The sequence below is a fragment of the Danio rerio genome, chromosome 16 (genome assembly GCF_052040795.2).
Source record: "Danio rerio strain M-AB ecotype USA chromosome 16, GRCz13ab, whole genome shotgun sequence".
In the NCBI taxonomy this organism is placed as follows: domain Eukaryota; kingdom Metazoa; phylum Chordata; class Actinopteri; order Cypriniformes; family Danionidae; genus Danio; species Danio rerio.
The window spans coordinates 5,196,055-5,428,057 of NC_141036.1; the positions used below are offsets into that span (position 1 = coordinate 5,196,055).

The 232,003-nt window shown below is 37.1% G+C and overlaps 4 protein-coding genes and 1 long non-coding RNA gene across 13 annotated transcripts; 2 read left to right on the forward strand and 3 right to left on the reverse strand.

Moving 5' to 3' along the window:
* Positions 1-74,593: 74,593 nt before the first annotated feature.
* bckdhb (branched chain keto acid dehydrogenase E1 subunit beta) lies at positions 74,594-165,286 on the reverse strand. 3 transcript variants are annotated; one of them, NM_001080653.1, is given in 11 exon segments: positions 74,594-74,905; positions 75,291-75,438; positions 85,788-85,874; positions 130,519-130,629; positions 132,267-132,364; positions 147,885-147,993; positions 148,628-148,783; positions 150,942-151,075; positions 162,594-162,662; positions 162,745-162,822; positions 165,079-165,286. In NM_001080653.1, coding segments are annotated over 10 exon segments (1,176 nt in total). In that variant the 5' UTR covers positions 165,272-165,286; the 3' UTR covers positions 74,594-74,905; positions 75,291-75,297.
* Positions 133,077-143,403, forward strand: LOC147833253 (uncharacterized). The gene is made up of 3 exons (XR_015510883.1): positions 133,077-133,436; positions 133,630-134,882; positions 142,286-143,403. It is a non-coding gene; the product is annotated as an uncharacterized LOC147833253 (long non-coding RNA).
* Positions 165,287-169,794: 4,508 nt separating the features above from the next.
* ttk (ttk protein kinase) lies at positions 169,795-204,884 on the reverse strand. Of its 6 annotated transcripts, none has more exons than XR_015510254.1 (25): positions 204,784-204,880; positions 203,334-203,430; positions 202,931-203,153; positions 201,353-201,459; positions 201,111-201,254; positions 199,656-199,737; positions 197,830-197,908; positions 194,249-194,358; positions 192,350-192,443; positions 192,120-192,225; positions 190,671-190,890; positions 189,902-190,008; positions 188,184-188,327; positions 185,736-185,878; positions 185,506-185,636; positions 183,428-183,557; positions 181,632-181,724; positions 179,489-179,646; positions 178,657-179,411; positions 177,340-177,972; positions 175,676-175,747; positions 175,108-175,284; positions 174,931-175,027; positions 172,222-172,307; positions 169,795-170,094 (listed from the first exon to the last, which is right to left on the reverse strand). XR_015510254.1 is itself a non-coding variant. In XM_087285178.1 (25 exons), the coding sequence occupies exons 2-25, from the start codon at positions 203,419-203,421 to the stop codon at positions 170,011-170,013; spliced, it is 2,946 nt and encodes a 981-aa protein (XP_087141304.1). In that variant the 5' UTR covers positions 203,422-203,430; positions 204,784-204,880; the 3' UTR covers positions 169,795-170,010.
* A 1,957-nt stretch (positions 204,885-206,841) lies between these two features.
* Positions 206,842-215,612, reverse strand: dctn3 (dynactin 3 (p22)). Its single transcript, NM_001002220.1, is given in 7 exon segments — positions 206,842-207,448; positions 207,585-207,644; positions 210,439-210,497; positions 210,950-211,033; positions 212,394-212,480; positions 212,579-212,663; positions 215,487-215,612. Coding segments are annotated over 7 exon segments (564 nt in total). The 5' UTR covers positions 215,589-215,612; the 3' UTR covers positions 206,842-207,361.
* Positions 215,613-218,027: 2,415 nt separating this feature from the next.
* On the forward strand, positions 218,028-229,514 carry elovl4a (ELOVL fatty acid elongase 4a). Of its 2 annotated transcripts, none has more exons than XM_087285406.1 (7): positions 218,028-218,109; positions 218,723-218,813; positions 221,539-221,726; positions 223,358-223,438; positions 225,099-225,270; positions 226,741-226,868; positions 228,197-229,514. In XM_087285406.1, exons 2-7 carry the CDS (start codon positions 218,747-218,749, stop codon positions 228,488-228,490), a joined length of 930 nt encoding a protein of 309 aa, XP_087141532.1. In that variant the 5' UTR covers positions 218,028-218,109; positions 218,723-218,746; the 3' UTR covers positions 228,491-229,514.
* The last annotated feature ends 2,489 nt before the right edge of the window (positions 229,515-232,003 follow it).

Below are 232,003 nucleotides of genomic sequence, written 5' to 3' on the forward strand. Positions count from 1 at the left end.
AGAATTAAATTAAACTAATTTAAATCAAATTACATATACACTACACCAGTGGTTCTCAAAGTGGGGGCCGGGTTGGCCCGAGGTGTCACGGGACAAAGAAAGGGGGTCGCCTGGTGATTTCCAAAAATCTATTTATTTTTATTAAACCATAAGAATTACCATATTTTTCCATAACCTACTGAAAAGAAAAATAGTCGTTTATTGTTACTATATAATTGTTATAATTACGTATTACATTTTGACGTTGATATCTGTGATGTTAATGTTTGTGGCATTACTCTTTGTGGTGTAATTGTCTCAAGTGTTACTCTGGTGTTTCTGTCAAGTGTTGCTCTGGTGTTGGTAGTGTTACTGTCTGTGGTGTTACTTTGTGGTGTTAATATCTGTTGTTCTACTTTCGGTGGTGTTACTTTGTGGAGTTACTCTGTATGGTGTTACTGTCTGCAGTGTTACAATGTTGTGTTACTGTCTGTAGAGTTATTTTCTGATGTTACATTCTGTGGTGTTACTTTGTGGTTTTACTGTCTGTAGTGTTACTTTCTGGTGTTACTGTCTGTGGTCTGACTTTGAGGTGTTACTGTCTGTGGTGTTACTCTGATGTTACAGTGTGCTGTTACTCTATGTGAAAATACTTTCTGTTACTGTCTGTAGTATTACTCTGTGGTGTTTCTGTCTGGTGTTACTGTCTGTGGTGTTACTTTCGAGTGTTACTGTTTGTGGTGTTACTCTGATGTTACACTGTGCTGTTACTCTATTTGACATTACTCTCTGTTACTGTCTGTAGTTTTACTCTGTTACTTTGTGGTGTTACTCTATGTGACATTACTCTCTGTGGTGTTACTATCTGTAGTGCCACTCTGTGGTGTTACTGTCTGTAGTGTTACTCTACAGTGTTTCTGTCTGGTGTTACTTTGTTGTAATTCTGGTTGTTGTACTGTCTGTGGTGTTACTTTGTGGTTTTACTATCAGTAGTGTTAATGTCTGTGGTGTTGCTCCTGTGTTACACTGTGCTGTTACTCTATGTGATATTACGTTTTTGGTGTTACTGCCTGTAGTGTTACTTTGGGGTTATACTGTCTGTAGAGTTACTGTCTGTGGTGTTACTGTCTGTGGTGTCACTTTGTGGTGTTTTTGTATGATGACCACTACTGTGGTCTTAATGTTTTATTGTCTTTGCTGTTAGTCTGTGGTTTTACTGTCTGTAGATTTACTGTCTGTGGTGTTACTTTGGTGTTACTCTCTGCTGTTACTCTGTAATGTAACTCTGTGGTGTCACTATCTGTAGTGTCTCTCTGTGGTGTTACTGTCTGTAATGTTTCTCTGGTGTTATTCTGTGTTGTTACTCTGTGGTGTTACTGTTTGTAGTGTTGCTTTGTGCTAATGTCTATATAGTGTCAATTTGGTGTTACTTTGTGATGCCATTCCCTGTGGTGTTACTGTCTGTGGTGTTACTCTGTAATGTTACTGTCTGTGGTGTTACTCTGTGTTGTTACTCTGTGAATGTTGTCTCTTATTTGCCATTTTCTAACATGACAATTTAACCACAACGTCATGGTTTTGATTAACCCGGTGTTCACAGAAACAGCACAAACATTTGATCTCCTTCAATATTCTGGCACCACCTTGGCCAAACAGTGATCATAGGAGGTTAATATTTGGCCAAAACAACAACATCTCTGGTTTGTTAACAGTTTGGGAGGGTAAATTCGAGCTGGCCTCTATTACGTTTTATTATAGGAAACAGATGTTATATTAAAGCTTTTCTCTGGCATATCGTCAGCTTCCACTCCTCAGAGCTCGTATTTCTTCAGCTCCCCTCAAAGACTCTTCAAGCCGGTTCTGTTTGCACTACTGACTTGGACGTTGTTTATGTTGTATTCATAGCATTTTAATTGAGCATTATTCAGTATGCAGGAGTTTTTTTAATTCTGCAGTTTAACATGCGTCACTTGACATTCAGTTTCGCCGTCATGACTGTTCATAACCGATTGTTTGCTTGACAGCTGTTTTATTTTTTGTTCTTCTTCCAGACTTAGAAAGAGCATGTAATTCCTCACACAGGACCAGCTGGAGCCGTTTACAAATAAAACTCAGTCCCGGAGAGAAAGAGACTGAACGCCAGCACATCAGCTCAGGTCACACTTACAGAAGGGATTTAACATGCTTAGAAAACAGATTAACTGCAGTAAAACGTCTGCTTGAATGTTTCAAACACCTTTTGTGAAAATAAAATGCCTGAATTAAAGCTCCATCGTGATTCAGTGTTTTAAATATCATTCCTTTTCCTTTGTCTCTATTTCAGATGTCCCTGCAGCAGAATGAACTGCCAATTATTCCCGAATATGTTTTACGCAGAGGATGCCCTTCCAGCTGCAACCTAGTATTGGGAAACACCCATGCCCCAGGTACACTTGTCCAACTGCTCGTTAACACAAATTTTTGATCAGCCAATCACATGGCAGCAACTCAATGCATTTAGGCATGAAGACATGATCAAGACGATCTGCTGCAGTTCAAACTGAGCATCAGACTAGGGAAGAAAGGGGATTTAAGTGACTTTAAATGTGGCATGGTTGTTGGTGCCAGACGGGCTGGTTTAAGTATTTCAGAAACAGTTAATGTACTGGGATTTTCATGCACAACCATCTCTAATGTTTACAGAGAATGGTCAGAAAAAGAGAAAATATCCAGTGAGCGGCAGTTCTGTGGCCGCAAATGCCTTGTTGATGCCAGAGGTTGAGGAGAATGGCCAGACTGGTTCCAGCTGATAGAAAGGCAACAGTAACTGTAACTAAAGTTACTAAATAAGCACTCATTACAATGGAGGTCTGCAAAAGAGCATCTCTGAACACACAACACATCCAAGCTTGAGTTGGATGGGCTACCGCAGCAGAAGAGTGACACTGGGTGCCTCTCCGATCAGCTAAGAACAGGAAACTGAGGCTACCATTCACACAGGTTCACCAAAATTGGACAATAGAAGATTGGAGAAACATTGCCTGGTCAGATGGTCGAGTCAGAATTTGGCATGAAGGCATGGATCCATCCTGTCTTGTATCAACGGTTCAGGCTGGTAGTGGTAGTGTAATGGTGTAGGGGATATTTTCTTGGCACATTTTGGGTACCAAGAGTCCCAATTGAGCATCGTGTCAACACCACAGCCTACCTGAGTATTGTTGCTGACCATGTCCATCCATTTATGACCACAGTGTGCACATCTTCTGATGGCTACTTCCAGCAGGATAATGCGCCATGTCATAAAGCGTGAATCATCTCAGACTGGTTTCTTGAACATGACAATGAGTTCACTGTACTCAAATGGCCTCCACAGTCACCAGATCTCAATCCAATAGAGCACCTTTGGGATGTGGTGGAACGGGAGATTGGCATCATGAATGTGCAGCCGACAAATCTGCAGCAACTGTGTGATGCTATTATGTCAATATGGAGCAAAATCTTAGATGTAGTGCTAAGGTGTAGATGGTTTATTGTAGGGTGACATTAAATTTGTTTTAATACTTCAAAACAAATTTATTTGAGGCAATACTTCCTACGTAACAAAAAAAAGTGGTAAAATGTGTATTTAGAGGTTTTATACCTTTACAATATATAGTTTGTCATGATTAGATTAAGATGTAATTGCAAAAAAAGTGTATAAACTAAAGTGAACTGGTGGTGGGACAGTGATAGTCATTCATTCATTCATTTTCTTGTCGACTTAGTCCCTTTATTAATCCAGGGTCACCGCAGCGGAGTGAACCTCCAACTTATCCAGCAAGTTTTCACACAGCAGATGCCCTTCGAGCCGCAACCCATTTCTGGGAAACATCCACACACACATATACACTACGAACAATTTAGTCTACCCAATTTACCTGTACCACATGTCTTTGGACTGTGGGGGAAACCGGAGCACCCGGAGGAAACCCACGTGAAGGCAGGGAGAACATGCAAACTCCACACAGAAACACCAACTAAGCCGAGGCTCGAACCAGCGACCCAGCAACCTTCTTGCTGTGAGGCGACAGCACTACCTACTTAACCACTGCTTAGCCTCGACAGTGATAGTGTTTTAAAGAAATGTCATTTTTAAGAACAGTTCTGTCTGTAATAACTGGATAAAAATAACTGCAGATTCATTAATGTCAGTTCAGCAACTGTATATATTATCGTGTTTAGCCAACAGAGCTATAATAACTCATAAATATGGAAACAAAAGTTTGAAGGAAAACACCGCCAGTGTCAGAGAAATGAAAATAACATATAAATATTACATGAATATGCAGGTAGGCTGCGACAAGAGGACACGGTCAACAGATTTTCAGCTACAGATTGATCCAGATCATTCGTCGGCTATTTAGAATCAAACTAGCGTAACTAGTTTAGAGTTTAATTTAGAGCAAACTAATCTCTGGTTTATTTTTTGTCATTGCATGTGGTATAGTTTATATCAAACTAGCTAGTCTAATATTTTTTGATTGCACATTTATTTTAATCCAGGTAATCTTTTAAGTGATTAGCATTCACTGTGTGAATCATTTTCACAGTTTTAGGTGGTATTTCATATTTTAGTTGGTTATGGGATACTTTAATGATGTTCACATTTGTAGTTCTCTTGGTTTGAATGATAAAAAAAAGACAATGATACCCACTTAAACAAAAATACTATAGTAAATAATATAGTACTTTTAAACCACCACACTATAAATAAGTGTATTATTCTGTGTTCATTCATTCATTTTCTTGTTAACTTAGACCTTTTATTAATCCGGGCTCACCACAGCAGAATGAACCACCAATTTATCCAGCAGGTTTTTACGCAGCGGATGCCCTTCCAGCTGCAACCCATCTCTGGAAAACATCCACACACACACTCATACACTACGGACAATTTAGCCTACCCAATTCACCTGTTCCACATGTCTTTGGACTGTGGGGGAACCCGGAGTACCCGGAGGAAACCCCACGAACGCAGGGAGAACATGCAAACTCCACACAGAAACGCCAACTGAGCCGAGGCTTGAACCAGATACCCAGCAACCTTCTCGCTGTGAGGCAACAGTACTACCTACTGTGCCACCGCTTCGCCCTATTATACTATGTGTATTAGTATTTACAGCTGATTACATTGCTGTTTAATAACTATTATATTGACAGCTATAAATACTGTACTTCAGTTTTTACTACAGTAAACTGTGGTGCATTGTAGTATTACAACTATTACTATAGTTGTTGAGTTACCATAGCAACTATAGAATTACCACAACGGTACTTACAATAAATTACACCCGTTTACAGTAGTAAAAACTAAAGCTACAGTATTTCTGACAGTTTATTAGTTCACTTTTATTAATATGCTGGAGCATTCATTAAGAAAAGTTTTCTGAATTTTATACTACTGTATATACAGTTTAATATAATCGACTATAGTATTAAAAAAATTACTATAGTACACTCTCAGAAATAAAGGTACGCTAAAAATGTACCTAAAAAGGCCATATTAGTACCTCAAGGGTACATATTTGTTCCTAAAAAGAATAAAAGTGTTCCTCTTAAAGTTTTTAGGTACTAATATATACTTTTGAGGCACCAATATGAACCCTTTACGTACAAATGTATACCTTTTGAAAAGGTACCAGCGTGGTGAAAACTCGCGTACAGAGTTTATGGTTTACATGTGCGTCCGCTGCTTCTTTTTCAGAATTGAAAACACTTGGTTTCTGTGTGTGTAATGGTTCGTCATACCAGACAAAACAAGCACTCACATTTTGTTTGGGACAATCATCGGGAGTGTAAAGGAAAACCGCAAAAAACTAAAACACACGTTTATGATCTGTGGCCAGAAATCTGATCATTTTACAGACATGACTTAACAAACTTTGGCAAATCCAGTGTGTTTAGATCGAATCCACCCGGTACCTTGTTTTACATGGCAGAAGGACTGATAAAAAGCGTATGTAGCCTCAATCCTATCAGCCAATCAGATTACAGCTTGCCAGATTGAAAAAGTGCATTGCAGAAGGCCAGAAATGGAGATTCAATGTGAAACCTTGTGATACTGTAAGTACAAATATGAACCAGAAACAAGAGGTGGTGTTCAGGGGTGTGTTGTGTAACATTATCATATCAAGATTGCATTGGTTAAAATCACAGTATGTACAACCACAAATTACTGATCTGCCAAAGACTGCTGCATTTGACCACAGTATATGTTTTCACTGTGTGATGGTCTATCCCAGATGCCTCCGAGAAGTCGACAACGCTTTTGGACACTGTTAACATGGGGCTTCTTTTTAGCACAGTACAATTTTTACTTGCATTTATGGATGTAACTATGTATAGTGGTACTTGGCAAAGGTCTGCCAAAGTAGTCCAGAGCCCATGTGGTGATATCACTTGTAGGTGAATGAATTCTTGGTGCAGTGCTGCCTAAGGGATCAGAGATCACAGTAGTTCAGCTTAGGCTCACTGAAATTCCTCCAGATTCCTTGAATCTTTTAATTGTGTTCTGCACTGTTGAAGGTGAAATATCCAAATGTCTTCCCCTCTTTCTTTGAGGAACATTGTTTTTAAACTTTTGAATAAATTTCTCACGTTTTTGTTGCCTAACTGAACATCCATGGCCCATCTTTGCTCCTAAAGCACTTTCTTGGATGCTGCTTTGGCACCAAATCATAATTACAATAACTTGTTGACATCACCTGTTCCAAATCACATAATTATTTAACCAATTACCTGATTTCTAGCCCCAAACTGCTCCTGTCCCAACTTTTTTTGGAATGAAAAAGTCTGAAGGACAGGATAGGACGTATATTTACAAATAAAAAGAAATTTGTTGTGTTCATAATGTCTGCAAAGAAATACAAGTCAAAGTACATTTGGAAATCACTACTTTCTTTATTTCTTTGCATTTTCCAAACCGTCCCAACCTTTTCTGATTTGGGGTTGTAATTTTCTCCACTAGGGGGCGTGTATTCACAAAAAACAAAGGCGTATTTTGATGACCTCACAGCTGATTGTGGAATCAGGGGAGTTGTGATCATCATCCATCTTACAGGACTCCTGTAGAAATCTGCTGTTTCTCTATTTTCTGAAAACTGGTTGTAAATACAGCTCACTAGTTAAAATAGCTTAATCCTTTGGATACATTTAAACATTATTCAAAACATTTTGTATAAAGTAAGCTCATTCTGATCACGTACCCCCATATACATTTCTGGAGAGTGCCAAATACAACCCAGGAGCCTCTTTTTTTTTTTTGCAGTTTTTGTTTTCTCGAATCCACCAGAGGCCGCTGTATATGCTTTTACATATCTCAGAATTCTCTCGTGAGTGCTGTTCTCATGTAAATTCACCAGAGGCTGATGTCGACTGACTGACCAACCGACTAATTCCCTCACCCAACCACTTCCCTAAACCCAACCAATAGTGTTTTAAAATGCACCGATTGACCTGAACACCCACTTCCCTAAACCTAACTACAGTGTTTTCAAAAACAATCCAGAATCCGTCTGATTTTTACCATGTTTTCACATTTTACCACATTCTCACCCATTATTTACTTGTTTACTTTATTTTTGTTTTAGTCTTATCTGCTTTCTGGAATCGTTCTTCACTAAACCCCATCGTCGTAGTTAACTCTACTCTGCATCTCAAGTCTGGCGACGTACATGTCGAGCTACTAGACAAACTGGTAACTGTGGAAAAGCCGTCAATATGAAGGTAAGCAGTCAGCTGGTATGCGAGAAAAGGAACAGCAATTTACTGCCCTGTAGCGTTCGTTTTAAAGACGAAATGCAGCCATATGTACTTCTGGCCACATTCGTGATCTCCAGAAATGTATATTGGGCTACTATTTCAGAATGAGCCTATGTTGCTAAAAATATAAGTATAATATAATATATAATATATTCTTCTAAGCTAGCATATAACACAATCTTTAAGATAATAGCATGAAAATAATTGCAATTTAATGTTGTGCTAATTTTTTCACTGTATATATTTCTTACATCGCTTTCTTTAAAGACCAAAAGTGTTGTTTTGAAGAGTGCACTGTGTGTGTCTGCCGACAGAACCTGAGCGTGACATCAAGAATCCCACATAATAAAGAAAATTATCAGAAAACAAAACAACAATGCAGTCCTTTAATGTCAGGGTCGATATTTACAGCAATAACACAACATTATTTTGATCTCAAAGCATTTTAATTTGCACCTGTGTGACTAACAACAGTTTGGTCAGACTTTATATTATGCTACAATTCTCGATATTAACAAACCATTAACTAACTAACCAATAAATAATTAACTTTATGACTTTTATTTCAATAAACTACTAACGTGCTGCTTATTGATAATTAGCAAGGTAGTAGTAGGGTAAATGTAGTGGTTGGGTTTAGATATGGGGGTGTAGAATAAGATAATACTTTATAAGCACTAACAAACAGCCAATTTCTTAATAGGCATGTGATAAGCCATCAATTAATAGTGAGATTTGTTATTAGACACAGTACTAGAAGCGAGAAACAACTAGTTGGTTTCTTTAATATGCATCATACTATAGAAATTAGGGATGATGTTGTTTGAGAAATATAACCCAAGGAAATTCCGTGCAGTTTGACACATATACACTACCTGACAAAAGTCTTGTCGTCGATGCCAGTTGCATGAGCAATAAATAACAATTTGACATTTGTAACTTGACAATAAGACAGTTGTGCTGTCCATTACATTATGAACCACAGGAGAGGGCAAACTCTTCAGCAGGATAGCGCTCCTTCTCATACTTCAGCCACCACATCAAAGCTCCTGAAACAAAAAAAGGTCAAATTGCTCCAGGATTGGCCAGCCCAGTCACCAGACATGAACATTATTAAGCATGTCTGGGGTAAGATGAAAGCGTTGTCAGTGAAGATGAATCCAAAGAGCCTTGATGCATGAACGCTTTGTCCTGATACCTCAGGCTGTTGATTTTGCCGTCCACTCTGCAGATCTCTCACACATCCACATACTGAGTTTAACCCCAAACCATGATTTTTCCTTCACCAAACTTGACTGATTTCTCTGACAATCTTGGGTCCATGCTGGTTCCAGTAGGTCTTCTGCAGTATTTGTGATGATTGAGATGCAGCTCAACAGGTGATTCATCAGAAAAATTGACCTTCTGCCACTTTCCAAATGATCAACTAGAAGTCAAGTTATATGCTTTTACAACTGAGATTGATGACAAGACTTTTGTCAGGTGGTGTACTGTTTTTATAGTATGAAAACAATGGAAACCTATGGAATGTCCCCACAATTCACAAAAATGAATGTGTGCGTGCGTGTGGCATCCTTATATCCCTGTTGTGTGAACCAAATGTCTTAAAAAATGACTGAAAAACAGGAAAATGAGGAAAACATCACATAAATAATTAGAGAAGTGCTATTATAATGGGTATATATACATGGGTTAGTATACTTGACAACATTAAGGTGGTTTATGAGGACATTCCTTGTGTCCTTGTAGTTCAAAACACTTATAAATCACATGAATCTTTTAACATTTACATTTTACCACATATTATCTGTGAGGGTTGGGTTTGTAAAGGATTAGAGTAAGCTTTGTTACAATACAAAACACATTATGCTTATGGATTGGCCTTATGTCCTCGTAAACAACATATGCAAGTGTGTGTGTGTCTCATTTTTATGTATTGTGTGTATTTGCATGTGAGCCAGGAGAGCAAGATACTGTAAAATAGAAAGGATAGTACATTTCTTCCCAAAGAGCTCCACATGCTTGTGTAGCCAAAGAGATAAATAAGCATTTCATCATCGTTTAAAGAGCTTCATCCACATGTATCTCTCATGGTGACCGCTGCCAGATGGACGTATGAACACTCGTCTGATTTATCTACCTTTATTTGACAAGAGGATTTAATGGGCCTGTCGGAGCTGGCAGTGTTACACTACATTCATGTTAAGGTCATCATGAAAAAAACAGGAGTGAAGAAGTACACTTCAGCATGCTTCAAAGGGAAATTATCGTACAACCCCAATCATCAGAAAAAGTTGGGCCAGTATGGAAAATGCAAAGAAATAAAGAAAGTAGTGATTTCCAAATGTACTTTGACTTGTAATTCATTGCAGACAATATGAACACAAAATATTTCATGTTTTTTTCTGGTCAACTTCATTTCTTTTGTAAATATAGATCCTTTACTCTCATTCAGACATTTTTATTCCAAAAAAAGTTGGGACAGGAGCAGTTTGGGGCTAGTTATCAGGTAAATTGTTAAATATTGATGTGATTCGAAACAGGTGAAGGTGGCGCAGTGGGTAGCACGTTCGCCTTACAGCAAGAAGGTCGCTGGGTCGCTGTTTCGATCCTTGGCTCAGTTGGCGTTTCTGTGTGGAGTTTGCATGTTCTCCCTGCGTTCGCTTGGGTTTCCTCCGGGTACTCCGGTTTCCAGTCCAAAGACATGGCGGTACAGGTGAATTGGGTAGGCTAAATTGTCTGTAGTGTATGAGTGTGTGTGTGTATGTGTGGATGTTTCCCAGAGATGGAGGCTCTGGAAGGGCATCCGCTGCGTAAAAACTTGCTGGATAAGTTGGCGGTTCATTCTGCTGTGGCATCCCCAGATTAATAAAGGGACTAAGCCAACAAGAAAATGAATGAATGACTGAATGAAACAGGTGATGTCAACAGGGGATTGTAATTATAATTTGCTTCAAAAGCAGCATCCAAGAAAGGTCTAGTCCTTTAGGAGCAAAGAAGGGAAGAAGATTGCCAGTTTGTCAATAAATACATAAGAAAATTATTGAAATTATTATAAACAATGTTCCTTAAAGAAAGATAGGAAGACATTTTGATGTTTCACCTTCAACAGTGCAGAACATCATTAAAAGATTCAAGGAATTTGGAGGAATTTCACTGCTTAAGGGACAAGGGCTTAAGCCGAAGCTGAACTACCGTGATCTCCGATCCCTCAGGACGCACTGCTTCAAGAATCCTCATTCATCTATAACAGGGGTGTCAAACTCAATTCCTGGAGGGCCGGATCCCTGCACAGTTTAGTTCCAACCTTGCTCTAACACACTTACCTGTAGGTTTCAAACAAGCCTGAAGGACTCAATTAGTTTGATCAGGTGTGTTTAATTAGGGTTGCAACTAAACTGTGCAGAGCTGCGGCCCTTTTGGAACTGAGTTTGACACCTGTGATCTATAAGCAATATCACCATATGGGCTTAAGACTACTTTGGCAGACCTTTGTCATGTTCCACAATATGTAGTTACAACCATTAATGCCAGTTAAAACTGTACTGTGTCAAAAGGAAGACCTATGTTAACAGTGTCCAGGAGCACTGTCGACTTATCTAGGCTTTGAGAAAACCATGATTTAAAGAAGACACCCACTTGCAATTCAACAGAACAATCTAGCAAAAATAAAGTCAGGCATATTTATGTCAAGAACCATTTGTTCACATACTGAACTAAAAGGATTACTGGTCACACTTTACAATAAGGTTCATTAGTTACTGTTAATTAATGCATTTACTGACATGAACAAACAATGAACAGTACATTTACTACTGTATTTGTTCATGTTGGTTAACGTTAGTTAATGAAAATCCAGTAGTTCATTGTTAGTTCATGTTAACTCACGGTGCATTAACTAATGTTAACAAGCATAGACTTGGATGTTTATAATGCATTAGTAAATGTTCAATTATGATTAATAAATGCTGTACATGTGTTGTTCATGATTAGTTCATGTTAGTAAATGCATTAACTGATGAATCTTATTGTAAAGTGTTACCGGATTACTGTTTAAAGATTACAGTTTGCACCCCAAAATACTCAACAATTGTCATTTGACATGATTATATTTTGTCCTTATATCTGAAATTTGGTTTTGTTCCAATCCTATGCATTTATATTTTGATAAGTACATAGTATTTAAGAGCACTAAATACAAAGATGGACCACAGCTTATTTTCACAAGAAACCATTAGTTTCCAACCCTGCCAGTAAGTACAGTAACTGAAAGATCTTCTTTTATGCGTGAAGAAAAAAAGCATACAGGTTTAGAACAACACAATCTCACGGCAATTCGTAACTTTTTCATTTAGTGGCTAATTCGTATGAATTCGTACGATCTAATTCGTACAATTTAGTACGATTTGCTTATCCCCCAATGACGGTTGGGGTTAGAGGTGGGGTCAGGTGCCACGCCTCCTTTTTAAAATCGTACCATTTCGTACGACTGAACTCGTACGAATTCGTACGAATTAGCCACTAAACTGGCAAAACGTAAAATACTTACGTTTTCTCGTGAGATCAGGCTGGTTTAGAATGACAAAATGTTTAATCAACATTCAATTATTTTTAACAGATAAAAAAAACAAAGTCTGTTTACTTCTTGGTTCTGATCTCTGTAGATTTTTTTTTGTTGGTAGATTTGATTGCCTGAAAGGTAAAAAAAAAAAAAGCATGCAGTGAGTTTCAGCAGCAAGGTTAAATACTTTCTTCATATATCTAACCTCAAGTAAAAAGTCACGCTTGCTGTACCACAAATAATGAAACATTTAAGGTTAAATGAGATTTTCCATCAATTATGTAATACATTCCCAGGACAAGCAAAGTAAAACTACTTAATCTCTGCATGGATGCTTTTTAAACGGACGTTCACAGTCTATAAAAGCAATCGTCTGGCAAACGAGCAGCGCAGGTTGAATGTATTTCCAGCTCCAAACACTCATGAAGAAACCCATCATTCAGAAAGAGAAGTCAGGAGGCTCGTGACTTACTGTACGCTCATGTTTGATGCACTTTAATATTCTATACATCACGTCTCTGGCATCCTCAGTTTCCTATAAATCATGCCTGGATCAACATGAGAGCTGTTTAACGGCACATGGGAGTAATTATACACAAGCATATCACTCAGTCTGAAGTTGACATTAGCACTTTAAGAGCAGGGCACAATTCCCGTCTCACAAACACAGCTTCTTGGCTTCTGTGCTCTCATCAATGTTTAGATAGGCTCAGTAAATTTCCTTATTATTATTATTTGTCTTTGCTTTGGTGACTGTTGTCTGAACATGCAAGCCTATGTGTGCATTTTTAAGAAGTAACTCCGAGTCCTACCTACACGCTATGTGGCAATATGCAATAAAAAGGTATCTTTTTCATGTTAAAATGTTTGTCCTATAACAATCTTAAGAGCAATGCGAAACATTTCTATTTTAGAAACAGCTTCTATTTCTGCGACGTCACGGCTGAACAACAGCATAAACTACCATGACAATGATCACCTCAGGTACTGATTATGTGCTTTATTCATTGTTAAATGCTACCAATGGGAGTTTAAAGGTGCTGTATGTCAGTTTTTGACTCTTCGAATACATAAAAACACCATAATATGTTTGCAAATATTTAGGAAACATGCTAAGTGAACATTCTTGTTTATCTGAAAATTAATGCTGAAGTCAGATATTCTGCTTTGAAAATGTGTGCTACATGGCGGAACGGCTGTATTTGTTTTTTTTTTCTCTTTAACTGACCCAATGCCATTTTAGCCAATTATATTTCAGTGCCCTGGGTTGCCTTGGTGGAAAACAGCATATTTCAGTCAGGAAGGCTCTTAACATGTGTGTCTGTGACTGAAGTGCGACCTCCGGTAAACAGTAAGCAGACTGAGATGCAGATTCAGAGTTCCACATGAGGTTAACAATTAGCAATATTATAAATATTGCAAATGTAAACATTAGGTGAGCAGGTTATATTGTTACATTTGCAGTGATAAGCAATTTGGATGTTTGCACCAGACGAAACACGACAGAAATTTAAATACAGCCATTATGAAGCACAGAATAGTGCACTCACTGCAGTAAAGCGAAATGGTTAGGTTAATAATCCAATTAATACATATTAAACCTCTTTAATGTTATTAATAGTAGATGCAGAATCAATGATATGTGTTGGTCTACACTGAGTCACAGTTCTAAAGTTCAATTTCATACAGTTTGTTTTTATTTTCCAAAATCTGAGCTGAACTATCTGCTGCTGCTTTCAGTAGTATGGCAATAAATGTCATGTAAAAGGACATTCAATCTCATGTTATTAGCATTTAACACTGAATAAAGCACATGAGGCAAGGCAGTGGCACAGTAGGTAGTGCTGTCGCCTCACAACAAGAAGGTCGCTGGTTCGAACTTCGGCTCAGTTGGCATTTCTGTGTGGAGTTTGCATGTTCTCCCTGCCTTTGCGTGGGTTTCCTCCGGGTGCTCCGGTTTCCCCCACAGTCCAAAGACATGCGGTACAGGTGAATTGGGTAGGCTAAATTGTCTGTAGTGTATGAATGTGTGTGGGAATGTTTGTGTAGATGTTTCCCAGAGATGGGTTGCGGCTGGAAGGGCATCCGCTGCGTAAAAACTTGCTGGATAAGTTGGCGGTTCATTCCGCTGTGATGACCCTGGATTAATAAAGGGACTAAGCCGACAAAAAAAATAAATGAATGAATAAAGCACATGAGGTGTACCTGAGGTGATCATTGTCAGTTTTCTGTTGTTCAGCTGTGAGATGTGGGAATATAAATTTCAGGTGTTGGTTAGGACAAAAGCTCCTTTTAATATGGAAAATAGTCCTTCTATCACGTCATTGCTTTTATATAGAACACAACTTAAATTACTCTTTAGGCTCAAAAGTTGACCCGTTTGTCCTCAATCTGGAAACATGCTCTTTCATGTGTTTTGATTGAACCAGGTGTGCAATACCTAGTTCAACCACTGGGTGTCAAACTTACATACTGCACCTTAAACTACCATTTTACGTGACGTATATTGCAATACTGAAAGCAGGAGCAGATAGTTCACCTCAGATCCTGAAAATAAAATAACAAGGAGACATTTGAAAGAAAATGTCAGAACTGTGACCAATAACATTAGTCAAATCTGTCAAAAAGTTATATTGATTAATCCGATTATAACCCTACCATTTCGTTGGGAGTGCAGTGGCTGGTATTTAAATTTAAAATGTTTCTGTCTTGTCACGTTGCGTTCGATGCAGACAGCAGAATATATTTTAGTATATATTTACAGTATATATTTCTGATCAAATAAAGTGATGCAAACACGATGGCTCAGTGGTTAGCATTGTCGACTCACAGTAAGAAGGTCGCTGGTTCGAGCCCTGGCTGGGTCAGTTGGGATTTCTTCGTGGAGTTTGCATGTTCTCCCCGTGTTGGTGTGGGTTTGCTCTGGGTGCTCCGGTTTACCCCACAGTCCAAACACATGCGCTGTAGGGGAATTGAATGAACTACATTGTCTGTAGTGCATGTGATTATGTTAATGAGAGTGCATGGGTGTTTACCAGTTGCGGCTGGAAGGGCATCTGCTGTGTGAAACATATGCCGAAAGGGTTGGTGGTTCATTGTACTGTGGCGACCTCTTAAATAGAGACTAAGCCGAAGTAAAGTATATATATTAAAAAAAAAAATATATATATATATATATATTATTTTAAATTGTATTATTTTATATTTATGTATTTTACTTTATTACTTTATTAAACTTTTTAAAAATATTTTATTTTAATTACATTTTTTATTTAGCTTTTATTTTGTGATCATGTGTGGTCTAAAACTGTTAAACTGGTATCAGCAAACCTTGAGTACTTGTACTTTAAAAAAACTAAATGATACCAGCAATGAATCTCTGTGTTCAGATGTTCGTAGAAATTGGAAAAGAGACCAAAATATTCCTGAAATTGTCTTCTTAGTATTGATTTATATCAGCAAGAGCTCATCCACATCTACATGTATCTGCCTGTCCGGAAAACAGATGAAGATCTCGGCCAACGGTTACATCAGCGTGAGCCGCTCTGAATCAAGCTCTTGGATCCACTGGTGACTGCATTAAAACAAATGACTTGCATAGTCAAGCTCAGAGCCTGAGGTGCTCAAACCAGCTGGTTCAGAGCTGTAGGGATGAGAAAAAGGCTTTTTTTTTCCCTGTAGGACTTTAGAGAGCAATGCTATGTGACATGTAGAGACAGGGACGGCTCTGTTTGGGATGAAGAAACTGATTTCTGAAGAGATGAGTGAGCGGTTGACACTGTTTAGGCCAAAACTCTTCACTGAACTCAGTCCAGCGTTTCAGAGATTCTCCGCTGTCAGCCAGTGAATAACAGACACAGGGATTCTTGTTTTTTAGGGAACACTCCAATTTCTTTTGAGAAGTAGGCTTGTTTTTACAACTCCTCTCGAGTTAGACGGTAACACTTTACAATAAGGTTCATTAGTTAATGCATTTACTAACGAACTAATCATGAACAACACTTGTACAGTATTTATTAATCATAATTGAACATTTACTAATGCATTATTAACATTCAAGTCTATGCTTGTTAACATTAGTTAATGCACCATGAGTTAACATGAACTAACAATGAACAACTGTATTTTCATTAACTAACATTTATCAACATGATTAAATACTGTAGTAAACGTATTGTTCAGTGTTTGTTCATGTTAGTAAATGCATTACTTAACATTAACTAATGAACCTTATTGTAAAGTGTGACCAGTTAGACAATTAGACCGTTAGAAATTAAAAATTCAAGTTTGAAGCTTGACTATTATGTAGTTACATTATGTACTACATGACTCCATTTCCAAAAAAATGACCTTTTTCCAGTTCTGTCAAGAGCACTTTTATCTTAGCTTAGCTTAGCATAGATCATTGAATCAGATTAGACCATTAGCATCTCACTGCAAAAATTCAAAATTCCTATTTAAAGCTTGACTATTCTGGTACATTGTGTACTAAATGAATCAGTTTCCAAGAATTGGTGAAAGTTTTGAGAAAAATGTAAATTTTTCCAGGTCTGTCAAGAGCACTTTTAGCTTAGCATAGATCATTGAATCAGATTAGACCATTAGAATCTCGCTCAAAAGAAAAAAAAGATCCTATTTAAAGCTTGACTATTGTGTAGTTACACTGTGTACTACATGACTCAATTTCTCCAAAAAATTGGTGAGATCTTTGAGAAAAATTTACCTTTTTCAACTCTGTCGAGAGCACTTTTATCGTAACTTAGTTTAGCTTAGCTTAGCTTAGCATAAACCACTGAATCAGATTACACCATTAGCATCTCGCGCCAAAAATTTAAAATTCTTGTTTACGGTACGACTATTCGTTTACATTGTGTACTAAATTTCTCAAATTTCAAAACTGGCAAAATCTTTGAGAAAATACACCTTTTTCCAGGTCTGTCAAGAGCACTTTTAGCTCAAATTAGCAATTGATTCAGACTATTAGCACATCGCTCCAAAAATTTCACATTTCAAATTCTTGTTAAATATTGACTATTCTGTAGTTACATTGTGTACTACATGACTCAATTTCCAAAACATGGCCAGAGTTTTGAAAAAAAATGAACCCTTTTACAGGTCTGGCGAGAGCAATTTTAGCTAAGCTTAGCATAGATCATTGAATCAGATTAGACCATTGGTATCCCGCTCCAAAAATTCTAAATTCCTGTTTAAAGCGCTACTATTTTGTTATATTGTTTACTAAATCACTAATTTTTGCAAAAAGTGGGGAGATTTTTTTTTTAAATTGACATTTGTTCAAGTCTGATCAGTGCACTTTCTCAGGTAGCAAAGAATTTTGGCCCAGATTTGGCATAAATCTGGCACAGCAGGCATTCATTGGGAACTTGCATACAGCATGTCTTTAGGGCGGCACACAATACATGGGCCAGATGTAAAATGCAGTATTTGGCCCAGATGGTAATAATTGATATGTGGGCCATATAAGATTGGCCCATCTTGACCCTTGACCCAAAAATTCTACCAATCAGGTCACTTTGAGAAAAAGCACCCACGTAGCACGCATAAAGTGCAATGATTCATGGGTTTATCAGTTTCATTGCAGTCGTGACACACCAACATATCTGGCCCAGTTCAGGCTCAGTTATAGGTAACTTGGCTGTGACTTGGCCCAGATATGGTCCATGCTTTGCTCTTGTCTGGAAGCCAGACTTGATCCAGTGATGTACCGTAATTAACTGCGGCATGTGGGCCAAGCAAAAGCTGATTGAGTGGGCCAGAACTGGGCCAGAGATATTTTGCTATGTGGGCGTGAATCATCTGATTTCATTAATTGTCTTTTTTTCATTGAGCAGGTGTAGTATTCATTAATTTTAATATTAATTATTCAATTTCTTATATTCACTCTATGACAATCCTACCTTCCATTCTAGTGTGTTGGGACCATTACTGGTTCTTGGTAACGTTACGGGGCTTGGATCTTCACTATTAGGGGCAAACTGGCTGCTGCTGTTGATGGTTTGCAGACATCATTGTTTTGCACTGCTTCTAACGAGCCTAACGTTAGCTTACCGGCTGTTTTATCGTCTTCATGTATTGTTGTACTCTCTCTGCCGCTGGTTTTAATGTAACATGTACTCAGCTTTTTAAACTCTGGCCTTTTCAGTGCCACCTTTGCGCTTTTTATTGTCTATTTTTCATCCCTTGCGTATCTCTATCAAATTATTTTGCTGATGAACAAGGTGCCGCTGTTGGGGAGTCGAATGATAATTACGTCATCATTAACCTGCGGGCTGCTATCTGCTCATGGGGCTGTGAGAAAATACGAGTGAAGCTGTGGTAAAATAATAAATTAAAAGAGTGGGGCTATGGTAGAATAAATGAATGAATGAATGAAGGAATGAAGGAAGGAAGGAAGGAAGGAAGGAAGGAAGTGCGACTGCTGAGATTGCAGGCAGCTAGGGACCCCGGCCCTTGCAGCCAAAATACGGAGCGGCCCACCTGGAATTCGCCCAGTCCTCCAATCCTGGCCTGCTCTTCTTTCTATAAAAGAAACACTACCCTCTCATAACTCTACACTTAATTAATTCATCAATTAATTAGCACTTCTTGTGTGTATTGCCTTTCCTTGTTAAATTGCTGAATGCCAGTTGTAAGTCACTTTGGGCAAAATGTAATATATAAGAATCAACTTTTGTATGTCACAGAGCAATAATTTAAATCCAAATCTCAATGAAGAAAACTCTACTTCCTGCACAGCTTACAAAATCTGTCATGCAGTGAATCTGACACCTCTTTATTTGAGTGTACTTGGTAAAAATCCACAGAAACAGCCATTTAAGCATGCCCGACTGTTTATATTCAGGGAGGATTAATTAGCAGTGAAGTTGTAGAAATTATAGCACATGTGAAACATCTGATTTGATTTGCGAGCAGCTCTTTCCAAGGGTTTTATAGCAGTCAGATTCTTGATGCTGGACCAGTGTTTCTCCAAAAAAAAGAGTTTATGATCACTCCGACTTGAAATAACAGTGAATGAAGACTGACAGGAGACAAATGCATTTGTGTGCAGATGTTCCTCATCGGTGTGGGATCACTGATATGTCATCGTTCGCTTTTCCTCATCATATAGTTATTTTTCCCATTTGGCATCAGCTTTTTTTCCACTCACAGCTGCTTTAAATTCCATTATCTTATTAACTTCTGAAAGTAAGATAATCAAGGGTTTTAATTCGTTTTGAGGGTCAAAAAAGGGGCGTCACGGTGGCGCAGTGGGTAGCACGATCGCCTCACAGCAAGAAAGTCGCTAGTTTGAGCCTCAGCTGGGTCAGTTGGCATTTCAGTGTGGAGTTTGCATGTTCTCCCTGTGTTGACGTGGGTTTCCTCTTGGTGCTCCGGTTTCCCACAGTCCAAATTGAATAGGCTAAATTGGCCATAGTATATGTATGTGAAAGAGTGTATGGGTGTTAAGCTGGAAGGGCATCGGCTGCGTAAAACATATGCTGGATAAATTGACGGATCATTCCGCTGTGGCGACCCCAGATTAATAAAGGGACTAAGCTGAAAAGAAAATGAATGAATGACTCTGGAAAAATCAGGGAGGTGTTGCAATCTCAGGGAGAAATGAGAGATGGTGACATGTAAAGTATTTACTGTAAAGATATTAATCCCAGTGCACTGAAATGATCTTACATGTGCTAAACTATTAAGGTGCCAGCTTTAACAGAGCACTGTCTATCTACATCTATAATAAATATCTGTTAACCAACCGTTATTTTAAGTATATTTAGTAATTCACAAGTTTTCCATTCATTTACGGTTGTGGATTGCATTAGGGGTGTTGATCTCTGCTCTGTTGACTTTTAATGTTGGATGTTAACAAAGTGACTTTAATTGACATTTTAATCCATACCTGCCATCATTTGTCTCTGAAAACCCAGGAGACCGGGGGATGGGAAGGGTGGTAATGGTGAGGTGAGGTGTCTGAATAACACAGTTGTGTACCAGTTTAATAACTGTACTGTGGTGTTACTGTGGTGGTGGTTGCGGCTGTGCGATCTGATACTATACCAAAGTCTGTGACCTGGAGGTGTTACAGACTGTACCAAAAAAGCTGAGGCCCAGGGGTAGTTTTCCAGGAAAAATAACAAAACGGGAGGGTACAAAGGATTCTCCCTGGAAAAAGGGGAATTTTGGCAGGTAGATTTTAGTTGTTTAAGATAATATAACCTATAAGAAATTATACGTAGAGAAATAAGTCTGTGAAATAAGTCTGAAAATTTACTGGCGGTTTATTCATTCATTCATTCATTTTCTTGTCGGCCAACAACCAACAACTTATCCAGCAAGTTTTTACGCAGCGGATGCCCTTTTAGCCGCAACCCATCTCTGGGAAACATCCACACACACATCCACACACACTCATACACTATGGACAATTTAGCCTACCCAATTCACCTGTACCACATGTCTTTGGACTGTGGGGGAAACCGGAGCACCCGGAGGAAACCCACGTGAACGCAGGGAGAACATGCAAACTCCACACAGAAACGCCAACTGAGCCGAGGCTCGAACCAGCGACCTTTTTGCTGTGAGGCGACAGCACTACCTACTGCGCCACTGCTTTGCTCTGGCGGTTTATTACAGGGTTTTTGTACTTTAATATACAACACCAACCCAGACAATATATCACTTTAAACTATTAAAAATGTTCATAAAATTCTCTCTTTACAACTGTTTAGGTTAAAAATTGTTGGAAGGAAAAACAAGCTCCCATAATGCAATATGCAAAAAGCATAAATTAAACAATTTTCAAATATTTTTTACAGTACTAAACCCTAAAAAGTGTATTAAATCTTAAAAATAAGATTGACGTTGTACCCCAGAGTCGGGGGATGTTGCATTCTGCGTAAAAATGAAAATTGGGTTTGATGTCAAAACTCAACGTCAGAACATCAGTATCCAATGTCAGACAAACGTTGGAATTTGGTCACTTTCCAACGCAACCTAAAATCAACCAAATATCAACGTTTAATGATGTTACTATGACGTTTATCAGACGTTGGTTGCCAAACCTAATGAATAAATGCCAGTATTTGACGTCAATATGATGTTGGTTTGAGATGTTGACTTGACATTGGATTTTGGTCATTTTCCAACACAACCTAAAATCAACTAAATAGCAACGTCATTTGATGCTGTTATTGGGCATCAAAATAACGTTGTCCTTTGACAATCGCTAGACATTGAATTTTGGTCACTCGATATCACAACCTAAATCTTATCATTTTATAAGGTGGTGTGCCTGCTAAGTATGTACGAATGACAGACATATTTAAGTTTACTGGAGAATGTTTTACAAGAAAAAACTGTCTTTCTCCCTAAATAAAGTATAAATGAAGTATTCATCTAAATCAGTTGAGGTAAATCAGAATGGAATGGTTTCAATACAACTGTTACACAAAATAATCATTGTACTAAATATTAATTAAAGTTTATTTGTTTTTGACTTCGTTTTACAAAAACTCTATACAATGAGGTTTAATACTAACATTTTTACCATATAAACAACACATCAAGGGCGGCATGGTGGCTCAGTGGTTAGCACTGTGGCCTCACAGCAAGAAGGTCGCTTGTTCGAGTCCTGGCTGGGCCAGTAGGCATTTCTTTGTGGAAGTTGCATGTTCTCCCCGTGTTGGCTAGAGTTTGCTCAGGGTGCTCTGGTTTCGGCCACAGTCCAAAGACATGCGGAATAGGTGCAAACAAATTGTCCGTAGTTAAAAGTTGAAATGTAAACATAATTATCATACCAAAGTTAATAAATGTTGTAAATTGTTCATTAGTAAATGCAACAATTAATGGTGAAATTGGATGAAAAGAAATGATAAAGTTTTTTATAAGCTATTTTACAATCTTCAGAACCGATGTAAGAAGGTAAGAAAGCAGATTTTGAAATACATTATCATATTAACATATTATTATAATCATAAACGTCCTCATTGTAAATGAAAAACATTATTATTTTTTATTTATTTATTCATTTTGTACCTTTTTATCTATATTTTCTACCAATATTTACCTTTACTTTAAGGTACAATACTCACTATTAATAAGTTACCATTAACTATGACTTTTACCTCAATAAATGCCTACTTTTCTGTTTATTAATAATTGTTAAGGTATATTTGGGTTTAGTTATTAGGGAGGTAGAATAAGATCATGCAAAATACGTACAACAGCCAATATCTTAATAATAGGCATGTAATAAGCCTGTAAAGTGTTAGCTATTCTTTGTTATGTATAAAGAAATAGTGTCTAGAAACACTAATCTACAAATTTTGTATTATTATTTTTATTTATTTTTTATTATTTTTTGCTACTGAAAATGTAATTATGAATTATTATTAGGACATTTTATCTGTTTTTGGTAACTTATTTAAAACTAATAACTGTAATTGCTAATCTGAACAGATACTATCCAATATTTTGTTATAGTTTTGATGAGAGCTGATTTTATTTTAAATAATTAAACTTTATTAATATGCTCTTAAAAAAGTATGGAATATAAATCATTTTTGCATTCATTTTTTAGAATATTTAGACCTTTTATGTCTACGAGAGTTCCACTTACCCCCCAAAAAACAAATATTATTATTAATATTACTATTATTATTATCATTGTTTTCATTATTATTATTATTTTAAAAGAGGAAATTCAAGAGCTGAAATATCAGGTGTGGATGTTTGTGCATCCTCTATTTCGGAGTTCATGATAATTGATGTTTCAGCATCAGTTTCAGTAGATGTGCAGCAGCAGGATTGATGTGGATCAGCAGCGAAGGAGATTCGGAGGCCGAACGAGGTCACGGCTTCATCTGAGAGTCTCTGGGGCGTCAGTCCTCGTTATTTTAAGCCACTCCAGCGTTGCTTTGGCAGTCACTGCTAGCCGCTGTCCTGGTGAAAAACAAACTTCCTCGTTTAGGCTTTGGCCGAGGGGAGCAGCTTCTCATCCAACATCTGAATGTATTGTGTAGCATTCATCATCATCTCTTGAGCTGATGGCTGAAAAACACCCTCACAACATGATGCACACTGTGAGGATGATTGTTTCAGTCCATATATTTCAGTGATGAATGGTCTGGTGCATGCTTATTGTGGGTGATATTGTAGTTTTGGCTGGATATTAATAACTTATCAGCTAAATATTTATGACTCAATGACTCAGAAGTATGGTTATTGCAACTGTGGCCATGTCCACGGTACATGTTTTTCTAATGCATATTTTTCTCCATGTTTTGGCCTTCCGTATGTAGTAATACTCACTGTGGTGATACTGTCTGTACTTAGTGTTTCTGTATGTAATGTTATTTTCTGAGATGTTATTGTTGGTGGTGGTGTTATTCCCTTTTGGTGTAACTCACTGTGGTGTTACTTTTGGTGGTGCAGCTCTCTGTAGTGTAACTCTCTGAGGTGTTGCTCTCTGTATCATTAACACTGTGGTGTTTTTCTTTGTGGTGTAACTCTCTATGGTTTTGCTCTTTGTGTTGTTACTTTCTGTGGTGTAACTCTCTGTGGTGTTACTCTATGTGGTGTTACCCTCTATGGTTTTACTCTCTGTGGTGTAACTCTTTGTGGTTTAACTTTCTGAGGTGTTTCCCTCTATAGTTTTACTCTCTGTGGTGTTACTTTCTGTGTTGTAAGTCTCTATAGTTTACCTTTCTGAGGTGTTACTCTCTGTGTTGTTAACACTGTGGTGTAACTCTGTGGTGTTACTCTCTATGGTGTAACTGTGACATTACTCTCTGTGTTGTTAACACTGTGGTGTAACTCTTTGTGGTGTTACTCTATGTGGTGTAACTCTGTGATGTTACTCTATATGCTGTTACTCTCTATAGTGTTATTCTGTGGTGTTACTCTCTGTGGAGTTACCCTCTGTGGTCAAACACTTTGTGGTGTCACTCTCTGTGGTTTAAATTTCTGAGTTGTTACACTTTGTGTTGGTTATAATGTGGTGTAACTTTGTGGTGTTACTCTCCATGGTGTAACTCTGTGGTGTCACTCTCTGTGTTGTTACCACTGTGGTGTAACTTTGTAGTTTTACTCTCTGGTATAACACGGTGGTGTCAATCTCTGTGGTGTTACTCACTGTGGTGTCAATCTCTGCAGTGTTACTGTCTGTGGTGTAACCCTTTGTGGTGTAACTCTCTGTGGTGTTACTCTCTATGGTGTAACTCTTTGCGCTGTTACACTCTCTGGTGTAACTCTGTGCTGTTACTCTCTGTGGTGTAACTTTCTGTGGCGATACTCTCTCTGGTGTAACTTTGTGTAGTTATTCTCTGTGGTGTTGCTTTCTGTTGTGTTACTCTGTGGTATTACTCTCTGTGGTGTTACTTTCTGTGCTGTAACTCTCTGGTATAACTCTGTGGTGTTACTCTGTAGTGTAACTTTCTGTGGTGTTACTCTCTCTGGTGTAACTCTTTGGTGTTACTCTTTGCGGTGTAACTCTCTGTGGTGTAAATCTTTGTTGTGTTACTCTCTATGGTGTTACATTCTGTGCTGTTACTCTCTGTGCTGTTCCTCTGTGGTGTTACCTTCTGTACTGTTACTCTCTGTGGTGTTACTCGCTATGGTGTCAAATTCTGTGGTTTTACTCAATGTAATGCTACTCTCTGTGGTTTTACTCTCTGTTATGTTACTGTCTGTGGTTTAACTGTCTGTGGTTTTAATGTCAGTTGTGTTACTTTTTTTAGTGATATTCCCTGAAGTGTTCAGTTCCTGTCCTAATAGTAAAACTTTGCATAGGATATATGCAAAAATTAGTATGGGAACACAAAGTACCATAATGTAATGAAAAAGCAGAAAAGATGATAAGTAAATGCAATTCTAGAAATATGTAGATACTTTAAAAAATGTGAGTAGAGATGATTCTTAAAAGATTTGATTTTGACATCACTCAGTAAAGTGTTTGTGTGTCCTGGTAATCACTACACTGCGGGGTCCAAATGTCAAGTATACCACTAATTTTTAACCTTGAAGGGACATTTTATTCTTTAAATCACCTCATAAATCATCCAGACTGAAATATTTAGAAAATGTAAAGGTGTGGATTTTTTTCTGTGAGTGTTTGGGTGAAGAGTAGGGTCGGGGACGACAGAATATACTGTACAGTCTGTATTGAACAAACATCATTACAGCTTTGGGATGACCTTATAAAACATGAAACCAGAACAAACGTGTGTGTTTCTTTTTTTCTGTTTTGACTTTTGTGCTGGGCTAGACTGATTTACTGTTCACCTTCACAGAAGACAGATACCTAGAAACTGTCTTGTACAGTTCTATCACATGACACAGGTCTCATAGTTTCATCAATGCCTTTCAGCTGTCCTGAACCAGAGGGAAATTCCTTGGTATTCTTTCAAGCTTTGTCACGTGAGCTAATCCTAATAACATGATGTTGGTCGCATTTATTGAGCTTTTTTGTTTTTAATACATTAATTTTGAATGAGTTTATTTCAACATTAGAAAAGAACTTTTTTTAGCGGTTATTTTTCGGAAGCTTATGGTTTGCTGGACTAGTTTGTGTTGAATAAAAAGAGATTTTATGGATGCCATATATGGATTTTTTTGGCATTAGTTTGGAAGAAAAATGTAGATGCTGGCTGTTTTGGTCAAACAAACTTAGGGATGCAGCTAAGTGTGTTTATATGTTTGAACTTGCAGCTGCTCTCACATTTATCTGTACTGAAAAAAACCCTCACTAAATTTATTGTATTTAATTAGTTTAACAAGAATCATTTCCATGGCTGTCAGTCTTTGTAAATGATAAATAGATTAATAGAAATATGACACAAGAATTCACTTACTATTCTGAGGTAAACATACGTGTTGTGTTCGTCACATCCATCACGTTTATCTGCCCACTTTCCTACTGTGTTACTGTGTACATATTTGTGTCTGGGGATATTTAACACAATTAAGAAATTTTTAACCCTGTGTTTCATGTTATATTAATATTGATTAATCAAATTCATTCATGTTTGTTATTTTTCTGGGTGAGTCTGAGCGAACTGTGGTGCTAACAGTGTTTCATGATATGCACAAAGGCTAATGGTCAAGGTTTTAATAAAGTAAAATAAAATAAAATAAAATAAAATAAAATAAAATAAAATAAAATAAAATAAAATAAAATTAAATTAAATTAAATTAAAAATAAAATTAAAAATAAAATAAAATATAATAAAATAAAAATTTTAATAAAAAAATATAATAAATAAAATTAAAAAAATTAATATATATAATATATATATATATATATATATATATATATATATATATATAAATTTATTATTTATATTATTAATTATTAAATATATTATTATATTATTAAATATAATTTATTTAAAATAAAACTAAAATGAAATAATGGGTCTGTCTTACCCTCCCAGAAAACTTTAAATTTATTTTATTTATTTTTATTTTATGTGTGATGATTCTTTTAGGTACATTTTAATCGTTTTTTATTTTTTATAAATAGGGGTTTTCTTAATAGGGGTTGTTTTTTACTGTGCTTTAAATAAAAAGCAAATGAGAAGCTTCTTCCCTGAGAAGGGGTCTGGGCATGCCAGATACTAGAGAGCATTTGATTGGTCAGAAGTGATTGTATATCAGTGGTTTGGTCTGTAGACAATCAAAGAAAAATATTGCTTAAGGGATCTAATATTATTGACCTAAAAATAGTTTTAAAAAAATTAAAAACTGCTTTTATTCTTGCTGAAATAAAACAAGTAAGACTTTTCTCCAGAAGAAAAAATATTATAGAAAAATACTGTAAAAAAAATTCCTTGCTCTGTTAAACATCATTTGGGAAAAATTTAAAAAAGAAAAAAAATCACTAGAGGTCGATTAATTCTGACTTCAACTGTATATATGTGTCTCTTTTATAAATTCAGCACAGCAGCTGTAAAGTCAGTGTCCAAAACGAGATCCATCTGTGCATTCATACAGCATTTCTGATACCGGAGCTCTGCCGTCACATAATCTTGAGGTCATCGGACCAAACATTCCCCGAGTTTCACACACACTGAGCTCACAAGCATTTCACACTGCGATAAACAATCTTTGCTTGGAGTCTGAGCTCTGACGTCAACTGTTGTATCAATCCTCTGCTTCCCGGTGACACGCACGGACCTTTGATAAAAAAAAAAAAGAGCAAAACAAAACTATCAGCGGGATTTGATCCTGAAAGGTTACTATAGAGACACGCCATACCTCGCTGGCTGAGCTTCATTAAAGATAAGCGCGTAGAGGAAAGAAGCTCATGTAAATGAAACACACTTTAATAGCCCTTACATGATCATGGCCCTTCTAGTACCATAGTAACAGAAAGTATGGGAAAAGTCTTTCTATATATTACCTTCTTTTACTTTTCGGATAAAGATGGACACAGATTCAGCACTTCCGGTTATGTGTTCTATGTAGACTCTAAGATGTTACTATCTGTGGTGTTACTGTCTGTGGTATTGCTGTCTGTGGTGTTACTATCTGTGGTGTTACTGTCTGTGGTATTACTGTCTGTGGTGTTACTATCTGTGGTGTTACTGTCTATGGTATTGCTGTCTGTGGTGTTACTATCTGTGGTGTTACTGTCTGTGGTATTACTGTCTGTGGTGTTACTATCTGTGGTGTTACTGTCTATGGTATTGCTGTCTGTGGTGTTACTATCTGTGGTGTTACTGTCTATGGTATTGCTGTCTGTGGTGTTACTATCTGTGGTGTTACTGTCTATGGTATTGCTGTCTGTGGTGTTACTATCTGTTGTGTTACTGTCTATGGTATTGCTGTCTGTGGTGTTACTATCTGTGGTGTTACTATCTGTGGTGTTACTGTCTTTGGTGTTACTATCTGTGGTGTTATTGTCCATGGTGTTACTGTCTACGATGTTACTATCTGGGGTAATACTGTCTTTGGTGTTACTATCTGTGGTGGTGTTATTGTCTTTGGTGTTCATCTTTATGGGGTTTTTATCTGGTATGTTACTATCTGGTGTTGTTGTCTTTGGTGTTACTGTCTGTGGTGTTACTATTGGTGGTGATGCTTTCTTTGGTGTTAGTCTCTATGGGGTTCTTATCTGTGGTGTTACTATATGTGGCGTTATTGTCTTTGGTGTTACTGTCTGTGGTGTTACTATTGGTGGTGTTGCTGTCTCTGATGTTACTGTCTGTAGTGTTACTATCTGTGTTGTTATTGTCTTTGGTGTTATATCTGTGATGTTATTGTCTTTGGTGTTACTGTTTGTGGTGTTGCTATTTGTGGTTTTACCGTCTTTAGTGTTAGTCTCTATGGTGTTATTATCTGTGGTGTTACTGTCCTTGGTATTACTCACTGTGGTGTTACTGTCTGTGGTGTAAGTATCTGTGGTTTTACTGTCTTTGGTGTTAGTCTCTCTGGTGTTACTATTTGTGTTTTTACGGTCTTTGGTGTTATTCTGTTTGGTGTTACTGTCTGTGGTGATACTGTCTTTGGCGTAAGTCTCTATTGTGTTAATATCTGTGGTGTAACTGTCTTTGGTGTTACTATGTGTGTTTTTACTGCCTTTGGTGTTACTCTTTATGGTGTTATTATTTGTGGTGTTACTGTCTGTGGTTTTACACTCTGTGGTGTTATTATCTGTGGTTTTACTGTCTTTGGTTTTACTCTCTATGGTGTTAGTGTTTGTGGCATTACTGTCTTTGCTGTTACTGTTTGTGGTGTTAGTCTCTACGGTGTTACTGTCTGTGGTGTTAGTCTCTATGGTGTAATTATCTGTGGTGTTACTGTCTTTGTTGTTACTATCTGTGGTTTTACTGTTTGTGGTGTTACTCTCCATGGTGCTACTATCTGCGGTGTTACAGTCTTTACAGTGTTAATATTTGTGATGCTACTATCTGTGGTGTTATGGTCTTCGGTATCACTATCTTTGGTATTACTATCTGTGGTGTTACTATTTATACTATAGTGTTACTGCCTTTTGGTGTTAGTTTCACTAGTTGCACTTGATAATGTTCCTTTTATCGCTGTATCCTTATAATCCTCAACTATTTTTATGTTCCGATAAAGACACATATACATGAATCCAGTCCTCACTGCAGGTGTTGTGTTGTTCTTTGTAACTATCTGTGGTGTTTCAGAGGTGTTACTGTCTGTGGTGTTACTATTTGTGGTGTTACTGTCTTTAGTGTTAGTTCCTGTGGTGTTACTGTCAGTGGTATTGCTTTCTATGATGTTACTGTTTTTGGTGTTATAGAAACATGGCATACCTCGCTGGCTGAGCTTCATTAGAGGTACGCATGAGGAGGAAAGAAGCCCATATAAATGAAGCACGTTAATAGCTCTTACTTGATAACGGTCCTTTTAGTGTCACAGTAGCAGCCTGCATTAATGGCTGGAGAAAAGTGTATCTATTTTTTTCACCTTCCTTTATGTTTCTGATAAAGATGAAAGTGCACACAGCTCCAGCACTCACTGCAGGTTATTTGTTCCATAACATTAGGGCATTCACCTGAAAATGTGAAAAGGTCAGAGTGATCATTGGGCCTTTGGCTGATTTACGCCTGATATTAGCCACAGTACACTGGACTGGTAAACAAAGATGCCAGTTTGTTCCAGGACTTTTGAAGACATTGGAACTGGTTGTTGTGTTGAATGGATAAGTAAAATATGAGTATGAATTTAATACAACCCAGGCTCATTCTGAATATGTACCTCTATATACATGTCTGGAGAGTGTCCCAGGAGCTAGATTTTTGTTTTTCTTTTTTGTTTTCGCAAATCCACCAGAAGCTGCTGTGTATGCTTTTTGAGATCTCAAATTTCCCTCGCGAGTGTCATTCTCACCTGCTCTTCTCGTGTAAATCCACCAGAGGCTGCTGTCGACTGACTGACTGACTGACTGACTGACTGACTGATCAACTGACCAATGCCCCCACCAACCCCTTCTCTAAACCCAACCAATAGTGTAATAGTAAATAGTAAAAAGCACAGATTGATCAGCGCTCACCCATCTCCCTAAACCCAACCAAAACATTTTTAAAGCAATCTTGCAGCCAGATTTTACTACATTCTTACCCTGTTATTTACTTGTTTGTTTGTTTGTTTGTTTGTTTGTTTGTTTGTTTTTTGGCTTGTGTCATTAGCCTCTTTCACACAGTGATACAGGTAAATATCCATAAAGAATTTACCGGTAGATTAAAAAAAGTGCTGTTCACACAGGCGAGGATGTTACAGACTTTTTCCGGAAAATACTGTTCACACATCCATTCCAAAATATCGGTAAATTCTGACATCATTAACCAGAAATGAGCTGCGCTTGTATTTCTAAACATTTGACTACATTACAAACTCTGTGGATGAATAAGTATTGTGAAAAACTTCAATGAAAACATATAGAGAAACACTTTCGCATGTTGAGATGTACATGATATGTGTGTGTGCTGGCTCTTACCGGCTCATATGTGCACACAAGTCAGAACTTGAAGGTAAACAAACAGCGGCTTATCATAAGCATTTTATCGATAATTGTTTCCACAGTTGGCATTAAGATGGAAGATAGAAACGTTATCTGAGTAACATCTAGCAGTTAAAAGTGTCTGGGAAAAACATTCATAGGCTTTTTTCTTACAAACTGCGCGGACGTGAATGCGTCTGAGTGTTCTGATTGGCTAAAGTAGACATCTTACGTCAGCGCGTTCTAGACTGGAACGCGTTCTTTCCGGCAATCTTCCGTCTGCGTTCACACAGTGCAGCATACTGCCAAATTACCGGTAATGTTACAACTTCTCTTTCCAGAAAATAGCCAGAAGGAATTTACCGGTATTTTCAAAAAAGGGCCTGTTCACACATAGAGATCTTTACGAGAAATTGCCGGAAAGGTCTGTATGTGTGAAAGGGGCTTTTGTCTTACCTGCTTTCTGAACCCATTCTTCGCCAGACTTAAACCCCCTTGTCGTCGCGGTCAACTCCGCTTTGCATCTCAAATCCTCCGACGTACGCAGTGAGCCATTGGACAAACTGGTAACAGAGGGAAAGTCGTCCATAGGGAGGTTAGCGGTCAGCTAGTAAGCATGAAAAGGAAATGCATCATACCACACTATATCAGTCGTTTTAAAGACGAAATGCAGCCATACATACTTCTGGCTACATAATTCGCGATCTCCAGAAATGTATATAGGGCTACATTTTCTACAATAATTTTAAAGTGATATCTCATAAAATTGGGTGCTAAGACACAAAGATGATATCACACAAGTATACTATAGATGAGCAATGAACCCTTTTCACATTTCCAATTTTCTAAACAGAAGTCAACATAGTTGATAAATGTAGAGAGCAATGAATGGAAGATTAACACAAATGCTTTTATTTACATTCCTGTTAGCTCAAATAATAAACTCTACTATATTAATTTCCCAATTTAAAAAAAAGAGGCTGATAACAGCACCCTTTGTAGTTTGATGCTAATATGTTATAATAGAAAGTATAGCTTTATAAATGTACATATGTTTTTTAAAAATCTAAAGAATTGCATACATATGAAAAATGATCAATGAAAGACTAGATAAAGTTAACCAGTTTTTTTTTCTTTATTCTTTCTTAAATTCCACTTGATGAGAATCGCTGTTTACCTTCACGTAACACCTCATTACGACGTAGGAACTTTGAACAGGATACTTCACCGGTGATGTCATGAAAGAAAAAGACACAAAAGTCAACCGTCATATAAACAACAGCCTTTAACTTATTCCTGAGCTGAGAAAAGAACAAACACAAGTCCTCTTTGCTGGCGGCCAGAGACATCCAAATGTTTTCAAGAGCACGACTGTTGTGTTGCCACGTGTGATTCAACAGCCACAATGTCCAACTTTAACCAGCATGAAGTCAGATTAGCAACAAACACATGAGGATTAGATGTAGACGACGGATAAGACTGTTTATTGAGTTTACTGAGTGCATATTGCTTGAGTTTAGATTGATCCGATTCCCAGGTTTTTACTCATTGCTCTCCCTGGATATTTACTCCTCTGTCAGTGGATGAAGTGGCACTGGATGTGCTTTCCAAACTTGAGGAGTTTCCAGGAAAGACTATTACTTTCAGTTCACCGGATATCATTGTAAAGAACTAAGCGGATGTAATTTCATTATGTAATGATGCTGATAGACCCTTGTTTGTTCCGTTGAACATATAAAACTATCTATGACAAATCTAATTCATATCTGAGTCATTTGCTTCATTTAGCAGTCCAGCTTAAGTTATTTCCAGTTGCCTGCACTCTTTGTTATACAGTTTTTCACCAAACTTTGCATTCTGAGGCTAGTTGAATTTTGTGTAATTTTGGCATGAATTGGATGTTTGGATGCCAGGCAACTAAAGGGCGGCTTTTAAATATGCTATATTAACCCAATTTTGGGTCAAATATGGACAAACCTGACATTAAGTTAATGTTTTACATTTGATTTCAACTATATTTTTAGCCAAACTGTTGTGTTTATCCATTTTTGACCCAAAATTGGGTTGATGCAACTCAGTACTTTTTAGCATGTACTTAAAAGTTATTCAATTCAATTCAGCTTTATTTGTATAGCGCTTTTACAATGTAGATTGTGTCAAAGCAGCTTCACATAAATGGTCATAGTAACTGGAACAGTGTGGTTCAGGTTTTAGTGTTTAAGTTCAGTTCAGTTCAGTTTAGCTCAGTTCAGTGTGATTTAATCATTACTGAGAGTTCAAACACTGAAGAGCAAATTCATCAATGCGTAGCTCTACCAATCCTGAACCATGCGAGGCAGTGGCGACAGCGGAGAGGGAAAAAAAACTTCACCTGATAGGAGTGAAGAAAAAAAACCTTGAGGGAACCAGACTCAGTTGGGCACAACCATTTTAATTTCTCCGCTGGCCAAAAGTCTTGTGCAGAGCTTCATTCGCCGTGGTTTAGGCTGGAAGATGGCCTCAGCGAAGACTCGTCTGTCCCTGGAGCGTCGCTGGAATCAGAGTTAGCCTGGCTTTTTTTTTTTTACATGATCTGACATAAACTGGTACACTATAAAAATGCTGGGTTATTTTAACTCAATGTTGGGACAAATGTGGACAAACCCAATGTTGATTCAAGAGTTCATGCTGTCCCAGGAGAGAGCTCTGGGCTCATAAGATCCTCGAGCCCGGGGCACCCTCCCATTTGCAAAGCTAGAGGAGAGTTTGAGCTCAGGTAGATCTCAAGACCTCCCCTCCTGTAGTAGTTAATGAACAGATAGTGATTGCTCTTAAGAGATAACTACTTACTGAGCATGTCTATGGTGCCGATTTGAATTAGTCAATTAACTTAAGTTGCATGTTTTTGGACAGTGGGAGGAAACCCATGGGAACCCGGGGGAATCCCACATGAGTACGGGGAGAATGTGTTAACCTCGCAAAGAAACGTCGGCTGGCTTGGTAAGGACTAGAACCAGTGACGTTCTTGCTGTGAGGCAACAGTGCTAACCACTAGGCCACCGTGCCACCCATCTAGGAAAGGGGGAGGAGTAGGGGTAAGGGGGGATTCTTCAAAACAAAGATGGCTGTTATATGAAACTGAGGGTATTTATAGTGGATTAGGAATCGTCTGATTGGTGAATCATAAATTGAATAATGCGGGGCTAGCTGCAAGCAATCATAAGCACGTGATCCTCTCTAAATTAGTTTATAAATAAACTTTACTTTATTTAAAAGACACTTTTTAACCAAACAGTTGTGTTAACAACTACTGAAGTGGAACAAGCGGTCAAGAAGAATGGCAAAGCAACTTGGCCATATGACATCCCCAACCCAAGCTCATTCTGGAAACGTAGCCCCGCGGACGTTTCTGGAGACCGCGATTTACGTGGCCGGAGGTACGTAAAGGCCGCGTTTGTTTTTTTCCGAGCGAACGCTGCGGGACGGTGTGGCGCCGCTCCGCCCCTCCTCTTCGCGCTCGCCGGCCGACGGCTCGCCTCCGAGTGGAGGGCTTTCCCGACGCAATCAGTTTGTCCGCCTAGCTCACAGTGTTGCGTCGGCGGAGCGGAGGCCCCGGAGGAGGAGGAGCCGGAGCCGGCCACGGTGGACGACGACCGGGATCGAGTCCGGGGAACGGCGGGTTCCGGAAATCAGGTAAGACGAAAAACGTAATCCGGAAAATAAGGGCTCGGAATCAAAACAGTCGAAATCGAAGACGAGGGCTTTTGCTTTTTTTTTTTTTTCCGATCCGGCGGCTTTTCTCCCGAGAGGCGCCCGCCCGAGAGGCGAAAAAGCGCGCACAGCGGCCTCTCGCGGATCCGCGAAAACAAAAAAACGCTCGAATACGTACCTCCCGGGATGTGAATCGCGGTCCGCAGAAACGTCCGCGGGGCTACGTTTCCACAATGAGCCCGGGTTGGACATCCCAGCTGAAGTATGGAAGCTACTTGGATGATCACCTTGACAAACGTGTTCAACAACATCATCAGCACAGGCGAAGGAACAAAGGACTGGTTGACCAGCATTACTTTGCCAATATGAAAGAACAACGAAGATGTTTAAACTAACGACCCATCAGCCTACTATGCCATGCCATGAAGATATTAAAAGGAGTCATCAATACTCGCATCCCAAAATTCGTCAACATCACCCCTAATCAATGTGGCTTTGTACAAGGATGTGGAAAAATTGATGCCATCCACCCCTCTCGCTTTCTATTGTAGAAAAACAGGGTACCTCACAAAACTCTATGATTACATGGAGTCCCTGAGGCGTACATTAAGTGGATCAGGCTTCTCTATAAGAACACATTGCAATATATCGCCGGATTATCATCTCTTCTCCCAATCAGCGTCGCAGTACACCAAGGATCAACCTTGTCACCACTCAGGCCCAATCCCAATTCTACCCCTTAGCCCTTCCCCTTACCCCTACCCCTTGTTTTGCATGTTCCCGTGTCCCAATTCTCTTTAACTTGAAGGCACAGGGCTAAGGAAAAGAACAACAATTTTTCAGTCACATTGGGTCATCGTTTATTGTTTCAGAAGATCATCTGATGCTCCACAGCTGCTGGTCCCGTCCAACGTTCAGTTTTATTGCAGGGAAAAGAGCAGCTCGAGACATTCTGCTGAACATCTGCTTTAGCTTTCGACTGAAGAAAGAAAAGCATACAACCTCTAAATGACATAATGTGGCTAAACAATGACAGAACTGAGCTGTTGCTTTAAGGCAGTATCGCTTAAATTCAAAGCAACTGGGACAATGGCTTTATCTGCAGTCGCCCCAGTTTCTGCCACTTTCACAGTAAATCGCTTTCGGTTATTATGAAAATACAGGCAAAAGAAGGCCAGGTCAGGCAAACATAACCATTGCTGAGCAGTCTGATTAAATTATGATAGTGATCAATAGTAACTACTATAGTGTTTTTAAAGCATACTAAAGTAAAGTTGAATTTACTGGATATATTGTAGTATTTACAACACTTAATTAATAAATGTTAACACTGTCGCCTCAAAGCAAGAAGATCACTGGTTTAAGCCCTGACTGGTCCAGTTGGCATTTATGTGTGGAGTTTGCATGTTCTCCCCGTGTTGGCGTGGGTTTTCTATGCATGTTCCAGTTTCCCCCACAGTCCAAATACATGCGCCATGGGTGAATTGGGTAAGCTAAATTGGCCGTAGGGTATGTGTGTGTGTGTGTGTGAATGTGTGAGCGCAATGGTGTTACCCAGTACTGGGTTGCGACTGGAAGTGCATCCGTTGCGTAAAACATATCCTGGAATAGTTGGCGGTTCATCCTGCTGTGGTGAGCTCTGACCGAAGGAAAATGAATGAATGAATGTTAATGAATGTGTACTGTGGTATCAGCTGTCAGGTAAACTGTAATAAATACTGTAGTATACTTTAGATTTTACTAGTAAACTGTGGTGCATTGTAATATAATATACAATATATTTATAGAAAACTTCAGTAATTTGTTTACATAATGTTATGTCTTGTTATCATCGCAAAAACATAATTACACAAACCCATTCATTTACATACTTTACTATAGTATCCAGTATATCCTTTACTGGATAAAAGATATAATATTTACTATTGTAGGATTTTTTCATAAACATTCAGATTAAATTAGTTTCAATTAATATATTAATCGATTGATTATTTTTTTAAGCAGTAAATAAACTTTCTAACATGTTGCTTCCTTTTTTTAATATACAGCTAATGTGCTTAACACATTGCTAGCATAAATTAGCATGTTGACAACTTTTTCGCATACATAATATATTCACATTGTAAATGTTAAAGTTAACATTAATGTGACTGCATGTGGCTCGTAATGTTAAATGTTAAAAATGTCTCAGAAAGTAAGATGCTAATAACACAATTCTAGCCATTTGTTAGCATGTTTAACACTTTGCTAGCATATATTAGCATTCTGCCTACATGTTTACTGCACAGAACTATTAACAGCAAGCTTGAATCGTGTAGTTTGGTATCTAGTAAGTTTTATCATATGGCTAACATGTTTTTACAGTACGTGCTAGTATGTTGCAAACACTTCACTTGCAGTAGAATTTTGGTCTCAGAAAAAGAAGAGGAAGAAGCTGAAGTAACGACTTTCACAACCAAATCAAATGAAAAAATAATATAGAATAATGTGATTTTATTTCAGCCAAAGATGTTTAATTATCAAACTATTCTTGTTAAGAACACGCATTGACAATAGAAAAGTCAGTACAGGATTGTTTTGCAAACACTCCCAGGGAAAAATACTATAGTTATCGTACACTTTTAGAAATATACTATAGTAAATTATTTAAATTGTGGTAATTCTATAGTTGCTATGGTAACCAACAACTATAATTATATAAACATTACACAATATACTAACTTTTCTACAACTGGGAATATTATATACACCACAGTATACTGTCGTGAAACTGAAGCATACAGTGTGTATTACTTTTAATCAGTTTAGGTGATAATACATTATGCTGATGCATTCAATAACAAAGTGTTGTGAATAATAAATAAAGTATAATACACTTTAGAAAACATGGTTGCTCAGTGGTTAGCACTGTCGCCTCACAGCAAGAAGGTCACTGGTTCAAGTCCCGGCTGGGTCAATTGGCATTTATGTGTGGAGTTTGCATATCTCCCTCTGTTGGTGTGTGTTTCCTCTGCGTGCTTCGGTTTCCCCCACAGTCCAAACACATGTGCTATCGGTGAAATGAATAAACTAAACTGGCCGTATTGTATGTGTGTGAAATAGTGTGTATGGATGTTTCCCAGTACTGGAAACACCTATAGCTGGAAGGGCATCCACTGTATAAAACATATGCTGGATAAGTTGGCGGTTCACTGTGGTAACCCTTGATTAATAAAGGAACTAAGCCGAAGGAAAATGAATGAATAATACACTTTCCTATAGAAATGACTGTACTATAAATTACACTTTACCATAAATTAGTATTTATGAGTTTATACTTTAGTATTTTTTATTAATGTTAGCTATTCTTAAATAGTATTTAGTGGTGAAAGCAACAGGTACTGATCATCAAACCTATGTAATATCCCCAAAAAAGACAAATCACTATAAAATGTGACAAAATCATTCCTTTTTTGCAGACGTTTTGCAGAAACATAGTGTATTTCCCAGTGAAGTCATGTGTGAAGATGCTTATCTGATTGAGCGCGAATCAATTATTATTGACAAGAAAATACTGGTCTCAGTTTTGACTGCTCTGTTGAATTACTCTGCTTTTGTCATCATGAGACGGACAGGCCAATGCATCAGATAAGATATAAAACCAGAAGCTATACAGCACAATCTTTTCCAACATCTGGCAGAAGTGGCTGAAATAGATCTAAAGTAAAGTGATTTTTTTTTAAATGCATGTAAACATCAGTTTTTGTGTGTTTCGGTTTTACTTGTCTGGGTTTAATGGGTCTTGTCTTATTCATCTAGTTCCTGCAGATAGGATTTCTTCCCTCAGATGAAGAGAAACCCAGCGGTTCAGACTTGCTGAAGTGACAACATTTCTGCAAACCAATAAATGCACACACACACACACAGCTGCTGCTTTGTAATAGTTCACACTATTTTGTGCCCAGATCTGCAGCATCTGGACCCTCTCTTGATACAATGATACAATGACTTCTGTATGTTTATTTACAATAATACTTTGAGTTTTTCCACAAAGTTTGATTGTTTGTTACTTAATCAATATTTCAAAACACTAATCCAATCAGGGATGGCATGATGGCTCAGGGGTTAGCACATTCACATCATGGCAAGAAGGTCGCTGATTTGAGTCCAGACTGGGTCAGTTGGCATTTCTGTGTGGAGTTTGCATGTTCTCCTTGTGTTGGCGTGGTTTTTCCCACAGTCCAAACACATGTGGTACAGGTCAATTGAAAAAAACTAAACTGTCTGTATAGTTTCCCAGAGATGGTTTGCGGCTGGAAGAGCATCCGCTGCGTAAAAACTTGCTGGGTAAGTTGGCGGTTCATTCCGCTGTGGCGACCCCAGATTAATAAAAGGACTAAGCCAACAGGAAAATGAATAAACTGTCTGTATAGTGATAAATTAGAAATGAAAAGATAAATCCTTAACAAAGTATGAAAGTACAATTATTAAACACATTATACATGTGGTTGTTAGTCGGGAAACAGCATTTGTAGCTGCAGTTATAAACTGCTTACAAACGTTTATTAATGTAGAGTTAATGCTTAACAGATAATGAATTCACTAGATGCTGATGCTTAATAAATGGTTCATTTTGTGTAGTTATTATAAAGTGTTACCAAAAGGCTTTGTGAACGAGTCATTGAATCATTTACCTAATCAAATATTTCTAAACACGGTGTCATTCAAGCACTGGAAAGTCCATTCTTAATCATTCACAACTGATTACTTAAAAAAAAAATATATATATATATATATATATATATATATATATATATATATATATATATATATATATATATATATATATATATATGTGTGTGTGTGTGTGTGTATATATATATATATATATAGTCATGGAATTATTCACTTAACTGATTGGTTCAAAACATTGAGGAAAACGTGTTATTTTAAACACTAAATCTCTAATATAAATTAATAATAACCAAGAAATTAACATATGGACAGGTTTGATATATGGATCATATGCCCAGTGAATTCCCAAATTTTTCCTTTTGTTTAGAGTTTGTTTGCATTTACCAAGAAACACTGTATGTATGTCTATGGATAGTTGCTGACAGAGCAAAATAGAAGAGTAACTGGCAAAATATTAAACATGCATGTTCCCAATCTCCAGAGATATGCAGTGGAATAATACCACATGCCTGAGAGAATATTAGTTTCAGATCATATTATTATCAAATGGAGTTTATGGATAACAGACACGTTCTTCAGTTAAGACTTGAAAATGTAACACGTGTGATGTGCTGCTTCATAATTCGTTTTTTATTATTGTTAAATAATAAAATGCTTTATATTTTTATGTAAAGTGTCACATTGCAATAGGTGGATTAATAAAAATAATAATTTTTATCAAAATAATAATCACAATTCCATTTATTAAGGAAGAAGGCATTCAGTTTAACAAAACTTACACCAAATTTACATATTCTGTATTTACATATTACATATAATTAAAATTTCAAATTAATGATGCTCATTTGAATTTTCTATTCATCAAAGTTACCTGAAAATTAAATAAATCACAAAATTATTAAGCAGCACAACTCCGTGGAACAAATATAACATAATATAATATAATATAATATAATATAATATAATATAATATAATATAATATAATATAATATAATATAATATAATATAATATAATATAACAAAGTACTAAATAATATATACATATATAATACATTCTGCTGAACATCTGCTTTAGCTTTCGACTGAAGAAAGAAACGCATACAACCTCTAAATGACATAATGTGGCTTAACACATTGCTAGCATAAATCAGCATAAATGTTATATATATATATATGTGTATATATATATCAGCGTGTCAGAACGATTTGGGAAGGATCTGACAACAGCTACAGTTTACAATGTATTTCAATAGAAAGCAGTTCATTTAAACAGTAAAAATGTTTAAGAATATTTCTACTTTTGTATTTTTGACAATGTACGTGAACTCTCCTATTTATAAAATAGTCTTAACATGGTCACACCTTATTTTAAGGGACAATTCTCAATCTTAACAATTTATTAACTATGACTTTTTGCTCAGTAAACTTAAAACCTGCTGCTTATTAATAGTTTTGAAAGTAGTATTTGTGTTCATATACTGGGTAGGATTAGGTCTGTGGAATAAAATCATGAAAAACATGCGCTTTAAAAGTTGCCTACTTATAAGAGTCGGGAGGAAATACGCCCCCAGTAAACTGTGAGGATTGGTGCTTACAGATTGATTAGGGGCTACAGCTAGTGTGCGAATTAAATGGGTTTTTGATTATGCTAATTAACGCCTGAAGAACCTCAAAACAAGATGTATGAGGGGTCAGAGGGAGAAATAGTTGGCTCTGTTCTGTATCCTAAATAATAACATTTATAGTTAAAATAAGAGATAATAATAATAAGAGATAAAATAAGAGAGCACATCGCTCCGATTGCGCACACATATTGGCATGCATTCTAATATTGGAAATAAAGACGTGATATGTGAATGGCCCGCTGCTATAGTTAATCCCGTTTTTCGACTTGAACTAAATTTATTTTTGATGTCTTGGTCACTCTATTTGGAAATACTTGGTCACAAATTGCCAACTTGGCCCGCAGGCGGCCAATTGAATAGTCCTGCTGTACGCCCCTACCAAACTGCCCAGCTCATTCAACTTTCTTCAGTCTATTTGAATAATAAAAAAATGAAAACAATATAAAAATAATCATTCAGCAGAAGATCTTAAAGCCTTCTTCGATTGGTTATTTTGACAATTTATGATAGCATAGAAGTCAAAAAATAGGAAACAAGCTATTATAGTGGACAAATTCTGGACCTTGTACTATAATTAAGGTTCTTTCAAACCACCCAAAGCCCCCCTGGCTGTAGTCCTGCTCCCTCAATTGCCAATGTATTATTTATTTGCACTCATACAGCCCCTTTTTTATTCATTTAATGCATGTAATTTAATGCAACCCAAAGTCTAGCACAGTTACCGAGTTCTTTTCTGTCATACGTGTTGTTGTCATGATGAATGTGGGCAGGAGTTCGTCCTTCAGCCGCTGACAGTATAATAATTGTGCTCATCTCTCACGGATGTGGCCTTGGTGTGCCTGGATGCATTGTGGGATCAGCCAGAGCAAGCTTTTATGACATGACGTTCTGTCTTTTCTGCAGGAGCCCGCGCTGAATCTCCGTCCTGTGGAGATTACGGGATGTACCTGCCGTTGTGTCAGCTCGTCCCGGCCTTGAACACATCCTGACAGCCAAAGATCCGGGCTTATGATGGTAAAACACACCGCTGTCAGGTGCTCATGGCCACTGTGAGGTTTGATCAGCGCTCATGTGACCTAAAGCCTTGGCTGTTTTTTCATCGAGCCGACTGGAGATGCCAAGGTGAACTCCTCTTATTACCCTTGCACAACTATTTACTGCTAAACCATATTAACGTTCATAAAGAAAGGTTTTATTAGGGCATTGAAATTAGTGACATTTTGATTTGGGTCCCAATAGTCACATTTAAAAAGTTTTTAAAAATTGTTTTAGCAGTGTAACTCATTCACACAGCTCAGAAAGGCACTAACTAACCAATGTTGGGCACGTTCTATTAAAAAAGTAATTAGTTATAGTTATATCTTACAAATAGCAACAGAGGGCCCTATCATACACCCGGCGCAGTGTGGCGCAAGACGCGGCACAATAGTCTTTTGGTAGTTTAATCTTTTTGATTAAACACATTGCTTTTACCAGCGTTGGTTTGGTTGCACATAGAGAATTAAGTCTTTATTCCAGGATTACCATTCTTAATAAACACACTTTGCATATGAAATAAATCATATCTCAAAGTTTTTACTGGGGCACTGGCACTTTTAGAAGCCTGTGCCCCAGTAAATTGGGTCTAGCGACGCCCCTGCTGACAGCCTAATTTCACAAGGAAACGCAACTATTTTGCGGTTTGTCCAGCCTGATCTCACGAGTAAACGTAACTATTTTACATTTTGTCAGTTTAGTGGCTAATTCATATGAATTAAGTCATACAAAAAACAACAAACCCCAGCCTTAAACCCGATCATCATTGGGGGAAATTGTACTAAATTGTATAAATGAGATCATACAAATTAACATGAGTTAGCCACTAAATCAAAAAGTTACAAAATGTCATGGTAGGGCTGGGTATCGAGTTCGATACTTTTTAAGCACCGACCGAATCGTCTCGATACTATCGAGTATCGAAAAAATCATTTTCGTTCGGTACCAAATTTCAATACCCAAGGGTATAATCTTGTCAACGTGCCCGGGTTAAATGCTGGTAATTGGCTGCAGCGAGGCTGTCTTGAAGATCAAAAGTTTACGGCGGTTACGCCCACTCGCTCAGAGCTTGTCAAATGTGAGGCTGTAATGCGTACACTACACTTTAAAGGGCCATGAAACCCCCTCGTTTCAGCAGGGTGTTTTCACACCTCTATTTTGGAAAAAGTCAGAAAAGTGGGCATGTCCAGCTCTGTTTAGGGGGGAGTGTCGGAGGAAGAAAAGTGGGAGGGTGTGGGAGTGTCTATTTGGGCACGCGCGAGTTTCAGAGTCAAAATACACACAAACACACAGGAGAAAGTGATGGTGTTTAACCTACATGGACATGTGTAGTCGAATTATTTGCCAAATTATTAAATGGTGGACTTTAACTGCAGTTTGGCTCTTTCATTCAGGGAATTCATTCATGCCCCTCGCGACAAACGAGATATTTGATTCGAGGAACTGCTCTAAGCGTGTATTTTTCATGCAATGTTTGATACCGCACGGCGAATGAGAGAAAAAAACCCTCCGCATTTCCCGGAAACTTAGATGCACACGGCAGGTAGCGTCAGAAAGCCGCGTGTGTTATTCCGGTCACAAAATGCGGTAAAAACCCTACACGAGGTTAAAGTTTGGTTGTGGTGCGATACGAACAAACTGAATAAACAAAGAGCACTGCTCGCTCACTTACCAAATCTGTAGAGACAGGACAATCACCAGCAACTAGAGCCGCGTCTTTATGAAGAGAATACTACAAGCGAATCCAGATCTCAGCATTTGCAGATGAGAACAGCTCTCAGGTAAGCAATAATCCTCCTTAGACACGTAAGTTATTGTTGTCGAGCGTCGCGTACACTGTTAATCCACACGTGAGTCTGAGCTCTCACAGAGAGAAAATGAAAACGAAACTTAACTGTAGCAAACTATAAAAGCAACACTTCACGCTTGTTTTGCCAACACAACGTGGTGTGTCTGTAGTCTAAGCACTGTGACAGTAATGAATATTAATGAAGTTGCACAATAGAGCGCGCTGATTGGTTTGAACCAAGCCTTACTCATGCATTAATGCATCACACTGTAAGACGTAATAAGACACACTCTGGCACAGACGTCCAGTCTGCACGCTGGAATACACGATATTATGTCATGGCCGTGACGCAGCTTCAAAAATTCGTTTCAAACCGGAAGTACGAATTTGCTTGAAATAACGCAAAAACAACCAATTTACACTTTTTAGTGAAATATAGGTGTCCTAATAGTGTTTTTAGCAGCGTGGGACACATATACGACTGTCAACAGCTCAAAAAATGTGTTTTGGTGTTTCGTGACCCTTTAAAGCATTGTTGCATTGTTTGACTGCAAAAAGATCACGCCGGCGCAGTCATCATAACAACGTGCCCACCACAAGCATCGTCCTCCGTGACTGATGAGGATTAAAGCGCGATGGCTGGGGCTCCAAAAGGTAAACAGACATAAGCGCAAGCTGACGGCCCTTTTCCACCTCCTCCACTTCAAAATCACCTTTAAGTTAGGCGAACTTCGTGTTGTAACTTTTGCTTTTAGTCGCTAATTATAGTCGTACTGGGGGCTACACTGAGCAACTTTATTCTCTCCAATACCAGTGCGCACACACGTAAGGATTCAGGGCCATACCATTACATAAACTGCGTGGGGGTAAATCAGGACCGAACCATTCTCTGCTTAAACAACACTTCGCATATTTCGCAGTGGCTAGTGTGGCACAGATGGCAAAACTCGCCGAACAGATCCGGCACTTTTGACGCCCATAAACAATTATATTTTATGTTTTGTCAGTTTAGCGCCTAATTCGTATGAATTCATATGAGTTCAGTCGAACGAAAATGTACAATTTTAAAAAGGAGGCGTGGCACCAAACCCCACCCCTAAACACAACAGTCATTGGAGGATGAGCAAATCGTACTAAATTGAACGAATGACATTGTATGAATCAAGTGTGCCGCAAGCCTGCGTTTGAGTGAAGGTCTCGGCCGTTAGATCGCCCCCTGGGGGCTGGCTGCAGTACAAGTCATAAAGCCCGCCTCCTCCGTGTTAATGAAGGAGACTTTAGCCCAAATAAAAAAAATTATTACACTTGCAATAAAATGTCCCGAAAGATGGTTCTGGTCGATTAAGGCACTGGTTATTGTGCTGAAATAGGTGCAGATCTTCATTTTTGTAAACAGTTTGTTTTTAGCAGTAATTTAATGCTGGGCGTGTCATCGTGATTGACAGCTGTGATTGACAGTTTCTCAAAGCAGCGCGTCTGAGCTTCGGCAGGAGACTGAAGTGTTATTATTTGATTTCTGTGCTATTTTACCATGACAAAATAAGTTCAGCAGTAAACTATAGTGGACCTACTGGACTGGACTCACTACCCGATTCCAGCCCGAGTCAATCGAGCCAGATGCGGCGGCCGAGCGAGCTGGCGCTGCCGCATGCGAGGCGGAATCAGCCCGCGACGCCGCGAGTAGGTTATGAACGGCGGTCCGAAGCTGGCGCGATTTAATATATAAAACCCTCATATTTGTTAACATTATTGCATCCATTTGTGTTGATATGACAGCAAACGCATGCTGAGAAGTTCGGGGGGCATGGTTGATTTTACATAAAGCGTTTGGTTGGAAGCTCGACTCCGCTCATTTTCGCGGCTCCTCCTCTGGCTCCATCAGACAGTCCTTCTGCGCATGTCAAGGCTCCAATTTCAGCAGTCTTTTGCGACAGTTTGTGCCCGTCAAGCAGGCGTTTTGCCCTCAAGGCGTTCAATGGGAAAAAGGGCTGTCGCGTCGTCCATATTTTTTACAGTCATTGGTATGAATTCGTACAAATTAGCCATTAAATCAAAAATTTACGAATTGCCATGAGATAGAGTTGACATTGCTGTCCAAGCGCTGTAAAGCACAAACGCCGCCATTTATCTGAAACATGTTTGACACAAACCTGCATTTCTCAAGAGGTCACAGATATCAACAAGCCGCAGAACAAAAGAGAACGATTCACTCCATGCCGCCAAATGATTACCGACAGATCATTATTCTACATGTTTTGCTGGAGGAACTGAAATCTGCTCTTCATCCTCAGCATCATCCTCCAGCCAGCAGCCGTGGCTTTAAGTGGAAACACACATGGCTGTGGATCTGGAGAGATGAGCATCTTCAGTCTTTGAAGCTCAGCTGTAAAACAGGCTCTGGATGAAGACGAGCGGAGAGAGATGTTCAGTTGAAGTCAGAATTATTAGCCCTTCTAAATTATTAGCCAGCGCGATATTTCTTCCCCCATTTTCTGTTTAACGTTAGAGTAAAAAAATTGACACGTTTCTTAACACAATAGTTTCAATAACAGATTCAACCCACGCCAACACAGGGAGAACATGTACTGTAAACTCCACATTGAAATGCCAAGTGGCCCATCAAGGACTCGAACCAGCGTCCTTCTTGCTTCTATTTAACCACTGAGCCACCGTGCCACCAATATTAATTTAATTGGATATTGCATATTTAATTTTATTAAAGAATTGTAACTGAACACATTTTTTCTCCACTTGTGAAACAATATTTGGGAAGCACAATCGTACATTTTCATGATGTGCTCTTTCCAGCACGGATGAAGACCCGGCCAAAGTGTGGATGCAGAAATGTAGGCCAATAAGGCAGCCATCAAGCTGGCCACTAATAAGAGTTCTCCAGCCACATCATGGAGTCTCCTAAACTGCACTTTCTTCTTAATAAACCCCAGGTTTACAGTCATGTCCAGATGGACAGTTCATATGCCAGAGACGTGCTGGCCGTTGGCTAAAAATATGATATACTTTAATAATACATCTATATATTTTGCTGTGAAGGCTTCTTCATGAGGGTTTGGAAAAAGTTGCTGCTGTAAAAAGACCTAAAATGTTTAACCCTTGTGCATGAGTTAAATAAAATTACATGCAGATCCATAGAGGACAGAAATATGTGGTAAAAATATCTCAAAATCGTCATATTTAAATGGTTTTGTTACTTTTACACTCAATTATTTTTTTTACAAGCTTCAGTCAAGGTTATAACTGCCATAATAGTTCATAAACATTAAATCCAAGTGTAATATAGAGTTATGACATCAAATGAAGGGTAAATATACTGTGCAAAATATTACATGCAAACTCACAAAAGACAAATCCTATTTTAATGTTTTTCTTTCACATGCTGACTGACATTACCAGCATGTACCTGTCATAACATGACACTTTGATCATTAATACAAGTGTAATATGGAGTTATAAAATGACATGAGGGTGAAATATCAACAAACCCCAAAATCAATATCAACAAACCCCAAAATGTGATCATAAAAATCTGATTTAAATTTTATTCTATATTTAAAAACAATAGCTGTTTTCAATTAAACTAATACACTATATACAATCCAATAAAAAACAAAGCGTATTTTAGTCCACTAGATGAGCAGTTAATCCATACAACCTCATGATCCACAGTAGCTTTAGACAATCATGCACATAACTAACTCTTCTACAGGAAATTTATTGAAAAAAAAAGTAAAAATAAGTGTATAAGTTTTGTTAAAGCTGTGATTTAGCCAACACAATCTCACGGCAATTCGTAACTTTTTAATTTAGTAGTTAATTCCTATGAATTCGTACGATCTAATTTGTACAATTTAGTACGATTTGCTCATCCCCCAATGACGGTTGGGTTTAGGGGTGGGGTTAGGTGCCACGCCTCCTTTTTAAAATTGTACAATTTCGAACGACTGAACTTATTTGTACGAATTCGTACAAATAAGCTACTAAACTGGCAAAACAGAAAATACTTACGTTTTCTCGTGAGATCAGGCTGGATTTAGCATGTCCTTAAAAGCGTCAAATGGAAAGTTAACGTGTGCCTGCAGCACCAGCTGATGTAATTATGTGAAAAGAATAGCCATTAAAACACAATTTCACGCCGTGTAAACGAAACAAAAGGTTGCCTAAAGTGAGATGAGATCACAGAGTTCATCATCTGGTTTCTTTATTCAGCTCATCTTCATTAAAGAAAAAAAAACAACACGCAGGCAAATGAAAGCAGGGTCGAACAGCAGTGAAGGTTATGAAGTGTCAATCAAACTCTGGCTTTCTGGAATTAGTCTTTTCTTTAAATGTGTACCGTAAAAACGCATATCTCATTGCTTTCTTAGGCGAGAGGAAAGAGAAAGTGTGATCATAGGAAGCGTTTTTTTCTAGGTTTCTTTCACAGGATGTTAATTTCAGGCAGCTGTTTGAGCGCTGCTGTTATTTGTCAGTCTTGGTCTTGATCCCTCGCTCTAATTGAAAGCACGTTCCCGAATTGATGTTCTGAAGTCTCTTTTAAGAGGCCTGTCGGTTTGTTTTCTTTCCGTGTAGATGGATAGAAATATATTTAAGTCTTGTTTATATTCCTGACACAGATAGACTTGTCAGCATCCATCATTGTAGTTCTCGTTAAGTTGCTTTGCAAGTGTCTGACCAGCTTATGTCGCTGACTTTGCAAATCATATTAGAGTTCAGTTGTGTTCAATCATTCATTTGTTGCATTCAAGTTTAGCAGCATCAACTTTTTTTTTGAAGTAGCTCCATTTAAATGACATTACAGGGATCGTTCATCCAAAATATAATTTCCTCATTATGTATTCAGATCAAAGTGTTTTAAAAACATTTAGGAACGTCTTTCTTCTGTTGAACACAAAGGAAAATACATTGAAGAATGCTGGAAAAGGCAGCCATTGACATCCTTAGGAACACAAAAATCTCATGAAAATCAAAGACGGGAATTGTTCAGTATATCTCTAAATATACTCGAATACATGCTGGGTTGTTTTAACCCAAGACTGGGTCAGATGTGGAGAAACCCAACAGTTGGTTTTTAAATTTAAATATAATTTAATAATAAAAAATATACCCAATGTTTGGTTTCTCCATATTTGACCCAATATCTATCTATCTATCTATCTATCTATCTATCTATCTATCTATCTATCTATCTATCTATCTATCTATCTATCTATCTATCTATTTATCTATCTATCTATCTATCTATCTATCTATCTATCTATCTATCTATCTATCCATCCATCCATCCATCCATCCATCCATCCATCCATCCATCCATCCATCCATCTCTATCTATCTATCTATCTATCTATCTATCTATCTATCTATCTATCTATCTATCTATCCATCCATCCATCCATCATCCATCCAGCATCTATCTATCTATCTATCTATCTATCTATCTATCTATCTATCTATCTATCTATCTATCTATCTATCTATCTATCTATCTATCTATACATCTATCTATCTATATATCTATCTATCTATCTATCTATCTATCTATCTATACATCTATCTATACATCTATCTATACATCTATACATCTATCTATCTATCTATCTATCTATCTATCTATCTATCTATCTATCTATCTATCTATCTATCTATCTATCTATCTATCTATCTATCTATCTATACATCTATCTATCTATCTATCCATCCATCCATCAATCCATCCATCCATCCATCCATCCATCCATCCATCCATCCATCCATCCATCCATCCATCTATCTATCTATCTATCTATCTATCTATCTATCTATCTATCTATCTATCTATCTATCTATCTATCTATCTATCTATCTATCTATCTATCCATCCATCCATCCATCATCCATCCAGCATCTATCCATCTATCTATCTATCTATCTATCTATCTATCTATCTATCTATCTATCTATCTATCTATCTATCTATCTATCTATCTATCTATCTATACATCTATCTATCTATCTATCTATCTATCTATCTATCTATCTATCTATCTATCTATCTATCTATCTATCTATCTATCTATCTATCTATCTATCTATACATCTATCTATACATCTATCTATACATCTATCTATCTATCTATCTATCTATCTATCTATCTATCTATCTATCTATCTATCTATCTATCTATCTATCTATCTATCTATCTATCTATCTATCTATCTATCTATCTATCTATCTATCCATCCATCCATCTATACATCCATCCACCCATCCCTCTATCTATCTATCTATCTATCTATCTATCTATCTATCTATCTATCTATCTATCTATCTATCTATCTATCTATCTATCTATCTATCTATCTATCTATCTATCTATCTATCTATCTATCTATCTATCTATCTATCTATCTATCTATCTATCTATCCATCCATCTATCTATCTATACATCCATCCACCCATCCCTCTATCTATCTATCTATCTATCTATCTATCTATCTATCTATCTATCTATCTATCTATCTATCTATCTATCTATCTATCTATCTATCTATCTATCTATCTATCTATCTATCTATCTATCTATCGTATCCTACTTGAACTCAAAAAGGAGATTAAAGTGTATTGATGACATTGACATAGGTTGTTAACTGTCACTGTTACAACTAACCCCATGTTACAACACTCTCCAGTAATAAATGAGGCCATAAGCCACATAGTAAACATTCACACTTTTCACTACTAGAATCGGCAGATGTATTCAGCATATTCTGCAAAATGATCTGAAGGAGCATGTGCAGGAAACAGCATATTGATTTCCTTTTTATGGGACACGGTTTGAGCCCATATGTGAGTAAATGTCAATGTTAGGCATATTAATGTGATGCACACCAAAGGAACCCAAAGAGCCTCTACTAATGGGTCAGTATTGTAGATCAATAAATAAAGATCAATAAAAATCAGGCTGGGTGGATGCATTATGCACATACTTAAGCATACTAGTAAAAAATGAAGTGTACTTGAGGCTTAAAGGGATAGTTCACCCAGAATTCTGCCATCATTTTATCATGTTAGAGGTTTTCAGCTTTCTACAAAGTATCTTGAGAAAAATATGTAACTTGAGAAAATAAATGTCCACTTCAGCATACTTGCATTAGTAAATAAAAACTCACTTAATTTACTTTTTTTCATTATGAAAATTCCTTAAAGGGACATTTCTGTTGTCTGGTAATACAGTCCATATCGCATGAGATAACTGTATCCAAGTCACGCTCTAAAATGATCTGTCTTGACTTTTATATGTGCAGACATCCCATGAAGCCACTAGATCAGTGATTTATGCCATCCTGCAGTCAGCGCAGAGTCCTTTAGGGGAAACAGGCATTTTGATAAGACAATGGGACAGTATAACTCAGACACACATGTGGTATGAGTGGATTTAGTGTTCTGCTTTGGCCTTAATCAGGGATGGTGGAAAAATGAGACTGCTGGAAAATGTTCTGAATCTGTGGCTATATCATAATGATAAGGGATTATATCGTCAAAACTTAGGACAGTGGTCTCTGAGAGGAGCTCTGATGTGATTTGGATATCTTTATGGTGGAAATTATACTAGGAGGCCCTTCTGGGTTGTTTTTTCCCTCTGATAAAACCCTAAATACTGTAGCAACAAATCCCTTTTCTAAAGACACATCTACTAGTTTGCACTGCAAAAACGTCACTGAATACATTGATTAGAGATCATACACTATATGAGGTAATGGTGCTTTCAAATCATGCTCAGTGTTTAATGCACATGATCGCCACTCAGGCCCGGATTGGCTAATCGGGAGGACCGGGAGAATTCCCGGTGGGCCGGTCCGTTTTTTGGCCGCGAGGGCCGGTTATTTACCTGACCACAGCCTTTTAAAACAGTTGTTGTGGTCGAGCGGATAGCACGTTAGGTTAAGGCGCCACGGACCCGGGTTCGATTCTCGTTAGGGTAATTTAGTGTTTTCATTTTTATTGATAAGACATATAATACTGTTAGGATTGTTGAACATTTGAAGTTCTAAAGCAGCTGTTTTCTCAAAAAAAAAAAAAAAAGACGTGATAGTGTCATTAGAAACTGATTTGGAAATATTTATTTATTTACTTATTTTAATATAGTCAGTCATGAACTGAGGTGGGCCGGTCTGAGGCTTGAAACTCCAGAGCTGAAAAGGTGTCCCACTCTGGCCCTGTCGCCACTACAGTGTAGTTATTACAAACATTTTCTTCAAGCAGAGTATCTGTGTGTCAGTGGAAAATATGACATAAACACTGATTTATGATAGGGGTAGTGTAACCTATGCATGTATTTAATGTATTAGTTTAAAGACTAGCTATGGATTCAGAGTTCACTACAAATGCATACAGTACTGTGGCTATAGCTTTAGGTTCTTTTGCATGTTAGAATATATTCGTAGTAGCATACAGCAGTCTGTATACCCGAAATCACGTTATCTGCTGATAATGACATGCTAAAATGTACAGGAGTTCTACGCCAAGCTTACAACTGTTAAACACGATGTAGGTCACTGTCACAAACTGTCAGAAGTAGCGTGAATGGCGAGAGATTTACTTGGTATGTTTTAGTATAATGACTTAGAAGTACATTTTCTGTTTTCTTTTCCTCCTCTACCGTGTGTAACGAGGAGACTGACACGGAGGGATCCATTATGCAGTATTTATTAATCACAACTTCACTCAAACACACAATATGCACCGGAGTGCACACACACATCCACAGTAGTAGTATAGGTAACAAGAATGGTGATGAACAGACACAGAGTGAGTTACCAGGCATGAGTGGAGGGGAGAGAGCGAGAATCAGAGTCCGTTATTCAGGCTTGGGTCGAGGGCAGGCAGCAAGGATCAGAGTCCGTATAACAGGCGTGGTTCGTGGGCAGGCAGAGAGAGTCAGAGTCCGTATAACAAGCGTGGGTCGTGGGCAGGCAGAAGACGAAGCAAAGTAAGAGGCAGGCTGGAGTCGTATACAAGAGATCAGGCTGGAGATAAACGCTCAGTAGTGCTGGACCGGGGCTGAACAAGACTTCGCACTGACTGAGTGTTTGAGTGCGGCTTATATGAGGTACGTGGGTCGTTAACCAGATTGAGCTCAGGTGTCTGTGCAATCAGTGTGAATGGATGATGTAATGCTAAAAGTCCGGAGATGGTGGCCTCTGCTGGCCAGCGAGGGGAATGACCGGGACCGAGTCGGTGACACCGTGATACTGTCCTCCGACGCAGCAGCCGAATATTCGAGAATATTTCAGTAACTTTATGCATTTGGCAGCGTCTGATTTTAGAGCCCTTTTTTGCGCTCTTTCTCTGAGCTTTTCGGCACCACCTTTCTTTTTACGGTACATCTCTGCCAATTAGCTTGTGTGGCACTTGTTGTTTGTTTTACATTCTTGCTAGATTTTTATTACATCCGCGTAACCTCAGATTGGGTCGGCCCCTCTCGAAACCAGCCGGCCGTCGCCGATTGGACCAAATGCTCAACATTTATTATTATTATTATTATTATTATCATCATAATATCACATCTTGTAAGAGATAAAAGCTTGTAAAAGCATGTAAAAGCAATACATAAAAAAAAAATAATAACTGACCGGCCCACATTTAAAAAATGGTCCGGCCCTTCTGGCATTTGCCAGAATTGCCAGATGGCCAGTCCGCCCCTGGGGGTAGTTCTTGAGGTAGTTCTTGAGAGATCCCCTGGTAAAGAAGAAAAGGGAGAGATGTGGTCCCAGCTAGAAGGCAACGTTCTCTTAACTCTGGCTAACGTTCCCTACAGGAACAGTGTTAATGTTTTAAAGAAAACATTTGAATGTAATATCCAATGAATAATATAAAAACAATTACCCAAAACAATGAACAAACATTCTATCAATGTTTTGAAAATGTTGGTAAGGGACCAGATTAAACAATGTTCGCTTAGAAAACGTTTTCACAATGTTTCATAAAACCAAAGTAAGAGCATTCTCACCGTCACATTAGAGAAATGTCTCAAGAACATCATCGAGATGTGAGATGTGGAATGTTCTTTGAAGAATGTTCTAGCAATAAGACATTTGAACATAGCTAGCTCATTTTATCTGTAACATTTTAAAAACATTTTAAGATTATTGAAATGGCACCAGAATAAACAATGTTCTCTTAGAAAACGTTTTGACAATGTTTTATAAAAACCAAAGTAAGAACATTTTCACTGTCACATTAGAGAAACGTTATACGTAAGAACAGGATTTCTTTTCAATAAAGAGACAGAAAGACAATTAACATACTCATTTTAACCGGTACTTATTAAAATATCTAAAATGTCATGTTCAAAAACTCATTGCAGACAAATAAGTAAAACCTAGTGGTTTAAAAAGTAGTGGCAAAGCATACAGATTTAAAGTGATTATTAATTAGTATTTCATACTATTAGTAAAATTTGTATTATGTGTCAGCAAATTATTTTTGTTTTAAATATACCTGATTTTTAAAATTGTTTTCTTTTTTTGCTTTATTTTTTACACGTTGTACAATGAGCACAAGAATGTAAGAAAATGCAGTGCTTTAAACTTTCTTTTTAAAAATTGCTACAGTAAAATTAAATATTTTAAATGGTTATAGAGAGTGTTTTGCGTCTGTCATATCGTTAATGTACATTTTGGAAAAAAAAAAGAAAACAACAATGTTATTAACAAACATGTAGAATATTAAGAGAATATTGTCCTGACTTTATAGAAGGTTTTCTGGGAACTAGATAATTCCTACTACAAAATACCTGCTGAAAATGTTAGAGTATAATATTTTAAACAATGCTACCATTAAACAGGATTAGAATGTTTTAGAGAACATTCAACTGTCTTTTAAGAGAATGTTCTGGAAGGTAAAATAAAAAATACCTCGAAATGTTATTATTACTGTATGTTAAAGTATAAAGTTTCAACAATGTTACCTCTAAACAGGTTTAGAATGTTTAGAGAATGTTTTCCTATCTTTTAAGAGAATGTTCTGGGAAGTGAAATAAAACAATACAATGAAACGTTATAATAATGTTAAAGTATAATATTGTAGCAATGTTAACTTCGAAATGTATTTAGAGATTGTTTTCCTACCATTAAAGAGAACATTCTGGGAACTTAAAGAAAACTACCCACTAATAATGTTATAAGAATATAAGAATATAATGTTCTAAAATTGTTACCAGCGAATGTGGTTAGAATGTTTCTAGAAAATGGTTTTTTTATCTTTTAAGCAGGGCCGGAGTGGGACTCCTTTTCAGCCCTGGAGTTTCAAGCCTCAGACCGGCCCACCTCAGTTCACGACTGACTATATTAAAATAAGGACATTTACAATTCAGTTTCTAATTACACAATCACGTCTTTTTTTGAGAAAACAGCTGCTTTAGAACTTCAAATGTTCAACAACCCTAACAGTATTATATGTCTTAACAATAAAAATGAAAAAAAATAAATAAATACTAAGACGAGGTTCAAACACGGATCCGCAGTGTCGTAACCTAACATGCTAACCACTGTACCACAACAGCTGTGCATCGAGAGATGGCTCGTCTGAGTTATATCATCATTAACCAGGCTGCGAGAAAATATATAAAAAGAGCAGAGCTGCGGTAAAATAATTAATAAGAAGACTGTGGTCAAGTAAAAAAATAATAATTAATTTAAAAAGTGTGACTGCTGAGAGCAACAGATTCTGGAGCTAGGGACACCGGCCCTTGCGGCCAAAAAACAGACCGGCCCACCGGGAATTCTCCCGGTCCTCCCGATTAGCCAATCCGGGCCTGCTTTTAAAAGAATGTTCTGGAAAACTACCCGCTGAAAACAGTGATGCAACATTGCTTGGTAATATTCTCAGAACATGTAGAGAACTAAAAATTTCTCGCTGGGGTGGATGGGGGGGTTTCTTTGGAAAACGAAGATAAGAGAGTAGTTTTAGCCAGGCTACCTATAGTGAGTTTGGATTAATCCAATTGGCTTACAAATGATTATAAATAAGAGACCAGCTGCGATCAATCATATCATGTGCGATCAATCCTATCACATATCCTCTCGAAATTAGTTTGTGAAACTTCACTTTGTGAACAGCAAAAAACGTACTTTGAACGTTTGTCTGCAGTTTTTAGGTAAAGTGAACATTAGGGGCCAGTATGACGACAACAACTTTTGTACCTTTTCACACTATTGATATTTAGAGGGACATATTTTTGACGATTAATGGATTTTTTTTTTTGTTCACAACACCAAATAAACACCACAAAACATCTTAACGCTGCCCAATTGTAATGAATATGTTTGCGTCACTGATCTATGTCCATATGGACACTTTTCTGGCATGGTCAGCTTGTAGCTCACAAAAGAGAGAAAAGCAATGCAAAATCAAGGTAAATCTATGTGGTGACTGCACTTTTCTCTACACTATTGGTTGGGTTTAGGGAAGGGTTTGGCTCAGCGGTTAGTTAGCTAATCTGTACGAAACGCAAATAAAACAAACAAAAAGTAAAAAAAAATATAGCAGACAGCGCCCTCTAGTGGATTTCTCATCTGAAACATGCAGCAAAATGTACGTATTTAAGTTTCACAAAAATGTAGTCTGAAGCTTGTATTTCTAATAAGACTTGGCTGAAAATAATATTAATAAGAATTTATATCGATGCTGTTGTTGCGATCCCATCATTCACACACATTCCTAAATCTGATGAATCCTGCGCTCTCGATCTCCCAGATGGCCCAGATTGAGTGCTCTTCTGAGGGCATGACGTGTTTGGGGATGATTGCTGCAGCTGCTGGTTGCTGGAAGTGTACTTTTATTGTAGATTTGTTATAGTTATGTTAAAATACGACGGGCAGAGTATGATCTTTTCATTACAAGACACCATGACATACTTACTCAGCAGGGGCTTATTAGTGGCTTTCCTGACGAGCTTCTAGACAGATTTATGCCCTTTCATGTTCGCTTTTTTGCGTTTTAAAGATGCAGCACAGCTGGTGTGTGCCGCTAGCAACCATTTAGATGGAAACGGCACCAATATATGGAGCGAATAAACAATAACCGAAGCATGATTGCTGGTGCTGGAATGCCATAATGACCTCAAGCTCATTAGACTCATGTGTTAGGATGGTTGTGTGGGGTCTCGGGCGTGATGGAAATACGGTCCAGCATGCAACGACTCAATTAGTGGGTATCATGTAATTTATGTTACCGCTGGTGAGCACATCCATCAAATGTAACAATAACATAAAGAGGACAGCTGAGATTGCCAGAACTGTACTAAAGTATATAAAGTTGCAGCATTTAAAGGCATAGAGCGGCAAGAAGGTCACTGGTTTGAGTCCCGGCTGGGTATTTCTGTCTGGTATTTGCATGTTCTCCCTGTGTTCTTATGGATTTCCTCTGTGTGCTCCGGTTTCCCCCACAGTCCAAAGACATGTAAGTGAATAGGATGAAGTAAATTGACCGTAGTGTATGAGTGTGTGTGTGTGTGAATGTGAGAGGGTATGGGTGTTTCTCAGTGCTGGGTTGCACCTGGAAGGGTATCAGCTGCATAAAGCATATGCTAAAATAGTTGGTGGTTCATTCCGCTGTAGTGACCCCTGATAAATAAGGGAATAAGTAGAAGGAAAATGAATGAATAAGGAAATTTAGACGGATTGTTAACCCCCCAAAAAAGAGATTCCACTCCATTTACTCACACTTAAATGATTATAAACTTTTATTAATGTTGATTAACTTCCACAGAAAGAACAAAATTAGGTAACACTTTATTTTGATGGTCCATTTATTAGTAGACTGCTTAATATCTGCCGACACTGCTCCTTTAACAGACATTTAACTGACTATGAGAAACTTTGCAAGTACATCAACTTACACTAACCCCAACCTAACAGTCTACTTGTAATCTAGTGAGAATTAGGTGACTTTTACTCACCATAATGTAACTTAACTCAACAAACGGACCATCAAAAATAAAGTGTAACCCAAAATTATACCATGGAAATTAACATTTGCCAACATTCAGAATCTTCTTTTGTGTTTGGAACAATTAAAGGATGACTAAATGATGGCATTTTTGGGTGAACTATGCCTTTAATTAAATTTAATTAAGTAGGTATGAAAGTAAATAAATACTCAACTGAGTGTCATACAAATGCAAACCAATGTGATAGCATATTACATTAAATGAACATTTTTAATAAGATGATATAACAACACAAATGTCCTATAAAATCTACTAAAAATATTAACTACAATGAAAAAGCAATTATTTCAACACCAAGAGATAACAGTACTAGTTTACATTTTTTTCCACTTCATCAAACTGCACACTGTAAAAAAGGTCTGTATATTAACAGTTTTGTGATTCATATTTTTATTTTTTCCCTTTTATTTATGCTCTTAAATTACATTATGGAAGCTTTATCATTTTTCCAACAACTTTTACCCTTCAAAAGTATGAAGAAGTGTATTTTATGAACATTTGTAATAGTTTAGTGCTATATTGTCTGTGTTAGTGTGGTATATTACAATAGAAAAACCTGCCAGTACATTTTTAGTTTTTTACAGACTTATTTTAATATAGATCCTTTCTAATATATAGGCCCACACGGAATCTGCACACGCAGAATTCCGCAGATTTTCCACAGAATTCCGCAGATTTTCCACAGAATTCCGCAGATTTTTAGCTCATCATTAATTCTGTTTATTTACTTAAGTAAATGTGTAAATCTAAATGTCTTTAGTTTTTTAATTAATTACAGTAATATTATTGACTAATATGAAAATGTTCATCTGATTTATGTATACAGTTTGTACAGTAATATTTTCTGTCTTTTAGTAGAGATATTATATGAGAGACTTGCTGTGTTTACCAAATAAAGTGAATCTAATTAGATTTGCTATTTAAACATTAAATAAAAGTTAAAAAGGTATTACTTTTTATTTCACTAATTAAGGTTTTAGTAATGATACTCCCAAAATAATTCCGCAGAAATCTGCAGATTTTTACCAAAATTCTCCGCAGAAATAGCAAAAAACATCTGCATATTCCGTCTGGCCCTACTCATACATTATATTATTTCACACTACAAAAAATGTCAACAAAAGTCACTTTGTTGAACTGTAGAGTTGAATTGTCAACATCAAAAGTCGACAGAGCAGAGATCAACATCCCATAATGCAATTCACAACCAGAAATAAACAAAACACTTGAGAATCACAAAATACAGAAACTATTAATGAACAGATGTGATTTGAAGTGAATATTGAACATTGCATTGTGAATAATGAATAAAGGGACTAAGGAATTCATTCATTCATTTTCTTTTCAGCTTAGTCCCATTATTAATCAGGGGTCACCACAGCCGAATGAACCACCAACTTATCCAGCAAATATTTTACGCAGCGGATGCTCTTCCAGCCACAATCCAACACTGGGAAACACCCTTGTACTCCTGCATTCACACAGATACACTACAGCTTATTCATTTTGCCTATACCATGTCTTATGGACTGTGGGGGAAACCGGAGCACCCAGAGGAAACCCAAGCAGGGTTTAAGTGTGTTTATAAATACTGCCACTGTAAATGATGCTTGCTTTATACTTTTTATAGACATTTTCAATTCCGCTTCTGGTGTAAATGGCCATAAATTTTAAGGATTTGTTGTGAAGTTAAGGGAACTATCATACTGAAGTTCTTGGAAAATGTGATATTTGAAGTGTGTTTTCTGTACTTATACAGTCTAAAACAGATACGTGTACAGAATAAGATAAATCAAGCTTTCACTCACTTCATCTGCCATGACGGATCTTAAATGAGCTGTTTGCGGTGCATGATGGGATTGTCTGTGAAAGATGTTTGATTCTTCCTCAAAATTTGGCCAAAACAAGTTACGTTGGAAGACGGCAAAATGTTCCTTCCTACCTTCTGGAAGAGGTTTAGTGTCAGGAGTGCTCGAGATGCCTTTAACCTGGAAATTTGGAGCAGAAAAGCTGAAAAAATGTGAACAAAAATGTGAACTAATTCCAGATTTATAGCAGACCACCTTCAGACAGAAGCTCTCTGTCCTAACACACAAGCTCGCTCACACACGCGCACATGTACACACACACAAAAAACACTAACAAAACATACACACAAGCTCACATACACATACACTTACACACACACACACACACACACACACACACACACACACCACTAACAAAACACAAACACACAAGCTAACACACACACAAGCTCACATACACTTACACCCTCACAAAAGCACACAAGCTCAAACACACGTACACTTACACAGACAGAAGCTCACATACACTTACACACACACAAAAAACACACAAGCTCAAACACACGTACACTTACACACACACAAGCTCACATACACTTACACACTCACAAAAAACGCAAGTTCCGCATGTACATACACTCAGACACTCTTACACACCCACAAACACACACTCAAACATAGACAAACACACACTCACAAAACACACACACACACACACCAGATAACACATACACACAAACAAAAATAAAACAAAAATGCACCATGCACAATCACACACACGGACACAGTAAACAAATGTAAACACATATACACACTCACAAATAAAGTCCTTACACACTTACATACAAACACACACGTGTTAACACAGACTCTCTCACACACACAGGTACACACACACAAACTTTCGCATACAGACTCGCACATAAAAACAGACACAAGTTCACACACAGACACACACACATATAAATAAGAGATACACATACAAAAACACACACACACACACACACACACACACACACACACACACACACACACACACACACACACACACACACACACATATATATATATATAAATATGCACACACACACACACACACACACACAAAAGAGACACAGCACTAACACATTTGCATACATACTCGTATAAACACACACACACACACACACACACACAAACAAATAAATGTGAACACAAACACACGTGTTCACACATACACATGTATACACACAGCACAAACACCTTCACATACATACACATAAACACAGACATAACTTCACACAAATGTAAACACACAAACACACACACACACACACACACACACACGTGCATAGCTGCTGGAGGGTTTCCCAAAGCAAACAGCTGCAAACCCTGAGCATGGGCTTCCTCCTGAAGAATGACATTCCTGGAGTGATTATCCCAAATATGAGACTCAGAAGTGTGAGGACCCAGTACAGTCCAGATCACAGACACACATCTGCTGCAACACAGCGGCCCGACCAGCAGCCCTGGAGACAAATAAAAACAAAAGCGCCCATGCACGAGCAATTAAATATACGACTCCCTGGCTCGGTGCATTAGCAGCGGCCTTTTAATTGTACATTACCGCTGTTCAAATGTCAAACGCTAAAATCTTACAACTTCTGTAGTGCTTTTAGGCTGTGTGAGAAATCAAAACCATGCAAACTAAAATGAGCAATTTGCCCAATTACAGAGCAGCAGAAGCGCTCCTGCTTTCTAATTTAGATCTAGAAACATAAAGCCTGCAAGCAGCGACATTTATCAGAGATGTTGTGCTTTCTAAAGTCTAAGGGCCCTACATGCACCCGGCGCAATAAGAGGCAAGGCGTGTTTGCTGCGAATGTTGCTATTTTTAGACCAGCGCAACTGTAATTTTAAAGTTTTGCGCCACATTGTTTAAATAGTAAATCTACTTTGTGGACTCAATGGTATGTTAAAGAGTCACAAAACACCAAAACACATCCCCCATAGCAAAAATTCTCTGGCCCAAATCTGGCCCACACCATCCGCATTTGCTCGGCCCACATGCCGCAGTGAATTACGCTACATGACTGGACCAAGTCTGGCTTCCATACAAGAGGCAAACATATCTGAGCAAGTAAATAACCCATAACTGGGTCTGAACTGGGCAGAATATGTTAAAGTATCATGACTGCAATGGTTTTTTATAAACCCATGAAGCATTTCGCTTTATGGCTTTGCTTTTTCTTGAATCAACTTGATTGATAGAATTGTTACTTTACTTAAAAATAATTTAAATGTATTTTAAAAGTGGGTCAAGATAGACCAAACTTACTTGGCCAAAATGTTCATTTTGAATATCTCAGCCGAATACAACAATTTGATATCTGGCCCAAGTCTTGCTACCAAGAAATGCAAAATTCCCCATTCGCTGTACGGTATCAAACATACCATTAAAACTACACTCTTCCAGCAGTTCCTCGTGTGCAATACCTTGTTTGTCACGAGGGTCATGCATGAAATCTTTCTGAATGAAAGTGCCAAACTGCAGTTACTTCGGTTACTGATGTCCATGTACAGTCACTGGCTGCGTCCGAAACCGCCTACTACTCAGTAGGTACTGCATTTGAATTTAAACATACTATTCAGCCGTTAGAAAAGTACGTTCTATACAGTATGAATATGAAAAGTATGAATGGAAATCGGACGTACTACATCCGCCATTTTGTCATGGTCACGTGACCAACCTGCGTCAGTTGCGTCGCTTTACTCTCATTCGTGAATTCGCTCGCGGGGCATCATGGGATAGCGCAGCATGCATGGGATGCGCACTCCAGAATCTCGCCGGAAGTTGCAAGTCATCTGGGTACTTCTCGCAAACTGATTTTCAGATTCTATGAATTCGGACATACTACTCAGCTGGCATACTGATTTTAGCGTCCTATATTCAATTCAATTCAGCTTTATTTGTATAGCGCTTTTACAATGTAGATTGTGTCAAAGCAGCTTCACATAAATGGTCATAGTAACTGGAACAGTGTGGTTCAGGTTTTAGTGTTTAAGTTCAGTTCAGTTCAGTTTAGCTCAGTTCAGTGTGATTTAATCATTACTGAGAGTTCAAACACTGAAGAGTCAATTCATCGATGCGTAGCTCTACCAATCCTGAACCATGCGAGGCAGTGGCGACAGCGGAGAGGGAAAAAAAAACTTCACCTGATGGGAGTGAAGAAAAAAAACCTTGAGGGAACCAGACTCAGTTTAGACCATTTTAATTTCTCCGCTGGCCAAAAGTCTTGTGCAGAGCTTCATTCGCCGTGGTTTAGGCCTATATAGTGTACGGAAACTCCCATTTTTATGCAAACCCCTCTTTCCCTCGCCCAACACTCCTACCTAAACAGAGCTGGACACACCCACTTTCCTGACTTTGTCCTAACTATAGTTGTGAAAACACTGCTGAAACAGGGGGGTTTCATGGTCGTTTAAGGTGCATTGTTGGTCTGTTGCTATTTTGAGGAACTGAAATAGACCTAAAGTACAGCGCAAAGCGTGTTGGTTATGTGTTATTAGTTTAGTGTATGTGGTATTAGTTATTGTTGTATTAGTTAGCCGTATGCATCACCATATGGGGCATAAAAACAGGACGTGTGTTTGGATATAACTCAGTTTTTTGACCACACTTTGTTATTTTTGTTCATTTATTCGCTTGATGGAACTTAGAACTGAATTTAGAAATAGTTTTGAAACAAATCTTCACACTTAACAAACTAAATTAAATATGTCAGCTAATGGATGTCTTCAGTGAAGTGTGTACAACACTGTTTCCTTACTCCATGGTAGAGGAGTAAAGTAAAAAGTAAAGAGAAAGTAAAGGGGCCGAATGGAGAAGGCTCGTTCTTTATCCTCTCGCTGCAGATGGTCTGTTTAACTGTTTTCTCACTAGCGAAGGGATCAGTTTTTCCACTTACAAAGCCCGCCATGTAAATAGCAAATGCACCATGGTGAGATGCAACTGACTCCTAAAAGGAATAGGAGATGAGACTCTGATTGGCTTAATGCAAGTTAGGCTCAAAACACACCCAGAACTCATTAAGAAGATAAACAGACAGTAAAACATGAAACGGTTTATTCTAGCAATGGCATGTTTATGAATGGAACTTTCATTCATTCATTCAAATTTCCTTTAGAATGAACCGCCAACTTATCCAGCATATGTTTTACACAGCGGATGCTCTTCCAGCTGCAACCCAGTACTGGAAAAAACCCATACACACTCATCATACACTACGGCCAATTTAGTTTACTCAGTTCACCTATAACACGTGTTTGGACTCGGAGGTGGGGATGGGGTGGGTATGCCAACTGATCCAGGTGGGGCTCGAACCTGTAACCTTATGTTTAGAAATGCAAAATGATGCGTTGTTATTAGCAATGGAGACTGCAGATGCTGAAGAGATCAATCCTACACTCGTTTGTATAGACAAAACCCAGTCCATCAAATAAATAACTATTTTACATGTATTTTCAGAAATGTGGAAACATATTCACTGTGGAGTGATTTTCCATACACAATCTGATTTTATGGGAATCCTGCGCCTGATTATTATGTAAGAGTGTAAATTATTATATGCATATTATATTATAGTTCGAACCGCTGTGGTTAAAACCCATTCTTACAATTCCACTTAGCCAATCACCAAAGACAAGTAAAAATAAACACTGTATAAAGCAGTGACTGCAGGTTGAAGGAAAATAGCGCAGTAAAAGCACCAAAAAGAGCTTCCTAATACAGTATTTCCACAGATTTCAGTCATTTGAGTATTACTTGTCATTCATTACTTGACAGCGCTGGTTGTGTTTAGCATCTGACGCTGCAGACTCATGCGTTTGACGGCCAGTGCTGAGTATTGACCGATTGCTTCTTTCTTTGTCCTTTCAACATAAAATTTTCCCAAAAGCCGCACAGAGCGCTAAATATGAGTCTCGGCTGTTCTAATTAGAGACTGAGTTCCCTCGCTGGGCACAGAGTCACATCAGCCCAGCTAAATATGAAAACCAACACGTGACATTCAGTGAAAGAATAAACAAACAATGAAGGAAAAACGTTTTCTTTCATCTCACCAGGTTTGCAGTCCTCACTTTAATGGCTTGTAGTGTAGTTTTGTTTTATTTCTTCATTGCGTAAATATGGCTGGATGATTTATTTTTGTAGAGTTACAGTCTTTAATTTGCTAAATAGTTATCAGTCGGTGCCAACTAGAGCTGAAGGATGAATTAAATACCTCAAAAACCAAAGAATCAACAGAACTGGGTTACTAGCAAGCTCTTGGCTTTAATACAGTTATAATGCAAGACTATTTCTGCTGCTGGTTGTAATCTGAGGTGTAAATTGACCGGTCTGGCTTTATTGGCATTTGTTTGTCTTTTAAACCTTTTTTTATTTTTATTTTTTTATTATTTAGAAATATGAAGACTGTTGTTTAGCATGTTGCAAATTCACTTAAAGGAACAGTTCAATCAAAAATTAAAATCTCATAATTTACTTACACTTAAGTAATTGTAAACTTTTAGGAATATCTTTATATTCATATATATAATTTATATATTATTTATTGTATATATATATATATATATATATATATATATATATGTACAGGGGCGATTTTAGGATTTTCATTTTAGGGGGGCTCAGCTCTTTATAAGGTTAAAAAAATATATATATATATTATATATATATATATACACACATACATATATACACACACACACACACACACACACACACACACACACACACACACACACACACACACACACACATATATGCAAAGCCTAATATTACATTAATAAGTTGTAATTTAATAGAAATTCGCTTGAAACATGTTCGTTTAATATAGCTGGTATACTAGTATTCCACTGTATTACATAGACAGGCAGCCATTTGAGTTCTGAATAAGCCAAATAGGCTCAACCAACCTGTTTACTGTAGTAAAAAACACTTTCTAGCCTGTATTCAAGCATTTTTTGTTTCTATGTATTAAATAATTAAACTGCCACTTTTCTAATTAAATGACATATATATATAAATATAAATAGATATTTTTTAAACTTAGAGGCTAATTCACAATCTGATTGATAATAATAAATAAAACAGGTTTTTTTTTTATACTAGACAATACTTGATGTTCTATCTCTGTCAGTGACTCAGTGACAGTTAAAACGAGAACATTCTCCAAGTGCTTCTGTCACTGTGTTTAATCCTTTCTGTGGAAGACTGTATGGTGTAAGTAATGTCACATGAACTGTAAAGTGTTTAATATTGGTAGTTCATTTTGAAATAAAATAGGGAATTGTTTGTTAAGAGTTACATTTGTCGCTGGAGGAAACAGCTGTTTCAATTTGCAATTTATCAATAAACACACACCTTATTCTCTTGCTGTCCATGGCTGTGGTTTGCTGATCAAACAAAAAACAAAAGATGCGGAGGAGCCGAATTCTGCTGCCGTTTTCATATCAAATTTAAAGGGGACTGAGGCGATAATTTAGTGTACAGTTCATGAGCTAATTGCAAAAGTTTTAGGGGAACCGGGGGAGCCCCCCTATATATATATATATTATAATTTATAAAATACGAGGGTTTAAAAGCTACAAAGTTGCAGCAAAAAATTAATGAGTTGTATAACTAACAAATATCTATATTCAAATGAAATGCCAATATGAAGGTCTTCTTAAATTTGGGAAACTATTAATACTGCAGATCCTTCTGAAACATCGGTCATAAAGTATCAGTGCTTCTATCTGTCATAACCCATGTTCAGTTCAGAAGTGCAGCTCATTTAATCCATTGCTATAAGGCACAGCGGGGAGATCTGTTTTGGCAGAACAGCGCCACACTGAATATTGCAAGAAAATAGTTTCCACATGCATCATCAATATGATTAGATTTGCCTGCAGTGACATCAGGCGCTCTCACAATTGTGTGCACATTTCAGGCAGTTACCATCAATTTAACTCAAACTGGAGAAATGTATAATTTACTGTTAACTGAATCTATTGTAAAATCCAATGCAAGACTGTTTAAATCTGACAGGGAACATTTGATTCTGTTACTTATTCTGTTTCACTTATTCAAGTTTTTAAAATATAAGAGTTGACTTGTTCAAGTATACTTGGTGTAGAATCATGTTTTAGAGCAGGTCCAGATCTGATCTGCAGCTCCCGTTTACACTGCTGTCTGGACTTGTTCTGCTTCCACTGACAGAAGCGACTCTCTGTCTGAATGTGTGTTTTGTTCCAATCTCGAGAGAATGACGAAAGCTTCCCCTCATCTTATGTTTGCCTGACTGACCTCAAATGACTCTCCAAACTCAAACTTCAACACCTCCTACCACCGCTGAACTGAAGAAAGAGACTTGCAGCTCCAGCTGTTCATTTTGTTTTCCAAAAACAAATAATAAAAAAACTAATTTCCAATAAACTGCTATTTGATCCTCAACATTGTTGTGCAGGCATCATGACGCTAACCTTGTTTTTGTTGTTAAACGATGAGCAAATGTGTTATTTGTAGAAGTAAAAAAGAGAAGAAGAAAAGAAATAGATAAATAATAGTTTTGTATTTTCTCAAGAAAATTGTTTTGGAGTTTAACCTACTTATCCTAAAAGTATTTGTTAAACTGTTTTATATTTTAAAGTTTTATTTACAGTGTTTTATGACAACAGCAATGATTTGTACGCAAGCTTTCAAATGTAAAAAAATATATATATATTATGGAATATTTAGAGATTTCATGCAAATTTATATAAATTAATGTGTATAATTACATTAATAACCTGCATAATTACAGTAATTATCCTTATGATAACATTATTTAATCTGTATAATTACATTAATAAATTATATATTTACAGTAATAATTAGTAAAATGACAGTAATAATCTGTGTAATTGCAGTAATAATTAGTAAAATGGCAGCAATAACCTGTGTAATTACAGTTAAACTTTGTAAAATGACAGTAATGACTAGTAATTATGGAACAAGAAATTCTGACAGTTTTTTTTTTCTTCAGTTTTTTATGGTAATTTTCTGGCGCCCCTGCTGACAGAAAATTACGTTGTTGTTGTTTTTTTACAGTGTATTTTTTTTCAATAGTCAGAACAAACCATCGTTATACAATAACTTGCCTAATTAACCTAACCTGCCTAATAAACCCAGTTAAGCATTTAAATGTGACTTTAAGCTAAATACTAGTATACTGAAAAATATCTAGTCAAATATTATTTACTGTCATCATGGCAAAGATAAATGAGTGATTAGAAATGAGTTATTAAAACTATTATGATTTGAAATGTGTTGAAAAAATCTGCTCTCCGCTAAACCGACATTGGGGAAAAAATAAACAGGGGGCTGATAATTCAAGAGGGGCTATATAATGTAATGCATATGTAATGTAGCTGTGTGAACATAAACAACATCTCTGAAGATCGCACAATATTAGTTCAATTGTTCAATGCAAGAGGAGACATTGGCATTTACATAGTTAGCTTAGCAAAACCTACAGCAAACCCGTTTGGGGACTACAAAAAATACATCTGGCCTACAGTATTATGCTTATAATCACATTAATCTGTTTAGTTACATTAAAGAGCCCATATTATGGGTTTTTGAAAATTCCCCTCCATGTAGTGTGTAACACAGCTCTAAGTGAAGTGAAGTATCCAGCTAAGGCTTAAATCTGTAAGAATACAGTGTTTAAAACTGTTGATTCATCTATAAAAGAGTCGAATCATAGTGCTTCAAACGAGTCGCCTTGATACCGACTCATTAGGTGTTTCGCCATGACGTACGAACGAAACAAAGTTTTTCACGTGCACGCGCAAACCCGGGAGATTTCAAACCTGAGGCCCCGCCCTCTGACGCAGTAACCCAGACACACACACACACACACACCCACAAACACACGCACACCCACAAACACACGCACACAAACATGCCGGTCGATTGAAGTCACACTGCAGATGGATATATTGAGTCTCTACCCAAAGATGAAACATCAGCATTATAACCAAGCAGTTGGAAACTTCTGGAAGCTACATGCTACAAAGAATACTTCATCTGAGTTTGTTAAAGGAAGGATCAGTAAAGAGTAACTGATGGACGTCAGGATGGGTTTCTTCCTACATTTCTCAAGTGTAAGTACGTGCGGTTAAAGTTGTTGCCTCGTTTACTCTAGCTTGCAAATGTATTTAGTTGTGATTTGTTACTTGTAACCGCGTGTACTGTATCAGGTTAACTGGATATATTATCTTATCGCGTGCAAAGTCACGTTAAAAACGCGACGCGTGCTGTTTGTTTATGGAGCTCCGTGCTAGAGTTCTGCTCCCGCGATTTATTCGGAAATGTATTCCCGCGCCGCAGAAATCTGGCGCGGGGAGAGAGAGAGAGAGAGAGAGAGCGAGAGAGAGAGCGAACGAACGAACGAGCTTTGTGTACTTTGTGCTGTGTGTGTGTGTTTATACAGACTTGGCTGTCTGGACTGTATACTGGGTGATATTTGGTTGTGTTCTCCGCTCTAGCGGGACCGGGCGCGGCGGGCAGAAAACGGAGCGGGTTCTCAGGCTAAAACCTGGCGGGTGCGGGCTGAAGCGGGAGCGTTGTCATCCGGAGGTGTGTGTGTGTTTTTGTGTGTGTGTGGTATGGCGAGTACACGACTGTGTCCTTCGTTCGGTTATCCGTGGCACTATCCACTGGCCATAGTGTGGCAGCTAAAGTCCACGCCTACACTATCGAGCGTGTATGAACTGTGATTACTTTTTAAATAGCTGATTAGCTATTGGCCATTTCCCTCTCTGACTGAAGGCAGTCGACCAATCGCGACAGACTGTCATCGGTCCAATCAGCGCAGATTAGCTCCGCGCTAAGGAGGGGTTTGGGAACAAATGAATCACAGGACGATTCATACAGGAGTCGCTGGGATAATTAGGTAAAAATAAATGCAGATTATAAGACCATGAAAGTGTTTTTTGACCTTGCATGCATATTAGACTGTTGTTGGAGACCCTTACAACCAAGATATGACCTTATTTCATGTATAATATGGGCTCTTTAATAAATTATATATTTACAGTAATAATGAGTAAAATGACAGTAATAATCTGTGTAATTGCAGTAATAATTAGTAAAATGGCAGCAATAAACTGTACAATTACAGTTAAACTCTGTAAAATGACAGTAATGACTTGTAATTATGTTTTTTTTTTTTTACAGATTATCTACATTTTTAATTTGACAGTTTTTTTTTATTATTATTTTACTGTAATTTTTTGGCGCCCCTGCTGCCAGAAAATTACATTTTTTTTTAACGTTTTTGTTATTATTTTTTTTTACAGTATATAACAGTTGGGTTTGGAGGTGGGGTTTTGTGCCACACCTTTTAAAAGATGTGCATTTTCGTACGCCTGAACTCTTCTAGTTCTTCTAGAACTCTTCTTGACTCTTTCTCTGTTTGATAGGCATAAAAACACAAAAGTTTAAGATTTACTTCAACACGTGTTGCTGATTTATTTTATTGTGCGTTTGCCTTTGTCATCTGTCATCAGAATCCACTCCTGAAACGGCTTTGCTTTCTGGCGGATGTTATGAATTCCTCTTCTCAGCCTCTTGCCACTTTCGGCATTCAGTCAGTGCGTTTCTGATGGATAAAGCTCATGTCTCTGCTCTTCCTGAAAATCCACTCAGAATCCCATCACATCTTATGTCTTTCAGCCCAGATCCTGAAGTGTGTGTCACTTTAAAGCACACTTCATTTATAATCACACTCATCACTCGCATAAAACTCAATCTAATCCAGGCTGTTTCTCAACACAAGCGCTGTATTTCACTTCTACCCTTTCCCGTTGTCTCTGTAAAAATGTTTAACTTGATTTAAAACACTGATGTCTCTTTCAGATAAAATAAAATGCACGCATGTCATATTTTATGTTACAACCTTTCATGCTTCATTAAAATCCACAGAGCACGTAAGCACAGAGCCTGATCTACAACAGTTGCTTTAACTTTACTTTCACTCCTGTGGTTTTTGTTTCTTTTTCAATTATTTGCCAGAGCATAGAATTTTTCACAGTGTTTCCTATAGTATTTTTTCCTCTGGAGAAAGGCTTATTTGTTTTATTTCAGCTAAAATAAAAGCAATTATTTTTAAAAAGCCATTTTAGGGTCATTATTTTTAGCTCTTTTAAGCTATATATGTATTGTTAAACTGTCTACAGAACAAGCAGTCGTTATACAATAACTTAATTACCCAAACTTGCCTAATTAACCTACACTGTAAAAAAAAATCTTTAAAAAAAGGTCAAATGACTTGCAGCTTCGGCTGCCAAACAAAATCATAAATTTCCTTGTTGAAATAAAGTGCAAAAAATAATAAATCTACAGATATTTTCATTAAAATGTTTACAGAAAAACACTGTTATTTCACAGACAATTTTCATCATTTCAGCTATAGGCAATTATAGGATTCAGTTATACATAAGTTATATGACATTTATGAGGCATGTAACATGTTTCTGTGTTTTTGTTTTTTTGTTCTTGGTGATCTTTAATATAGCTACGCAAATATTTTCTAAAACGTCTAGCAATAATTCGCCTACAGCTTGTTAGTTAATTATGAACACAAAAATAATTATAATAATAAAAATAAAATGAACAAAATAAAAAGATAATAGAGCAGCATTTTGCTAAATATAATAGTGCTTTATATGCTTTAAATCCTGCTATATATTGTTTCATATTCGTTTTTTATTTCACTTGCTGCATTCGTTATTTAATATTTGAATAGTAAAACAAATAACAGCCATCGCTTAATTGGTTTCATTTTACCATCAAAATGTAGTATATTTTATATCATTATCAACTTTTGATATAAAAACGCAGTGTAATTTAATTAATTGTTAAAAATGAAATAATTTATGTGCTGTGTTTTTATTAGTGAAAGTGCCCGCTCACATTTGACAAGGCCTGTCCAAAATGATATTTCTGCCACTATAATGCAAATGCACTATTATTGTTGTCTTATCATTGTTTATTTTTCTGTTATGTTCAGAGATTTTGAATATCATTTATTTCCCCTCCAATTATTTTCAATCATCACGTTAAATTTTGGTAATTTTCCCTCCAAATAAAATTTAGCCAGAGCTGCGCAACATATAAATAAATAAGGGTGCACATGTACCTATATTTAGCACCCCTATTTGATAGAGCGGCATAACAGTGTTTAGTCACATGGTTGCTTTCGCTTTTATGAAAAAAATAAAAAATAAAAAAAACTAGTTTCGGCTCTTATTTAACTTTAATTGAACAAAGGGAGCCGTTTACATTGCGTTACCAAGGCAACTACTGATGCGTTTTGTGTAATGCTTTAAAGAGCTTTGTCGCAGCACGACAGTGGAAAATGAAACCGTATGCGTGCTGTCTGGCCCGGTTTGGCACGGAATGGAACAGTTCTGTTTAAAGAACGATTCAGCACGATAGTGGAAAAGCGGCTCTAGATTATTACGATCGAACACCATCAATAAAGTGACTGCACTAAAAGTTCAAGAGAAAACAATGTTATTTTAAAGAAGTTTCCCTAAATCATTACGATTAAACACCTTTAATAAACTGCAAAGACATGCTCATGGTCACAATTTAACAGTTTTATTTTGGATCAAAAAAAGTCTGGAAAGAACAAAGGGGTCATTGTCTTGTTGGAAGGTAAACCTTCGGCCCAGTCGGAGTTCCTGAGCTATCAGAAGGAGGTTTTCGTCCAGGAGATCCCTGTACTTGGCAACTACTTCCTCTTTCCCTAAAATGCAACCAGCCATCGTGTCCATGCAGCTGAAAAACACCCCCACAGCATGATGCTCCCAACACCGTGCTTCACTGTTGGGGCTGTATTGGACAGGTGATGAGCAGGGCCTGGCTTTCTCCACACATACCGATTACAATTAAGGCCTAAAAGGTCTATTTTGATCTCATCAGACCAGAGAATTTTATTTCTCACCATATTGAACTCTTGGCAGGCTTTCAAGTGTAACTCATTATAATGTTTTACAAATGAGAATCAGATTCAAGCATCTTTATATCTCTGATTTATGCATAAAATCATAATCCACACACACAAACGCTCCTCTGCAGTTTACATTGATGCATTTGACAGGTGTTTTCACCCTAAGCAGTTGTCGTGTTGTAAAAGTACGAGATTTAGTGCTGACTGACTGACTGATGTTTACAGACGCTGTCAAATGAGCGGGAAAGAATGAGGATTAGATGCAGACAAAATGCCATTGACTTGAATAACCCCTTGTCCTCGCTGCGGTTCATTTCGTTATCTTCTGCTTGCTTTTTGAGGTATGTTATTAAATGGTTTAAATTTCTTTATGATTTGCGCATTATGAATAATTCACTAAATGAATATTTTCTCCACTCACTCATGCCATTCCAAATGCTTTCCACAGAACATACGTCAGGCATTTATTCCTCCGCTTTATTTATTTGCTGAGCAGCTGGGTCATTGCCAGAAATATCCATCAAATATTCTGCTGTTCTGAGGAGCATCTGAGCAAATTTTCTAGACTCGATTTGAATGATTATATTAAATTATGGCAATCAAAAGGTTTGTCTTATAATTGAAAAAAGAATGTCTTTTTTTTGACATTGTGAAGCACTTTGGTCAACGATGCTTGTTTTTAAACGTGCTATATAAATAACATAAAGTAAAACATGATAATTGCATTTAATATTATATTTTTAGGAACTCAGTTTTTTGGGTGTGAAATTAATAATAAGATCTAATAATTAATAATAATTAAGGTTGCAACAACGAATCAATTAAATCACTAAAAATCGATTACTAAAAGCATTGGCAATGAATTTCATAATTGATTTGTTGTGTCGTGCGACGCAGAGACATGTGATTATTTTTTTAAAAGTTCAGTGCGGAGTGAACACGGTCTCTCGTGCACTGATACAGACTTCAGCGTCTCTAAGACAGGGTTGAGGAGGAAAGGAGTTCAACAGCAGGGTAAATCACTACAGAATCCTACTTTTGTTCCGTTTTGAAGTAAGGAACGTAAAGTCCCTGGTGCTAGTGTTTACTCTTTATTGAGCTTGACAAGCATGACAAGTTAGCTTAGCTCGTTAACTCATTGTGGCAACTGAAAAATTCTTTCGCTGAGCCAAAGAAAGACTTGTCATATTATCACAATTAAGCAGTGTTTTTAACCACCTAATGTTTATTTTAGACATGTACACGCAAGTACTAGTAAAACAATACATATAGACTTTGTAAAACATACAAAAAGTCTATGGAAGTCTAACAATCCATTCAAAAATAATTTGCCGGTGTGTTTAATTCATATCAGATGCTCAGTGAAAGTAACTAAAGTTAAATCTATTCTTCCCTTTGTTCACCAGTCAATTACTTGCATGCATTTTGGGAGTAACTAATGAATTTACGTGCTGAATGCGTGTTAGGTTTATATGAATGGGCCAATTACGTCACGGGAGCTAGTTTTTTTTTTTTGTTTTTTTGCAGTTTTTGTTTTCGCAAATCCACCAGAGGCCGCTCTGTACAATTTTCAGATCTCAAATTTCTCTCGCGAGTGCCATTCGCACCCACTGTTCTCCCGTAAATACACCAGAGGCTGCTGTTGCCTGACTCACCCACCCCTTTCCCAAAACCCAACCAATAGTGTTTTCAAAAGCAAAGACTGACCCGCCCACCCACTTCCCTAAAGCCAACCGACAGTGTTTTTTTAGATTTTACTTTTTGGTTATTTACTTATTTTATTTTGTGTCCTACCCGCTTTCTGGAATGTTTCTTCACAAGATTCGAACCCAGTCACCAAGGTCAACTCCGCTCCACATCACACGTCCGCCAACGTAACTGGACAACTGGAAAAACAGCACAAAAGCCGTTCACACAGAGGTAAGCGGTCAGCTGGTAAGCATGAAAAGGAATGGCGTCATACGTAGCGTTTTTAAATACGAAATGCAGCCATACGTACCTCTGGGTATATAATTCGTGATCTCCAGAAATGTATATAGGGCTACGCTTTCAGAATGAGCCTGTGGTGAAAAAAAAGTGACTAGATTCCCACTTTTCGCGTTTGCTTCATTGAAGAAATCATCGAGCCGTAAACAGGGAAACTCATTCAGAGATTTTTTATTGAATTAAAACTGATTTTACAAACATTCTGGTGAACACACAGTATATTTATCAACTCACAGACAAAATCAGTATAGTTTAATAACAAAAAAACTAGATGGAGATGATGAAACTCAGGTAACAGTGGAGACAGGAGAGCAGTACACGTGTGACACACACACACTCGATAGTGTTCAGAAACATGATTAAGGATGTTTATGATGTCTGACCAGTGACATCATCTACAGTAAGAGTTCACTGTGAGGTCACCAGTCTGATCAGAGATGAAGAAGGCCAGTTCTTTATCTGTGCTGCCTGTGAAAACACACACACACACACACCGGAGAGAGACATGAAAACAGTGACAATATTTACATTTAGAAAATCTGAAGCTAGTTTGTCACTTCAGCCTAAATTAATAAACAATTTTTGTGACATCATACTTCAAATGCTCCAATCAAATGCTCTCTTCTGTCTGACATGCCCCGCGCCCAATTTGATATCTCTTCTCATTTGATGTGCATGATCAAGCACTCGCACTGATAAAACAAACCACTATTGGCTGCTTTTTTAAAATGGGGAGGGGCTACTATATGCCCCGCCCTCTCTTTATGTTTCAGTTGAGATTAAGCCAAAAAAATCGGATAAAAAATGCACTGCACAGGATTCACATGTTGTGTATGTGACAGATAAAGCGCACCTGTGTTTCAGTAGTTGATCATTCTCTTGACGGCCTCAAAGCACTTCCACTTATCCGGGATGTAGAAAGGCTCAAAGATGTGAGGGAAAGGTGTATCATATCCACAAACCCTGCTGATGGGAGCCTCCAGGTTGAGGAAACACTCCTCCTGCACAAACACACACACACATCCAATTATAATCCACATACCATACAGACTATACAGAACCTGATAAACACTGAAGAAAAGCTGTGATCAGAGGTGGCCAAAGTAGGGCCTGCGGGCCAAAGGATTTGTAGAACCTGAATAAGTCTGTGGTTTTAGTTTAAATCAGTTGTTATCTTAAAAACAACATAGCTTGGGATGTCACGACTGACCAATCAGAATCAAGTATTCAAGAGAAGTAATCATTTTTACACTGTATAGACTTCGCTTTGCTTTAAAGAAAAGATGTTGATGTCTTGATGTTGACTTCTGACTCTTGACTTTGTTGTTCATTAATGGCTCGTTTCCACTGACTGGTACGGTACGATTCGGGTCGGTACGGGTCACCTTTTTCAGGCTTGAGTTTCCACTATAAAGGGTACCCTTTTGGTGGGTGTGGTGTATGACAGAAAGTTTCAGTCGCATCATTCTTGCTCGAGGAAATATCTACATTAAAGCTGCACAGGTCGTTCACGTATCATATGAAAAGCACTTCTCACAAAACAGATGCTTTACACACTTAAATACTTCTGTATAAATGTATATTACTAACTTTTCTATAAACATGATTTTAATATAACTGCAGATCAATGACAGTGCAAAATAGCCTACTGTAACGTCTGTAATTATATTAAATAAATAAATAAATGAACATATATGAACACATACTGACCCTTACAGTCTCCGATATTTTACCAACTACAGAAAAACTACACACAGCAGACATTTCGTTCTTAATTAGGTTCAAAACAACACAAAGTATAGCCTACAGTCAGAAAACCTCTCATCTGTGTCGGCAATCTTCAGCAGCACATGTCATGTAGTCTCTGTTAGAGAGTAATTCCATCATTCCCAGTTCATATTAGTCCAAAAGGTGATGATAATAATTAAAACAAGGCCGTTTGTTCACGTTTGCTGAAGAAATAACGTGCTCCGGGTTTTTTTCGCGCTCCACTCCCGCGTTTGTCCTTTTCTTTCTGAATATGTCATACTTGCGTTTGTCAGCTTCTCACGGGATCGGGTTTCCAAAGCTTGTCAATAATCAAGCGCATGTTATTATTATCAGCTCAAGAAGATGTTATTTCAGATATAGACGCGCGGCTCGTAAAAAAACTGCGAGGCACAAGGTAGATTCTGCTCTACTCCATGGCTGTGTGGCTGTTCATCAGGACGATGATATATGAATATATAATTCCGCTGTAATCTCTCGCTGTGTATTTCAAACATGGCGGATCCTTAGTTTACATTCTGGCTTGTTGTAAGTGAATGACGTATCTCTTCTGTAAACCAATAGCGTTTAGCTGCGCGTCTAGCTTCGCCTTTTGGTACCCTTTCTTGTGTTTGGGACCCTTTCGAAAGGGTCCCGAAAATGTGATACGGTACGATTTGGTTCGGTACGCCTTTTGACAGTGGAAACGGCCATAAAAGCGCACCAAACTGAACCGTACCGTACCACTCAGTGGAAACGGGCCATAAATATAATCAATCAAAGCTCAAACATGAATAGTTAATGCGAGCCTCGTATCTTGGAAATGTATAACAGTTGGGTTAAATCATTTCCATGTATTCTATGCTTAAGAAACAATCCAAAAGCCAATGGAAAAATCATGTTGGCCTACAAAAACACATCATCACGACAGCTCTCGATCAGGTCCATCAATATTCAATGCTGCGAAACCTCCAAACAAAGGGAGCACTGCTGAAATAAAAACATGCTCGATCCAAATTCAAGAGCAACGCGATTAACAGTAACAAATGGAAAAGCTGAGTATTCTCTTCAGCAGTGACCCGAGCGAGAGGCTTTCAATTTAATCTTTTGAAAAGACATCAGGCCAGAAAACCCCTAACTGGAAGCTGAAGAAGCCTGATTTCCAAATGACAAAACACTAAAAACACCAAACTCGTTTTCACAGAACCATCAAAACTTGTGCATTAAGAGGGGGGCAGACGGCTTAAAAGCTTTGACTAAACCTCTGAATCATGGCCACCATTGAGATGTACTGTCTGTGTCCAAAGAGTCTAAATGTGAACACAGAAAATGCATGCGCTAACTCTGGGTGAACTCTTCATCTGATTGCCTTTTCTGAAGTCACTGCGTCAGACTTCATTAACTCTTTCCCTGCCACTCATCACTAGATAGTTGTAGTCGTTTTCAAAAAAACATTGGGCCGTAATGGCAGCTACAGGGGCTCTCCATAGAAATGCAGCACAAACTGCTCATATTTTATATCCGTTTCAAGCTACGAATGTTTGGATCACATAACGAAACAGAGATATGATCACAAACTTGCGCTCTATATTCTCCACCTGCACCTGTTTTTCATCATGTCCCAGTCAGAGCTCCAATCAGGTGATGTTTACATTTATCTTGTGGATATTCCTCAGAGATTTAGTCATTTCAGTTTATACGACTGCACCTGACCTGTACACTAGAAAAGAAACTGTACGAAAGGCTTACAAATGTACTGACGGTTATAAGTACAATAAATTGTGTTGGGTCAACTGTGCTAACGTTTAGCACAAGTGCATACATTTTAATTGCAATGCAAACATAATTAGGTACTTTGTATAAATATCTGAGGATTCATTTTTTTTGTAATATTGGGTTATCAAAGTATATGTGTATTCTGTGTTATTTTTAATTAATTAATTTATTTTATTTACTTATTTGTTTTTATTCATTTATTTTATTGTTATTTATCATTAGTATTATTATTATTTTTTCTTCTTTTCTCTGTGTAATTTCAACTTGTTTAGAGGGTAGGGGTAGGAATAATATTGGTTTAAATTTCTCTGTAAAATTACTTTGTTATATCTGTAAAAGTTTTTTAAAAAATTTTTTAAAAGTCTTTATTCTTGCTTTACATGAGAGACGGTGTAAAGACAGAAATGTGCATCAGATTTGCGTCAGGAGCGTCTCTGCAGGTCCTGGGCGCTGGAGTTGGTCAAACGCAGCCTGCTGTCCCTCCTGCTCGCCTACACATAATCACCGCTTTGGGATTTGATGTGGCACTATGAACCTAGTGCTTCTGTGGCTCAGAAATAGCTTTATCTGCATGTGATGAGGCTGAATGGAAAGCGTGCGGGTTGTAAAGAGTCCAGAAAAGGACACATCAGGACATCTGCTGATAGACAGGAGTTAAAATTAGATAAGCTAAATGCTTGTTCGCATATGTTCACCCCAACATGTTCGTGCAATGCATTTAAAAAAAAAACAATGTTTCCTTTCTGTGCACTTTTAAACTTTGTTGGTTTTGGCATTAATGTCCATTTATCTGCTTTACCCCCATCACTGAGATCTTCTGAGGTCGAGAAACAGAACAAATATACAACTATAATTCTGATGGTGTCACATTTTCATTAATTGATGAACCTTTTATAATAGTATTATCATGACATTGACCTTAAAAAAAAGTATTTTAACACGTATAATAACAAAAAAAATACGTTTTTAGTGTATTGCTGGATATACGCTCACCGGCCACTTTATTAGGTACACCTGTCCAACTGCTCGTTTATGGAAATTTCTAATCAGCCAATCAGATGGCAGCGAGTCTATGCATTTAGGCATGTAGTCAGTTCAGACGATCTGCTGCAGTTAAAACCAAGCATCAGAATGGGGAACAATTACAATATGGAAAGATTTCAATTTCATAAAGTTTTACATTATGTTACTGTTCTAACATATTCACATGACTGTAATGCTGGGTTTTCTTCTTCTTTTTTTTTTAAATCTAAAAGTGGATGTGTGTACCTGCCAACCTGGAGCAAGAGCAAGACCAAACCTCTAAATGCTCTTACTGGAAAAGCAGGAGAACAGAGCAGTGCAGTCCTTTCCCAAGTCATGGCACGTGGACGGAGAAACAGCACGATTACTTCAATTTCACCAGAGGTATGAATCATTTTGGGCTTGACTTAATAAGAAGTGGCCCATTTGGCATGTCACCATAAATAATTTGTGTATTGTGACAGAAATTATTGCGATACGTGATGTTGATGTCATTTGGTCCCACTTTATATTGCTGAAGTTTTCTCTGCGCGCTTGCGTTTTATTTAGAAACGACTTTGGTTTAGGCTTGAACCAGCATCCCAGCGAACTTCTTGCTGAGGTGACAGCACTACCTACTGCGCCACTGCTTCGCCCCTACAGCAAGTTTAGTTTATTCAATTCCCCTATAGCGCATGTGTTTGGACTGTGGGGGAAACCGGAGCACCCTGAGGTAACCCACGCCAACACTGGGAGAACATGCAAACTCCACCTAGAAATGCCAACTGGCCCAGCCGGGACTTGAACCAGTGACCTTCTTGCTGTAAGGCGACAGTGCTAACCATTGAGTCAACATGCTGCAATGACAAAAATAACATTTAAAGTCTTACTGGCCCCAAATGTTTGTACTGTACGTACACATGCATCTAAATATACACACATTTTTTCGTTTGTGTGTGTGTGTTCTAAGTGGAAGCAGTAACAGCCGCAGATTAGAGAGCATTCAAAGACTAGCGTGACACAGAAATGCCAATATCGCTGACCGTGAGAGCCAAAAAAGACAATTGCAAACTGTGTGTGTGTGTGTGTGTGTGTGTGTGTGTGTGTTCGAGGAGCCCGAAACCATTTACAGATTTAAGCTCAAAGAAACCAGGAACAAAACATACGCTTCAGTGCCAACCAAATTTATCATGTTTCCCACATCATGCCGCATGAAATCCAAATTCAACATCACTCAGGCTGTTTATGAGCAGACATCAGGGATATTGAGTGAATATGCCAATCATTTAGTTCTGGCACACAAACTATAGAATAACCGACAGAATATTCTGCAGAAATCACCCAAACTCACTCACAGTCCTGTTAATAAAATCACTACTGCCATTAAATCAGTATCGATACTTATTGACTGATTCGGTGCGAAGCGCAGTAGTTTTATTAAAATTGTGGCTGCTGAGAGCGCAACTTGAAAGCAGTGCCAATAAGCTTAGAGGCACACGATGCGCACGATGGAGCAGACGTGCACATGTTGTGCAAGCGGTGCACACAAACATGTGCATTTACCAGCTGCACCTAGTTGAAAAAATCTGGGGCCTCATGTACGTAGACTTGCGTGGAAATCATACTAAAACATTGCGTACGCAGAAAAAAATTTATATGTATGAATCACTGCGTACGCCGAATTTTTTTTGACACGTTTGAGCATAAACTCGGTTCAAATCCAGCGTCTGATGAACTCTTTCTTCTTTTTTTCCCCGCTACATATCATATTTTGGCTACTCTTCATCACAAGGATAACAAGTAGGAATCATTAATATGTCTGTGCATCATATTTTATTTGCACATTTATTGAATGGAAATGTTTCTAATTCACTTATGAAAATTCACCTTCAGATGGTGTCTTTATAGCAATGTGTGTGCAGTAAATCGCTCCGATTACATTGGGAAAAACGGTGACCCCTCTAAATTGTGCTTTAATGTTTGGCTGGTCAACTGTATGGTATGGAAGCCTTAGACATGCGGATGAACCCGTCTCATACAGCTGCCAATGCATGGTTTAAAGACACTTTGTAGTGTGCAATTTAACACAACTGCCTCTAGGAGTCGCCAATGGAAATAAAACAGACACACACAAGAAAAGTGCATACGCTAGGCATGAAGCTGGCGTGGACCTGCGCACATTCCCACGTTCATTTCACTGTTACCGTACGTTCACACCGAAAGCGGCGAGAGCGTCAAAATAGCCGGAAGTCATTCATTTTCAATGAGAGCCGGCGGCGTTAGGCGACGATAAGCGGCGAGGAGCAGCGCGGCGCGTCTTCGCCGGCGTGAGCGTCGAGGAGAGTTGAAATAAAGTTAACTTTATGGTAATGAGCTATGTAGCGGTTCGGTGGCAAGCAATCAGAATGAAGACGTCCACCGCTTGATAGCAGTTCAGGGAACACAGACCTGTGAACTTTGGTTCCGACCACAGTTGTTCCCAAGGGTTTGATTATTGAGGTCGCCGGATTTCCAATTATTTACAATGTTTTCCTACAGGAACATGCATTAAATAAGTTACTGGCGAGTTACTGATGTGCATTAATGTTATATAAATTTATCTTTAAAAAGCGGGAATCTCACGCGATGTGACAGTACAAAACAGTACTGCTGCTTCAGGATATTTCAGACATATGGACACATATTGGATAAATAGAGCAAAGCCACATCACACGCAACTTGATCTTCCATTGTTGTATGAATTTGATAAGAAGCGCGCAACATTTTTACGCTAAAAACTTGTTTTATGCAGGAATGTAACTAATATGCTGCAACGGCTCCTTTAAGTACAAGATCAATGTAGCGAGTTTTGACGCTCTCGCCACCGGAGCTGAAGGCAGACACCGTTGTCACCAGGGCGGCCAGAGCAACCTTGGACGCTCTCGCTGCTTCCGGTGTGAACGTACGGTTAGTAAATCCAAACCTGAGCGTGAAACCTGGCGTACGCAAAGTTTTTGTGCCTACGCAGCGTTGATACATAAGAACCCTGAACTTTTCTAAATGCTGCGAGCGCAGTGTGATTTATGCAAGTAGAAGTAACCAATCTGCTTCACACTTTGTATTGAATATACACATTTCAGTAATAACGGCGGACTAATTACCTCAGACAAACACGGTGCACACAAACACTGCAGTGCTTTTTACTCTTCTCCATCAATTTGCATCAGAGCTGCAGCAATGGTTTGTTTGTTTGTCATTTTCTGAGAAAACGCTTGATGGTCACCTAGTTACGAGAGACGCCAGGAGAGCGCAAGCGCAAATCTTATTGTAAATAGTGAAAAAAAAACATGCACTCGCTCGTCACTTCAGGTCAGAATAACAACACGTGAAAATGAGTGCCGCATATCAGCAGTGATGAGATTGTAAATAAAAACAAGGATGTAAGAATGTAGCCGGAGTGGCTTTTTGGTTTCTTTAATTGTGCATCCCAGCCAATAACACTACATGTAGTCATTCAGCAGTGCAGTAATGGCACTCGCGTGTGTGTGTGTGTGTGTGTATCATTAGTTACTACAGACGTCAGTAGCTTGACCACTGAAAGCTTTTTTTTAGCAACTTTTCTGTTGAATGCAATTATCTGTGAGCATCCGGCTGAATCCTGCCGGCGCGGCGGCACACAGGTGCTCCGATAATCCTGACGTCAATGAAAAGGTGATTGATGTTTAAAGCCCTGCTCTGCATCTATGCATGGATGAAGCTCTGGATAAAATTTCCACCATCTGCACCAGGCCTGAGACAAACTGTGCAAACACTACGCTTTAAAAGCTTGAGGTCAGCATGTCCGGTACTGCTCGTTTAAAGACAAGAAGACTTTAATTCAGTATTAAAGGTGCTGCATGTGAGTTTTTGACTCTTCTTTAGTATACAAATACCAGAAAATGTTTGCAGATAATTAAGAAAGATACTAAGTGAACATTTTTGCTTATCTGAAAACAATGCTGAAGTCAGATATTCTGCTTTGAAACTGAGTGTTACATGCAAGAACATCAGTCTTTGTGTTGGTCCCTTTTAACCCACCCAATGTGAGTTTAACCAATTATATTTCAGCACCCCGGGTGGCCGAAAACCGCATATTTCATTCATTCAGTCAGGAAGGCTCACAAAGTGTGCATCCGTGACCAAGATTGGATATCCGGTGGACAGTAGCAGACTCATCCGAAATGAGATGCAGATTCAGAGTTCCACATGAGGTTATTAATTAGCAAATAATATAAATATTATGAACGTTAACATTAGGTGAGCAGGCTTCATTGTAACCGCATGTCCTAACAACAGTCTAAATGACGAGATACGCAGTGATGAACAATTGGGCCGTTTGCACCAGACGAAACACCACAATAAATACAGCCATTCAGTAGCACAGAATAGTGCACTCACTGCACTCCAACAAAAGGGTAAGGTTTCTAATTAATGCATATTAAACCTCTTTAACATTATTAAAGTAGATGCTGAATCACTGATATGTGTTGGAGTCACAGTTCTGAAGTTCAATTTTAGATGGTTTATTTTATTGTCCAGATCTGAGGTGAACTGTCTGCTGCTGCTTTCAGTATATTGCAATAAATGTCATGTAAAATGACATTCAAACTCACATTATTAGCATTTAACACTGAATAAAGCACAAGAGGTGATCATTGTCAGTGTTCTGTTGTTCAGCTGCAGGAAACAGACGTCATTTCTAACATATCAATTCGAAAAGTGCGTTAGAACAAAAACTCATTTTAATATGGAGAATATTCCTTCTATCACGTGCCGTTGCTTTTACATAGAACACAAATTAAATCAGCCTTTAGTCTCGATTGTCAGACTCGCTCCTGTTGACCGTCAATCTGGCAACCTGTACTTGGGTTTGTTTTGATCCAGGAGTGCAATACCTATTTCAACCACTGGGTGTCAAACTTGCATACTGCACCTTTAATAGTAACAATAATGTCATCCACAATCACACATAAGATTTATATTTCTAATAAATGCTGTTTCTTTCAAACTTTCTTTATGAAGAAATCTAACAAATACACGGATGTGAAAGTTTCCACAAATTAGTGGTGGGCTGTTATTGATGTTATTGACGCGAGACCCTAAAAACAAATATTGCCTTTAATCTATTCTCAAAGTTAGGTTGAGAGCTAGGTCTATTCTACGCAAGCTATGTGGACTTTCACCTTGATATTTTAGCGCAGATGTATACCTGAGCGGTGAGCCGTCTGACAAAAAGTGCAGTTCTGAACCAAATCAGCAGGATGCATTCTGGATCTTTCACTTACTTCGAAGACACTACTGACTACACTTGCATGGACATCTGTAATCTAGTTATTTGCCTTAATAGACAATAATATAAATATGGTGTTTACGTGAAGTGCTTTTATGTAAGAGTTTCCAGTAATTTTGGGTGCAGTTTCTCTTTAACTCGTGGACATTTCATTTATGCACTCGTGACAATCAGGGGTTATTAGACGCAAATAAGGACTAAGGGCTAGTGAGAGTGTTCTGGAATTTATCAACGCACGCCAAATGGAAAGAAAAAAAATTTCTGCATTTCGCGATGTGTGTGCGTGTGTGTGTTTGTGTGTGATCCTTTACTGACAGCCGCGTGTATAGACCTTGTCGGAAAATATGGCGGAAAATCCTACATGTCGGTAATAGTTTGATTGCAGTGTTTACTTCAATAATGCCACTGATATCTGCATACTCCACATGTCTTCATCCCATTTCTGTTTAGTTCAGTTATGACTTTAGTTGGATTTAGATCATCATAAATAGCTGTTTGGAGCTTATGTAGGCCTACAGTTCAACATTCATGTTTAACTGAATAAACAGTTAGTAAACACAAGAACATCTTATTGAACATCATTTGTTTTTATCATCAATGATCAGTAGAACAGTTTCTCAAGCAGTTTGTGATGCATTTTAGAAACAGGAGATGAGCCCCTTGTGTAATGCGCCACCTGGCTTGAGAAACCCATTCTCAAGACTTACTTTTAGTTATTAGTTGGGTAGCACACATATTCTGAATGCTTTCTGCAAAATTCAAACGAGCCATTTAAATCTAGATTAATTCCAAGATTAAAGTGAGATTAATCTAGATTAAAAAAAACTATACCTATACCACAAGTATAAATTGTTTTCTACAAGGATAAAAAACAGAAGTGATCCTTTAAATATCTTCAATAGATTTGTTAAAGGGATGGTTCACCCAAAAATGAAAATGAGTGCATAACTGATTCTCCCATCATCGTTTAATGTGGTTTAAAACCTTTATAAGTTTCTTTCTTCAGTTGAATACAAATGAAGATATTTTGATGAATGCAGGTTGCCGGCACCCATTGACTCTAGGGCTGTCAAAATTAATTGTTTCTTCAATGCACCTCAATGCTGGACAATTTGGAATCGGTTCAGTAATAGATCATGAACGGGTTATTACATATGAGGCGAGGGTGAGTAATTAAAACGCTCCAACTACTTAAAAACAGCCAACTGTGCACAATTCACTACTTGTGAGTTTGCTGGACAGTCTGACACTGAGTGTACAGCAGAACCTAGGAGCAGCGATTTCACTGCTAGGGAGAAAATGAAGCACACTCTCTCTCTCTCTCTCTCTCTCTCTCTCTCTCTCTCTCTCTCTCTCCCTCTCTCTCTTTCTCTCTCTTTCTCTCTCTCTCTTACTTTGGACTTTTGAACTGCTGGCATGTTTTTAAGGTAACTTTTCCTCTCCCTTTTGGCTGTTACAGCGATACTTGTGGATCCAGACACCAGCGTGATTTGCCTTGATTTGTCATGTGATTCTTACCTGAACCGCAGAGCTGATCTCCGCTGCGAAACCTCCGGTCACTGGAGCCTCGTGACTGATGAGCAGACGACCCGTCTTCATCACCGACTGCAGGAGATAAAACATGAGCACAAACACAACTGAGAATCTGTTCTGATCACACACAGACCATCATGCTTTTCACATCACTACATCTGAACAGCTCAATAAAAATTTATCCTGAAATCACAGATTCATATTAGCAAATAAATTAAATGTAATATTTAAACAGATATTAGACATTTTCCAATAATATTTCGTCCTAAAAATGACAGATTCATATTACTAAATAAAAAATTATATTAGTTATGCAGATATTAAACCTTTCCCAATAATATTTAATCTTAAAAATCACAGATTCATATTACTATATAAATAAAAACATATTATTTATGCAGATATTACACATATTCCAATAAAATTTAATCCTAAAAATCACAGATTCATATTAGCAAATACATTAAAAAGTAATATTTAAGCAGATATTAGACATTTCCCAGTAATATTTCATCCTAAAATCACAGATTCATATTACTAAATAAATAAAAACATGTTATTTATGAAGATATTAGACGTTTTCCAAAAATATTTCATCCTAAAAATCACAGATTCATATCAGCAAATACATTAAAAAGTAATATTATAGCAGATATTAGACACATTGTCCAATAATATTTGGACAGATTCATATTATTAAATAAATAATAAATATTTCCCAATAATATTTCATCCCAAAAATCACAAATTCATATTGGTAAATAAAATAAGATGTAATATTAATCCACATATTAGACACTTTCCCAATAATTGTTGTTTCAGCTCATTTTAAATAAGTAATCGTCTATTTATCAGTGTTACTCTCTCCTTTGGCTATCGTTATCAATCTCACACAATTTTTCTTTTTTTTTTTTTTGTTGAGTTTGGAGAAACTCATCGAGTTTTTCTTTTATTATTTGAGCAAACAGGAATGCAAAAAAATAAATAAAAAACAGATTTGTTGTACTCTTCCATTAACTGCGCTCTAAGTTTACCAACTATGACGTTGTGGAGAAACCCAACAATGTGAAAAGATTCCATACTAACACCACGCCACTTCATTCAACGTGTCCTCAAAGTGCGCTGAATGTAATCCTTAAAATATTAGCTGCTGTTATCACACAGAACTGAGTGTACTGTGTTTGATTTTTGATGAACTGGAACGAACAAACAAACCACACATGATCCAGCGCAAGAGAATATCCTTCAAAGATGAACCTCCTGAACTCAAAACTAGTTAGATAGTTAGTTAGTTAGTTAGTTCTCCCTCTAAACAAGCTCTCACGCTAACAACGAAAAGCAGCACATTAAACACTTTGGTTAGACTTTACTTGAAGGGGTGTTCATAAGACTGTCGTCAAACCTTTTATAATCATGACATGACACATGAATGTGATTTTATGCATGCTTATGACAACTGTTATCAAGTGTCATTTGCTCAGTTATGTCCTTTTTAATGCAAAGATAACAGTTTGCCATGCTAGACATAAACAAATGCATCACAACCGGGATTCATCTTTGTCATGCACCTTGACATTATCAAGACAACATAACTTGTCAAAAATCAGTCATAAACATGATTGCCATTAGGTGGGGTGTAACGGATCACGGTTGTTTAAGTGGTTCCAAACGTTTATGAGTTTCTGTCTTCTGTTGAACCCAAAAAAAGACATTAATAGTAGAAACACTATTGAAAACACAATGGAAGTCAATGTCAGAATTGTGTGAAACTCAAACAAGTCTGGAACAAGTGGAGGATGAGTTCATTTTGGGTGAACTATGCCTTTAAATGTACATAATTCCTGATTAAATGATGTAAAAATGCCATTGACAGAAACTTGACTATATTAAATTTATACTTTTCGGTTTGCTCAATGAAAGTAAAGTTTGTCATTTCCAATTCCTATATCTTCAAATAAGTTCAATTTGAACACAGAAGCGTCCTGTCTGAGGAATGTGGAAATACTGCGAGCCATATGTCAAACAATCAGCATCTATCTGAACACGTGGCCATGAGCATCTGATAATTAGCGCAGAATGAACACAGCATTTGCTGCTGATTATGAATATTGTTTGATGTTGGTGTTTTCACCGAGATGCCATGAACTCTCTGAACTTCGGGGAACACGCTGACTATTTCTTCCTCTGAAGCTGCAACAACTGCATTCAAAACACTTTGTGGGTTCACAAACTGAGCAGAATTACACCCAGAAGAGGATTATACATGACCAGAGGCCAATATAAGTGACTGGACCTGCTGATTTCCTTGAGGCGCTGTGGTTTCACTAAACCAAAGGTCGCAGGTTCAAACCCTAAAAAAAAAAAAAGTGTTGCAACAACCACTGTGTGTCCTTAAGCAAAACACATCACTTATGCTGAGGTTGTATTTACAGACAATGCATGCACCGATATTCACCAAATCATTTTCTATTTTTTAATAGTGGATAAACTCTGACAATAGCCGCGTTTCCACTATAACGCCTAAAGCGAGCGAGCCAAGGCCAGTCGCGTTTCCACTGTCACTTCCGGGGCCTAATCGAGCCAAAGCGGGGACGTTCAGGGGACTTTCTGAGGGTGGGGTTTGCGTGATGCGCTGTGAACTACAAGCCCGAAAGTGGAAATGGGACATGATTTTGGCCTCACTGCTCAACCTCCCAGGTGATTGGCCCGGCCCGATAAAAGCCCTGGCTCGCACTGGCCCGACAGTGGAAATGCGGCTAATGTGAGAAAAGTTGAATAATTAAAATATTTTATATCTAAGAAATAAATTTTCAAAAAAATGCGTGCATGTGTGTATTTATACTTTAAATCTTTCACTCTTTGTTATGTTGCAGCCATTTGCCAAAATTATTTAAGTTCATTTCTCTTACTCAATTTCCACACAGCACCCCATATTGACAGAAAACCACAAAATTGTTGACATTTTTGCTGATTTAGTAAAAAGAAAAACTGAAATATCACGTGGTCCTAAGTATTCACACCCTTTGCACAGTATTTAGGAGACTTCCTTTTGATGTAATACAGCTGAGAGTCTTTTTGGAAAAGATGCAACCAGTTTTTCACACATGGATTTGGGGATCCTCTGTCATTTCTCCTTGCAGATCCTCTCAAATTCCATCAGGTTGGATGGTAAACATTGATGTACAGACATACATTTTGGTTCTGTCGATGTAACTCGCAGACTGCGTGAGCGAACGTTTGTCGAATTTCAAACCCAAAACCAACTTTACTGAGCTAGGATGTGATTGGTTTTCAAAAGTATTTCCCAGTTCACGCTCGAGGGCTTGTGCAGCTACACGACCAGCTAAGGAACAGACTCTGCCATGTTTATGTGGTCGAATGTCCCAAATAGTCCTCGCTGACTATTTGGTTGACTAATCGCTGACTAATATTCTTAAGGCATGAAAAAGAGATAAAAGATCTAAAAGCTGTAATAGCCACTTTTCAGCCACCCTGTAGATTCAGACATCTTTCAACCAGGAGCACACTTGGTGGAAATGCAAAACAAACGCTTAGCCAACATTCTGCAGGTGTGCTGGTCACTGAGTGTGTTTGACTTATTTTACTGTGGTCGTAACAAACCTCGGCACTCAAGGGAGTGATAAGATTTTCCTTCAAACGTTTGTGGCATTACAGCAGATGTTACTAAGATATTGAGGTATAAATATGTTGACAGTTTGATGATTTTGCTCAGCAAGATTCCTCAAATTGTTGCTTTATGATAATATTTGAGCTGAAAGAAATGTGGATGCAGAAGAGGAGAATTCATGTTTGGTCTACTTTACAATCCTCTGCAGCAATACTGACCATGCAATCTTTTTTAAAACTACCTTTGTATTAATATTTGCACCAAAAACATTAATGTTTGATGCTTCAAATATATAGAATCATATCTGATGCTGATCATGTAAAGAATCATATCTGATGCTGATCATATAAAGAATCATATCTGATGCTGATCATAAAGAATCATATCTGATGCTGATCATATAAAGAATCATATTTGATGCTGATCATATAAAGAATCATATTTGATGCTGCTAATATAAAGAATCATATTTGATGCTGCTAATATAAAGAATCATATTTGATGCTGATCATATAAAGAATCATATTTGATGCTGATCATATAAAGAATCATATTTGATGCTGATCATATAAAGAATCATATTTGATGCTGATCATATAAAGAATCATATCTGATGCTGATCATATAAAGAATCATATTTGATGCTGCTAATATAAAGAATCATATTTGATGCTGATCATATAAAGAATCATATTTGATGCTGCTAATATAAAGAATCATATTTGATGCTGATCATATAAAGAATCATATTTGATGCTGATCATATAAAGAATCATATCTGATGCTGATCATATAAAGAATCATATTTGATGCTGCTAATATAAAGAATCATATTTGATGCTGATCATATAAAGAATCATATTTGATGTTGATCATATAAAGAATCATATTTGATGATGCTGATATAAAGAATAACATTTGATGCTGATCATATAAAGAATCATATTTGATGCTGATCATATAAAGAATCATATTTGATGCTGCTAATTTAAAGAATCATATTTGATGCTGATCATGTAAAGAATCATATTTGATGCTGATCATGTAAAGAATCATATTTGATGTTGATCATATAATGAATCATATTTGATGCTGCTAATATAAAGAATCATATTTGATGCTGATCATATAAAGAATCATATTTGATGCTGATCATGTAAAGAATCATATTTGATGCTGATCATATAAAGAATCATATTTGATGCTGATCATGTAAAGAATCATATTTGATGCTGATCATGTAAAGAATCATATTTGATGCTGATCATATAAAGAATCATATTTGATGCTGGTCATGTAAAGAATCATATTTGATGCTGATCATGTAAAGAATCATATTTGATGCTGATCATGTAATGAATCATATTGATGCTGATCATGTAAAGAATCATATTTGATGCTAGTAGGAAAAAGGTATGAATCGATAATGAAGGCTCAGGCAGTCAAATATATCCAGCATAGTGTAATTGTGGGTCTAAAAGTGTCATTAGCCAATAGAGTAAACTGAGTGTCAGGAAAATCCTCTACTGAGGCAGAGCACATACCACAGATAGTTCCGAAACAAACACACTGGATTGTTATTACTGTATGACGGGACTAAATGTCACTTCCATGACGGCTGGAGAAATGGCCTGGTTGTTCTCCAGAAATACCACAGTGACGAGCTGAAATAACTAAATGACAAATCACACCATTAATGGATGGAGGCTGAATGCTAGAATGGTGAGACAGCGTCATGGCTGAGGTGTTTTTCCTATGTAATATTGTTGGCCAATCACAATTGGGTGCATCGAGTCAGATGGCAGAATAAGTGGACTTGAGGGAATACAAATGAAAACGTTTTAAGTGTGGCGTAAGCTTGCAAATACTTCACAGAAACATTGCAGATGTTTAAGAGCTGACAGACTACTACAGCTACAAAAACACTTATATATTACAGAGAGAATTTTAAAAAAGGAGCTTATTAGTGGAAAAGCTTCTTTTATTTATTAATTTATCAAAAAAATGGTCACACTATTTTAATGTACAATTTGTGCTATTAAAAATACTAAGACACAATAAACTACTAAATTAGCTGCTTTTTTAGTCAGAAAGGTTGGGTTTGGGTAGGATAAGGAATGTAAAATAAAATCATGATTTAGAAATGATAATAAACAGTAAATATCTTAATAATAAACCGGTATAATAAGCCAGTAGTAGATGGTGTAAATTGCTAACTAAACTTTTTTTAAAAATGTAACAATAAAGTTCAATATTCTATATCATTTCTATAGTGACCGACTTTAATTTAATCTTGTGATTCAACGCTGAATTTTCTCAAATTACTTCAGTATTTAGAGTCACATGACCCTTCAGAATACTGTAATGTGCAGATTTTATGATCAATAAATGTATGTATTATTTAGATTTTCTAAAGAACAGCATACAGCACAGTTGAAGGCAAACTTACTAGCCAGTTAAAATAAATAAATAAAAAATAAATAAATAAATAAATAAATAAATAAATAAATAAATAAATAAATAAATAAATAAATAAAAAATATATAAATAAAAAAGTCTTGTCGTTGATCCCAGTTGTAAGAGCAACAAATAATATCTTGACTTCTAGTTGATCATTTGTAAAAGATAGATTTTTCCCATGAATCATCTGTTGAACTGCATCCCAATCATCACAAATACTGCAGAAGACTGGAACCAGCATGGACCCAAGATTCTCACAGAAATCAGTCAAGTTTGGTGAAGGAAAAATCATGGTTTGGGGTTACATTCAGTATGGGGGTGTGCGAGAGATCTGCAGAGTGGATGGCAACATCAACAGCCTGAGGTATCAAGACGTTTGTGCTAATGTAATTACAAAACAATCCACAGAAGAGGGCAAATTCTCCAGCAGGATAGCGCTCCTTCTCACACTTCAGCCTCCATATCAAAGCTCCTGAAAGCAAAAAAGGTCAAGGTGCAGCAAGATTGGCCAGCCCAGTCACCAAACATGAACATTATAGAACACGTCTGGGGTAAGATGAAGGAGGAGGCATTGAAGATGAATCTAAAGAATCTTGATGAACTCTGGGAGTCCTGCAAGAACGCTTTCTTTGCCATACCAGATGACTTTATTAATCAGTGATTTGAGTCATTGCAGAGATGTATGGATGCAGTCCTTTTGTCTTGTCACTTATAGTCAGACCTTACTGTCCTGATTACATAATTAAAAAATCAAGGCATGATTATATTAAATTTGGTAAAATAACCCTAACCCTAACCCGTAATCTAGAGGCCTTTGCCTTTCACATAAGCCACTTTTGATACCAAATGATCAACTAGAAGTCAAGTTATTATTTGTTGTTCCTAAAACTTGGATAGGCAACAAGACTTTTGTCAGACAGTATATATATATATATATATATATATATATATATATATATATATATATATATATATATATATATATATGTGTGTAAATATATATATATATATTTACATATATATATATATATATATATATATATATATATATATTTACATATATATTTACATATATATATATATATATATATATATATATATATATATATATATATATATATATATATATAGGAGGCTAATAATATTGACCTTTTTATAATTATTTATTTTTTTTAAATATATTTAAACAAAAAACTGCTTTCATTAAAACCAAACTAACAGAAATAAGACTTTACAGAACAAAAGATATTATCGAAAATGCTTTAAAAAATTCTTTGCTCAGTTAAAACAATTTGAAAAATATTCGATAACAAATTTCACGAGGGTTAAAAACTTTACCTTCAACTCCATTTCAAATAGGGATATTTTTTTAAATATTATACATGCATTACTTCACATTCAAGTTTGATCAATTAAATGCATCCCTGCTGAACAAAACATTAAAATGTAAAGAATCTTTTGCCTTAGACTCTTTGCACATTAGAGTGTGTGTGAAGCACAAAACACCCTTCACTTTCCCAGTTAAACTCAATTCTATTCTCTCTTTTACACAACTGTCCATCAAAACAGCCTTCAGTTTTGCAGGAAAAACAGCTCAGGGAAGAAAAACTATGAGCGCAAACACGGCTCCAGAATGAAGTCATCCTATTATGTCTTTATGAGGTTCCAGTGGCATTTTAAAACACATGTCTCTGTCTTCATGAACTGAACAGACAACTTAATGAGAAGCTAATGTGTTGACATTAACTACGACCTGCGGCACGGATGACGATTTTATTGTGCGCATGCATGTATCCTGGACGGATGAGTGTTTTTCATTGCCTCTCGGATTCGGGACGCGGTTCTTCTAAAAGGGACTGAGCCAGTGGTCAGTGCTGTCAACCAACCGCTTATTTACTGCTGACCTCTCGACTGCAGCCGCTCCGAGCTCTCATTACAAACACTGACTGACCCTAGACAGCACTCACAATACAGAGAACAGGGCAGGCTTTACTGGACGCTCGTATGGTCTATCACACACACTCACACACACACACACACACACACACACACACACACACGCGCACACACGCACGCACACACGCACGCACACACGCACGCACACACGCACGCACACACGCACGCACACACGCACGCACACACGCACGCACACACGCGCACACACAGCCAGGCATACATGTGCGCACACACACACATGTGCGAACACACACACAGACACATGCACATACGCACATGTGCGCGCAGACGCATGTGTGCACACATACACAAGTGGACACACATGCAGGCATATACACACACACACAAATGCACACACATGCATGCATGCACAAACACAGACACACATGCGCACAAACACAGCCAGACAAAAATGTGTGCAGACACACACACACACACACACACACATGCAGACACGCAGACATATACGCTCAGACACACACACAAACACTGACACATAGACGGCGTCAAACACACAGACAGACACACACACACAGACACACACACACAGGCCAACAGACATTTGCACATACAGACACACACACCCATGCAAGCATGCACACACACACACAGGCAGACAGACATGTGAGCAGATACACACACACACACACACACACACACACACACACCCGCACCCTTGCACACACAGGCAGACACAAAATAAATAAAAACTAGCCTTGATTGCCACATACTGTTACTAACAAGCCTAGAGCCCCGACTGCTGTAAAAGCTGGCCTAGAGCGCCGTCTGCTGTTAAACACTAGCCTAGAGCGCCGTCTGCTGTTAAACACTAGCCTAGAGGGCCATCTGCTGTTAAACACTAGCCTAGAGCGCCGTCTGCTGTTAAACACTAGCCTAGAGGGCCATCTGCTGTTAAACACTAGCCTAGAGCGCCGTCTGCTGTTAAACACTAGCCTAGAGCGCCATCTGCTGTTAAACACTAGCCTAGAGCGCCGTCTGCTGTTAAACACTAGCCTAGAGGGCCATCTGCTGTTAAACACTAGCCTAGAGCGCCGTCTGCTGTTAAACACTAGCCTAGAGTGCCGTCTGCTGTCAAACACTAGCCTAGAGCGCCGTCTGCTGTTAAACACTAGCCTAGAGCGCCGTCTGCTGTTAAACACTAGCCTAGAGCGCCATCTGCTGTTAAACACTAGCCTAGAGCGCCATCTGCTGTTAAACACTAGCCTAGAGCGCCGTCTGCTGTTAAATACTAGCCTAGAGCACCGTCTGCTGTCAAACACTAGCCTTGATTGCCACATACTGTTACTAACAAGCCTAGAGCCCCGACTGCTGTAAAAGCTGGCCTAGAGCGCCGTCTGCTGTTAAACACTAGCCTAGAGCGCCATCTGCTGTTAAACACTAGCCTAGAGCGCCATCTGCTGTTAAACACTAGCCTAGAGTGCCGTCTGCTGTTAAACACTAGCCTAGAGTGCCGTCTGCTGTTAAACACTAGCCTAGAGCGCCGTCTGCTGTTAAACACTAGCCTAGAGCACCGTCTGCTGTTAAACACTAGCCTAGAGCACCGTCTGCTGTCAAACACTAGCCTAGAGTGCCGTCTGCTGTTAAACACTAGCCTAGAGCGCCATCTGCTCTTAAACACTAGCCTAGAGCACCGTCTGCTGTTAAACACTAGCCTAGAGCGCCATCTGCTGTTAAACACTAGCCTAGAGCGCCGTCTGCTGTTAAACACTAGCCTAGAGCGCCGTCTGCTGTTAAACACAAGCCTAGAGCGCCGTCTGCTGTTAAACACTAGCCTAGAGCGCCGTCTGCTGTCAAACACTAGCCTAGAGCGCCGTCTGCTGTTAAACACTAGCCTAGAGCACCGTCTGCTGTTAAACACTAGCCTAGAGTGCCATCTGCTGTTAAACACAAGCCTAGAGCGCCATCTGCTGTTAAACACAAGCCTAGAGCGCCATCTGCTGTTAAACACAAGCCTAGAGCGCCATCTGCTGTTAAACACTAGCCTAGAGCGCCATCTGCTGTTAAACACTAGCCTAGAGCACCATCTGCTGTTAAAACTGGCCTAGAGTGCCATCTGCTGTTAAATACTAACTTAGAGCACCATCAACTGGTAAAAACTGACCTAGAGCGCAGTCTTCTGTTAACAACCAGCCAGGCGCCATTAACTGTTAACAACAGGCCAAGAGTGCCGTCTACTGTAAAAAAAAAAAAAAAAAAAAAAAAACGAGTCCGGAGCTCCATCTACTGTTAACTACCAGTCTAAAGCGCCATCGGCTGTTGAAAACTGGCCTAGAGCATCATCTGCTGCTAACAACCAGCCTAGAGTGCCGTCTTCTGTTAAAAATCAGCCAAGAGCACAGTCTACTGTTAAAAACTAACCTAGAGCGCCATCTACTGTTAACAACAAGCCTAGAGCGTCATCTGCTATCAAAATCTAGCTTAGATCTAATGTACAATATTGCAATAAATAACAAAACACCTGTGGTATTAGGGGAAAAAACTGTAAACAGTGATTGCCAAGAACGTCTAACACATCACTAACATACACTGGTAATCAATATTTGCTGCAAAAGTCCTACTCTTAGCATCCCTACTTGCATTGCGTCTGGATCTCCAAGACTTTTCTGCCAAAAAACAGCAAAGAACTACTGCTTTAGTCCCTTTCATCATCATAGTCTCCTAAATGGGCTCTGAACCATAATGTAAAATGACCACGGCGACAACAATACAGTCTCAAATATAGGCAGCTGCACAATAGCCATACAATAGGCCGAAATAATTACATGGTTTCCTGGGAGCAAAAATTACACTCAGCGTCTGAAGCCTTCATGTCAAAGCCTCGCCGTAACAGAGCTCTCTGACCGCACATGGATCGTAATGATGATGAAAAGGTTTATATTAGCAGTGGGTTTGAAAAGACCAACATCAGTGCTTTCTGAAACATCCGTGAATGTTATTATGCTGCAGAAAGATCAGGGGATGTTGTGCGGAGAGACGCTAAATCACATACCGCTTTTCTGTTACTGTACTTGACTACAAATGTTTAACTTATAACAGGGCGGACGAAACATGTACATAGATTTATTTATATATTTTTAACTATACACTCACCGGCCACTTTATTAGGTACACTTGTCCAACTACTCGTTAACGCAAACTTCTAATCAGCCAATCACAGGGCAGCAAGTCAATGCATTGAGGCATGTAGACATGATTAAGACGATCTGCTGCAGTTCAAACTGAAACACACAAAGATGAAAATGCAGGCCAGAAGTAGAGAATGGGAATGTGCAGGGTTAATGTCCTCTCTGCCCTGTGTCCCTGTGCGGTGGCGACGGTGGCGGCTTCTTTACTGCGTATTGTGCAGCAGGGCTGTGATTAGGACAGGCCGCTCACTGGAGGAAATGTCATGTTTACTGCTGTTCCCATACACACCCTGCATAATGAGGCCTGCGCTGCATTACACTGCATTCCCGCTGGACGAGCACTGTCTATGTGCCGGCTCCATCTTCTTCAAAATTTGTGACCATTTTCCATTTAGGTTCATGGATGTACATAAAATGTGACAACATATAGATGGGCTTATGTTACGGTCATTATGCAGACATCCCCTGCATACTATATAACTGCAGGCTAACTATGATTTGTCAATACTAATAAATGGTTTGTTTTGTGTTTTCGATTAGGAAAAGAATTGGGCTAATATAATAATAATAATAATAATAATAATAATAATAATAATAATAATAATTAATATAAATCGCAAACACTGTAAAAAAAAAAAAGTACTGAAAAAATAATATTATTAAAATCAAGACTTTAGATAATCGTAAACGCAGTAAAAAATAAATACTGTGAAAAAGTTAAGACTTTACATAATCGTAAATACAGTAAAAAATAAATACTATAAAAAAATGAGGACTTTAGATGATCAAATACAGTAAAAATTACTGTAAAAATACTGTAAAAAATTAAGACTTTAGATAATCTTGAATACAGTAAAAATAAATACTGTAAAAAATTAAGACTTCAGATAATCGTAAAAAAAACTGTAAAAAAATAAACTATAAAAATGAGGACTTTAGAAAATCGTAAATAAAGTAAAAAATAACAACACTAAAAATTAAGACCTCAGATAATCGTAAAAAACTGTAAAAATTAAGACTTTAGATAATCGTAAATACTGTAAAAAAATAAATACTATAAAAATCAAAACTTTAGATAATTGTAAATATTGTAAAAAATAAACACTGTAAAACAAATCAAGACTTTAGATAATCGTAAATACCGTAAAAATACTGTAAAAAAATGAAGACTAGATAATTGTAAATATTGTAAAAAAATAAACGCTGTAAAAAAAATCAAGTCTTTAGATAATCGTAAATACCGTAAAAATACTGTAAAAATGAAGACTAGATAATTGTAAATACTGTAAAAAATTACTGTAAAAAATTAAGACTTTAAATAATCATAAATACTGAAAAAAATCATAAATACTGTAAAAAAAATTAATACTGTTAAAAATGAAGACTAAATAATTGTAAATACTGTAAAAAATTGCAAAACGTGATAATTGTAAATACTGTAAAAAAGAATCACAAATACTGTAAAAAGCAATCATAAATACTGTAAAAAAATGGTAAATGCTCTAAAAAATTATTATAAATAGTATAAAATTAAAAAAATATCCGTAAATATTTAAAATACTGTAAAAAATAATTGTAAATACTGTAAAAATAAAAAAATTGTAAATACTTAAAATAAAAATTATCTTAAACACTGTAAAAAAATCGTAAACACTTTACAAATTAGAAATACTGTAAATAAATGCTACAAAAATAAAGATATTGGAAGAAATAATACAACAGTAAATACTGCAAAAAAAAAATTAACTGTTAAATCTTCACTTAAAAATATTTGACTTTTTAAAATAAAATTCACAGCATAACTAATCATTTCAGCGGTATATCTTTAGTGGAGTATATGTTTGTTCTATCTACGTTGAAAGCTGGATGAAAATTGGATGGCTTTCGCAATCCTAACCAGATATCCAGAGTATTATGGCATTACAGGAAAAGAACATTCACACATCCTGGCCACAATCTGGATGTGCCACAACGGCGGAGTGTTATATTTTGTTAAACAGCTCGTGAACCTTTAATCAGAGGCCACCGCCAGGACGTCATTCACAAACACTCCGTGACAAATGAGCTTCAACACCAGCCTGAATTCATAAGCATCGCTTTAGCATGTCTAGCACGCATGGGAAACACGCATATCAGAGGCACGATCCCTCAGCCAACATGAAGACCTCAGACCGAAATAACTCTCAACAAGCCAAAAGCCCAATTAAAGCCAGTCCTGCCAACTCATGCAGCTGACCTGCCTTTATCCCTCAAAACTAGAAGGATCAAAAACACACCCATAAACACCTTCCATTTATCCCGCTTCAGAGGAGAAATGTGAACAACACAGGGGTAAACGAACCACTTCATGCTGAAACCATTTCAACAAATAATGTTCAACAAACATTTTTTTTTCCTGTTGGAAAAAAAAACAGATATTTTGAAGAATGTTGGGGGAAAAGTAGCCATTAGCTATGTTTTCATCCAAATATGTGAATTGGATAAATGCGCAAAAGCTGAATATCGCATAAAACAGTGGTTCTAAAACTGTGGTGCGCATACCACTAGTGGTACTTCTTTCTAGTGGTACGCGGAGGAATCAAAAATGTCATATGTAATGCTACAAATATTTTTAAATTGATTAAAAATGATTTATATTTGAATATGATGACATATAGCCTATATTTACGAGGTCCAAGCAACATTTCCAGGTTTTGATAAATAGGCTACTCCATGTTAATACTTTACATTTAAGTACAGGAGGGTTTTTTAAGATACAGTAACCTACTATTTTTAATTAACTTTTAAAAGCACATTTCAAATGTAAATGTTGACATTTTATTCTGTTTGTTTGTTTGTTTTTACCTGTAAGCAAAGCACTTTGTTAATGTTCAAACTATTTATAATGTTTAAAGTGGCTGAAAATAATAAATATTCTTAATAATAGGAACTAATCTGCCTTTTTTTTAACTGTGCAGAGCTTTAGCTGCTTTATTGGGCTTAGGCTACTGTATTTCAATACTGGTCATTATGGTGGTACATGGAGAGACATTTTTTTTTCTTAAAACATTTGATTTCCTCTGTTGTTGTAGTGCTTTGGGTTTTAGAATAGCGCATTGTAAATAAAATTCATTATAGTTTTTATTATTTATTTTTACCATTAACATTTCATAAAAAGTCTAACATTTTCCCTTGTAAAATTTTGCTAAATATCCCCTTGAGCAAGTTAATTTCATGAATAAATCTTCTGCAGTCATCAAAAGTGGTACAGTCCAATATAACCGTAAAAAATGCAGGGCTTCACACAATTCCTTCATGTTGTCCCAACAGTCAGTGAGTTAAGTTATACATGTTTACAAATGTAAGAGAATTGAACATAAAACATTTAAGTTGCACATTAGGTGTTGTTTGCGGGTGTAAAATGGACACACGGGTGCATTTCAAAAGCTTTAATCCTTTAAGCAAAGCACTTTGTTAATGTTCAAACTATTTATAATGTTTAAAGTGGCTGAAAATAATAAATATTCTTAATAATAGGAACTAATCTGCCTAGTATTTTTTTAACTGTGCAGAGCTTTAGCTGCTTTATTGGGCCTACGCTACTGTATTTCAATACTGGTCATTATGGTGGTACATGGAGAGACAGTTTTTGTTCTGAGGTGGTATTTGAGGAAAATAATTTGAGAACCGCTGGCATAAAACATTTGCAAATGATGCCTCATTCACACTAACAACAACTTTGTGCTCTGGGTGGCGATAGGGTTGTCACAATACTGGATTTCAGTGCTGAAATGTGACATTCGAGCGCTGTTGAGCGCGTTCTTAAACAGTGCTGATTTGCCATTGCGTTCACGTGCTCAACAGAAATGACTGATTGGCCGAACTCACCGCTGTTTACTGAGTGTAACCACAGATACACACTCTAAAAAAACATTATTTATTTAACCCAATGGTAGAGTTAAACATATTTGGTGCTTTTTCTTGGGTTACTTAGTTTCGCAGTTTCAGAAAAGAAAAGAAAATCTGCCACTTTGGAAGAGAGAAGCCTTTTAGCTTCAGGGAAAAAAAGCATGTAATGTTTCTGCACATTAAAATGACATCAAGCTGAGTAAATGATGACTTCATCCATGGTGAATCATCTCCGTTTCCTTCAACGTCTCTATGAGTGAAGCTTGCTAGTTTGCGGCACATTAACTCAAATTAATCTGCTGGTGTGTATCATTTCATATATTTTTCTTTGCCATGTCAGCAACAACGCAACAAATAAAACGACAAACAAACACAGAAATCAGATTAAAAAAAAATGTTCTTTAAAAAACTTGAGATTGCATTTGTAGATTTTTGATCATTCTAACGGGTTTATGTTTCATAATTTTTCTATTTCTCCATGTTGGCGTGGGTTTCCTCCGGGTTTCCCCCACAAGTACAAAGAAATGCGCTATAGGTGAATCGGGTAAGCTAAATTGTCCGTAGTGTATGTGTGTGAATGAGTGTGTATGGGTGTTTCTCAGTGATGGGTTGCCACTGGAAGGGCATCTGTTGTGTAAAACATATGCTGGATAAGTTGGTGGTTCATTCCACTGTGGCAACCCCAGATTAATAAAGGGACCAACCAACTGGCCGCGAACTGGTAGTGGTCAATGGATCCACTGGTACCGGGTCAAACTAGAAATAATGAATTGTTGCTGTTTGATTTATTATCCGAGTCTGAACCATCGTTTATTTTGAAAAATGACCATATTCTCTTGCTTGCATCTCGGTCACTTGAGCGTCCCAAATTTAACCCACAAGCAGCAAAATGAGTAAGAAACAGACGTCTTTGGAAAGTTTTTTTGCTAAAGGAAAAAGTCCAGGGAAGGCCCCACAAACTGCCAAGAAATGGATCTCCAACCCAATTCTCAGCAAATCAAGTGAATCAGTCTGTGCAAGAAGATCGACTGCTGAAGATCGCAAATGACGGTGGCCTTTTAGGGGCTGTTCGCATATTGTGTTTTTTCTAATTCGCGCAAGTTCGTTAATTCCAATGGAGGTGTGTGATCTGGGCGTGAGAGCAACACGTGACAAGCACCCGCCTTCCAGACCCAGTTGAACGAATGCGATGACATGACAAGAACTGACCAATCAGCTTCAGCTTGTATGGAATATACACATTTCGGTCGACTAATCTCAGACAAACAGTGCAGTGCAGTGCAGTGTAATTTTATCCATAAATAAAACTTGTATCAGAGCTGCAGCAATGTTTTGTCAGCTTGTCATCTGCTGGAAAAACGGTTGATGGACGCCTAGCACTTACACCACAACTTTCCAAAAAAATACAAGGATTGGCGCACACAGTCTTACCTAGTGTATCTAGACAGTGGTAAATCTACATTTAGAGATGTATGTCACCTGACATACTTACCTACCAGCCTTTCTAAACTCAATGACAAACACAAGGGTAGGGAAGGAATGGTAAAACAAGGGTAAGAACAAACAGCAACAAGTCAAACAACAACAACACAGAGAAAATTACATAAGGATGAATAATATCAATAAACGGAACCATCAAAACTATTATAATTCCAAGCACAAATGCAAACAAAGCGAGCTGTAAGACTGCTGGAATGAAGAGTTTTTAAAAAAGATCTGGCATGAGGGGCATTGACTGAAACTGGATCTGTGTTGCAAAGCAGTGACGGGATTAATTGCAGCAGCAAAAAGTGAAACAGCCAACCAGGAACAGCAGTTGAATCCTTGTGTTTTATTGCATGTTTGATTTCCTCTGTTGTTGTAGCGCTTTGGGTTTTAGAAAAGCGCATTGTAAATAAAATTCATTATTATTTTTATTATTAATTTTTAAGTTTACATTTCATAAAAAGTCTTGAGCAGGTTAATTTCATGAATAAATCTTCTGCAGTCATCAAAAGTGGTACAGTCCATTAAAACTTCTGCGTGCTCCGTAAAAAAAATGCAGGGCTTCACACAATTCCTTTATGTTGTCCCAACAGTCAGTGAGTTAAGTTATACATGTTTACAAATGTAAGAGAATTGAACATAAAACATTTAAGTTGCCCATTAGGTGTTGTTTCAACTCACTTTAAATAAGTAGTTTGATCAAGCAGCATAAGTCATTTTTTAAGCGTGGGGTCTGCGGGTGTGAAATGGACACATGGGTGCATTTCAAAAGCCGGAGCATCAAAAACATCTCTTGAAGACTTGGACTTGGCCTGGCGGGACACTTTTAGCTCTGGAGTCTGCGTGACCTGGACTTCAAGTCTGTGAGCCACATGATTACACGCCAGCAGAGCCAAACCAGGCCTTACTCCACTAACCAGAACTAACTTCAGTCCACTCCGGGGACCAAAACCTACTTTTAATTACAAAATGGGACGTTACAAGCAAACGATGAGCAGCTCGTTTTCTCCACGTAATTTACATCTCGTTAAGATTTAATCATGCATTTAGACAAAGCAACTTACAAATCCACATTTACAATTGAAGTCAAAATTATTAGCCCTCCTGTAAATGTATTATTGTGTATTTATATTTCCCAAATGATGTTTAACAGAGAAATTTTTTTTTCACAGTATTTTCTGTAATATTTTTTCTTCTGAAAAAAGTCTTAATTGTTTCATTTCAGCAAGAATAAAAGCAGTTTTGTTTTACAAACCATTTTAAGGTTATCATTATTAGCCCCCTATATATATATATATATATATATATATATATATATATATATATATATATATATATATATATATATATATATATATATATATATAGCTTAAGGGGGGACAGTCGATGAGTAAGTTATTGGCCAGTGCTGCTATAAAGAAAAAAGCTCAGAGCCCGTTTCATGAGCCTGTGAGGGTTTTAGTGACCGAGAGATGGACAGGAATCTGGGAAATCTCAATGAGTGCTAAAGCAGATCTGATGAGGACAGTTAATGAAGTGTGATTAGGCAGAAAAAAAGAGAAGAAAAGAGGAAAAACCCTTGAATAAAAGACTGGAATGGAATGGAGATGTTAACCACAGTAGATCCTTTGAAATTTGCATGGTGGAAGATTTGTTGAAAGGTTAACTGAAATGCAACTACATAAACAGGGTTTCTGCAGGTTCTGGGGGCTAATAATTCTGACTTCAAGTATGTGACCTTTTTCTGTAAGAACACAAACTGAAGTTTTTCTGTGACAAATTACAGCTTTTTTACTCATTTTAGTATTAATAGAAAGAGATTCTTATGTGCATTTAGTCAGTAAAGCTGGTTCAGATAGAGCAGCTTTTACTACACAAAGCATTAAGGGTTCGCTTAACATGGGTTTTACACAATTACTTTATGCAGCACTAAGTGTTTTACACGTTTAATTGATTTAATATAACTTTAGTACAGTTAAAGTCAGAATTATTAGCCCCCCTGTATATTTGTTTCCCCAATTTCTGTTTGACGGAAAGATGTTTCCAACACATTTCTAAACATAATACTTTTAATAACTCATTTCTAATAACTGATTTATTTCATCTTCGCCATGATGACAGTACAGAATACTTTACTAGATATTTTTCAAGATACTAGTATTCAGCTTAAAGTGACATTTAAAGATTTTATTATGCTCCTGAACTGTACTGTAATAAGTAATAATATTATTAGGCAATAAAAAAAATCAGGCAATTCACAGGATAACAGTATTATTAAAACAAATAATAATGGGCTAATAATACTTAAAAATGGTTAAAAAAACCAAAATAAAATTAACAAGACTTCTTATAGAGTTTATTGTAAAAATTTATAGGAAAAAAAATTGTAAAAATTGCCTCACCATTAAACAACACTTTTTTTAAAGAACACATTTCACAGGAGGGCTAATAACTTTGACGTTTTCAACTGTTTATTTGCATGAAGCATTTGCATGATGCTCCACAAAATCAGCAGCAGTGGATTATTTGTATTAGTAGTTCATTATTATGGACCCCTGCTGTCACATGCATTTATTCAGAAGGTTAATATAAACAGAAATACGCCATGTTAACATTCGCCTGTGAACGCCATGCAAAATTCTGGAATAAAAAAAAAAAGGACAGGAGGGTCTGTGGGCCACATGAGGCCAGAGCTGATCCAGGGCCTGATGGTGTCGGGTTAGGCCCCGGTCCAGCCTGAAGGCAAGCATAAAGCGCTGGATCCGGATCAGTCACAAGAAACTTTCCACAAATAAAGCACTGAAACAATGGCCACACATGACTGAGTTACGACACCATCTCCTGACCGAACCCAGAACCCGACCAAAGAGATGCCTGTTAATAATGTAATTATATGTGTAGTAGTGGCTCATAAATATGCAGGATTTAAACCAAAGCCACCAGCCTTTCTTCCTCTGCCATGTCCACCAGACTCGCAAACACGAACTGCCAACGGTTTTCTGCTTCTGTGGATATGAGTTTGTAAACTTTATATTAAAGTGTGCATGTGTAAAAAAGTGTACCGTTTATAACTCTAATAACGAATGATTTTAATAAATTATGCTTATAGTTCAATTAGTGTTCTTGAATACAGTTAGACTCCAACAATATTTTTGCAGCTCGTTCAAACAACTTATTTATAATGAGCTGAATCAACACAATTCTTGAGGGTTTTCGGGGAATAAGTAAATTGTTTTATGTTCAATAATTTTAAATATGTTAAAACAATTAAGGCCCCGTTTACACTAATGCGTTTTCGTTTTAAAACGCATAAGTTTTGCTACGGTTACGCCAACAGTCCACACTACGCCGGAGTTCTCGAGCGCCGAAAGCGGAGCGTTTTGAAAACGCTGAAGAGGCCGTTTTCATTCTGAAACGCTGCTGCTCCGTCTCAGTGTGGATGAGGAAAACGGAGACATCTGAAAACGGAGGTGGGACTGCTGAGATTCGCTACCTGATTGGGGCTTTTGTGTCATTGCCTTCGTCACTGTATCCTTCCCTTAATCGTCAAGTCCCTATCACATGACTATAACACATGGCTTTAACGCTACCTGAAGACAGTACTGTTAACAACAACATGGACACAGAAATGGGAGCGTTGTTTGCACTATTTTCTGTTTTAGGTGTGCAGTTATTCATTTGTTATGTTTAGTAACAACTCGACCTCGTCATCTGTCCACAAAAATACCTCTCTTGCTTTCTTTGCCATCGCGTTTAATGTTCAACCGGCGTTTGTTGACTAACAATAACCAAATGCCGAGCGAGACGCATGCTTTCTGTTTAAACTAGAACGTGCATGCCCAGAGTGCGCGAATGGTCACGTGATATACGTTTTTGGTGGCGGAGTGTGGACGGAGATATGTTCAGAGACGCTAGGTAAAACGCAAGTGTGGACGCGGATCGTTTTTAATCTAAAACGCCGTTTTAAAACTAAAACACACTAGTGTAAATGGGGCCTTAGTCAACAGAATCGATTTCTGTTGAGACAACATGAAGGAATGGTGTGGAACCTGGCACTTTTTTTACAGTGACTTGTAGGGCTGGGCGATATTGCAAAGACAATTATCACTATCATGTTTCATATCTTTCGATATCAATAATTATTTAATATTTTTAACAATCCATTTAGGTATCTGAGGACTTTTTTGACCACTTTATTTTAAAGTTTTAATAGACAAAAACTTAAATACTTAAACTAAATATTTGATCTCCTAATAATAAAATAGACATAAGTGTTAAAGAGACTCTTAAACTTGATGAATAAAATGTTACAAAGTGTGTGCAATGGTAAAGCATAAATGCCTTAAACTCTGTCAATAATGTAACATTTTATTTTGCGACGGATGTTTGAGTGTTTTTTTCTTTTCTTTTTTCCTACTCATTGTCGTTGACTGGCATGTATGTAGTCGACAGCACTTGGGAGAACACAAAGTTCAATAGGAAGAGCGAAATAGTTTCTGTCTTTTTTTTTTAATTCCTTAAAGTTTCCGGTAAACGATGGGACACCTGGCACCCGTCACAAAATCAACGGCAACAGAGAAATAGCGTTACTGTAGACTGTAATAGACTGTAGAGGGAGATATCTCTGTAGACGGATGGCATTTCATGTCACGCTCAGCCTTTTAATCTTAAAATGTGAGCGAAATTAGCTGTTTTGTCATCACTAGACATTATGCTATAGAGAATCATTCAAACACTAGCTCTTAAGTGACGTTGGCGATTTAGTAACGGCTTCTGCTGTTCTGACGTCAGCTGCAGATGTGAATGAATGGCGGAAGAAAGTAGTTCCTAATACAAAAGGGTTATAGACTCTCCGTGTTTGATTTTTTTTTTATATACAAGATTGTGGCGTCGAACTGTTGTATAAAAGCTATATCACACTCGTAGCAGTGCAATATGGCTGTATATCATCACTGGTGGGACACTAAGACACTTGGCCTGGGGCCTTGTGCCAACGCATGCCTCTCACCAGTGCTATTATACAGCCATATCGCACTGCTAATTGAGTGATATTGCTCATTTATGCAGATGCAAGTCATATTCAAAATTGTAATCATTTCATATCACAATATCAATCGCAGGAAAACAAAATATCACAATGTTTGATTTTTCCCAATACTCTGCAGCCCTACCGGAAGCAGCAACAACACCGGGACGAAGGATGGATAGATAAATGGGTAAAAAGAAGAGACGACACAAAGACAAACAGAAAGACGAGGGACTCTGTAGTTTTCTCCAAATCACATTTTAAGACTTTTTCCCTAATAGCCCAGTCTTTTTATGTGTATAGATGGATGATGGATTGCTGGAAGATAGATGTATAGATGGGTGGATGGACGGATGGAAGTATGGAGAATGAATGGTGGGATGGAAGTATGGACAATGTATGGAAGTTTGGACTGAATGGATGGATGGAAGTATGGACAATGGATGGAAAATTGGACTTGATGGATGGATGGATGAATAGATGGCTGAACAGACGGCTGGCTGGATGGAAGTATGGACAATGGATGGATGGATGGAGTTATGGACAATGGATGGATGAACAGACGGATGGATGAATGGATGGATGGAAGTATGGTCAATGTATGAAAGTTTGGACTGGATGGATGGAAGTATGGACAATGGATGGATGGATGGATGGATGGATGGATGGACGGAAGTATGGACGATGGATGGATGGAGGTATGGACAATGGATGGATAAATAGACAGGTGGATGAATGGATGGATGGAGGTATGGACAATGGATGGATGAACAGACAGATGGATGCTAGTATGGACAATGGACGGATGGATGGAGGTATGGACAATGGATGGATGAACAGACGGGTGGATGAACGGATGGATGGAAGTATGGACAATAGATGGATGGACAAACAAATGGATGGACTGATGGATGGATGGACATTGGATGGATAAACGAAGGATGAACGAATAGAAAATAGATGAACAATGGATGGATGGATGGATGGAAAAACGATTGATGTATGACGGACGATCATAGGTTGATGAATGGACAGATAGAGGATAGATGGATGATGCATGGCCGAAAGATAGATGTATGGATGGATGATTGGAAGTATGGATGATAGGTGGATGGATGGATAGAAGTATGGACAATGGATAGATGGATGGGAGGACGTTAGATGGACAGTTGAACGTATGATGGACAGAGATGAACAGACAATAGAAGGATGGATAGATGAACAGAAGATTAGATTTATGGACAATGGATGAATGGATGGACGATTTATGGATGGGTGATTGATGAATGGATGGACAGATACTAATGTGCTATCACTATGTGTTCCTCTATGTGTGTTCACTATGGCAAATTATTCAACAGGTCACCTGTAATGTGATTCATGGTTCTGCTACAGTAATGCATTTCTCAAGACCATTTTCCACCACCTACGTCAACAGATTTTTGGGAAAACTGGATTGTAACAGCAGGATGTTCACATCGGTGCTGGACTGTCAACTCTAAATGTTAAAGAGAAGATAAATACAGATGCATCAGAACGAGTCGTTCCTGAGGCCGTTTGGAGATGTTCTCTACATTATATTTTCCTAAGATCAAGCTCTGGAGAGGATTAGATAAGCATGCAAAGCTCAACACCACAGCACTGTAGGGATTTTTTTCAGAACTTCAGCAGGCCACTGAAATCTGCTGCAATGGCTGATGGGAACAGAAAACCTGTTGACTTGTTCATCAAATTCCAGCAGACACAGCGAACGCAAGCAAAGTGGCACCATTAAATTACACTGGAAGCTGCTGAAATATTTTAGGACACTTTCTGGTTGCATAACAAGGCAGTTTTGGCTTGGGACGCCTTCGTTTTTCCATCCTGACTGGCTGGACGTTCTAACAGGGGAAATACAAAAACACTGAATAGGACTGATTTGTCATCATCTCGGCGAATCCCAGAAAAACGATCATTCGCTAATAATGGAAAAATAACAGAACATTTAAAAATGCAGAAGGATTAATGTAAGGTTTGTACGCAAGCCCGTTTCCACCGCTACTGAAACAAACCCTGCATTGGTAAATTAGAATTATATAAAACGTGGCAGAGATGATGAAAGGAGGCATTTTCTGTAAATCCCAACTTATATCTGGGTCGATTCCATACACAAAGGAATATACTGGAGCACATGAATCATATGACGGAGATGTTAAAGCTCCACAGAATCATGCTCAGATTTATTTGTTTGGAAAAGAGCAGCAGGAACATTCTTCAAGGACTCATTTCATGCAATGGAATTTTGGCCAATGGAAATGCAATTTAATAGGCACACCTGTCCAACTGCTCGTTAATGCAAATTTCTAATCAGCCAATTACATGGCAGCTACTCAATGCATCTATGGTCAAGACGATCTGCTGCAGTTCAAACCGAGCATCAGAATGGGGAGGAAAGGCGGTTTATAGGGATGTCAAAATAATTTGTTTCTTTGGTGCACCACGACGCTGATGGGGACAATTGGATATCGGTTCAGTAGATCATAACCGGTTATTACGGACTGATGTCATTTATCTCCTATGCGCGATGTCGCAGTAGAATACTATGGCGAAGGAGGCGAGGGCAACTAAATTAAATGCTCCTACTAATTGAAAGGTAGATAATTATGCACATAATTATGCCGCTTTTTCACTACTAGGGAGAGATGCTGTAAAAATCCATCTCTGCCTCTCTCTCTCTCACACACTTTGGAAATTTCACCCGCTGGCGTGTTTGTAAGGTAACTTTTCCTCTCCTCTTGGCTGTTAAAGCGATGCTTGTGGATCCAGACTCAAGTGTGCTAGAGTTGAGAGTTTTCTCCACTGTGTCTGTTACGGATTACCTGTGATAACCGTGTTTTGGTTTGGTTAGTTGGAAGAAAGCAGGTGAAAGGGTTTAAGTATCTCTGGGTTTTGTTCACGAGTGAGGGAAGCATGGAACGTGAGATTGACGGGGATTGGTGCAGCGGCAGCAGTAATGCGGTTTATGTACCGGTCCGTTGTGGTAAAGAAGGAGCTGAGCCGAAAGGTCAATCTACGTTCCTACTTTCACCTATGGTCATGAGCTTTGGGTCATGACCGAAAGGACAAGATCTCGGATACAAGCGGCCGAAATGAGTTTCCTTTAAAGGGTGGCAGGGCGCACTCTTATAGATAGGGTGAGGAGCTCTGACACCCGGGAGGAGCTCGGAGCTGAGCCGCTGCTGCTCCACATCGAGAGAAGTCAGCTGAGGTGGCTCTGGCATCTGTTTCAGATGTCTCCTGGATGCCTACCTAGGGAGGTGTTCCAGGCATGTCCCACCAGAAGGAGACCCAGGACACGCTGGAAGGACTATGTCTCTCGGCTGGCCTGTTGAGAACACGTGGTGCTTTTGAGTTGGGATAGAGCAGGGGTCACCAATCTCGATCCTGGAGGGCCGGTGTCCCTGCAGGGTTTAGCTCCAACTTGCTTCAACACACCTGCCTGGGTGATTCAAGTATACCAAGTAAGAGCTTGATTAGCTTGTTCAGGTGTGTTTGATTAGGGCTGGAGCTAAAATCTGCAGGACACCGGCCCTCCAGGAACAAGTTTGGTGACCACTGGGATAGAGGTTGGGTTATGGACAGGTTTAGTGGTATGGGTAGGTTTAAGGATGGGTTAAGGTGTAAATGATGGTCAACAGTGTATTTACAAATGTAATTACAAAAGTTAATTACAGATGTAACTACATACATGAATTTAATCAAGCATAAGTACGCAGTAAATACATGTAAGTACATTGTAACAAACTATTAATTCCTGTGTAAGTACATATTATTTAAGGCCATATATATAAAGTGGGACCCTTTTTCCCATTAGTGACTGACTATATTCACACAATGTTCCCATACAAATGTGTTTAAACACCTTATAAAAGTCATTTTTGCATAATAGGGTGCCTTTAATAACACAAGACCGTATGATGACCTCACGACGCCATAATGGAGTTTGTGTAGTTAATAAAACACAACATTCAAGAGCAAGACTGAACTAAAGCTGCTGATTTTAGAGGAGGATCTTTCAAGTGTTGTTTATTTTTGCTCTCAAAGACTCTGTTTGTCATCGCCTTTGCATCAGAGAATGAGTTTCCCAGTGGAGGATACTTGAGGAGATAATGCTGTTCATCTGGGGGTCATACTTCATCTGACCTCACCGCACGGATACCTGATGGATCCACACACACAGATGAATAGAGGAGTGACCTGGCTGGGCTTAATGGGATTGTTTGCTCTGTAAAAGTGAATCTGCGCATGCGTTCCACTGAAATCCGGCCTGTAGCCCATGTGGAGATGCTGGCTGAACCTGTTGAACTCTACACTGAAAGTGCACGTCATTACATGTCTCATTTCACTGCAAACACAGGCTTGCTGCACTCTAAAGATAATCAATCTGCTCGGATTGTGCCATGTTTTTGGACTTTCTGATGATTACGGGAAGAGTGTTGGTGCTGGTGTATTATCCACACTGAAAAAAATAAATCATTGCTTACGTTTTTGTCTCAATTCTTGTTCAAATATCTAAAAATTCTTAAATCAACAAGCGTTTTGTAGACATAATAATATTATATTTCCATTTTATGTTATAATTCTATTTACTTTAATGGTATAATAGCACATTTTCATATTTGACCCATATTTATCAAAATAATAAATTATAAAAAATAAAAAATAAATATATTTAATTAAATAAATATTTTTTTAAAGAATTTTTTTTACATTTTTTTATTTAATTAAGTTTTTTATTATAATTTAAGAAAATGTTATTATTATTTTAAATGATAATTTTCTAATGTATTGATTTTTTATTATTTATTAAAATAATTTATTTTTTAAAGAAATTTAATTAATAATTTTTTTGGAAATTTTATTTTATTGAAATTTTTGTTTTATTTTATTCAAAGTTTTATTTTTTTTAATTACGATTTTTTTTTTAAGTAGATTTTTATTTTATTTTAAATGACATTTAAATTACATTAAAATAATTTTTTTATAATTTCTAATTTTATTTTAATCAAAGTTATTTTTATTATAATTTTTAAATTGAAAGTAGATTTTTATTTTATTTTAAATATGTTTCAAATCTATTCTAAGTCTTTGTATGTCTCTGATCTGCATGAAAAAAAAGTTCGCTCCACATCTCAGAGCTATTGCACTCAATTTCACATTTGTCCAATTCCAAACATTTTTGAGCTGCTTCAGGTATACAAATCTAACTCCAGCTTTATGGAGAGAAGATTCATAGACGGCTTTCTTTCATATCTGAAATGAGAAGGCTGTGAAATCACTCGAAGGTATTTCTTCCTGGGATATTAAATGTTCAATTTACTTCATAGCCATAAACCTTAATGTGCTACTTGCTAACTGGTGGCTAATATTTCTTAAATCGTCGGTCTAGACAGTTTGTATTGCAAGGTAAGCATTTTCTAGAAGAGAAAGACAGATGAATTTGAAATGCATACCATTTAAAGCAGGAGTGTCAAACTTAATTCCTGGAGGGCTGAGGCCCTGCACAGTTTGGTTCCAAACCTGCTACAGCACACGTACCCGTAGGTTTCAAACAAGCCTGAAGGACTAGGTTAGTTTGATCAGGTGTGTTTAATTAGGGTTGGAACTAAACTGTGCAGAGCTGTGGCCCTCCAGGAACTGAGTTTGACACCCCTGCTTTAAAGTGCATAACCAACAACGAAGACTTCAGCTCTCATTCACTTCCATTGTTTTTTGACGTTAAAATCAACTCATTGCACTGCTTGATGTTGCAAACTGATATTTTCGTATTATATTAGTCTACATTTTATGTATAATCAAACACATTTGTTTGTAAACCAAAAAGTCTGATGATTTTCTGACATAAAGGCACCTAAATCAGAACTTTCAATACAATTCGCAAAAACAGATTCACTCCCGTATGGCAGAATAAGCTCAATCATCAAAAATTTAAGTATGTAAAACAATTATAAGCATTTCGTTACACCCCCAGCCCTCAAACACTATTAATGCAACTCTAGCAGGACATAGAGTGCCCAGTCCATTCCTGGAAGAAGACAAAAAAAAACTCTGAAATAAGGATTTTTGCATTAAAAGTAGTTTTAGCATAACCCGATGTTTATGTTGTCTCAGCATCCTTTCTAAAATGAGCAGAAAATGAGTAAAGTAGATGTTCAGGACCACCGCAGAGCTGGAGGAGCAGCGGGACGTCCAGCCGTAAGGTTAAAAGTAAACTTCCCCGGATGTCCAGCGACACACAGCACATCTCAACGTGCATTTAAACTAGGTGCAAACGCAAGAGCAGTGAACCGCAGGGCTCAGGGCACATCTTGATCATGTTAAGCAGACGAGGCAGCGGCGTTTGCTTTGGAACGTCAACGGCGCTGTCGAGAGCCCGGCAAATCAAAATATCCTTTAAATACAGAGCGTACACTCACGCACACAAGACTCCCATTGTAATGAGGACTCGAGTTTTCCAAGGCTTGCTGACCACCGACCTTCACACATGGAGAAACGTGCCATTTCCAATCACAGCCAGAGGGGACAAGGACAGTTCAGCCAAAAAAATGTAAACTCTGTCATCATTTAGTCACTATTTAGTGGTTTCAAAGCTGATTGAGTTTACGTTGAACACAGGAGGAGATATTTTGAAGAATGCTGGAAACCTGTAACTATTGACTTCTGTAATGTTTGTCACATATTCCAGAAATCCACAATTGAGGGGCCGTTTTTACGACAACATTCATTCATTCCGTTTCCTTTGGCTTAAGTCCCTATTTAAGAGGTCACCACAGCGGAATGAACCGGCAACCATTCCGACATAAGTTTACACATCGGATGCCTTTTCAGCCACAACCCAGCATTGGGACACACACGTACAAACTCATTCACACAAGTAGTCTAACACTACAGCCAATTAAGTTTGTCCAATTCACCTACAGCGCATGTGTTTGGACTGTGGGGGAAACTGGAGCACTGGAGAACATGCAAACTCCACAAAGAAATTACAACTGGCCCAACTGGGACTTAAACCAGCGACCTCATGGTTTCCGCTACATTAATTCATCCGTGGCGGGGTGCCATGCCAAAATTGATCCCGCCACGGTTACATTACAGCTTTTCATTCAAAACATTCAGTAATGTTTTTTTTTTAATAGCAGGTGATAATCGCACCTAAACGTATTAAAAGGTAAGTGAATAATAACAGCGCAAACCTTTCTGTAACCGTAGTAGTGCTGTGCGTCATTTGTTTAACCCTTTAAGGTTACGTGCTGACTGACTGGTGCTGACTGACTGGTGCGTGATGCCAGCAAAGACGATGTATAGCCGTTTCACTTTACTTCAGGACGCATTAATATCGCTCTTCAGGTCTATTGGAGACATTCAAAAATATTCCTAGCAAGTCTTATAAATGTTAGAGACATAATTGTTCCATAAATGCACTAAATTGCACTTCAGCAGAGTTTATTTGAGAGCGCACAAGAAGAACTGCGCTTGAGCAGCGTACATTTAAGGGAGCATGCAAGAAGTTTTGTGCACAAGCAGAGGAGATCCGCATGCTTGTAGGCTTTTACATAAAAGCAGTCTCGTAATACTGCGCTCACGACATTTTTCATTGAAATAACACCACAGGTAGTCGGTAGATCAGTGTAAAAAAGGCCTGCCGCCACAGCTGGAAAAAATAATAGAAAAAACACTGGACCTTATGTTTGTGAGGCGACAGTGCTAACCACTGAGCCATCATGCTACCTACACGACAACATTTTCTGCCTGTTCATTTAAACAACAATATCATATTTGAGACTGAAAACACATTAAAAAAAAAAGATTTTAAAGTGGACATTTTTGAAAACGCTGCCATTGTTACGTACATGTAAACAAGAGTCTTTGAAACTATGACATTATGCGCATTAGAGGTGTGAACCTACACTGGTCTCACGGTTCAGTTACGATTTACTACCATGAATTCGGTTCAATTCGATATCTTGGTGCATCGACGACGCTGTCCATAAGCAAATTTTATATTCTACTAACCCTAACCCAATACAAGGATTAAAATGAATACTTTTTAAACACATTTAGTATGTATTTGTAATAAAACATATAAAACAATCTTGTGCTTTAATACAAGCAGTCAGATATATGAACTGTACCTTTAATTTTACCTGTTTAAAGAAAACTCTCTGCATCAAGCAAAACTCAAGTGCATGCACAGAAGAACAATCATTTAAAGCAAAAAAACAGACGTAAATATAATGCAGCTTGTTTTTGAGAGTTGTCGAGCGAGACGTTAAACGCCTATGACTGATCAAGCGCTTAGCAGAAAGGGCTGCGATTAACGCACTGGCACTGTTCACCGATGAGTGACAATGATAAACGGATGTGGCGATCTCAGCTGAATGCCACATCGGCTGTCTCAGTGGAGAAAACTCGTGCAGCAGACACGCTCGTGTCTGTATCCAGAAGTATCGCTATAACAGCCGAGAGAAGAGGAAACGTCACGCCATCAGGTCAAAGGGGCCACAGAGAAAGAGAGATAGAGAAATGGCTTCCATCCATTCAGTCAAAGAGAACAAAATCGTCATTTCCTGATACACTGGTGGCAAATATTTAATAAGAAAAACGGAAAATGAAACTTAATGAATGCAACGCGGTGGCTTTTGGAGACACGAGATGCTCACTGTGAGCGCAGACACTCAAGACAGTTCTGGAGGTAAGAATAATAATATTAATAATACTGAACCACTGTGATTACAGACTTTAGAATAAGTAAAACAACATTTCAGATGATTTGCTATGTGCTCTCTCCACTAGTTTGTCCATTATTGCATTCCATTAGCACATTTTTAATCACCACATGATCTCTTATCACGTCACATGACTTTTTTAATGCACATACTGTAATTTATCCAGCAAAAAGATTTCAATTGTAGATTATGCATATTTGCTTATGCATAACAGTTGAACCTCGTTGGTTATGCACATACTTTTGTTTATGCGCATGGTCAAAACTTATGCGCATCTTGGGATTTTCATTCAGCTTCTTTTTTTTAATGCGATAATCCAGAAGAAAAAAAAGGTGAATGGAAACATACTGTAGCTGTTGTTGTTGTCATGAAAACATAACCTGAGGGTCCAGACAAATGAAGAGCTGAGGAACATGATGTGAATCTTGATTGAAGAAAAGACCTGGCCCTCAGCAGGAACTCACTGTGCACATCAAGTCTACTTTCAGACAGGAACCAGGAAGGAGAACACATCACCTCATCCAAAGAGCACAAAGCAGATGGGCCCATGGGCTTCTCATACAGACACCCGAGATGCCTGATTTATGAGGTGAATTTATATTAAGGTGAGTCCAAGATGTTCACAGATTTATTATTTTTTTAAGTCAAGGGCTTGTCAAATATCTATGCAAAATATTAAACACAACCACTCCATGGCTTTTCATTTACCAACTGTGCCGGTTAAGTTACTTCAAATAAATAATTAATATTTACATAATTACAGTTTTTATTTAGTGGTCATTTTTGTAGTATCTTTTTAAAGTCTTAATTACAATAAAATACTTTGTTTCCGGCGGTTCATTCCACTGTGGTGACCCCAGATTAATAAAGGGACTAAGCCAAAAAGAAAATGAATGAATGAATGAATGAATGAATGAATGAATGAATGAATGAATGACTACATTGTTTCCCCCAGGTAAGTTCGAATTATTTTGAGCAATAATATAATTTTAATTTAGTTTTGGGTTGGTCGGTTCTTGAATTGCTTCTGGGGTTGGTCAGTTCTTAAGTTGCCTTTTGGGTTGGTCGGTTATAAAGTTGCTTCATGGGTTGGTTGGTTCTTGAGTTGCTTCTTGGGTTGGTCAGTTCTTGAGTTGCTTCTTAGGTTGCTTCTTGGGTTGCTCGGTTCTTGAGTAGCTTCTTGGGTTGGTCAGTTCTTGAGTTGCTTCTTGGCTTGCTTCTTGGGTTGGTCGGTTCATGAGTTGCTTCTTGGGTTGGTTGGTTCTTGAGTTGCTTCTTGGGTTGCTTCTTGGGTTGGTCGGTTCATGAGTTGCTCCTTGGGTTGGTTGGTTCTTGAGTTGCTTCTTGGGTTGGTCAGTTCTTGAGTTGCTTCTTGGGTTGATCAGTTCTGGAGTTGCTTCTTGGGTTGCTTCTTGGGTTGCTTCTTGGGTTGGTCGGTTCTTGAGTTGCTTCTTGGGTTGGTCGGTTCTAGAGTTGCTTCATGGGTTATTTCTTGGGTTGGTCAGTTCTTGAGTTGCTTCTTGGGTTGGTCGGTTCTAGAGTTGCTTCATGGGTTATTTCTTGGGTTGGTCATTTCTTGAGATGCTTCTTGGGTTGGTCGGTTCTTGAGTTGCTTCTTGGGTTGGTCGGTTCTTGAGTTGCTTTTTGGGTTGGTTGGTTCTTGAGTGGCTTGTTGGGTTGTTGGGTCTCGACTTGGTTCTCGAGTTTCATCAACTTGGTAACTTTTGGTAAATGGCACACAAATTTATTCTGTGTTAAGTGATGGCAAACCTAAACTGGACCAATGAGCTGTGAGAAAAGTGACATATAGCCACTCAAGCATCTTTTGATGTTCAGATCTTTCATTAGAATCAAAAAAGTATTTTGTACAAAGTGTTTTATTGCTAATAATTTATTTCTAATCACATAAATCATAAAAACTTATACTTTATATTAAATATTCAAATAGCTACATATTGTTAATTAATATTGAAGGACTTATTTCATAGTTTAAAGCAACTTTTTATTTAAATCTCAATTTTAAAGCTTTTAAAATGAGTCTTTTGAGATGAAAAAAATAGTCTTTTGAGAGAACCTACATTATTAAAAGCTGTTAATTTCAATTCAATTCATCTTTATTTCTATACCACTTTTACAATGCAGATTCAGAAAACTGCAGAAAACTGATTTAGTCCAGTTTTTACAGATGAAGGTCAGTTTAGTTCAGTATAATGTAATGATATAATAATGTTTTTCTTTAGTTAGGTGCGTTTTTGTCTTGCAAATGCATTTATATTTCCTCTATTTCTTAAAATGGTATCTAAATCTTTACCAGAGACCTCAATTGCACTGACTCTCCATGTTGTCTGTGATTGGCTGTTTGCTGCAAGTGTGACAAACCTTGTGACAAAACTGCTATCAAAGAAGATTTTTAGGTTGGCTTGGCTTTGATTACTTACTTCACAATTGAATATTCATAGTTTTGGAGCATTATAAATGTGAGTGTGCATCCTTTATAGCCAAGAAGGAAACTCTGGTTTGTTCTAGGACACGCATTACAACTTCAAAACATGTCCCGGCCGCATGAATGTGAACAAACGGAAGGAAAAAAAATAATAAAACCCTTTCCACATTATATCATCTAAGCTGCTGGTCTGGCAGGGGCAAACTGGCCATTTTGTTTATCCTTTAAAATAAATGTCTGTTACATTCACTGAACACTTCCAGACCCCAGAGGGAAAATAAAAGACACCCCGCTTTTAAACACGGCTTCAGCCGATTCCCTGAGTCAACAAGCCACACACACACACACACACATACACACACACACACACACACACACACACACACATACACACAAAGTTGCATGTACCCTTCATTTTTGCCCATACCAGCTTTATTAATTTGCATTTATTAGTATTTCTAGTGAACCACGACCCAAAAGCACTATCTGATTTTCATTAGTTTATTTTCAGTCATTCTTGATTAATCATACATTTTTACAGTTGCAAGTTAGATAAAGTTCTTCAATTGAAGGGTACCAACATATCTGTTGGTCAAAAACAGTTTTTGCTTGTTCACATGCAGTACTGTACAAAGATTTTAGGCCAACATTAAATCTGTCGGTACAGTAAAACGGATCTACAGTTGAAGTCAGAATCATTAGCCCCCCTGAATTATTCGCCCGTTTACTTTTTTTCCCCAATTTCTGTTAAACGAAGAGAATATTTTTTTCAACACATTTCTAAAGATGATAGTTTTACGTCAATAGTTCAAGTCAAAAGGGGGCTAAAAATTCTGACTTGAATTATTATGTTGCATAACCATAAGCAAAGTTTCTTAAACTAATTTCGAGAGGAGCACGTGTTAGGATTGACTACAGCTGATCCCGATCACTAATCACTAACTAGCCAATCAGATCACTCTAAATTCAATATAAATATCCAGTCTTAACTTCATTCCTCATCTTCGTTTTAATTTTCAAAAACCATGCAACAGAAGTTAAGGTCACAAGCACTCACTACAAACCAGCGCAGTTAGCGGTCTATTTTGGGAAGCTATCGAGAACTACCTGATCTCATCTCCCTCCTAATGCTTATTGACCAGACGGGAGCCTTGGGCTCATCTATCACCGAGCTCAGGGTTCTCTCCCGGGACAGCATGCCAAACTTGCTTAAATAGTCAAGCATTATCTAAGTGTGAACTCTTGAAATGCTTTACCATTTACATAGCCCATCATCAGAATACATTTTTGTCAATTGTTTTTAATTGAAAGTTGATGTATGGTTTTTTAAAATAGGAGTTAGGTTAGGTTCGAATTGTTTTAGTTTAATTGTTTAAGACATGTGAAAGACAATATTGGAGAGAGGCGGTTTGTCCAGGTTTTAGCTGCATTTCCACCAGTCTTGTTACTAATGTTGTCTGAATCCATGAGATTGTGAATGTTGAAAAGTACCAATAGACTGTTATCCATTATGCCGTACCTTCTGGAAAGGACTTTTTCCAGACATGTTTATATTAATTTCAGCGTGCTTTCAAGAATAAAAACATGAGAAATATGGGAAAATACTTCATGATAGGATGATAACGAGACAGAATGATGAGAATCCCAGCAAAAACGGGAGGGTGGACATGTATGAAGTGACCAGGAAGTGTTTGTGGAATAACATTTTTGCGAGACAACGCAAAAATGTAAAATATATATATTTTCCTATCACTCAGGTTTTTTTCTTCCAGCCATTTTTTCCACACGATCCCGCCCCTTCCGGGTCTCCGTATAATTCAGGAGGCAGAGAGAGTCAAAAAATAGGTAATAGGAAAAATATGCAGCTAATATGCTGTAGCTAAGCAGGACTGAGCCTGGTCAGTACCTGGATGGGAGACCACAAGGGAAAGTTACGTTGCTGTTGGAAGTGGTGTAAAGTGAGGCCAGCAGGAGCGCTTAATCTAATACCCCAGTATGTTGATGGGGACACTATACTGTCAGTAAGCGCCGTCTTTCAGATGAGATGCTAAACCGAGGTCCTGACTCTCTGTGGTCATTAAAAATCTTATGGAAGTTTTGGTAAAGAGTAGGGTTGTCCTGGCTAAATTCCCTTCATCGGCCATTCCCCATCATGGCCTCCCAATCATCCCCATCCACTGAATTGGCTCCATATCTGTCCACTCCACCTATGGCTGGTGTGTGGTGACAGCACTGTCGCCGGTGTCCTGTGGCTGCCGTTGCATTCAACGGCATGTCCAAGAGGATGCTGCACACTGGTGGTCATGATTGTGAAACGTTTTTTGGTGCATGGCATAATTTTAGAATGCTGGCATACATAATGAATCTACTATTGTTGTATTTTAAACATTGTACAAATTATTGAGAGAAGAATAATGACACGGGCGAGGCAGTGGCGTAGTAGGTAGTGCTGTTGCCTCACAGCAAGAAGGTCGCTGGTTTGACCCTCGGCTCAGTTGGCGTTTCTGTGTGGAGTTTGCATGTTCTCTCTGCCTTTGCGTGGGTTTCCTCCGGGTGCTCCGGTTTCCCCCACAGTCCAAAGACATGCGGTACAGGCGATTTGGGTAGGCTAAATTGTCCGTAGTGTATGAGTGTGTGTGTGAATGTGTGTGTGGATGTTTCCCAGAGATGGGTTGCGGCTGGAAGGGCATCCACTGCGTAAAAAACTTGCTAGATAAGTTGGCGGTTCATTCCGCTGTGGCGACCCCGGATTAATAAAGGGACTAAGCTGACAAGAAAATTAATGAATGAATAATGACACCTCAATACCTTCCAGTTTCCCACCAGAGATAGTGACATCACTTGCTTGTTCTATCAGCCCTTTACAGATTGTTCTGCAAATTTTAACATTGTAACAGAGTATACCAGAACGTAGACAAAATGTATTTTTTAACTGAAATTATAAATAAGACAGAAAATAGATATTTTGATCTATTATATCTAATCTAATAGATGCAAATGTTTACTTGGAAGTAAAATCTTAAAGACGAAAATTGCACTTGATAATCTACGATATTTGAAGCTAAGATGATTTTAGGAGGCCAGGAGAAAGTCAAAAATAGGTATAATCTCAGTCCAAGTTAATTTTTTTTTTTTTTTAAAGTCCCCAAATACACATAAAACCATTATTTTTTTAAAGACAACTTGATATAATTTGTGTGATAATTCAAAACCCTTTCATCCAACTTTTTGTTTTTGAAAAATTACTTTAGGGTTTATGTAGGAGATGCAGAATAAAATTGCAATTGATAGAATCAGCCATCTGTTTTCAACCACATCTATAAATGATCCAAAGTGGACAACAAAGAAATTCAGGATCACTAAAAAAGACACAACATTCGCAAGAACTTTAGATCCGAAAGAAAGAAACAACTAGAAGAGCGGCTCAAGGAAAAGAAAACTGGGTCCAAAGCTTTCAGGACTGGGAGGAAATAAGCTACAATTTTCATTTTTAAAATACTGTTTACATTGCGATAAGATTTATGGAGCTCCTGTCTGGCGGGAGACTTCAGGGTGAAATTAAAGCTCAGATATCTATTCTCAGGACAGAAACCTCACACCTACTGCTTCATCATCTCACTGCTCTGCTTTCACAGCAGACACTTTAAGAAAACACACCAATTCCACACATTTTGCAAATATTTGTGCACAGTTTAAAGCAACGGCATCTCTTTCTGCAATGCGACATTAATTAAAGGTACAGTTGGAATTATTAGGCATTTTTTCCAAATTCAGTTTAACAGAGGGAAGACTTTTTTCAACATTTCTGAACATAATAGTGTCTAATAACTGATGCTAACTTTTATCTTTGCCATGATGACAGCACATAATATTTGACAAGATATTTTTCAGGATACTAGTATTCAGCTTAAAGAGACATTTAAAGGCTTAACTAGGTTAATTAAGCAAGTTAAGGTATGTGTGTGAAGGTGTGTTGCTTAGTTATATCCCGTCAATCATCTCGATACATCCTCTACATTTCCTTCATATTTGATTTCCTACATAGGAGATTCAGGAGTGTGTTAATCTGCCATTCACGTCTGTCATGCAAAGAAATTTCCTCAAGTTTTTGGATAATTATACATTTACATAATAAATATAACAGAAAATGTGACTGAAATATTTTTTAATTTGCTAGATATTAATTAATAGTCATTCAAACAACTTTACTAAAGTCTCTCTACTTGACGGTTAGTCTCGCGTGTCCACCATGTTTATATTTCTTTGCACTTTTTACCTAAGTTCGTAGTTCGAAATCACGACAGAAACGCAATGTACGGTGGATAATAATAATAATAATAATAATATTAATTCCTTACATTTATATAGCGCTTTTCTGGGCACTCAAATCGCTTTATATAATTGGGGGATTTCCTCATCCACCACCATTGTGCAGCATCCACCTGGATGATGCGACGGCAGCCAATTTGCGCCAGACCGCACACCACACTCCAGCTGAAGGGTGGAGAGAAGACAATTGGAATATGGGGATGGTTAGGAGGCCATGATGGACAGAGGCCAGTGGGCAGATTTGGCCAGGATGCCGGGGTTAAACCCCTACTCTTTTTCAAAGGACACCCTGGGATTTTTAATGACCACAGAGAGCCAGGACCTCGGTTTAAGGTCTCATCCGAAAGACAGCGCTCACTGAGCAGTATAGAGTCCCCGTCAATATACTGGGGCATTAGAACCCACACAGACCGCAGGTTGGGCGCCCCCTGCTGGCCTCACTAACACCACTTCTGGCAGCAACCTAGCTTTCCCATGTGGTCTCCCATCCAGGTACTGACCGGGCGCAGCCCTGCTTAGCTTCAGTGGGCAACCATGTGAGAGTTGCTGGCTTGATATTAGCGATTAGAGTATGAACCAGAGGTGGGAGTAAGTCACACAAGTGCAAGACACAAGCAAGTCTCGAGTCATAATCTTCAAGTCTCAAGCAAGTCAAGTCAATTTTTGTCAGACTCGAGTCAAGTCTAGTCACTGCTTATCAATAGTCAAGTCTTAGCTTGCCCCAGCAAGTCACTTTCAAGTCAATCAATTTTTTGTCGATTTTTGAACTTTTGCAATTTATATTTCTAATATAACTTTTGGCTTTGTGTGTAATGCATTACATATAACAAACAGGTATTTATTTAACAAAAACAAGTTAATTTGAGTCATTTAATTCTATTTATTACTACTCTATTACTTTATTTTATTATTTAAGTCATTTAAGTCTAAGTGAAGTCTCAGGTCCTGACAGTCAAGTCCCAAGTCAAGTCGAGTCTTTTTGGATATTTGTCAAGCAAGTCTCAAGTCCTAAATTTAAGTCTGACTTGAGTCAAGTCATGTGACTTGAGTCCGCCATCTCTGGTATGAAGAGTTCTACATTTCAAATGTCTATCTGATACAGTATATTAGGCGTGCTCTTTTCAACATACTACGATTTGGGACTAATTTTATTTTCGAATACTATTTAGGACAGATGCAAATACTTTTTCTCTTTCTTCTGTGTTTTATTGGTGATTAGTAGGACCAGAAAGAATCTGTGGACATTTTTTGTTGTTTCTGCGAGAATTTTGTAAAAAATCTGCGGATTTAAGCTAAATTATTTTGAGAGTATCGTAACTAAAAACTTTATAAATGAAGTAAAAATAAAAGATTTGTAACTTTTATTTAATGTTTATAATGCAAATCCATCAAGATCCACTTATTTGTTAAACAAAGCAAGTCTCATGTAATATATTCACTAAAAGACAGAAAATATGACTTTACAAACTGAAATAGTAAATAAATCAAATGAACATTTTCATATTAGTCAATAATATATTACTGAAATTAATTTAAAAACTGAATAAATAAACGTACACACACAACTAGTCGATACAGGAGTGTAGGAAATGAACACATTTTTTCCTTCATTTCCGTTCTCTTTCCTCTCCTTTTTTTCATTCCTACAATTTCCGCTACAATAATGCAATTTAGTTATTTTCATTTATAGTATTAAATAAAAAATGTATGCGAATTGGGATGCATCATCAGTTTTGCACTGCATCATACAGTGTAGCTCTGTCCTGTGACAAATCTAATTGGTTGCAAATGTCGCTCCACGCAACTTCTTCAAAAATTTCATAAGTAATTTGACTTAGTCAGAGTATTTCCCATTAGATTGTCTTTTAGTTTAATATATAGATAATAATAATAATAATATATAGAATAATAAGTAATAAACATTATTTAAAATATTATTATTACTAATCCGCTTAAAAAAAACTCTATTGGCTACAGAACAACTGTAGTCAAACTTTAAGCTTTAAACCAGTATCTTGCAAAATAACTAGTAACATATTATATACTTCATCATGGAAAAGACTAAGAAAATAGATATCAAAACTATTATGTTTAAAAAATGCATTGAAGAAATCTTAATTTATTATGTAGATATTGTTTTATATGAACATTTCTCTTATAGTCTTTAAATACAACACTATTTAACTAAACATAAGATTGCATTAGTCTTTTTGATACTTCAAGGTCTTAAAATGATAAGGAAAAAACTAACTCTGACTAAAGTGCTAAGATAGATCATGATTTCCTTAAGCTAAAAATCTCTTCCTTCTTAGATTCAGTGAAATTAGACAAGTATTTCATCATGCGATTCATCCAACGCTTATTCATCAATCATCATTAATCTTGAAGTAATTACACATCAGTCCAAAAGTGGCTCCAAAGGTTCTCGACATCTTTCTGGAGCATCTAAAGAGTCCTAAACTCACAACTGAAACTCTTACTAGGACATCTAGTGGTGTTCATGGGTATCCGGTCATATAAACAAGTATTTAGTGTCAATGACACACCTTTTTTGAAAATCATTATTGTGCAAAAAATGCATTAAATGTATGAAAGTGGCTGCAAAGGAATTTGTAATGTTATATACAATTAGCATTTTACTAAAAGTAGACAGTGATATCTCTAAAATAAAGTGCACAATTTTCACACAAAATATGAATCAGAAACCATTTACAACACTGAGAATCATCAGAAATGACACCAATTTCTGATTTCTGATACATTCATTTCTGAAAGTCCGTGCGACTCTGAACACTAGACTAATGACGTGGTAAATGTTGTCTCTGAATCACAGCAATAAAATATATTTTACATTTAAACTTCTCAAAAGGAAACCTATAATCAATATTTATCTGGTAGTGTTTCCGGTTTGCTTAATATAATTAATTGATGGTTGTCATAAAGACTATAAATGTAAAACAGTCGTTTGAAGTAAGTTGGCTGTGTGAATAATTCTGGTCTGCCACAACTGGACAAATCACTAGTGGACAAAAAAATCACTAATATTAAATTAAAATTAAATTAAAATTACATTAAAATAAAAAATCTAATTAAATTAAACTAAAATTAAATAAAAAATATTTAATTTAAAAATTTAATTAAATAAAAAAATTTTAATCAAGTTAAATTAAAAGCATTAAAATTTTATTAAAATTTTATTTAATTAAAATAAAATCAAATAAATAAAAGTTAAATAAATTAAAATATTTTCATTAAATTACATTGTATTATTTTATTTTAAATTAAACAAAAACAAATGAAAATAAAATTCTATTTAAATCAAAGATTTCTTAAAAATTGTAGAAAATTATAAATTCATATAAAAAAAAAAAAACAATTCCCACTATTATCTCATGGCTTATTAACTAATGACTTATTAATGGCCTATTAAAAAGATATTGGTTGTTTGTTACTATTTAAATATGATCTTATTTAACTTTCCTAATCCTGGCCAATACTAAAAACTACTACCCTATTAACTACTTATAAGCAGATAATTAGTACTATCAAGCAAGAAGTCATAATAGTTTATTATTAACGTGAATTGTACCTTAAAATAAAGTGTGGGCAAGATTAAATGCCTTTAGGCAAAAAAAAAAATGCTTATAGTAAAAATCCTAAATCACAAACACATATATCAAAGCTTACAAATATAGCACAAGACAAGATTTACAAGCGCATTTTACACTGAACGTCAATCTTCAAATATCGGTCTGTGTTTACATCCCCTTTTATTTACTAGAACAGTCATTGCCTTCATCTGCTGATCTCATGAAAACAACAACAACAAGCGAACACACGGAGCATTTTGGACTCATGCACATCTGGATTCAAAATGTTGACTTTGATTTTCGGTTTATAGAAGTGAATATAACACAACAGCATTTTCTTGGGTCACGAACAAACAGCCATGTTCCTCAACTGCTTGGGTTGTTCTGGTCTGCTGCGAATGGTTTAATTACAGACTTACTCTTCATGGCTACCAAATAATAGCATGTGTACGAGATACACGGCCATATCAGAAAGCACTGGGACGCTCATGATGTCAGAGTCACAGCAAATCATGCGGTTTTCATTGTAAAGATTGAAAAGAAAACATTTCTATGAAGTAACAGCAACTGTGTTAGGGTGATTATTTGGTGTACGCAGACAAATCACAGAAATAATAGGTTAAAATGTTGAAAAGTGACGTCAGAAAAAATAAAAGACGCAATAAATGCAGTCTGTGAAAAAACAAAAATAAATCAATTTAGCAAAAACTAAACTGTAGAATACACATTTGATGGCAGTGTATGCTTAAAAGTGGATTTGGGTTTGTTAAATAGCTTACACTTTACAACCCATCAATTAAAGCTAATTATTCCACTGCTGTCTGCTATACTCAATTCTGATTGGTCAGTGGCGACATTCGTTATTTATCGGTTGTTATTTGGGAATAACATACCATAACATACCAACATCCGGAAACGTAAAAAAACCTTGACCCTCAGTAAATGCGTACACATCCATTTACTTACAGCAGCATTTGTATGCATTTGCTTGTTTTTGGCGCCATCTAGTGAATGAATAATGCGCAGGTTAGTGTATACTCCATCAGCTTCCCTCAGCTGGTCTCGACTCTGTCAGATTTGCGTTTAATTAATGAATTCATAAACTATTACAGCTCATATTAATGTTTTGTGTCATATTTTTACATTTTGTTTCAAGAATCAGTGGAATAGTCGGCGCAATAGCCTAGTGGTTATCAAAATAAGCCTTTGTTTGTAGTGAATATGCGCCCTCTAGTGAAAAAAATCCCACACTTTTTTTAATGAATGGAAGCTTATTGTAAAGTGTTGTTTAATAGTTTATTGACTGCTGTCATAAGGGGGCACGGTGGCACAGTGGTTAGCACTGTCGGCTCATAGCAAGAAGGTCGCTGGTTTGAGTCCTAGCACGGCCAGTTGGCATTTCTGTGGAGTTTGCATGTTCTCGGTTGGCGTGGGTTTCCTCCGGGTGCTCCAGTTCGCCCCCCCAGTCTAAATACATGAGCTATAGGTGAAATTAATAAACAAAAATTGTCCGTAGTGTATTTGTGTATGAATGTGAGTTTGCATGGGTGTTCCCCAGTAAAGGGTTGCAGCTGGAAGGGCATCCACTACATAAAACATATGCTGGAATAGTTGGCAGTTCATTCCGCTGTGGCGACCCCTAATAAATCAGAGACTAAACCTATGGAATATGAATGAATGAATGAATGACAGCTCTTATAAAGACAATTATGACAGCACCATCAAGTGCAAAATGGAAATGTAATTTGATGCAAAAATTATTCAGATCAACCACATGTCTGTATAGGAACACAAACATGCTGGAAACTGAGGGATGCAAGGTGGAAAATGATGGAGAGAATATAAAAAAATATATATATATAATTTCCAGGGTGAAACTCTAGCATGTGGTTTCCCGGCAGCCTGGTGAACAGCATGTGCAGCTTTACTGTAAACACACTATTGAGTTTCATGCAGGCCGTTTAAAGAGCTTCATGTTTATTTAAAAAGCTGCTTTCCAACAAACAACCCATGAGAATCTGCGTCTCCTCCCTGATCACACTGCCAAAGCAATCATCTACACACATTTGTAAAGACACGCTTACACTGACCTCGTCACCACCATTACCTTACACCGAAGAACACCGCCACAATACCATAATACACCACAACTTAAAGGTGCACCGTTTTATAAGACGCAAAACAAATCTCGGGTTTCAACCAGAACGTGTCTGTAAAGATTAACCTCAAAATACCTCAAGGATCATTTATTATTCCACGCTGTAAATGTCCATTCCAGGTATTTCTACTCAAGCTGTGCAAAAAGAGCTCGCAATGCTGCTTAATACTGCCATTTTTCTTCATATTGCTGGAAGATTTACTGCACTTACTTACACCATTTTATTCCACTATAACAGAGGTCACCAATCTCATTCCTGGAGGTCCGGTGCCCTGCAGGGTTCAGCTCCAACTTGCTTTAACACACCTGCCTGGGTGTTTCAAGTATACCTAGTAAGAGCTTGATTGGCTTGTTTAGGTGTGTTTGATTAGGGTTGGAGCTAACATTTGCAGGACACAAAGATCGTTCAGACTCACATAATAAATAAAACAGAAACAATAAATTAATTCTTGCGGGCCCAGTACTAATTCATCCAGTAGTTGAGGACCACTGAGTTAGAGGTTAAAAGTAGAGTAAAAAAAAAGCTGTGCAACAAGCTACCTCACAATTTTACATTATAAATAATTCAGTCAATTATTTATATATATTTTTTACAATGAATGAACAGCTTTGTTTTATAAACTAATGTTAACAAATATTGAATAAATAATGGGAAACAATTGTCAAATTAAAGAAGCAGTCGGTCTTCAGAAACATTTTTAGTTGAGCTAGTTGATAGTATCTTCACAGGCCATTAGTAATATTTAAAGTAAATGATCTAAATGTGTTTATTTGTATTTAAAAATTCTGGGTAAGGCATAAAACTATGTTCATCCAATTAAATATTGTCAGGCCGACATCTCTCATAATTCCGATAAGTAGCTCAAACTGTCTGTCAGCAAATGCAGATTTGGGCTTTTGCGCATCTCCGTTCACGCATATCCGATGAGCACCGCGCGTGCATGCCTAAAAATGCTAAATCAAATGCTGAATTGAAACTTTTTAATCCTGAATCAATATTGGAGCAATTCTTTTGCACGCTGGAGGAAAGATGACACCATGGCTGAAGTATTTCTGTTAGACAGGTAATGTCCTGTTTTAAAACCATTTTAGCTTCACGCAGAGCCGATGTGGAGTGTGTTGTGTTATGAATGTGTTCTGCACAGACGAGTTGTTCAGCCACTGAAATCTCCCAGTGATAGATTGATGTGAGTATTTTCAGTTTCACCAGGGCCTTTAACAGCATCGATAACGTAGATTTATATTTAGTTTAACAACAAAACACCAGTAAATAGCGCTATTCCGCTTAGACGGCTTCACTGGGCTGAAGTTGGTTTTATATTCACATTGGGTAATTTCTGAGCAAAGACAACTTGTGACGCGCTCCCGAAATGGTTTACCGCTACTCTGAATATTCGCTATGAAATAGCATCTAAGTGTGGCTTGGTAATAAGTGTAAATCCTGCACGTCGCCGGCCAAACACTACATACGCTTCTAACTGGCGAAATACATGAACTAGTGGGTTGTCTGCTGTCGTGTTCCCGATTTCAGGAGGTGTGGCTTTGAAACAAAGTCCCTCCCCTGCCGTCCAAAGCTAATATGCTAACTGATTAGCATTTTGGCAAATCACCTACTGCACTTTTAAAATTACAAAAATAAAGTTGTTCATGTATTTGCACAGCCAAAGAAATATGAAAAAAATGGGTCAATCAAGAATGGTTTTGGAATCAAATCGTGACTCCCAGAACTTGAATCAGAGGGTGAACTCCCTGAAGATTCACACCCCTAATGCATCTTTGTAATTCAAGACAGAAGATCACAGGGATAAACTCTAGCTGGATGAAGAATTGTTTAGACGGTACCTTGCAGACGGTCTCTTTGTCCCAGGGTAGGATGGTCTGAAGGTCGATGAGCTCACAGGAGACACCCAGCTTTTCCTGAGCCATGGCTGCAACCTCCCGCATCACATGAATCTGCAGCAACACAGCAAATGACAATGAGACTTAAGACTGAGGCGCCGTTCACACAATTTTTCAGCCAAAAACAGGGAACTTTTCATATGTTTTGCCTGTTCATTTACACGACAATGGCCTTTTTGTGACTGAAAACACGTCAAGTTTTTGATGTCCATGTAAACATCTGAAAAGTATGACTTCATTTGTGCACACAGTATGCGTTTAGGGAGGTGTATATTAAAGAAAGCACAAACACAACACTGACAGAGTACATGTAGTGTTGTTGTTACGTCAAAGTGTTCACCATATCCGGACATAAAAATAACTTTCCTTTTTGCAGATTTCCTTAATGCAAGCTTATTAAAGCATTAAAATCTGTTAAATCAACCAACTAACGACACATTCATTAATTATGCAAACAATTAATCCAATGGAAAAAAAAAATCCCCCCGCCCTGATGTGATGAACGAAAAGAAAATGTGGATTCTATCCATCAGAAACAAGTCTTCTCTTTGTCCTTGACCTTTAAGTCGTCTCTGTACTGTCATACGGTGCATCAGTCCTTTGTGTGGATCACTCTATTGGGTTTGTGAGCTGATCTCTAGGACACCCGGAGTAGAGATGCGCGGATGGGCTATTATTTCATCCGCAACCGCATCATAAAACTCATCATCCGTCCGCCATCCATCCGCACTAACATATCTGCTGACTGAGCTCTTTATTTGAATGGCTTATTCCTTTTTATTATTAAATGAATGTTTCTTTATTGATTATTAGAAAATAGAGAATGACTTTAATGACATGCAGTTAATCCAAACGTGCAAGTCAAATCCAGCATTAATTGACGCTTGGAAGTGACGCTAAACAATACGAGGACGTGTCGTTTCACTTGATTCGATTCCTGGGTCCTTGAGTTTTTATTTTTTGCGTCCTTCCCTCGCATCTTATAGGGGTGGAAAGACGAGGAAAGAAAGCAAGGGAAGGAAACGAGGATACACAAATAAGAAATGAGAAACACCCTATAAAGCTCTCAGAATATCAGCAGTGAACTCCGTCTCCAATCGGTGCACAGGGACAAAAATAAATAAATAAATAAATCGCCTAAATGAAACGCACTGTACTGTACAATTTTTTTTATTATAGTAGCCTAATAGAAAAAGCATTTTGACACATCATTTCAACATTCAGACAAGAGCGCCTGGCCTCTAATGCGCCCTGCTGCACTGAAGGAGCGCTCGCTCGCAGCACTTGTTGCTGGATTGCATAGAATTCTCTTGGAAAGGTTCTGTAGTCGTGGGAATGACTGCCTTGTTTCTCCCAAAAGGAAAGTAGATTTTCCTCTGCTGATCCGTCTATTCTTAATTTTGTAGAGGAAGACTTCTGTACTTCATCCAGAATTAGTGTATCCGATTCCTCCTCTCATTCTGTGAAGTCAGTCCAAGGCTTTTTAGTTGGTGCGCCAGCTATGCCTATAAAAACAGTACAACCGCGCACCACCCGCCCGAATTTAATTAAAATATTATTTTTCGTCACGTCATCCGCCCAATCCGCGGTTTATCCTCGGATTCCGCAGCTGTAACCGCCATCCGCGCATCTCTAACCCGGAGTGCTTTTGAGAGCATTATCTGCAGTTGAATGTGTTTCTGCAGGCGTACCTGAGTCCCCCAGGCCACCAGCGTCAGATCACTGCCCTCCTGCAGCACCTCTGCCTGAGACAAGGGAATGTAATAGGCTTCTGTCGGCACCTGCTCCACTGACAAACAAAAAACATGTTACACATCAGCTGACACATGCGTAGACCAGGAGTATTCAACTCAAATTTAAAGTGGTCGAGTTACTAGAAATTTTCTAGAAGCAAAGGTCCAGATTCAAAATTATTCGCCCTCCAGTGAATTTTTTTTAATCGAAGTCAAAGTCATCTTTATTGTCCATTCAACCACATGTACAGGACATATAGAGAATTGAAATTACGTTACTCTTAGACCCTAGGTGCATAACATATGATGTTAATACAAAAAGAGAGTTTTTAAAACATGAGAGTTTTTAAGAATGAATTTACAATAAATACAATTATACATAAAATGTAATCTAAATATATACCTACAATTTAGTCTAAATATATACATAAAATGTAATCTAAAGAATAATAAAAAAAGAATACAATACAATCAATACAATACAATAAAAAACATTAAGGGCATACGGCAATGAGTGCAAACCAGAGTTTTGCAGATAGAACCGTATATAGTGCAAAAAGGCTTGTAAACATGAGAATTATGATAAAGTGACAGTGTCATGATATATAGGGAGGTAGTCCAATGTTGCATAAAGTGACCAGTGCAGGTGTAAGTGTGTATGTGTGTGTGTTTTCATATATGTTTTATTCTTTTTATTAAATATTTCCCATAATATATTTACCAGAGCAAGGAATGTTTCATAGTATTTCCTATAATATTTTTTCTTTTAGAGAAAGACTTTTGTTTATTTATCTAGGCTAGAATAAAAAGTTGTTTTTTTAAACCATCATAAGGTCAATATTATTTGCCCCCTTAATCAATATTTATTTTTTCAATAGTCTACAGAACAAACCATCATTATACAATAATTTGCCTAATTACCCGAGTTTAAATGTGACTTTAAGCTGACTACTATTATCTTGAAATATGAGAAATGATGGTGTCTTGAGATATTGAAAAATCTTTAGAAATGATGAAGGTGTCAGAGATTGTTGAGAGACTGAATACAGTTCATATTTGCAGTGTGTGAACAAACATTAGACTTGCCTATTAACTTGAGTCATATAAGTTTGGATCATTAGATCATTGGTGGCCAACCCTGTTCCAGGAGAGCCACCTTCCTGCAGATTTCACTTGCTACCCATATCAAACACACCTGAAGCAACTAATTAGGACCTGAACACCACGTGATAATCACAGGCAGGTGTGTTTGATATGGGTTGCAACTGAAATCTGCAGGAAGGTGGCTCTCCAGGAACAGGGTTGGCCACCCCTGCACTAGATGATGATCAAATTGAGCATATTTCTTCCCACAGCTGGCAAATCCCACGTGGTCTTTGTCTTTTTACACTAAAATCTGTAGGGTTCAATAATGTTAAATTAAAGTCATTTTCCTCATCCTAGTTTACATGCTCATTGAAGTCACATCGTGTCTGTCGCCTTCTGGGAAATCGTTCTGCTTCAACAATGAGGTTTACAGTCATTTTGTTGAACATTATTGAAGTTGATTTTGGTTGGTTTGGAACATACTCGTGCTCAGAATGAAAAACAGAGGCTTGTGGGGGGAAAACAATCCTTGTGATCTTTGCTTTGGTTGTACTTTGAGACTGAAACCGAACATTTTAATATCTTACATGTACATTATGCAAACAAACGTGACTTTATGTGTACATTATTAGGCTTAAGACTCATCCAGCTTCGATAAAAATGCTCATAACCTCATTAAGTCAAAACTACTTTTTCTTCTATCTTGACTATTTCCAGTTTTCCAGTTCTTTGAAAACAATTAGCATTGTTCACAGTTGAGCTAAGAGAGCGGTATTTAATCTCATAGGTCTTTGGCCCACAGGTCAATAAAAACCACTGTGATCTTGAAGCCTGAATTAATGGAGCTACAGTATACATACAGTCAACGGCTCCAAGATTTCTGCTATTGTAGCTTCCCTGCAGCACATCTGATTGTGGTGACCTCCAAATAACAGACAGCAGTACAGCAATAAATCATTTTTACAAAGCGGTCAAAGGCAAGAAATGACACCATCGTTAAATGCGTTCAGCATGTGACTGAAATGTTTTATTAAACATCACTGCAGCCGAAAAAGAGCTGATTATAAAGTTGAGAACTTTTCACCTTTCAACACTGCCCCTGACAACATACGACACTTATAAACATTAAACATTACAAACTAATAATAACTAGATATCAAAGTTTGAAGGCAAACTTTATGGTGGTTTGAGAAAGCCATGTTATTAGCATGTTGAGCATGACTTTGCATTTTTTTTTACACTAAATGGCATCGTTTTAACAAATTATCATGTTGCTAAATCATTTTAACATTAGCATGTTGTTAGCATGTATCTAACATTTGTTAACACGTTTCTACAATGAATTACTAATGATGTGAATTGTAGTTTAGTATGAATTAGCATGTTATTGGCATGTTTCTAGTATAAACTAGCATATTGTTAGCATGGTTCTAGTATGAACTAGCATGTTGTTAGCATGGTTCTAGTATGAACTAATGTGTTGTTAGTGTGACGGGTGTTAATAAGAGTATTAATTTAATGCATTTCACTAATAGTCCCTCCTTTTAATTTTCGTGCATTTGTTTTGCATCAATTTGTTTAGACATATGTTAGAATTTAGTTTTTACTCTATTTGTGTTGTTTAATGAAAATAGTTTTATATTTGTTTTGCGCGCAACGTTACTTCCGGTTGCCGCGCTACGTCACTTCCGGTTGCCGCGCAACGTCACTTCCGGTTGCCGCGCTGGGTTCTCAGACCGCATTGAGCGCGCTGAGGAGAGGTGGGGAAATTTACAAACGAAATCATATCAACTTACTGTGCTGTTTTCTGATTCATCCAGTTTGCTCTGATCTGACGCTTGAGTGACAATAAACCCACCATCAGCAGTACCAGTGGCCTGTCTCATTATTGTACACAACGCAGAGAGTGCGAACACCGGTTACAGTGGTGCCGTGACCCGGATGAAGATCAGCTCTTCTGGAATCTTCATCCAAAGATCAATGTCGTTTGGTCGCCGGTGGATGCTGCACTTCGATCAAGGTTTTGATGAACTGTGATAGAGAGCATTGCACTTTCATCAAACTGGACACTTCACTATATCCTTTCTTTATTTCTATTTGAATTTAATATACCTGTTTTCCTGTTTAACATATATATTTTTTGGTAGTTGTTCTCCGATGCTGGTTTATCTATTCTAAAATTTTATTCAATGTTTGATCATTTACATGCCAATAAGTAGTAATGGCATATGGTTTCAAAGCAGACAGTTTTAAGGGTGAGGAGAACATGTCAGATTTAACTTTCGGAAGGGGAAGACTTTTTGCTAATTCATCTACGCCTGTTGCAGGGAGGGGTAGTGTGGGACGAACTTCTGAATTTTGTTCTACCCGGGTAACAGAACAAACACCTAGTCAGTTAAGGAGTAACCCATTTTTGGCTAGCCCAGATTTAAATGATACTGCATGGCAAAATCTCATAACACACATTGCTCAAGAAGTAGGACAGACTTTGATTTCTGTTCAAGGTGGGGGAAGGTATGGGGAAGGAGAAACTAATAATGCACAGACACAGAGTCCAGTTGCTGGTCAGTCATTCACAGAAACACCCTCACTTAATTTGACAGGAGTCAAATTAGTCATGCAATCTGAAGTAAGAGAGCCTCCTGTGTTCCGAGGTGATGGAACAGATAAGTTCACTGTGCATGAGTGGGAGGATTTACTGGACACATACCTGCGTAAAAGAGGCATACCAGCTTCCGAGCATTATCATGAAATCCTTTCCAGGCTGCTGGGTAAGGCCAAAGACATTGTAAAAATAACCCTTCGCAGCAACACATCTCTAAAACCTTCTGAGAACCCCAGAGTGATATTCGATATCCTAAAGCAACATTTCAGTGAAGTCAGATTCTCCTCTATGCCTTTAGCAGATTTCTACAGCACAGTTTCCGTTATTGGAGAGAACCCAGTTGAGTATTGGGTCCGGTTGAATAAGGCTGTGGATGCTGCTGAAGAGGCTTTGAAAAGACTTGGGCGACAGATGGATAATCCTTGTCAGGAGGCAGCCATGATGTTTGTCAAATACTGTCCGGACCCCAGCTTGTCAGCCGTTTTCCGTTTGAAAGCAGCAGACAAGTGGACAGCGAGTGAGGTACAAGAGCATCTAGACAGATATCAGGTTGAGCAAAAAGAACAGTTGGCAATTAAATCTAAGCGCAATGTTACAATGAGGAATGTTGCAGTTCACCGACAGTCACTCGTGGAGAATGAGATGATGGCTAGTGGCTCCCCAGTCGTGGCATCTGAACATTCTAACTTGAGTATTTCATCTTCTACACAGAATGATGATAACTGTATGAAAACACTCATCACCTTACTTGACCGTGCGCTCTCCCAGAATTCTCAAGCTGAAATGAGTAGTCCTCGACAGAGCCAACCGCCTACGAGAGCTTGTAAGGTGTGTCGTTCATATGAACATTCAACTCTCTCACACTGCCGACGTCAACGACTCTGTCTTGCTTGCTTCCAACCTGGGCACATAAAAAGAAATTGCGTAAATAGTCAGCATGGCTCTGGCAGCCAGATAACACAGCAATCGCAAGGTTCACCGACTTTAAAATAGTCGACCCACACCTGGAGAGGGGACGTGTGGGTAGGGTAGGACAAACCCTCGAAGATGTAGATCTTAAACAAGTTTATGAGAAGGCATGTGCGCAGGCTCCGGCTGAAGTCAAAGTGATCGCACAGAATATGCAAACTTTAGAAGTGTTTGATGAATTGTTTTATGCACCTGTCTATGTGAATGATAGATTCCAGATAAAAGGAATGTTGGATTCAGGATCTATGGCATGCACTTTTAGTGAAGCGGTAGAAAGTCGGATGCTCTGTGAAGATGTGTTGCCAAAACCCTCACCTTTGTCCCAGGAAATAATGCTAATTGGATGCGGAGGTAAAATAACCAAACCAAAATGCATGTATGAAGTCGAGCTAAAGGTGTATGGTGAAAGATGCTTGGTGCCTGTTCTAGTTGTACCAGGGCAACGAGACGATTTGATAATTGGTACCAACGTTATTAAGTTTCTCATGCACCAAATGAAGATAAGTGATGATTACTGGAGGATTTTGTCTGACAGTGTCTCAGGGCCACCTACGTCATGCGAACAATTCCTTGATGTTATGGCAAATACTTGCCGCTGGAGAGGCGGTATTCCGCCACACAAGGTTGGGACTGTCAAGCTTCGCCAGTCAGTTACTCTAATGGCCAAACAAGAACACCTTGTCTGGGGAAAGTTACCAAGAGACACTGCTATATCGCCTGGAAGCACTGTAATAGTGGAAGCCACTTCTTCTAGAACCATGCCACGGGACATTATCATAGGTCGTGTTGTCACACCCTTGTGGGGAGATCATTGGGTTCCCCTGAAGGTCACTAACCTGTCAGATAAGCCAATCACCCTCAAAAGGAATTGCAAGTTGGCTGATGTGTATCCGTGCCTTGCCGTGGAGGATTTTGAGCTGTTTCAAGGTTTCAGTGGAGTCCAGTTGCCCACACCTGATAAAGATCCACAACCTGTTACTGCAGGGGACCTGAAAAAGAGACTGGAGACTGTTAGTCTCAGTGATGTTGACATAGACTCTTGTTCTGCCAGTGATACGGCAAAGGAAAAGCTAGTCCAATTGCTAGAGACTTACCATGATGTATTCTCCAAACATGCCTTAGATTGTGGGGAGGTCAGAGGCTTTGTTCACCGCATCCACTTAACTGACGATCGCCCATTTCGACTTCCATACAGACGAGTACCACCCGCTCACTACCAAAAATTACGTCAAGTTCTCTCAGAGATGGAAGAGCAAGGAATCATACGTAAATCAGTAAGTGAATATGCCTCACCTTTGGTCTTAGTATGGAAGAGAGATGGCAGCTTAAGGATCTGTACGGATTTCAGATGGCTAAATGCTAGGACTATTAAGGATGCGCACCCACTCCCGCACCAATCAGACTGTCTTGTTGCCCTCGGTGGTAATACCCTCTTTAGCACGATGGATTTAACATCGGGCTTTTATAACATCCCAATGGCTGAAGAGGATAAAAAGTACACCGCATTTGCAACACCTGTAGGTCTTCATGAGTACAACAGGATGCCTCAAGGGTTGTGTAACAGCCCAGCATCTTTCATGCGTATGATGTTAAGTATCTTTGGGGACCTGAATTTTAGTAGTTTGCTGTGCTACTTAGATGACTTGCTGGTGTTTGCACCCGACGAGACCACAGCCTTGGAGCGGTTAGAGATGGTATTCCAACGATTGAGAAGCTACAACCTTAAATTAAGTCCGAAAAAGTGCCATCTGATGCAAGCGTCTGTTAAATTCTTAGGCCACATCGTTGATGGAAATGGTGTTTCCGTTGATCCTTCGAAGGTTGAAGTCATAGCCAAGCTCTCAAAAACTGACCTCATGGAAGAGGACGGGTGTACTCCGTCTGTACGTCGAATAAAGTCTGTCTTGGGAATGATCCTCTATTACCAACATTTTATTCCAAATTGCTCTTCAGTTGCCAGACCATTGTTCTCCCTAACAGCTGGGCAGAAAAGAAGAACAAAATTAAAAACTGAGGCTAAGGCAGGCACATATCGAAAACTGAAGCCAGTTGATTGGACCCCAGAATGTGATGATGCTCTCTCTAAGTTGAAAGAGAGTTTGTTGCAGAGCGTGGTTTTAGCGCATCCCAATTTCTCACTTCCCCTAATCCTGTCAATTGATGCTTCTTTGGAAGGACTTGGAGCTGTGCTGTCACAGATACCAGCTGGTGAAGAAAAAGCACGTCCCATTGCATTCGCAAGCAAGTCCTTAACCAACTCTCAAAGGAGATATCCAGTGCACAAGCTCGAGTTTTTAGCCCTAAAGTGGAGTGTGTGTGAAAAATTCAGTCACTGGTTAAAGGGCCACACATTCACAGTGTGGACCGACAATAACCCCCTCACTTATATATTAACAAAGGCTAAACTCGATGCTTGCGAACAGCGCTGGGTATCTAAGCTTGCTGCTTATACTTTTGATCTCAAGCATATTGCTGGAAGTAAAAATACTGTAGCTGACGCTTTAAGCCGGGATCCGTTTGCGCGAACCATTGCTCGTAGGCTCATAACCGAGCAATATGGGAGTCTGCTTTCTGAGGCTGAAACTGTCGACAAAGATGGAGTTCAGGACACCTTCCGTTTGCAAGCAAACAATCTATATGTGTCAACTCTGACAAGCCCAGTTTCCTGTGATCAAGTGACAGTTAAAACTCTTTTGAACCTATCGGAGCAGTGGAAAGCTGTAACTGAGCTAAGGGCTATGCAAGCAATCCAATATATCCAAGATGCAACGACTACTGGATTTGATCCAGTTTCAGCGATCCCTATCGAAGAGATTCGTCGGGGTCAAGAAGCAGATCCCTCGATTTCTAAGATAATGCCCTATCTGGAGAAGCAAAGAAGGCCATCAAGACGAGAGGTGGTTGCAATGGATGCTGTGACTCAAATTCTTCTTAGGCAACTAGATCGTTTGAAGGTTCAAGATGGAGTAGTTTACCGTGTTTGCAAGGACCCATCAAGCACACACAAGAGGTTCCAACTTGTAATGCCTAGTAGCCTTAAGGCTAGAGCCTTAACTGGTGTGCATGATCTTGCTGGACACCAGGGAAGGTCAAGAACTCTTCAACTAGCTCGACAACGCTTTTTCTGGCCTCGGATGGAGCGTGACATAAGAGAGTATGTTAAATGTTGTCAGAGGTGCATATTGGCCAAAACACCAGAGCCATCTGCTCGAGCCCCACTTGAGAACATCAGGACTTCAGCCCCTATGGAGTTAGTGTGTTTGGATTTTTGGAGTGCGGAGGACAGCAAGCAACGCTCTGTGGATGTATTAGTCGTGACGGATCACTTTACAAAGTTGGCCCATGCTTTCCCATGTGTAAACCAGAAAGCAAAACAAATTGCAAAAAAACTGTGGGATCATGTCTTCTGTATTTATGGTTTTCCATCTCGCATTCATACAGATCAAGGGACCAACTTTGAAAGTACCCTCATCGCAGAGTTGCTTAAGCTGGCAGGTGTTGAGAAGTCGCACACTACGGCATACCACCCCATGGGGAACGGAGGAACAGAGCGATTCAATCGGACCTTGGGCAATATGCTTCGCTCCTTGCCTCTTAAGGAAAAACAGAAGTGGCCCGAACAAATACAGACTTTGACATTTGTGTATAACTCCACCGTGCATGAGACCACGGGTTATGCGCCATTCCAGTTAATGTTTGGTCGCATTCCCAAGCTGCCAGTTGATGTTGTATTTGCGCAAGCATTACATGATCCTGTGATTGTTGATTATGGCAGTTACGCAAAAACACTTATGTCTTACCTTCATGAAGCTGCATGCATTGCGCAGAAACACACAGAGAAGGAGCAGAAAAAGCAGGCTAAGAATTACAATCGGAAGGTCAAGGGCATGTGTCTGAACGTTGGAGATAGGGTGCTTCTTGCAAACAAGAGTGAACGAGGAAAGAAAAAACTTGCAGATAAGTGGGATCCAACTGTTTATACTGTAAGAGACAGAAATCTTCAAACAAACATATACAAGCTGGTTGACAACAATGGAAAATGCAAAGTGGTGCATCGCAACCTGATACTGGATATTAGCTTCTTACCAATTGAACAATCTCAAGATGAAGAAGATACTCAGCCTACTGCTGAGAATGAGGAAACAGAGTCTCATGCACCAGAGTTATCCAGTTTGGAAGAGGAAGAGAACTTTGATGGAACGGAAGGATGGATACTTGATGGACAGGATGAGAGTGAAAGACAAAAGCCTGAAGAAGATGATGACATAGGATCCAGTTGTTCTAATCTAAGTGAAGGCAGTTTCTGTGAACAAGACCTTAATGCAACTGAAGTCAATGAGGGTAGTCCTGATCCGGTGTCCGATTTAGAAACTGCGTCCTTCGCCAAAAACTCTGAACCACGACCACATACATTAAATGATCCAGATGATAACACCATATCTAACGCACCAACACATTGTCCCACTGACACACAGGGTGTTAAAACCCGTGCAGGTAGAATGGTAAAAAAAGTTAGCCGCTTGATAGAATCTATGGCGCAAAGGCCATTTTATGTTCAGAGGGTTGGCTCACTTTTAACAAGGAGATCAGGATCAGTTCTTTCCTTATTTTAGATCAGTTTTGTGATGATGCAAAAATAACAATTAAGTATGTGCGCCGTAAGAATTTCAGTTAAAATCTTACCAGATTATTGTATGTTGTACAAGGCAGCATATTGTTCTAAGAATGTCTAGGACTTGATCAACCTTGGGCTTTTCTTAACCCGTTAAGTGGGTAACTTGCAATGTTGAACTGCGAATAAGATTTGCTAAAAATCTGGTTATGATAGATCGATGTCATCTCGGTCAGGATATTAGTGAAATTCAGGAGGGGTGAATGTGACGGGTGTTAATAAGAGTATTAATTTAATGCATTTCACTAATAGTCCCTCCTTTTAATTTTCGTGCATTTGTTTTGCATCAATTTGTTTAGACATATGTTAGAATTTAGTTTTTACTCTATTTGTGTTGTTTAATGAAAATAGTTTTATATTTGTTTTGCGCGCAACGTTACTTCCGGTTGCCGCGCTACGTCACTTCCGGTTGCCGCGCAACGTCACTTCCGGTTGCCGCGCTGGGTTCTCAGACCGCATTGAGCGCGCTGAGGAGAGGTGGGGAAATTTACAAACGAAATCATATCAACTTACTGTGCTGTTTTCTGATTCATCCAGTTTGCTCTGATCTGACGCTTGAGTGACAATAAACCCACCATCAGCAGTACCAGTGGCCTGTCTCATTATTGTACACAACGCAGAGAGTGCGAACACCGGTTACATTAGCATGGTTTTAGTATGAACTAGCATGTTGTTAATGTGTATCTAACATGAATTAACATCTTAACATGTTTCTACCTCAAATTAGCAAGTTGTCGCATGTTTTCAACATGAATAAGCATGTTGTTAGCATGACTCCAGCATTAATTAACAAGTATCTACCACTAAATAGCATGCTGTTAGCATGCATCTAACATGTATTAGCATGTTGTTAGCATGAATCTAGCATTAATTACTATTTTGTTAACATGTTTCTACCATAAATTAGCAAGTTGATCGAATGTTTCTAACACGAATAGTGTTGTTGGAACTATTCTACTATGAATAAACATGCTGCTACCTTTACTATGATCATGTTGTTTGCATGATTCTAACATGAACTAAGACATGGTTACTATGAATCTAGCATGAATTACCATGTTGTTATAAAGTTGAGAACTTTGCACCTTCCAAAACTGTCACTGACAACATAAGACTCTTATAAACATTAAACATTTTTAAACAAACTTTGATATTTTATTATTAGTAGGCAAACTTTATGATGGTTTAAGAAAGCCATGTTATTAGCATGTTTCGAGCATGACTCCACATGTTTTAACATGAAATGGCTTCATTTTAACATATGATCATGTTGCTAGAATCATTTTAACATTAGCATGTTGTTAGCATGTATCTAACTTGAATAAGCATTTTTGTTAACACGATACTAGTATGAATTACTAATGATGTGAAATGGTTGTGGTATGAATTAGCATGTTATTGGCATGTTTCTAGTGTGAACTAGCATGTTGTTAGCATGGTACTAGTATGAACTAGCATGTTGTTAGCATGGTTCTAGTATGAACTAGCATGTTGTTAACATGTACAACAATTCTACTATAAATAAACATGGTGCTATCTTTATTTTTCTATTATCATGTTAGCATGTTTTTAGAATGTTGTTTGCATGATTTTAACATGAACTAACACATGGTTACCATGAATCTAGCATGAATTACCATGTTGTTAGCAGAAATCTAAAATGGTGTTAACATGTATTTAGCATGAATTAACATGCTGTTAGCAAGTTTCTAACATGTATTAGCATGTTGTTAGCATTAATCTAGCATTAATTACTATTTTGTCAACATGTTTCTACCATAAACTAGCAAGTTGATCGCATGTTTCTAGCATGATTTATGTTGTTGGAACAATGCTACAATGAATAAACATGCTGCTACCTTTTTTTTCTATGATCATGTTGTTAGCATGTTTTTAGAATGTTGTTTGCATGATTCCAACTTTAACTAATACATGGTTACCATGAATCTAGCATAAATTACTATGTTGTTAGCAGAAATCTAAAATTGTGTTAACATGTATTTAGCATGAATTAGCATGCTTTTAGCATGTATCTAACATGTATTAGCATGTTGTTAGCATGAATCTAGCATTATTTACTATGTTAATACCATGTTTCTACCATAAATTAGCAAGTTGATCGCATGTTTCTAACATGAATTATGTTGTTGGAACAATGCTACTATGAATAAACATGCTGCTACCTTTATTTTTCTATGATCATGTTGTTAGCATGTTTTTAGAATGTTGTTTGCATGATTCTAACATGAACTAATGGTTACCATGAATCTAGCATAAATTACCATGTTGTTAGCAGAAATCTAAAATGGTGTTAACATGTAATTAGCATGAATTAGCATGTTGTTAGCATGTACCTAGCATGAATTAACAAGTTGATAACATGTTTCTATGACAAATTGACAAGTTGCTTCCAAGAACTAACAAGTCAAGCCATGTGTTAAGATAATAAATGTAATGGTGGTGTCATTGAAAGCACAAGCACTGCACTGTATGAACGTCTCTAAACAACACAATCCTCATATCCAGATAAACGGTTCAGTAATGAGACTGAAGGAAGAGTGGAAGGGGGAAATTAATGATATTTTAAGGAAGCCAATGCAAGTGTGGTTTTCCATGAGGATTAATGGGTACGTATCTGCTCTCTTCAGATCTGTCTGCATGTCGTCTCTCTGACTTGTGCGTTCCTCAAGAATCTTGCTGAACGACTTTAATTTCCTGACTGAACACTGGAGCTTGTTTTAGGATCTTTGGTTTTAATTTTAGAGCGGTGCTCCTCTATTTTATTGTATTTCTTTTCAAACGCAGTTATTCTTACATGGCTGGGATAAATCATTTTGCCTGTAGTATAAATCTTGATGTGAAACTGCAATATGTTTATTTAATGGCAATTTCCACTTTCCAGATTTAATTTCAATCACTCTTTGCCAACATTTGAAGTAATGTCGTAAATTGTAACCCATTCAGGTTCGGTTGACCTTAAAGGAGTGTAGCCATTGTTTAGATGATTGACATCACCTTCTGTGTGAACATTAGATTGTATAACTTAAAAGCAAGCTAGCGCTTTGTTAAAAAACAATGCAGATTTAAATATACAGCTCAATAAACTTCTTATTTTGCTGCTTAAGAATAGTTAGCAAGCTAGTAGCTGGGTTTAGGTTTTCTAGGATTAGGACTGTAGATCATACAACCACAAATCAGAAAAATTTGGGACAGTATGGAAAACGCTTATAAAAAATGATTTATAAATATACCCTGACTTGTGTTTCATTGCAGACAATCAAACAAACATTATTTAATGTGTTCCTCGTGATTTTTATTGTACATTTTTTTTCAAAATAAACACGTTTTCCAATTTTGGTTCCAGCAACACATTTCAAAAATATTGTGGAGCAGTAAAGCAGTTACCACTTTGTAATGTTGCCATTCCTTTTCACAACACTTAAAAGATGTTTAGGGACTAAAGACACCAAGTGATGAAGCGTAATTTTGTCCCATTATTCCTGCAAGTAAGTCTTAAGCCTGGTTTATACTTCTGCATCATGTGATCGGCATGACCCACGGCGCATGCAACACGCGTAGCTGTGCAATAATACGTTTGTGCGCTGTCTCTGTTGCTCTGCAATAACACTTTCCGAAACGCTAGTTGGCAGTGAGGTGTTAATGTTCCTCTGTGTCGAGTTTCTTCGCTGATGTTTTGTTTTTTCTGAACGCTTCCTTAATGTATAAGTAGTTTAAACTCACTCATTTTGAGGCAGGAACCGGCGGATGTGCAACAACTTTAACCATGAGGTAAACACAACACAAAACTTTCCATCAGGAGCTCCTTCACAGTCGTTCCAACAGACTCATGCAGCTCTCGGTCCCGCCCACATTCGTCAACGCTTCCAAGCCAACCAATCACAGAGCTTGCTCTACGCGTCGTTGCGACGTGTAGTTACATTTTTTGCTTTCGTACAAAAATCATATTACAATCACCTGTTGACCTCGTTTCAAATCACATCATTATTTAACCAATCCACCTGATTACTAGCTCTAAACTGCTTCTGTCCCAACTTTTTTTGGAATTAAATGAAGCCAACCTGACAAAACATGAAACATTTTGTGTTCATCTTATCTGCAATAATACACAACTCAAAGTAAATTTAGAAATCACTACTTTTATTTATTTGCGTTTTATATACTGTCCCAACGTTTTCTGATTTGAGGTTGTACTTTATAAGCATGAATAAACAGCTAATAAATTAATAATAGGAAGTTACTAAGCCAGTAGCTAAACTAAATACTTAAACTAAAGTGTCAGCACAATTAGTTCTTACATTACACGTCATATATACTTTCATAAATATGATCCCTTTCATGATTTTACCATGAATAGGTATGCTTTTCCATCTGCAAGAGTGGTTTTATCATTAGAATCAGCAGTATTTTTAAATGATAGAGTGCGTGTCGGCTGAAAACACATATCAAGCGTCCAGCAGAACACCGCTCTGGACCGTCAGTGATGCATTTTACTAGACTTCATCAATCACTTGAACCCTGGGGTAAAGCCTCTGAACCACAAATCAGCGAGCTCAGCCCGAGTGAGACAATCAGAACTGACTCTTCTGATAATTCAGTTCAGTGTGATGCATAACATTATTGCTTCAAATCATTTTTTTTCATCTGCATTAATCATGCTGGTGTTGGAATCCAGAAACCAACTGTGTATAAACATCGGGAACATTATTAGCGATCCGATATACTCACAGCAAAAGTTTTCTGTTCCTCATTAGGGGGAAATAAATTCTGAATGTAAAATTTATTTTGCAGGGATTTCATTGTGTCAAATGTATTGAATAATGCTAAATAATGCAATATTCCATATGCAACACATTATTTAATAATACGATATTACTAAAAAATAGGTTTAACATTAAGTCAAGGGAAAAAAAGCATCACTAAAACATCTGAAAGTGAACAGACATGTACACAAATCAGATATTTTAACAGTGCAAACAGAGAACAATAAATGCCACCACTTTGCTCCAATTGTATAGTTGTTCATTCATTCATTCATTCAATTTCTTTTCGGCTTAGTCCCTTTATTAATCAGGGGTCGCCACAGCGGAATGAACCACCAACTTATCCAGCATATGTTTTTACCTATTTCTGGGAAATTGTATAGTCGTATCAACCCGAAAACAACCACAACAAATCGGTTAAACAAAAACCCTGAACACAGTGAAGTTACTATTATTACTAACAGGCCTGTCACAAAAACATAAACAATATATTGACTTTTCGTGCAATACTTGGAGACTACCTCAATAATTTTTGCAACTGCAATATACATTTACAAATTCACAAAGCCATTTTATAATGGCACTGTCGTTCTACAGTACCTCACCGTTGCCAAACATTTACCTAATAAGACTTTTAATATATATAATTTAGGATATTTACCTTGTTTACACCAAATTATAGAATCTAAATAACCTTAAGAATCGAATAACCTTATTTGCATTATTATGCTGTTATATAACCATATAATCAGTGGCATAAAATGATTTGAAAAGGACAATAATATCCCTTATTGCAACAATTTCTGTGACAAAATCGCACAACAAAAATCCCTTCTCGTGACAGGCTTGCTTGATGATTTAGTTTACATTTCATGACTGTACAAATGTCTGTATTATAAATGACTTAAATATGACCTCCAAAATGTTCTTTTATTATTATTATTATTACTAAACTTTTTGTACTATTAATGAGTTTATGAAGGGTGAAATGTCTGAAAATAACCATGCAGTAACTGTAAAAAAAACTTGGCAACATTAGAATATAAGACGACTAACAAATCATGCCATCCAACTCAAGCTATGCACTGCATTTAATTGTTTTCAATTATTTATATTATATTTACTGTTTATATATATATATATATATATATATATAAATATATATATATATATATATATATATATATATATATATATATATATATATATATATATATATATATATATTTATATATATATATATATACATACATAATTCCTATATCGCTTAGCGATAAGGGAAATATATTTATATATATATTTCCCTTATTGATAAGCGATATAGGAATCACTATCGGTATTAACAAAAATTAAACGATACCCGTCCCTAATTATGATAGTTACTGTATAGAACCAAATCGGCAGCTTCCAACAATCATTTTGGTTACCCATAATCCCCTTGTGAATGCTGTACGGTCTCTCACCTGCTGCTCTGTACAGGATTTTGGGCTCAAAGAAGATGCAGGGGTTTTTATCTTCGATGCAGGACAATAGGAGACCCTTGGCCTGGACTGGACCCCTCGGCACTACAACCTAACAGAGAAACAATGAGGAAAGAGTTTTGTGATTCACAGGTAATCAAATGGGGAGAGATGAGGAGAAGCAGAGGCTCAGACATTGGAGAAATGACAAGTCTTTTAAATGACTTCATTACATTTAAAGTACAGTACACTGCAAAACACAGTTTCTTCTGTTGAACTGGGAAACGGATCAGAAGGTTAGGCAGAGGTTTGGTGGTATGGGTAAGTTTAAGAGTGGGTTATGGGTAAGAAAAGATTTCAAGGTTGGTTAAGTTCAAAGAAAGATGTATTGGTAGATGTAAGGTTACTAACAGGTTTAATGCTATGGGTAGTCAAAGATTAATGACAGGTTTAACAGTATGGCTAAGGGCTGGGTCACACAAACTCAATGCCAAACAACTAACACCATTGAAACCCAACAGAGTTGTCACCTCGTGTTGGATCGCGAAGAAGAATATACAGTACAAAATGGAAAAACTCCACACATTCATGCAAACTCCACACAGAAATGTCAACGGACCCAGCCGAGGCTCGAACCAGTGACCTTCTTGCTGTGAGGCGACAGCACTGCCTATCATCGCGTCGCCATTTAAATTTTAAAATGAATTGTTCTTTTCTTGTGATTGTGAGTTGGTCATGAGACTGACCTTTAATCCAGGACAGTGAGCGAAGAAGGCCTCTGGGCTTTGGGAGTGATAGAGCGATCCGTGACCCACGCAGCCCCATGGAGATCTGATGGTCAGCTTCCCACAGTCGTACATGTTCCCTGAGCGGTAGCGGTACTTCGCCGCTTCGTTTACAATCTTCAACAGAAACAGATGAACTTTACATTTGAGAAATTCCTGCATTATGGATGTGACGTTTGCAGTAAAGATTCAAAACATAAATTCACAGAGAAAGTAGATGTTAACATTATACTGAAACATCTGTGTGCAAGAAAAGATGGGCTGCTTGGCACTACAGTTACACCCAAACTCCACTCGTTAACCAGATTTTACATTTTAAAGCAGTTTTCCTTCCACGGTCCCAAAGCCAGGACATTCTCGCACAACTGCTAGGAGGGAATCATGAAAATTAAGGTTTTACAGACTCTTATGGTGACATAATGAGATGATAATGAAGAGCATGACGTGAAAGTGCTTCCAGAGTTATCAGAGTTTATCCAGACTCTAATCTATGGCTGAACGATTCATCGAAAAGTGAAGCAGTTTCCCCATGTATAGAGTTAGTTTTGTGTTTTTTATATTTAGTTTGAGAGCAAAAAAAAAAAAAAAGTATATTTTACACAACAACAAATCAGAAAAAGTTGGGAGAGCATAAAAAAACACCAATAAAAAAAATAAAAAGTAGTGATTTCATTGCAGACTATAAAACAAACATTTAATGTGTTTGTCATGATTTTTTTTTTTAAGTAAACATTCAAAAAAAGTAGTAGAGCATTTACCACTTTGTAATGTTGCCATTCCTTTTACAACACTTAAAAGACTTTAAGGGACTGAAAACACCAAGTGATGAAATGTTTTAAGAGTAATTCTGTCCCATTCTCCCTGCAAACAAGTCATAGGTGGACAAAAGCATGGGGTCTGCGTTGTCACATTTTGCGCCTCGAAATCCACACATTCTATATTGTAGACAGGTCGGGACTGCAGGCAGGCCAGTCAAGAACCTGCATCCTCTTACTGGTGCTTTTTATGTGCGGATGTGCTATTTCTCATGATGAATATTATCCAATATGTATATGAAGAAAATATAATGTCTTTTTAATCTTTGAAAACTTCATTGTTGATTATGTAAATTTGATTGACGACTTCAAAAGAAGGTAAAGGGAGTTTTACACACTGAGAAAGACGTTAAATCGAAAACTGTTTTGTCAAGAATGTAAAAAAAAAAAAAAATATATATATATATATATATATATATATATATATATATATATATATATATATATATATATTATATATATATATGTGTGTGTGTGTGTGTGTGTGTGTGTGTGTGTGTGAGAACAAGTATACAATTCAACATTGTACTTAAATTTTTACCAAGACTTGAATTACAAAAGGCATCACGAATAAGTATAGCACAGAAAGCATCTTGTTAATCTCAGCTGAAAATTTTTATTTTGATTCTACTAGGTAGTGGATTACTCACACTCAAATATACGATTCTGAATTTCACTACTCTCTGGCCGTACTCGCACTATGTACTGTTGCCTTGAACCGGGCCAAAGCACACTTGTCCCCCCTTCAGTATCTCCTGACGGCCCGCACTCACATTACATTCGGGCCTGGGCACGCTTACGTCATCGATGATGCGCTGCTTAATAGAGAAGCGATCTCACTCAGCAGCACAGTTTAAGTCGTTTGATATGCAGTGACATGCAGTCAAATATTTTGCCGAACAGATTAGCCACTTTTGACGCTCATAAGGGAGGTTATAGGCTCATAGGAGGTTTGCTAAAGGTGCAGCTGTGGTGCAGTGAGGGGTTTGCGTCTTTAATAATCTACGGCAGTTTGTGTTTATTGAACAGTAAGAATGATTAATAAATCCGTATCAAAAAGCCCCTTAAAGTCACGTCTCGCTTTCAGTTTCGGACTCAGGCACGTTTTGCACTCACACACAAGCGTACCGTGCCAAAGCCCAAGTGAAACACGCTCAGGGGCACCTCTTCAAACCGGGCCAGGGCCAGCCAAATGAACCGTGCCTAAGCCCGATTCAGCGCACTCACACGTCTTAAACGATCCAGGAAACCAGCCTGGGCAGGGTTCGGATAGCACAGTGTGAGTAGGCCCTCTAACAAGCATTGCAAATGTAGAGAAAAAAAAAAAAAATATATATATATATATATATATATATATATATATATATATATATATATATATATATATATATATATATATATATTTTTTTTTTTTTTTTTTTTTTTAAATAACCATGTAGTGATCAAAAAAAGCCTAATACCTGATCAAATGCTGGGAAAATGTAGTCGGCAAACTGAATCTCTGCAATAGCGGTGGCTCCGGCAGCAGCCGCTCCGATCCCAAATCCCACAATGCCTTGCTCACACAGTGGAGTGTTAAACACACGGTCCTTACCTGTGGAGAAAACAGATACATGTCTGAACGAGCATGCTTATTTATAATCTTCAAAAACAGCAGGAGCATTCCAGCTACTCGCAATCTGTCCAAACAAAGAAATTATTTATAATGCAAATGATGGGAAATCACTGCTGAAGAGTTCAAAAGAAGACCACGAGCAGACGTTGTGCTTTTAAAAACCAAAACTAACTCTTATATTGAAGTTGTTAGCTCACATTGCTAGTTTGTGGTGAATTATTCATCTGAGCTAACATTAAAAAAAATGGTTTGCTCTTGAAAATGCACTTTTGTTTTCAGCTAAATTCTCAGATTCCTTCTGTCTGAAGTATTGGGTGTGGCTAACATACTTAACCACGCCCCTTTAACTGTCAGAACTATGACAAAAAATAGAAAGGGAGAGGAGGAGACTGTTAAAACCCATGTCCAGATCTTTCTGAATGAAATACCTACTTTACTAATCCAATCAACTCGCAGTAAAAAAAACAAGCCACGCCCACTGCTTTCTCATTTAATATTTTGTTTCTCTAGGAACTGTGTCACAATACAAAACATAAACAGTTGCAGCTTTATGGCAGACTTTAATGGGTATTTCGAATACTTTTTTATTAGTAGTTCAAGCAGGACTGAACTAAAGGCCGGCTCACACTGTGGGATTTTTTTATAATCCTGAATGATTGTAGCATGTCAGACTGCATGAACATGGCTCCCATGTCACACTGTAAGATCTCAGCTGTCATAAAGTCAGACTGAACGACAATGAAGACGCGTCAAACACGAAAGAATATCCCTTTGGAGTTTGACGTCATACAGCAGTGACACTTTCACTATCCCGCATTCTGAAATGATTCCTCACAGCAAACGTAAACAATCTGCAGAGGCAATTCTGCAAACGTGTCTCAATAATAAAGCCAGGAAGAAAAAAACAGTTTCGACATTTCCTCCGGTCGTTTGATTTGTCACATGCATTGTGTCATCAAATTCGGATCTCCTATTGGTTCCTGGATTGACGCTCATCGCAGCTGTTGTCACACTGCAGGAGTGTCTGAAATCTGACACTGCCAAGGAAAATCTGATCGCAACGAGCACTAAGCGGCTTTCTGAGAACACGTCAAACCAACAGTCAAAGATCACCGATTTTAACCTAGGATTTCAGGAATCTTTTAGAATTTTACAAATTTGTCTCAGATGACAAAATCTTGGCTGAAATCTCACAGCGCGAGCAGGGCTTTACTTAGGTATAAATCTCAAGAAATAAAATCTGCTTCATATATTAGTTCTTATAAATGGACTGCATTGATGATAAATACAGTTGAAACCAGTTTACATACACCTTTATAAAAAAAAAATAAAAAAAAAAAGGACCAATTTTTTTTTTTAAATGTCCGATAGTAAATCATACTAAACGTTTACTATTTTAGGTCTGTTAGGGTTACCTAAATGATTTACATTTGCTAAATGCCAGAATAATGAGAGAATTCTTTATCGAGAATTTTTTTTACTAATTTTAAAGTTTACACACATTTCCCTGGTATTTTTTAGCTTTGCTTTTAAACTTTGGTCAAATGTTTTTTGGGTGTCTTTCCACAAGCTTCTCACAATAGCTTGAAAGAGTTTTGGCCCATTCCTCCTGACAGAATTGGTGTAACCGAGTCAGATTTGTTGGCTGTCTTGCTCGCACAAGCTTGGTCAACTCTGCCCACAAATTTTCCATAGGATTGAAATCAGGGCTTTGTGATGGCCACTCTAAAACATTCACTCTGTTGTCCTTACAGCACATTTTAACTAATTTGGCAGTATGCTTAGGGTCAAGGTCTGTTTGGAAGACCCATTTGTGGCCAAGTTTTAATTTCCTGGCTGATGTCTTGAGATGTTGTTTCAGTATTTCTACATAATGTTCTTTCTTCATGATGCCATCTATGCTCTGAAGTGGACCAGTCCCTCCTGCAGCAAAACAGCCCCACAACATGATGCTGCCGCCCCCATACACATTGGATTATTAAGTGGAGCAAATTCACAGCACTTGCAACTTGATCTTCCATTGTTAAACGAATTTGATAAGAAGTGCGCAACATTTTTACGCTAGACAGCAGGTTTTATGCAGGAGTGTAACTGATATGATATGCTGCAAAGGCCCCTTTAAATACAAGATCAATGTAGCGAATTTTGACGCTCTCGCCACCGGAGCTGAAGGCAGACATCGTTGTCGCCAGGGCGCCCAGAGCGACCTTGGACACTCTCACCGCTTTCGTTATGAACGCACAGTAAGACTCCATATTATGCAGAAAGCCCACATCTCGTTTCAACCCAGAATAACTCTAAAACAAAGAAACAAAAAAGGAAGAATTCTGCGAGTTATTTCAGACACGGCAAGCAATCGGTCAGAGTCCTTGAAATGAAAAAAAGCCTCTTTGTGGAATAAAGTAAGTGGACTGAGGCATGCATTCAACAGAGATAATGCAGTGTTTACCGCCGCACGCTCTATAATCCACTTCACAGAAAGCAATTTAAAGCAGCGCTGGTGTGTTCAGACGGACAGCAGCGCGTGCGTCACTCCGGCATACACAGTGTTTGGTCTGTCCGTCGGCTTCACATAGTGACCTGTGCACGTTTATCAGAAAAAGAGGCCAGAGACGCGCTCGAATGAGTGGCATGAAAACCCGCTTCTCTCCTAACGAGACGGCGTGGAAAAATAATGATTCCTCTCAAAGGTCAACACCTCTGACGTCAATCACAAACAAAAGGCAGCCACGCGGCGGGAGACATACTGGAGTCCGGGATCTGTGTTTATTTCAGAGCATCACCGAGTGCCTCTATATATAGCGCTACTGTGCAAAACAGCAGATGTGTATGTGTGTGTGTTTTGTTTTTTAATCATTACCGTAATGTCTGTTTTCAACTAAATCACTCATTAAACAACTTAATTAATCTAATCAGCATTGCACTTTATATGTAGCACTTCTGTGCAAAACAGCAGGTGTGTGTGTGTGTGTGTGTGTGTGTGTGTGTGTGTGTGTGTGTGTTGTTGTTAATCATTACCATAATGTCTGTTTTCCTCACTGTAAAAAAAATTGCTTCTTTTAAAGGGCACCTATGATGAAAATCGTCTTCTGTAAGCTGTTTGGACAGAACTGTGTGCAGGTATAGCGTGTCCACAGTCATATTAGGCTGATATAAAAACAATAAGCCTCTTTTTTTAAATTTCCTGACGTTAAAATAGTATCCAAATCCCTCCCATTTTGAGGCCCACCACAACATGACGTAGGAGTGCGGTTTTCCCGCCCACCGAATTGATTGACAGCCGTGTATTAACATGTCTCTGTAGTAACATGTATAATCATATCAACAAGAGAGGACTTGCTCGAAGCAACCGGGATTAAAGATCTGTTCAGCTCTCTGTGATCATCAATCATCATCAAATGTGATCAAGAATGAGTTTCACAGGTTATCATGTCTGTAAAACAGTGCATGTTTGTATTGAATTACAGACATTTTACCATCTTCATCACCACAGCCGCATGTCAGAACAATTATAAAAGAAGACGCTTCAATCTCAGTATGTGGACAATAAATCACGTTTATTTTGTACATTAACATAACGGATATCCATACAGCAGTGGATATTAACATGTATCCTGTCACATTTGCCATGCAAAAACAGTGCAAAGTTAAACGCGTGCGCTGTGTGTGTGAACTTTCTATTGTGTGTGACTCAACGTTGCAATAAGGCTTGAATTAACTCCACAACAAATACATCAAATAATCATTGGGAAAGTTCTTCCTGCAGTATTTGTACAAACGTTATGTGAGATCTGCTTGCCTCATGTCTGTCACTGTGCTGTTTATCCGACGCAGCAGGAGACGGAGACACACTCTGACAGGCACGTGAGAATGATGAGCATGGACAACTAGCATTAAAGGTACAGGCAATAAAAACAGCTACACTTTGTTCAGAGCATAAAATCCCAATACTTTGAAAGGTCTAATAAATAATCTGATAAAGCATCTCTGAACCACAACACATCCAACCTTAAGGCGGATGGGCTACAGCAGCAGAAGACCACACCGGGTGCCACTCCTGTCAGCTACGAACAGGAAACAGAGGCTACAATTCACACAGGCTCAACAAAATTTGACAACAGAAGATTGGAAAAACATTGCCTGGTCTGATGAGTCTCAATTTCTGCTGCAACATTCAGATGCTAGGGTATCAACGGTTCAGGCTGGCATTGGTGTAATGGTGTGGTGAATGTTTTCTTAATCCAATAGAGCACCTTTGGGATGAGGTGGAACGGGAGATTCGCATCATGGATGTGCAGCCGACAAATCTGCAACAACTGCGTGATGCCGTCACGTAAATATGGACCAAAATCTCTGAGGATCATTTCCAGTACCTTGTTAAATCTACGCCACGAAGGACTAAGGGAGTTCTGAAGGCAAAAGGGGATCCAACCCGGTTCTAGTAAGGTGTACCTAATAAAGTGGCCAAAAAGTGAATATGACTTTTTTCCAATAATGCACAGCCCTAATGTGTACCATATTTAATTAAAAGGCATTTTTGTTTATCAAACATATTTTTAAACTATGAATAAACATAATTGTCATATTATTCATAGTCTAAGGGGATATTCAGCACTGATCCACACTTATACTGAGTTTCCTGTACTCAAAAACTCAAGTTAATCAAACGATATAATGCGGACAAAACCAGCAAAGACATTTCACTTCAACAGGTAAGCATTTACATGTCTATAATTTTTCTGTTTTCTGTTTAATTGGGCTCTTTTATTTCATTATGGGACTCTGACCTCAATGTGGGCTGAATTTATGCTGATTTATGCAGCTTTCAAAATGTTGGTTGCAAATGTGAGCACAATGAACACCTCTTAATGTGACCGATTATCATAAAAGCAACTAATTAGCATTGAAATACAGCCAAATGTGCAGAACGCATGCTGCTAATGCTGCATCCCACAATGCAATGCACTCGATTTGACCTTCTGTTTAAAAACAGTCTGAAATATTAAGTAATTTCAGGCTAGAGAAAATGCAGCAAAATTAACAAGATGAAGCGTAAATTCAAGATAAGGGGGGAAAAGCGGTGGTGTTTAACCAAACTATTATGGTTATGCAGATTAAACTGAAATGTTTAAATAAAAAGTATGTAGCATTTAGGGCTCAGTGGTTAGCAGGACTGTCGCCTTACGGCAGGAAGGTCGCTGGTTCGAGCCCCGGCTGGGCCATTTGGCATTTCAGTGTGGAGTTTACATGTTCTCCCAGTGTTCATTGGGGGTTTTTTCAGGTGCTTCAGTTTCCCTAACGAGTCCAAAACATACTTTATCCGCTTGTTAAGTGGTGACATGTTTGTGACGTATGTAATACTGTTTCCGCGTCCAAGCCGCCATTCATTTGAGTGGAGAAATCATTCGTTTATGATCACGTTTTATTCCTATCACACGTTAAAGTTAATTTTATATAAAATCATAGTGTACACAACAATCTCTGGGCTTGCTGCATAACAAATACCAAAATTTGAACAATTTATAAAACAATGAATCACTTGGCCATCGGATATTAGGCATGGACATATATATTGCGATCGTGACTTTCGAAACTATTAAATCGCTTTGTAAACGTTTATTATTACCATTTCATAAATCTCCCGATTCAGTTGAATAGAGCGCTTGGAACCGGAAGCCGCTCCGCGTGACGTCACACTTAACAAGCGGATAGCTGAACTGGATAAACTAAACTGGCTACAGTGTATTTGTGTGAATGAGTGTGTACGGGTGTTTCCCAGTACTCAGAAAAATCACTTTTTATTTTGACCAATTGTTAAGTTTTATGTCCACATTTTAATTTTATATCAGGAAAACTTGGATGAACAGGACTGTGTTTAAAGCAGAGTAAATGAACTGATTACTAAGGGTTTCGTCAAATCTTAACCCAGCAGATGCGTGTCAGAATATTGCTGAATGAATATAAATGCATTGACCAATTGTCAATTTTTATGTTCTAAATGGCCACATTTTCATTTTGAATCAGGAAGAAATGTGATCATTAGTTTGCAGAAGTACTAAAACAGATTAATTATATTAATAAATCAAGACTGGGCATTTTCAGCTAATATTAATTTAATGCAAGTTTTTATATATATTTCTTATGGATTTTAGTTTACAATAATAACAGCCCTGTTTCAGGCACACAATTTGATGATCACTGACACCACAGTGCTTAATTCTAACCGTGTACAACCTGCACTCCATTTAGTACCATTAGGTGTGAAAGTGCTGCCACCTAGTGTGAACACACTGAACATGCAAAGGTAGAAAGCTCATCTGACTTCTGTTAGTAAGAGAATTTAAAGGGATAGTTCACCCCAAAAATGGGAATTACAATTAATTTACTCTTTTCCCCAGACCACTGAAGAAGTAGCAGACTTTTTTTTTGCTTCAATAGAACAATAAAGAGGATTGAGCTGAATCTGTGGTTTTACGAGGCAGGGAGCTCGCGACCACGTCTATATTTGATATATCGAACTTCTTGAGCTGATGATAATAATGTGTGCATGATTACTGGAATGTCTCGGTCATTGGATCCTTTCAGAAAGAAAAGGACAAATGCTAGAGTGAAGCGCGCAAACAATGGGGAAGCCAAAAAAAAAATGCACAGGAGCAAATTGTTTCGGTAACCTGAATCATAAACAAACTGCCATGTTTATCATCGCCTTTTGGACCATTATGAGCTGGGAATGACAGAATTACTCTCTAACAGAGGCCCCGTTTACACTAATGTGTTTTCGTTTTAAAACGCATAAGTTTTGCTACGGTTACGCCATCCGTCCACACTACGCCGGAGTTTTTAAGCGCCGAAAACGGAGCGTTTCGAAAACGTTGGAGAGGCCGTTTTCATTCTAAAACGCTGCTGCTCCCTCTCAGTGTGGATGGGGAAAAACGGAGGCGGGGCTGCAGACATTCGCCTATCTAATTGGGGCTTTTCCTCAATATTAAGTAGCCTACACACACAGTTCAGTCTCGTATCCTCTCCCTGTAAGTTCAGACTTCGCAAGTTTTGATATAGAAAACAGACCCTCGAGAACACGTCCCGTAAATCTTCAAAGGGAACTGTGTACTTTATAACCTTATTCACATTATCCTAGCTACGTTGTTTCACTTTCTCATCAATGTAGATAAGTAATGTCAAATTTATAATTTTCGTAATTAGAAAAAAAAATTACATACTAACATCCAGGAAAACTCCCGATCAAAGATATACGTGTATATGTGTATATCTCTGGCTTTGTGTATATTTCTGGCCATAGTCCTCCACTGTACCTTGGTCCCACATTCATTTCAAAGGAGCGCTACCCTGTAGCAAGATGGCGGCGCTATTGACGCATTCCGTCCAATAGACAACAATAGGCCAGGCGACATCTAATGTATATATCTATGTTACAATACTTGTTCATGCTAGTTATGTAGTTAATACAGACATTCATTCTTAGTTCTTGTCAACTCGCGATGCATTAACTAATGCCGAGTGATTTTAGCCCTGATTTGGACTCGCCGACAGCTTTTAAAAATGCCTAAAAATCACATTCAAATTGGTGCTCGTTCATGCGAGTAACAATCATACAGTGTGAACTATCAAAGATGCGATCTGAGACAATCACTGATGAGTCACTGACACCAGTTAAATATTTGCCATGCTAAATGTGTTCTGATTGAACAGAACATTGGCAATTACCTACAGCCAATGGGAGAGCAGCATCTAGGGCAGCAGGAATTGGGGGGACCACAACATCAACAAGCATGGCCTCGGGTTGAGAAGAGGACTTCTTTTCTGTCTACTTTGTAGTGAACGGTGCCATTGGGACGAATGGTGCCATTATTAACGCGAGACGACGAAAATACAATCGCAAACCTCTCCTGTACTCTGACCTTCCCATTGACCTTATTCTCCGCAGACGAGCGGGCGCTGCCATTTGAATCTTTTTGGCTCGAGACTTCCGGTCTCATTCACTTCCATTAATTTTTAGACATTAAAAACTGATCGTTTCGTTGTTTGATGTCGCAAACTGATATTTCCTTGTTGTATTATTCTACTTGGTCTGTATAGTCATGCAAACATTTGTTTGTAGAGCAAGTAGTTTGACCGTTTTTTGCCGTTTATTATTCCTTGTCATTTCTCCCAAAGGCGACTGAAACGGAAGTTCTAAGACAATCGTGAAAACAGGCGCACTTCCGCATTTTAGAATAAGGGCTGTTTCTCAATATGCGTTCTTCAGCGGTCTTGCGTCCTTGTGTTCTCGTGCAACGTCATCATCAGCTGCCCAAGTTCAGTTCCAATACTCAAGACCGCAAGTACGGAGGACGCGTGAAACTTCCCGGATGTGTTCTTGATATCGAGGAAGCACTGATGCAGACTTGAGCACCGAACTCGCTCTGGAAGTCCCAGAAGTCATTGCGACTGGAGGTGGGAAGCCCTGCATTTTATTTAGATTTATTATTAAAGTTCAGAGATATCACTTATTTACATCGGGAGTTTCCCTAAATGAAACAGTGAAAGTAAACATTACCATGAACATCTTAATAAAGGAACAAACACATTAAGGGTGTTTGTTTGCTGAAATTCGTATTAACATCTGTTTTATTCATATTGTGCAACATAGATTTATAATGTTTTTATGCAAAATATATATTTTTAAGAGGGGAAAAACAATAAATCGTTGTATGAAGGCTGAAATGTTTAAATAATTTCCATGTAAAACATGTGAAGGTCACGTGACCATCAGGAAGAACGCAGCATCCCATTTCTCAAAGGACGCATTCTCTGCCCTCACGGTCTCCTGAGTTCGTTCTTCTGAGGACACCTGGCAAGACCGCTCTCCACAAGAACGCAAGTCCGTTCTCTGCGTTCTTGGAATTGAGAAACAGCCCATGTCAATACTTCAGAGCTCAACTTTATTTGAATCAGTCAAGTGTAAGCGAAGAGCACGACGTGACCAGAAGAGGGCGCGCAAGACTAATGAATGGAGAGGGAGGGAAATGTTACCTCTCTCTAACCGTCATCTGTTCTCACTTTCTCCTGACCTCCTATCTTCTGAGTGCATAAGGCTCGCGCAGCTGACCCTGAAGGCCTGAGACTCTGGTCGCAAAGCAAGGAAACCTCATAAACCTTTGTAGATCAGATATGCCTCCCTTCAGGGATGCCTTGGGTAACGCTTAATGGCTTAAAACGGTCTAAACAAAGTGCATGAAAGGGTTTATATGTTGATTCATGTTCTAAGATGTACCTATGGGACAACTATAAATTTGTTCACATAAGACATGACCTATAAGTTTGCTAACTATTAGATTTCTTGACTGAGTGATCAGACCACATCACACAGTTGGTCATTAGTGATTTATAATTAGTGCTTTGATATAGTAGGTAAATATCCAAACGGTATATGGGTACTTGTATTAAAAATGTCAAGTCCTCACTGAAAAATGAGGTGTAGTTATGTGCATGACCTGATTTTAGAAGTATAAAAGCTGAGCATTACTGACCTGGGGTCTGTTCTTCGTACCTCGCTTAAATTATCTAAGATGATTTGGCAGATCCTGGATCTGTTCATCTGGATAACCGATCTCTGGCTAATTTGGTTCTTCAAACAAGTTCGTGAATCAGATTAGAATGTCTGGATAAACTGATCTGAGATCGCTGCGTGTGTTGTGAAGGACAGATCTATCGATCCTCGAAATCATGATCAGCAATGCAACGATTGGCTGACGGCACAGCAGCGTAATGACATCATCTGATTAATATTCAATTATCCATGTGAGCAAAATTACATCAAATTAGCAGTAAACAGCTTGTTAAATATGACACGCAATAACCTTCCACATTTGTTGTGAGCTGCAGGCTTTACACTTTCATGTGTCAAGTGTATTAATCATGTGTTTCAATGCATATCAGTGTATTTCGTTGTACATTTAGTGAAGATTTTCTTTATTATAGTAGCCGTTTTTTTAATCGGTGTAAAAAATAACTGGTTGTTTACAAAAGCATTTGGATATTGGTAAAGGCGTCTGCAACTTTGGTGAAGCATCAAATCACTGGCATATTTACTATCAAAACATGTTTATGACTGCATAAATGTATTATTGCTTTTTTTTTAAAAGTCACATATTGTGCATTTCTATTATACACAATTTGTTTTAAAGCGATTAAAAAGTTCTTATCAATAAGTTTTCTCTTTGCACCACCAGGTGGCAGTCTTTGTACTTTCATTTCGAGGGTGCAGATTGCATAAATTTTTATTAATATGTATAACTTTATTTATTTTATTAATAACTATAACTTTATATAGTTAAAAAATATGTACCATTTTCCCAAGTGTATAACTAACGTTACTACTGTAAGAAAATATCAGAATTGGGATCATACTATCTGTATTATCTTTGCTTGAACTAAGCCGATCTAATCCTGCTTATATGAATTGAACCTGCTCCCGATCAGGTTTGAGCTAGCAGAACTGTTGCTATGACAACAACTCTCGGATCAGCTTTGAAGAACGAAACGATCCTGGATCGTGTCAAATCGTCAATATCCAAATCCAGCTAACTGAGTAATCCACGTACGAAGAACGGACCCCAGCTTTGAGCTTTTCTGACTTCTGTATACTGAGGTTGGTTGCCTAAACAAAGGATAAAGTAAGGATTTTGTTTCTGTTATTTGTCGTTTGTTTATTCCACTTTTTCACTGGATTTTACTTCCTTAATAAAAGTGTATTTTATTACTTTTCTTCAACTGGAGTGGACATTGACTTCATTTCCCAGAACCCATCAAGTTACCCTCTGTGGTAAAGTATAAATCAAATTTATTCTTTAGCAAAATCATTCTAAAGACGATCCTTTTACAAAACTCTAGCTAAGAAATATAGCGAAGGGAGGATCCTGGTTTTTCTTTGTTTAATTAGGGTGATTAAATAAAGGTGATCCAGCACAACTTGGACCCAAGAAATGAAGGAAAAACTAATGGAAATTAGTTGACCCGTGTCTGTTTGACGTGTCATCTGAGCAATACCACAACCGGGTCCAAAAAAAAAAATGGTTAAGAGAAATTGCTAATTTCCTTCAAAAGCCAGGTCAACAAACTAAGCACATTTTCTACTCCAATAAAGGCTGAATTCTTTCTCATTATGAAGTTAATAATTAAATGTATACTACGTGACCTCACGTTGTGTCCATGTCACTTCACGCGCATGTTGGTTGTGAGATGCAGTGTGAAAACATCTGTAACGCGACAACTGAGCAATGTGCAGTCTGAACATATTGATAACAAGCACGAATTTGGGTGTGAATAATGCATTAATAAACGTTTAATAACTGCTCTACAAGCATTGTTCATACTTGGTTCGTGTTAGTAAATACATTAACTAATGAAATCTTATTGCAAAGTCTGATCAGAAAAATAATACAAATTTTACAGGAGGGCAAATCATTTTGACATCAGCTGTACACCACACACCCACCGTATTTATCTCGGAGTCCGACCGTGCATCGAAACACTCCACCAAAGGCCACGTCCTCCCCAAAGATGACTGAAAGAGAAGACAAGCTCATGTTAGAGCAGCTGAAACACAGGAGCGTCAGAGAATAAAAGAGGCAGATTTCTGCTCATACCTGCGGTCGGGTCAATGGACAGAGTGTTGTCCAAGGCGCTGGTCACAGACTGGAACAAATTCATCTTCTGTGTTGGGCCTGCCAGTCAAACACACAACAGGGAAATCAATTAACAGCATTTCACCTTATTAGTATAATTTCAGAAAAGTATTATTTACAAATTCATTCATTTATTTTCTTTTCACCTTTGTCTGTTTATTAATCTAGGGTCGCAACAGCGGAATGAACCGCCAACTTATCCAGCACATGTTTTATGCAGCGGATGCCCTTCCAGCCTCAACCCATTCACAAACACACACTACGGACAATTTTAACTTACCCAATTTTATTTACAAATTCTTAATAGGGAATTCATATTAGTTTTCCAGAGATGGGATGCAGCTGGAAGGGCATCTGCTGCGTAAAACATGAGCTGGATAAGTTGGCGGTTCATTCCGCTGTGGCAACCCCAGATTAATAAAGGGACTAAGCCGACAAGAAAATGAATGAATAAATAAATGAATATTAGCAGCCAATGACTGTCAAATCCATACTTGCAAGCGATGTCAGACCTAATATTCAAAGTACTATGGTAAACAATATTGTAAGTGTGTCACTGGATGGATTTAGGAATATAAAACCAACTTTACCTCAATCCAAACCTTTTTCAGTTTCTCTCTTCTGTTGAACAAAAAAGTAGTTACTCTGAAAAAATGTTAGAAACCTGTAACCATTGACTTTCATAGAAGAAAACACAAATTATCTGGAGTAGAACAGTTACAGGTTTTCAGCATTTCTCAAAACATCTTCTTTTGTGTGTAACAGAAGAAAGAAACAGGTTTGCGACAAGTAAATATTGAGGTAAAGTTAGTTTAATATTCAGACATTCCTTTCAGTGACACACTCTATATCGTTTACCATGGTACTTCTGGTACTACCATGATCATTGGCTACTAATATGATTTCCCCATTTAGAATTTGCACGTACTACTTTTCTGAAATTATATTTATCAAGGAGAAATGGGCAAATATAAATCCAACTACACCCCAATGCATATATTACAAAAACCTTTGAGATCAGTGGTTACAGATTTTCAGCATTTCTCAAAATATCTTCTTTTGTGTTTAACAGAAGAAAGAAACTCAAACAGGTTTAAGACTAGTGAATATTGAGGTAAAGTTGGTTTTACATTCACACATTTCTTTCAGTGACACACTCTCTCTGTATGGTTTACCATGGTACTTTTGGTACTACCATGGTCATTGGCGGCTAATATGATTTCCGTATTAAGAATTTGCATATAATACTTTTCTGAAATTACATTATCAAGTCCTAATGGGTGAATATAAAACAACTTTACCCCAGTGTAGAAAATACAAAACCCTTTGAGGTGAATGGTTACAGGTTTTCAGCATTTCTCAAATAAATTTTGTTTGTGCTCAACAGAAGAAAAAACTCAAACAGGATAGCGACAAGCGAAGACTAAATTATGACAACTATGTCTTTAAGTTTAAAATTAATGCAAAAAAAAAAAACACCTCAGTGTTAACTATTAACTCAAGCCAGTCTGAAATATCATCAATAATTCAGCAATAATAAGAGACTTAGATGTTTTAAACAGACAATGTTCTAGAGAGAAAAACAGTCATTAGTGAACTTTCTGTTTACTTGTTTTAGAGTTTTTTTTCTGTTGAACAAAAAAGTTACTCTTAAAAAATATAAATACCCTGAAGGTCAGTGGTTACAGGTTTTCAGCATTTCTCAAAACATCTTCTTTTGTGTTTAACAGAAGAAAGAAACTCAAACAGGTTTGCAACAAGTAAATATTGAGGTAAAGTTGGTTTTACATTCACACATTCATTCAGTGACACACTCTCCTTATTGTTTACCATGGTACTTTTAATACTACCATGATCAATGGCTACTAATATAACTTCCCAATTCAGAATTAGCAAATAATACTTAACGTTATATGAAATTATAATGATCAAGGAGAAAGTCCTAATGGATGAAAACCAACTTTCCCCCAATGTAGAAAATACAAAAACCTTGGAGGTAAATGGTTACAGATTTTCACCATTTCGCTAAATATCTTCCTTTGTGCTCAACAGAAGTAAAACTCAAACAGGTTTGCGACAAGAGAAAATTATGACAGAATTTTACAACTGTGGATGAACTATCTCTTTAAGTTTAACATTAACGTTACTGTAAAAAAACAACACTTTAGGGTTAACTATTAACTCTAGCAGGTCTGAAATATCAATCATAATTCAGTCATAATGAGAGATGAATGTCATTAACTGATGTCATTAGCACACTGAGACTCACTGTAAAGTGTAAACAAGGGCATTTACCGTACTGAGTGGGCACCGGGTCGGGCTGGTATGTGAAGTGCGCTGCATGTCTCCTCTGCGCCCGCGGCTGGGCTGTGCAGTCCGGCGACCGTTTGAGCAGTGTTAAGCTCAAACTACCGTGCACTCCGCCAGTGAACCCCGTTAAACGAGACTTCACACACGAACTTCTTAAGAAGAGCCGCGTCGCCGCCATTGCGCTGGAAACCGTGCAGGAAAAGCGCGCTGACGTCACCATTCACATGGACAAGCGCGCATCTGATTGGCTGAAAACGTGGGAGGAGATTTGACTGACACCGTACGTCAAACGTGGTGCGTGTTTCAAAGTCAAAAATGCAGTCTGTCTAGGTAGGATTTGAGACACAGACACGATATATTAAAGGGCCAGTTCACCCAACAATTATACTTTAAGAGATAGTTTAAACGTAGGGGTGTCCAAACTCGGTCCTGCATAGTTTAGTTCTGACTTCCTTTAAGACATCTGCATGGAAGTTTTTAGTATACCTTGAAAGAGCTTGAATAGCTGGTTCAGGTGTGTCCAATTGGGGTTGGAACCAAACTTTAGAGGACATATTGGGCCCTCCAGGACTGAGTTTGAACACCCCAGGAAGACATCTTGATGCGTTTCTTTTTACTGGTGAAGATATTTAGAAGAATGCTGAAAACCTTTAAACATTGAATTCCGTATAGAAATACAGTGGGATTATTGGTTGCTGGTTTCCAGCATTTTTCGAAACATCTTCATTTGTGTTCAACAGAGGAAACACGTTAAGGTTTAAAATATGCACAGGCTGAGTAAATGATGACATAAATACAAATTTGGCTAAACTACCCCTTCAATGTTCTTGATTTATTTGTCATTTCTTAAATCCAATGCTCTAAAACACGTAATGTGAAATATTGTTTCCATAAACCAAACCGGGACCCATAAATGAGGATTCTTCTATCATTTACTCACAAGCGGATACAAAAACAAGATAATTTGAATAATGTTGTTGCCGAATTTAATGGTTGTAATGTAATGTGTATTTATATATCGTATTTATTGTGTATACACTCAAAGCGCTTCACAATCTTGGGGGGGGTCTCGCCACACCACCACCAGTGAGCAGCATCCACTTGGACGATGAGACCGCTGCCACAGGACAACAGCGCGAGAGTGCTCACCACACACCTGCCACAGGGGTAGTGGAGAGACAGTGATAGAGGCAATTTGTTGGATGGGGATGATGGGTAAGGGGTGATGGGGGGAATTTGGCCAGAACACAGAGATTACACCCCTGCTCTTTACGAGAAGTGCCATGGGATTTTTAATGACCCCAGAGAGTCAGGACCTCGGTTTAACATCTCATCCGAAAGACAGTGTCATAAGAAACCCCTGACAATTGGGTCTGCCTGGGATCCTATTGGTTTACTAGAGTTGTAAGAGGTATAGTTTGTAACTCCTGATATATATATATATATATATATATATATATATATATATATATATATATATATATATATATATATATATATATATATATATTTATCAGGCGTTACAAACTATACCTCTTACAACTCCAGTAAACCAATAGGATATATTGGCGTATACACATATATATATATATATATATATATATATATATATATATATATATATATATATATATATATATATATATATATATATATATATAGATGCAGTGAAATCTCGTTTAAATTTATGTAATTTAAGAGTGTTATAATAAAATAAAACTACTTAACTTACTTCAACTTAAATTCTGTATTTGGTATACTGATGTACAACTAAAGGCATGTGTAAAGCTTTTATTTTAGATAGCCTACGACGTGCTACCACTTCGTATGCAAATAAATGTTACATATAAATACATAAAAACATTAAAAAGGCATCATTTAATGTTTACAAACGTTTCAATTATTTTAACTATGCATGTCTTTAACTTATATTTACCGATAATAATGTCATTATTATCATTAATGTTGTTAAATGTCAAGACTATAAGAGAATAGACTATAAAAAGCACCAAATATGATTATAATTGCACTTTGGAGAAGTACAATAGTTTTTGAACAGGCATTCAATGCAGATGATCCATTGGGGTCCTTGGGGGACTTGATTGCAGGGAGGACACGATTCTCAACGGCACTCACTGACTTTATGGTGTCATCTTCAATATACTGTGGCATTAAGACTCACACAGAACGCAGGTTGAGCACCCTTTGCTGGTTTCAATAACACCACCTCCAAAAGCAACCTAGTTTTCCCATGTGGTCTCCCTTCCAGGTACTGACCAGGCTCAGCCCTGCTTAGCTTCAGTGAGCAACCGGTCTCGGGCTGCAATCAGCTGCAACATTCTTCAAAATATCTCAATAGTATCTGGATGCAGCCTTTATGATGCAAGCTGAGAATGCATCACTCAGCAATGCAATGTCAGACTCAATGCACTCAATGTAGTGAGTGACGTCACTGTGACAGGTAGGGTTAGGTCAGCGCATTAAAAAGCATTGGATGCAGCTCAGATTGCACTGCACCGAGTCTGCAGCCAGACCTCTCTCAAATATCTCATCAGAAGAATCTCAAACAGGTTTGCAATGGCTTTGGGGAGAGTAAAAGATGACAGTATCTTCATTCTTGGGCTTCCAGTTTGGTTTATAGAAGCATATTGTTCCACATTATGTGTTTTCAAGCATTACGGTTTAATAAATGACAAAAAAATGTGACCTTTTCTGAAAATGCTGTGAAGTTTGCTGTTAAATTCAGTGCTGTTATTCAGTGGAAAGGTAGAAAATGATCAAATGTTGTTTTTATGGTCATGTCTTTCTCAGCACAAGGGCCTGTTCAAATTCCTAAAGGCACAGAAGTGCTGCAGGCCGAGACGTGTGATTGGTCAGTTCCAATGTCGCAGATTTGGTTTTAACATGATCAATGGATTAATGGATTTAGCCTCTCTTCTTTATTATTATAATATAAGTGCACAGTTATATTTACTGCAATTGTATGCTAATTGCATGTATATAACATACACACACAAAGTAAAAAAATATCTGTAAATTAGCGGTTTTCCATATTTTGTGATTCATGTTTTTACTTTTCCCAATTTATTTCTGCTTTTGAATTGCATTATGGAAGCTTGATCTTTCTTCCAACAACTTTTAACCTTGAAAAGTTCTAATAAAGTGACATTTATTACAATTTTTAATAGTTTATAGTGCTATATTGTGTGGGTTGGTGGTGTATATTACGCTAATAATACCCTTTAATAAACTGTCAACAAATCTTCTGTTATTTCACAGACTTACGTATCTATATTCATTCACTCATTGTTTTGTCGGCTTAGTTACTTTATTATTCCGAGGTCACCACAGCGGAATGAACCGCCAACTTATGCAGGAAGTTTTTAAGAAGCGGATGCCCTTCCAGCCGCAACCCATCTCTGGGAAGCATCCACACACACACACTCATACACTACGGACAATTTAGCTTACCCAATTCACCTGTACCGCATGTGTTTGGACTGTGAGGGAAACCGGAGCACCCGTAGAAAACGCACACGAATACAAGGAGATCATGCAAACTCCACACAGAAACGCCAACTGAGCCGAGGCTCGAACCAGCAACCCAGCGCCCTTAGTGTGAGACGACAGCACTACCTACTACACCACTGCTTCGTCCACTTATCTATATATTAGTTCTTATTCAATATAATTTCTCCAACTATTCTAAAATGTCAACAAGTGTCACTTTGTTAAACAGTAAAGTTGAATTTTCAACATTTAAAGCTGACAAAGCAGAGATCAACATCCCATAATGCAATTCACAAGCGTGAATAAGCAGAAAACGTGTTTAAAAAAATATATAAGGAAAAGACGAAATAAACTGACATTGACTCGGCCTATTTACATTTCCCTCCTATTTTTTTGCCTAAACGAGCCACTGTCATATATTGATGATCTGGTATATGCCTTCTATCAGCTTGTTAAGTGTGACGTCACGCGAAGCGGCTTCCGGGTCCAAGCGCTCTATTCAACTGAATGGGGAGACTCATGAAATGGTAATAATAAACGTTTACAAAGCGATTTAATACTTTCGAAAATCACGATCGCAGTATATATGTCCATGCCTAATATCCGATGGCCAGAAACTGATAAATTAACTGATTAAATAAAGCCCAGAGATTGTTGTGTACACTATGATTTTATGTAAAATTAACTTTAATGTGTGATAGGAATAAAACGTGATCATAAACGAATGATTTCTCCACTCAAATGAATGGCAGCTTGGACCCGGAAACAGTATTACATACGTCACAAACACGTCACCACTTAACAAGCGGATAGATGATTTGTTTTTCAACAATTTCTTCCTGTTGTTTTCTCTAAAATAATCTGTTACCAATTTAAACAACCTGTGCCTGTGATTTTCCATGATTGCGGCAACCCTGAATAAATGATTATAAGTAGTATAAAATTAAAACTCTGAACTCGAATTTTGCGACAAATAAACTCAGAATTGCAAGAATGGGAAGTCCTGATTACAGTCTACCTCTTTAAGACTCTTAATACCAAATCGGGAATTTCATGGAAACCTATTCATTCTGTCATCTTGAAACAGTTTGGGTTAAGACCTCTGAAAACAATGTGTAACCATGCATAAAGCAAAATGACTCCCAAGACAACAAGTTATAGTTAAAAAGACAACAAATAGACCCCACCAGATTTGTCATGTACTTGACAAGGTATGTTTATTCATCACGTACACTTTCTTAGACTACATCGTATATTCAAAACAAAAAAACAGAAACAGTAAAGAAGAATTGGAAAAGAGGCATGTAGAATGAAGTGATAATGTGGAAGCGGTTTTGCCTGACATCTTGTATGCGGTGGGGAAATACTCCTCAGTGGTTTTGAGTCCTGTGGGTTTGAACGTCCTCTTCATTTCCACAGCGTCTGACTGGAGCTTTTCACACATTCAGAAACATCCAGTTTCCTCCCGCTGTTGCACATCATGGCTAAATTCTGCAGAGACAGAGGCTAAAGGTTAACGATGTCATGAAATTAACATAACATTTTAGTTTTAAGGAGATCTATGAGCTAGTGTGCTCCAAAACAGTGACAAAATATGGTCACTTTATTTTGATGGTCCATTTGTTGAGTTTAAGTTACATTGCATCTACAAGTCAACTAATTCTCACTAGATTATAAGGATTTGTTAGGTTAGGGTTGGGGTTAGTGTAAGGTGACATGTACTTGCAAAGTGTCTTATAGTCAGGTAAATGTCTGTTTAGCAGCAGTATCAACTGATATTAAGCAGACAGTCTACTAAGGCCGTAATCACACTACGTACAGTTGCCTCGAACCGGGTCAAAGCACGCTTGCCCCCCCTCCCGTCTCCCCCGACGGCCCGCACTCACATTACAATCGGGTCTGGGCACGCTTACGTCATCGCTGCTGCGCTGTTCAGTTAGCGCTCTCGCTCAGCACAGTGGAGATTTCTCTTGTTATATTGTTTCAGTCGGTTTGATATGCAGTGACATGCAGTCAAATATTTCACCAAACAGTCCTTAGGGATGCGGGGACACGCAGTCAGATATTTCGCCGAACAGATCCGCCACTTTTGGCGCTTATAAACAATCATAAAGCTCTCGTGCTGCAGGAATGAGGAGGTCTGCTGAAGCCGCGCAGCTGTCGTGCAGTGAGGGGTTTGCGTATTTAATAAACTACGGCAGTTTGCGTTCACTGAACAGTAAGATTGATTAATAAATCATATAAAAAGTCACGTCTCGCTTTCAGTTTTGGGCTTTGGCACATTTTGCACTCACATTACAAGCGTACAGCACCAAAGCCCAAGTGAGCCGCGCTCAGGCCCACCTCTTCCAACCACCCCAGGGCCTGCCAAGTGAACTGTGCCAGAGCCCGAATCAGCGCACTCACACTTCTCAAACGATCCGGGTAACGGGCCTGTGCACAGTTCGGATAGCATAGTGTGAGTACACCCTAATACTCAAATGGACCATCAAAATAAAGTGTTCCCCAAAATTTGCATTTAGAGCAGTGTTTCCCAACCCTGTTCCTAAAGGCACACCAACAGTACACATGTAACCTCTCCCTAATCAAACACACCTGAAATCAACTCATCAGAACATTAGAAGAGACTCCAAAACCTGAAGTTAATGGGTCAGATAAGGGTGACATCCAGAATATGTACTGTTGGTGTTCCTCCAAAAACAGGGTTGGGAAACACTGACGTAGAGGATATAAATCTGATTTAAAGATCCAACGCTTGCAGTTTGTCACTTCTGCATAAATAAACCAATGTTTTCTGTTGACGTCACCTCATCAAATCTTTTGACCAATCAAAAGCTTTCTAGTGTCTGATATGCCCCTTTTATGTCACTAGCAGTCTTACTGGCAGAGCTGTGATAAAACGCTATTGGCTGTTGGCTGTTGAGGAGCGACTCTATGCCCCGCCCTCTCTGGAATTGAGATTACGCCAAACATCGAATTTAAAAAAATGCACATTTCAAAGCACTTTGTGGGAGTGCCATTCATTCATTTTCCCTTGGCTTAGTCCCTAATTATTTGGGGTTGCGACACCGAAATGAACCGTCAACTGTTTTATGCAGCGGATACTCTTTCAGCTGCAACCCACTACTGGGAAACACCCATACACTGTCACATTCACACACCCTTATACATTACGGCTAATTTAGTTCATATAATTCACCTATAGTGCATGTCTTTGGAAACCCACACCAACATGGAGAGAACATGCAAACTCCACACAGAAAAGCCAACTGGCCCAGCCGAGAATCAAACCAGCGACCTTCTTGCTGTGAGGCAACTGTGTTAAACACTGAGCTAATATACCACCTAACAAGTGTCGTCTAAAAGCCAAATTATACTTCTCAAAGTGCCCCATCACATACCCCTGATGCACACCTCTCCAAAAATGTAACTGCACATTGCAATGACACAAAGTGCAAGATCTGTGATTGGTCAGTCATCACGCGCAATCTACTACTTGTGCTGCACAATAATGAGACAATATGCAAAACAGTGGTTGAGAATGGTGAGAAGTTAACATTGCTTTCTGGAACACACACTGGATCTCTCTATACTTGTTGTGGATTGAGAATGACTTACGCTGGCAGCTCTAGCGATACTGTTTGGAGACTGAAGAGCCACCAGTTCATTGAGGATCCTCTTAAAATCACTGGAGGACGTTTCTGCTGTGAATAAAGGACACAAAAATAATTAAGCAAGCAATAATCAATTCCTTTGAGAATTTTTAAACAAACTTCAGTTTGTTCCACTGAAAAAAAAAAGTGATTAATGGCACTCATGTTTATGACAGATTTATGACAAGTGATGTTTTCTCGGCAATGTCAAATATCTCAAACAATGTCATTCTTGCGTTTAAAACAACATAACTAAGCGAATGACACTTATGCAGAGTTCAGACTGCATGATTTCAGCCCCGATTTTGACTCGCCCACAGTTTTTGAGAAATTGCAGACAAATGCTTGAAATCACATCAAATTCCCTTCAAAAACCAGGTGAGCAAAAAATTAAAGGCTTCTTTCTCGTTATATAGTTAATAACAAAAGATATACTCAATTTTTTGGCTGTGAGACGTAGCTTGGACAAAGTTGTCTGCGATTCTTCCTATTGTAAAGTCATGAAGTGTGAAACCCCCTGTCGCTGATTCATCTTACAGTGTAAACAATGCAGCAAGAAAACGCTAGCGCAGACAGTCATGCAGTGTGAAAACATCTGTGACACGACTACTTTGAAAATCATGCAGTCTGAACACGGCATTAGCGACAGTTGTCATAAGCATGGAGAAAATCTCATTCATATTCATGATGTGTGATAAAACTCCTTCAAGTTAAAGTACTACCTTAATAACTTTAACTTAGAAGACCAGCCAAGGAAAACTTTTACAACAGAAACTAACCTACTGTAGTTAATTAGTGATTAAATCTGCATTATTAGACACCAGTAAATAATAATTGTACACATTTTTGATTTATGATGATTTCACACACAATTTATGATCGCTTTTAGTAAATACAGGATTTCTGCAGGTATCACCAAGTCAAATTTAAGACCTTTTTAAGAGCATTATGAATGAAATATCAGACATATACAGGGCTAAACTATAAAGATTGTTTCTAAAGCTTTAGCAGAATTTTTTTACTTGCCCCCACTAAACAAATGTAATTAGCCATTGCTTAACACATTTTAATAATGTGTCAAAACAAGCAGACCCCAATTTTTTTTACACATCTTATTGTTTTTTTAAAGATTTATTTTAGGCCTTTATGGATTTTTCTATAACATCAACAACATTGGCGGTGCTAGTTTTTGGACCGCTGTCGTCAATTATTTTATCAGATAAGCTCCAGATTTGGCTTCAGTGCTGACTAATCTAATGTATATGCACAAATATAATATTGTAGAGCTTCCTATTAAAAATATGAATTTAAAAGACGGATTAGTGAGGGGTGTACTTATATACGCTGAGCACTGTACGTGCATTTTCTTTGCCTTCAATAATAAAAAAAAATATTAGATTAAATACATTAAATAGAAAATTTTCTTAATTTAACAAATATGATATTGATTGTAGTAACTGAATGGATTAAGGATGTTTTTTTTATTTCATTTTAATTTCATGTTTCAGCTAATAATAAAAAATCAAATAAAAAAACTATTATGATTTAAATGTATGCACAACAGGTCAGTGCCCCAGCCAAATATTTTCTATAAAAAATTTTTTAACAAATGTTACTGCAAGAAAGATGATTAAACTATATTGATACATAGATTTATAATAGATTTATAGTACTGTTAAAACATTTTTGAGATGGATTGTTGTCGACCCGATTGGGTAGCTATACATGGACATAGGGAAATAAGACCCGTTTAAAAGTATTTAAGACAATATTTCAGTTAATTTAAGGGTGCTTTCACACCTACACTTTTGTTTCGGAACGCATCTTGTTTGCCCAGTTAGCTCGGTTCGTTTGGCATATGTGAACAGGGCATATGGTGCTCTGTTCCGCGCCAAAGTAATCGCTCCGAGATCGCTTAAATGAGGTGGTCTCGGCTCGATTGAAACAAACCTCTCACCCCTCCCCACCGCATCTCTCCTCAGACACGTCATGCACTCGCTCCCTGTCAATCACCACCAAACCACCACCTCTCCTGACAGCTTAGCGGGACACTGCAAAATAAACCCTGACACTCTGACCAATGTGAGGACAGTTTACTCGCACGTGACTTGTTTTAGCTCTTTTGGTCCGATTAGAAACTTTGCAGTGTGAAAGCGAACCGCTCCAAGCGCGGTTATATGACAGTGTTTTATGAATATGTAATAGGCATACGGCTATATGAAGAGAGAATTATGAGTAGGGCGGGAAGTTTTGTGAGTCTCCGGATGCCCGCAAACGAGTGATGATCTGCCGGTAATCTCGCGTCTCCCTCCCGGTCCTCAAATAGGCATCGTCGCGCACCCTTCTTACCCCTCCCCACCGCATCTCTCCTCAGACACGTCGCGCGCACCCTGTCAATCACCACCAAACCACCACCTCTCCTGACAGCTGAGCGGGACTCTGCAAAATAAACCCTGACACTCTGACCAATGTGAGGAGAGTTTACTCGCACGTGACTTGTTTAAGCTCTTTTGGTCCGATTAGAAACTTTGCAGTGTGAAAGCGAACCGCTCCAAGAGCAAAGAGCAACAATGTAACAATTGTAATCTCTGTTTCGGAACAACTGAATCGATTCACAGGTGTGAAAGCACCCTAAGATGTTCTGAGGGCCCGCTGTAATGTTGATCTGAAATACCTGGCTCAGGTGCAGGTTGTGGCTGTAGCTGCAGGTATGGATGATCGAGCAGCTCTGCAATGGAAATCCTTTCTCGAGGGTTGCGAACTAAACATTTCTGAAACCCACAACACACAGACTTTGAGCACATCACTGTGAAACTGCTGAGGACATTAAATGCTGAACCACTGCTCACACCTTCAGCACATCCAGCAGGTCTTTTTCGGGAATGTCAGGGAAGTCGATCTCGTGGGACGGGTCGATAATGGCGTGGATTTTGCTGATCTGATTGGTGATGTTCTGGAATGGAGTCTTGCCGTATGTCATGCAATACAGGATGCAGCCCAGAGACCACACGTCCCCTTTAGCACTGATCTGAAAACAGCAGAGAGACTTTGTGATCTGCTGTGATATGAGGGCTGCACAACGTTATGGTGATAACAGCACGTGCAATATGCGTATCGCAGACATGTGCGATAAATTACAATCATTTCATGCATCGGTTGTTGATAAAAATGTGACCAATCATATGAGCCCTTGCTATTTTGACCCCCACCACCCCAGAAGTTGCTGTTCTGCTATTAGCTGGAGCAGCCCAAAGGTGAGCATTATTCTTGTATGGGATTGTAGTATTTTTACAGTCATTAACTCTGAACAACCTATTTATTTGGTTAATGATCAGATAACGAGCATCAGTTTCAATTCAAGATGATGACAAAAATGAACCCCACTTTTATTCTAGCCTAACTTTTATTTCTGCACTCACCTTTGACCCCGGCTTTCCATTGGAGGACGTGTCTTTAATGGCCTCCGGTGGCATGTAGTTCAGAGTTCCGACCTGGCGAAAGAGAAGAGTGAGTAACTAAATGCACAATGATCAAGTGGAAGACTAATCCCTAGATCAGTGTTTCTCGATCGGTTTGGCTTTGACACTCACTTTTTCCCTTATCATTAACCCCTTAAACTCTGCAGACTCGGTACCGGGTCTGTGACGTCAGCAACTTTCGCTTTCAGATTTAAAGGGCTAGCATTGCACCAGACCCCCGTAAGTGGTGTCGTTTGAAAGTGTAGAATCTATATTTTATGCACATATGCATCACTTTGGTTTTTATTCTACAGTTTAAAAGTTATTTACACTTAAATACACAGTATTTTGGATACCCGAGCTGGGTATTTTACATTGGTTCATTTTCATATTTTTTTAAATGACACATGTACAAGTTATAGCTCAAATGAAAGCTCTTGCCGTTGCTCATACAATTCTAGCATTATTTTTACTGAATTATATTCATATGCCAAACAGTTGTCGAATGAATTGTGGTGTTTCCATGGTGCAGATATGTAAACAATACATTTATGATCAATAAGCAGCCCCAGATAGCACAGACAGCTGTCATCTCTCACCTTATGCTGTGCCCTTCAGGGCCATTCTCCTCTGTTTTTGAGGTGATGTGCATAAGTAATCCTTTTATATGTCTGACGTGGTCCAAACACAGTGAATTATGTTTGATCAAACAAAAGGATAGTGAAATATGTAAACAAGGATCGGTCTCTGTGGCTTGTACAGCACCTCTCATCAGTTGGAATGCAATAGCTTTTGCATAGATTATGGTGGAGACATTTTTCTTTTTTCTTATGATTACAGACATGTGCAGGAACCACCAACATTAATTACAGCACGCTAGACCACACAGAACCTAAAAGATACACAAATTTGAGTTTATAAAAAGAAAAATACAAAAAGCGCCTTTTTTAGGTGTTTATTATAACACAGACGACATATACAGTTATTTTAAACACTTTCAATAGTGTTTTATGAAAATTCAAAGGGTTTTCATTAAAATTATACTAAATTTTTGCATTTACACCTCTGGATTTGGGAAGCTTTTAAAACACAGGGGGCGCTCAACCTTTGGTCTGTGTGAATCCTAATGCCCCAGGAAAAGTGATGGGGGTACTATACTGTCAGTGGGCGCCGTCTTTTCGATGAGACGCCAAACCGAGGTCCTGACTTCTCTGTGGTCATTAAAAATCCCATGACACTTCTCATAAAGAGTAGAGGTCTAACCCTAGTGTCCTGGCTAAATTGCCTCCATCAGCCCTTACCCATCATGACCTCCCAATCATCCCCATCCACCAAATTGGCTCTATCACTCTCTCAGCTCCACCAATAGCTGATGTGTGGTGAGTGGCACTGGAACCGTTGTCCTGTGGCTGCAGTCGCATCATCCAAGTGGATGCGGCACACTGGTGGTGGTGTGGAGAGACCCCCCTCAAGATTGTGAAGAGCTTTGGATGTATGGCCATAGACAGTAAATGCGCTATATAAATACACATTACTTTGCAACCCACTCGATTTGCTTCTGTGATCCACTTGTGTCTTGACCCACCAGTTGAAAAACACTGCTCTATATCTCAGTTCTTGCATACCTGCGAGTCCTTCATGATGCTAGTCACATCAGGCTGAATCTGGTTGGCGATTCCAAAGTCTATTAGCTTCAGCGACCCATCCACTATCAAAAAATTGGCTGGCTTTAAGTCACTGTGGACGATGCCTTTAAACAAAAGATACAAAAAGAAAATGTTTCATTAAAACAGGAAATGCTTGAGCACAAAAAAAACTATTTATGATTTTTCAAAAACTATTTTAGCCAATATGGAGTGACAGTTTGGCCTAATTTAAAACTGATGCAAAAGTAGTTTACACTAAGTGACCATTTTAAAAGTGAAGATCTTTATTATTCCTTAGAGTAAATGTTCATTTTTCTGTAATTATTTAGTCGATATTCCAGATATTTTTGTATAGAACAATTATTGTTACAAACCATAAACAAACCGTTTAAAGTAAAAGGTTGCACTAATATTATGACTATTATTCAAATCAAATAGGAAGACAATAACTGGCTTTCCATAGTAACATCAAGTGAATCTTTTTAAATTTCGCAAAATATTCAGAGTTTATATAGATTTACATTAGCCTTTTTGTTTTTAAGAAACACACTACATACACTACCTGACAAAAGTCTTGTCGCCTATCCAAGTTTAAGGAACAACAAATAATAACTTGACTTCTAGATTACACTTATTTTACCAAAATAAAATATGATCATGCCTTGATTTTTAATGATTTATTTAGGACAGTAAGGTCTGACTTTGCTTAGACAAATGTCTTGCCACTTAACAGAAATAATGTCCAGTATAGAATATAAAGTCCTGCTGCAGTGGAGACAGAATGAATATTGTGTCTGACTCCATCATGAGCTTGGAGGACTGCATCCATACATCTCTGCAATGACTCAAATCACTGATTAATAAAGTCATCTGGAATGGCAAAGAAAGCGTTCTTGCAGGACTCCCAGAGTTCATCAAGACTCTTTTGGATTCATCTTCAGTGCCTCCTTCTTCATCTTACCCCAGACATGCTCAATAATGTTCATGTTTGGTGACTGGGCTGGCCAATCCTGGAGCACCTTGACTTTCTTTGCTTTGAGCTTTGATGTGTTGCCATCCACTCTGCAGATCTCTCACACACCCCCATACTGAATGTAACCCCAAACCATGATTTTTCCTTTACCAAACTTGACAGATTTCTTTGAGAATCTTTAGTTCATGCTGGTTCCAGTAGGTCTTCTGCAGTATTTGTGATGATTGGGATGCAGTTCAACAGGTGATTCATCAGAAAAATCCACCTTCTGCCACATTCCCAAATGATCAACTAGAAGTCAAGTTATTATTTGTTGCTCTTACAACTGGGATCAAGAACAAGATTTTTTTCAGGCAGTGCAGAAAAGTAATAAAAAACATGCTACTTTGTACTGTATAAGACTTGATTATGATTAACACCTACATGTTAATCATCTCTTTATTTGCTTGATGAGATCATTTGTATGTCGCTTTAAATAAAATAAATTTTAAATATTGTATTTATAGCATAAGACTTATGATTGCATTATAATTAGACTTAAAGGGACAGCTCATCTAAAATGAAAATTTCCTGATCATTTACCCAAATAGCTCTAAACTGTTATAATTTTATTTACTTTTATCGAACACAAAACAATACACTCTGAAGAACTCCAGAAAAAGCAGCCACTGACATCCATAATAAGAACAAACAAAACACTGGAATTTAATCAACAGCTGTTTTTTAGTGTTTACATTTTTGGATGACCCATCACTTTAATGTCATCATTAATGTGATATCCAAATTCTTGTCTTGTTTATCATGACTAAATCCCTGCGTAATGGTATTCACTGTCAGTGGCAAAACGTCCAAAAGCATTGCCTGTGAACGATCATGATCTGCATTTGCAATATTGCTTATATCAGCTGAATATGTGTGCTGTTCACCGTGTTTGTGGATGGTGTGCACAGCCTCCAGCATGTTCCTCCAGTAAGCCTTCCTGTCCAGCGGTTTGACGGTCTTGCGGTTGCGCAGCCAGGTGTTCAGATCCAGGTGTCCGCACTCCATCAGCATGTAGATGTAGCTGCTGGTGATCTCACTGAACAGCAAACACATCATCAGACACGTGGTCCCGTATAAATGTGAACGGCCTGTCCATCAAGTCAACGCACTCACTAGTCATAGAGCTTGATGATTTGGTCGCTGTACTGCTGAAGATGATTCAAGTGCTCGATCTCATTCTTGTAGCTTTCCACCGCCTGAGCATCGGCCTCCTCCAGATTCACATATTTGACAGCGTACACGTGCTTCTTATGGTCAAAGACCTGATATACCTGAAAACAAAAACAAACCCCGCTATTCACGTTAATCTGGAATATAAAAGAAAGCTCTTTTCTGAGATTGTTTTTGGACTTGTGGGGGAAATTAAGCAGGAATAATAAATGATGACAATTTTTTTTTTATTTAAGGCCATGTCAGCAACAAAGGTTATTTTCATTATTAAATATACAGTCAAAACAACAAACAAACGAACACATAAATTAACCAAGATTTTACCGTTAATACATGATAAAAATTCTAAAAATAAAAATACATTCAGGGCTTTACATTAACTTTTTTTGATCACCAGCCACAGTGGCTAGTAGTTTTCCAACGTTACTAGCCACTCTGCATTTTCACAAGCCACAATTTTGTTGTTGGTAAAATATTTATATATGCATAAATATGACTTTGACATGCTAAAATTACTTGATTTAGATTTTGTGTTATGTCCACATGCCTCCTCATTCATTTCACGTTTTGTGTGTCGTGTATGAGCAAATGGGTCACAGTTTCATAGTGTTATGCATGACTTTTCAGAACTCAAAATTAAGGATTTACCTAATTTATCTCTGACCACACCAAACAAAAATGATTTCTTAGCCACAAATTTTAAATGTGTCAAACAAGCTAAATAAAGCTGTATACTATACTTTTTATTTAACAAAACATTTATTTTAAAAAAAACAAAGAAAAACAATTGACTTTTAAAAATAATTTGGTAACACTTTAAAATAAGGTTCATTAGTTAATGCATTTACTAACATGAACTAATCATGAACAACACCTGTACAGCATTTATTAATCATAATTGAACATTTACTAATGCATTATTAACAATCAAGTCCGTGCTTGTTAACATTAGTTAATGCACCATGAGTTAACATGAACTAACAATGAACAACTGTATTTTCATTAACTAACGTTAACTAACATGAACAAATACAGTAGTAAATGTATTGTTCATTGTTTGTTCATGTTAGTAAATGCATTAATTAACAGTAACTAATGAACCTTATTGTAAAGTGTGACCAATAATTTTTGTCATGTATTAAAATACGCACAGTACTCTGTCCTCGCTAAAGGTCTCTCAGATCACCAGTTAACTACACATAAACGGAAAGTTAATCTCATATGAAAGCAAATGTTGCTGTAAAAAATTATAATTAAACCATATAAACAAAAATAATGGAAGGATGATCACACGGTTAAGGCCAATTAATAATCTGTTCAAAGCGAAAGCAACCGGTGCTGCTTACAAAAAGACATATATGGAGCTCTTGAAAGCAGCAAGACTGTGTGCATTAGCATTACTTTTTTGCCTGACTATTTGAAAGAAATCCGATTACAGTTGCGTTCCAGGCACGCATGCTTTAAGGAAGGAAAGAGGAGCGCGCACGTGCTTTAAACAGTCGCGCGCATCACATCAGCTGTTAGCGCAAGTGATCATCCTCTCATTCGGTTTTCATTTGCTTTCTTCTGCTCGCGCGAATGCAATTTTTTTGTTAGTCGTGCTGTTTCTCTATTCTAACATCACATTTGCATGCATATTGGGTCATTCTTATTGTCGAACCCTGCTTTTGAGAAAACCACAATTTAAAAATTATTTTCAACCAGCCAAAGTGGCTAGTGGGAGTGACTGTCTAACCCGCCATAGCTGAAATCTACCCGCATTTGGCGGGTGTTAATGTAAAGCCCTGTATACATATATTCTAGTGACACTTTGCTAAAAATGTCCTTAGAGTTCATTTAATAAAAAAAGCCTTTTGCAGTCATTAAAAGGAAGACAGTCCAATAATAAACATCAGTAATATATTTATTTATATATATATATATATATAAATAATAATAAGTTCTTTAGTGTTCAAAAGAAGAAACTCATTAAGGTTTATAACCATTTGAGGGTGAATAAATTGTGAGTACATTGAATTCACCCTTTAAGTGTCAGCAAAGTGTATAAAATGCAGAATATATGAAAAGAATGCCACTTTTTACACACCTTACTGGATCCTCCTCTGCCGATCATCTTGAAAATGAAGAACTGCTTGCCCTTAATTGTTATGGATTCATTTGAGAAGGCTGAAGAAGGAGTCTGTGGGTGAGACGTCACAGATTGTTGAAAATTATTTTTATGTTGAATCATCATAAAAATATCATTTTAATAAAGTCAATTCTATATGGCCAGCCAGGTGGATTTTTAAATCAGTACCAGAATATGAATACTATTGTTCTTTTTTTTTGTTTTATTGTTAATGTCCTTTAGATAAAATGTTTATTTTTGATATCTTATTTCTTCTTATTATTATTGATTAGATTTCTATCAGAAATAGAAATTCATTACGTCAAAATATTTTTTCATCTAGTAAATACTATATAATAATTTAATGATCATACTAATATAAGTAAATATAATTCTTAATCTCTTCAATCAGTAGTTAAATATTCCAATGATGAGTAATGCTAATCAAATATAGTTGCATACAGCAACTTCTCACTAGTTAAATTTCTCTTCTCAGTTCCTCACAAAATCAGCTGAATTATTACAAGTAAAAATGCTACATTTTATATTAATGTCACAAATTATTACCTTAAAAAAAGAAAGATACAATTTTTAACATCAAGAAAATCAGCTGATTAAAAGCTGCTTGCCTACTGAAAATTTAATTGTTCACATCAAAAGTTCATATTAATGAAATCTAATTAAAATCAAACCACAAAGGAGAGACATTAGAATTGTACTATCTAAGATTGGATTTCTCTGGGATTTTTTATTTTTTTTAGAAAACTTAAACAGTTTTACTAGCTTAAAAGTTACTAGATAGATAGACGGACAGACGGACAGACAGATAGACAGATAGACAGACAGATAGATAGATAGATAGATAGATAGATAGATAGATAGATAGATAGATAGATAGATAGATAGATAGATAGATAGATAGATAGATAGATAGATAGATAGATAGATAGATAGATAGATAGATAGATAGATAGATAGATAGATAGATAGACAGATACTGTGGATAGACAGACAGACAGAAAGGTAGGTGATAGATAGACAGACAGACAGATGGATAGATGGATGGATGGATGGATGGATGGATGGATGGATGGATGGATGGATGGATGGATGGATGGATGGATGGATAGCTAGATGAGTATATAGATAGAGATACAGTTGACAAAAGATGGATGGATGGATGGATGGATACAGTAGACAATGGATGGATGGATGGATGGATGGATAGACAATAGATAGATGGATGGATAAATGAATAGATGGATAGATAGATACAATAGATGGATAGATAGATAGATTGATAGATAGATAGATAGATAGATAGATAGATAGATAGATAGATAGATAGATAGATAGATAGATAGATAGATAGATAGATAGATAGAGAGATAGATAGATAGATAGATAGATAGATAGATAGATAGATAGATAGATAGATAGATAGATAGATAGATAGATAGATAGATAGATAGATGGATGGACGGACAGATGGACGGATGGACGGATAGATGAACTGATAGAGTAGATGGATGGATGGATGGATAAATAGATAGATAAATACAACAAAGGGACAGACAAATACAAGGATGGATAGATGGATACGATACAGACAGATGCTGTGGAACTGCAGTCCTTTTCTAATGATGTCAGTTTGACGAATTAGCCACAATATGCATATGAACGATAAGTGGAGGAGTGCACAAATTAAGCCCCGCCCCCTACTCAATATTCCAAGCAATCTCTCAATCATTATAAGTGTGTGTGCGGCTCTTCACCTGCGTGGGAGGCTGGATGTAGGACACACCGCTCTGAGGCGTGCAGGGCAGCGCAGTCGGACACATTTTCTGAGCCGTCGCTGGAACAGACACAATCACAGGCCGCTGCTTCACCACAGGAGTCACAAAACTACCCAAGAGGAGACAGAAAACATGGTTTACATATACAAGTGCAAGGTTTTACTCGTGTCAAATTCCCTGGCATTAACGTACTAAAAAAAGCTAAATTTCCAGGACCTGAACTAAAACAGATGTGACCACCACAATTAAAGTTACTGTTGAAGCCAGAATTATAAGACCTCCAGAATTATTAGGCTCTCTGTATAATTATTTCTCTCGTCAAACAGAAATTCAAGAAGATTTTTTCAGCACATTCATAAACATAATAGTTGAAATAACTGATTTATTTTGTCTTTGCCATGATGACAGTAAATAATATTTGACTAGATATTTTTCAAGACACTAGTATTCAGCTTAAAGAGACATTTAAAGGCTAAACTAGGTTAATCAGGCAAGTCGTTGTATAACAGTGGTTTGTTCTGTAGACCAGTGGTTCTCAAACGTTTTTCATCAAGTACTACCATAATGAGCAGTATTGAAATACAGTAGTGTATTAGGTCCAAAAGCAGCTAAAGCTCTGTACAGTTCAAAAACGAAGCATATTAGTTCCTAATATTAAGAATATTTAAATTAAAAGTTAAAAATGGTAGGTTACTATTCTTAAAAAGTAAAAAGAAGAAAAAACTCCCATGTTTATCAGCACCTGGAAATGTTGCCTTGACCTTATAAATATAGGCGTTGTCATCAAATTCATATATAAATAATTTTTGATAACTTACTTAAATATATGTAGCATGTACATATGACATATTTGATATATCCGCCTATCACTAGAAGGAAGCCCATGTACCACTAGTGGTACATGTACCACAGTTTGAGAACCACTGCTGTAGACAAACAAAAAAAATTTGCATAAGAGGGCTAATAATGTTGACCTTAAAATGTTTGTTTTTTTTAATTACTTAAAAACTGCTTTTATTCTAGCAGAAAAAAAAAACAAATAAGACTTTCTCCAGAAGAAAAATATTATAGGAAATACTGTAAAAAATTCCTTGCTCTCTTAAACATCATGGAAAATAACGTCATGGAAATTCAGCTTTTTAGTCAGTAAATGCAAGACATGAAATGAAACAGAATTGCCTTATTTCATTCAAGGGCCTTGTTAATCTTTTTGATTCGATTATAAAACTAATACAACACTGAATAATAAATGAATTACTTTTTATACCACTCTAAGATTTTAAATACCTGAACTAGTTGCATAAGCAAAAAAGGTGAAAATGTAACAGTACTTAGCATGCAAAGTAATTGAATATAAAGTCCTCCTGTGATTTTCTTTTTCAAATATTTCCCAAATTATGTTTAACAGACCGAGGAAATTTTCACAGTATTTCCTATAATATTTTTTCTTCTGGAGAAAATTGATTTGTTTTATTTCGGCAAGAAAGCATTTTTTTTTTTTATTTAAACCATTTTGAGATCAATTTTATAAGCCCTCTTAAACTACATTTTTTATAATACCTTGCCTAATTACCCCAGCTTATATAATTAACCTTTAAAATGTCACTTTAAGCTGAATACTAGTGAAAAATATGTAGTCAAACATTATATACTGTCATCATGGCAAAGATAAAAAAATTATTTATTATTTAGTTTGTTTATTAGTTATAAAAAAGGAGTTATTAAAACAATTATGCTTAGAAATATGTTGAAAAACTACTTTTATTAAACAGAAATTAGGGGGGGAAAACATACAGTGACCATTTATACCAACTAATACAGGCTAGACATAAAAATGTAAGAAAATAATTGTAAAACAATAAAAAAGTAATGGAAATATTACATTATGTTACATAAAAAGTAACATTTAAAAAAAATAACAAAACAATTCCTGATATTTCATAAGCTGGGGAAAAAAAAAATATATATATATATATATATATATATATAAATCCATGACATTGCAGAAATTTCATGACCTCACATCTAATCCACATATTTATCTGTGCTCTCATCACCTGTTAGGATTTGGCTGTCTGTAGTTGGGCGTCTGACAGCTGAGTGAGGGGTTTAATCGAAGAGGTGCAGGCGTTCGCACTGCATGATGGGAAGATGAAGAGGAAACGGGCTCTAAAGAAGCTTTCCGATCCTGAACACACACAGACACACACAGAGATTAGGCATACCCAGTTTCAGCTGTGTTCGCACAGTAATTTCGACTTTGCAGTACACAAGCAGTAAAGCAGACCTCTGGAGACGTGTGTTTGGTAATGAGAGCAGGAATCTTCCATTCTGATGAAGTCTCCTTGGAAAAAGGTTTCTGATGATCCTCGGAAGCCTTCGCTGGATTTTCTTCTCTCTTTATGTCATTTTGTGCTTCCACATTTTCAGCTGAAACAAAAACATTCAAGTGTATTTTACTCTGACCCAATAAAACACAGATTGAAACCTAAGACCAATTTGCTAGTACAGAATTTGCACACGCAACACAACATGATCGTCCCTAACACTGTTAATTGTACATATAGGGCCCTATCATACTCCCGGCACAATGTGGCACAAGGCGCGACGCAATTGTTTGCTAGTTTCAGCTTGGCGCAAGAGTCATTCCAGCGTTTTGCAGCATGCTGTTTAAATAGCAAATGCATTTGCGCTCATATGTGCACCCATAGGCATTCTAGTCTAAAAAAGGAGGCGTGTTAAGGCGCATTGCTATTTTGAGGAACTAAAATAGACTGTTCAATAGACCAGAACAAAGCAGGTCTAAAATCCAGCGCAGAGCACGTTATTTGTGCGCCTCGCATACACACTGCTTAATACACACTGCATGAAAAGTAATACACAAATATCTTTACAAATGAAAAATAATTAAAGGATTAAAATAATACAAAAATTATTATTTTCTAGCCTACATAAATATAAAAACCACCGCCTCCATGGCTTCTTCATCTTGGGGGGCTTTTTCAGTTTATTCATAACAATTTGCTTTTGTATAATGTTATTATTATTAGCAGTATTATTTATTATATGCATATTTATATTTGTATTATTAAAAACAAGCTTAGATTAGCCCACCTGTCAGGTTTTAGACCATATGGGGCACAGCTTGGGTGTTATGATATAACTTTAAGTTTTTTGAACACACTTCGTTATTATTGTTCATTTATACGTTTGCTGGAAATTAGAACTGAATTTAAAAATATTTCGAAAGTTGTATAAAAATAAATGAATGAAAAGAAGAGAGAACCCAGTCCAGGAGACTCGAAACAAGCAGAATTCCTTTATTGAGACGTGTTGGTTAATCTGCAGTCATACAGCGTCTTCAAGATGTCTATGTGTCTGCAAGAGCCTACTAGAGGTCCGCAGTCTGCAAGTTCTTTCACAAGTCTCTCACAAGTCTCACACAAGTCTGAATTAGTCTGAATTAAGACAAAGATTTCATGGCTATATTGTGTTCTTAGGAGGGGGGGATATAGCTAAACAAAGTATGCAAATTAAGAGTTGTGGTCGGCAGGGTAAACTGCTTTTTCAGGCCTAATCTCATCTTGTTCTGGAGACAGAAACCGCCTGACCATTTGATCGAAAAGAGAAAACAATAGACACCCCATGCTGTGAAACTGACAATTTGCATTACATTGGCTTAGCCTGTAATCAGAAAGACAAAAGGTTAATGTCCTTCCTAGCTGGGATGTTAATGAAATTATATAATTAAAAACCAGAGAATATAACTTTTCAGTTATACGTAGATTATTGTTCATTTGGAATTAGTTGATAGAAATTTATATTTCCACAGAAACAAATCTTTGCACTAAACAAACAAAATTAATTATGTAGGCTAATGGATGTCTGTGCGTACAAGGTTTCCCTATCCACGAGAGTGAAAGTGAAAGTAAATAACGAGGAGGCACATCTCCCACTCTCGCACTGTAGATGCTGTTTAACTCGCCAGTGAAGGGTTCAATTTTTCCACTTACAAAGTCTGCCATGTAAATAGCAAATGTGCTATGGCGCGACACAACTGACTCTTAAAAAGAATGGCAGATGAGACTCTGATGAGTTTAATCTCATTACACACCTATAACTCATTAAGAGAATAAGCTCAACCCTGTTAGACCATGCACAATGGCCCAAAGTGGATTTTTCCATCCTTAAAATAGCAAAAGTGGATTCGGACACGCCCTTAATGCTTTTGCGGCCTGCGCTTTAGACTTGCATGCGTATGGATCGTCAAAATAAAGCCCATAAAGTGTGATAAACCTCATAACATTACAATTAATAATAATAATAATAAAGTTACATCAGTTCCCATAAACTGCACTATTAACCCAAACAAAACATAATTTTTCAATGTCATTAACTTAAGCCTTTTATTAACTTAGATACAACAATATATATAAAGTATAGCTTTTTATTATTGTTTTATAGAGACTTATTTTCTGATTTTGTTTGCTCTTGTTCTGGTAAAGCATTTGCTGACAACTTCAACGTTCCTGAGGTTTTCTGTCTTTAAACAATTAAGGCCAAGGTCAACTAAAATTGTATAATTGTAATTTAATACAAAACCAGAACAACCTGAGCATGAGAATGATGACAGAACTGAAATGTTGGGTGAACTAACCCTTTAAGACTACTTCAAACAAACTGACAACCAAACCATGGATCATAGAGGAAAAAAAATCAGAAAAAGGTACCGAACCTTCAGAGCTTTCCTGAAGGTCAGCAGGAAGCAGAAGAGTTTTCCCAGATTTAAGGTTCCTGATGGCAGTTTGCAGCAGTTCAATTGGTCGAGCGTTGGAGCTCAGCGCTTTCTGAAGAATCGAAACACTCTTCCTAGAATTACCTGAAAGATTTATTAATTTTATTAATAGAGCTTTAGACAGACTTTAATACCATGCGCTTTAATTTTAAAGACCCATTTTTTCAATACACCTATAGCGCATGTGTTCGGGCTGTGAGGGAAACCCAGAGGAAACCCACACAAACACAGGGAGAACATGCAAACTCTACACAGAAATGCCAACTGGCCCAGCAGGGACTCGAACCAGCAACATTCTTGCTGTGAGGGGCAGTGCTAACTACTGGGCCACCGTGTCCCCCATGGGCCTCTTATATTTACAACAATTTTGAAGCAGTATTTTCAGATAATAAATATTGAAAACATTAGCAAATAGTTCTTGTGTTATAAGAACTAAATTTGTCACCAGACAGAAAACTGAAAGGTTCACACAGAAAACAGTGTGCTATTTTGATTAAACATTATGAGGACATACATAATAAAATCATACTAATAATAAAGTATGCAATAAAGGTGCAAAAAAAAAACAATAAAAAAAACATATGCACATATTGCAGGGTTCCCACTTTTTAATTCAATTCAATTCAATTCAGCTTTATTTGTATAGCGCTTTTACAATGTAGATTGTGTCAAAGCAGCTTCACATAAATGGTCATAGTAACTGGAACAGTGTGGTTCAGGTTTTAGTGTTTAAGTTCAGTTCAGTTCAGTTTAGCTCAGTTCAGTGTGATTTAATCATTACTGAGAGTTCAAACACTGTAGAGCAAATTCATCGATGCGTAGCTCTACCAATCCTGAACCATGCGAGGCAGTGGCGACAGCGGAGAGGGAAAAAAACTTCACCTGATGGGAGTGAAGAAAAAAAACCTTGAGGGAACCAGACTAAGTTGGGCACGACCATTTTAATTTCTCCGCTGGCCAAAAGTCTTGTGCAGAGCTTCATTCGCCGTGGTTTTTAAAACCACTAATAATTTTAAATCAAGCACCTTTGTAATTCACACCCCCACCATATGTAGCACCACAAAAGTTCTTATTATACTGAACATTTCACTTACACTTAACCTTTACATTAAAATGTCTGTAATGATGTTTTGAATGTGTCATTTTTAAAAATGTGTGTTTTGTTCAAAGACCTTTAATAAAATTTGTTGAATATAATACTAATATTCAAATGCGGGATCTAGAATATTGATAAAATGTGTATAATTTGTCATAATTCCTGTATAACAGGCGTGTCCACACTCTGTCCTAGAGGGCCGGTGTCCTGGAGAGTTTAGCTCCAACCCTAATCAAACACACCAGAACCAGCTAATCAAGCTAAACACCGGCCCTCCAGGACCGACTTTTACATGAAGAATTTCTTAGTTTTTTCCATTCAGCTTTGGAAAGCAGCACAGTACAACTGTTGAAATGACAACCTAAACATTAATTCAAGCACTTTTAAGGGCCCATGTTTGTTTTTAGGTACTCTCCTGGCTTTGAATTCATATGTCTGAAATACGTATTTTCAAGTAGTGTGGGAACCCTGATATTAACTGTAGAAAATATATACAGTCATTTAATGCTGATTTTAAACGACCATGCTTTTATTACAGTAAAAAAAAAGTGCCCTGCATTACCTCGTGAGAGCTCAAACTGAGCATGTGCGATGTGCACAAAAGCAAAAGCTTTACAGTGTGACCTGGCAATACTGAAATCATCTGCAGCATCTTCTGGATCTTCAATTCTGTAGAGACGGCAAAGAATTCATTTCTTTATTGCCACATCATCAACTTAAGGCTATTTCATGGCAAGACCAATATACATGAAAACACTACATATGAACAACTTCTTATTTCAATAAGAGATGATACACAAACAAATATATACACCAAAATATTTACAAAAACTGTATAATAAAAGTTAAGATATGATTTTTTAATTCATTTATTTATTTTCCTTTGCTTAGTGCATGATTTATCAGAGGTCGGCACAACGGAATAAACCGCCAACTATTATGGAATATGTTTTATGCAGTGGACACCCTTCCAACTGCAACCCAGTACTGGAAAACACCCATACACTCTCGCAGTTGCATTCACACACGCACGCACACTGGCCAATTTAGTTCATCCAATTTAGCGCATGTCTTTAGACTATTGAAGAAACCTGAACACCTGGAGGAAACCCCCTGTGAACATGCAGAGAACGAGCAAATTCCACAAAGAAATGGCAACTGGCCCAGCCGGGACTCAAACTTGCGACTTTCTTGCTGACTTTTTTGAGCCGCGGTGCCACCCCTTTTTCAATTTCAATATTCGATAAATAACTTAAAATTCTTCCTTGTAGACAGCAAACAATAACTTAACTCAATATCTTAGCAGCTAGTGTGATCACCCACTGACTTACCCTTTCAGCTCTGCATATCGAACCAGCATTCGAGCATAGCTTTCAGTTTTGCAATGTTCTGCCAAAGGAAACCTGGCGAACACTTTGGAGTAGCAGTCCAGGAGTTTGGAGAGAAATGCTGCGTCTGAATGAGGGTCTGCTCTCTTCTCAAGGTTTTTCAGGAAGGCCTGGCAACCTTCAGTCGAGTTTGTGCTGATGATCTGGTTGATGTCAGTGGTTTCTATTCAATCAAGATGAACAAACATCAGACAAGAGTGCACTTGAAGAAACTTAAGTTTGTATTTGTATGCAAAATCAACAAAAGCTGAATTCATTGTTCCAATCAAAATGATTTTTGCAAACTACTCCTTTTAAACTGATCAAATCTTTGACTTTGGGCCCAAACTGTGGAGAAACTTAAAAAGGTGGTTCACTACGATAGCAAAATTGAAACTTTAGTTTTTGTGTAACGTAGCTGCATGAACTCAAACAACATCTGTGAATGCAAGACGAAAATGAGACATTGGCTTTTAAAGAGTTAGCTTAGTGAAGTTTGGAGACTAGAAAAAAATACATCTGTGGTTATGATGTCACAATGCTGATTAATTGCCATTTAATTGTCTTAGACATCTTTCTGCTCTGTTTTAAAAATCTCAATCAATTTGTTTAAAAATCAAGTTATTTTTGGGTGAACTTTCCCTTTAACCTCTAAAACCTGTATCTTTTTTTTTTTTTTGCACATTATGGTGTAGATTCCTTTTTTAGAATTGGTTTTAGTATATTATTTCCTTTGATTTACTCTTTAAAAAGCTAGCTTGCTATTTATATTCTTGGTTTTGTTACAATTGCTATTATTTCAAAATGTCCTCAAACTTCCTAAGTTTTGTTTCTTTTTATGCTTACTTTGTTATGCTGACTGTCTACGTTGTCATTTTTGTTCACATCATTTCAAAACATAAAAAACAACACAAAATAAACAGATAAAAACAATAAACTAATAAATAACAAACCAATAAAAACAAACAAACAAACAAGAAAGAAAACAAATAAATGAAAACAAACAAATAAAAACAGATAAATAAAACCAAACAAACAAGCAAATACACAAAACAAATAAATAAAAAGAAACAAATAAAAACAATAAATTAATTTAAAAAACAAATAAAAAGAAACAAATGGATAAAAAGAAACAAGCAAATAAAAACAAACAAATACAAAAAACAAATAAAAACAAACAAAACAAACAAATAACAACAAACAAATAAATAAATAAAGCACAAATAAAAACAACAAACAAATAAAACCAAACAAAAAACAAACAAACACAAAAAACAAATATATAAAAACAAACAAACAAATAAAAAACACAAATAAATAAAACAAACAAATATCAAATAAATAAATAAATACAAAAATACAAAAAATAAAAAACAAACAAAACAATCAAACAATAAACACATATATATTCACCTTCTGTTCTGGCCGTTTCTCTTTTTTCTGCTCTGTTTAGAAGTGCTGTGATGGTGTGACCCTCTTCAATGTCTTCACGAAGATAATCCGGACTGATAACAGGTGGCTGAATAAAAGGAAAATCATAATTTGTTTCATGTAGACACATTTAATTTAGTGATTAGACACTGTGCCGATAAGTACAAAGTAAGTATAAGTACTTCTATAGGACATCTACAGGATCTTTTTACCTTTATGTTTAAGCTGTAGGAATCTCCATCTGGAGTGCCCTTCTTTGAGGAGCATAACGAAAATGCAGAGCGGACACTTGAACCGCTTGTTTGTCTGTAGGAAAAAAGCAAAAAAAAAGTAGGAAAATTGGCTTATTAAAGTAGAAATGTAAAAATATTAAAAATATGTAAAACTATATTTTTAATAGCCACTCATGATAGTACTAACTCAAAACAAACCAAACTGGTAAAGTGCAATTAAAAATATGAGCATTCAACCATTGTGCTGTACAATAATCACTCAAAAATAGGCATCCATAAACAAAAATATACACAATACAGACTGCAATGCAATGAGAAGACATAAAACAATCAAAAAATGTACAAATTCATACAGCGCTCAGCATAAAGGAGAACACCCCTTAAAGATCTCTCTTTTAAATTAATATTTCCACAGGATGCTTTACATAAATATATTTGGACATATACAGTTGAATTAAAATTATTTCCCTCCTGTAAATTTTTTATCTTTTTCAAATATTTCCCAAATAATGTTTTACAGCTGATCGATCGGCAAGTTTGCCTATAAGCTGACATACGATTCATCAGCGGATTGCTTGTGACTTAAAACAATCCAGTGTCCCTGTATATGTAATTACACTCAGTAAACAGTAGAGCTGTGAACCTACACTAGTCTCACGGTTCGGTTACGATTATCATGCCATCGATTCGGTTCAATTCGATATTTCGGTGCATCACGGTGCATTGACGGTGCTTGTCATACACAGTTTTAAATTTTCTTCACAGCAGCATTTCTCGTATTAAAATGTATGAATATATTTATATTTATATACTATTTGTAAAACAATTTTGTCATTTAATACAAACAGTCAGATATATAAACTGTAACTTTGAACAAAACGAGCATTTAGCAAATAATATAAACAAATATAAATATCCAGCTCACTCTCTGATCCTTGTCTAGTTCTCTTACACCTCTTTGATTGGTCACACCCTCAAAAAAAAAAAACGGTTGCGATAGGCTCTTGCGCACTGTGCTCTTCACAGATGAGTGATGCTGATAAGCGGCAGCGGCGATCTCACAGCTGATGTATGATAGACACGGTGGAGAAAACTCTGCAGACACGCACTCATTTCTGGATGCAAAAGTAATGCTGTAAAACAGCCAAGAAGAGAAGAAAAACCACGCAAGCAGGTCAAATGGGCCACTGTGTGTGTGTGAGAAAGAGAGAGAGAGAGAGAGAGAGAGAGAGAGAGAGAGAGAGAGAGAGAGAGAGAGAGAGAGAGAGAGAGAGAAATGGAGTAGGCTACTTTCATTCTCTCGATCTCAGTGAAATAGGGCTATTGTTGTATATGTCAGTGAAAGACTGATCCAGCAAACACACACAGTGAAATTGTGCACAGTTTATGAGTTTTAAGTAGTTAAAGCGCTGTAAATACTCGCGATCGCCTCCCTCGCGACAGAGCGCATATGAGGTAAATGGCGCCAGTAATAACCGGTTATGATTATTACTGATCCGATACCGAATTGTCCGCGTCTGCATCGCAGTGCACCGAAAAAACTATTATTTTTGACACCCCTAGTAAACAGCGGTGAGTTTGGAGAACTGATGACCTACACGACCAATCAGTCATTTCTGTTGAGCATGTGAACACAATGGCAAATCAGCGATGATAAAAAAAAACGTGCTCAACAGTGCTCAAATGTTAGCAGGAAATAGCTGTTTTTAAAATATCAGCACCGATTGGTCTCGAATTCCAGTATTGGGACAATTATACTGAGAAATGGATAGAATATTAATATTCAAAAGGGGGTGTACTCATTTATGCTGAGCACTGTACTTGAAGTGGCATAATACTGACTTATGAATAAACAGCACAGAAATGGACATGTCTGACCTGGAGAAACCGCTGCTGTGGGTAAAAGGAGCTTCTGCTTTCTGAGCACAGTCAGAGTCACTGGTCTCATTTTCAGGGATAGACAGAGGCACCATGGGAACTCTTTCCGCCTGTAAGAAGGAACACAAGTCAGAAGAAATACACTTTTTTTTCCCCTCTTATCGTAGAGTTTAGATTCTCTGCCCGAGCCCAGACTTGACCTGACATTTCCTGCCACTATCTTCAGGTCAGGCCGTGATTAAGCATTTGTTTTGTTTTTTTTGTTGTCATTACTTAATCCAGAGGTCACCAACCATTTTGAAACTGAGGGCTACTTCTTGGGTACCAATTATTGTGAAGGGCTACCTGTTTGATACACACTTCCTAAATAACAATTTTTTCAATTTACTTTTAATCATATGTTGTTATTATTAATGATTAATGATTTTCATCTATGTGAAGACACTGATCATGTTAATGATTTCTCACAATAGTTCTCAACAATGATTTAACAAGGTAAGAAACAGAAATGTCAATTTGCAACACTTTGTTTGTCTGAAATAGTTTTAGTATTTATATATTTACCTTAATGTCATTAACAAATTTTACACCAATGCAGGTGTGATTTAAAAAGAATAGCTTTAAAGAATACTAGACTCAGCTTACTGGTATGTGGTGCAATGCTGAGCTATGTTTAGAACAGGCCTGTGGGCAACTCATGTAATCCTCGTGGGCTACCTGGTGCCTGTGTGCACCATGTTGGTGACCCCTGACTTAATCAGCCTTATTGGATGGAGAGCTATAGTCAAATCCATAATGAAAGTGTTGATTACTTTCGTACTGTTTGCACTCATTTAAGACAAAATTATTAGTGTTTAAAATAAAAGACGCCAGGACGGACACGTTTACATATTATCAAGTGTATTTGTCTGTTTAAAAACACACCCAAATCCCTAAGAGTCTACTTTCGCTCATCTTCGCCAATTGGTTTCAAGTCAAAATAAAGCGAAATTATAATTCTTTTGAACAGGTCTTGTGATTAAACTAGATCACATTGAAGATCAGCTCTTTGGTGCTACTTTCACATTTCATAAAAAGATATTGGAAAATGCTTAAACAGGATGACAGCGGATTAGAATGGTATCCCGGCATAATTGAAGGGTTCATAGGTATACAGAGAGGATGGTGGTCAGCCTTTAATGTCCTCTGTTGTCACTTCTTCAAGCATAGCCCTAAGAGCAAGGTAAGCTAAATCCAAAGTAATTTCTGTAGTTCAAAACAAACGACTCAAAATTGCAGCTGAGAACGTTTGTTATAACAGCACACGTATTAAAAACACACTGCAAAAAATGCTTTTCTTACTTGGATTTTTTTGTCGTGTTTCTAGTCCAAATATCTAAAAATTCCTAAATCAAGAAGAATTTTTGTTTTGAACATATTGTTTTGTTTTGAGAAATAATACGCCAATATTAAGTGAGTTTTTCCTTAAAACAAGCAAAATAATCTGCCAATGGGGTAAGCAAATAATCTTACGTCAAAAGAAAAAGACAAGATTAATTTGCTTACCCCATTGGCAGATTATTTTGCTTGTTTTAAGGAAAAACTCACTTAATATTGGCGTATTATTTCTCAAAACAAGACAATATGTTTTGCTTGTCTAGAAAATGCTTCTTGATATAAGAAATTTTAGATATTTAGACTAGAAACAAGACTAAAAATCTAAGCAAGAAAAGCATTTTTTGGCAGAGTATTCAGGTTTAAATCAAGCTCGAGCTTATAATTAAAGTTAATGTGTTGAAATGGGTTGGGCTAAGACACAAGGTGCACAGACTCGAGTAAGATCGGGTTTAATTCTTTGAGCTTGATCTAAGCTCTATTGAAGGATTCGGATTTATACCTTCCAATCCATCTCAGCATGAATCAACATTTATCCTTTTCTCATCATCTTGTTTCTCATTATTTTGATTAAATATAATTATTTGAATAAGTATTTCACTTTGAATTGATTTTAATTAATGAATAAGTTAACACATTGTTTAATATAAGAATGCTCAGTGCATTTGCCTGTCTCTTTATAACTATTTTCAGAAACCACCAAACTAGGTCAGAGGTCACGGAGACCTTCGCATGGAACTGAGGGCTGAAGACTGGAAGCAACAGTTTCTATTGTTATTTCTTTGGGTTAACACTATCTAAAATGTTTAAAGTGATTTTGCTGTTTTTACGGTTAATTCTTTTAAAGTGATTCTACTTTTTATTCAAGACACACTCTGTGTAGTAAGGATTATAACGGCCTGAATGTGGATTATATCGGTTTTTAACCAGTTTTGATAAAGACGGCTGAGAGTACACTCAGCCTTGGATAAGAAACAGATTGTACTTTAAGTGTGTGTGTTCTATTTGATTGTGGATCCGTTTCACAGGTCTGGAGTCACCTCTAATCAGTCTAAGGCAGGGGTCTCAAACTCGCGGCCTGCGGGCCGTTTGCAGTGCAATATTTTGTGGCCCGCGCCGACCGCTGTATACTGACAGAATCAGCGGAGCGGGGAGAGAGAGCGCTCCCCGCTCCGCTGATTCTATTCGTACACAGCGGTGACTGGCATTTCCCGCCCGCCGTGTAAACAAAGGGGCGGGGATGCCGGTGACGGTGACGCTGTGACGGGCGGGAAGTGTTTAGGAGGGAACACGCGCCGGCCAGAACCAAGGTAAGCTGTTCCCGCCCCTGCCTGCCACTTAGCTACCTATCTGCAGCCTGCCACCTACCTAGCTACAGCCTGCATCTTATATATATTATAGGTAGATACAGACTGGTACAGACTGATGTGACTGGAGTGGGGTGGGGGTGTTTTATTTATACATATATACGCCTTTTTTTAGGTGAGGGAATGGAAGTTTTGAGTGAGTCTAAATAGGTCTAGACTTAATGATGATCATCTTCAAGCCATACTGAGGGTCTCAACTGCTTCCGCTCTAAAGTCAAATGTGGTTCAGATTTGTGAGAAGAAGCGCTGTCAAGTCTCTGGCAGCAAGGAGTAGGCAAAAGATGCCATGTTCAGAAGAACTGTTCATAATCTTCACTCAATGTTCTATTAATGTTCAGGACACTTCATGATCAGAAGAAATAATTAAAACTGTTAATAATGACATTTGAGGACTTTTTTTTGTGAAATGCCTTATGCGGCCCAGCCTCACCCAGACTTTGCCTCCTGCGGCCCCCAGGTAAATTGAGTTTGAGACCCCTGGTCTAAGGGATGTCTGACGATTATGCTTAAGATATTGTTCAGAATATACTCACGAACCCTACGTGGAAATTTTCCTAGACTATCTGTGTTTTAACCAATCAGGTTAGAACACCTATATGTATGACGCAGTTAATGACAATATGTGAGAGTATAACTGTTATTGATTGGTGATTGTAAGCAGAGCGGAATAGGAACTCATTGCGAGTGTTGAAGCTGGCTTCTGCTGATGAAACTGCAAACTATCTTCAGTAAACTTCATTTATTTATTTAAATCTCGGACTCCGGCTCTTCTTCATCTACCAGACTGGTCATTCTTTGGTTCAAACTGTATACCATATCCCTACATTATCATTATCGTACCATGGCTGTTCTTCTGTGCTGGGATCCTGTTCTCCACACGGGCCCGTTCTCCTCTTGAGGACTGAACTTCTGATCACTGCTGAAATAAAAAATGTTTGTTATTGTTGTCAGTTCTTTTACATTATGTTAAAATATTTTTTTTACCCCAGTCAAGTCTTTTATGCTCACCAAAGCAAAGCCAATACAGAAATAAACAACACTAATGATCCATTGGTTAATGTATTTATTAACATCAAGTATGAATAATCTTGTAAAACATTGATTAATCATAGTTCAACATTTACTAATGCGCTATTAAAATACAAAGAGTTAAAACCCCGAGTTAACATGAACTAATGTTATTTAACTTAAATAAGGCTAACAAAAATATAATAAATGCGTTACATATTGTTCGTTCATGTAGTGAATACATTAACAAATGGACCATTATTTTAAAGTGTTACCAATAGTGCTACTAAAATGTAAAATGTAGGGTTTTCCAATGGAATATATTGAAAAAAGTTATGCTAACACTTTACATTAAGGTTCCATTAATTATTGGTGGTCACTGTGTTTACTAACATGAAGAATCATGTTAAATATAACATGTTAATATTAAAACACAGTCATTGATTGTTAGCTTTTGTTAACTTGTTGTACATTAACTAATGTTTTACTAATGTAACAATTTTAGATTTTTGTGAAAGCATTTACTTAAAACACAAACATTTCTAAGAAGATCTGAATACAATGAGCAAAGAGCGCACATTATTATTCTTCTACACATGATTCATTATAAAGTTGTTGTAATTACTGTCAATTTATTTTGCCATTTGAGCAGAACTGTTAAACTATGACACGAGTCAAATGAAAAGAAAACCTTTTTTATGATGAATAACCTCCAGGAAAAAGTGCTTTTTGTCTTATTTTGCATGAGTGTGTGTTTCGCAATAGCCAAAAATACATCATTTGCATCAAAATTATTAATATTTTTATGCCATCATTTAAATATAAAGCTCATGCTCCATGAAGATATTATATCAATTTCCTACTGAAAATGTATTGAAACTTAATTTTTGAAAAGTAATACTCATTGCTAAACATTTAGTTTAGATCACCTGTAAAAAGGTGATTTTCTCAATATTTAGATTGCTAATTTTCACTTATTTGAATATAAATCTCATTAAGCTCAATCATTTAAATATATAGCTCAAGCTCCTTGAAAATATTCCATCAATTTCCTACTCAAAATGACAATATTCATTAATTTAGACTGCTTTTAAAGGTGATTTTCCCTACATTTAGATATTTTTTAATCCTCAGATTCCAAGTTATCAATCATTTTAATATAAAGCCCATTAAACTTAATCATCTACATACAAAGCTCAAGCTCCATTAAGATACTCTATCAATTTCCAACAGTAAATACATAAAACCTTAATTTTTGATAATATACATGGCTAAACATTTCATTTGGAATACTTTGGGTGAGGTGCTTCCCTCAATATTTGAATTTATTTTTAACTCTCAGATTCCAGACTTTCAAATATTTGTATCTTGACTAAATATTGAATTTAATCCTAACAAACTATACAACATTAGAAAGCTTATTTATTCAGTTTTAAGGCAATGTAACCCTTCAAACGGTACCCATAAAAGAATGTGCTCTTATGAGGATTATAATATAATTATGATATGATTTAACATGCAGCCCTTATTTTAGCACTATTTATGTAAACATAAAAAAAGGTTTAATTCATTGTGATATTCACTATGCTGCTTAATTTATGGTCATGGTTAACAGAATTATTAATTATAGCATTTATATTCCCATAAACTAATCATACCTGTGGAGAAAAGTGCTGCTGGGCTTCAGTTCACACGTCCCATCTGATCTTCTGGAGCCTTGCGTGTGGTCCAGTGCAGATACTAGAGATGATTCACAAGACATTTAATTAAGATACGACAAATTCACTGAAAGCAGTAGCATACATTACAGAAAACAACTCTATGAAAAACATTTTTTTGTCATTTTGTTTATATAAATGGTTAAAACTAAAAAACTAATTAGTTTTATTAAATAGTCTTTTATAAAAAACTAATTGTACAACGTTCTTCTTCAAATTTTTGTATTCCTGTGCATTGTTCAAATTGTCTACCCTTTCGTTATGTTCACAGCCGTTTATGCCCCATTGAGTTCCATTATAACCATTTTTTAAGCCATGACAGCGTATAATCACGCATTCTTGATAATTGGTGGTTTTCCCTGTTAGGAGGAGGTAATATTTATTATTTTACAGTCGATCATCCGTTGGCAGCATTGACCCTTAAAATAGGCCTGTGCAAAAACGCTTCTGGCTTTTATATCAAGTTCTGTGAGGTAAAATAGCAGATTATAGCATGTGTGTGTGTATAAATACACTTACTTTGTTTACTATGTTCTGAAAGCTGAGCTGGTAATTTAGATTTTTCAAACATATCAAGGTAAGTGTGCAAACGTCTCTCTGTGCGTTCACACCCAAGGCGACAAAATCGTCAAAGTTCGCTTTAGCCACCCTGGCGACAACGCTGTCTGCCTTTACTGCTCTGTTGACAAGAGTGTCAAAATTCACTACATTGATCTTGTATTTAAAGGGGCCATTGCAGCATATCAGCAAATGAGTTACATTCCAGCATAAAAACATGCTTTTAATTCAATTTTATTTAATTAAATTTAATAAAATTTATTTAACTATGGAAGATCAATTTGTTGCATGTGGTGTGGCTTTGCTCAACTTATCCAATATGTCCATCTGTCTGAAATATTCTGAAGCAGCAATACCGTTTTGTACTGTCGTTATAGTTAGCATGAGATTCTGACTTTTTTAAGAAACATATATAACATTAATGCACATCAGTAACTCACCAGTAACATTATTTATGTCCTTGTAAGAAAACATAACAAATAACTGTGATACCGGCAGCCGCAATAATCAAACCCTTAGGAACAACTGCCACTGGCTCCCATTGAAAATTGATGAATTCCGGCTTGATGCTCTCGCCACTTTCAGTGTGAACGCACAGTTACACTCTCTCACACAATTACAAATCTTACCTCTATAGTGCTATAATGATTTTTTTTCCAAGTACCCTGTCATGTTAACTTTCAACTTACCAAATTCAGTTTATTCCCATTAATCCCCATTTATTCCCTTTAAATTCCCATATATTCCCATAGAAAGTTTCCAGCCTTGAAATTCCCGGAATTTTGCAACCCTACTCAAAAGCATCATTAAAGTAGTTGACGGAGTATGTAAACAGACCTGATAGGTTCTCCTTATCTTCATGCGATAGAAGCTGGCGTTTGCCGGTCTTCAGATTGCGCACTGCAGCCTCCAGGACGTGTCTGGGTTTAGCATTCATTTCAAATGCCTTCTGAAGAATCATAGTGCATTTCTTCATGTTGCCTGTGGTGAAACAGAGAAAAACTGATGTTCATCTGTTCTCAATGAGCAAACATTTCTGTAAGAGGCAACTATAACTTAGGAACTATAGGTCAGCTTACCTTGCAAAAGCTCAAACTGAGCATAAGCGACGTGAACGAAAGCAAAATCTTTACAGTGGGACCTCGCTATATCGAAACTAGTCTGTGCATCATTTACATCCTGGATGCTGTTGAAAAAAAAAATAGACTTAAAAAATACATAGTCACATTTGAAAATCATTTTAAAAATGAACAGCTATTAGGATGGATGGATGGACAGATATATTGAAGGATGGACAGATACACTAAAGGACGGACAGATGGATATACTGAAGGACGAACGAACGTGTATATATTTTAAAGGACAGTAGGACGAACATTTTGAGGGATTGATGGATATATTGAAGGATGGATGGATGGATGAATAAATGGACATTGATGGATGGTTAGATGAATGAATGAACATTGACAGATGGATGGATGGACATATTAAAGGATAGATGGATGGATATATTGAAGGATGGATGGACATTTTTAAGGATGGATGGATGATATATTAAATCAGGAATAGATGGATGGATAAATGGACGGGTATATTGAAAGATGGATGGATAATATATTAAAGCATGGATGGATGGATGGATATATTGAAGAATGGATGGATGGATGATGGATAGTGGTTTGAAGTACAGCAGCAAAAAGTATCAAGAAATGACACTTGATTCATATTTTGGGGCCAAACTGTAAAAAAATTGAATATTTTATTATATCAACAAATGATTATTGTTCTAAATATGACAGATAATATATATAAACTACATGACCAATTGTGATACTCAATGAAATGTTAAGAGATTACCTTTTGTATTTATTATAGTATATATACTATGGTAGGAAAAAAATGTCTGTTTATTGCTTTAATCAGGAACCTATGTTTTTATCTATGTTGATTTTTCCTTGAAATATTTAATAATATTAACTTGAATAAATATTTCAATAAAAGGTTGATAAATAATAAAAAGTACAATTAAAAACATTAGACAAGTCGGCACAATACATAAGACGCAGTAGCACGCCAGGACATCCCAAGTTCGAATCCTGGCTAGAGGACATTTCCTAACCCTACCCCCCTCTTTCTCCCACTTTGCTTTCTGTCTCAATACTGTCCTATCTAATAAAGGCAACAAAAAAAAAAGTCCACAAATAAATCTTAAAAAAAAAAGAGATTAGACAAGATTTGTTCAAACTTCATACAAAATAAATAATAGTAAATAAATAAATAATTCACAAAACAAATAAATAAATAAACATATATACAAATAAACAAACAAACATTATGTCAACATTATGTCATTAGTTCCCAGCTTAAATTTTGATAAAAACTTAAAATACTGTAGGGGCATGCATTTTAAAAACATCAATCAACATGCGGAGTTTAAAAATCTTGCCTGGATGTCTTTAAAACTTCACATTCTCATAAAACATGCTAGAGAGGTAGTCAAAATGTGTATTAATTCTACATTTTATTGTACAGAAAAAAATAAAGCTGAATAACAATTTATAGACTTATAGATGACAGTTTATAAGAATGATAACAGATGTTGATTTGTTGATTAATGATTGCTAAAGCAAGTCAAACAGGAAATGGAAGTGACTTACGCTTTTAACTCTGCAAATCTGACCAGCATCTGGGCGTAGCTCTCGTTCTGACTGTACTTGCCCAATGGCATACTGGAAAAGACCCGCGTGTAGCTGTCCATAAGTTTGCTGAGCAGGCTGGGGTCTGCTTGAGGATTGCCTTTCTTCTCCAGATTGCTCAGAAATGTCCGGCAGGTGTCCGGGGAGTTTGAGCTAATGGCTTGGTTTATGTAATCCGTGTCATCTGTATGGAAGAGAAACTTGCTTGATTTTTCTACTTGCTAGGGATTGCTTGATTGATTATTTATTGCCACATCAGCAATTTATGGTTATTTCATGTCAATACTTTACAATCAGACATTTCGTGTCTTGATACATCCTGAATTAGGAATTCTAAAAATACACTAATTAATAAATCGATTACCTTCATTGAACAATTGCTTCATCATGGCCAGCTTTTGACACAGCATGGCAATCTGCATCTGTCGCTCTGTGCTCTCTTCTTCATCCATCTCTACAAACTGTAACAGAAAACACACATCCGGAGTTCAGAAAGAAGACGCCAGACACTAAAGCTGAGCATTTTTTTTAAATATTGTATGAAGAAAACGTTAAAAATATATTCAACATTGCATATATTTAAAATGTATTTTAAAAAGGTATGTTGTTTTAAATTATTCACTTTCGTGTACTTTATGGTGTCGTAAAATACATTGTTTACGGTAATCCCCATGGTGGTGTTTAGTTTATCTGTTTCTATCTTTTTCCTCAGTTACAATATATATATATATATATATATATATATATATATATATATATATATATATATATATATATATAGGTCAGCAACAATACTGCAGGAGGCTGTGGCATTGACACTATCATCAATTGGTTCTAATGGGCCCAAAGTGTGTGTGTGTGTGTGTGTGTGTGTGCATATATATATATATATATATATATATATATATATATATATATATATATATATATATATATATATACATATGTGTGTGTGTGTGTGTGTGTGTGTGTGTGTGTGTGTATATATATATATATAGCAACGTCAGATTTTTCATGTCAGAAAAAATATATATTGCAACGTTTTTTTCCAAAATCGTACAGCCCTATTTTACATGCAACTAAACATTCTGCTTTTTAGATTTTCAATGACTTTTGCGAATATAAAATGTCAAAATATGTGTGAAGAAAAATCTTCATCTACATGCATAATAGATGCATTTACTTAAATATCAGAGCAGGTTTTACTATCAGTCTTACAAAACTGTTGTCAAATTGGTAAGCTCCAGTGATCTGAAGGATGTGTTTAATTACGAGTTATTAATTATGATAAATATGAGGACACATTACAATGAGGGGGGACTTTTTCGGTCTCAATCTGACGTTGCAAGCTCTCTTTCACCCACGAATATCTCTCAAAATGTCTGTCAGTAAAAACATATATACACGCACACAATCTTTATGTATTTACATTACCTTTAAGCACACAAAACCAAAACACATGTCTCTTTCAAGGCAAAGCTTTTTGATGACATCACACAGCAAGACTAGAAAAAAAAGTCCATCATCCTATCTGGGGCCCTTTCGGGTTCTAAACAGATCATTCGCCTTACTAAAGCCTGACACATATCAAATCTCTTATTCAGCATAACTTTATTCCACTTGCAGTCATTATGAACAGCACAAAACACCCCGCTTTGGTGTTTACAAACGTTAGCTATCCGACTAGCTAACGTTAACTCGCTTTACAGCAGGCTATTTCCCGTTGACAATCTTGCGAGTGTCTACTATGCGCTGCACTGCACCTTTAACATTCCAAGCAACATTATACAGAGTGTAAAATCAGTTTTACTTACATTGAGACGGAGAAATGATGCGAATTGACTGCTTAAATGTTTTGTTTCAACAGTCCTTTTCAAAATTCGCCACTTCCCAAAAGCGCGTGCTCCTACTGGTCAGTTTGTATTACACGTGACCACTTCGCTTTCAGGGAGGGCGGGGCTTGGCGGGATGATCTTCCTTCGATCTAGTGATTGGTTTGGAGAGCTGTTTATATGAGGTCTATGACGAGATGTTTTAGTGGTCAGCACAGTCGACAGAACAGAAGGTCACTGGTTCGAGGCCCGGCTGGGTCAGCAGGCGTTTTGTGCGGGGTTTGCATGTTCTCAGCTTGTTGGCGTGGGTTTCCTCCGGGTGCTTCGGTTTCCCCCTCAGGCCAAACACATGTGCGATAGTTGAATTGGGTAACGTTAAGCTCGATTGACTGAAGTGCATGATTAGTGTGTGTGTGTGTAAGAGTGTACGGGTGTTTCCCAAAATTATGTTGCAGCTGGAAGGGCATCCGCTGTGTAAAACATATGCTGGATAAGTTGACGGTTCATTCCGCTGTGGCGACCCATGATGATTAAAGGGACTAAGCCAAAGGAAAATGAATAAATGAATGTTATCATGTAAGAATACAATATTTTAGACTAGTTAGATAGTGCTTTTATGTACGTTTTTCATTTTGGATTTTTGTAGAGATGTGCTAAAGAGATACTTTATAAATATGAAAATATTACTAAATAATAAATATATTTACAGATATGTGGAATTTATTTTATGAAAGGTTATATTTGAAGGTCAATAATATGTGGAAAAACATGTTTTATACCAGAGGGTTTTCAAACTTGACTATAATAGACCAGAAAACTAACCATATTAATTTTATATATATATAAAGTGGATTTAACAGTACTATGAGTGATAAAAATTATGTAAATAAACAATAATAAAGATAAATATATATATATATATAATAACTGATTTATTTTATCTTTGTCATGATGACAGTAAATAATATTTGACTAGATATTTTTCAAGTGACATTTAAAGGCTTAACTAGGCAGGTTAGGGTAATTAGGCAAGTTTTTGTATAATGATGGTTTGTTCTGTAGACTATCGAAAAAAAATTTAGCTTAAAGGGGCTAATAATATTGACTTTGAAATGGTTCATAAAAAAAATAAAAAGTTTTTTTGTTGTAGCCAAAATAAAACAAATAAGAATTTCTCCAGAAGAAAAATATTATCAGACAAACTGTAAAAAAATTCCTTGATCTGTTAAACATCATTTGGGAAATATTTAAAAAGAAAAAAAAAATCCAAGGAGGGCTAATAACTCTGACTTCAACTTTGTGTATCTATTAACTATTTATTTTTTAATAACATCTTATAATATTATTTACAAAGTGAAAACTGTATCCATTTGGTAAAACAAATCATAAAAAAAACTCATTAAAAATATTGTTTATATTAGTAAAATTAGGATTTATTTTACACATGACTGCATGTTAGTTTAACCGTTGCAAACATTACTCAAATCTTGATTAAGTGGTTTGAGATAGGTAGAAAAATTAATTTTAATGACATATTTAATGCAACGCTAATATTTAATGTTCAGTGCATTACATCATCGTCCATTTACTTATGTATTTATTTTGTGTTTTAAAATTAAATCTTATATTATTATACAAAGCAGATACCGTATACATTTGGTGAAAAATATTCATTAACAATTAATAAAAAAATATCTTATGTATATGAATAAAAATTTAATTTATTTTGCACAGGATTGCATGTTATTTAAGTCGATGCAAACATTCTTCAAATCTTAAAAGGCAGTGATCGTCGATTTTTTTATGTATTTATTTAGTGTTTTAAATAAAATCTTAAAATATTATTGACAAAACAGAAACCATATGCATCTGGTAAAAAATATTAATTTAAAAAAAAATATATATATATAATATATATATATTAGTAAAATAAAGATTTATTTACACATGACTGCATGTTATTTAAATATGTAAAAACCTGTCATGTAAATAAAATGTCACATAGTTCTGTAAAAATAAATAAATACAAATACAACCCAATTATATAGTACAGTCGAACTTTTATTTCATTGCTTAAGGTATTTTTAGGAGAAACTTTGCAGTGTAGCCATCTTCATACACACATCATAATAGCTGGACTAAATAAATAGAGCAAAAATGAGTCAGATTCAACCTGACGTCATCAAAACATCTAAAATCTGCATTTGTTTTATTTCAGTTTTATGAAGCATTTCCAACTGCAGCTGTATATTGAGTAGGATCTGCCCAATCAGATTCAGCCTGATGTCATACAAATGCGGCTGGTCCAAAGCAGAAGCAGATGGTCAGATTTTGATTAAAGATTACCAAAACAAAATAATTCAATGGATTAATTTGCACGGATTCATTGTTCACCTTAAGACTGACAATGTGGTGGCAACAAAATAAACAATGCAAATTTTGATTTAATGCGGACTTTAAACACATTACCAATGCATGTTTGGGAATGACAGTGCTGTTTTATTCATCAGTAATAAGTAAACGCGTCAGTAGAGTGAAAGACATCATAATCATTATGGTCCTAATCAATCTGCTGGACTTGTTTGGGTCCTTCCAGCGTTCGTAGAGTTTCATCCCACTGTGAAAACTGTTTGGACAGAAGAAACATCTGTGAAAGGGTTAAGGAGAATCGTGTCAAAAGTATTCAGATGCTCAAAAAGAGCTTATTGTGTTGGCGATTTTAGCTGCAGGCAACACGTGGTAATAACAAAGTCACTCTTATGTTTCACGGCAAGTAAGGATACCATTTTATTGTACTCTTCAAAGAGTCTTTTGACTTCAGCAGACAAGTCTTCATTCTGGTCCTGTAGATGTCAGTTGGGGATAAAACATTTGATTATATGGGAAGATGTACCAGCAGGGTTTTCATTTAGTTGATTTAATAATCATTAGACAGCATTTAAAGGGATAGTTCACTCAATACTGAAAATGTACTCACTATTTTCTCTCCCTCAAGTGTTTTCTTTTTTCTGCTGAACTCAATAGAAGACATTTTGAAAAAAGCTGAAAACCTGTAACCACAGACATCCATAGTAGGAAAAAAACTATGAAAGTCAATGGTTACAGGTTTCTTCAGTATAGGGGAATTACCAACCTATGTCACACTGGTTCAATCGCGCATACCAGTTGCAAGAAGAGGCCAGTTGCAATAGTAAACATGTTGTTTTGTGCGGTAGGATGCCAAATTTGAAAGTCTAGAAACTTTAATTTTAGCGTACACCACACTGCTTTTAATGCCAACCACAGACGTCTTTGGCTAACAGCCATCGTATGAGCTGAATGGAGCAAGCACCTAATTAAAATTGCTCGACTTGTAGATCTTTAACTTCTCTTATGTAAAATCACTTAGAGTTTTAATCAGATAGTTGTATATTTGGGGCTGGATGCTTGGCCATTTCATTTATCCAATATTCATTGGGAGGGTGCTATCGCAAATGGACCCGTCAGATGAACGCTGCTCACTTTATTCTTAATTTTGCAGAATAACTTGTCATGATCACCAGCGATCTAACCACCAGAGGTCGCTGGTAAACACTACCTTTCACATAAACAACAAATCCACCATATTATGAACTACATATTCAGTCATGCAGCACACACACACACCTGCTCCAAGTCTCCTCTGATTACACTCTTACAGCTGATGCTGCTCAATGAATGACCACACACATATATTCGGCTCACTTCGAGACACTCAGGGCTGAGTCTTGTCTACTGTTTTGGTGACACTACAACGTATTTTCCTTTGTCTTGTTTTCCTCACCTTGCTTAATCCTGATTGCTGCCTGCCTTTTGACCAGCTGCCTGTTACAACTCTGGATTGCCCTTATACATGTGTTTGCCCCTTTATTGACCACTGCTTGCACTGAATTGCCACTGTGTATAAAATGTGCTATATAAATAAACTTGCCTTGCCTTGCTTTGACCTCGCTAATAAAACCCTGCATTTGGATCCTCACCCCTGTTGTCAGTGTCACATCCCTGATTACTTTACGAGAGTGTAATCAGAGGAGACTTGGAGCAGGTGTGTGTGTGTTGCATGGCGGAATATGTAGTCCATAACATGGTGGATTTGTAGTTCATGTGAACGGTAGTGGTAAACAGTGACCTCTGGTGGTTAGATCGCTGGTGATCATGACAGAACTGTGCTTATCACTGGGTGACAAACTGTTATAATACGCTTAAAGCATTATGTAAATAATATATATAATATGTAATCAATAAAACTTTTCTCTAATCGAACAATAAACTCTGTACTGCATCGGATGTCATTCCCTCGCTGTAATTGCTAGCACTCCCGGTTTTCTTCTGCAGCCGCGACGCGCAGGCCTCCTGAATGTTTACAAACCGGTAATTCGTCAATATCTTTTGTGTTCAGAACAGAAGAAAGAAACCCAAGTAAAGCGAAAGTAAAATGATGATCATTTTATTTTTTTGGGGGAACTGTCCCTTTAAGAGTATGTTCATGTCATAAGTAAACATTTCACTTTGAAATTTCAAAAGTTATAATTCCTATAATCAGTGTATTTTTTACAAAGAGAGAAAATAAGTATTGAACAGGTCATGTTTTTTTCCTGGGAATAATGTTTCTAAAGGAGCTGTTGACCTGGAATTGAACCAGATTTAGATAAAAAACCAAACAATACAAACATAAAAAAATTTAATTCTGAAATAAAATGAGTCATGTGTAATAACAATGAAAAGACACAAGGAGAAAGTGCTGAACTACTGAAATGTATTTATTACTTTATATAAAAGGCTTTTTTTGGTGATGGCAGCTTAACCCTTTGATGCACTACATGGGTCTAAAGTGACCCGTCTAAGTTTATTTTTTCTATATGTATTTTATAGCTTGTGCATCAAAGGGTTAAAGACGCCTCTCATATGGAGAATGAAGTCGCATGCATTGCTCAGGTGTGAGTTTCTCACAGACTTCAACAGAAAACATCTTCTGTCTGTCTCGTCTATCAAATCTGAGCTTTATTTTGTATTTTCAATTGGAGTGGGGTCAGGTGATTGGTTGGGCCATTCTACAGCTTGATTTTCTTTCTCTGAAAGCATCTGAGAGTTTCCTTGGCTGCGTTTTGGATCATTATCTTGCTGAAATGTCCACCCTGGTTTCATCTTCATCCTCCAGCTAATGTAGATGTTGGACTGAAGCAGCTGATATTCATTAACAATGAGGAAGGGCAGAGGGTTGCTGAAGAACTACTGAGAGATTTCAGCTGCTGTCTGGGCTTTCACTGCCTTTCTACACCTTCCTTTCTTCATGTGTTCAATCCCTTTTCCCTGCGTCATTTAATTTTATCACACAGAACTTTATTCACAAACTAATTAGTCTTTTTTCTTTGCATATATAGATTCCTTTCGTTGTTACCAACATCCGGACAAGAATTATTTAAGTCAACGGCACCTTTAGAAATATGCTTACTGAGAAAAATGGTGACATGTTTAATACATATTTTCCCTTCTGTATATCGCAATATATAATTACAAAACAACTACTAAATTTCACCATATCACTTTTGACGATATCGTGTAGCCCTACTTAGTAACTATTTAAAAATAAAAAATATATTTGAAAATTCTTTGCGTTACCTGCTGTTGAATGTGTATTTGTGACAGCCGCTGTACTTTAGTAGTAAGCTCTGGAACCGCTGTGTTATCATGAAGGAGGAAACAACACACACACAGCTGTTAATAATACATTCATACAGACGGACTGACAGACACTTAAGACAAAATTATTAGGTGTCCCGTGAAATTGTAATCCTATTTCAATTATTTCCCAGGTGACGGTTAGAGTAGAATATTTTAATACATTTCCAAACATAACAGCTTTAATAGCTCATTTACTTTGTCATGATGACAGTACTAAATATTTTACAAGATATGACAACCCCAAATCAGAAAAAGCTGGGACAGTATGGAAAAAGCACAGCATCCAGAATACTTATTCAGCTATAATTTAATTCAATTTATCTTTACTTCTATAGAGCTTTGACAATGTAAATGGTATCAAAGCAGCTTAAAATAGAAGTTCTAGTAGATTGAAACAGTCAGTCCAGTTTTCAGAGTTGCAAGCAATATCACCACAGAAACGGTGTACCTTTAATGTGGTTACTGTCCAGAAGAGGCTGCATATTCTGCACCTGCTCCAGTAATGCGGCTTGTGAACGCAGAAACTCTTCCTCTGGAACACATTCACATCAGACTGTTTACAACAGTGCAGATCATTCTAACATGTTTAGCCTGTTGAATCCGTTTTAATTGTAGGCCTGCAAAGGTCATATTAAAATTGAAATTAACATATTTCTGGAGCACTTTTTAAAATAATTTTCATTCTGGTCTTCTTTAAAACAGGTTTCTTACACAGATATCTGCAGTAAAAAAACAAAAGTTAGAGCTTTTTAAGATCATTGAAATATAAAAAGTAATGCAATAAAATCTTTATATTTTATTTAAATGCACACATAAATTAAAAAATATATATGATGTAATTTCAGCGCCACTTCAAAAAGAAATCTAAAGTTACGAGATTAAAAATGTAATATTTTCAATATATTTTGAGAATTAAGTCAGAGTTATATGAGATTAACGTTGAAATATGTCAAATGTGAAAATATTACAATGACTTCCAAATCAATTTATCTTTATTTCTATAGTGCAATGTGATTACAAAACCAACAAACAAGCAACAAAGTCATCTTCACTACTTAAAGACTCCATTTTTTAATGTTTTGCTTTTTAGTTTGCAATGGATTATTTAATACGCATCAGACTTTGTGTGCAAGATTTGTGTGCGTAACAAACCTTAACTTCAGTAACAACAAAAATATACACAGATATCTGCAGTAAAAAACAAAAGTTAGAGCCGTTTAAGATTATTGCAATATGAAAAGTACTGCAATAAAATCTTTATATTTCACTTAATAACATACACGATAAAAATATATATGATGGCGTATTAGTACCACTTAAGGTCAGAGTTATAGGAGAATAAAGTTGGAATAATGTCATATGTGTGAATATTACAATGATTTTCAAATCATTTTTATTTCTAAAGTGTTATGGGCAATGTAGATTGTGACAAAGCAGCAAAAGGATCATGTGACTGGAGTAATCGATACATTTTCAAACACAAAACAGGTTTTTTGAATAGTAAAATTACAAATTTGACTCTTTTTGTTGGACTTTTTTGGATCAAATAATGCAGGCTTATTGCACACAAAATATGAAATCTAAAATTTTTGTACGTTGAAAAATATATTTGACCTCATTGTATTGACACACTGCACTCGAAACTTTCGTCCATCAGTTCAAAAACTCGAATCGGGTTAGATTTTTTTCAGTTTTTCACATCCGAAAAAGGCATTTTGAGAGCATTTTGTATTTTTTTTTGCAATGGATTATTTAATACGCATCGGACTTTGTGTGCAAAATTTGTGTGTGTGACGAATTGTTCGAATTCGAATCCAAAACAAAAACGCATACAGAAATTTCTGACTTCAGTGTACAAAGATAGCAGCATGTGTGGAAATCAGAGCACTAACCAGCTAGAATAAACTCCAGTTTGACTGAATCGGGCACAGCGATGAAGTCTGTGAACTGGGGGTCCAAATACTTCAGCAAATCTTCGACTGAGTGGAAACACAAATTGAAAAATGATGACAAAATTATGACGCAACAAGCCATATTTTGAATATGCATAATACTGGATGATTTCTAATTCTCTCACTCTTCTTGTGCAGGATCTTGACGCGCTCTCTCTTGTTGGCAGTGTTTGCCAGAGCTGCACTGATCCGGGTGAGGGATTCTGCACACTGGAGGAAAGAAATAAAACAGATTACGAATACAGAAAAAAAAACGTTAAAACTGTTAATGCACTCTCTTAACCTTCTAAGGCTTGAGTGGCCACATACGTGTCGTGGACAGCACATTTTAGCTCTTAAGTGGCTATTTAAAATACTTTGAATGTTTAATATTTTGTTACAGACATACAGTGTCATCCTGCAACTGTTTTGCAGCAAATTAAAAGTTCCAAACACTATTTTTAACTGTCCAAAATGAGAGAAAATATATATTTTGACTCTCTAATAGTCAAAACATGTTCAAAAAAAGTCTATGTTATATTTGCATTAAAAAACAGTCAGGAAAAAGTGTTTTATGTAAATTCGGGCCACAAATGCACATATATGGACATCAATTTTCTCTAAAAGTACATCATTTCAAACAATGAAATTTGTGAGATTTTATTCTGATTAGGTTCCAACAAGACCAAATAGCAAAGAGAAATAAAAAATGCATGTAAAAAAACACCTTGGGCCTTAAGAGGTTAATGTAAAAGTTTTTTATTCGAAATGAGTGCCCTTTCCCTTTTTAATTACAAATATCCCATGCAATCTGAAATGATTAATTAGTTTCACTATAAATATTCATTGTAATGAATTAGTATGAAAACTGAATTCACAATAATTATAATTAGGGCTGTGCAACATAACAATACATATCGAATGGACAAAATAAACTTATCATTTGATATTATGCTCTATAGTTTTTTTTTTTTTGTGGTGTCACAAAAATATTTTACAATAATATTTTTTTCCACCATTTTTCTACAGACTGAAACTGAATAAAGCATTAAGAGAAAGCTGCACACACACACACGCACACACACGCACACATATATATATATATACACAAACAGAAAGAACAATATTTTTTACTTTTGAACTTGTTTATGTGATTTATTTACTATATGTTATAGGTCTCAAACTCGATACTTGGAGGGCCACAGTTTTGCTCCAACCCAAATAAAACACAACTGATCCAATTAATCAAGGTGTTCAATACTACTAGAGACCATTAAGCAGGTGTTAGTTGGAGGAGGTTAGAGCTAAACTATACAAAGCTGCCGCCTCCAGGATCTGAGTTTGAGAATAGAGGCAAAGTTGGTTTTATATTGGGATATTCAGACATTCGGCTTAATAATAAATTTTTGAGAAAAGTATTCTTTGTAAATTCTAAATGGGGAAATCATATTAGCAGCAAATGACAAAGTACAACATTGTTCACAGTCAATTAGTGTTAATGTTGTTTTGAAGTCATACTTGCATGCTAAATCCAATCGAATATTCAAAGTAACATGGTAAACAATAGAGAGACTGCTAAATGAACGAATGTGCAAATATAAAACCAACTTTACCTCTATAGTTTGAGACCACTGCTATATATAAATTTATTTGTAAACTCTTTATATATATATATATATATATATATATATATATATATATATATATATATATATATATATATATATATATATATATAATTATAAAGCAGTATTGTTTTGCGATACATGTTATAATCATGATATGACATTTTTATAACATCACCAATCTCTAATTATAACATAACTCGCACAATGTGGGCTCTATTTTAGATTTGGTTATTTTGAGGCATTCACAAAAAACATCAACTGGTTCCACACAAGTATTATTGTTTAGATTTGCTTGCAATTGTCTTTTCTATTCCCTACTGTTTCTAGGGAAATCATATTAGCAACCAACGAGTGTCAAAGTACAACAGCCACAGTAAATTAAATAGCGCTAATGTAATTTTGAAGTCTTACGATTTCAGACCAAATATTCAAAGTAGCATGGTAAACAATGTAGGGAGCGTGTCACAAGTTGTCACTGTGCAAATTTAACTTTAAAACTTTACCTTGATGAATTTTTGTTCCTACTATTGATGTCAATGGTTGCTTTTTCCAACATTAAATAGTGGTAATGTTGTTTTGAAGTCATGCTTGCATGATACTTCTGACCAAATATTCAAAGTAGCGTGGTAAACAAATAAAAATTCAGACATTCAGACTCCTTAATAATATAATTTCAGTATTCTTTGCACACTCTAAATAGGGAAATCATATTAGCAGCAAATGACTATCAAAGTACAGCATTGTTTACAGTCAATAAGATAGTGTTAATATTGTTTAGAAGTCATACTTGCATGCTACTTCTGATCAAATATTCAAAGTAACACGATAAACAATATAGAGACTGCTAAATGAACAAATGTGCCAACATAAAACCAACTTTACCTCTATGGTAAACAATATAGGGAGCGTGTCACCTTGTCAGCGTGTATATATCTATGGCGTGTCACAAGTTCTCACTGTAATTTAATGTTTATAAATCAAATATAAAAACAACTTTACTTTAAAGACTTTTTGTTCCTACTATGGATGTCAATGGTCATTTTTTAACTTTAAGAATATCTTGTTTTCAACAGAATAACAAACCTAAAAGGTTATAACCACTTGAGCATGATAACTAGTGTTGTAATTTAGGTTTTTGAGTGAACTACCCCTTTAAAACTACTTATAAAATCACAGATAAATCATCCAACGTTACTGTAATGTGTGTTAGATCCTCCTGCCACGCCCAACATCTAAATAACCGCAATTAAACATCCACAAAAGACCAACATGAGACCTCTAGCACACTTAATGCACATTAAACGTCATAATCGTCGATGATAATAATGGATGCTATTGTTATGAGTCTTCATTTGTCAACAGTAAACACCACAGAGCTGCAGATCCGCCCGCAGCTCAGGCTTTAATGCGCGAGTTTGAGCTTCACCTTCACTGGTTTGCCGTTTTTTCCTCCTCTTTCTCCATAAACGCGTTTTTCGAGAAGCTGAAGACGAGCGTCCAGATCCTCCAGATTGCTTTTCTCTTCCATTTTTGTTGTCTTGTAGTAATTCTGTACACCGGAAATGACGCTAGGGGAAGTTCTTCTCGTGCGCACTTGCTTCCGCTGCTATGGTAAAGTCTAGACTGGTTAATGTTACGATCTCATCAATATTACATCATTTTTGTTCCACTGTACAACAATAATGAATATATTTACATTACTGTGAGGTTGCGTTCAGGGTTAAGGTTTTGGTCAATTCAATACGTAATTTAATAAATAAAATGAATAATAAAAAACTATAATGACTGTTTTTACATACTGTGAGGGTTGTTGGGGTAGAGGAACCAACATTTTTCCAAAAAATGAGAGATTTGTAAATACAGTATTAAAAGGAGAAATGTTTTTGAAGGTTGAACACTATTAGCTGAAACTAAGTTTGTTGACACGTTCACACATATTGCCTTCCGTTTTGATTTTTTCATTCAATTTTTTTATTTGTCTATTTCCTTTACAAAACCCAATATTTAAAACACTCAATATTGGTCACATTTTAAAAACATTAAACCTTATCATTTATTCATTAAACTAAGTTAAAACTGTTATGTTTCATTAAATGTTATGCAACACTAGGCTGTTATACATATATAGTGTACCCTACCTGACAAGTCTTGTCACCTATCCAAGTTTTACAACAGTTTTACAATTTACAGCAAATAATAACTTGACTTCTAGTTGATCATTTGGTATCAGAAGTGGCTTATATGGAAGGCAAAGGCCTCTAGATAACTAATTCTTAGCAAAATAAAATATCATGCCTTGATTTTTAATGATTTAATTAGGACATTAAGGTCAAACTTTGTCTAGACAAAAGTCTTGTCACTTAACAGAAATAAAGTCCAGTATAGAATATAAAGTCATCATGCTGCAGTGGAAAAAGAGTTAATATTGTGTCTGACTCCATCATGAGCTTGAAGGACTGCATCCATCCATTTGCTTTCAGGACCTTTGATGTGGAGGCTGAAGTATGAGAAGGAGCGCTATCCTGCTGGAGAATTGTCCCTCTTCTGTGGTTTGTAATGTAATGGGCAGCACAAATGTCTTGATACCTCAGGCTGTTGATGTTGATCATCCACTCTGCAGATCTCTTCCATGCCCCCATACTGAATGTGAATCCAAACCATGACTTTTCCTTCACCAAACTTGACTGATTTCTGTGAGAATTTCCCAAATTCTCAAATTTTTAAAAATTCTGAGACATTTCACAAAGATTTAGAATAATGTGGAAAATAATACTTATTTTTAAAATAGAAATTTATTACATCATATAATTAGAAAAAAGTTAAAGTTTTAAATTAAAAACTGTATTGCCATTTATTAGGCAAATAACAAACTGGCCAGCACATTTAACTTTTCTCAAATTTGAGACTGTATAACTTCAGAACGCGAAGTCACACGGAGCCAAATTCAGCGTCCCAATTCTGCACCGGCAACCAACATTGGATTCTGCTTAATTTTAACGCCTTCTATGATGTATTATTTTCACTATTTATTATTCTTATAGTTGGAAGTAACTTAATATTTATGGGAGTAAAAAAACTTAAAAAAATGTAAAAACCGGCTACAATGAAAACTCCATGTTTGTCTGTTGAATATTTAAAGGCAACCTATCACAATTAACTAATTGCTTTGAGCACACTATGAATAAATAACCACAAAAACCTGAAACAAGTTTGTTTTGCTGCAATATTACAGAAATATGTTAAAATTTAAAAAAAGAAAATAATGCCAAATATGTGGTTTTCTCACATATATGAAACCTGTGCATTTATTTGTAACAGAACAATAATTTTCGGAAGAAAATGCATCCTACGATGAAGTTTATTAACAAAAATTCAGTAGTGAGTGTGTGTTGTCGACAAAAGCCTTAACTTATTTACAGGTGAACAGCACATACAAAACAAAAATAAATCGCAAATGTAGAGTTTCAGATTTGTATCTTGCAGAATATACGCATTTGTTTTCCTTTCTGCTTGTTAATTAGGGGTCACCACGGTGCAATGAACCGCCAACTTATCCAGCATATGTTTCACGCAGTGGATGTTCCAACATTGGGAAACACCCATACACTCTTGGATTACCACACATACACTACGGCCAATTTAGCTTATTTAATTCACCTAACTTATACCTCAAGTATTTGGACTGTTGGGGAAACCGGAGCACCCGGAGGAAACCCACGCCAACAAAGGGAGAACATGCAAACCCCACACAGAAGTGACCAAGCCGAGGGTCAGTTCAAAATAACAATTCTCAAATAAAGAATGAAACATTTTGTCAAAGCTTCCCACCCCATATATTTAAGCCTGAGTAGTGATGAAACGGGTTTGCATCGATCCACTGAATTGCACCTGTTTTGGCGCATGCGCAGAGGCGCGGCGCTCGTTCAGTGCTGTGAGTGGGGAGCGACCCGAGAGCCGCAGTGATGCCAGTGACCCTCTAGGATGCTCGATACACGAATGGGTTTATTACTATCTGCTTCATACACGGGCCTTTGAGCAGATACATATCGGTAAAAAGGTGTTTTTCACGGCAGGACTAACGGGATAGCGCGACCTTGCGCTGAATGTCATTACAAAGGGATTTTAATCTCGCGACGGTAAGAACGGAAATCATCATTAGCATAATGCATTTAGCTTACGACGCCAACTGACAGTTTAATATCAACTCCATGATGCTGAATGTGTATTTTACAGGTAATATATTCTGCAATTATCGTTATAAATTCGCCTCAATTTGCCGCATCGAGGGGTTTTCGCGATTGATCCCCCATTACTACACATTTTCTGTCAGTCTGACGTTAACTAATAACGTTAAATTCCTTTTAATGGTGGACATAGAATTGGCAGAGGATTTAATGGGGGTCTGCCCAATATATATAATCATATCTTTGATATTCATCGTCATTTTCGACCAAACCCAAACCATTCTCTATTCAGTAATTGAGTGTGAATGGTGTAATTCGGCTGGTGTTGAGTATATATTTGTGCTGACACGTGCTGTTGCCCTTTGTGCTGAATTTCACCCCCACCTCCCATCATAATAAACCCTTTCCCTTCTCCTCCATCACTGTGTGAAGCATCAGCATCTGTTCTCTCTTTCTCTGTGTGTGTGTGTGTGGTCAGACTGTGAGGATCTGAGTCCCAGCCATGGAGATCATCCAGCACATCATCAACGACACCGTCCACTTCTACAAATGGAGTCTCACCATTGCAGGTAATGATATGTGAGGCATTAAAGAGACAGTTCACCCTCCGAAAAATAACTATTTAATCACTGTATTAAACTTTCTTTCTTCTGTTGAACACATAACGAGATATTATGAAGTTTATTAAACAAAAAAGCAGCAATTTATTTCAATTGTAGGGAAAACAGTATGTCAGTATTTTCACATTCTTCACTATATCCTCCTTTGTGTTCAGTAAAAGAAGAAACTCGGAGTCTGGATCAACTGGAGTATGTGTAAATTATGACAGAATTTACATTGTTTTGGGTTAACTGTGCCTTTAAATGTTGCAGGGAGCACAAACCACGCTAGCTCTGCCTTCTTATCAGATTCTCCCATGAGGCACTGCTGCGTTGGTTTCAGCTTTGGTGACCTTTTCAAGCATTATCAGACTTTTAGTGAAGAAAAATGTTAGGAACATCATTATCTCTTCCTTCACTTGTTTCAAATTGGTTGAAAACTAAAGAAGATATTTTGAAGAATGTTGGCACCCATTGACTTTAATAGTATTTTTGGTTTCTCCCAATATTGAAGTCAAATGGTTTCAGGTTTCTGGGATACTTCAAAATATCTTCTGTAGTGTTCAACTGAAGAAAGAAACTCATAAACGTTTAAAACTACACAAGGGAGAGTAAATGATGAGGTAGTTTTCATTATTAATGAAACCCAGCCAAGGCTAGAAGCGGCAACTTTCTTGCTGTGAGGCTATCGGGCTACTCACTGCGCCACCGTGACACCCCATTTTTGAAATAAAACATATTAAATTAGATGTTACCATTTTTTTTAGCGTGGATGTTTATCATCTCAAACAGTTTCCATGCAACAACACCACAAATGTTGCATTTGTACATTTTCCCCATCAGGGTTTTTTTTATTGAATATTTTTGATCATTCGACGATCCTCAGTATATTTTCTACTATGAATATATGACCATATTATATATAAAAAAAAGGACCAAGCCTCTGCTTTTGAACAGAAAACAAATGTATTGTATTTTCATATGTTAATGTTTTATCACCACTTTAATGGGAATATATATATATATATATATATATATATATATATATATATATATATATATATATATATATATATATACACACACATACAGTATATATATATATACAGTATATATATATATATATATATATATATATATATATATATATATATAACTTTTTAAAAAATATTTTTTATTATAGTTTTTGCAGACATAGAAAAACAAAGAACAAATAGACAAACCTATCATGAAACAATAATCAGTGCAAACTGTAAAATAAAGCATTAAACAAGGGAAAATGGCAACAAACAAGACATACATGGACTACAAAAATACACAGCAATGGATGAAAGGAGAGAGAGAGAAAAACTTACAAATTTTCACAAATGAATCATTATTAGTCTTTATGTTGTGTTAAAAAATGCTGAAATTTTGAAAAAAATATTTTTTTCGTAGTGCATTTCCAGGAAATTCAGTGCTCAGCATAAGTACACATCCTTTTAAAAAATGATTAATTTAAATAAAATAGTTTTATTAAACAATTCTACCCATTATAGAATAATAATTCATAAATACAACACATGATTTGTGAATTCACAAGTAAAAATTATAAATATTAAACTAATTGGATTTGTGCATATTGTAAAAAGTGTTTAGAATACGAACTGGATTTGTGTATTTATGAATCATGTTTTGAACTCACGAATTGGATTTGTGTATTTATGAATCGTGTTTTGGATTTCTGAATTGGATTTGTGTATTTATGAATCGTGTTTTGGATTTCTGAATTGGATTTGTTTATTTATGAATCGTGTTTTGGATTTCTGAATTGGATTTGTTTATTTATGAATCATGTTTTGAACTCACGAATTGGATTTGCGTATTTATGAATCGTGTTTTGGATTTCTACATTGGATTTGCGTATTTATGAATCGTGTTTTGGATTTCCGAATTGGATTTGCGTATTTATGAATCGTGTTTTGAATTTACAAATTGGATTTTGTAAATATGAGTTGTGTTTGTTAATGTATTATTTTTGAGACTGATCTGGCTCCATACTGGTCTAGTGCATATACACAAATATCTAGTGCATATTCACAAGTATATAATTGTAAAGCATGCTATAGTAAATATTCATTCAAAGAACGATCTGTGCGGGGTGTACTCATTTATTCTGAACACTGTAAAATATATTATAACACACACACACACACACATTCACACACACAGTTGAAGTCAAAATTATTACCCCCCCTTATAATTTTTTTTTCTTTTTTTTAAATATTTTTCAAATGATTTTTAACAGAGCAAGAAATCATTTCAAGGTCAAAATTATTAGCCCCTTTAAGGAATTTTTTTTTGATAGTCTACAGAACAAACCATCATTATACAATAACTTGCCTAATTCTCCTATCCTGCCTAGTTAACCTAATTAACCTAGTTAAGCCTTTAAGTGTCGCTTTAAGCTGTTTAGAAGTGTCTTGAAAAATATCTAGTCAAATATTATTTACTGTCATCATGACAAAGAGCAAATAAATAAATTTTCAAAGTTATTAAAACTATTACGTTAAGAAATCTGTTGAAGAAATCTCTGTTAAACAGAAATTGGGAAAATAAATAAACAGGGGGGCTAATAATTCAACTCTATAGCCTTAAAACAGTGCTTTGCAGTAGAGTTTGGACATATAATGGTTATGGTTTTGTGTGTTTTTAGACAAGCGTGTGGAGAAATGGCCCCTGATGGACTCTCCTCTGCCCACTCTGGCCATCAGCTCTTCATACCTGCTCTTCCTCTGGCTGGGGCCCAAATACATGCAGGGCCGCGAACCCTTCCAACTGAGGAAAACCCTCATCATCTACAACTTCAGCATGGTCATCCTCAACTTCTTCATTTTCAAAGAGGTCCGTTCACTCAAACTCAGCTCCAGCAGTTAGTTGTGTCATCCTGTATTGTATTCTTTGTATTCTATATTCATCCTGTATTTTCTTTCTTTCTATCTATCATTAATTTTCCTTCGACTTAATTATCAGGGGGTTCGCCACAGCGGAATTAACCTATATCAATCTATCTATCTATCTATCTATCTATCTATCTATCTATCTATCTATCTATCTATCTATCTATCTATCTATCTATCTATCTATCTATCTATCTATCTGTCTGTCTGTCTGTCTGTCTGTCTGTCTGTCTGTCTGTCTGTCTGTCTGTCTGTCTGTCTGTCTGTCTGTCTGTCTGTCTGTCTGTCTGTCTGTCTGTCTGTCTGTTGTATTGTATTAGGCGACCCCTAATTAATAAAGGGACTAAGCAGAAAAGAAAATTAATGAATGAACGCTGTCCTTAATGTGGGCGGCATGGTGGCTCAGTGGTTAGCTTTTTTTGTCACCATATGCATATGATGTGGAAAAAATAATGAGGAATTGTTTTTTACAGTTTTTCTCAGTGGCTTTGTTGCATTTCTCACTACACTATTTACATTTGCACAACAGGTCATGCATTTCTCAAAACAATTAGTCATTTGTGCACATCCTAGTAGCAGTTTCTCATTCTTTTCAACAAATTGCAAATGCTTTTGGACATGCATCAATTGCTTTCATACAACTCTCTCCTGTTTATAACATTATCATCTGCTTATGTCATGTCAGTCAAAATGAAACTTGTAAATGCTGAATAGTCATTGTATATAAAACGAATAGTCCTCATTTCATTACTTGAGTTAAATTACTTGAGTACTGTCAAGCTAATTTTATAAAACAAATTTAAATCTTTATTTTCCTGAAAATGTCTTTAATATTGAACAATTTGATGAATGATTTACAGACCTGTGTATGTTGTAGGCTCAGTTCCAATATGTACTGTAATATTGTGTACAGTTGTGCACAGCTCTACCTAAAGGGAGTTTATGTTTGTTGTTAATAAGGGTGTGTTTGTTCTTTTGCACAATGCTGGGAATAAATGAGTATTGCAAACAGCAAATGCAGTAAACATGTGAAACATACATATTCAGTGTCAAGTACTCAGATACCTCACTAAATGCAGTGATGTCTCACTTTACTGTAGTTTTTAAATGGCTGTGCAAATAGTATACAGTGCTGTCTTGAGCATTATCAGGAAGTGTCACCAACATCAGACTTTTTTGCATTGACAAAATGTCCAGAGTAAACTGTCATAATGAAAACAGGACAAAGCCATCTGACTATCTTGTTCATAAACAATGGTGTCAGGACTTTTCATTTTGACGATACTGACACTTTGATTGACATGAATACTTGCTTTTGAGGAATGAACTGTCCATTTTGAGCATGTGACGCGCTTTTGCAGGTTATCAGCTAGGTTTTGCAGTTTGCATTAATTGTTTTGAGAAATGCATTAACTGTTGTGCAGAAATGCACTAGTGTTGTGAGAAATGCACCAAAGCCACTGAGAAAAACTGTAATACTGATCACAGATCAAATGAAGCACATTTTGCGTCCTGTTCAGTGTCATTCCTCAATGAAATAGTCAGAATGTGAGTGGTTTACCTGTTGTGTTCCAGCTGTTCCTTGCGGCACGAGCAGCGAACTACAGCTACATCTGCCAGCCGGTGGATTATTCAGACGATCCCAATGAAGTGAGGGTGAGTAAGAGAGAGAGAGAGAGGATTCCTCATCACTCTGAAACCCGACTCGACCTCCTGAAGTGTGTTTGCAGAGCAGCAGAACCAGAGAGATCAGATTTCCTCCATGTCACTTTAGCTGACTCACACACACACACACACACACACACATATTAACCCACTCACACAATCATATTTGCATACACACAAATACACACATAAACACAAACACACTTAAACAAACAAACACACACACTCACACAAATACACACACTCGCACACACACAAATACACAGTACACACACAGAGACTCACACATATACACTCACTCACTAACACACAAACAAACAAAAACACACAAAAAACACACCACATATACACACACAGCAAAACTTAGAGAAACATAAACACACATATAAACTCACACAAACATACACACACACAAACATACACTCACACAAACACATTCACACAAACTCACACACACATACATGAATGCACATAAACATATTCGCATACACACATATATAAACTTAAAGAAACAAAGACACACACAAATAAACACACAGATAACAAAAATCTCATATCACAATATTAGTAATCTAATATCCTGATAACGATATATATAATCATTCCCTTCCAGCCACAACCCAACACCGGGAAACACCCATACGTCCTTAAAGCAACAGAGACAGTGAAAGAAAACACTGCTGCGGCAATAGAAAGAGAAAATAACTTTCCTTTAGACAGCATGACAACCTCTATTGGCATTTTAGTAGTTTGAATTAGTATAAGAAATAATATATCGACAAATAAGTTTATTGCAAGTTTTTTGTAGCGTAATAAACAACACAAACCCAGATATTCAAACATAATAGACACTTTTCCTTCAACCCACCAGCAAGCCCTGATAGTTGGCATGATCACAGCTAAAAAGATGATCTTACTTAATTGGAAGTCTCCAAAGGCTCCCTGTTTTAAGAGATGGTTGAATGAGCTGCTTTATGTCATTCAAATGGAACGACTACGTCTTGAAACTTCACAGAAAAAAGCTGAAACCACATGGGGACCTATTTTAAGACTCTTGGGAATCTAGCATTTTACCTTTGGAAATTTTCATCTCTAACTCATATATTCATGACACTGACTTTGTAGAAATGTGAATACTGTCATCTTTTTAAAATTTGTTTATGCTACATATGTCATGTGTATATTTATGTATATTTGATAACTGAGACGATTTCTCCCTTTGTTTGTTAGTTTTTTTTTTTTGAGGGGGTGGGATGGGGCTAATGTCAATTATTTTGTATTGTATTTATGATTATTATAATTTAATTATTATTGGTATTGTACTGTGTTTGTTAAAAATCTTATAAAAAGGGATAAAACTAAATATTATAAACAACACAAACCCAGACAATATAGCACTTTTAACTACTAAAAATGTTCATAAAAGTCACTTTTTCCATCTTTTCAAGATTAAATGATGTTGGAAGAAAGATCAAGCTTCCATTATGCAATTCAAAATCATAAATAAGCGGGAAAACAATAAATAAAAATGTAAAAAACTGATATTTTACAGATATTTGTTACAGTGTTTATGTGTAATCATTACACAGTAATAATAATGAGACAGAAGCTGTGTATAATAGCGAGTGTGTTTGTGCTGTTGATCTGACAGGTGGCAGCAGCTTTGTGGTGGTATTTCATCTCTAAAGGCGTTGAGTATCTGGACACGGTGTTTTTCATTTTACGCAAGAAGTTTAACCAGATCAGCTTCCTGCACGTCTATCACCACTGCACTATGTTCACCCTCTGGTGGATCGGGATCAAATGGGTCGCCGGCGGCCAGTGTGAGTTTTAAACACACCAGCTCCACACACACCATTACAAAAAACTAGTGCTGTTTAAGGATCATTCCTATTTAATTGTATGCAAAATACACATTTGTATTTTACGTAATATATATGTGTGCACTGTGCATATGTATTATGTATATTTTAGTGCAAAATTTGATTGCATACAAAATAAAAGTTTGTTCTGACACACATGCAAGAAAATATCCCCCACACCATTACACCACCAGCCTGAGCTGTTGATACAAGGCAGGATGGATCCATGCTTTCATGTTGTTGATGCCAAATTCTGACCCGACCATCTAAATGTTGCAGCAGATTCCTCAGATCAGGCAACGTTTTTCTCTATTATTGTCCAATTTTGGTGAGCCTGTGTAAATTGTAGCCTCAGTATCCTGTCCTTAGCTGATAGGAGTGGCACCCGCTGTGGTCTTCTGCTGCTGTAGCCCATCTGCCTCAAGGTTGGACGTGTTGCCCATTCAGAGATGCTCTTCTGTAGACCTCAGTTGTATCGAGTGCTTATTTGAGTTACTATTGCCTTTCTATCAGCTGGAACCAGTCTGGCCATTCTCCTTTGACTTCTGGCATAATCAAGGCATTTGCGCCCACAGAACTGCAGCTCACTGGATATTTTCTTTCCATTCTTTGTAAACCCTAGAGGTTGTTGTGCTTGAAAATCCTAGTAGATCAGCAGTTTCTGAAATTCTCAGACCAGCCCGTCTGGCAACAACCATGCCACGTTTAGAGTCACTTAAATCCCCTTTCTTCCCCATTCTGATGCTCGGTTTGGACTGCAGCAGATCGTCTCGACCATGTCTACATGCCTAAATGCATTGAGTTGCTGCCATGTGATTGGCTGATTATAAATTTGCGTTAACGTGCAGTTGAATAGGTGTACCTAATAAAGTGGCCGGTGAGTGTATATTTATTATACATATGTGATACACACACATACATAAAAACATAACTATACCAACAATATTGTTATAAAGATAATTACATGTAAATATAATTTGTATCATATATATATATATATATATATATATATATATATATATATATATATATATATATATATATATATATATATATATATATGAATAAACATCTCAAATAAATGTTTGAATGGGTGTATTTATATATACATAAGAAATATACACAGTACACACATATATATATATATAGTGTCAAATCAAACTTTTGTTTTGGATGCAATTAATCACGATTAATCTTTGCCCAGGACTGGTATATTTAAAAAGCATACACAGGAGGTAAAATACAAAAACATATGCAAAACTAAAATATTTATATATCTATTTTTTATTATTTATGTAACATTTGTAGAAGATATACAAAAATATAAAGCATGCTGGGAACTGCACATCTTAGTTGAGCAAAATGCATGTGCATCATACAGTATGCAATTAAATGAAGGTATAATTAAGTGCTTTTTTCTCTGTTTCTCAGCATTCTTCGGGGCTCACATGAACGCAGCCATCCATGTGTTGATGTACTTATATTATGGGCTGGCAGCGTTTGGTCCAAAAATACAGAAGTTTCTGTGGTGGAAGAAGTATCTGACCATCATCCAAATGGTAAGCGGTGACATTTTACAATCTTGTGTGAAAAATAATAATAAAATAATTTAAGAAATTGGGTGAAGCAGTGGCACAGTAGGTAGTGCTGTCGCTTCACAGCAAGAAGGTTGCTGGGTCGAGCCCCTGCTTAGTTGGCGTTTCTGTGTGGAGTTTGCATTTTCTCCCTGCTTTCGTGTGGGTTTCCTCCGGGTGCTCCGGATTCCCCCACAGTCCAAAGACATGCGGTACAGGTGAATTGGGCAGGCTAAATTGTCCGTAGTGTATGAGTGTGTGTGTGAATGTGTGTGTGGATGTTTCCCAGATATGGGTTGTGGCTGGAAGGGCATCCCCTGTGTAAAAACTTGCTGGATGAGTTGGCGGTTCATTCCGCTGTGGCGACCCCGGATAAATAAAGGGACTAAGCTGTCAAGAAAATGAGCGAATGAATGAATTTGGGAATTTATGTGGAATATAAGGCTGATTTTTACATTTTTATTATTAAAATATTTGTAAAAAAAAAAAAAATTTAAAAGAATAAATTTTAGTTATTTAAAAAGGGGACAGGGCGACGCGTTGGCGCAGTAGGTAGTGCTGTCGCCTCACAGCAAGAAGGTCGCTAGTTTGGGCCTCGGCTGGGTCAGTTGGCATTTCTGTGTGGAGTTTGCATGTTCTCCCCAGCACATTATTGCATTCTGTACATTTCTATGATCCGGTAATAATTATGTTTACATTTTTCGATTGTCTCCTTGCCTGATAACTTCTCATTTTTCATACCATTTTCATAGCATATATTCATTAAGCAGAGCAACAAAGATGATACACATAAATGTCATTCATTAGCTGTTTCCATCCACCTATTTTTATGCGCATTTTGCATATGTGCATAAAAAAACGGTTGATGGAAATGTAACGATGCGCATAAATTTTGAAAATGTGCATAAAAAACATATGCGCATAAATGAGTAGGATAAACTTTTTATTCGATAAGAAAAGATGCGCATAAACTACGATGGAAACACTTTTACCACACAAACTCCAGCATGCGCAATAAAAAGGTCAATGTTAGATGTCAATTTGATGTTATTACGACTTATTTATGATGTTAAAATGACATAAAATTGACGTCTAATATTAGTGTCATAATGAGGCAAATATCAAGTGCAATCGTTTTTTGACACCAATGTTAGATGTCAATTTGATGTTATTACGTCTTATTTATGATGTTAAAATGACATAAAATTGACGTCTAATATTAGTGTCAAAAGTAGCTCTGAAATATCAGTGACAATAAAATGTAGAATAAGCAATGGCGTCCACTTACTAATGATGTTGTGTTCGTTCCTCAGGTCCAGTTTCACGTCACCATCGGCCACACGGCTCTGTCTCTGTACTCGGACTGTCCGTTCCCCAAGTGGATGCACTGGTGTCTGATCGGATACGCTCTCACCTTCATCATCCTGTTCGGGAACTTCTACTACCAGACGTACCGCCGTCAGCCGCGCCGTGACAAACCCAGAGCACTTCATAACGGAGCCTCTAACGGAGCCTTGACCTCCAGCAATGGAAACACGGCCAAGCTGGAGGAGAAGCCGGCGGAGAGCGGCCGCAGGAGGAGAAAGGGCAGAGCAAAGCGCGATTAAAAGCATTAATAACATCATCCAAATAAGCGAGAGCATCGTGAACAAACACAACACGGGCCAGGCGGACACAAACATGAGTTCATGTGTATTGAGACTGAACAAAACACTCTGCAAATATACTTTTTCTTCATTTTGGGATATTATTCCCATTGAGCGGACACCTTGATGTCAAAAAGACATTGTCGTCAAAAACACATCCAAAATGCATCAATATTGATGTCAAAACCTTGACGTCTATTTGACATCCACGCATTGATGTAAAAATAATGACACAAATATTATAAGAAAAATAAGCTTCAAACTAAAAAACTTCAAATTTACACAAAAACTCAGGCCAGGCGGACACAAACATGAGTTAAAGTGGAGAGAGACTGAACAAAATCACTCTGCAGATACCCTTTTTCTTCATTTTAGGACATTATTCCCATTCACCTTAATGTCAAAACGACATAAAATTGAAATCGACATTAAAAAATGCATCAATTTGACTTCAAAACCTTGACGTCTATTTAACATCCACACGTTAATGCCCTTTTGACCACCAAAATGACGACACAAACGCATTATAATAAAAGAAAAATAAACTTCAAACTAAAGTCGGTGTTTCTTGCATGTGGGAAGAAGGCTTGAGTGAGGGAACGCATACAGTTTTTACCACACACCCACACTTTAGGACGCTAAGGTATTCACCATTAATTGCAAGTATGTATTTCCAGTAAGCTAAATAAAGTGAATTTAAACTTGAATCGGAAGCAGGATTGGACATTGGTTGTGTGTGTAAAACGTGCGTTGAGATGCCAAGCCTTTGGCTGTTTGCTGCTGCTACAGGGACATTATTCTTATTGAGCACGCACCTTGATGTCAAAACGACATTAAATTTATATTGACGTTACAAAATACATAAAATATGGATCAATATGTCAAAAACCTTGACGTCTACTTAACATTTATACATTGATGCCCTTTTGACCTCCAAAATAATGACATCGAAAATTAGAGTATAAGAAAAATCCAAAAAAAGAAATTTTAAGGAAGTCCAAATTTACACAACACAGGCCAGACGGACACAAACATGAGTTTAAGTGGAGAGAGACTGAACAAAAACACTCTGCAGATACCCTTTTTCTTCATTTTAGGACATTATTCCCATCACCTTAATGTCAAAACGACATAAAATTGAAATCGACATAAAAAATGCAACAATTTGACTTCAAAACCTTGACGTCTATTGAACATCTACACATTGACGCCATTTTGACCAACAAAATATCGACATAAAAAATTCATTCATTCATTTTCTTGTCGGCTTAGTCCCTTTATTAATCCGGGGTCGCCACAGCGGAATGAACCGCCAACTTATCCAGCAAGTTTTTACGCAGCGGATGCCCTTCCAGCCGCAACCCATCTCTGGGAAACATCCACACACACATTCACACACACTAGGGACAATTTAGCCTACCCAATTCACCTGTACCGCATGTCTTTGGACTGTGGGGGAAACCGGAGCACCCGGAGGAAACCCACGCAAAGGCAGGGAGAACATGCAAACTCCACACAGAAAGGCCAACTGAGCCGAGGTTCGAACCAGCGACACAGCAACCTTCTTGCTGTGAGGCGACAGCACAACCTACTGCGCCACTGCCTCGCCAACATAAAAAATATTATACTATAAGAACTATAAACTTCAAACAAAAAAAAATTCTAATTTACACAAAAACACAGGCCAGGCGGACACAAACACGAGTTTAAGTGGAGAGAGACTGAACAAAACCCTCTGCAGATATCCTTTTTCTTCAATTTGGGACTGTAGGAGCCTGTGTGTTGATGTGAATGTATTTTGGGTATTTTGCTACAGGGAGATTATTCCTATTGAGCACGCACCTTGATGTCAAAACTACATTAAATTGACATTGATATCAAAAAATACATAAAACCATGCATCAATTTGATGCCAAAACTTGACATCTATTTAACATCCACACGTTGATGCCGTTTTGACCTCTAAAATAATCACACAAAAGCATTATAATAAAATGAAAATAAACTTAAAACTATAAAACTACAAATTTACACAAAAACTCAGGCCAGGCGGACACAAACATTTTAAGTGGAGAGAGACTGAACAAAACACTCTGCAGATATCCTTTTTCTTCAATTTGGGACATTATTCCCATTCACCTTGATGGCATTAAACTAAATTTGACGTCAAAAATGCATCAATTTGATGTCAAAACCTTAACATCTATTTAACATTCACATATTGTCGCCCTTTTGACCAACAAAATAACAACACAAAAAAGTATTATAAGAAACATAAACTTCAAACTACAAAACTTCACATTTAAACTGGATTATTATGGTATTCTTACAATGCATGTAGGTGTCAAAATGACATCAAACTGACATCTAATATTGCAGTGTTTCTCAACTGGTGGGTCGCGACCCAAAAGTAGGTCACGGGAACATTTTCGGTGGGTCGCAGAGTGTGTGGTCCGAAAAACAAAAGTTAAAATTTTTACTTATTTTGCTTATACCGGTCTTTTATTTTGAAATGTGTGTGCGACAACCCTACCATTTGACAAGTGAAATTTCATTCAATTATTGCAACAAATAGGTCTCAGCGCAAGCACGACCCCGAATATGTAAAGGATGGATATATATATATATATATATATATATATATATATATATATATATATATATATATATATATTTATTTATTTATTTATATATATATATATATATATATATATATATATATATATATATATATATATATATATATATATATATATTGATGACAAAAAAGACGTAAAATAGTTTTAATTGTAAGTCTTGTTGAACTTCTTATGTTAACAAATAAATACAAATTAAGTATTATTCCTAAAATTGTATTATAGTTCCTAAAAATTTGTTAGTTCCTAAAAATTTGCCAAACCAGTTGAGAACCCCTGTAATATTGGTTATAAAATTGATGTCAGGACAGTCCTGCAATGGATTTTTGACGTGTTTTTGACGGCAATGTAAGATGTCAATTTGATGTTGTTTTGATATCAAGGCAGTCAATTAACATCAAACTGATGTGCATTTTTCAAGCGTTTTTTTGATGGTGTTTTGACATCAAGGTGCCCGCTGGTCAACTAGCAAAAGTATGATCTGATAACATTTTCCTACTGTTCCCATTGAAAAATTAGTTTACTTCTAGAATGAAAAATTCCTGATAATTTACTCACCGTAATGTCATTCAAGATGGTAAAGGTACGGTAGCAGATTTCAGAGTGGCTAGCAGCAGGGTTTATATAATAATATAAATAATATCAAAACTCAAAATATGCCACCGCACATTCGTAAAATGCATATTTTCCATCCCTGTATGCATAATACTCAATTCCTTATTTGAAAACAACTTTATTTAGTACTACATCTTTTTTGTCATCATATATATATATATATATATATATATATATATATATATATATATATATATATATATATATATATATATATATATTT

Coding starts and splice junctions, on each gene's coding strand:
- ttk (XM_087285176.1), bottom strand. CDS start 203,421: ATGGATGAAGAAGAGAGCACAGAGCGACAGATGCAGATTGCCATGCTG. Junction 177,465..179,259: donor GCACACCATCCACAAACACG/GTGAACAGCACA, acceptor TTTTGTTTAAAG/GCATCGTCCACAGTGACTTA. Junction 175,285..175,675: donor ATGGAAAGCCGGGGTCAAAG/GTGAGTGCAGAA, acceptor TGCTGTTTTCAG/ATCAGTGCTAAAGGGGACGT.
- elovl4a (XM_087285406.1), top strand. CDS start 218,747: ATGGAGATCATCCAGCACATCATCAACGACACCGTCCACTTCTACAAA. Junction 225,271..226,740: donor ATGGGTCGCCGGCGGCCAGT/GTGAGTTTTAAA, acceptor TCTGTTTCTCAG/CATTCTTCGGGGCTCACATG. Junction 226,869..228,196: donor ATCTGACCATCATCCAAATG/GTAAGCGGTGAC, acceptor TTCGTTCCTCAG/GTCCAGTTTCACGTCACCAT.